This window comes from Myxine glutinosa, chromosome 5, assembly GCF_964187855.1.
Source record: "Myxine glutinosa chromosome 5, kmMyxGlut1.1, whole genome shotgun sequence".
Taxonomy (NCBI): Eukaryota; Metazoa; Chordata; class Myxini; order Myxiniformes; family Myxinidae; genus Myxine; species Myxine glutinosa.
The window spans coordinates 122,624,111-122,912,468 of record NC_136265.1 but is presented as its reverse complement, the minus strand read 5'-3'; the positions used below and the strand labels follow the sequence as shown (position 1 = coordinate 122,912,468).

The window sequence follows — 288,358 nt, the reverse complement described above, 5'->3', positions numbered from 1 at the left end:
CACCGAACCAAACCTTCCCACCACCGAACCAAGCCCTCCCGCCGCCGAACCAAGCCCTCCCACCACCGACCCGAACCTTCCCACCATCGACCCAAGCCTTACCACCACTGATCCCAATCTGTCCACCACCGACCCAAGCCCTCTTACCACCAATCCAAACCCCCCCGCCGTACCCCCCTCCCCTCCCCTTGAAACAGGGGCCCCTCCCTCTACTGAAGGATCTAATTGCAGCCATCTCCTGTTAACTATAGATCTCACCCCCCAGGCGACATCGTCCAATCACAGCTTGTTGCCTGCTATAACTGATCCTACCTCTCCCGCCGTGGTAGCCGATGGGATCCCCCTCCCGATGATCACGTCCTCCCTCCCCCCCCTCCCCCCAAACCCTTGCAATCTCTTCCCACTAACCAGGACGAGTTTCAATTAGTCTGCCCAAAAGGAAAAAGACATCTGCAAACAACAGATGAAAACGGTCACCTCTTTAAAAAACCTACAACTGAAAACCAACAGGCCCTCCTCTCTGGCCTAGATTTGTCCCTCGTCACAGAAAATCGTTTCTCGGTATTGGAAGACATAGATGTGGATGAATCCTCGCCCTTGTCTACTGACCTAGAAACTGATATGGTTGAACCACAAAAATTAGTACCCCCCCCCCCCCTCCCCTGAAGATGGCTCATTTCTCTCCCTCCCCGTCCCCCCCCTCTATGGACTATGCCCCATCCGATAACGTGGAGGGATGTGATGACGGTGAGGAGATAAATGATGAAAACCAGTGTGACACACCATCTGAGCCATCTGATATAGATGACTCTGTTAGTGAATGTGGTAGCCTTAAGGAAGAAGAAATCCCTCCAATCCCTCCCTCCGAGATAAAAAGGTTTCTTAAGGACACATTCCGAAAAAGGAATGTTGTAATAGAAACCTTTTTTCCGGAGCTACCTGATTTTATACATTCCGCTAAACTGATGGTAAAACGGCCCCACGTTTTTAATTTCAATTCCTCCCAACGTCACCGTTTAAAGAAGTGGTTGCAAAAAGCTAAGAATGAACTGCTATCAAAAAATTGAGTGGTGGTCACTCCTCCTTATAGCTGTAATGAGTTTTTCCATTTGTAGCCTGAATATTAACGGAGGATGTAGCTCTGTCCGTAAAGTTCAAGTAAGGGATTTTTTATTGCAGAAGAAAGTTGACATTGCCCTCTTACAAGAGACCCATGCCAACGACTGCTGTGTCGCAGAGTGGTGTAGGCTCTTCCCCGGCCTGTCCTTCTTTAGTAACGGTGACTCCCGCAAAGGCGGTGTCGCAATAATTCTTAGCCCCTCCTTTTCGCCTTCATCGCTTAAATTCGACGAAATACACAAGGGATCCCTAGCATCCCTAGAATTCCACTACTATGGAAAATTCTATACTATTTTTAATATCTATGCCCCAAGTACGCCTGTAGCTCGGCGAGTTTTTTTTAATGACCTTGGGACACACCTAACGTCCCTCGACAGTCAAAACGCCCTAAAAAACCAAGACAATCATGTTTGTATTGGTGGAGATCTTAACTGCACCCTCCAACCCCAACTCGACAGGAACAGTGCAGAGCCCCATCCTGCCTCCACAATCCCTCTCACCAAATTTTTAAAACAAATGAATTTGACAGATATATGGCGGGTACAGCACCCATCAATCAGGCAATACACATGGTGTCGATGTATTCAGGGTAATATTGTACTTGCTCGCTTGGACAAGTTTTATATTAATCCTTCACTTGAACGCCTCGTTCTGTCATCCAAAATTTGCCCATCAGGATTCTCGGACCACAGCGCAACATTTCTCAAAATTTCTGCCCCCTGCCCGAAACACAAGAGTGCTTTTTGGAAATTTAATAACAACTTACTTGATGATAGTACCTTTAAGGACATTTTTCCGGAAATTTGGAATATTCTGGTTGCCTCCCAAGGGAATTTCTCAAACCTCAGACAATGGTGGGATAATGCCAAAACGCACATCAGACTGTTCTGCCAACAATATCGTGCGTATGGTGTTCAAGAGGAAAGAAAAACCACAACCTTACTTGAAGATGAAATCCTGGAATTACAGGAACAGCTTCAGGGAACCGCAAGTGTGAGCTACCAGGGAATGAGGCAACAAATCCATGGAAAAACGGCCTTACTGAATTCCATATCCGAAAGGCGAGCACAAAATGCTTTATTGCGCCTGAAGATGAGGTACATACACGACCTTGATGCTCCAACCAAATTCTTCTTCAGCCTTAAAAGGGGGGCCTCTTCGTCAATGATTACACGCTTGCTCCATGATGGGGAACTCCTTTATGAAGATGGCAGAATCAGGGAATGTGCCCGGAAACATTTTAAACAACGGTTTATGCGGCATGACATTAACCAGGATGCAATATCGGAACTTGTTTCTAACCTTCCAACATTGGCGGAGGATCAGAAGCAGCAGTTGGAGGATCCTCTTAGGTTACCTGAGCTCACCGCTGCCTTGAAGGCCTTGGAACCTGATAAAGCCCCTGGACTGGATGGGCTGACAAGTGAATTTTTCCAGTTTTTTTGGGACACCATTGGACCTCACCTACTGCGGGTATTGAATGAATGTTTAGAGGATGGACAACTGCCGTGGAGTTGCCGGAGAGCAGTCACCACCTTAATTCCTAAGAAAGCGGACACTCAACTTATAGAGAACTGGCGTCCTATTTCTGTTTTATGTACGGATTATAAAATTTTAGCCAAAGCCTTGTCTAATCGAATGAAACCTTTTATGAATGTACTAATAGGAGAACATCAATCCTTTTGTATTCCTGGACGTACTATTTTTAATAATATCTTTCTTATCCGTGATACCATTCGGTTTTGTAACAATTTTAATATGAATGTTGGTCTGTTTTTTATTGACCAAGGAAAAGCCTTTGACTGTATTGACCACATGTACCTTTTTAGAGTTTTAGAGAATTTTGGGTTTGGACCTATTTTTATCTCGTACGTTAAACTTTTGTATTGTAATATATCCAGTGTTCTTAAAATTAATCAAGTATTGTGTAGCCCCATTGCTGTACAACGGGGAGTACGGCAAGGTTGCCCGCTATCTGGACTTTTATACTCTCTTGCCATCGAACCTCTTCTGCTCCAATTACGTACGCACATTTCTGGCTTCACTGGATCAATTCTTACCACACCGCTAAAAGTCTCTGCCTATGCAGATGATGTCTGTATTTATATAAAAAATAGTACTGACGTCACTGCGGTTGGCCAGGCACTAAAAACATATTGTCAGGCTTGTTCAGGCCAGGTAAACTGGAAGAAGAGTGAAGCCCTTTGGATAGGACCTGGAGATTGCCCGCCAATTGTCCTACCAGGAGGAGTGAACTGGCAGAAAAGTGGCATTAAATACCTCGGTATTTTCCTCGGAGACAACACCTTTGAGCAGCAGAACTGGGTGGGATTACCAGACAAGGTAATGGCAAAACTGGCCCGCTGGAAAGGACTTCTTTTCCAACTTTCGTACCGCGGAAGAACTCTCGTCATTAACAATCTTGTCGCCTCTATGCTATGGCATAAGATGATATGCCTACAACCGCCTGGGAGCCTTCTTATTACACTGCAAAAGAGCATTGTCGACTTTTTCTGGAGCGGGAAACACTGGCTCCAACCCCCCGTGGCATACTTGCCACTCGCTGAAGGTGGCCAAGGTCTTATTGATATCCGCAGCCGGATTATGGTCTTCCGGCTTCATATCGTGCGCCAACTTGTATATGGAGATGAAGCCCTACTCTGGAGGCCTCTGGCTAACTGCATATTACAGCTCACATGCAAGCTGGGTTACGACCGAGAACTTTTCTTGATGAACCCTCATCAAATCGATTCATCCTTGCTGCCCACCTTTTACCAAGGGGTGATGAACGCCTGGCAAGCCCTGTCCTTTTCCCGTGAAATGGCAACATACAACATGGAAATGTTGTTGAACGAGCCCCTATGCTACAACCCCTTCCTGGAAAACAGCTTGAATAATAGGGGACTCGTTCAACGTTTTGTTGATGCCAAGCTGCTGCGAGTGAAAGACCTCATGACAGAGTCTGGGAGCTGCCGGCTGAGTGCTGCCGCTGTGGCACAAAAAACCGGAATAAAATCTGTCAGGATCATCTCTCGGTTCCTTCAAGGGATATCCACAACGTATCGTAATACCTGCGAGGAACTTGGCCCTCCCCCCGAGGAAACAGCGGGTGACTTCCCCAAACTCCTAGTCTTCAGCCCGCCACTTAATCTGTCCCCTGGCCTGAACAGCCCTGATGATACTGCATTATCCCTTCCCGCCTTTCCAAAGAAAACTCTGTACAACGCGTACGTTAAAATTTTATACGCAAAAACATTTTCTGAGCACCCGAGGCTTCGATGGCGGGATGTTTTACCCCCAATACCCCCCAATTGCCCCAATTGGCGAAGTTTTTATCTCTTGCCTACTCCAAAGTATGTTGGAGATATTCAATGGAAACTTGTACACTGGATTTTACCTTATAATGTTTTACTGAACCGGTTTTCTACTGCTAACTCTAATCTATGCCCTTTCTGTGCATCCATTGAAACCCTACCGCATATATACCTGGAGTGTGAACGATTGCAACCTCTTTTTACATTCCTTCAGGAACGCTTTGTGAAGCTTGGTTCCCTCTTCAATCACAATGTTTTTATTTATGGTGTTTTAGGACCGTCTTCCCTGAGGAATGTGGTTTTAATGAATTTTTTAATTGGCCAGGCCAAGTTTGCAATTTATAAATCCAGGAAGAAAAAAATGGGAAACGCTTCTGACTCGTCATGTGATGTACTGCTCACCCTTAAGGCTCTTGTAAATGCAAGACTAAAGCTAGAGTACCGGTTTTTTTAAATGAACAAGAATTTAACATGTTTTAAAGAAAAGTGGGTTTTTAATGATGTCATATGCACACTTGATGATGATGATTTGAAAATAACCTTTCCTTGAGACCATTTTATTGTGTTTTGTTTCTTTGTGACTGAACATAACTGATTTTTTGTACTCTTGTAATAAAAGGAAGAAACAGTCAGTCTCTCTCTCTCTCTCTCTCTCTCTGTGCATGTCCCAGTCCGTGCACGCCTTTATCGTCCGTGCACGTCTCTGTCCCTGTCGTGCACGTCTTTTATCGTCCATGCACGCCTTGCAGTTGCACAGTTCCTCAGTTTGATGCATTGCAAAGACGGTCTTTGGGACATATTTAACACAAAATACTCGTTTGTGTGTGTGTGTGTGTGTGTGTGTGTGTGTGTGTGTGTGTGTGTGTATGTGTGTGTGTGTGTGTGTGTGTGTGTGTGTGTGTGTGTGTGTGTGTGTGTGTGTGTGTGTGTGTGTGTGTGTGTGTGTGTGTGTGTGTGTGTGTGTGTGTGTGTGTGTGTGTGTGTGTGTGAGAGAGAGAGAGATTGGGACTGGGTGCGTGTGACTGGGACTGGGTGCGTGCGACTGGGACTGGGTGCGTGCGACTGGGACTGGGTGTGTGCGACTGGGACTGGGTGTGTGCGACTGGGACTGGGTGTCTGGGACTCGGGGTGTGCGACTGGGACTGGGTGTTTGCGACTGGGACTGGGTGTGTGCGACTGGGACTGGGTGCGTGTGACTGGGACTGGGTGCGTGTGACTGGGACTGGGTGCGTGTGACTGGGACTGGGTGCGTGTGACTGGGACTGGGTGCGTGGGACTGGGACTGGGTGCGTGTGACTGGGACTGGGTGTGTGCGACTGGGACTGGGTATCTGGGACTCGGGGTGTGCGACTGGGACTGGGTGTTTGCGACTGGGACTGGGTGTGTGCGACTGGGACTGCGTGTGTGCGACTGGGACTGGGTGCGTGCGACTGGGACTGGGTGCGTGCGACTGGGACTGGGTGTGTGCGACTGGGACATTGACATCCCAAAACATTGGGGTCCATGGTGGTGCTCGGCCACAAACAAGTGGTCCATAAGGTGGTGCCCCAAGTTCGTTTGCTCGAGAAAAGTAAAATTCTTAGTCGAGGCAATGGTAGATCACATATTGTCATGGCAAAATCATTTTATGACTGAGGGTAATATGATTACAAATAGGGTATTTGGAAATAATGTACTATTATATCGAGTATGTCTTATTGAGTTTTATAAGCAAAATGAAGAAAAAAAAAGATATTGTCTTCTTGGTAAATAATTAAATAATACAAATACACACATATACACATACACACATATACACACACACATATATACACATACACACACACACACACACAGACATATATATATACACACACACACATATATGCACGCACACACACACACGCACATATAAGCACATGCACACGCACACACACACACACACACACACACACACACACACACACACACACACACACACACACACACGTACACATATACACACATATACACCCACACACATATACACACATATACACCCACACACATACACACACATATACACACACACACACACCCCTGGAACTGTATGGAGATTCCGCTCTTGTTCTGCGAGGCTGCGTCATCGCGTTTTTTCATGACGTCATACGATTAAGCTCCTCCCTTTTCGTGCGAACCGATACGTACGCCAATATTAATACATGGGACCGATATCACCACTGCTTACCTCGCACAAACACGATGACGAAGTTGGTTTCCATCCCACTCTGCTCACTTTGTTCTCCCATACTTTCCGTCTTTGTGGATTTGCAGGGAACCGATACATCTTGTACCCATTCTCCGATTTATTGCTGCATCCAAAGGCGCAACATCCCGTCATTTTGTCAGATTTTTTGATCACCAAACTTTCAGTACTAATTCGTTTTAAGCTGCGTACGGCGTTGATTGATACGCGATCGCGTGTGAAACAAAATGGCACCTGGAGTCACGTGACCCTAAATTTCTGGTCCCCCTATGTCGCTACTCTCTTTATGTAGGTACTCTAGGGGTGTGTGTAGAGATATATAAAAAAACCCGCTTTCGATTCCTATCGGCCTGTTTTCCGTGTCACTTTCAACTTGCCATATATACATTGTTAATCCGATAGATGTGAACACCATGGGGCCAATATCACAGGTCTTTCTCGAAATACCTCCCATCTCTAGCAAATTCCACCCATCACTACACTGAATATGGAGAAAGAGGGATCTTCCTCCTCTTCTTGTTACGTTTCATGGCGTTTTTAGAGCCGTAAGGCTCACTCTATATATGCATGCACCTAGACATAACACTGGTGAACAGAGGAGCCTTTAGGTAATCTATTGCTGAGTTTATCCATAATGCTTTCCGAGTTTGAAGAAGAAGAATTATCAGAAGCAGACTTTCTCCGTAACGTTTTTAGTGTTTGAATAAAAAGTTTCTCGTTCAGTTTGAAGAAGATCTGGGCAGTGTATTGTTAAATTTGTGGGGGTAGGTGATGAGCTGATGACATACCAAAGTGGAGATAGAACTGTGTAGGGTAGCATGGACCGCATGCGAGTAGGAAGCCAATCTCGATGTATTTAAGTTGGAAAACTGTGAGCTTAAGATCGTTTATGTGTCTTCACATGGGGGGGGGGGGGGTGGTGGAGCTTGTGGTAACCAGGTAGGGTTTATGATTAATCTCCCCAGTATGTGATTGCCCTCTGTGATTTTCCCTATGTTCTTACAATTATAACAAGTTGGCTATAAAAACCCACGTCGTTAACCAACAACAACAACCACAACAACAACTACCGGCATAAATGCCGATAGAAACCCGAACATTCCCGCTCGGGCTAAACCCCGCCCCACCATCGCCGACAGTACCCGGACATTACGATCTACAAGTAAACACCGCCTCCAAGGAATCGTAATAGACAATTAACCCTGCCCCACCAACCGACTAAGGAAAAAGGCCCCACCCAGTAGAGGCAGAGAATCGGTGGGCGGTCAAGAGGGCCTTGAAGCCCCGCCCCCAAAGTGCATGATTGGTCAGGGTGACGTCATCAAGAGACCTTGAGAACGGAGGAGGAAGAATCTCTCTCTTGTGCTGGCTTTGTGGCGGGCGGTCGCTTTTGTTGTGTGCGCTTGTGAAGAGAACTGTTTGGAGCTCAGAGAACCTTGCAGCGTTGGAGCCAGGGGTGATGTTTGACGGTAGTGTTTTCGATAGAGCTGGAGCCGCGTCACGTTTTCAGAGGGAGTGGAGAGCAAAGCAGGGCCGGCTGCACGAATTGCCTCACGTGCGTGGTGCAGTGAAGAGGAACTGCGAGCCATCTTGTGTGTTTCCCACGCAAGTGGTTTCGGGCTGTCTTGTGCTGCCGACACCACATTCAACAATCTCGTTGAGCAAGCTGAGTGCCGGCCGATATAAAAATAACATCATTTTATTTTCCTTATCTTTCCCCTTATCTGTTTTTGTAACTGCTTGGAGGGTCCCTCAAGTAGGAATTTAAACTATTTTACTCCAACTTTTATTTTGTCTTAATGTATTTTCAATAAATTCCTTGTGGTGGCATATTTTATTTGTGGTGTCTTGTCTGCATGGTGTTGGGTCCGAGGTAAACCCGTGTGATTTCGTCTGTGCAGGTAAGCACTTTGGTTTCGTCCTGCACACGCCAAAAAGTGCCGCCAATTTTTGGCTTTATCGCCTCGGAGTAAAAACCGTTACTGCCTTCTGTCATCCGGTGGTATTAATCGCTGGTGACAGGACAGTATGTTGCCAAAACACAGGGAATAATAAAATTTATGTTGTTTTTTTATGTTGATGTTTTCACAATCTCATTAGTAGCTGAGTTTCTCTGTCATGCTTTGAAGAAGAAGAGGATTAAGCGCTAATGCTTTGTTCACACTCTGTTTCTCAGCATTCTGTTTATTTACAATCGCAATAATGAAATGATGACGAATCGAAATAAACTTTAAGCATTTTGCAACTACATAAAAACACCTTATCTTTTGGAGATGTGAATTAAGACAACAGTCTTGCTTACATTAATTCAATTGGTTATAAGAATAGCTAATGTTGGTAAATCTTCCAGATTTCACTCCAGACTTCGATACTTATTTAGTGTATGGGATCCGATCCTCAAATCAAAATCTAGATTTTGATTATGTGCTTTAATTAGTCCGTGAGAGTAGACAGTTTCCAAGTTTGGCACATTTCAAAGGGCCAAAACAAAATGGCGGCTTAAGAAACCAGTGATGTCACAGAGTGCTGACCATGATGGCGGACCGCCATTTTGGTAAGGCTTATTTTGATTTTTTTTGTTGTTGTTATGAGCACCCCATTAATCATCTTGAAAGGGGTCTGTAACACACCCAAACACCCCAGTTTTCATTCAGGCACTCCCTTAGAGGCCGAGAAGTGTGCATGAAATGTTCGGGGCCGTGAGGTTCATGGTTTTGAAGTTATGGAGGAGACACACACAAACACACACTGCGTTTTATTATCATAGATGATGACCGTTGGACTTTTGTTGTTGCCTATGGATCTGTGTCTGGGCTGGTGGGAGTAAAGTCTAATGCATAATATAAACTTTCCGATCTTTGCACAGCAGTGAGTAGCTTGACTGGTATACACACCCTGGTAATTTGTATACCACTTGAATCATCGACATCTTTGATCCTTGGCTTTGCAGCGCCCTCATTAACGTAGCCCCTGGTTGCCCCCCAAGCTTGTTGATAATTTGCCATATGGAGAGACCGTTGAGATTCCGTAAAGCACACCGAGTCCAAATCCCTCTGGGCAAAAGTATTTGTCCAACGGTGCTTCCGAGAACAGGATCTTGCCAACTTGTGCTGGCATCAGAACGTTTCATCAAAATGTCATTACCCGCATTAAGGAAAAGTTGCTTTAGATTTCCATCTTATGCTGCAAGACATTATTACCTGCTGCAAGACATTATTACCACGACTTTTATTATTATTACTACTACTACTTCAGCCAGGGAAAGATTTATCCCAAGTCTTTCAGGAACCGGCTGGCAGGGCCTGCCGTTCGCCTGAAGGTGAGTGTGCGTCTGGAATTTCAGTGAGTGTGCGATAACTCACTGACTCTTTGTGAAAGCACAGTGGGATCTTTAACGTCCACCAATGCTGGCAGGACGGTCCTCCAGGTTAGCGTCCATCCGAGGGACGGGTCACACATTTAGGTTGCATGCGACACACCGGGATGACAGTTTACAGCTGGGTCGGGATTCGAACCCAGGCTAGACAGCTCAAAGGTGAGTGTACACACCACCAAGCTATCCTGCCAGCCCTTGAGACAACATTACTGTCATTATTATACTAATTACCGGATTTATGACGTTTTGTTTATTGAAGGCCAATCTGCAGATCTCTGCTTGTAACACAAGGATAATGATCTGAAGTTGGTGAAGGTCCTTCTCCAGTAGTTTCCTAGTCACATGACAGTCCACTGGTCCATGTGCTCTCGAAGCTTCTTTACGAGTGCTAAGAAACAAAGAAAGAACTACGAAAGAGCATCAGAGATTGCAGACTCTCGCCAGGATGTGTTTTCAGTGTTTTTCAGTGGTAATTATCTGAAGTTGGTGAAGGTCCTTCTCCAGAAGTTTCCTAGTCACGTGAAAGCCCACTGGTCCATGTGCTCTCGAAGCTTCTTTACGAGTGCTAAGAAAGAAAGAAAGAACTACGAAAGAGCAATCAGAGATTGCAGACTCTTGCCAGGATGTGTTTTCAGTGTTTTTCAGTGGTAATTATCTGAAGTTGGTGAAGGTCCTTCTCCAGAAGTTTCCTAGTCACGGGAAAGCCCACTGGTCCAGGTGCTCTCGAAGCTTCTTTATTAGTGCTGTATTAAATGGAATCCAAGTGCTGGAAAGTTCTGCCTGCAATGACTTTTTATCATTTCCGAGAAATTTTATATCTAATACAGGGATTGAGGCTAATGGAAGAGCTCCAAGCTTCTCGCCATGCAAGGAACCTGCAAACACACAGGTTGACCACAATCCAAGGCAACCAACAATCATAGGGCCCGTGGAAACCGCAACCTCATCCGGTATTGCTGTGTGTGCATCTGGTTCCTTCTGAAGAATTTTCCCTTTAGGAAGGTTCATCGACTGGCATGGTGAGCGGAGCGTAAAATTGGCGTTTTGGACACGCTCGGCCCGGGGATGAAGGATGCATAATTTGGGACAAATGGCTGTGAAGCGAGGTAAGGGACGTCTAGCCGTGCACAGTGTCTGCTGATTAATCACAAGAAATCACTGAAGGTCATAACAACAACCGTAAAGGTTTGCTGCGCTAGGAACTAAAGCACACCTGCGTTTATTGCAAGGTATACTTTTAACATGGGAGGCACAAGCTGTCAGACATTTCTAGGTGTGCAATATAGGTATTAGATAGGTATAGTTATCAAACTGCAAAGCCACACAACAGATAACATAATATGTCTGGCTAACTGTGCTCCGCATAGATTTTTTTTCACAAAGTCAAGGCTCATGGAAGAGCTAGAACACTAAATGGATCAGGATGCAACAGAACAAAAGGAACAGTAGATAGTCAAGTGATAGTAGATAGTCAGGTGCTCTTGAACCTTCTTTACTTCATCCTATAATGGAGTAGCCGTAAAAACACCAACAAAAACAGAGGGTGAGGGTCACCAACGCTAGAGGTGGAGGCTGAAAACCTTAAATTACCGTCTGTCGAAGGTTTTTTGATGGTTTCCCCCTATTTACAGGTCGCTGAATCTGAATGCGGATGATTCCCCCTCAGCGTTCTTGAGATATCCAAGATGGCTGCCAAGATGGCCACCAAAGTAGCAAATCTATTCACTAAATAGCCAAACTGGTTTTTGATTGGATGTTTGGACGGCCGGGCAGATGGAGTATGTATGTATGTACGTACGTATGTACATACGTATCAGTAAGTCGGTGAGCAGACCAGGAAGGACTGCCATACTCCCTTGAGGTCGACAGCAGGCCTCAGCCGCCATGTTCCTGCTCGGGTCAGCCCAAGCCATCTGCGGAAGCGTTATTCGGTATTCACAATCGTTATGCCTTCCATTTCAGTTTTCCCTTCAGTGTACCGGTAATCAAGTAATCAGTATTCAGGTAATCAAGGATTATCAAATATAGGCGCCCGCGGAACTACGTAACTTCCGGTTAGTGCACCCTTCGCGACAAGTCACGTGATTGGATACGTTGAAAACAAACCACAAAAGGGTACGTGTTACAGCTTACTTCCGGTAGTCTCGCCCTCACCTATATATCGAAAGATTGCAGCCGATAGCCGTCACGGGCCTTGATAAGGCCATAGCACGTATGGGATTTCGGCTTTTGACCTTCAGGCCTCGAACATCTTTTTCCGAAGCGATCATGTTGTTGTTGTTGTTGTTGTTGCTGTTGCGAAGGTAATATTTATTCTTCTGAGGTGATCGTGTTGTTGTTGTTGTTGTTGCCGGTTTTTTTTCGGGTAATGTTGAGGTAATATTTATTTTCCTGAGGCAATGTTTACTTCAAAAACAAACAGCATTTCTCGACACATCGTATTGTCATAACAGGAGGATTCACAGTTCACACACCTTAACCGATGAGGTACGATTATATTTGTTCCACGGAACCGTGTATTCTCTTGACAACGTGCTCCCCCACCTCGAATCCTCCCCGTCTGTTGTGCGCAAGTTCTGCGGGCTCAACTAGTATATTTAAATGTCTTTTGTTTGTTGATTAAGGTAAATTGATTGTTCCTTTTAATATGTTCAGTGACAAACATATGATATATATTCAAATTTGAAACAAAATGGCCGCCAGGATGGCTGCCAAAATGGCCGTCATTATGTATAATGAGGTTTTCTTTACTATCATTTAAATTAGAACATGTGTCATTATTGTGATGCCAGTTAATCAAATTTGCTGGATCAATTAATCGATTTGTAATATTTTCTCAGTCAATTAAAATAGGGTTCTTGATTAATTTATGAATTACTCAATTCAAGATGGCGACCAGGTGGCAGCAAAAAACAAAAAATCGCCATATCTTGGCAAATATTTCTAATATTAACATAATTAACGTAATTCATAAAATTAATGCTCACCTTCACTCCTTCATTCCTCTTTTCTCCCGCCTCTGGAACAAATTCCCTCACTCTCTTCAATCCCACTCCACCCTCCAGGTCTTTAAAACAGCTGTTCACCACCATCTCTTATCCTCCCCCATCCAAAACCTTGATCTTTTCTACCCCCGCTAATTTCGGTCCCCTTGTGTTTTATACCTCCCCCCCCCCCCCTTCCCACGCCTCCTCCCCCCGAGCCCTCTCCCTCCCACACTTCTCCCTGCTCTCAAATGTTGTGGTTGTGTGCTTCCCCTTCTCTCCCCATCTTGTCTTCCGCTCCCTCTTTTTGTATATTTTGTTTGTCTGGTTGATTTGTTTGTGAAATAAATGTTAGCTCTTTCACGAGCCTCGATTCAGTATACATTAAAAAAAAATAAAAAAAATAAACATAATTAAAAAGTCCTATTATATGTGTATTGTATGTAAAAGGTTTGATGTAGGCCTGTACTGTATTTCCATTCTTACAAACACCGTAAGATGTCTCTTGTAGTTTTATAACATTATGAATGACAATAACCATATGGATTCTGAAACATCATCAGTTTATTGCTGGAAAATGAATGACATATTGTACATTTACTTTTAGCAGTTTGGGCTATTATGATTGGTCGTTACACTCCGCCACCAAAGACAATTTGAAGAGGATGTTGTTGAACTTGATCCTTCCGACGCATCCCTCTTCCACATTTTAAAAATATTTGAAGCCATAAGGGAAATCTTCAACTCCATCTTGGAGCGAACCCCCACCTCGTAAGAGATGTCACAGATGTGACCAAACGATATTTAGCTTCCTGTAAAATTGCTTATTCTGTGATGGAATATGTCTCATGAAACCTGATCTTCACAACCCTTCCAGGTGGCACAAGGTGAAACTCCGTACAACAACATATCCTAGCAGTGGAAATAAATCATTTAAAAGAAGCCATGTCTGAAGTCTGTAAACAAAGATGTGATGGAATGGCAGAAGAAGTTCATTTCCACTGACAATGGGCCGTTCGTGGTCTCTATGCTGCTGATACTGGACATCACCATGAATGGAGGAAAAGGTTCATGGCTCTTCACTCTGTTCAAGCAACAGCAGGAGCAGCATCAAAATGCTCAGAACATGATGATGATGATGATCCAGCCTTGGGAATTCTCATAAAAGAATACCTGGACTATGCTATTAGAGCACATCATCGAGCAAAGATTATTGGAGCATTTTAGGCATGAACAAAAATAATGGCCCTCTCATCTCATCAATAATGGTCCTCAGCATTTTGGGTCCTCTCATCACCAGGAGAAGCCAAAATGATGATGTTTCAGAGCAGAGAGGGACGACTTCTTAGAGTTGTTGATGATGAGGAGGATAACGATTCAATATCACAGATGGAGAAGAAAATTAAAAAGAAGCCCAAAGATTTGATGTCTAACAAAATTCTTACCTGACAACACCACAAAATGATCTAGCATCGGAGGTTATCAGTGCAACCCTATTGTTTCTGCTTTCCAGTATATCCAACAGACCTGACATGACATTACCTGTCATTCTGCTCGGTCATATGACAACAAGTGCACTGGACAATCAGCCAACAGACCTCCAGATACACTACATGGCCAAAAGTATGCGGACATCACTTCTAATTAGTGGATTCGGCTGTTTCAGCCACACCCATTAATGACAGGTATATATCATCAAGCACACAGCCATGCAATCTCCATAGACAAACATTGGCAGTAGAATGGGCCATACTGAAGAGCTCAGTGACTTTCAACGTGGCACCGTCATAGGATGCCACCTTTCCAACAAGTCCGTTCGTCAAATTCAGGCCACACAAGCTCACAGAACGGGACTGCCGAGTGCTGAAGCACGTAGTGCGTAAAAATCGTCTGTCCTCAGTTGCAACACTCAGGACCGAGTTCCAAACTGCCTCTGGAAGTAACATCAGCACAACAACTGTTTGTCGGGAGCTTCATGAAATGGGTTTCCATGGCCGAGCAGCCGCACACAAGCCTAAGATTATCATGCGCATTGCCAAGCGTCGGCTGGCGTGGTGTAAAGCCCGCCGTCATTGGACTCTCGAGCAGTGGAAACGCGTTCTCTGGAGTGATGAATCATGCTTCACCATTTGGCAGTCTGACGGACGAATCTGGGTTTCACGGATGCCAGGAGAACGCAACCTGCCCGAATGCATAGTGCTAACTGTAAAGTTTGGTGGAGGAGGAATAATGGTCTGGGGCTGTTTTTCATGGTTCGTGCTGGGCCCCTTAGTTCCAGTGAAGGGAAATCTTAATGCAACGGCATACAATGACATTCTAGACGATTGTGTGCTTCCAACTTTGTGGCAACAGTTTGGGGAAGGCCCTTTCCTGTTTGAGCATGGCAATGCCCCCATGCACAAAGTGAGGTCCATACAGAAATGGTTTGTCGAGATCGGTGGGGAATAACTTGACTAGCCTGCACAGAGACATGACCTCAACCCCATCGAACACCTTTGGGATGAATTGGAACACCGACTGCGAGCCAGGCCTAATCGCCCAACATCAGTGCCCGACCTCACTAATGCTCTTTTGGATGAATGGAAGCAAATCTCCGCAGCAATGATCCAACATGTAGTGGAAAGCCTTCCCAGAAGAGTGGAGGCTGTTATAGCAGCATAGGGGGGACCAACTCCATATTAAAGCCCATTATTTTGGAATGAGATGTTCGACGAGCACATATGGGTGTGATGTTTGGGTGTCCACATACTTTTGGCCATGTATTGTAGCTCTTGGTGTCATTATCTGCCATTCCGATCAGTAATATGATAAGTACAGTGAACAATCAGCCAACAGACCTTCAGGTGCCTTTTGGTGTTATTACCTGCTATTCTGATCGGCAGTATGATAACAAGTGCATTGAACAATCAGCCAACAGACCTCCAGGTAGCTCTTGGTGTTCTTATAAGGGATAAATCCCTCATAAACCACCTCTACGATTTTGGAATGCCATGCTCTTATGACAAGGTTAAACGTTTCAAAGCCTCTGCTGCTACAGAAGCTGCAAACAACAAGAGCATGAGCGACATATCTGATTCAAGCATCGGACTTGTGCAAACAGTTGTTGACAACTTTGATTGCAACGTTTCGTCTCAAAATGGGCTACAACTCACGCACACACTTGCGCTCTTTTGTTGACGCAGGGCCAACCCGATGTACGCAATACTAGTATTGACAGCAGAATCAGGTGCTTGACATTCTCCATGATGTTTTAATACAATGCTACAAAGGACCCAAGAAGCCGCTAATGCTGGAAATTAATGGAAAAGGTGTGTCCCGCCATTAAATGTTCTAGCGCTCCAAAAGGTACTTCTCAGACGAGCTCGTACTCTGGATGAATAGATCTTCAAGGACATCGTCTCTGATCCCCAAACTCCAGAATTGGGGGCTGACAACACGAACACCTGTCGGTAGCAAGATCATTTTGTGAAAGCAGCAATAAAAGCTACCGACCTACCAACCACTGATCGACAGGGTCCCTGCACAATACGTATGAGGCACAAAAGGACATCAGGCAGACTGGGCAAGCTTTCACTGTCATGACAACAGATCAACAACTGTACCACGTGATCGTCCATGTGAAGTGGGTGTATCCCAATCTATTTGAGACGATCATCCCCAGGCTTGGAGGCATGCTGATGGGTTTTGTTGGATGTGTTGGGCTCTTGATGACAGAGACTGGCCTGAAGGAGGTAATGGAATCAGCCTTTGGTGTATCAGGTGTATCAAGAATTCCGTCTGGACATAAATTCCCTCAAAATGTTAGAGCCTTGAGGTTATTGGCAGAAGAGCTGCTTCGATAGACCAGCGAGCAAGCCGATAGCTATGATGATCTGATGAGAAAAGTTTATATTTGTCAATAAAAAGAATAAACAAAATTAATTAATTTACCTTAAATATCTTTTAAAAGCCATTTAAATCACAATTGTATGTCAAAAATGAGCAAAGATATGGTTATTTTATATCATGGTAGCCATCTTGGATATCTCACAACCCTCAAGGATCCTGAGGGGGCATCATCTACAAAATAAGGGGAAAACCATCAAAAAAAATTGGCCAGATGGTAATTGCATGTCAAAACTGAAATGTGACTTTGGTACTCAGACTGTAGGCCCGGAGCCTCAGCTTCAATGCCGGAGATTCCAATGATCTTGAAAGGCCTTGGTTTCCATGTTTTCAAGCTGAGCAAGGTGTAGGACAGGGGAGCCAGCCCTTCGGGGAGAGAAGTGCTCCATCAAGCTGGAAGCACCTGTTGCAGCGATTACAGCTTCAAGTCTTCTTGGGTATAACTGTATCAGCTTTGCACATCTGGATTTGGGAAGTTTCTCCCATTCTTCCTTGTAGATTTGCTCAACCTCTGTGAAGTTGGATTGGGAATGTCGGTGAACACCAATTTTCAAGTCTTTCCACAGATTCTCAATGGGATTCAAGTCTGGGCTTTGGCTGGTCCACTCAATGACTTTCACGTTCTTTTTCTGAAGCCATTCCAATGTTGCTTTGGCTGTATGCTTGGGGTCATTGTCCTGTGGAAATGTAAATCTTCACCACAGTCTAAGGTCTTTTGTACTCTAAAGCAGGTTCTCCTCAAGGATCTACCTGTATTTTGCTCCATTCATTGTTCCCTCTATCCTTGCAAGTCCTCCAGTCCCTGCTGCTGAAATGCATCCCCATAGCATGATGCTGCCACCACCATGTTTCATGGTAGGAATGGTGTTTGATGTGTGATGAACTGTGCTCGGTTTCCGCCAGATGTAGCACTTTGCACTCAGGTCAAAGTGTTCAATTTTCGTCTCATCAGACCACAGAATCTTTTGCCTCATGCTCTCAGTCTTTCACATGTCATTTTGCAAACTGCAGGTGTGCTGTCATCTGCCTTTTCCTCAGGAGTGGCTTCCGTCTGGCCACTCTCCCATAAAGCCTAGATTTGTGAAGTGCTGCAGGGACTGTTGTCCTTCTGGCTGATTCTCTCATCTCAGCCAAGGAACTCTGTAGTCTTGGTCACCTAGCCGACCAAGGTCCTTGGACTTCATGATAGAGTTTCTGCTCTGACATGCACTGTAAACTGTGGGACCTAGTACAGAAAGGTGTGTTTCTTTCTAAATCACGTCCAATCAATTGAATTTATCACAGGTGGGCTCCAATCAAGTTGTAGAGACATCTCAAGGATGATCAAAAGAAATTGGATGCACCTGAGATCAATCTGGAGTGTCATCGCAAAGGAGTTGAATATTGCTTAGGCAAAAGTATTCAATAACACTTTTGATACATTGCTTGGGCACTGAAGGTCAGAGACTCTTCTATGCATCAACAATAGCTGATAATAGCTATGAGACTGCACTTGCGGCCTTGAGGAATTATTTTGTCCCAAGAGTAAATGTCGTGGCAGAACGATATAAATTTCGGCAACGTGGTCAGGAAAATGGCAGCAAGTCTACGTCACAATACATTGCCTCATTAAGGGAGATGGTCGTCACATGTGAGTTTGGAGAGCTGGCAGATGAAATGATCTGGGACCAGTTGGTCGAGAAAACAAATTCCCCCCATTAGAGAGCGGTTACTGCTAGAAACGGGACTGACATTACAGAAAGCTATAACCATCGCTACACAGACTGAGTCGGCAATGGCAGAGGCCAAGATCATAGGCCAAGGGGCTGCTAGCGCCATACAGGCCATACATACACCCTGTGCAGACACAGGATTTGCAGAGCAGCAAAAGACCCTTTAGACTTGCTGGGAGAGGTATTTCAGATCAGCGATCCCAACCGGCTCAAGGGAAGATGTGTTATAGATGCGGTTCTGTAAACCACACAGCTAATGACTATGGATGCCCAGCGAAGGACACACAATGCAACAGCTGCAAAAAGAGAGGACATTTTGCTAAAGTATGCCGGAGCTCAAAACACGTTCACGAAGTGACTGTGAAAGGCTGGTAAGGGCGTGGTGAAGCGGATTCCCGATTCCACTGATAACCTTCTAGAATGCACTGGCACGTCCTGCCCTCGCTAAGTTCATGTGACATTCAGGTAAACAGTATTAGACGGCAGACACTGAAGCACTTGGTTAACTGGTTGGCATCTGCGGTTGATTAGCAACCTGCTGCCCCCACAAAGGTATTCATGCTCGGTAGCCCCAGGCCCGGTAAGTTTGAGGTGAACTGAGGCTAACACCTCTTCTTAGATCTGAAACCCGAGGCTGCCACAATATAGACAGTTATGAAGATGTCAATTATATAGACTGAGGGATTGACCTGCTCTGAAATGACTGGTAACCATGGTGATTGTTTTAAAACAACAGAATCCAACTATAACATATAACACAATAATTATAATGGGAAATGTATGGAAACAAATGATGAGCGTTCATAATCATCAATGGGATAACGAACATACTCAAAATTAAATACCGTTTTTATGTCGATTATTCGAACTGACAGCCAACAGAACCCTTAATTGTGACGTCACCAATGGGCATGACTGTGAGGGTGTGACATCACAGAGCGACGCATTTGAAACGGGTGTGACGTTATCGCATTTGAAACTTTGCTTCAAGATGGCGAGGATGTGTGTCTTTCTCGTTGCTTTGCTTTGCTGGTTCATACTCGACTTCAACCTCGGTTACCTGCTAGAACTTCAACAGGTGAACATTAAACAAGTGCGAAGATTTACGTGTATGTTTCAACCGGTTTAAAAGTGTGGTTTGAGAACCTTCCTGCGGATGGTGAAATATGCAGCTGCTCATTTCCACCTCGCTGTAGCTGAGTTTTCTGAACCGACTTCGTCGTGTCAGTGCGTGTGTGTATACGTGTGTGTGAGTGCATGCGTGTGAGTGTGTGTGAGTGTGTGTGTATGTGTGTGTGCGTGTGTGTGAGTGCGTGTGTGTGTATGTGTGTGTGAGTGTGTGCGTGTGCGTGTGTGTACGTGTGTGTGTGTACGTGTGAGTGTGTGTACGTGTGTGTGTGTGTACGTGTGTGTGTGTGTGTGTGTGTGTGTGTGTGTGTGTGTGTGTGTGTGTGTGTGTGTGTGTGTGTGTGTGTGTGTGTGTGTGTGTGTGTGTGTGTCCGACCGATTTCACTACCAAACGGTCCAAATATTTTTCCTGAACCAATATGTTTTTGCATCCATCTCTCCCATATAGAAACTTCAAGGATATTCCATCTACATCTCTGAGAGGCTCGTAAACCTTATCCCCTTTCAGGTATGACGTCAAGCAACACTCCAGCAACAAGTGACAAATTTTCTGTATTAACAAAAGTTCACAAGTGTTTTATGAGAGGAGGCAAAACTCAGAGTAGAGATAAAGGGCATAACAGGTACCTTACAAACAGGTAGGGAAGTGGGAAAGGCAGGTGAGTCTGCTATAGTCGGGAGGAAGATGTGGAATAACTTTGTATCTCTTGAGTCGATATTTCTTCCACCACACACATCTATAACATAAGAACATTGTGTAGACAGAACGTTTGATGTGGTGTTCTAACACCTTGTGGTCGCCACACATCATTCGCCAGTAACATAAACAATCTCGTCAAGTACAATCGTCCACCATGTTGTTCTTCTGAGTGACCACATGTGCATCAGAAAAAGCTGATAGACATTTTTTTTATCGATCTCTAAGCTTATATCGTATATATTTCTGGGTGGTACTTTCCCCTCGACAGTGAAACACAATTCAGGAAATCTTATTTGACTGATACAAGATGTTTTGTTTATCTCTGTTTGTCAAACAGAAGCCTCAAAGTCTTTCTGACCATCTCTTGGAAAGATTCTTCAAATAGGTAAGATGTCATCCTGTCACCTTCACCTTCTTCAAGGTAAGATGTCATCGGTGGCATGGGGGTCAGGGGGGCGTGTAGCATTGGGATTCCCATTTATGTATAACTTGTGAATGTCTGAAGCTTTAGTGGACAGCAAAGAGATTACTTACCTTGTGTAACTTTGCTTGGTGACTTTATGCAGCTTTCTTCGCTGGAAGAGCATGGCACTTGATTTATTTGATAATCTTAGCCACCTGGGGTAATTGATTAGGCGAGAGCGGATTGGTTATATCCTCCAGTTGTGGGTGAGAGACGTGATTGGGTCTTGTTATTTATTTGATAATCTTAGCCACCTGGGGTAATTGATTAGGTGAGAGCGGATTGGTTATATCTTCCAGTTGTGGGTGAGAGACGTGATTGGGTCTTGTTATTTATTTGATAATCTTAGCCACATCAATATATTGTGTTTGTCTCTGTCCTCCAGTAGTGTAAAAGTTTTTCCGATCATCAATTTAAAATCTTCTTCAACCTTGTTCCTTTTCCTGAAGGTAAGCTGGCATGGATTACTCCATGTACGTGATATAAAATATTGGATGGGGATGAAAGTTAAAATTTATATCTATATAATAATAGCGTAAGGACTCGACTTTGTTATCCCTTTTACGCCGCACCCAGTGACCCGATGCCCACGGCACTAATGGATTTACGATCTACGAACCGCGCTCTTTGTTTATGACGTACAGCCATACTCGAAAAATCTGAATTAGCCGACGTTGGGGCCCAAAAGCATCCGATTAACTGCCGATACGATGCCATCTTACGACGCCATCGTATTGGCGTCTGCTGGGCGAAGGCGAAGCAAGCCGTTCGCTGATTGGACAGGCGAAGGCGACAGCAAGCCATCCACTGAGTGGACAATCCCAAAGTGGTGCTATGCCGATTCCTTTTACGAATCCATTCATTTTTCAAAAGTATATCGTAGCGTTGTCATTTAAGTAGATTGCAATAAATACGTTGTTCATATACGCACTCTTCATTCTCATCTTTCTTCCTAACTCTTACTCGGACAAGCAAATCCCCTATGCCATCCATAATGGTACACTCTATCCATACACCACATCCTCCCTTCCGTGGATGTTCCACGGGTTTCGGCTAGTCAGCATGGAATGGATTCCCCTTGGGCTGAGGAGATAGGCTGGTAGACCGTTCCGTGGTGTGTGTGTGTGTGTGTGCATCTGTGTGTGCTTGTTGTGAGAGAGTACAACTTTGACTTGAAGACTCAAACTCAAAGAAGATGGTGAGTGAAACCTTCATCCTTTTTGACATTATTGCTCTTTCTATTCCAATGCAGTCCCGAAAAACACACTGGGCATCAAAACTCTGTCAGGGTAAGTCACCGTTATGTTCATTTTCATTTCCTTGCGGGAGTAATGCATTCGATCGTGTCCGTGTGTGTGTGTGCGTGCGTGTGTGTGTTCGTGTGTTTGTGAACAAGATATCTGGAAAAGTTCTGAACGGATTTGGATGAAAGTTGGTGGGATGATTGCCCTTGGGATAAGGAAGAATTGATTAGTTTTTGGTGAAGCTCAGGATATTATTCCGGATCCAGGAATTTTTGGGGGAATTTTTTGTGGATTTTTTTTTCTGTTTTACTGCATTAACGCTTTTATTCTTATTCTTAAATTATGTTTTTCACCTCTAATTCCGAGATATATCAAAATAAATTCTCTGACAGTTAGGGCCTACTTTCTTTTTCATTGATTGTTTTGGGGAGAGGGGATGTTAACCAAAACGTATTGTTGCGGATTTGAGAATTGTTGTAAATATGACCCTCTGTCAATTGTAAGTAGTGTCATGATCGTTGTAAATACCTCCGTTTAAGTGTAAAGATCATAGGTCATCCCCTTAGTTAATCCATCGCAAGCACTTCGGCCACCATATACCCTTCTAAATAGTTATTTCCTTATTATGTGTATTAGTTTAAGGCTGTGTTTCCCATTAGTTGACTCTGCATTGCACCGAATTGAAATAAGATAGATCCCCTTTCATTCCCTCAAAGCCTCTATTGCCAACTGCATTGCCGCCATTACGCACGTGGTCAAGCCTCGGAGGAGAAGGGGGAGGAGCGACATTATGGGCGTGGCCCGCACCTCGTCATCAGGAGGTGGATCCAGGAAGCCCTTGCACCCAACCAGGACTCGGTGGGCATGGCTTGGTAAGGTGTGGTCATGGCTTGGTAGGGCGTGGCATATATAGCCCGCGGCGCGACGCCCACAACGAGAGATGATTGAGGAAGGAGATGACCGAGGAAGCCCCCACCAGCTCCAAGTGACCTCGGACTCGTTTCTCGAGTTCACCCCACCGCAACGGAATCCACCGCAGCTTTTGACCACGGCAGCTTTGAGCGTTGACGGCAGTTGCGGCCGCGAAGAACGCCGCCGTGCAGATACGATTGGGGAGGGTCGGCAGCTGCTCACCTCAAGCCGCGCGATCATACCAACCACCCGCATCCTTCCCGCCTTGTGATCCCACCTCCTCGTCCGTCCAGCCATCCACCTCCTGCCATTCATTCCTATCATCATTCCCCGTGTAAGTCTGATTGTCGTCCGTCCTTTATGTTGTCTGGGATATAAGTTAAGCCTGTTTAGATATAAGTTAATATTTGCACTGTGTCTTACTCCTTCTGTCTTTATTTTCATATCTTTCCATCTTCCTTGGTTTCTTTGATTGCGTACATAATAGTTAGTAATAAATCCAGTTCTTCCTACCTTACCTTCTGGTTTCCTCACATCCATTCGTCCTTGTCTTTTCCCAATTGAATACCTGTGGCACGATTTGGCCAATGTTTAAGAATCGGGTCTAGTTACTTGCTAATGGTTCGTGCCGCGGCTGCTAATCCGCTCGGCAATTAACATCTTGTCCGCGGTCGCGAACGAGGTTGCTCACCTGCCTCCCCAGGAGGGAGCTGGGCAACTTCAGGACTCACGTCGGTCAGTCGCACACAAGGGGACTAATCCCCCCTTGGTAAGGGGAAAAAGGGCCGACGTTGAGATCCGCAACAGTATTATTCCAACTAAACCCACGGCGGGAGTATGCGCTCTAATGAGTGGCGTTCTAGTTCTATTTGCCATACATGATGAGATTGCAGATGAAATCGAACTTACACCACACATGTATGTTTATTCACTTCAGGTAAATTACCTTTTCTCGTTTTGATCATTTGTAACTTTATCTCCTATTATGTGAAGCACAATGGAACCAATAAACCATTTTCTCCTGGTTAATCTGCTGGTGATCTCATCTGAACCCTGATCTCATGTTGCTAAGGAAGATAGGTTCTTTCGCAACATGTGTTCAAGTCCCTCATGAGACTAAATTGTTTGTTTCTTGTCTACCAATGTCTTTGTAATTCACATTCAAGTACACAGATGGTTACAGCAATATCCTCGTCCCCAATTTTATGTATGTATGATTTCTCCATTATCTTTGAAACTATGCAAGTTAGAACAAGTGTTACGCCTAGGTCCCCCGTCGGTGAAGTGATGTGAGTTGACAAAGTGGAAGACGCAAGGCGGCCATCTTGGATTTTGACGTGGCGACCCAATTTTAAACAGCGTTCTTCCTTATGCCTAGATACACCCACACACCAGATTAGAAGTTGGTACTTCGCTTATTTTTCAAGATATTCCGCTCACAAGGTTCAGACATACATGGCGTCAGACATACATGGCGGCGGCCATCTTGGATTTTGACGTGGGTTGCACCCACACACCAAATTAGAATTCGGTCCTTCGCTTAGCAACGCACGCAAGCACGTATGCACGCACGCACGCACGCACGGACGGACACACGGACGGAGGGGAAAACCTTAGTCCCCTTTTCGCTCCGCGGTGCGACGGGAGACAATAACCCTTGTAACACTCTCTTTGCTCTTGTTTACAGGACTAACATCGTCCTGGAACGAGTACTTCAACCGTGCCGCCACTCAACACCGGCAGATAGAAATGATGATGAATTGCCAAATCTTCATCACAATTGTTGTGTGCCTGAGCCTCATCATTCAGGTATGCAAGTGATATAAACTCATGGAATATGGTGAACAATCTCATTGGTTGTTCATTCCAAAGTTTATTTTGCACGAAAAAGTCCAAGTGATAAAATGCAGTTCCAAACGGAATTCCACTTCTTATTACCTCAACCACCAAAGGTGGATGGAGGTTATGTTTTCACCCCTGTCTGTTTATTTGTCTGTCTGTCCGTCCGTTTGTGAACAAGATATCTCAATAAGCTGTGGACAGATTCGGACGAAATTTGGCAGTGATGTAGTGTATGTGACAAGGACGAAATTATTAGATTTCGGTGAAGATCCGGATTCGGATCTGGTTACTATAATTTTTAAAGTGATTTTTCACTATTGGGAGATAGGGCCAAAAACGATACATAGCAGGATATCTCAAAAAGTTATGGATGGATTTGGACGAAACTTGGTGGAACGGTTGGGTGTCTGACAAGGACGATTCGATTCGAATTTGGTGAAGATCTGAATATGGATTCGGATATGAGAATTATTTTCTTTTTTAATTGATTCTTCACCATTGGGAGATAGGGCCAAAAACGATACATAGCAGGATATCTCAAAAAGTTGTGAACAGATTTGGACGAAACTTGGTGGACAGGTGTGGTGTCTGACAAGGACTAATCGATTCGATTTTGGTGAAGATCTGAATATGTATTCGGATATGAGCGTTATTTTAAAAAAAAATCGTGATTCTTCACCATTGGGAGATCGAGCTAAAAACGATACATTGCGGGATATCTCAAAAAGTTATGGATGGATGTGGACGAAACTTGGTGGACCGGTTGGGTGTCTGACGAGGAAGAATCGATTAAAGTTTGCTGAAGATACGGATCCGGATCCAGCTAGTAGAATTTTAAAGTTATTCTTCACCATCGAGTCATATGGCCAAAAACGAGGGATAGATCAGGGTATGAAAGACTGGACCTATGGTGATTCCTGTGATTGATTTTGATTAAATGTGATTCTGTATTGAGATTTTCTGATCTACTCTGAGATACAAAACGTAAACTGTTCACCAGGCGGAGGTATGCTCTCTACTGAGTGCCATTCTAGATGAACAAGTGACGCTCAACATCAGGAGGTCATATACCCAAGGACCCATCGATTATTGGTAGAGGAGTAGACCATGGGCTTTGTGATTATGCTCAGTGAATCTTGAGAAATGTCAGGTTGAAGGAACTGCGGAACTGCGCTCCAACGCGAGTCGAAAGAATTGACGCGACCAAAGACGGAATTCGTCCGAGTTGCTTTATTGAAACAAAACAGCTCAGGTATTCTGACAAGCCCGTTTTTCGGGCAACAATATATATACACATTTATGTCGGGAAGTTTGCCCGGCAAAAGCTATACCGGGCATGCCCGGGTATCAAGGGCGAGCCTTGGAAAGGCGAGTCTGGACCTGCCCGGGCGTGTTTGGCTGCGGCCTGGCAAGTCGAGGCTGGGCGTGCCCGGCGCTCTGGGCGAGCACTGGAAAGGCGATAGCGGGCATGCCCGGACGCTCTGGGCGAGCCCTGGAAAGGCGAGAGCGGGCATGCCCGGACGCTCTGGGCGTGCCCTGGAAAGGCGATAGCGGGCATGCCCGGACGCTCTGGGCGAGCCCTAGAAAGGCGATAGCGGGCATGCCCGGACGCTCTGGGCGAGCCCTGGAAAGGCGAGAGCGGGCATGCCCGGGAAAGACGAGACCGGGCGTGCCCGGGAGGTTCGGGCGTGCCCGGGAACAGTGAGTCCGGGCATGCCCGGGAGAGGCGCGTCTGGCCGTGTTCTGGCCGGTGCAAGGCGATTATGTACATCCAGCGGTTACCGCTACACACGCCCCTCCAGAATCGACCTGCACCGGCAGGGTCAATTTAAGGGGGGTCCGGATGACCCGGCCGAAGCGACCCCTGGAGGGTCGTGGGGAGGGGTCTGACGTGGTGGTGGGTGGTCGAGCGGGGGGAACTGTGGACGGGGGGCGGCCTCGCCGTGGAGGAAGGGCCAACCGTGGTGGTCGGTCGACGTCCATGTGCGCCGGTTTGAGGCGGTCCACAGAAATCCGGTCCGGCCGGCCGCCGAAGTCGACGATGAAAGACTTGTCGCCCCGTCGCAGGACCCGGAAGGGCCCGTCGTACGGCGGCCGGAGTGGCCCCCGGTGCGCGTCATGACGCACAAAGACGTACTCCGCTGTGCGAAGCGCCGGGGGGACGTAGGACTGGGGGCCACCGTGGCGGGACGTCGGCACGGGGGCAAATCGTCGGGCGGCCTCCTGGAGGTCCGAGCGCTGGCGAGCGGCGGACCAGGGACTGGTAGCGTCAGGCACGAATTCGCCCGGGACGCGGAGTGGCTGGCCGTAGACGAGCTCGGCGGCGGACGCCTGGAGGTCTTCCTTGGGGGCCGTGCGAAGGCCCAAAAGGACCCACGGCAGCCGGTCGGCCCAACCGTCGTCCTGAAGGCCGGCCATGAGTGCGGCCTTCATGGAGCGGTGAAACCGCTCGCACAACCCATTGGCTTGGGGGTGGTAGGCCGTGGTGCGGTGCAGCATGACCCCCAACGAACGGGCGACCGCGCCCCAAAGCTCAGACGTGAACTGTGGGCCGTGGTCGGACGAGATGTCCGCTGGTGCGCCGAAGCGCGCGACCCAGGTGGCGATGAACGCCTGCGCCACGTCGGCGGTGGTGGTGGAGGTGAGGGGCACGGCCTCCGGCCACCTGGTGGTCCTGTCCACCATGGTGAGCAGGTGGGTGAACCCCCGCGAGGGGGGCAGGGGACCCACCAGGTCCACGTGGACGTGGTCGAAACGCCGTTCAGGCACGGCGAAAGGTGCCAGCGGGGCCTGGGTGTGGCGGTGGACCTTGGCTCGCTGGCAGGCCGTGCAGGCGTTGGCCCAGTCGCGGATGTTTCGTCGAAGGCCGTGCCAGACGAAACGCGCCGACACCAGCTTCTGAGAAGCTTTCCGGCCTGGGTGAGAAAGGCCGTGGATGGAGGCGAAGATGCGGCGCTGCCAGGAAACGGGCACGATGGGGCGAGGCTGGCCCTGGGAGACGTCGCAGAGCAGGACGGTGCCCGCGACGGGGATGTCGGCCAGGCGGAGGCCCGTGTCCACCACGCGGAGTGCCTGCACCGAGGCGTCGGTGGTCTGGTCGGCCGCCATGAGCGTGAAGTCCATGCCGAGGTGGACCGCGTTCGCGCTGGCCCGCGAAAGGCAGTCGGCCACGGCGTTGTCTTTGCCGGCGACGTGCTGGATGTCCGTGGTGAACTCCGACACGGCGGAGAGGTGGCGCTGCTGGCGGGCTGACCACGGCTCCGTGACCTTAGCCATTGCGTAGACCAACGGCTTGTGGTCAACGAAAGCCGTGAACGGGCGGCCCTCCAGGAGGTGTCGGAAATGGCGAACGGCCAGGAATAGCCCGAGCAGCTCGCGGTCGAACGTGCTGTAGTTTAACTCGTTCGGCCGGAGTTGCCGGCTGAAAAAAGCGAGTGGCTGCCAAACCCCGTCCACCCATTGCTCATGGACGGCGCCCACCGCGTAGTTGGAGGCGTCCGTAGTGAGGGCGATGGGCGCGTTGAGCACCGGGTGAGCCAGCAGCGTTGCGTCGGCGAGGGCCCGTTTGGCACTGGCGAAGGCCGCGTCCATGGCCGCGGACCAAACAATGTCATGCTTGGCCGGCTTGCCCCGGAGGGCCTCGTAAAGGGGCCGCATGAGCTGAGCAGCGCGGGGCACGAATCGGTGATAAAAATTCACCATGCCGAGGAACTCTTGGAGGGCCTTGATGGAACGGGGACGCGGGAACGTGGTGATGGCCTCGACCTTGGTCGGCAGCGGCACGGCCCCGGTCTTGGTGATGCGGTGGCCCAAAAAGTCAACGGTCGTCGCGCCGAAGTGGCATTTGACCGGGTTGACAATTAAGCCGTGCTCGCTGAGGTGACCGAACAGTGTTCGGAGGTGGAGGAGGTGCTCGGCACGGGACGTGCTGGCGACGAGGATGTCGTCCAGATAGACGAAAAGAAACGGCAGGTCGCGCAGCACGCCGTCCATCAAGCGCTGGAACGCCTGGGCCACGTTCTTGAGGCCAAACGGCATCCGCAAAAATTCGAACAGGCCGAACGGCGTGATGACGGCCGTCTTCGGGACGTCAGCCGCCCGGACAGGTACCTGGTGGTAGCCCCGTATCAGGTCAATTTTCGAAAAGATGACCCGTCCCGCCAAACGGGCGGAAAAGTCCTGAATATGCGGGATCGGGTACCTGTCGGGGGTGGTAGCGTCATTGAGACGGCGGTAGTCGCCACACGGGTGCCATCCACCCCCCGGCTTTGGCACGATGTGCAGTGGCGAGGCCCACGCGCTATCGGAGCGCCGCACGATGCCGAGGTGCTCCAACGCGTCGAATTCGGCCTTTGCCACGGCGAGCTTGGCTGGGTCGAGGCGGCGGACCCTGGCGTAGACCGGCGGGCCCGTAGTGGGTATGTGGTGCTCGATCCCGTGCCGCACCGCGACGGCCGAAAACGTCGGCCGCGTGAGGGCCGGGAATTCCACGAGCAGGCGAGCGAACTCATTCGTTGCCGGGAGGGCGCACGCCAGTTCGGTCGGCGCGGAGCTGCTCATTGTGCACGCCAGGGAGCTGAAGGTCTCGGCGTGGACAAGGCGACGTCGTTTGACGTCGACCAGCAGCCCGTGCGCGCAGAGGAAGTCGGCGCCCAGCAAAGCCACGGGGACGCTGGCGGTAACAAAAGTCCATTGAAAGCGCTGGCTGCCGAAGCAGAGGGTGACGACGCGTGGGCCGAAAGTGCGTATGGCCGAGCCATTAGCAGCGACCAAAGAGGGGCCGCAAACTGCGTCCAGCCTGTCCTGCTCGGAGGCAGGTATGACGCTCAGTTGGGCGCCGGTGTCGCACAGGAAACGCCGTCCAGACGCTTTGTCCCGAATAAACAGCAAGTTGCCCGAGTGGCCGGCGCTCATGGCTGGGAATGAACGCCGGCCCGGCCGTTTCCCGACCTGCCGAAAGTGCACGGGGGCCGGCACGTCCGAGCCTTGTGTCCGAACCTGGCGTGGTAATAACACCACGCCCGGTCAGGTGGAGGCCCCGGCCGTCGTGTCGGAAGCGGGCGGTGCGGCGTGGCGGCCGCCAGTTGCACCGGCAGTTCGGCCTCCAACCGCGCAGGGCGCTCGGGCGTCGTGGGCGTCGCCTCGGACGGCGGCGGGCTCCAGGTAACCGCGCCGATGTGCTGGCCCGCCGAGGAGATCTTATCGGCTTCCCTGGCGAGGGCGCGGGAATCCGTGATCAACGTGCCAGCCAGGGCGAGGCGTACCGGGTTCGGCAGCTGACGGAGGAACAGCTCCCGGAACAGGAATGCCGGAGAGTGCTCGCCAAGCAACGAGAGCATATAGTCCATGCGCTCGGACGGGCGCGTGTCGCCGAGCTCGGGCAGGTCAAGCAGGCGCCGTGCGCGTGCTGCCGGTGAGAGGGCGAAAGCGCCGAGGAGGAGCGTCTTCAGCACGTCGTATTTGTCAGCAGCCGGCGGGTGCTGGAGGAGGCTCAAGGCGCGGGCCGCGGTGGCGGAACCGAGCGCCGCCACAACATGGTGGAAGCGGGTGTCGTCCGCGGTGATGCCTCGCAGGGCGAACTGGGAGTCCGCCTGGGCGAACCAAACAGCAGCGTGAGTCTCCCAGAAGGTAGGCAGTTTAAGCGTCACTGCCGTATCCATGTCGGTAGGTCACCAATGAAGGAACTGCGCTCCAACGCGAGTCGAAAGAATTGACGCGACCAAAGACGGAATTCGTCCGAGTTGCTTTCTTGAAACAAAACAGCTCAGGTATTCTGACAAGCCCGTTTTTCGGGCAACAATATATATACACATTTATGTCGGGAAGTTTGCCCGGCAAAAGCTATACCGGGCATGCCCGGGTATCAAGGGCGAGCCTTGGAAAGGCGAGTCTGGACCTGCTCGGGCGTGTTTGGCTGCGGCCTGGCAAGTCGAGGCTGGGCGTGCCCGGGCGCTCTGGGCGAGCACTGGAAAGGCGATAGCGGGCATGCCCGGACGCTCTGGGCGAGCCCTGGAAAGGCGATAGCGGGCATGCCCGGACGCTCTGGGCGTGCCCTGGAAAGGCGATAGCGGGCATGCCCGGACGCTCTGGGCGAGCCCTGGAAAGGCGAGAGCGGGCATGCCCGGGAAAGACGAGACCGGGCGTGCCCGGGAGGTTCGGGCGTGCCCGGGAACAGTGAGTCCGGGAATGCCCGGGAGAGGCGCGTCTGGCCGTGTTCTGGCCGGTGCAAGGCGATTATGTACATCCAGCGGTAACCGCTACACACGCCCCTCCAGAATCGACCTGCACCGGCAGGGTCAATTTAAGGGGGGTCCGGATGACCCGGCCGAAGCGACCCCTGGAGGGTCGTGGGGAGGGGTCTGACGTGGTGGTGGGTGGTCGAGCGGGGGGAACTGTGGACGGGGGGCGGCCTCGCCGCGGAGGAAGGGCCAACCGTGGTGGTCGGTCGACGTCCATGTGCGCCGGTTTGAGGCGGTCCACAGAAATCCGGTCCGGCCGGCCGCCGAAGTCGACGATGAAAGACTTGTCGCCCCGTCGCAGGACCCGGAAGGGCCCGTCGTACGGCGGCCGGAGTGGCCCCCGGTGCGCGTCATGACGCACAAAGACGTACTCCGGAGTGCGAAGCGCCGGGGGGACGTAGGACTGGGGGCCACCGTGGCGGGACATCGGCACGGGGGCAAATCGGCGGGCGGCCTCCTGGAGGTCCGAGCGCTGGCGAGCGGCGGACCAGGGACTGGTAGCGTCAGGCACGAATTCGCCCGGGACGCGGAGTGGCTGGCCGTAGACGAGCTCGGCGGCGGACGCCTGGAGGTCTTCCTTGGGGGCCGTGCGAAGGCCCAAAAGGACCCACGGCAGCCGGTCGGCCCAACCGTCGTCCTGAAGGCCGGCCATGAGTGCGGCCTTCATGGAGCGGTGAAACCGCTCGCACAACCCATTGGCTTGGGGGTGGTAGGCCGTGGTGCGGTGCAGCGTGACCCCCAACGAACGGGCGACCGCGCCCCAAAGCTCAGACGTGAACTGTGGGCCGTGGTCGGACGAGATGTCCGCTGGTGCGCCGAAGCGCGCGACCCAGGTGGCGATGAACGCCTGCGCCACGTCGGCGGTGGTGGTGGAGGTGAGGGGCATGGCCTCCGGCCACCTGGTGGTCCTGTCCACCATGGTGAGCAGGTGGGTGAACCCCCGCGAGGGGGGCAGGGGACCCACCAGGTCCACGTGGACGTGGTCGAAACGCCGTTCAGGCACGGCGAAAGGTGCCAGCGGGGCCTGGGTGTGGCGGTGGACCTTGGCTCGCTGGCAGGCCGTGCAGGCGTTGGCCCAGTCGCGGATGTTTCGTCGAAGGCCGTGCCAGGCGAAACGCGCCGACACCAGCTTCTGAGAAGCTTTCCGGCCTGGGTGAGAAAGGCCGTGGATGGAGGCGAAGATGCGGCGCTGCCAGGAAACGGGCACGATGGGGCGAGGCTGGCCCTGGGAGACGTCGCAGAGCAGGACGGTGCCCACGACGGGGATGTCGGCCAGGCGGAGGCCCGTGTCCGCCACGCGGAGTGCCTGCACCGAGGCGTCGGTGGTCTGGTCGGCCGCCATGAGCGTGAAGTCCATGCCGAGGTGGACCGCGTTCGCGCTGGCCCGCGAAAGGCAGTCGGCCACGGCGTTGTCTTTGCCAGCGACGTGCTGGATGTCCGTGGTGAACTCCAACACGGCGGAGAGGTGGCGCTGCTGGTGGGCCGACCACGGCTCCGTGACCTTAGCCATTGCGTAGACCAACGGCTTGTGGTCGACGAAAGCCGTGAACGGGCGGCCCTCCAGGAGGTGTCGGAAATGGCGAACGGCCAGGAATAGCCCGAGCAGCTCGCGGTCGAACGTGCTGTAGTTTAACTCGTTCGGCCGGAGTTGCCGGCTGAAAAAAGCGAGTGGCTGCCAAACCCCGTCCACCCATTGCTCATGGACGGCGCCCACCGCGTAGTTGGAGGCGTCCGTAGTGAGGGCGATGGGCGCGTTGAGCACCGGGTGAGCCAGCAGCGTTGCGTCGGCGAGGGCCCGTTTGGCACTGGCGAAGGCCGCGTCCATGGCCGCGGACCAAACAATGTCATGCTTGGCCGGCTTGCCCCGGAGGGCCTCGTAAAGGGGCCGCATGAGCTGAGCAGCGCGGGGCACGAATCGGTGATAAAAATTCACCATGCCGAGGAACTCTTGGAGGGCCTTGATGGAACGGGGACGCGGGAACGTGGTGATGGCCTCGACCTTGGTCGGCAGCGGCACGGCCCCAGTCTTGGTGATGCGGTGGCCCAAAAAGTCAACGGTCGTCGCGCCGAAGTGGCATTTGACCGGGTTGACAATTAAGCCGTGCTCGCTGAGGCGACCGAACAGTGTTCGGAGGTGGAGGAGGTGCTCGGCGCGGGACGTGCTGGCGACGAGGATGTCGTCCAGATAGACGAAAAGAAACGGCAGGTCGCGCAGCATGCCGTCCATCAAGCGCTGGAACGCCTGGGCCACGTTCTTGAGGCCAAACGGCATCCGCAAAAATTCGAACAGGCCGAACGGCGTGATGACGGCCGTCTTCGGGACATCAGCCGCCCGGACAGGTACCTGGTGTTAGCCCCGTATCAGGTCAATTTTCGAAAAGATGACCCGTCCCGCCAAACGGGCGGAAAAGTCCTGAATATGCGGGATCGGGTACCTGTCGGGGGTGGTAGCGTCATTGAGACGGCGGTAGTCGCCACACGGGTGCCATCCACCCCCCGGCTTTGGCACGATGTGCAGTGGCGAGGCCCACGCGCTATCGGAGCGCCGCACGATGCCGAGGTGCTCCAACGCGTCGAATTCGGCCTTTGCCACGGCGAGCTTGGCTGGGTCGAGGCGGCGGACCCTGGCGTAGACCGGCGGGCCCGTAGTGGGTATGTGGTGCTCGATCCCGTGCCGCACCGCGACGGCCGAAAACGTCGGCCGCGTGAGGGCCGGGAATTCCACGAGCAGGCGAGCGAACTCATTCGTTGCCGGGAGGGCGCACGCCAGTTCGGTCGGCGCGGAGCTGCTCATTGTGCACGCCAGGGAGCTGAAGGTCTCGGCGTGGACAAGGCGACGTCGTTTGACGTCGACCAGCAGCCCGTGCGCGCAGAGGAAGTCGGCGCCCAGCAAAGCCACGGGGACGCTGGCGGTAACAAAAGTCCATTGAAAGCGCTGGCTGCCGAAGCAGAGGGTGACGACGCGTGGGCCGAAAGTGCGTATGGCCGAGCCATTAGCAGTGACCAAAGAGGGGCCGCAAACTGCGTCCAGCCTGTCCTGCTCGGAGGCAGGTATGACGCTCAGTTGGGCGCCGGTGTCGCACAGGAAACGCCATCCAGATGCTTTGTCGCCGAATAAACAGCAAGTTGCCCGAGTGGCCGGCGCTCATGGCTGGGAATGAACGCCGGCCCGGCCGTTTCCCGACCTGCCGAAAGTGCACGGGGGCCGGCATGTCCGAGCCTTGTGTCCAAACCTGGCGTGGTAATAACACCACGCCCGGTCAGGTGGAGGCCCCGGCCGTCGTGTCGGAAGCGGGCGGTGCGGCGTGGCGGCCGCCAGTTGCACCGGCAGTTCGGCCTCCAACCGCGCAGGGCGCTCGGGCGTCGTGGGCGTCGCCTCGGACGGCGGCGGGCTCCAGGTAACCGCGCCGATGTGCTGGCCCGCCGAGGAGATCTTATCGGCTTCCCTGGCGAGGGCGCGGGAATCCGTGATCAACGTGCCAGCCAGGGCGAGGCGTACCGGGTTAGGCAGCTGACGGAGGAACAGCTCCCGGAACAGGAATGCCGGAGAGTGCTCGCCGAGCAACGAGAGCATATAGTCCATGCGCTCGGACGGGCGCGTGTCGCCGAGCTCGGGCAGGTCAAGCAGGCGCCGTGCGCGTGCTGCCGGTGAGAGGGCGAAAGCGCCGAGGAGGAGCGTCTTCAGCGCGTCGTATTTGTCAGCAGCCGGCGGGTGCTGGAGGAGGCTCAAGGCGCGGGCCGCGGTGGCGGAACCGAGCGCCGCCACAACATGGTGGAAGCGGGTGTCGTCCGCGGTGATGCCTCGCAGGGCGAACTGGGAGTCCGCCTGGGCGAACCAAACAGCCGCGTGAGTCTCCCAGAAGGTAGGCAGTTTAAGCGTCACTGCCGTATCCATGTCGGTAGGTCACCAATGAAGGAACTGCGCTCCAACGCGAGTCGAAAGAATTGACGCGACCAAAAACGGAATTCGTCCGAGTTGCTTTATTGAAACAAAACAGCTCAGGTATTCTGACCAGCCCGTTTTTCGGGCAACAATATATATACACATTTATGTCGGGAAGTTTGCCCGGCAAAAGCTATACCGGGCATGCCCGGGTATCAAGGGCGAGCCTTGGAAAGGCGAGTCTGGACCTGCCCGGGCGTGTTTGGCTGCGGCCTGGCAAGTCGAGGCTGGGCGTGCCCGGGCGCTCTGGGCGAGCACTGGAAAGGCGATAGCGGGCATGCCCGGACGCTCTGGGCGAGCCCTGGAAAGGCGATAGCGGGCATGCCCGGACGCTCTGGGCGTGCCCTGGAAAGGCGATAGCGGGCATGCCCGGACGCTCTGGGCGAGCCCTGGAAAGGCGTTAGCGGGCATGCCCGGACGCTCTGGGCGAGCCCTGGAAAGGCGAGAGCGGGCATGCCCGGGAAAGACGAGACCGGGCGTGCCCGGGAGGTTCGGGCATGCCCGGGAACAGTGAGTCCGGGCATGCCCGGGAGAGGCGCGTCTGGCCGTGTTCTGGCCGGTGCAAGGCGATTATGTACATCCAGCGGTAACCGCTACAAGGTTAAAATATCCCAAAACAACAACAACAACAACAACACAAGTATCCACAGGTCCTCAATGTGTATTGTTTGCTGCTCTTTGTGTTACAGATCATAAATTGCTTACAGAGTCAACGGCATCACAACACGTGCTGTAAGTTAAAGCTTCTGGGATTGAGATCGGGGACATTGCACTAAAGTACACTGATAATAAAATTAATTTAAATTAACTTGAGGAATTCTAACTCCATCCGGTAATGATTTTGTGATCTCACTCACAGACTGCACTAAGGGCAGAAGCACCGGGAGACGGGATGATGGGATCCCGGAAGTGAACGCTCTTCTGCTGATCACGGAATCACAGCAGCATCACACATCACAATCACCAACTCTGCAGAATCAGACGGCCATGCTACCGAGTGTTGATGGTTTATCCATAGTGATGCAGAGTGGATTCAGATCAGAGGCCAGACAGAATGTCTCTCATGCGTCTCATGGAATGGAGAATGGATATTCAGACTTTCGTACAATCCTCAATTTGATGTCTATTTGGTTCACGACAATCAGCAAGTGATCATCAAGGTTCATGCATCCCGACATGTAAGCACCCGAGGGTGCATGATCGAATCAGTATCACTGGGAATCGGATTACGCAACCAACTAGGAATACCTGAACAGTGTAAACTTGGGCAATCAGCCTCTAAAAACGCACTGGGATCACCTGGACCAACTAAACACATCCTGACATCTCAAACTTCTTCCCCAGTCCCGAAGCAACAGGGACATTCTGATATTAATAACCATCATCCAGTATCACTAGTATCAGAAAATGTAATGGAAAAGGAAACATCCCTTCGCCAGTTGAGATCCCGAGAGAGTCTGATCAAAACAATCCGAAATTCTGGAAAGTATCGGCGAAAAGCCTCACAAGGAGATCTCATGTACCCGTAAACATCCCACGGGTCGTGATTATTCATTCCGAAATGACCTGCACGAAAATCCCCTCAAATGGACCATCTTGTGTACCCCCAATAAATATAGCACGTGCAGTCATGACCGATTCTGATACTACGTGCACGAAAAGCCCCTCAAATGGACCATCTTGTGTACTCCCCATAAATATCGCAGAGACAGAAATGACCCCTTCTGATACTATGTGCACGAAAAGCACCTCAAATGGACCATCTTGTGTGCCCATAATTAGAGCAGGGCAGCAATGACCCCTTCTGATATGTACTGCGTGCACAAAAAGCCCCTCAAATGGACCATCTTGTGTACCCCCCATAAATATAGCAGGGGCGGTAATGACCCCTCCTGATTCTATGTGCACAAAAAACGCTGTAGCAGGTTGTTCTTCTGTGCCAAGTAGTCGCAAGCTCCTCCTTCACCAGAAAACTGCACAAAATCAGGATTATATTGTGTTTGAACGGAGTAGATGTGCATCTATATAATAATACCGGAAGGACTCGACTTTGTTATCCCTTTTACGCCGCACCCAGTGACCCGATGCCCACGGCACTCATGGATTTACGATCTACGAACCGTGCTCTTTGTTTATCACGTACAGCCATACTCTAAAAAATATGAATTCGCCGACGTTGGGGCCCAAAAGCATCCGATTAACTGCCGATACGACTCCATCTTACGACGCCATCGTATTGGCATCGGCTGGGCGAAGGCGACGCGAGCCGTCCGCTGATTGGACAGTCGAGTGGTGTAAACATGGGTGGTGTGAACCAAATGGTCTTTTTATTCCCTTGAACATTTTAAATTAGGATATATAAGGAAACGTCTTTTCGTCATTTTAATAAAGTTAAATGGAGTGACGTTGCGATACTCGGGGTGCGTTGCATAAATCCTCGTAACTCAGAGAGGTGTAGCAGGTGGCGAGACGTAAGGAAGCTTAAAGATAACGAGCTGAAAACAGACGAACGATATGTCAATCTCTTTCTACACCGAACGGAAATAAAAGTATGAGAGTGGGCAGGCATGGCCTGAGCACTTCGAGCAGAGAGGACTGATTGGACTTAACTTAAAGAGAAAAAATTGGAGCTTAACGGAAGAAGAAGATCCCATGAGCGCTGCCGTCATTTATCGAGGTGTGTTGAGGTCTGAAGAGATGAGGTGGTTTCTAGGAGTGATTTGCACCTTTTTACGGCTTGAGGTGAGTTAGGTTCTTGTTTTGTGACTCGTAGATTTATTAATCAATACACGGTCACAGTGGCGTCAGGCACTGTGACCGTGTATGTGACTCATATTCGCGATTACCACAGAAGCACATCTACGGGGAGTATCTATATAATAATACCGTAAGGACTCGACTTTGTTATCCCTTTTACGCCGCACCCAGTGACCCGATGCCCACGGCACTCATGGATTTACGATCTACGAACCGCGCTCTTTGTTTATCACGTACAGCCATACTCTAAAAATATGAAGTCGCCGACGTTGGGGCCCAAAAGCATTCGATTAACTGCCGATACGACTCCATCTTACGACGCCATCGTATTGGCGTCTGTTGGGCGAAGGCGACGCGAGCCGTCCGCTGATTGGACAGTCGAGTGGTGTGAACATGGGTGGTGTGAACCAAATGGTCTTTTTATTCCCTTGAACATTTTAAATTAGGATATATAAGGAAAAGCCTTTATCGTCATTTTAATAAAGTTAAATGGAGTGACGTTGCGATACTCGGGGTGCGTTGCATAAATCCTCGTAACTCAGAGAGGTGTAGCAGGTGGCGAGACGTAAGGAAGCTTAAAGATAACGAGCTGAAAACAGACGAACGATATGTCAATCTCTTTCTACACCGAACGGAAATAAAAGTATGAGAGCGGGAAGGCATGGCCTGAGCACTTCGAGCAGAGAGGACTGATTGGACTTAACTTAAAGAGAAAAAATTGGGGCTTAACGCTTAACGGAAGAAGAAGATCCCATGAGCGCTGCCGTCATTTATCGAGGTGTGTTGAGGTCTGAAGAGATGAGGTGGTTTCTAGGAGCGATTTGCACCTTTTTATTGCTTGAGGTGAGTTCGGTTCGTGTTTTGTGACTCGTAGATTTGTTAATCAAAACACGGTCACAGTGGCGTCAGGCACTGTGACCGTGTATGTGACTCATATTCGCGATTACCACAGAAGCACATCGACGGGGAGTATCTATATAATAATAGCGTAAGGACTCGACTTTGTTATCCCTTTTACGCCGCACCCAGTGACCCGATGCCCACGGCACTAATGGATTTACCATCTATCCCCTATGCCATCCATAATGGTACACTGTATCCATACACCACATCCTCCCTTCCGTGGATGTTCCACGGGTTTCGGCTAGTCTTCTAATAATGGTAGAAAGGAAATGTCAGAAGTAGTGCCTCGTGATAAGACTAAGAGAGGATGGAGACCTTCACGAGGAACAAGAAGGGTATGGAGCCACTTGCACAGTCACCTTAAGTAGAGTGGCAATGAGTCAGGGAGGGGCCAAAGCAAATGATCTGAAGCCACTTGACTGCACCATCTCCATCACATCACTCACCAACCATCGTTTCCACCACCTCATCTGAAACCACCCTTCCGGTTGAAACGTAAGTTGCCAAGATTCTTGCCTTACATTACAAATTATTGCAAACTTTGTTTAAACTGCATTGATCAAACACCAATTAAATCTTCCAATTGGTGAAAGTTTGGCTTGAGTAGTCAGTGTCCTGTGTACAAGGTCAGTGTGTACACTTGTATTTTTAAATTTCTTATATTCAAAGTTGAGGCTCGTGTAAGAGCTAACACATTACACATAAAAAACATAAACGGACACATAAAACATATTGTTGCGAATATGGAATTTGGCCTCCATATCCGCTTGTAAATATTCCCCTATTTTCTCCAATACTCCCCAACTTTCCCCGATCCCCCATTCCCTAGTCCCATTGCATGTAAATAACAATCAGTAGAGCCGACCTTCCCCTTATTCCCCCATTAAATGTCGTGCCCAGGTCCACCGCACCACAGGTAGACAACTTTCGGACATCTTCCTAGTTATTCTTATTCTATGTCAGTTAAGGCCTCGTCTCCATTAATTATGACTCTTCGTTGCACCAGAATGTGATTATATGGCATCAGTAGTGAGTTTAGGACCTTTCCCATACCTCCTTCCATCTTCTTCCCCAACAATTACAACAACAACAGAGGAGATGGCGGCGGAGCGGGGGAGGATGCGTCCTCACACCGGCTCGATTAGCGCCATAGACCATGCGCTCCACGGGGTTACCACGAAGGGGCTCCTTGTCAGCTCCTCGTCAAGGGCGGAGCCTGGTAAACCCCCCGCACGCACCCAATGAGAAGCAACGTGCCGATTCCACGAGGCGGAGCTAACGAGCCGAGGGCGTGTCACTCCCCGCCGGATATACGCGGCCCCGCGCCGGATGTGACGAGAGATGCGCACCCAGCTTGGAGAAGGAAAGCCACCTGCGAGCGCTGAGTCAGATGCGCCCCCAGCTTGAGCAGACAAGACGCCATCCGAGCGCTGCGACCTCCCCGCATCTCTGGACCGGACCGAGTCGATTCTGACCTTCGAGCCCAGGAGGACCTGGAGCCATCGATCCTGCCTTTCCTAGCCATCAAACCCCCGTGTGAGTCAGCCGTTGTCCCGTGTGTCTGTCGTCTGTCCGGGGTTAATATAAGAGTGTGTCTAAGTGCCTGTCTTTCTGTGATTATAACTCTAGCCCCTGTAATCTAACCTTCCGCCTTAATATAACCTCCTCCGGAGGTCTTGAGAACTGAACCCCTGGTGTCGTATTGTGTGATTGTAATCCAGCCGGGTGTCTTCTTTTTCTTATTGAGCCAGCGTGGCGTGGCTTCGTCAACGTCGAGTATAATCGGTAACTTGTGCAGACGTGGTCATACCAAAACCGCTCGGTAAATAACATCCAAGCCACGTCTGTAACAATATAATAAAGGGAGCAGGAGACAAGAGAGGGAGAGAGAGGAAAGCACACAAGCACAACAACAGTAGAGAACAAGGACGACGGTAGATCTGTGGAAGGGAGAGGGCAGGGGAGGGGGTGAGGGGTACCCGGTATAAAACAAATGGACACGACTAAGAATTTTAGGAAATAAGTCGGAGATTGAAAGAGGTGGATTTGGGGTGTATTAACGGCGGGAGAGAAGATCAAGGTTTTGGATGGGGGGAGATAAGAGATGGTGGTGAACAGCTGTTTTAAAGACCTGGAGGGAGGAGTGGGATTGAAGGGAGTGAGGGAGTTTGTTCCAGAGGTGGGAGAAAAGCGGAATGAAAGAGTGAAGGTGAGCAGAGAGCCGAGATTTTGGCAGTTTAACCAGAAAAGGGTTGTTGGCAGTCTTCATTATAATATTGTACATAATGCATGACTCATTGTGACTTCATTACTGTACATCATGCATGACTTCATTACTGTACTGACCATTACTGTACATCATGCATGGCTTCATAACTGTACTGACTTCATTAGTGTACATCATGCATGACTTCATTACTGTACATCATGCATGACTTCATTACTGTGCATCATGCATGACTTCATTACTGTACATCATGCATGGCTTCATTACTGTACATCATGCATGACTTCATCACTGTACATCATGCATGGCTTCATAACTGTACATCATGTATGACCATCACTGTACATCATGCATGGCTTCATAACTGTACTGACTTCATTACTGTACATCATGCATGACTTCATTCGTGTACATCATGCATGACTTCATTCGTGTACATCATGCATGACTTCATTACTGCACATCATGCATTACTTCATTACTGTACATCATGCATGACTTCGTCACTGTACATCATGCATGACTTCATTACTGCACATCATGCATGACTTCATTACTGTACATCATGCATGACTTCATTACTGCACATCATGCATGACTTCATCACTGTAAATCATGCATGACCAGTCGTGTACATCATGCATGACCATCACTGTACATCATGCATGACTTCATTCGTGTCCATCATGCATGACCATCACTGTACATCATGCATTACTTCATTCGTGTACATCATGCATTACTTCATTCGTGTACATCATGCATGACTTCATTACTGTAATTATGCATGACTTCATTACTGTGTTGACTTCATCACTGCACAAACACATTTAAACTTCAACCTCATCTCTAACTTTTCTTTCACCTTCCCTTTAGCTGCTGCCACCTTTTGAACGGCCAAGACCCAGCGAATGCGTTTTACCTTTGAGACAAACAAAAAGAGTTCGACCTTGATGACCCAGCATACATGTTCTACTTTGATGACCCAGCATACATGTTCTACTTTGATGACCCAGCATACATGTTCTACTTTGATGACCCACTGACCCAGCATACATGTTCTACTTTAATGACCCAGCGTACAAGTTCTACTTTAATGACCCAGCATACAAGTTCTACTTTGATGACCCAGCGTACAAGTTCTACTTTGATGACCCAGCGTACAAGTTCTACTTTGATGACCCACCAAATGAGTTGTACCTTGGAGAACGACAAAATTCGGGAAAATCAGGAAAATGTTCTCCCGAGGTGGCTCACAATGTGAGACCTACCTACGGAGACTCGGGCAATTGGGGGGGAGGGGGGGGGGGGGGAAGAATTCTGCCCAGATGGCTCACAGTGTGAGACCTACCTTAGGAGACTCGGGCGATTTGGGGACGGGGAGCATGGGGACGGGGGAAGAGTTCTGCCTGGATGGCTCACAGTGTGAGACCTACCTAAGGAGACTCGGGCAGGGGGGAGGTGGGGGAAGAGTTCTGCCCAGATGGCTCACAGTGTGAGACCTACCTAAGGAGACTCAGGCAGGGGGGAGGTGGGGGAAGAGTTCTGCCAAGATGGCTCACAGTGTGAGACCTACCTAAGGAGACTCGGGCGATTGGGGGGGGGCGTGGGGAGGGGGGAAGAGTTCTGCCTAGATGGCTCACAGTGTGAGACCTACCTAAGGAGACTTAGGCAGGGGGGAGGTGGGGGAAGAGTTCTGCCAAGATGGCTCACAGTGTGAGACCTACCTAAGGAGACTCCGGCGATTGGAGGGGGGGGGGGGGCGTGGGGAGTGGGGAAGAGTTCTGCCAAGATGGCTCACAGTGTAAGACCTACCCAAGGAGACTTGGGCAGGGGGGTGGGAAGAGTTCTGCCCAGATGGCTCACAGTGTGAGACCTACCTAAGGAGATGGGGAGGGGGGAAGAGTTCTGCCTAGATGGCTCACAGTGTGAGACCTACCTTAGGAGACTCGGGTGATTTGGGAAATTCAGGAAGAGTTTTGCCTTGGAGACTCAAAAGGTGGGTTCTATTTTGGAGACTTGGAAGGTGAGTTCCATTTTGGATCGTTGAAAAGTGGGTTCTCCCAAGAAGACTCTGGGTTCTAAACATATCAGTCATTCTTCTTTGGATGGTGCTTGATGAGAGTTAAATTCAATTGGTTCAAAAATGATTTATTACTTAATTCGACATTAGTTAAGTCATGCATTTATTTATTATTTTTCAGCAATATCAAGACAGTGCTGGGAAGACCTGGGATTTCTTGAGACATTTACGACACATCTACGTCCCTCTTTCTACTTCTTCAAACTGAAAATTCACTCACGAGTCAGAACTGGAAGAGAAAAAAAAAACTCTATTGGATTATCTATAATTCACCCTGTATTATTTATTATTGAACTGTTGAAATAAAACAATTTGAGCTTTTTAAAACAAAAATTTGTGTGAAAATGATTCATGATCTTGGGATTAGGGTTGAGCTTGGGGTGTGAGGGTTGGGATAGGGGTGGGAGTGTTGAGTTTGGGGTATGAGAGTTGGGTTTGGGGTGTGAGAGTTAGGTTTGGGTTTGGATTTGAATGTGAGGGTTGGATTTGGGACTTCCTCTCCTGTCGTACCCTACATGTGGCTCTAAATGAAATTCTCTCATCTCCTCTTCCTGTCCAGGCTGGAGTTCCTCGAGGTAGTGTTCTGGGCCCTGTGCTTTTTCTGATCTTCATTAATGATCTCTCCAACTCTCTGGAAAATCCTCTCTATCTTTTTGCTGATGACTCCACTCTCTGCCGCTCCATATCTCAACCCTCAGATTCGCAGGCAGCAGCCTCTTCACTCTCTGCAGACCTGGATAAAATCACAAACTGGTCAAACAAGTTGAACATGTCTTTCAATCCTGACAATTCTCAAACTCTCACTTTGGTTCTCCATACATCTGGAAAACCCTCCCAATGACTTTCTCAACAATCCTCTCGAAGAAGTTCTGTCACTCAAGCTTTTCGGTCTCACTATCTGCCATGATCTTTCCTGGGAAACCACATTTTATGTAAACTATAACGGGCATTTTATGACTGGCGGCCATTTTAGTTGTAAACTATAACAACACTCTTCGACGTGACGACGTCGACGGACATGCACTCTGCCCACATTATTACATCATTATAATACTTGTACCAAGTTTGCTTTAAATCCATTCAGCTCTTTTCAAGTTATCACATTTTTACCTGGCATGACCTCTGACCTTTGTCCTCTTGACCCCAAAATTTAATCAGTGAATCGCTATATCATTATACATATGCAACTGCATTATTCAACTACATTATGCAACATTACATATGCAACATATGCAACAACATTATGCTACATATGCAACAATATGCAACTACAGACCAATCAGCCTTCTCCCAATTATCAGCAAAGTCATGGAATCCATCATTGCTTCGGATATCAAATCTTTCCTCTTCTCCAATGGCTTGATCTCTGATCATCAATTTGGTTTCAGACCAGGTCACTCTACTCTGGACATGCTGCTTCTGCTGTCTCAACAATGGATGGAGGTCTTCAATGCCAAACAGGAAATTAGAGCTGTCTCCCTCGACATATCACGTGCCTTCGATACGGTTTGGCACCCCGCTCTGCTCACCAAACTCTCCTCGAATGGTATCCATGGAAATATCCATGCTTGGCTTGCGGACTAACTCTCTAGTAGTAGTCAATGTGTGGCCCTGAATGGGTTTCTCTCATCTCTCCTTCCTGTTCAGGCTGGAGTTCCCCAAGGCAGTGTTCTGGGCCCTGTGCCTTTTCTGGTCTTCATCAATGATCTCTCTGACTCTCTTGAAAATCCTCTCTATCTCTTTGCTGGTGACCACTCTCTGTCACTGCATTCCTCATCCCTCAGATCGGCAGTCTGCAGCCCTCTCACTCTCTGCAGACAAGGACAAAATGTAATCATGTCTTTCAATCCTGACAAATCTCACACTCTTACTACGTCTCTCCGAACAGACCAACTGGACAACCCTCCCATCCACTTTCTGAATAATCTTCTCCAAGAAGTTCTGTCACTCAAGCTTTTGGGTCTCACTATCTGCCATGATCTTTCCTGGGAAAACCACATTGCAAATCTGGCCTCCAAAGCCAGTAGCCGACTGGGCATCCTCCGTCGTGCGAAGTCCTTCCTTGGCACACCTGAGCTCCTCACCACATACAAGGCTTTCATCCGCAGCTCAATGGAATACTGTTCTCCCCTCTGGGTCGGTCCTCCTGCCTCACACCCAGCTCGGCTTCACGCTGTTGAAACCAAAGCTTTCAGAACTAGAACGGGCACTCGGTAGAGCGCATACCTTCGCCGCAGCTACTGTTCTGTACTTGGTAAAAATACGATTTTGACCTTTTCGTGACCTTGACCTTGACCTTTGACCCGATTGCTCCCAAAATCTAATCAAATGTGTCCCGTATAATAACCAATCATCCCACCAAATTTCATGCAATTCGGTTGAATACTTTTTGAGTTATGCGAATAACATACACACACACACAGACATACAAATAAATACACAGCGATCAAAACATAACCTTCCGCTTTTGCGAAGGTAATCATTGGAATCTCCCGCGATGAAGCTAACTCCGAGGGCCTTTCACTCTCTCACCGCAGGCAGGTTGGTGGTCTTTCTGTCTTCTACCTACTCCTCTCTGGCCTTGTTCCCCAAACTCTCTCTGGGCTCTGTCCCCCAAATATTCCGACAGGTCGCACAAGATCTGCCTGCAACCCTCTTATGGTTAAACTGCCAAAATCAAGAATCTGCTCACCTTCACTCCTTCATTCCCCTTTTCTCCCACCTCTGGAACAAACTCCCTCACTCTCTTCAATCCCACTCCTCCCTCCAGGTCTTTAAAACAGCTGTTCACCACCATATCTTATCTTCCCTCATCCAAAACCTTGATCTTTTCCACCCCTGCTAATTTCACACCAGATTCACTTTTTTGAAATGCCAACTTCCTTCCCGGAAGTCCTTGCAGTGTCCTTGTGTTTTATACTTCTCCCACCCCTCCCACGCCTCCTTCCCCCAAGCCCTCCCACAGATCTCCCAATGTCCCTGCTCTCAAATGTTGTGTTTGTGCTTCCCCTTCTCGCCCCACCTTGTCTACCGATACCCTTATTATGTTTTGTTTGTCTGTTTGATTTTTTTTGTGTGATAAATGTTAGCTCTTTCACGAGCCTCGATCCTGTATCCAAAAAAAAAAAAAAAAAAAAAAACCCACCAAGTTTGAATTAGATCAATTCAGCCGTTCTCAAGTTATGGACCTATTAGGACTTTGACCTCTTCGCCCCAAATTATGAGTTAATCTTTACATTACACTTACCTGCACCAAGTTTGAATTAGATCACTTCAGCCGTTCTCAAGTTACAGACCTATCACAGACTTTGACCTTTGACCTCTTGGCCCCAAATTATGAGTTAATCTTTACATCATTACACTTACCTGCACCAAGTTTGAATTAGATCACTTCAGCCGTTCTCAAGTTACAGACCTATCACAGACTTTGACCTTTGACCTCTTGGCCCCAAATTATGACCAGTTAATCTTTACATCATTATACATACCTGTACCAAGTTTGAATTAGATCACTTCAGCCGTTCTCAAGTTATCGATATATTACAGACTTTGACATTTGACCTCTTGACCCCAAAATCGAATCGGTTCATCTTTACATCATTCTACATAAGTGTACCAAATTTGGTTAGAATTCCACCACTGGTTCACAAGTTACCGCGGTAACGAAAATCTACCACGGATGGATGGACGGATGGATGGACAGCGGATAGACAACCTGAAAACATATTGCCTCCAGCAACTTCGTCGGTGGAGGCATAAAAATCCGATGTTGAACACATCCTCAACGATTCCTCGGACAGGCGTTTGTCGATTTTGTTCAAACTTGGCTCACAGATAATGAATGATGGCTTACATATGCACATCATTTTTTTTTGGAACAGATCTAAGATGGCCGACTGGCGGCCATTTTGTTACTTACACGTGTCCCCAACCATTTCTTGAACGTGAATGGTCCGATTTTATTCAAACTTAGCACAATCACAGCACATACTGGCATACATGGGCACCTCACTTCATTTTGCGATCGGATCAAAGATGGCGGACTTGTAGACTCAGAACAAGTAAATTGGCTTCAGAACACGAATGTAAAAGTCCTTGAGTGCCCCAGCCAAAGCCCAGACTTGAATCCCATTGAGAATCTGTGGAAAGACTTGAAGATTGCTGTTCACCGACACTCCCCGTCCAACTTGACAGAGCTTGAGCTAATCTGCAAGGAAGAATGGGAGAAACTCTCCAAATCCAGATGTGCAAAGCTGGTACAGACATACCCAAGTAGACTCGAAGCTGTAATCGCTGCCAAAGGCGCTTTGATTCGGGGGTTGAATACTTATGTAAATTAGATAATTCTGTATTTCATTTTTTAATTAATTTGTAAAAACAATTCTAATTTTTTTTTTCCACTTTGACATTATGGGGTATTTTGTGTTGATCAGTGACAAAAGAAATCTCAATATAATCCATTTTATATTCAGGCTGCAACACAACAAAGGCACTGTGCATCAGATTATACAACAACCACGATACTCTATTCTAGTTGTTGTTCGCCACAAACACGCCTAAACTGGTCGAAACGTGAGCGATGAAATATCAATATTGGAAATTACGATAAGCAATCCAATACGAAAACCTTTTCTGCTGTGGAGAGGAGCCAGACCTGATTAATATATGACTTGTGTGTAAGAGTGTCGAGAGGCATGGAACACCGCTGCCACGACGCCAATAATACCAAGAGGTAAGGTTCTCTCACAGAGATTTTATTGACATAATACAACTCGGTGCAAGGCCCAGCTCCCAAGTAACCATGTGCAGGGCGGGTGGAAGGGACGTAGCAATCGCAAACACAACAGCAATGGCGATGGTCTCTGCTTCACATGCAGATCTATTGTTGCAGCCATTTTGACAACATGAAGCTTTTTCGTAGCTTAACCAAAACGTCGCATCCGGAAGGCCAGCAGAAAGTTTTTGAAGCCATGGTGGACTCGTGTGGTGTTCGACGGAACCCAGACTCTTAGTTGGGGCCTATATTGACTTCCTGTGAACACTCGGAACAAAGGAAAGCTTGATGGTGGACTTTGATTATTTCGAGTATTTAGAAAAACATAAGCCCCCAGGGGCATCGCATAATTGTGGACAAACTCCAGCAGAAGGCCAAATCCAAGATGGCCACTTCCCGCATCAATAACTAGAATGGCACTATTCGACGTCGTGACATTGACTGCTGCCTCTGCCCACATTATTACATCACTAGCCGAAACCCGTGGAACATCCACGGAAGGGAGGATGTGTTGTATGGATAGAGTGTACCATTATGGATGGCATCGGGGATTTGCTTGTCCGAGTAAGAGTTAGGAAGAAAGATGAGAATGAAGAGTGCGTATATGAACAACGTATTTATTGCAATCTACTTAAATGACGACGCTAAATATCACGTACCGTCTCGAAGTCAATGCCATCCTTTTATCTCTTCGTATACAACTCGCTGATTTCTACCTTATCGTGAACAGGATAAAGCCTACTTTGATAATCATGAACGGTGGCAGATGCAGGAGTTGGTGAAACGAAAGGGGGGGGGGAGGGGGGCTGATCATGGCCTACGCCATTTGTTGAGATCATGGCCACAACGGAAACACAACAACTGGATAGGTAGGGCCGAGGCCTACTTTTGGTCACTCGACGAAGTACACTTTGTTTTAAGCTTTCAGAAGCTGAAGCCTTGGTATTTATTGCTTTATATGATACTGATGGGCTGCTGATCGGTTTCACTTCGTTGTAATCACAGTATATGGAAGAAATTATGGTAAACCCACCTGATGAGGTTAGCGTACACCGCGATCGACGACACCGGCACAAATGCATGCTCAGGATTGTCCACTCAGTGGACGGCTTGCTGTCGCCTTCGACTGTCCAATCAGCGGACGGCTTGCTTCGCCTTCACCCAGCAGACGCCAATAAGATGGAGTCGTAAGATGGCGTCGTATCGGCAGTGAATCGGAAGCTTTTGGGCCCCAACGTCAGCTAATTCAGATTTTTCGAGTATGGCTGTACGTGATAAACAAAGAGCGCGGTTCGTAGATCGTAAATCCATTTGTGCCGTGGGCATCGGGTCACTGGGTGCGGCGTAAAAGGGATAACAAAGTCGAGTCCTTACGCTATTATTATATTGTTACAGATCGCGGTTAGATGTTATAGACCGAGCGGTGGTGTAAGACCGCGACCTAACAAAACTCACCCGATTCACCCAGACTTTGGCCGTATCGCACCCCAGCTGCTCAATGAGGGAAAAGACGAAAACGACGCAATGCAAAGAGGAAAACGAAGGCAAAGAAAGGTTTGGAAATACGACTGAATTTATTGGCTATTTACACACAAGCAAAAAGAAAGCAATCAAGGTTTATTTACAACACATAAGACGCAGGTGACACAGGGAAAATACTAGCTTATCTAACAGTCTTAATTAACCCAGGACAGAACAAACAGAACACTGACTCACGCGGGGAATGCCAGAAGGTGGATGGCTGGAGGTGAACGCTTGGTGGAGCCAACACGGAGCTTGGTGGAGCCAACACGGAGCTTGGTGGAGCCAACACGGAGCTTGGTGGAGCCAACACGGAGCTTGGTGGAGCCTTGGTGTGATGGGTTCTCCCTTCTCTGTAAAAGCTCAACCGTCTTGTCTCTGGTAAAAGCTCAACTCTTCCAGTCTCTTGTAAAAGCGAATCTCTCTGACTCCTCTCCACGGCTTGGGCTCCCTTGTGTCTGCCGGTAAAAACTCATCTCCCCTGACACGCCCCTGCCTTGGGTTATATAGGCCCCCGCCCCTCAACCTTTGCGAACCTCCCCGACCGCTCTTCCTCCGCCCTCTGTAGCCAAACCCCTGGCTCATGGTTGGTCGAGCGGGGCTGGTTCACTCCTCCCCCTCTATGACGAGGTGGAGACACGCCTTTCTTCCCTGACTCGAGCCTCGTGGTCAATGGCGGTTATTGGAGGGGAGGTAATATGGGCAATCGAGGCTCGGCAATGACGAGAGGGGATGTAATATTGGATGGAGATTTTGGGGATGGGAAGGAAAGGGGATCTATTCTCTTTCACTGGTGCAATGGAGTACTTTCAATTAATGGGAGACACAGCCTTATCCTAAAACACAGAATAAGAGATAACTATCGACAGGTATATTCTATTACTTGGCTGACGTGTATGCTTGTGGACTATGGGACGCCCTTTTGGTCTTTACACAGCTCCGGAGGCAGGAGGCACAGAATAAACAATAATCACAACAATACAGCACACAATCAAAAAAAATATACAGTCCTCATATCCACAACACTGCACCCTCCTCCTCTTAGGCACGTCCCGGGCCTACAACTTTTATTTAGTGTGACACGTAGGTGTAGTTCCCTCTACTTTTAACCTGACCCTGAGTGCGACAGTTTTAAAACATAAATAAATGTGTCCCGCTGCTCCATTGCACCCTGCCTAACAGACTTACGCCCACAGTTAACCGAATTGCGGAATGGTCTTCAAACTAAACACTGACGGTGGGGAGCATTATTTACACTGACGCTATTTTTATTTACAAAACTAACCCAGGACCTGTAATTGTTCTTTCTGGGGGGGAGACAGTCTGCTCTGCATCAATGCACCATGAAAGCACCTATAACGCACCAACACACCCTCAAGCACCAATCAGTGCAGTCACCACTGTTCATCAATAAAATAAATTCAACAACCCCTAACCCTGCAGGTGATCTCTTGCTTCTTCGGCTCCCTCTGCTGGTTATTATTATTTGTCTTCCAGATGTTGTCATTCTCTTTTGCTTTGCTTACTGGCGGCCTATTTGCAATAAAGTGTGCCCAATGTGTCCTTCTTATTTATTGTATTTATGGCCCACAGGGCCGACTAGTGTGGTTCACCTGTGGGGCATCGGTGCCCTGTGGCCAAGGTCCGCCAGCAAGATTTCGGGCCCTCATGGCCGGTTCCAGCAGAGGGGCCATGCCCCAACCCATGGGGTCCATAAGTGGTGCTCGGCCACAGGCATGTGGTCCATAATGTGGTGCATCGATGCAGACAGCTGGTTCTGGGAATTTCGGGCGCACAATGGCCGACCCACGCACGCTCCCCTCGGCGCCCAACGGCGCACAGGTCATGTGGGAGACAAAAGAAAGACAATTGAGCGAGGGGTAAGGTCACAAGGGTACACGTCAAAAAGGCAATGCAAGGCGAAATGCGTACGGAGGGCGAAGTGAGAAAGCTCGTCCCTACCGTACGTCACCCCCCTGTTACCTAGCCCACCCTTGCCCTTACCCCATATGTACAAAACCTACACATTACCAATTCGTCACTACTGTCACGTCTTCCCCATATTTCCCCTATACCAAATTCGTCTCCACAATCCCTCTACTTCAAAATTTGCCATCACCAAATTCATCATCAATCCTCATAAGGAGGCAGAGATGGAACATCAAAGCACAATGTCACACCCACGTCATGATGCGTCTCACAATCCAAACATTTGCATCATAAAAAATAATCAAAACATGGCATGGTGTGGAGTACCTGTCACCTCAGGTGAGTGGATGCAGATGGTGCGAGGAGATCCTTCATCCTAACTATCCTCTAAATGACTTTAACACACTTTACACTACCCGGGGTCTTTCCCTGCCAATCCATTGGCCAACTTACACTATGGGTTCTAATAACCAATTCCCATTGGCCAAACTGTGGTGCTCCTCAATTTGGGGTCTCACTCCCCCGATTCATCTCCCGGTGCTCTAGCACAATTTCTGGGCTGCGACGTGTACCTCTCCCAACAGGTCTACCCACCTGCACACCTCCACCACTGTAGTTGCCACCCGAGCTTACCTAGCTCCTTACCCTAACCTAACTACCTGGGGAAGGCCCTCTGGCGCTCTCCCCACTCGGTGCCCTCTCTGGCACTGGGCTGCCCGATCCACACCCGGGATCCTCAGGCACCCACACAACTACCGGCTCCCAGAGCCCACCTGCGGCCTCACCTGGCCGACATCCTCACAGTGGTGGAGTGCCCAAACCAACTACACACACTAACAGGCTACACGCCCAGCCATTTCCACAACACCAATGCACCCATTCACATACCATTCTGTCACCCGCACCACAGATGCCAATATCCAACCACAATTTACCTATACCCTCTACTTAACACTTACACTACCCGCCCCGGGTATTCGTGAAAGGGGTCCACTCTTCCCCCATCCACACCTTCGCACCATGCACACCACTCCGTACCACTTACTCCAACTCTCTCCACACACCTGTACTTGCACACCTGTGCTCTCACACCTGTTCAATTCTCATGGTTCAATCCTCACACACACGGCATCATCTCAGCTAACTTCTCCCCTCTGAAACTTGCGCTTCCCAGTCGTCCCTTTAAACTATTGCGCTCCCACGTCATTATAATCCACACTAATCTACCTGCGTCCCCACTACAGGTATCAGTCACTAACTAAACTTAACGTTACCTAATGTCAATCTTCTAGAGCCCTATCAATATAACCTAACCCACCCGGGCTAGTTTTCACTGCCATACACCCCATAATCTATTGCTCCTTTGCCCCCACCTGTGAGGGATGGTGGATTTTACATCCCACCACATCGGGGGTCTCTCACTACCAATTTCGCTCGTCCAAATCCAACAATTCAAAAATTTTCCATTTACTGCCAATTCTATTCACTTTTCTAAATTTCGTTTTAAATCACTATCACTATCACCATCACCCGTCTACTTATTACATCCTCTCGGTGCGCCAATTTCCTTCGAAAGCTCGGCTTCGTACAGCCGAGCCATGAACGCGGGTTCTTTTGTGCCAGCGGCTGGATACGTCCCGCATTCGTGGCAGGGATGGGGGCTTACCCGGGCCGAGATCCCACGCACCACCTCGGCGTGGAGCCATCCAATGTCCCGATCTCGACCTGCCGGCACGTCTCAATAGAAAGTGGTCGCCATGACGACCCTTCCTATCGGGCGGCCCGCTCCGTCTAGTGGAGCCCGGACGCGGCCGTTCCACGCGAGGCCCAGCGTGGATCGCGCACGGCAGTTCTTTCGAAACCGCCGTGGTTCGGATCCCCGCTGGTTCTCGCGGCACGCGAAGCCCGGCACGCACCGAGGGCCCGATTCGGCTATAAGTCGTTCTAAACTCTACCCCGTCTAACGTCGATGCTTCACCTGGACGCTTACACCCCGCAGCCCGTTCCTTGCTCACACATCCAGCCGTGCCCATGCTCCTCGTACCTTTCCTTACACACCCAGGTACACCCATTCCACTCACAGCCTTGGTCACACACCTGACCACCGAACACTTTGGCACACATTCGTTGCTCGCACACCTCACCAATACACCGCTTCGCGCCCCCTCCTCGGTCACCTCCTCTGTGACAATCACAGGTGTGCCCTCATTCGCACACCCAACCACGTGCCTCACCACCAACTCCAGCGTGCATTCCCACTCACGCTCTACCATTCCAGGTGTGCATCCTTCCATCCCAGGTGTACATCCTCGCTCACCTGTCACAACCAACTCACTCTCCTTGTCACTCTCAATACTCTCACCTCCATTCTTGCCAGCGCACTCACCCTTACTCTTGACAGCACACTCTTTCCCCATGCACCTGTCCGTCACACACCTTTCTCGCGCACACTCTCCCGTTACACCCTCTGTAACACTCACCACAGGTGGACACTCTTCCTTACTTCTGACAGCGCACTCTTTCCTCATGCACCTGTCCGTCACACACCTTTCTCGCGCACACTCCTGCGCACACTCTCCCGTCACACCCTCTGTAACACTTACCACACCGCGCTTCCATGTGCTCCCTCGCACACGCGCTACGACCGACTCACTCTCGCCAGCACCCTCACTCCTTGGCACACACTTTTTCCTCACACACCCCAGAGTCGGACTTTCTCGCACACCTCCTCTTTCGCACACCAGACCTGTCGCACACTTCACCAACGGCCTTTCACGAACACCCGGATCCAAACCAATCCCCAAGCCGACTGAAGCTTTCCTCACATCATATACATTGCCACTCACCTCCGTACCTTGTCTCCGCACCTCCTTTGCCACCTGCAAACTTTTTATTTGGTTAGTGAGCATCTCATCATGATTTGAACACAGACTTTGTACATTATCCATTTCTCCCTGCAATTCCCGGGCTACCTCCGTCATCTCTTCAATTTCAATGCCCACTTCCGCTTTTTCTGTACTCACGACGACCGTTGGCTTTAATAAAATTCCCTCTACCTCATCGGTCGCCGGCTTTTCCAAGCCCCGGGTCGCGATTTCTACCCCCGTCATTGTACCCGTGCTTTCCTCCGCTTCGCTCAACCAGCGCTTTTCGACTCGCGTTACCTCCTCGTGCACCCCTGGGACCCTTTCGCCCAACTTGCGGTCTCTGTCCCTCTGCTCCCGTGCCTCTCTATCGGCCCTCATTCCGTTCGTTGTTGCTTCAATTTGGTTTCCCAATTTGTTCGTTATTGCTTCCATTTGGTTTCCCAATTTGTTCGTTATTGCTTCCATTTGGTTTCCCAATTTGTTTAACAATCGCTCACTGTTCCGCTTCAAATGGGCTTCCATTTCAGCCATAATTAATTGCATGTCTTCCACCGTTGGTACAAAGGGCGCGGCAAAATTTGGTGCCGCTACACCCACATGCGTGAGGACGCCATTTTGTGCACCTGATACACCCTCAACCACACCTTCTTTACTCTCCTCCACCATTTTTTTTCCTGAGTCCTGGGTCGATTCTACCCCGTCTATCTCTCCCACCGGCATCCCGTCGCCTTGAACAGCCATGGCGCGATTTCAAAATTCGGGTTTTGCTTTAAAAAAACAAATTTCGGCAGCTCGTAATTTTGACCAAAATTTTTTTTCTAGATGTTTTAAAAATTTGGTTCGGGCCCCGAATTCCACTCCCAGACACCAATTGTTATCGTACTAACACAATTGGTGTCCAAAATTTGGGCTAAATAAATTTAGTCCCAGGTTCGAATCCCACCTCCTGACTACCAATTGTTACAGATCGCGGTTAGATGTTATAGACCGAGCGGTGGTGTAAGACCGCGACCTAACAAAACTCACCCGATTCACCCAGACTTTGGCCGTATCGCACCCCAGCTGCTCAATGAGGGAAAAGACGAAAACGACGCAATGCAAAGAGGAAAACGAAGGCAAAGAAAGGTTTGGAAATACGACTGAATTTATTGGCTATTTACACACAAGCAAAAAGAAAGCAATCAAGGTTTATTTACAACACATAAGACGCAGGTGACACAGGGAAAATACTAGCTTATCTAACAGTCTTAATTAACCCAGGACAGAACAAACAGAACACTGACTCACGCGGGGAATGCCAGAAGGTGGATGGCTGGAGGTGAACGCTTGGTGGAGCCAACACGGAGCTTGGTGGAGCCAACACGGAGCTTGGTGGAGCCAACACGGAGCTTGGTGGAGCCAACACGGAGCTTGGTGGAGCCTTGGTGTGATGGGTTCTCCCTTCTCTGTAAAAGCTCAACCGTCTTGTCTCTGGTAAAAGCTCAACTCTTCCAGTCTCTTGTAAAAGCGAATCTCTCTGACTCCTCTCCACGGCTTGGGCTCCCTTGTGTCTGCCGGTAAAAACTCATCTCCCCTGACACGCCCCTGCCTTGGGTTATATAGGCCCCCGCCCCTCAACCTTTGCGAACCTCCCCGACCGCTCTTCCTCCGCCCTCTGTAGCCAAACCCCTGGCTCATGGTTGGTCGAGCGGGGCTGGTTCACTCCTCCCCCTCTATGACGAGGTGGAGACACGCCTTTCTTCCCTGACTCGAGCCTCGTGGTCAATGGCGGTTATTGGAGGGGAGGTAATATGGGCAATCGAGGCTCGGCAATGACGAGAGGGGATGTAATATTGGATGGAGATTTTGGGGATGGGAAGGAAAGGGGATCTATTCTCTTTCACTGGTGCAATGGAGTACTTTCAATTAATGGGAGACACAGCCTTATCCTAAAACACAGAATAAGAGATAACTATCGACAGGTATATTCTATTACTTGGCTGACGTGTATGCTTGTGGACTATGGGACGCCCTTTTGGTCTTTACACAGCTCCGGAGGCAGGAGGCACAGAATAAACAATAATCACAACAATACAGCACACAATCAAAAAAAATATACAGTCCTCATATCCACAACAATATTGAAGTGCGGTGCTATGCGCACGACTTGTTTGCCAAGAAGATAAGCAACAACGCGGGTAACCAAAAAGAGTCTTCATTCCAAAGCTCAACTATAGCACTGAGGTGCTCGGGGCTGTGTGCCCCGTGTATATCCTGAGGCCACGCCTACCCCTCGGGCGTGGCCGACACCCTCTTGGTGCGCGGAATGATGTCACCGCGCCAGCGAGCCATCGTGTCCGCCACACGCGCCCCCCCCAGAATTCCCGCGCACCTGAAGGGTCAGTTTGCGGGGCAAACGGATGACCCGGCCGAAGCGCCCTCTGGCGGCTGGCGGCGTCTGGGATGCCGGGATGTCATCTGGGATGCCTCCGGCGGCACCTGGGATGGGTGCAGGACCGGGGGGGGGCGTACCGGCAGGGCTGGGCGGTGCCGGAGGTCCGCCCGCCGGTCGGGGGCCGAACCACTGGCGGGGGGGAGGTCCACGTCGAGGTGGGCTGGCTTGAGGCGGTCCACGGAAACGCGGTCAGGAGTACCACCAATGTCGAGGGTGAAGTGTTTCGCCCCGGTCTCCAGCACGCAGAAGGGCCCGTCGTACGGGGGCCGCAGCGGTGTCCGGTGGGCGTCGTGGTGGACGAACACGTACTCCGACGTGCGAAGCTCCGGGGTGACGTGCGTTGGCGGGCATCCGTGGTGCGCCGTCGGCATCGGGGCGAACCTCCGGGCGGTCTCCTGCAGTGCGGAGCGCTGCTGCGCCGCGGGCCATGGTGCCGTGGAGTCGGGGAGGAACTCACCCGGCACCCGCAGCGGTTGTCCGAAGACCAACTCTGCCGTGGATGCGCGCAGGTCGTCCTTGGGCGCCGTCTGGAGGCCCAGCAGGACCCAGGGGAGCCTGTCGACCCAGCCGCCATCGCGGAGGGTGGCCCAGAGCGTGGCCTTCAAGGAGTGGTGGAAGCGCTCGCACAGGCCGTTGGCCTGGGGGTGGTAGGCCGTGGTGTGGTGCAGCTGGACCCACGCGACCGCCACCCAGAGCTGCGAGGTGAACTGGGGGCCGTGGTCGGACGAGATGTCCGAGGGGGTGCCGAACCGGGCAACCCAGGTGGCGATGAACACCTGCGCGACGTCCGCCGCCGTCGTCGCCGCCAAAGGCACGACCTCCGGCCACCGGGTGGTGCGGTCCACCATGGTGAGGACGTGGGTGAAACCCCGCGAGGGGGGCAGAGGTCCCACCAAGTCCACGTGAACGTGGTCGAACCGACGTTCGGGCACCGTCAACGGGGCCAACGGGGCCTGGGTGTGGCTGTGCACCTTCGCGCGCTGGCACGCGAGGCACGTCCTGGTCCAATCGCGGATGGCCTTCCGGAGGCCATGCCAGACGAACTTGTCAGCGACCAGCCTCTGGGAGGCCTTCGTGCCCGGGTGGGACAGGCCGTGGATGGCGTCAAAAACCCGGCGCTGCCAGCCCGCAAGGCCTGGACGTCGGGGTCGGCGGTCTGGTCCGCCGCCATCCGGGCATAGTCGACCCCGAGGTGGACCGCGTGGGCGACGGACCGGGAAAGGCAATCCGCCACCGGGTTGTCGTTTCCCGCGACGTGCCGGATGTCCGTCGTGGACTCGGACACGGCCGAGAGGTGACGCTGCTGCCGGGCCGACCATGGCTCGGCGACCTTGGCCATCGCGAAGACCAGGGGCTTGTGGTCGACGAAGGCCGTGAACGAACGGCCCTTGAGCAGATGGCGGAAGTGCTGGACCGCCAGGTGGAGCCCGAGCAACTCGCGGTCGAAGGTGCTGTACCGGCGTTCGTACGGGCGAAGCTGTCGGCTGAAAAACGCCAGCGGTTGCCAAGCACCACGCACCCATTGCTCGTGCACCACGCCAACCGCGTAGTCCGACGCGTCGGTGGTGAGGGAGATCGGTGCATCGAGCGCCGGGTGCGCGAGCATGGTGGCGTTAGCCAAGGCGAGCTTCGCGCCCGCGAACGCCGCGTCCATCTGCTCGGTCCAAACAACGTCACCTTTGCCCGGCTTCCCCCGGAGGGCCTCGTGCAGGGGGCGCAGGAGCTGGGCGACGCGGGGCAGGAAACGGTGGTAAAAGTTTACCATGCCCAGGAACTTCTGGAGCCCCCTGATCGTGCGGGGGTGCGGAAACCCCTTGATCGCCTCCACCTTTGCCGGTAAGGGGGTGGCCCCGTGCCTGGTGACGCGGTGCCCCAAAAAGTCGATTTTGGCGACGCCGAACCGACACTTGGCGTGGTTGACGATCAGGCCATGCTGGCCCAGGCGTTCGAAGAGCGTGCGGAGGTGGCGGAGGTGCTCTTCACGGGACGCGCTTGCGACGAGGATGTCGTCCAGGTAGACGTAAACACAATCCAAGTCGCGCAAGACGCTGTCCATCAACCGTTGGAACGCCTGAGCCGCATTCTTCAACCCGAAGGGCATCCGAAGAAACTCGAAGAGGCCGAATGGTGTAATGACGGCCGTCTTCGGTATGTCCTCTGGCCTGACGGGGACCTGGTGGTATCCGCGGATGAGGTCCACCTTAGAAAAGAAGGACATTTTCCCCAACCGGGCGGAAAAGTCCTGAATGTGAGGGACCGGGTAGCGGTCGGGAGTGGTGGCATCGTTGAGGCGGCGGTAGTCTCCGCACGGCCGCCATCCTCCGCCGGGCTTCGGCACGATGTGCAGTGGCGACGCCCAAGCGCTCGGAGTGCCATACGATGCCCAGCCGCTCCAGCGTAGCGAACTCCACCTTCGGCACCGCGAGCTTCGTCGGCTCGAGGCGGCGTGCTCGGGCGTAGACCGGTGGCCCGACGGTGGGGATGTGATGTTCCACCCCGTGCTTGACGGCCACCGCCGAGAAGGTGGGCCGCGTGAGGGCTGGGAAGCTGGCGAGGAGGCGGGTGAACTCGTCCGCTGCCGGAAGCGTACAGACCAACCTCGCCGGGACCGAACCGCTCAGCAAGCCGCTTGGCGAGCCGCTCAGTGAGCCGCTCAGGGAGCTGCCCAACGAACTGCTCAGCGCGCAAGCAAGCGAGCTGAACGTTTCGGCCTGGACGAGGCGTCTGTGCTTCACGTCCACCAACAACCCATTTGCACATAGGAAGTCCGCACCGAGCAATGCCATGGGCACGCTGGCGGTTACGAACATTCATTGAAAGCGTTGCCCTCCGAAACGCAGGGAGAGGCAGCGCTTCCCGAATGTGCATATGGGTGTACCGTTGGCTGCAAGCAACGCGGGGCCCCGGCCCGCGGTTCGCTTGTCGGACGTGGAGGCGGGGATAATGCTCACCTGTGCGCCTGTGTCACAGAGGAAGCGACGCCCGGACAAGGTGTCCGTGACAAAAAGGAGGCTGCCGGAAAGGCCGACACTCAAAGCCGCTACCGAGCGTCGGCCCGGGCGTTTCCCGACTTGCCAAACGAGCACGGCGGGCAACAATTCCTAGCCTTGTGGCCAAACCTGGCGTGGAAACGGCACCAGGTTTGCGGCGAAGGCAGAGGCCGCGGCTTTCGCGGTGGTGGTGGGCGGGGCGTGGCAGCGGCCACGAGGTGTGCATCGGCATCAGCCTCGGGATCCACGAGGTGTGCAGCAGCGTCAGCCTCGGGATCCGCGACGGCCGCACCGACTCTCGCCCGCGTGTCACAAGCCGCGAAAAACTTGTCGGCCTGGACGGCCAGAGCGCGGGGTTCCTTTATTTTGGAACCGGCCAACGCGAGGCGTACCTGTGCTGGTAGCTGGCGTAGAAAGAGCGCCCAGAATAAAAAAAATCCGGGGCTTTGTCACCCAGCAACGACAGCATGTCATCCATCCGGACCGATGGTCGTGTGTCGCCGAGTTCGGGGAGGTCCAGGAGGCGTTCGGCCCGTTCGCACTCTGTGAGGCCGAACGTGGCGATGAGACGCTTGAGCGCCTCATACCTGTGGCTGGCCGGTGGGTTCCGCAGGACGGACATGACTCGGGCGGCTGTGCCGGGCCCGAGGGCGGCGATGACGTGGTAATAACGCGTCTCAGCCGCCGTTACGCCTCGAAGTTGGAACTGCGCCTCGGCCTGCACGAACCATACCTCGGCCTGAGCTTCCCAAAACTCAGGGAGCTTCACCACGACCGCGTTGTTTGACATTGGCGCGTTCTGTTGGTCAGCGGTGGCCGAACCAGCATCGCGGTCACCAGTGAAGTGCGGTGCTATGCGCACGACTTGTTTGCCAAGAAGATAAGCAACAACGCAGGTCACCAAAAAGAGTCTTTATTCCAAAGCTCAACTATAGCACTGAGGTTCTCGGGGCTGCGCGCCCCGTGTATATCCCGAGGCCACGCCTACCCCTAGGGCGTGGCCGACACCCTCTTGGTGCGCGGAATGATGTCACCGCGCCAGCGAGCCATCGTGTCCGCCACAATATAGATTATACATACTTCGACAAAATTTGATTTGAAGCTTGGCCTTTTTTTCCTCGATGTTTTTTTTTTTTTTGCTTGAAATAGCTTCATGAAGTTAGAATACACGAGTTATGTGGTATTTGTAAACCTAATTGTCTCTACTCCCAATCCACGGTATCGTACAAATCCCAGAACTTAGCCAAACCTTGTCATTGTTTTGATTTTCTTCCAGACTTTTGCATTTCACCATCGTCATCCCATCAATAGCATCACCACTACCAATGTTTTTGCCACAATGTAGCGCACAGTCATAGACAATGACATTTTCAAGTTTGCTACGTTTTGGCTGCTTTCACCCGACTCAAAGGCATTCTCATGATCACCAACAGAACCTGACATTTTGTGCTGAGACCGAGCAAGCTTGAAACACAGCAAGTGTCCCTGACATCATAAATACATGCAAAAATTGTCTTTTGTATTTCTACGTTATTGAGTAACTGTAATGTTCATGTAACTGCGGCCCATCGACCAGAGGCTCATTTGCAGAACAACGGAGTTCCGTTATTGTGGGTGCCACTTGAAGATGTTGCCAGGATGGCAACCAGAAAGCAGAGAACATTCGTTTCATTGAATACCAGTTTGCCAAAGTGTTTATTACGAGGCATGAACCATCAAGCATGGGCATTTCAAACATACCTGATGGGCTCATTAAGCCACTTCATTTCTGGAGCGGTGATTTTGTTAATAAAGAACATATTGAGAACATATTGAGTATCAATCAGTATCACCTTCGCTGCAAACTTCCAGTTTGGTGAAAGGTTGTAACCACGAAGGTCCGCTGTTCAGTCGTAAGTTGAACCATCTTTCAATGACTCAGACTGTCTCTAAACCCATACACTGTAGGCCCATCTTAAATACCCATCTTACACAAAGGATGACGCAACCGACGATTACCAGACCAGCTTAACAATTTTACATAATCAACTTGGCAGTCGACAAGTAATGCGTCCATTTCAAACTGTCTTGCACCGATTAGCCAAACTTGTAAAAATGCGATTTGAACTTGTCATTTTCAATGAACATGTACTCGGTCATGTGTGGCAGCAATGATGCATGAAAGGCATCAATGGAAAGCTGAGGCTCTCCTCCTAATTAGTAAACCACAGGTAAATTGTCAAACTAAATAACCTTTGCATATTAACCCCTTGAATTCGGATTACCTTTTTTTTGATATGCACTGTATAAGTACAGCACATGTATATGAAACGGTGGTAAAAGTTTGTATATGGACAGCAGCCTTCCCAGGCTCAAACCGCCGTACAGTTTTGTGTGAAAACTGTAAAATGTCTAATTGGGTCATGACCTTAAAAATAGGTCAAGGTGAAATAAAACTATATGAAACCTGCATACTTATATGAAACCTCCCGTTTCGCTGCGTTAAGTCAAACCACGTGGTTTGATCAAAGTGATAATCCTAACAAATCCCCATCCCAATTCGGCTTCGTCTCATGTATTATTCACAATGTATAAACAGCTCCGTTTCTCATTTCCAAATCCATTGGAATCTCAATCCGGAATGCCGGGTTTTTACGCACGGCGCGGTGCTCAGACGCACGGAGGAAATCACGTGATCTCGCCGAACACGCCCCCTCCTCCCATTGTTCTTTACACAATAAATCCTATATTTCTCCCAAGATAAACAAAATAAATATATCACATCATGATTGTTTAATACCGGAGTATGGAAGGAGCTTCGAAGCTGCAATGGAGGCGTCGAACGATCGACCTTTTCGAGTGAAATTCGATATTCTGTGAATCGGCGCCGCTCAATGATAAAGGTGATCCTCGTGGAAAAGGAAATTGATTTTATTTTTTAGTTATCGCTTCTCGGCCTTTTGGCTAAGATCAAGTGTAGTATCTGTTCTTATCGGTTTAATAGCTGATATGTCTCGCAATGCGAGACTAGTCTATTAAATGGATTTTTGGTATTGGGAGTTGGATCAGGGGCTTGCTCCGTCTGCTCCACGCATCGACCCGGTATTGCAGTACCTCCGGGAGTGGTGCACCCCCTTTGGGGGAACTTGTTAAACAAAGAAAAGAATCGTCAAAGGTAGTGTTTGTTAAAGATTTTGTTACGAGAAAAATGTCGAAACATCGAAACCATCGATTGAAATGGGTGATGTGGAGTGGTTTGTTTTTGGGTTTGATATGTCACGCTTAATTGCCACGCACATATATATATGTAAATACCAGCAGAAGTACCCGGCATGGGCGGGGGAGGGGAGGGCAAGGGGTAAAGGGAGGGGAGGAGAGGGGGGTAGGGGGAAAAGGGAGGGTGAGGGGAGAAGGGGAGGGGGGGAGGGGAGGGCCAGTCAACAATGACGTTGCAGTTCTCATGGTTGGAGAGCAGCACAACAATTGCGACATCGTCCTGCATCTCCGCAACAGCACGGAGCGGATTTTGGAGACTCACCGATCCTGTGACGCCCTCCAATACTGGCGTTGCCGGGCGGGGGAAGGGAGACCCGTAAATTACACACATTACAACATTACACACACACAAACTGTGTTTTATGTTCAATGGTCTGGCGGCGGGAATGGAACATCACGTGATCGCTCTGAGCGAATCAGCGCGCTACTCTGCCACCAGGTCAGATTCCGTGTATAATATTCCTTGCTGAAATGCGCTGAGGTAAATATGAATAAAAAATATGGATCTCGTCAAATATTTTTAGGTCGGCCATGTCCTTCCCAGGCTCAATGGCCATGTCTGTGCCAAATATCAAGTACATGAGCCTCTCCGTTTAGGAGTCTATCGGTAACATTACACACACACAAACTGTGTTTTATATATATAGATGGTCTGGCGGCGGGAATGGAACATCACGTGATCGCTCTGAGCGAATCAGCGCGCTGCTCTGCCACCGCTCAGATTCCGTGTATAATATTCCTCGCTGAAATGCGCTGAGGTAAATATGAATAAAAAATATGGATCTCGTCAAATATTTTTAGGTCGGCCATGTCCTTCCCAGGCTCAATGGCCATGTCTGTGCCAAATATCAAGTACGTGAGCCTCTCCATTTAGGAGTCTATTGGTAACATTACACACACACAAACTGTGTTTTATATATCGATACACACACACACACACACACACTCTCTCTCTCTATTACGATATTATTATTACGTGAATAATGCTACTGAAATGATACACTGCTGTACTAAGAATCCTGGGCTTAATTTGTCCGAAGTGGTCCGTAGGTGAGGCATAATGCCTAAGGCCGATACGTACCTTATTGTTGGAAGAGACATAACGCGGATGCTTTCCATATTTGATGGTCATTTTAACAATCGGTTTGTTTGTGTTTCACACTGAATGAAAAACGAAAAGGTAGAGCATGGCGATGTGATATATGACAGGTTCGACGATATGTTCGGCATAAACGGCATATAAATGATAATGGCGGTGTGTGGAGAGTCAGCCGCCGTACCGAGGTAATGACAGCAGACGTAATCACATCACTCTGTCATGTGACCAGATCCTCAGCTCTGATTGGTATACGTTTGAGGGGACATACATACATACATACATACATACATGTGGGATCCGACCACGCTCCTCGTCCTCCGAGGTAGACCGAGCCTCGAGTCAAGTTCTTGTAGAAGCAACAAGTTTATTGAAAAGAGCGCAGCTGCAGAGATACGTTAAGATGGTCGCCAGAAACAGTCGTAGCACCTACAAAACGATCTGAATTATAATCCGAACGAGTCTTCTTTAACTAGTTCGGCCGTTTTCGTTATCATAATTTAATTCAGAGCAAAAGCATTCCGAAAGTCTATGAAATCGCTGTTCATATTTGTATTGTCGCGCGATTGCCCTCGGTTGATACCGAGGGATTGCGGATGGCCAAACAAACTTTAATCGAGGCGTTTATTCAATGACGGATTTGACTGGGCAGCACGGGAGGAAGAAGGAAGAGGAAGAAGCGGCGAGCTCTTACCTCACGACTCCGACAGCAGCCCTCAATCCTGTAGGAAATGAAATCAAACGAACGAAAACCCGAATTCAATGTACAAAAAGAAACGATTTATTATGCGGAACCTGAGAACAATGCACGCGCCGATAAATAACTATGATTCCTAAATCGGGATCCCGCACACCTCACTTCAACAACAGCACAGGGGAATGAATTAAGCAGAAATAACCGTTGTGTGCACGTTTGTGTTGGCTTATCTTTGTGCGTCAGGAATCGTCTGGTCTCAGCACGTCGTCCGAACACAGCTCCGGTTGGCGCGAACTGCTCAGTCGTTGGCGCGAACCAGGCCCCGACGCGCCCTTGCTCGCTCGGCCCCGATGAAGGCCTCGCGCGCGAGGTGAACGAGTGCGCTGCCCGCTCCCCAACATTGCCCTTCCTCACGAAGGCGGCACGGAAACCGCGGCTCTTCATTCTTGGGGCTCTGCTATTTTACGAACACCCCGCATGCAGTCTCTCCTCGGTTCGCAACCACAGGTCACGTCCCGCACACCGTCGCTCGCCAACGTCCGACACGAAGCGGGGAGAGTCGATGGCAGAGGAATACACAAGGGCCAAGTGAGAGAGAGTATCCAACAACGACACAGGAAAGAGAGGGACATCGATGCTGACAGAGGCAAAATGCCACCGCTCGCTATGGATCCAGCATAAGAAGGGTCAAAATGTCGACTCGCCGTTCGTGGAGTCGCTTCTCCTCTGACGTCATCGATCCTCCCTTCCAATCAGTCCTTCGCAAGGTGGGTGCGGCCTCAGCCTGCCTGAGCAATGAGTGTTGCTTTGTGGTGATGTAACTGGCTGCAGCTGCATCGGCAGTGCCCCTAACTGGCTTTCGGTGATTTTTATAATAAGGGGGAATTAATTAATGTGTGTGCTAAGGACCTATCTAATTGTCTATAAGAGTGCGTTGCCATAAGGGATACTGGGATGCTCACTGAGGGAATGACACACAAGGGAATTTTACCCATAATCCCTGTACTAATTAGCATGCCCCACCCCCTCGTAACAGGGACAAAGATACGCACTTATTCCACATAGACATACGGCCTAAACACAGAACTTATGACAGGTGAGGTTTCCTATCACGACAGCTGGACACCTACCGATGCAGATCTACCTGGATATAGATATTCCTCAACCCCAAATTCATAACAGCATATCAACACAAAGTGAGGTAATAGAAACAAGCTGTTGGTATGGAACAATACCTAGGATATCTTTTGCAACGGATGCTGCTATCTCAAAAGATTGGAAGCACGCGAATCAACATTGGCTTGAGTCAGCAGTTGTGCCAAGTTAGCAATTCATGTTCCGATATTAAATTCTCAATTAAATATCATTTTACCATTTGAATAGACCCTTGGTCTCCCACATACATACATACATACATACATACATACATACATACATACATACATAGTACATACATACATACATACATACATACATACATACATACGGATGGACAAACACTGTTCTCGATGGTATGCTGTAAAAAATAAGCCTCCGTGTCCCTCGCAAAAATGTGGGCCAACTCCATAAGAACGCCAAATACAAGATGGCCACCACCCACATGAGTAAAAAGTAGAATATGGTCGAAACTTTGAACCAATGGACAGAGAGACACATTTTATGGGTCATTTTGTAGTGATTTGTGGATGAGAAATGCAATGCAAGACTCATTTTGATCTTTCAAGGTATAATTAAAGGTGAAAATAAATACAGTAATTGCTCCCCAAAAATGCTAAATAAGACTAAAATAAAATTAATTTGCTTTCAGATATGTTTGTCTCTGTCCGTTAATACTGTGACCGCTGAGGAGACCACATCTTGGAGTAGCATAAACCCCAAGGTAAGGAATTGGAATTGGGTAAGATGTAGGAAATTGGGGAAAGAAAATCAGTATCAATATATCAGTCAGTATCAATCACCGCAATATATCAGTCAGGACATCTCCCAATGTCCCTGCTCTCAAATGTTGTGTTTGTGCTTCCCCTTCTCTCCCCACCTTGTCCACCGATAACTTCATTATGTTTTGTTTGTCTGTTTGATTTTTTTTGTGTGATAAATGTTAGCTCTTTCACGAGCCTCGATCCTGTATCCCAAAAAAAAAAAAAAACTCTACCAAGTTTGAATTAGATCAATTCAGCCATTCACAAGTTATGGACCTATTAGGACTTTGACCTCTTCGCCCCAAATTATAACCAGTTAATCTTTACATCATTATACATACCTGTACCAAGTTTGAATTAGATCACTTCAGCCGTTCTCAAGTTATCGATATATTACAGACTTTGACATTTGACCTCTTGACCCCAAAATCGAATCAGTTCATCTTTACATCATTCTACATAAGTGTACCAAATTTGGTTAGAATTCCACCACTGGTTCACAAGTTACCGCGGTAACGAAAATCTACCACGGATGGATGGACGGATGGATGGACAGCGGATAGACAACCTGAAAACATATTGCCTCCAGCAACTTCGTCGGTGGAGGCATAAAAATCCGATGTTGAACACATCCTCAACGATTCCTCGGACAGGCGTTTGTCGATTTTGTTCAAACTTGGCTCACAGATAATGAATGATGGCTCGAGCACGACGGCGACACCAGAGGTTCGAGCAAGAAGAGAGAAACGCGGTGTCGACCTATTACATACGCAGGAGGCCAGTTTCCCCGAGAAATATATCGGCATTGTCCGACCGCGTGCAAACCATATGCGCAGCTGCCGCCGGGTTTTTTCTCAAGCCCGGAGCGTGGAACGGAGCGCGACCTGGAGCGGACCTCGACGCCGGTGCCATCTGCTTGGACCTTCTCCTCCTTTCCTGCCATTCCTGCCTTTCCTGCCATTCCATCCCTTTGAGTGTAAGTGTGTTCGTTCTGTCTGGGGCGTTTGCTAAGTAAGACTGTATAAGGCTGCCCTGTGTCCTGCTTCTTCTTCTTCTTCTGTATATTCTTTGCCTTTCGTTTCCTCTTCATTTAGTGTACATAATTAATAAACCTGTGTTCTTCCTTTACTCTTTTTGATTCATTCTCACCCGATCGCTTTTGTCCTGTCTCCAATTGAGTACCTGTGGCACGATTTGGCCAACCACTTTTAATCGGGTTTAGTTCTTTTGTTAACGGCTCGGATTGCGGATTGCTAAACTACTCGGTAATTACCATCACATCCGTGGTTCGAGCAGGGACTCATCTCCCTGCTTTGCGGAGAGATTGGTGAAGGTATTTGGGTACCTGTTGACCAATCACCCTGGCCAATCTCACCCCGCAAAGGAGCGGGATAGTTCCAGGACCGGAGACGGCCAGCTTAACAAGACAAGGGGATAACCCCCCCCCCCCCCTCCTTGCTAACGGGAGTGCCATACTCCGAGATCCGTAACAATATGTTGGAGTGTGGGGAAAAAGTAAGTTCTCCACGATATCCTGGCCCAGGAAAACAACAACAGGATACAATACATACACACTTACACACATATACACACATATACATGCACATACACACACATACACAAACACATACATACACACGTACGCACATATACAAGCACGCACACACACACACACACACAGAATTGCCTTATTTAATATTGTAGAATAATCCAGACTCGGTAGAACAACTGCTAGAACGGCGGTTTGTTTGGGAGAAAAAGTGGAGAGGAATTATGGTAATAATACATTATGTTTAATTTGTTGGTTTGGGAAAATTGTTGTTGGGAATTAGGTATTCCCGTTTGTGATTGTAATCATATACAATGCTATTCTTAGTTTAGTAATAAAATACATACCTGATTGAATATTATTTGTGTGACGCATATAAATGAATATAACTTTTGTGTTAAGGAAAAACAACAAATTGTTGTGGACTTTTGGCCTATGTTGAATAAAATAGTTGTTGATTGAACTAGTTGAGGGATATATAAATCCCATTCGAATGTCAAGTGAATCAAATGAAAATTAAGGATTTTTCAAATTGTTGTTGACTTTTGGCCTATGTTGAATAAAATAGTTGTTGATTGAACTAGTTGAGGGATATATAAATCCCATTCGAATGTCAAGTGAATCGAATGAAAATTAAGGATTTTTCAAATTGTTGTTGACTTTTGGCCTATGTTGAATAAAATAGTTGTTGATTGAACTAGTTGAGGGATATATAAATCCCATTCGAATGTCAAGTGAATCGAATGAAAATTAAGGATTTTTCAAATTGTTGTGGACTTTTGGCCTATGTTGAATAAAATAGTTGTTGATTGAACTAGTTGAGGGATATATAAATCCCATTCGAATGTCAAGTGAATCGAATGAAAAATAGTTGTTGATTGAACTAGTTGATGGATATATAAATCCCATTCGAATGTCAAGTGAATCGAATGAAAATTAAGGATTTTTCAAATTGTTGTTGACTTTTGGCCTATGTTGAATAAAATAGTTGTTGATTGAACTAGTTGACGGATATATAAATCCCATTCGAATGTAAAGTGAATCGAATGAAAATTAAGGATTTTTCAAATTGTTGTTGACTTTTGGCCTATGTTGAATAAAATAGTTGTTGATTGAACTAGTTGACGGATATATAAATCCCATTCGAATGTCAAGTGAATCGAATGAAAATTAAGGATTTTTCAAATTGTTGTTGACTTTTGGCCTATGTTGAATAAAATAGGTGTTGATTGAACTAGTTGACGGATATATAAATCCCATTCGAATGTCAAGTGAATCGAATGAAAATTAAGGATTTTTCAAATTGTTGTGGACTTTTGGCCTATGTTGAATAAAATAGTTGTTGATTGAACTAGTTGAGGGATATATAAATCCCATTCGAATGTCAAGTGAATCGAATGAAAATTAAGGATTTTTCAAATTGTTGTGGACTTTTGGCCTATGTTGAATAAAATAGTTGTTGATTGAACTAGTTGACGGATATATAAATCCCATTCGAATGTCAAGTGAATCGAATGAAAATTAAGGATTTTTCAAATTGTTGTTGACTTTTGGCCTATGTTGAATAAAATAGTTGTTGATTGAACTAGTTGACGGATATATAAATCCCATTCGAATGTCAAGTGAATCGAATGAAAATTAAGGATTTTTCAAATTGTTGTTGACTTTTGGCCTATGTTGAATAAAATAGGTGTTGATTGAACTAGTTGACGGATATATAAATCCCATTCGAATGTCAAGTGAATCGAATGAAAATTAAGGATTTTTCAAATTGTTGTTGACTTTTGGCCTATGTTGAATAAAATAGGTGTTGATTGAACTAGTTGACGGATATATAAATCCCATTCGAATGTCAAGTGAATCGAATGAAAATTAAGGATTTTTCAAATTGTTGTGGACTTTTGGCCTATGTTGAATAAAATAGTTGTTGATTGAACTAGTTGACGGATATATAAATCCCATTCGAATGTCAAGTGAATCGAATGAAAATTAAGGATTTTTCAAATTGTTGTTGACTTTTGGCCTATGTTGAATAAAATAGGTGTTGATTGAACTAGTTGACGGATATATAAATCCCATTCGAATGTCAAGTGAATCGAATGAAAATTAAGGATTTTTCAAATTGTTGTTGACTTTTGGCCTATGTTGAATAAAATAGGTGTTGATTGAACTAGTTGACGGATATATAAATCCCATTCGAATGTCAAGTGAATCGAATGAAAATTAAGGATTTTTCAAATTGTTGTGGACTTTTGGCCTATGTTGAATAAAATAGTTGTTGATTGAACTAGTTGAGGGATATATAAATCCCATTCGAATGTCAAGTGAATCGAATGAAAATTAAGGATTTTTCAAATTGTTGTTGACTTTTGGCCTATGTTGAATAAAATAGGTGTTGATTGAACTAGTTGACGGATATATAAATCCCATTCGAATATCAAATGAATCGAATGAAAATTAAGGATTTTTCAAATTGTTGTGGACTTTTGGCCTATGTTGAATAAAATAGTTGTTGATTGAACTAGTTGAGGGATATATAAATCCCATTCGAATGTCAAGTGAATCGAATGAAAATTAAGGATTTTTCAAATTGTTGTGGACTTTTGGCCTATGTTGAATAAAATAGTTGTTGATTGAACTAGTTGAGGGATATATAAATCCCATTCGAATGTCAAGTGAATCGAATGAAAATTAAGGATTTTTCAAATTGTTGTGGACTTTTGGCCTATGTTGAATAAAATAGTTGTTGATTGAACTAGTTGAGGGATATATAAATCCCATTCGAATGTCAAGTGAATCGAATGAAAATTAAGGATTTTTCAAATTGTTGTGGACTTTTGGCCTATGTTGAATAAAATAGTTGTTGATTGAACTAGTTGAGGGATATATAAATCCCATTCGAATGTCAAGTGAATCGAATGAAAATTAAGGATTTTTCAAATTGTTGTGGACTTTTGGCCTATGTTGAATAAAATAGTTGTTGATTGAACTAGTTGAGGGATATATAAATCCCATTCGAATGTCAAGTGAATCGAATGAAAATTAAGGATTTTTCAAATTGTTGTGGACTTTTGGCCTATGTTGAATAAAATAGTTGTTGATTGAACTAGTTGATGGATATATAAATCCCATTCGAATGTCAAGTGAATCGAATGAAAATTAAGGATTTTTCAAATTGTTGTTGACTTTTGGCCTATGTTGAATAAAATAGTTGTTGATTGAACTAGTTGACGGATATATAAATCCCATTCGAATGTAAAGTGAATCGAATGAAAATTAAGGATTTTTCAAATTGTTGTTGACTTTTGGCCTATGTTGAATAAAATAGTTGTTGATTGAACTAGTTGACGGATATATAAATCCCATTCGAATGTCAAGTGAATCGAATGAAAATTAAGGATTTTTCAAATTGTTGTTGACTTTTGGCCTATGTTGAATAAAATAGTTGTTGATTGAACTAGTTGACGGATATATAAATCCCATTCGAATGTAAAGTGAATCGAATGAAAATTAAGGATTTTTCAAATTGTTGTTGACTTTTGGCCTATGTTGAATAAAATAGTTGTTGATTGAACTAGTTGACGGATATATAAATCCCATTCGAATGTCAAGTGAATCGAATGAAAATTAAGGATTTTTCAAATTGTTGTGGACTTTTGGCCTATGTTGAATAAAATAGTTGTTGATTGAACTAGTTGAGGGATATATAAATCCCATTCGAATGTCAAGTGAATCGAATGAAAATTAAGGATTTTTCAAATTGTTGTTGACTTTTGGCCTATGTTGAATAAAATAGTTGTTGATTGAACTAGTTGAGGGATATATAAATCCCATTCGAATGTCAAGTGAATCGAATGAAAATTAAGGATTTTTCAAATTGTTGTTGACTTTTGGCCTATGTTGAATAAAATAGTTGTTGATTGAACTAGTTGAGGGATATATAAATCCCATTCGAATGTCAAGTGAATCGAATGAAAATTAAGGATTTTTCAAATTGTTGTGGACTTTTGGCCTATGTTGAATAAAATAGTTGTTGATTGAACTAGTTGATGGATATATAAATCCCATTCGAATGTCAAGTGAATCGAATGAAAATTAAGGATTTTTCAAATTGTTGTTGACTTTTGGCCTATGTTGAATAAAATAGTTGTTGATTGAACTAGTTGACGGATATATAAATCCCATTCAAATGTAAAGTGAATCGAATGAAAATTAAGGATTTTTCAAATTGTTGTTGACTTTTGGCCTATGTTGAATAAAATAGTTGTTGATTGAACTAGTTGACGGATATATAAATCCCATTCGAATGTCAAGTGAATCGAATGAAAATTAAGGATTTTTCAAATTGTTGTTGACTTTTGGCCTATGTTGAATAAAATAGGTGTTGATTGAACTAGTTGACGGATATATAAATCCCATTCGAATGTCAAGTGAATCGAATGAAAATTAAGGATTTTTCAAATTGTTGTGGACTTTTGGCCTATGTTGAATAAAATAGTTGTTGATTGAACTAGTTGACGGATATATAAATCCCATTCGAATGTCAAGTGAATCGAATGAAAATTAAGGATTTTTCAAATTGTTGTTGACTTTTGGCCTATGTTGAATAAAATAGTTGTTGATTGAACTAGTTGACGGATATATAAATCCCATTCGAATGTCAAGTGAATCGAATGAGAATTCAGGAATTATTTCATTATTAACGATTAATGAAGTACTTATTTAATTAATTACATTTCTTATTAAATTACAGTAATTACATTACAGTAATTACCTGAGGTAATTACAGTAATTACAGTTCCGGTAATTACAGTAATTACAGTAATCATTACAGTAATTGCAGTAATCTTATTACAGTAATTACATTACATTAACTCAGGCACCTTTTGAGTAAGGAAGCTGATATTTGGACATGACACTGACCGAGTGATGTGGCTGTCAAGGAAAATTTTGATTTATTGATTAATCATTTAATAAATTAACTCGTTGATTTATAAATGACTTATTTAATTAAAAGTCCTCAGAGATACATCTTCGGATGAAATACTTGCAGATTGGTTATGCTATGAGCCAATTGATTAAGGAAAATATTTTGTGATGGCCATATTGGCAATTTCGTGGCCATATTCGTTGCAACTCAGTTAGTGCCACTGCACCTTTAAAATGCATCCCTGCGTTCATTTTTCGATAGATTGAGTTGAAATTTTGAACAATCGGATCTGGACTGTCGTTGTTAACGACTCTAGCACGCACTCGTCCAATCAGGATGGAGCGGTATGGTCCCCGGATCATCACTGCCCGCAGTGTTAATTAGTTTTACTTTTTCTCTTGGTCATATAATTTTGAAGACATGCATGTCATGATAGAGGAAATGTTTGTTCTGTTGAACGGAATAAATGTTGTTTATTTGTGTGGGTGTGTATTTCTTGTGTATTTTGGATATATTTTCACGACTAATTCCAGTTAACATCCTGCAAAATTTGCTCGTTTGCTGGCCGAGTCGAAATTGCGTTGAGTTTCTATGGCATGCGCCATTAAAAGCGCTGTGTAATGGTTGAGCTCCCTTTATTTCGTTTTGGTCATGCGGATGAGCAAACAAAGTGACAAATGCTGCGGCTGGAGCAGTAGAAGCGATGTTTTTTAATGGAAACGATGTAATGAGTAATTAAAAGTGGGAGGGGGCAACACCACGCATACCTCTTTTAAGGTGTGTATAAACCCTGGAATATTTCAGCAATCAATACAATGCTGAAACTATGTAAGTTAAGTTAATGAGTAATTTAATGAGTAACTTAATGAGTAATTTAATGAGTAATTTAATGAGTAATTTAATGAGTAATTTAATGAGTAATTTAATGAGTAATTTAATAAGTAATTTAATAAGTAATTTAATGAGGAATTTAATGAGGAATTTAATGAGGAATTAAAAGTGGGAGGGGGCAACACCACGCATACCTCTTTTAAGGTGTGTATAAACCCTGGAATAAACGTGGGAGGGGGCAACACCACGCATACCTCTTTTAAGGTGTGTATAAACCCTGGAATATTTCAGCAATCAATACGATGCTGAAATGATGTAATTTACTGTGTAAGAGGGTCGACCTTGGGTTTGTTTGGGTTTGTTGTTTATTTTTGTGGGTGTGTATTTTTTGTGTATTTTGGATATATTTTCACGACTAATTCCAGTTAACATCCTGCAAAATTTGCTCGTTTTCTGGCTGAGTCGAAATTGCGTTGAGGTCCTATGGCATGCGCCATTAAAAGCGCTGTGTAATGGTTGAGCTCCCTTTATTTCGTTTTGGTCATGCGGACGAGCAGACAAAATGACGAATGCTGCGGCTGGAGCAGTGGAAGCGATTTTTGAATTGTTCAATGATTATTCGATATTGTTATGACTTATTGTCAATAGGTATACTAAGTGGCCATGAGGTAGCCTGTTGCTATGTACAGTTTTATTCTATTGTTGATTATACCACATAGCTGTGGTGATAAAGGAAATGTTCGTTTTAAATAGATGATTATGATATGACCATGACTATAAAATCATGATGATTATTATGAAGGATATCATAGGGTTCAAATGCAGAATGATTGCATGAACTTGGGAAAGAACTTTCAAGCCCTATGGGATAAATTGGGTGTTACAAGCGATGGAGTTTCAAAATTTAGCATGATTGAAGGAATTTTAAAGTCTTATTTCAGGAGTTTTACGAAATTTAAATTGCCAAGAGATTTTGGGTACTATTAAAGGAAAAAATGATGAGATATTTTTCCAATGAACTTTAATATCTGCCATCCATTTTGGCTGTCTCACGAATAAAGGATGAGTTGCCTTTAATGGCTGCAAAGAAAATTTGTGGAGACCAGGCAAAATGGGGAAATATGTCAGATATGACCCTAGGACAGGACGGTGATTCATCAATTGACATGAGGTACGAACCAGAGGTGACGACCGATGAGAGTCGATCTCAGTCAATGGATGGACCTGTCCTGACATCATTGGGGAAAGGGCTTATGCAAGGAGTCATTCAAAATGATTAATTTGATTTATTGATGAATATTGATGAATTAATTGAAATTGAATAAATTTAACTGAATAAATTGAACTGAATAAATTGAATTGAATATATTGATTGTTTGATTGATGAAAATGCGGTCTCAAGAAAGAAGCTTTGATATCTTTGTGAGATATTATCAATGTGGAGACAACCTGGGAAAATTGAGCAAGGTGGTGAGTTTATATACAGATATATATGTGCGGTTACCATTGTGTGATTTCCCCGTCAAACAGAGCGGACACCTGAGGATTCACCCATTTCATACTGACCCTCCGGCTCATCTGCAAATACTGATCTGTGAGATTGGATTGTGCAAAAGCCACAGCTGAGGGAGATTCTCTGGAAATCACCGTGTGAACAGGTGGAGAGATCCTTCCTGGAGGTACGAGTGAAGCTTTAGAGGAACCTGGAACAAGCTACAACACATCCAACGCTACTTTGATAAAAGGCAGAATGGGAAATGGAGCCTGCAATAATACACAAGGACAACCAGAAATTCCACAAAAAGGTACTTGTACACATCATATGTACGACCATTATGGTGCCGAAGCTATAAGGCAGGTCGAGAATTGGTATTTGTGGACAAAGGGACATGATGAGGAGTTTCCAAGAGATGGTACATTTGAGCGAAGTCGATTGGAAAGATTGGAACAAAGATTGAAAGCCAGGAAGAGACAGAATCTAACGGTAGACTGGCTTGCATTCCATCTTTGGGATGGTGAATCCAGACAACGGGAACAGCAAGAACGGATAACGGATCTAGAATTTAAAATAAAAAGGATACAGGATACAGTGGAGGAGACAAATGCACAGCTGCCCTCGAAATTAGGAATGAAAGTGACAGTTGTCCCATCAGATTTCCAGTTGTCTCCCCAAAAAGGACGGTACAGAGAATTTTTTCGTGTTTCAGGAGATAACGAGAGACTGCAGTGGCAACTCAGGGATGTAGAGATGCAGCCCAGCAATACAAGTGCACAGGTGCACAGATCAGACAACGACAGAAACCGGTGTTTCAAGTGTGGACGGATGGGACATTGGAAAAGAGGATGTCCGTATACCAAAAGGAAGACAAGTTAATAGGGTAAACCAAGATCAAGGGTACCAGTGCTGACCGATACCTCAGACAATGATTAGGCCTTCATTGCGACAAATCCCAAATGACGATTGGCCTCAACAAATGAGATTACTGGACAAACATGAATAACTGTCGATGATTCTTGGGTCTGAAAAGTTTTCGGAGCAAGAATTATTCATTTTTTCTTTTGCTTGTAAGCAAATTAGTAATTAATTGATCACATGCCGGAATTGGATCTTTTATGTTGGGCACACAATTTTAAATTTACAAAGTTGGAACAATTGCTTTGCAAATTTTTGAAACCAAGTGACAAGGGTCACATCATGATCAGGTGGGAATTTCGGACTAGTGTTCCGCATGATTGATAAGTCAGTGGTCGACTGACATGTAAATGGGTGTGTAGTCAAATTTGGATAAATTATTGTGGGAACTGAAAGGGTAATTTCAATGTGACATCATAGGGGTTTTCTAAGAATAAACTTTTTGGTCCATTTGTGTATTAGCATTTCTAAAATTGAAGGACAAATTTTATGAAATTGAAATAAAATTGACACCCATCTTGATCTGTAAATAATAGTTCCAACGCAAACAAATACGCATAATGCATGTGTGTGTGTATTTTTGTGTGTCAATGTTAGTGTTTGTTATTGTTTTGTGTATCAATCTTACAAGATTGTTGACACCGACAGTGTGCCTGTCTGGAAATGGATAGTTTTATGTGGATGGGATTGAATATGCAGAGAATCCGTAAAATAAAATAAAAATATAATTTGATTATGAACATTATCTCTTTTGTCAAGGGAGATGGAATATAAAGATTTGATGTGCTGGGTTATGAGCAGCCATTAATTAATAGTAAAATTGTGAGTAATTTGGGGATTCCATTTTGATAGAATTTATATGAGAATAACAGCTATTTATGGATATGAGCTTCATAAAAAAGAAATGAGGGAGTACAAAATTAGCCAAATTTGGGAGAGGTCTTACACTGACTTCCCAGAATACTCTGCTCACGGATTTATATATATATATATATATATATATATATATATATATATATATATATATAAACTTGAATTTTATCAGCATATAAATTGTGCTGTATGTATGGATGTGTATTAGGCATAGATGATATGGGAAAATAGTAAAGAAAATCTTGCTGATTTGAACTATTGTGAGTTTTAAAACGGAATGCATTGTGAATCTTAAACCAAGGGGCAGACATGAACGCGCTGTTACGTTATTTATACTCAGAACGCGATGTCACGTGTACCTGCAACATATTTGTTAAACTCGCACACCTATATTGGCATACTGGTGTCAGTAGTACTCACTGGGTGCATAGAAATGGATGAGCAACAGTTAAGGGGGTTTAAAATAAAAACACTTACTTGGATATTTTCTACAAAAGTATGGGTTTCAATAAGTGGTAGCTGTACACATGGGATTCATCAAATTAAGTTTTGGAGTTCAAACAAAGTCACTGGTTAACAGATGGGAATGGATAGTAAATAAATTCTTCGATGCTGGGTAAATGAAGTGAGATATTACAAAGACTTATGAGAGCTATTGTTCTTCCTTGCAGCAGTGGGAGAAAATTTAGATCCAACATAATGAATCTATAAATGAATGTGATAGGGATAATATCCTCAATTTGTACTAATTATTTGATTGTGGGTAAAGGAATTAATTTATCGTAGTGGATTGTTAACAAGCAGCCTGAAATGTCCTGAGAATGTGCATCCATGTAATCAGAAATCCCAGATTTGTTTTTTACAAACAACATTTTGGTAGAGATCTTATGTGGACGAATACTTGCTTGGTAGATAAAAACGGTACTGCATGTTGGCAGCCACTTCGGTGGCCATTTAGGCCGAACAAATAGGAAAAAAACTGTAATTGAATATGTAATTTACAGATGAGTATTTGGGAAGTAAAAAGGGAATTTATTGATTTGGGAGACATTTTTCGAAGGTTTATTAAAGTGTTGCAATATGACATTTGGCAAGGAAAATTATTGGATGGGAAAATTAGATCTGTTTATAAAATGAATTTGTTGACCCATTGAAGTTAATTCTTTGAATTGTTGTTTAATTAGCATTTTGAGTTCAAATTGGAAATAGTTTGGTAGAGCTTTGGTTAAAACCTTTGGTTGCAGTGTTTTGGAACAAATTGATAAACCGTAGGAGGTTGATAAGAATAGAAACAAATATGGACCTAAAATAGAAAGATTGTTATGATGATATGAATAATACCGAGATTAAAAGAATGAATCAAGTGATGTTGCAAATGAATAGTGAATACAGTAGAATTAAGATAATGGCATAACGACAATGTTATGAGTTGTGTCAATTACAATATCAGTGAACTCATATCACCACGAGTGACACACTGTTAGGAAAAAAAGAGGGAAAAGAAAAAGTGGAGAGGAATTATGGTAATAATACATTATGTTTAATTTGTTGGTTTGGGAAAATTGTTGTTGGGAATTAGGTATTCCCGTTTGTGATTGTAATCATATACAATGCTATTCTTAGTTTAGTAATAAAATACATACCTGATTGAATATTATTTGTGTGACGCATATAAATGAATATAACTTTTGTGTTAAGGAAAAACAACAAATTGTTGAATGTGAAACTGTCGGAAGATATACATGATTATGCTGATTTCATGGTAAGATGTACCCTATCTGATTCAGTGTGTGCGGAAAGCAGATTCAGATGTGACTGAGCATAAGGATAAGACGAGATCACATTTTGGAGGGATTGCTAACGGAATTGGGAAGAAGTTCGAGAAAGAAAATTTGTGGCTAAAAAATGAAGTTAATCATGGCATACACCCTCTTTCTCAAAGAATGATGAAGACATTCTCCCGTGTAACTTGGAGATGAATGCTTACCTTCACCAAGGAAATTTATGTGACCATTTGCCTGGATCACACTGCAACATATGAAAGAAAGGCGATCACTTACTCTTGTTCGAAGGCTTCGAACATTCACCACATCAGAAGTTGCAGGATAACGACATTTTACCTGCAACCTCTGTGAAATGCGGGGACATATGTTATTACTTCACCAACGTCCGGGGAACCAGCATGGAGCTGCAAAAAAACGGCTGTGCCCTTGTCACAACAGCTGTGCACGATTCTGCTGGTTGCTCCTGGTAAGGACCATGAATGACCGGAACACCATGGTCCCAACATCATTGTGGATGCATCCGGCATCCCTGTTCCACATCTTGCTGGCCAATCAACGTCACACCAATACTTGCTGCCCACTCACAATGAGGGAGGAGGCAAGTCGACTACAACTGGGTGAAGGCCTTGTTCAGGAATTACTATGGTTTACAGCAAAAAGTGGCAAGAATGCTACAAGGAGAGCAGGGTCAGTCTATGACTCCGCAATGTTACCACAACAGCGAAATCCTACACGAAGTAGTGCAGGAGCTATGAAGACATTAGGAGAAAATGTTTCATACCAGGATTCAAACACAAGTGATCAGCCCTTCCTTTCAAACAAAGTCAACATTTGTGTGGAGGCAAACATTTTTTGCCAGATGGTGCAGATGCTTTACAAAACTTGAAAATGAAGTGAAATTGTTGTATCTTGGTGATGGTGAAGTGTTGTTTTGAAAATATATTTGTGATGCAAATGCAATAGATTGAACGATATGGAAGGAGTCAATGACCAACGAAATGTTTTGTGATTCTTGCAGGATGACGTTGTATGCCCAAGGGAATTTGATTACCAAAGTGATTGATTAATTTACTTATACTTGTAATGATGTTTACTTGTAGTGATTGATTGTTTACTTATATTGATGTTTAGATTAATGGTTAATATAAACAAAAACAAAAAGATGAGGGAATTGTGGAAGTGTAACTCAGTGTAACTTATTAATTGGCACTGGTAACTTATTAATTAACACTGGTAACGAAGCAGATACATTTTACCTGCAAACTCTGTGAAAGACGAGTTCGTAAATGAGTGTCAGGAATGTGCCCGAACATGATAATCTCTTGTCCACCTGGTCACAGCCCCTGGCTGGAGCACCCCCCTATCGTTTGGTAAACGGAACTCACAGCAGGAGGGGAGCGAGCTGATGCCAGGACTTGGTGCATGCATGACCTCGGGGCATTAGCGGAGAAAGGATTAACGTTCAGCGGACAGGGGATTAAGTCCAGTTTGTCCATATAAACGAGCGCAAACGTTGAGTCAAAAGAACTTGTGAGCAGAAGCTCTGACCGACGGGAGTGGCGGAGGACATCGGCCGAACGAGAAGGACCATGCGAAAAGAGTTAACCTGGTCCATTGAATTAAGCGGTATTATTTGGTAATTGGAATGAAGTGAATAACCAGTTAATAAACCAGACCTTTTGTAAAACCTGTGTCCGGTCATTGGAGTCTTGAGTCTCAGCTACAAATTCCCCTACAACGGCCTATGTCGAAGGGTGAGGTCAGCAGTTCGATTCCGATCCTGACCGAGTCGTGCCTAAAACTTTATACAATGGTTGGTGCCGCTTTCTCTCAGCATTTAGAGGACAGAGTATGGATGAACCTTGCAGGTGGCATTTCTTGGATTTGTTCCAAACTGCTCTGCTGACTGTGGAGAGAAAAGTGTCACACCTGTGTAGTGTGATTGCCACACCTGTGTAGTGTGATTGCCACACACCGGTATAGTGTGGTTGCCACACACCTGTTTCATGTGATTGCCACACCTGTATGGTGCGTTATTAGAGACGTGAGCTTGCTGTCAGGTAAGGGTGGACAGAAAGAGTGCAGGATTCGCGGCACGGACACACTGTGAGCTTCACACAATGACACCACACGTGGTAAATAGGTAACCACAGTTGGATAGAGTAAAACATAATTCAACATGTTTTCTCTGTGTCATCAAACAGCAATACAACGTCGCACACAGATGATAGGTAAGAAAGCATCATATATAGGAGTCTGCTTGACTCAGGTGGATGTGGTTAAATTACCGTCCTGTGGTTACGAGTGTACGACCAGCGTCAATTACACAGACTCACACATCATGAGCACTTTTAATGAGAAATGTGAAAGTTCGTGTAAATGTGCGTGAAGTGTTATGTGGGCCTGGATATTTATAGGCACAGAGCAGGTAGGCATGGATGTGTTTATTCCCGAACAATGACGGTTACCCCTCCATTTTCCCATCTTCGGCAAGGCCGCGAAGGTCCGCTGTGTGCTTGGGAACCTTGACCTTCATCCCATCCATCCACGGCTCCAGGACGACCTGGCATCCCAAACGTGACCTGCAGGGAAGGGATTAAGAAAGAGCTAGAGCATAAAATGGACGAGAAGATGGGGGAAAGGGGAGCTAAAAGGGGACACACCAATTTCAGGGTAGAGGGACACAACAGAGGAATACTTGCAGGAAGAATGAGAGCAAAATAGGGGGTGTGGGAGGACACATTGGTTGAACAATGTGATTACAAACTCAAATACAGCAATAAGAGGAAGAGGAGAACTGGGCATGAAACATAAATGGAACATAAAAAGAGGAAAAGGAGAACTGGGGATGAAACAGAAATGGAACATAAAAAGAGGAAAAGGGGAACTGGGGATGAAACGGAAATTGAACATAAAAAGAGGAAAAGGGGAACTGGGGATGAAATGGAAATGGAACCGAAAAGAGGAAAAGGGGAACTGGGGATGAAACGGTAATTGAACCAAAAAGAGGAAAAGGAGAACTGGGGATGAAACGGAAATTGAACCAAAAAGAGGAAAAGGGGAACTGGGGATGAAACAGAAATGGAACATAAAAAGAGGAAAAGGAGAACTGGGGATGAAACAGAAATGGAACATAAAAAGAGGAAAAGGAGAACTGGGGATGAAACAGAAATGGAACATAAAAAGAGGAAAAGGGGAACTGGGGATGAAACAGAAATGGAACATAAAAAGAGGAAAAGGGGAACTGGGGATGAAACAGAAATGGAACATAAAAAGAGGAAAAGGGGAATTGGGGATGAAACAGAAATGGAACATAAAAAGAGGAAAAGGAGAACTGGGGATGAAACAGAAATGGACCCAAAAAGAGGAAAAGGGGAACTGGGGATTAAACAGAAATGGAACATAAAAAGAGGAAAAGGGGAACTGGGGATGAAACAGAAATGGAACATAAAAAGAGGAAAAGGAGAACTGGGGATGAAACAGAAATGGAACATAAAAAGAGGAAAAGGGGAACTGGGGATGAAACAGAAATGGAACATAAAAAGAGGAAAAGGAGAACTGGGGATGAAACAGAAATGGAACATAAAAAGAGGAAAAGGGGAACTGGGGGTGAAACAGAAATGGAACATAAAAAGAGGAAAAGGAGAACTGGGGATGAAACAGAAATGGACCCCAAAAGAGGAAAAGGAGAACTGGGGATGAAACAGAAATGGAACATAAAAAGAGGAAAAGGAGAACTGGGGATGAAACAGAAATGGACCCAAAAAGAGGAAAAGGAGAACTGGGGATGAAACAGAAATGGAACATAAAAAGAGGAAAAGGGGAACTGGGGATGAAACAGAAATGGAACATAAAAAGAGGAAAAGGGGAACTGGGGGTGAAACAGAAATGGAACATAAAAAGAGGAAAAGGAGAACTGGGGATGAAACAGAAATGGACCCAAAAAGAGGAAAAGGAGAACTGGGGATGAAACAGAAATGGAACATAAAAAGAGGAAAAGGAGAACTGGGGATGAAACAGAAATGGACCCAAAAAGAGGAAAAGGAGAACTGGGGATGAAACAGAAATGGAACATAAAAAGAGGAAAAGGGGAACTGGGGGTGAAACAGAAATGGACCCAAAAAGAGGAAAAGGAGAACTGGGGATGAAACAGAAATGGAACATAAAAAGAGGAAAAGGGGAACTGGGGATGAAACAGAAATGGACCCAAAAAGAGGAAAAGGGGAACTGGGGGTGAAACAGAAATGGAACATAAAAAGAGGAAAAGGAGAACTGGGGATGAAACAGAAATGGACCCAAAAAGAGGAAAAGGAGAACTGGGGATGAAACAGAAATGGAACATAAAAAGAGGAAAAGGAGAACTGGGGATGAAACAGAAATGGACCCAAAAAGAGGAAAAGGAGAACTGGGGATGAAACAGAAATGGAACATAAAAAGAGGAAAAGGGGAACTGGGGGTGAAACAGAAATGGAACATAAAAAGAGGAAAAGGGGAACTGGGGATGAAACAGAAATGGAACATAAAAAGAGGAAAAGGGGAACTGGGGGTGAAACAGAAATGGAACATAAAAAGAGGAAAAGGAGAACTGGGGATGAAACAGAAATGGAACATAAAAAGAGGAAAAGGGGAACTGGGGATGAAACAGAAATCTATATATATAAAACACAGTTTGTGTGTGTATGTGTGTGTGTGTGTGTGTGTGTGTGTGTGTGTGTGTGTAATGTTACCGATAGACTCCTAAACGGAGAGGCTCACATACTTGATATTTGGCACAAACATGGCCATTGAGCCTGGGAAGAACATGGCCGACCTAAAAATTTATTTCATAATATTTTTTTACCATATTTTTACCTCAGTGCATTTCAGCGAGGAATATTATGACCGGAATGGCAGAGCAGCGCGCTGATTCGCTCAGAGCGATCACGTGATGTTCCTTGCCGCCATTAACTCAGTTACGCGTTCGCACATATTTCAGAGCAAAAAGCGATTGCGTTTTTTCACATTTCAGCGAGGAACATTGCCATTCACACCACATAGGTTTTTTTTTCTTTCATCTTTAGATCCATATTTTTTGCCATAACGTAGCGCATTATGGCTCTCTCGAGCTCGAGTTACCCTTTCACCTGGGAGCATGAGGCCACGTTGGCCACGCCCACGACACGACGCAGAGTTGCAATCGATCGCTCAGAGCGATCACGTGATGTTCCTTGCCGCGGAAGGTTTTTTTTTCACACGATTGCGTTTTTTCACATTTGAGCGAGGAACATTGCCATTCACACCACATAGGTTTTTTTTTCTTTCATCTTTAGATCCATATTTTTTGCCATAACGGAGCGCATTATGGCTCTCTCGAGCTCGAGTTAGCCAATCACCTGGGAGCATGAGGCCACGTTGGCCACGCCCACGACACGACGCAGAGTTGCAATCGATCGCTCAGAGCGATCACGTGATGTTCCTTGCCGCGCGATTGCGTTTTTTCACATTTGAGCGAGGAACATTGCCATTTACACCACATAGGTTTTTTCCCCTTTCATGTTTAGATCCATATTTTTTTTCAGCGAGGAATATTATACATGGAATCTGAATCGGTGGCAGAGCAGCGCGCTGATTCGACGATTCGCGCGCCCTCCCCCCTCCCCCTCTTCTCCCTCACGTTTATACACGGAATGCCGGGTACTTCCCCCTCCTCTCCCCTCCCCCCCCTCTCCTCCCCTCGAATGCCGGGTACTTCCCCCTCCTCTCCCCTCCCCCCCTCTCCTCCCCTCCCCCCCGTTCCCCTCCCCTCCTCTTCCCCCTCCCCTCCCCCGCCCGGCAATGCCGGGTACTTCCCCCCACTCTTCTCCCCTCCCCCCGTTCCCCTCCCCCTCCCCCCTCCCCTCCCCCTCCCCTTCCTCCCCCCTCCCCCCTCCCACTCCCCCCTCCCTCCCCTCCCCCCTCCCCCATTACCCTCCCCCTCCCCCCTCTCCTCCCCTCCCCCCTTCTCCTCCCCTCCCCCCTCCCCCTCCCCCCTCTTCTCTCCTCCCCCCCCTCTTCTCCCCTCCCCCCTCTTCTCCCCTCCCCCCCTCCTCCCCCCCTCCTCCCCTCCCCCCGTTCCCCTCCCCTCCCCTTCCCCCTCCCCTCCCCCGCCCGGCAATGCCGGGTACTTCTGCTAGTAAAAGGAGAACTGGGGATGAAACAGAAATGGAACATAAAAAGAGGAAGAGGAGCAACACAATAACCTAGAAAGGAAGAGGAAGAGTTAGGGAGCGTTCATGAGGGTAAAAAAGATGATGTCACAGTAGAGTTGTTAAAATTATTAACAATAATTATTAAAGGTGGGTTTTCACGGGACACGCGAACTGTTCGCGAAGGATGCGAATGTCGAAAAAAATGGCAAAGTCCAACATTCGTATTTTAGGCTCCAAAAGTTCGCCAAACATGCGCGGGGGTTCGGAAGCGTCGTCAATTGTTCGCAGGAGTCGTTTTTTGTTCGGCGGGAATTTCAAAAAAGTTTGAAATACCCGCCGAACAAAAAACGACTCCATGGATGTCACATCACCACGCACCCCAAACAGACCCATTAGTTGTGTTTTAAAAGATTGTGCAATTAAAGGGAAATTAATAAACTGTCTTGTTTTTCAGCTTTTATATATTTACGTCAGGATTTTGACCTTAAAATATAATGTTGTGTGTAATATAATGGTAAAGAATGTATACATAGCATAATATAATGTTTAAAACAGACTAAAACTAGAACGGCACTCAGTAGAGAGCACACCTCCGCCTGGTTGGCCATATCACTCAATGGTGAAGAATCACTTAGAAAATTCTAGTAGCCGGACACGGATCTTCAAAAAAATTGAATCGATTCTTCCTTGTTAGACACCCAACCAGTCCAACAAGTTTCGTCCAAATCCATCCATAACTTTTTGAGATATCCTGCTATGTATCGTTTGTGACCGAATCTCCCAATGGTGAAGAATCACTTTAAAAATTAAATAATTCTCTCATCTGAATCGATATATTCAGATCGTCACCAACATCTAATCATTTCGTCCTCGTCATATCTGCTACATCTCTGCCAAATTTCGTCCGAATCCGTGCACAAGTTTTTGAGATATTTTGTTCACAAATGGACAGACAACCAGACAGACGGACGGACCGTGGTGAAAACATAACCTCCATCTACCTTTGGCAGGGGTTATGACGTGGACATGTCTGAGACAGCAGGCTTAACGTTCACTCTGAGACACGACAACTTAACCGCGTGACAGCGCCCTCTGCTGATGGGGCACCACAATGGTAGTTTGTGATTCCGATTCAAAACCACAATGGTAGTTTGTGATTGTGATTTAAAACAACAATGGTCGTTTGTGATTCCGATTCAAAACCACAATGGTAGTTTGTGATTGTGATTTAAAACAACAATGGTCGTTTGTGATTCCGATTCAAAACCACAATGGTAGTTTGTGATTCCGATTCAAAACCACAATGGTAGTTTGTGATTGTGATTTAAAACCACAATGGTAGTTTGTGATTGTGATTTAAAACCACAATGGTAGTTTGTGATTGTGATTTAAACCACATGGTAGTTTGTGATTCCGATTAAAAACCACAATGGTAGTTTGTGATTGTGATTTAAAACCACAATGGTAGTTTGTGATTGTGATTTAAACCACAATGGTAGTTTGTGATTGTGATTTAAAACCACAATGGTAGTTTGTGATTCCGATTAAAAACCACAATGGTAGTTTGTGATTGTGATTTAAAACCACAATGGTAGTTTGTGATTGTGATTTAAACCACAATGGTAGTTTGTGATTGTGATTTAAAACCACAATGGTAGTTTGTGATTCTGATTCAAAACCACAATGGTAGTTTGTGATTATGATTTAAAACCACAATGGTAGTTTGTGATTCCTATTCAAAACCAGAATGGTAGTTTGTGATTGTGATTTAAAACCACAATGGTAGTTTGTGATTCAGATGTAAAACAACAATGGTAGTTTGTGATTCAGATTTAAAACCATAATGGTAGTTTGTGATTGTGATTCAAAACCATAATGGTAGTTTGTGATTGTGATTCAAAACCACAATGGTAGTTTATGATTTTGATTTAAAACCACAATGGTAGTTTGTGATTCAGATTTAAAACCATAATGGTAGTTTGTGATTGTGATTTAAAACCATAATGGTAGTTTGTGATTCAGATGTAAAACAACAATGGTAGTTTGCGATTGTGATTTAAAACCACAATGGTAGTTTGCGATTGTGATTTAAAACCATAATGGTAGTTTATGATTCAGATTTAAAACCATAATGGTAGTTTGTGAATGTGATTTAAAACCATAATGGTAGTTTGTGATTCAGATGTAAAACAACAATGGTAGTTTGTGATTGTGATTCAAAACCATAATGGTAGTTTGTGATTGTGATTCAAAACAACAATGGTAGTTTGCGATTGTGATTTAAAACCATAATGGTAGTTTGCGATTGTGATTTAAAACCATAATGGTAGTTTGCGATTGTGATTTAAAACCATAATGGTAGTTTGCGATTGTGATTTAAAACCATAATGGTAGTTTGTGATTGTGATTTAAAACCATAATGGTAGTTTGCGATTGTGATTTAAAACCATAATGGTAGTTTGCGATTGTGATTTAAAACCATAATGGTAGTTTGTGATTGTGATTTAAAACCACAATGGTAGTTTGTGATTGTGATTTAAAACCATAATGGTAGTTTGCGATTGTGATTTAAAACCATAATGGGAGTTTGCGATTGTGATTTAAAACCATAATGGTAGTTTGTGATTTAGATTCAAAACCATAATGGTAGTTTGTGATTGTGATTTAAAACCACAATGGTAGTTTGCGATTCAGATTTAAAACCATAATGGTAGTTTGTGATTGTGATTCAAAACTATAATGGTAGTTTGTGATTGTGATTCAAAACCATAATGGTAGTTTGTGATTGTGATTCAAAATTATAATGGTAGTTTGTGATTGTGATTCAAAACCATAATGGTAGTTTGTGATTGTGATTCAAAACCATAATGGTAGTTTGTGATTGTGATTCAAAACTATAATGGTAGTTTGTGATTGTGATTCAAAACCATAATGGTAGTTTGTGATTGTGATTCAAAACTATAATGGTAGTTTGTGATTGTGATTCAAAACTATAATGGTAGTTTGTGATTGTGATTCAAAACTATAATGGTAGTTTGTGATTGTGATTCAAAACCATAATGGTAGTTTATTATTGTGATTTAAAACCACAATGGCAGTTTATGATTGTGATTTAAAACCACAATGGTAGTTTGTGATTGTGATTCAAAACCACAATGGTAGTTTATGATTGTGATTTAAAACCACAATGGTAGTTTGTGATTGTGATTTAAAACCACAATGGTAGTTTGTGATTCAGATGTAAAACAACAATGGTAGTTTGTGATTTAGATTTAAAGCCACAATGGTAGTATGTGATTGTGATTTAAAACCACAATGGTAGTTTGTGATTGTGATTTAAAACCACAATGGTAGTTTGTGATTCAGATTTAAAGCCACAATGGTAGTTTGTGATTGTGATTTAAAACAATAATGGTAGTTTGTGATTGTGATTTAAAGCCACAATGGTAGTTTGTGATTCAGATTTAAAACCATAATGGTAGTTTGTGATTGTGATTTAAAACCACAATGGTAGTTTGTGATTCAGATTTAAAGCCACAATGGTAGTTTGTGATTGTGATTTAAAGCCACAATGGTAGTTTGTGATTCAGATTTAAAACCATAATGGTAGTTTGTGATTGTGATTCAAAACCACAATGGTAGTTTATGATTGTGATTTAAAACCACAATGGTAGTTTGTGATTGTGATTTAAAACCACAATGGTAGTTTGTGATTCAGATGTAAAACAACAATGGTAGTTTGTGATTCAGATTTAAAACCACAATGGTAGTTTGTGATTGTGATTCAGTATCAGAATGGTAGCTTGTGATTCAGATTTAAAACAACAATGGTAGCTTGTGATTCAGATTTAAAACCACAATGGTAGTTTGTGATTGTGATTTAAAACCACAATGGTAGTTTGTGATTCAGATGTAAAACAACAATGGTAGCTTGTGATTCAGATTTAAAACCACAATGGTAGTTTCCGATTCAGATTCAAAACCACAATGGTAGTTTGTGATTGTGATTCAGTATCAGAATGGTAGCTTGTGATTCAGATTTAAAACCACAATGGTAGTTTGTGATTCAGATTCAAAACCACAATGGTAGTTTGTGATTGTGATTCAGTATCAGAATGGTAGTTTGTGATTCAGATTTAAAACAACAATGGTAGTTTGTGATTCAGATTTAAAACCACAATGGTAGTTTCCGATTCAGATTCAAAACCACAATGGTAGTTTGTGATTGTGATTCAGTATCAGAATGGTAGCTTGTGATTCAGATTTTAAACCACAATGGTAGTTTGTGATTGTGATTCAGTATCAGAATGGTAGCTTGTGATTCAGATTTAAAACCACAATGGTAGTTTGTGATTCAGATATAAAACCACAATGGTAGTTTGTGATTGTGATTTAAAACAACAATGGTAGTTGTGATTCGGATTTAAAACCACAATGGGTGTTTGTGATTTTGATTCAAACCACAATGGTAGTTTGTGATTGTGATTCAGTATCAGAATGGTAGTTTCCGATTCAGATTCAAAACCACAATGGTAGTTTGTGATTGTGATTCAGTATCAGAATGGTAGCTTGTGATTCAGATTTAAAACCACAATGGTAGTTTGTGATTGTGATTCAGTATCAGAATGGTAGCTTGTGATTCAGATTTAAAACCACAATGGTAGTTTGTGATTGTGATTTAAAACAACAATGGTAGTTTCCGATTCAGATTTAAAACCATAATGGTAGTTTGTGATTGTGATTCAGTATCAGAATGGTAGTTTGTGATTCAGATTTAAAACAACGATGGTAGTTTGTGATTCAGATTTAAAACCACAATGGTAGTTTCCGATTCAGATTCAAAACCACAATGTTAGTTTGTGATTGTGATTCAGTATCAGAATGGTAGTTTGTGATTCAGATATAAAACCACAATGGTAGTTTGTGATTCAGATATAAAACCACAATGGTAGTTTGTGATTGTGATTTAAAACAACAATGGTAGTTGTGATTCAGATTTAAAACCACAATGGGTGTTTGTGATTTTGATTCAAACCACAATGGTAGTTTCCGATTCAGATTCAAAACCACAATGTTAGTTTGTGATTGTGATTCATTATCAGAATGGTAGTTTGTGATTCCGATTCAGTATCACAATGGTAGTTTGTGATTTAGATTCAAAACCACAATGGTAGTTTGTGATTGTGATTTAAAACCGCAATGGTAGTTTGTGATTGTGATTTAAAACCACAATGGTAGTTTGTGATTGTGATTCATGATCAGAATGGTAGTTTCCGATTCAGATTCAAAACAAATAATGGTAGTTTGTGATTCAGATTTAAAACCACAATGGTAGTTTGTGATTGTGATTCAGTATCAGAATGGTATTTTGTGATTCAGATTTAAAACAACAATGGTAGTTTGTGATTCAGATTTTAAACCACAATGGTAGTTTGTGATTCAGATTTAAAACAACAATGGTAGTTTGTGATTCAGATTTAAAACCACAATGGTAGTTTGTGATTCCGATTAAAAACCACAATGGTAGTTTGTGATTGTGATTTAAAACCACAATGGTAGTTTGTGATTGTGATTTAAACCACATGGTAGTTTGTGATTGTGATTTAAAACCACAATGGTAGTTTGTGATTCCGATTAAAAACCACAATGGTAGTTTGTGATTGTGATTTAAAACCACAATGGTAGTTTGTGATTGTGATTTAAATCACAATGGTAGTTTGTGATTGTGATTTAAAACCACAATGGTAGTTTGTGATTCCGATTAAAAACCACAATGGTAGTTTGTGATTGTGATTTAAAACCACAATGGTAGTTTGTGATTGTGATTTAAACCACAATGGTAGTTTGTGATTGTGATTTAAAACCACAATGGTAGTTTGTGATTCTGATTCAAAACCACAATGGTAGTTTGTGATTGTGATTTAAAACCACAATGGTAGTTTGTGATTCCTATTCAAAACCATAATGGTAGTTTGTGATTGTGATTTAAAACCACAATGGTAGTTTGTGATTCAGATGTAAAACAACAATGGTAGTTTGGGATTCAGATTTAAAACCATAATGGTAGTTTGTGATTGTGATTCAAAACCATAATGGTAGTTTGTGATTGTGATTCAAAACCACAATGGTAGTTTATGATTTTGATTTAAAACCACAATGGTAGTTTGTGATTGTGATTTAAAACCATAATGGTAGTTTGTGATTCAGATGTAAAACAACAATGGTAGTTTGCGATTGTGATTTAAAACCACAATGGTAGTTTGCGATTGTGATTTAAAACCATAATGGTAGTTTATGATTCAGATTTAAAACCATAATGGTAGTTTGTGAATGTGATTTAAAACCATAATGGTAGTTTGTGATTCAGATGTAAAACAACAATGGTAGTTTGTGATTGTGATTCAAAACCATAATGGTAGTTTGTGATTGTGATTCAAAACAACAATGGTAGTTTGCGATTGTGATTTAAAACCATAATGGTAGTTTGCGATTGTGATTTAAAACCATAATGGTAGTTTGCGATTGTGATTTAAAACCATAATGGTAGTTTGCGATTGTGATTTAAAACCATAATGGTAGTTTGTGATTGTGATATAAAACCATAATGGTAGTTTGCGACTGTGATTTAAAACCATAATGGTAGTTTGCGATTGTGATTTAAAACCATAATGGTAGTTTGTGATTGTGATTTAAAACCACAATGGTAGTTTGTGATTGTGATTTAAAACCATAATAGTAGTTTGCGATTGTGATTTAAAACCATAATGGGAGTTTGCGATTGTGATTTAAAACCATAATGGTAGTTTGTGATTTAGATTCAAAACCATAATGGTAGTTTGTGATTGTGATTTAAAACCACAATGGTAGTTTGCGATTCAGATTTAAAACCATAATGGTAGTTTGTGATTGTGATTCAAAACTATAATGGTAGTTTGTGATTGTGATTCAAAACCATAATGGTAGTTTGTGATTGTGATTCAAAATTATAATGGTAGTTTGTGATTGTGATTCAAAACCATAATGGTAGTTTGTGATTGTGATTCAAAACCATAATGGTAGTTTGTGATTGCGATTCAAAACTATAATGGTAGTTTGTGATTGTGATTCAAAACCATAATGGTAGTTTGTGATTGTGATTCAAAACTATAATGGTAGTTTGTGATTGTGATTCAAAACTATAATGGTAGTTTGTGATTGTGATTCAAAACCATAATGGTAGTTTATTATTGTGATTTAAAACCACAATGGTAGTTTATGATTGTGATTTAAAACCACAATGGTAGTTTGTGATTGTGATTCAAAACCACAATGGTAGTTTATGATTGTGATTTAAAACCACAATGGTAGTTTGTGATTGTGATTTAAAACCACAATGGTAGTTTGTGATTCAGATGTAAAACAACAATGGTAGTTTGTGATTTAGATTTAAAGCCACAATGGTAGTATGTGATTGTGATTTAAAACCACAATGGTAGTTTGTGATTGTGATTTAAAACCACAATGGTAGTTTGTGATTCAGATTTAAAGCCACAATGGTAGTTTGTGATTGTGATTTAAAACCATAATGGTAGTTTGTGATTGTGATTTAAAGCCACAATGGTAGTTTGTGATTCAGATTTAAAACCATAATGGTAGTTTGTGATTGTGATTTAAAACCACAATGGTAGTTTGTGATTCAGATTTAAAGCCACAATGGTAGTTTGTGATTGTGATTTAAAGCCACAATGGTAGTTTGTGATTCAGATTTAAAACCATAATGGTAGTTTGTGATTGTGATTCAAAACCACAATGGTAGTTTATGATTGTGATTTAAAACCACAATGGTAGTTTGTGATTGTGATTTAAAACCACAATGGTAGTTTGTGATTCAGATGTAAAACAACAATGGTAGTTTGTGATTCAGATTTAAAACCACAATGGTAGTTTGTGATTGTGATTCAGTATCAGAATGGTAGCTTGTGATTCAGATTTAAAACAACAATGGTAGCTTGTGATTCAGATTTAAAACCACAATGGTAGTTTGTGATTGTGATTTAAACCACAATGGTAGTTTGTGATTCAGATGTAAAACAACAATGGTAGCTTGTGATTCAGATTTAAAACCACAATGGTAGTTTCCGATTCAGATTCAAAACCACAATGGTAGTTTGTGATTGTGATTCAGTATCAAAATGGTAGCTTGTGATTCAGATTTAAAACCACAATGGTAGTTTGTGATTCAGATTCAAAACCACAATGGTAGTTTGTGATTGTGATTCAGTATCAGAATGGTAGTTTGTGATTCAGATTTAAAACAACAATGGTAGTTTGTGATTCAGATTTAAAACCACAATGGTAGTTTCCGATTCAGATTCAAAACCACAATGGTAGTTTGTGATTGTGATTTAAAACAACAATGGTAGTTGTGATTCGGATTTAAAACCACAATGGGTGTTTGGATTTTGATTCAAACCACAATGGTAGTTTGTGATTGTGATTCAGTATCAGAATGGTAGTTTCCGATTCAGATTCAAAACCACAATGGTAGTTTGTGATTGTGATTCAGTATCAGAATGGTAGCTTGTGATTCAGATTTAAAACCACAATGGTAGTTTGTGATTGTGATTCAGTATCAGAATGGTAGCTTGTGATTCAGATTTAAAACCACAATGGTAGTTTGTGATTGTGATTTAAAACAACAATGGTAGTTTCCGATTCAGATTTAAAACCATAATGGTAGTTTGTGATTGTGATTCAGTATCAGAATGGTAGTTTGTGATTCAGATTTAAAACAACGATGGTAGTTTGTGATTCAGATTTAAAACCACAATGGTAGTTTCCGATTCAGATTCAAAACCACAATGTTAGTTTGTGATTGTGATTCAGTATCAGAATGGTAGTTTGTGATTCAGATATAAAACCACAATGGTAGTTTGTGATTCAGATATAAAACCACAATGGTAGTTTGTGATTGTGATTTAAAACAACAATGGTAGTTGTGATTCAGATTTAAAACCACAATGGGTGTTTGTGATTTTGATTCAAACCACAATGGTAGTTTCCGATTCAGATTCAAAACCACAATGTTAGTTTGTGATTGTGATTCATTATCAGAATGGTAGTTTGTGATTCCGATTCAGTATCACAATGGTAGTTTGTGATTTAGATTCAAAACCACAATGGTAGTTTGTGATTGTGATTTAAAACCGCAATGGTAGTTTGTGATTGTGATTTAAAACCACAATGGTAGTTTGTGATTGTGATTCATGATCAGAATGGTAGTTTCCGATTCAGATTCAAAACAAATAATGGTAGTTTGTGATTCAGATTTAAAACCACAATGGTAGTTTGTGATTGTGATTCAGTATCAGAATGGTATTTTGTGATTCAGATTTAAAACAACAATGGTAGTTTGTGATTCAGATTTTAAACCACAATGGTAGTTTGTGATTCAGATTTAAAACAACAATGGTAGTTTGTGATTCAGATTTAAAACCACAATGGTAGTTTCCGATTCAGATTCAAAACCACAATGGTAGTTTGTGATTCAGATTTAAAACCACAATGGTAGTTTATGATTGTGATTTAAAACCACAATGGTAGTTTATGATTGTGATTTAAAACCACAATGGTAGTTTGTGATTGTGATTCAGTATCAGAATGGTAGTTTGTGATTCAGATTCAAAACCACAATGGTAGTTTGTGATTTCGATTTAAAACCATAATGGTAGTTTGTGATTCAGATTTAAAACCACAATGGTAGTTTGTGATTGTGATTTAAAACCACAATGGTAGTTTGTGATTGTGATTTAAAACCACAATGGTAGTTTGTGATTGTGATTCAGTATCAGAATGGTAGTTTGTGATTCAGATTTAAAACCATAATGGTAGTTTGTGATTTTGATTTAAAACCATAATGGTAGTTTATGATTTAGATTTAAAACCACAATGGTAGTTTGTGATTTAGATTCAAAACCACAATGGTTGTTTGTGATTCAGATTTAAAACCATAATGGTAGTTTGTGATTGTGATTTAAAACCACAATGGTAGTTTATGATTGTGATTTAAAACCACAATGGTAGTTTGTGATTGTGATTCAGTATCAGAATGGTAGTTTGTGATTCAGATTTAAAACCATAATGGTAGTTTGTGATTTTGATTTAAAACCATAATGGTAGTTTATGATTTAGATTTAAAACCACAATGGTAGTTTGTGATTTAGATTCAAAACCACAATGGTTGTTTGTGATTCAGATTTAAAACCACAATGGTAGTTTGTGATTGTGATTCAAAACCACAATGGTAGTTTGTGATTGTGATTGAAAACCACAATGGTAGTTTGTGATTGTGATTTAAAACCACAATGGTAGTTTGCGATTGTGATTTAAAACCATAATGGTAGTTTGTGATTCAGATGTAAAACAACAATGGTAGTTTGTGATTCAGATTTAAAACCATAATGGTAGTTTGTGATTGTGATTCAAAACCATAATGGTAGTTTGTGATTGTGATTCAAAACCACAATGGTAGTTTATGATTTTGATTTAAAACCACAATGGTAGTTTGTGATTCAGATTTAAAACCATAATGGTAGTTTATGATTCAGATTTAAAACCATAATGGTAGTTTGTGAATGTGATTTAAAACCATAATGGTAGTTTGTGATTCAGATGTAAAACAACAATGGTAGTTTGTGATTGTGATTCAAAACCATAATGGTAGTTTGTGATTGTGATTCAAAACAACAATGGTAGTTTGCGATTGTGATTTAAAACCATAATGGTAGTTTGCGATTGTGATTTAAAACCATAATTGTAGTTTGCGATTGTGATTTAAAACCATAATGGTAGTTTGCGATTGTGATTTAAAACCATAATGGTAGTTTGTGATTGTGATTTAAAACCATAATGGTAGTTTGCGACTGTGATTTAAAACCATAATGGTAGTTTGCGATTGTGATTTAAAACCATAATGGTAGTTTGTGATTGTGATTTAAAACCACAATGGTAGTTTGTGATTGTGATTTAAAACCATAATGGTAGTTTGCGATTGTGATTTAAAACCATAATGGGAGTTTGCGATTGTGATTTAAAACCATAATGGTAGTTTGTGATTTAGATTCAAAACCATAATGGTAGTTTGTGATTGTGATTTAAAACCACAATGGTAGTTTGCGATTCAGATTTAAAACCATAATGGTAGTTTGTGATTGTGATTCAAAACTATAATGGTAGTTTGTGATTGTGATTCAAAACCATAATGGTAGTTTATGATTGTGATTCAAAACCATAATGGTAGTTTGTGATTGTGATTCAAAACTATAATGGTAGTTTGTGATTGTGATTCAAAACCATAATGGTAGTTTGTGATTGTGATTCAAAACTATAATGGTAGTTTGTGATTGTGATTCAAAACTATAATGGTAGTTTGTGATTGTGATTCAAAACTATAATGGTAGTTTGTGATTGTGATTCAAAACCATAATGGTAGTTTATTATTGTGATTTAAAACCACAATGGTAGTTTATGATTGTGATTTAAAACCACAATGGTAGTTTGTGATTGTGATTCAAAACCACAATGGTAGTTTATGATTGTGATTTAAAACCACAATGGTAGTTTGTGATTGTGATTTAAAACCACAATGGTAGTTTGTGATTCAGATGTAAAACAACAATGGTAGTTTGTGATTTAGATTTAAAGCCACAATGGTAGTATGTGATTGTGATTTAAAACCACAATGGTAGTTTGTGATTGTGATTTAAAACCACAATGGTAGGTTGTGATTCAGATTTAAAGCCACAATGGTAGTTTGTGATTGTGATTTAAAACCATAATGGTAGTTTGTGATTGTGATTTAAAGCCACAATGGTAGTTTGTGATTCAGATTTAAAACCATAATGGTAGTTTGTGATTGTGATTTAAAACCACAATGGTAGTTTGTGATTCAGATTTAAAGCCACAATGGTAGTTTGTGATTGTGATTTAAAGCCACAATGGTAGTTTGTGATTCAGATTTAAAACCATAATGGTAGTTTGTGATTGTGATTCAAAACCACAATGGTAGTTTATGATTGTGATTTAAAACCACAATGGTAGTTTGTGATTGTGATTTAAAACCACAATGGTAGTTTGTGATTCAGATGTAAAACAACAATGGTAGTTTGTGATTCAGATTTAAAACCACAATGGTAGTTTGTGATTGTGATTCAATATCAGAATGGTAGCTTGTGATTCAGATTTAAAACAACAATGGTAGCTTGTGATTCAGATTTAAAACCACAATGGTAGTTTGTGATTGTGATTTAAACCACAATGGTAGTTTGTGATTCAGATGTAAAACAACAATGGTAGCTTGTGATTCAGATTTAAAACCACAATGGTAGTTTCCGATTCAGATTCAAAACCACAATGGTAGTTTGTGATTGTGATTCAGTATCAAAATGGTAGCTTGTGATTCAGATTTAAAACCACAATGGTAGTTTGTGATTCAGATTCAAAACCACAATGGTAGTTTGTGATTGTGATTCAGTATCAGAATGGTAGTTTGTGATTCAGATTTAAAACAACAATGGTAGTTTGTGATTCAGATTTAAAACCACAATGGTAGTTTCCGATTCAGATTCAAAACCACAATGGTAGTTTGTGATTGTGATTTAAAACAACAATGGTAGTTGTGATTCGGATTTAAAACCACAATGGGTGTTTGGATTTTGATTCAAACCACAATGGTAGTTTGTGATTGTGATTCAGTATCAGAATGGTAGTTTCCGATTCAGATTCAAAACCACAATGGTAGTTTGTGATTGTGATTCAGTATCAGAATGGTAGCTTGTGATTCAGATTTAAAACCACAATGGTAGTTTGTGATTGTGATTCAGTATCAGAATGGTAGCTTGTGATTCAGATTTAAAACCACAATGGTAGTTTGTGATTGTGATTTAAAACAACAATGGTAGTTTCCGATTCAGATTTAAAACCATAATGGTAGTTTGTGATTGTGATTCAGTATCAGAATGGTAGTTTGTGATTCAGATTTAAAACAACGATGGTAGTTTGTGATTCAGATTTAAAACCACAATGGTAGTTTCCGATTCAGATTCAAAACCACAATGTTAGTTTGTGATTGTGATTCAGTATCAGAATGGTAGTTTGTGATTCAGATATAAAACCACAATGGTAGTTTGTGATTGTGATTTAAAACAACAATGGTAGTTGTGATTCAGATTTAAAACCACAATGGGTGTTTGTGATTTTGATTCAAACCACAATGGTAGTTTCCGATTCAGATTCAAAACCACAATGTTAGTTTGTGATTGTGATTCATTATCAGAATGGTAGTTTGTGATTCCGATTCAGTATCACAATGGTAGTTTGTGATTTAGATTCAAAACCACAATGGTAGTTTGTGATTGTGATTTAAAACCGCAATGGTAGTTTGTGATTGTGATTTAAAACCACAATGGTAGTTTGTGATTGTGATTCATGATCAGAATGGTAGTTTCCGATTCAGATTCAAAACAAATAATGGTAGTTTGTGATTCAGATTTAAAACCACAATGGTAGTTTGTGATTGTGATTCAGTATCAGAATGGTATTTTGTGATTCAGATTTAAAACAACAATGGTAGTTTGTGATTCAGATTTTAAACCACAATGGTAGTTTGTGATTCAGATTTAAAACAACAATGGTAGTTTGTGATTCAGATTTAAAACCACAATGGTAGTTTCCGATTCAGATTCAAAACCACAATGGTAGTTTGTGATTCAGATTTAAAACCACAATGGTAGTTTATGATTGTGATTTAAAACCACAATGGTAGTTTATGATTGTGATTTAAAACCACAATGGTAGTTTGTGATTGTGATTCAGTATCAGAATGGTAGTTTGTGATTCAGATTCAAAACCACAATGGTAGTTTGTGATTTCGATTTAAAACCATAATGGTAGTTTGTGATTCAGATTTAAAACCACAATGGTAGTTTGTGATTGTGATTTAAAACCACAATGGTAGTTTGTGATTGTGATTCAGTATCAGAATGGTAGTTTGTGATTCAGATTTAAAACCATAATGGTAGTTTGTGATTTTGATTTAAAACCATAATGGTAGTTTATGATTTAGATTTAAAACCACAATGGTAGTTTGTGATTTAGATTCAAAACCACAATGGTTGTTTGTGATTCAGATTTAAAACCACAATGGTAGTTTGTGATTGTGATTCAAAACCACAATGGTAGTTTGTGATTGTGATTGAAAACCACAATGGTAGTTTGTGATTGTGATTGAAAACCACAATGGTAGTTTGTGATTGTGATTTAAAACCACAATGGTAGTTTGCGATTGTGATTTAAAACCACAATGGTAGTTTGTGATTGTGATTTAAAACCACAATGGTAGTTTGTGATTGTGATTTAAAACCACAATGGTAGTTTCCGATTCAGATTGAAAACCACAATGGTAGTTTGTGATTCAGATTTAAAACCACAATGGTTGTTTGTGATTGCAAACCACAATGGTAGTTTGTGATTGTGATTTTAAACCACAATGTTTGTTTGTGATTCAGATTTAGAACCACAATGGTAGTTTGTGATTGTGATTTAAAACCACAATGGCAGTTTGTGATTGTGATTTAAAACAATAATGGTAGTTTGTGATTCAGATTTAAAACCACAATGGCAGTTTGTGATTGTGATTTAAAACAACAATGGTAGTTTGTGATTCAGATTTAAAACCACAATGGTAGTTTATGATTCAGATTTAAAACCACAATGGCAGTTTGTGATTGTGATTTAAAACAACAATGGTAGTTTATGATTCAGATTTAAAACCACAATGGCAGTTTGTGATTGTGATTTAAAACAACAATGGTAGTTTGTGAATCAGATTTAAAACCACAATGGTAGTTTATGATTGTGATTTAAAACAACAATGGTAGTTTGTGATTCAGATTTAAAACCACAATGGCAGTTTGTGATTGTGATTTAAAACAACAATGGTAGTTTGTGATTCAGATTTAAAACCATAATGGCAGTTTGTGATTCAGATTTAAAACCACAATGGTAGTTTGTGATTGTGATTTAAAACAACAATGGTAGTTTGTGATTCAGATTTAAAACCACAATGGTAGTTTATGATTCAGATTTAAAACCACAATGGCAGTTTGTGATTGTGATTTAAAACAACAATGGTAGTTTATGATTCAGATTTAAAACCACAATGGCAGTTTGTGATTGTGATTTAAAACAACAATGGTAGTTTGTGATTCAGATTTAAAACCACAATGGTAGTTTGTGATTGTGATTTAAAACAACAGTGGTAGTTTGTGATTCAGATTTAAAACCACAATGGCAGTTTGTGATTGTGATTTAAAACAACAATGGTAGTTTGTGATTCAGATTTAAAACCACAATGGTAGTTTGTGATTGTGATTTCAAACAACAATGGTAGTTTGTGATTCAGATTTAAAACCACAATGGTAGTTTGTGATTGTGATTTAAAACAACAATGGTAGTTTATGATTCAGATTTAAAACCATAATGGTAGTTTGTGATTCAGATTTAAAACAACAATGGTAGTTTGTGATTCAGATTTAAAACCACAATGGCAGTTTGTGATTGTGATTTAAAACAACAATGGTAGTTTGTGATTCAGATTTAAAACCACAATGGTAGTTTGTGATTTAGATTCAAAACCACAATGGTAGTTTGTGATTGTGATTTAAAACCACAATGGTAGTTTGTGATTGTGATTTAAAACCATAATGGTAGTTTGTGATTGTGATTTAAAACCACAATGGTAGTTTGTGGTTGTGATTTAAAACCACAATGGTAGTTTGTGATTCAGATTTAAAGCCACAATGGTAGTTTGTGATTGTGATTTAAAACCATGATGGTAGTTTGTGAATGTGATTTAAAGCCACAATGGTAGTTTGTGATTCAGATTTAAAACCATAATGGTAGTTTGTGATTGTGATTTAAAACGACAATGGTAGTTTGTGATTCAGATTTAAAGCCACAATGGTAGTTTGTGATTGTGATTTAAAGCCACAATGGTAGTTTGTGATTCAGATTTAAAACCATAATGGTAGTTTGTGATTGTGATTCAAAACCACAATGGTAGTTTATGATTGTGATTTAAAACCACAATGGTAGTTTGTGATTGTGATTTAAAACCACAATGGTAGTTTGTGATTCAGATGTAAAACAACAATGGTAGTTTGTGATTCAGATTTAAAACCACAATGGTAGTTTGTGATTGTGATTCAGTATCAGAATGGTAGCTTGTGATTCAGATTTAAAACCACAATGGTAGTTTCCGATTCAGATTCAAAACCACAATGGTAGTTTGTGATTGTGATTCAGTATCAGAATGGTAGCTTGTGATTCAGATTTAAAACCACAATGGTAGTTTGTGATTCAGATTCAAAACCACAATGGTAGTTTGTGATTGTGATTCAGTATCAGAATGGTAGTTTGTGATTCAGATTTAAAACAACAATGGTAGTTTGTGATTCAGATTTAAAACCACAATGGTAGTTTCCGATTCAGATTCAAAACCACAATGGTAGTTTGTGATTGTGATTCAGTATCAGAATGGTAGCTTGTGATTCAGATTTAAAACCACAATGGTAGTTTGTGATTGTGATTCAGTATCAGAATGGTAGCTTGTGATTCAGATTTAAAACCACAATGGTAGTTTGTGATTCAGATATAAAACCACAATGGTAGTTTGTGATTGTGATTTAAAACAACAATGGTAGTTTGTGATTCAGATTTAAAACCACAATGGTAGTTTATGATTGTGATTTAAAACCACAATGGTAGTTTATGATTGTGATTTAAAACCACAATGGTAGTTTGTGATTGTGATTCAGTATCAGAATGGTAGTTTGTGATTCAGATTCAAAACCACAATGGTAGTTTGTGATTTCGATTTAAAACCATAATGGTAGTTTGTGATTCAGATTTAAAACCACAATGGTAGTTTGTGATTGTGATTTAAAACCACAATGGTCGTTTGTGATTCCGATTAAAAACCACAATGGTAGTTTGTGATTGTGATTTAAAACCACAATGGTAGTTTGTGATTGTGATTTAAACCACAATGGTAGTTTGTGATTGTGATTTAAAACCACAATGGTAGTTTGTGATTCCGATTCAAAACCACAATGGTAGTTTGTGATTGTGATTTAAAACCACAATGGTAGTTTGTGATTCCTATTCAAAACCATAATGGTAGTTTGTGATTGTGATTTAAAACCACAATGGTAGTTTGTGATTCAGATGTAAAACAACAATGGTAGTTTGTGATTCAGATTTAAAACCATAATGGTAGTTTGTGATTGTGATTCAAAACCATAATGGTAGTTTGTGATTGTGATTCAAAACCACAATGGTAGTTTATGATTTTGATTTAAAACCACAATGGTAGTTTGTGATTCAGATTTAAAACCATAATGGTAGTTTGTGATTGTGATTTAAAACCATAATGGTAGTTTGTGATTCAGATGTAAAACAACAATGGTAGTTTGCGATTGTGATTTAAAACCACAATGGTAGTTTGCGATTGTGATTTAAAACCATAATGGTAGTTTATGATTCAGATTTAAAGCCATAATGGTAGTTTGTGAATGTGATTTAAAACCATAATGGTAGTTTGTGATTGTGATTCAAAACCATAATGGTAGTTTGTGATTGTGATTCAAAACAACAATGGTAGTTTGCGATTGTGATTTAAAACCATAATGGTAGTTTGCGATTGTGATTTAAAACCATAATGGTAGTTTGCGATTGTGATTTAAAACCATAATGGTAGTTTGCGATTGTGATTTAAAACCATAATGGTACTTTGTGATTGTGATTTAAAACCATAATGGTAGTTTGCGATTGTGATTTAAAACCATAATGGTAGTTTGCGATTGTGATTTAAAACCATAATGGTAGTTTGTGATTGTGATTTAAAACCGCAATGGTAGTTTGTGATTGTGATTTAAAACCATAATGGTAGTTTGCGATTGTGATTTTAAACCATAATGGGAGTTTGCGATTGTGATTTAAAACCATAATGGTAGTTTGTGATTGTGATTCAAAACTATAATGGTAGTTTGTGATTGTGATTCAAAACCATAATGGTAGTTTGTGATTGTGATTCAAAATTATAATGGTAGTTTGTGATTGTGATTCAAAACCATAATGGTAGTTTGTGATTGTGATTCAAAACCATAATGGTAGTTTGTGATTGTGATTCAAAACTATAATGGTAGTTTGTGATTGTGATTCAAAACCATAATGGTAGTTTGTGATTGTGATTCAAAACTATAATGGTAGTTTGTGATTGTGATTCAAAACTATAATGGTAGTTTGTGATTGTGATTCAAAACTATAATGGTAGTTTGTGATTGTGATTCAAAACCATAATGGTAGTTTATGATTGTGATTTAAAACCACAATGGTAGTTTATGATTGTGATTTAAAACCACAATGGTAGTTTGTGATTGTGATTAAAAACCACAATGGTAGTTTATGATTGTGATTTAAAACCACAATGGTAGTTTGTGATTGTGATTTAAAACCACAATGGTAGTTTGTGATTCAGATGTAAAACAACAATGGTAGTTTGTGATTCAGATTTAAAGCCACAATGGTAGTTTGTGATTGTGATTTAAAACCACAATGGTAGTTTGTGATTCAGATTTAAAGCCACAATGGTAGTTTGTGATTGTGATTTAAAACCATAATGGTAGTTTGTGATTGTGATTTAAAGCCACAATGGTAGTTTGTGATTCAGATTTAAAACCATAATGGTAGTTTGTGATTGTGATTTAAAACCACAATGGTAGTTTGTGATTCAGATTTAAAGCCACAATGGTAGTTTGTGATTGTGATTTAAAGCCACAATGGTAGTTTGTGATTCAGATTTAAAACCATAATGGTAGTTTGTGATTGTGATTCAAAACCACAATGGTAGTTTATGATTGTGATTTAAAACCACAATGGTAGTTTGTGATTGTGATTTAAAACCACAATGGTAGTTTGTGATTCAGATGTAAAACAACAATGGTAGTTTGTGATTCAGATTTAAAACCACAATGGTAGTTTGTGATTGTGATTCAGTATCAGAATGGTAGCTTGTGATTCAGATTTAAAACCACAATGGTAGTTTTCGATTCAGATTCAAAACCACAATGGTAGTTTGTGATTGTGATTCAGTATCAGAATGGTAGCTTGTGATTCAGATTTAAAACCACAATGGTAGTTTGTGATTCAGATTCAAAACCACAATGGTAGTTTGTGATTGTGATTCAGTATCAGAATGGTAGTTTGTGATTCAGATTTAAAACAACAATGGTAGTTTGTGATTCAGATTTAAAACCACAATGGTAGTTTCCGATTCAGATTCAAAACCACAATGGTAGTTTGTGATTGTGATTCAGTATCAGAATGGTAGCTTGTGATTCAGATTTAAAACCACAATGGTAGTTTGTGATTCAGATATAAAACCACAATGGTAGTTTGTGATTGTGATTTAAAACAACAATGGTAGTTGTGATTCGGATTTAAAACCACAATGGGTGTTTGTGATTTTGATTCAAACCACAATGGTAGTTTGTGATTGTGATTCAGTATCAGAATGGTAGTTTCCGATTCAGATTCAAAACCACAATGGTAGTTTGTGATTGTGATTCAGTATCAGAATGGTAGCTTGTGATTCAGATTTAAAACCACAATGGTAGTTTGTGATTGTGATTCAGTATCAGAATGGTAGCTTGTGATTCAGATTTAAAACCACAATGGTAGTTTGTGATTGTGATTTAAAACAACAATGGTAGTTTCCGATTCAGATTTAAAACCATAATGGTAGTTTGTGATTGTGATTCAGTATCAGAATGGTAGTTTGTGATTCAGATTTAAAACAACGATGGTAGTTTGTGATTCAGATTTAAAACCACAATGGTAGTTTCCGATTCAGATTCAAAACCACAATGTTAGTTTGTGATTGTGATTCAGTATCAGAATGGTAGTTTGTGATTCAGATATAAAACCACAATGGTAGTTTGTGATTCAGATATAAAACCACAATGGCAGTTTGTGATTGTGATTTAAAACAACAATGGTAGTTGTGATTTAGATTCAAAACCACAATGGGTGTTTGTGATTTTGATTCAAACCACAATGGTAGTTTCCGATTCAGATTCAAAACCACAATGTTAGTTTGTGATTGCGATTCATTATCAGAATGGTAGTTTGTGATTCCGATTCAGTATCACAATGGTAGTTTGTGATTTAGATTCAAAACCACAATGGTAGTTTGTGATTGTGATTTAAAACCGCAATGGTAGTTTGTGATTGTGATTTAAAACCACAATGGTAGTTTGTGAATGTGATTCAGTATCAGAATGGTAGTTTGAGATTCCGATTTAAAACAACAATGGTAGTTTGTGATTCAGATTTAAAACCACAATGGTAGTTTCTGATTCAGATTCAAAACCACAATGGTAGTTTGTGATTCAGATTTAAAACCACAATGGTAGTTTATGATTGTGATTTAAAACCACAATGGTAGTTTATGATTGTGATTTAAAACCACAATGGTAGTTTGTGATTGTGATTCAGTATCAGAATGGTAGTTTGTGATTCAGATTCAAAACCACAATGGTAGTTTGTGATTTCGATTTAAAACCATAATGGTAGTTTGTGATTCAGATTTAAAACCACAATGGTAGTTTGTGATTGTGATTTAAAACCACAATGGTAGTTTGTGATTGTGATTCAGTATCAGAATGGTAGTTTGTGAGTCAGATTTAAAACCATAATGGTAGTTTGTGATTTTGATTTAAAACCATAATGGTAGTTTATGATTTAGATTTAAAACCACAATGGTAGTTTGTGATTTAGATTCAAAACCACAATGGTTGTTTGTGATTCAGATTTAAAACCACAATGGTAGTTTGTGATTGTGATTCAAAACCACAATGGTAGTTTGTGATTGTGATTGAAAACCACAATGGTAGTTTGTGATTGTGATTTAAAACCACAATGGTAGTTTGTGATTGTGATTTAAAACCACAATGGTAGTTTGTGATTGTGATTTAAAACCACAATGGTAGTTTCCGATTCAGATTGAAAACCACAATGGTAGTTTGTGATTCAGCTTTAGAACCACAATGGTTGTTTGTGATTGCAAACCACAATGGTAGTTTGTGATTGTGATTTAAAACCACAATGGTTGTTTGTGATTCAGTTTTAGAACCACAATGGTAGTTTGTGATTGTGATTTAAAACTACAATGGCAGTTTGTGATTGTGATTTAAAACAACAATGGTAGTTTGTGATTCAGATTTAAAACCACAATGGTTGTTTGTGATTCAGTTTTAGAACCACAATGGTAGTTTGTGATTCAGATTTTAAACCACAATGGTAGTTTGTGATTCAGATTTAAAACAACAATGGTAGTTTGTGATTCAGATTTAAAACCACAATGGTAGTTTGTGATTCCGATTAAAAACCACAATGGTAGTTTGTGATTGTGATTTAAAACCACAATGGTAGTTTGTGATTGTGATTTAAACCACATGGTAGTTTGTGATTGTGATTTAAAACCACAATGGTAGTTTGTGATTCCGATTAAAAACCACAATGGTAGTTTGTGATTGTGATTTAAAACCACAATGGTAGTTTGTGATTGTGATTTAAATCACAATGGTAGTTTGTGATTGTGATTTAAAACCACAATGGTAGTTTGTGATTCCGATTAAAAACCACAATGGTAGTTTGTGATTGTGATTTAAAACCACAATGGTAGTTTGTGATTGTGATTTAAACCACAATGGTAGTTTGTGATTGTGATTTAAAACCACAATGGTAGTTTGTGATTCTGATTCAAAACCACAATGGTAGTTTGTGATTGTGATTTAAAACCACAATGGTAGTTTGTGATTCCTATTCAAAACCATAATGGTAGTTTGTGATTGTGATTTAAAACCACAATGGTAGTTTGTGATTCAGATGTAAAACAACAATGGTAGTTTGTGATTCAGATTTAAAACCACAATGGTAGTTTATGATTCAGATTTAAAACCACAATGGCAGTTTGTGATTGTGATTTAAAACAACAATGGTAGTTTATGATTCAGATTTAAAACCACAATGGCAGTTTGTGATTGTGATTTAAAACAACAATGGTAGTTTGTGATTCAGATTTAAAACCACAATGGTAGTTTGTGATTGTGATTTAAAACAACAATGGTAGTTTGTGATTCCGATTTAAAACCACAATGGCAGTTTGTGATTGTGATTTAAAACAACAATGGTAGTTTGTGATTCAGATTTAAAACCACAATGGTAGTTTGTGATTGTGTTTTCAAACAACAATGGTAGTTTGTGATTCAGATTTAAAACCACAATGGTAGTTTGTGATTGTGATTTAAAACAACAATGGTAGTTTATGATTCAGATTTAAAACCATAATGGTAGTTTGTGATTCAGATTTAAAACAACAATGGTAGTTTGTGATTCCGATTTAAAACCACAATGGCAGTTTGTGATTGTGATTTAAAACAGCAATGGTAGTTTGTGATTCAGATTTAAAACCACAATGGTAGTTTGTGATTGTGATTTAAAACAACAATGGTAGTTTGTGATTCAGATTTAAAACCACAATGGTAGTTTGTGATTTAGATTCAAAACCACAATGGTAGTTTGTGATTGTGATTTAAAACCACAATGGTAGTTTGTGATTGTGATTTAAAACCACAATGGTAGTTTGTGATTGTGATTTAAAACCACAATGGTAGGTTGTGATTGTGATTTAAAACCATAATGGTAGTTTGTGGTTGTGATTTAAAACCACAATGGTAGTTTGTGATTGTGATATAAAACCATAATGTTGTTTGTGATTTAGATTTAAAACCACAATGGTGGTTTTTGATTGTGATTTAAAACCACAATGGTAGTTTGTGATTGTGATTTAAAACCACAATGGTAGTTTGTGATTGTGATTTTAAACCATAATGGTTGTTTGTGATTGTGATTTAAAACCACAATGGTAGTTTGTGATTGTGATTTTAAACCATGATGGTAGTTTGTGATTTAAAACAGCAATGGTAGTTTGTGATCGTGATTTTAAACCATAATGGTTGTTTGTGATTGTGATTTAAAACCACAATGGTAGTTTGTGATCGTGATTTTAAACCATAATGGTTGTTTGTGATTGTGATTTAAAACAGCAATGGTAGTTTGTGATTGTGATTTTAAACCATAATGGTTGTTTGCGATTGTGATTTAAAACCACAATGGTAGTTTGTGATTTAAAACAGCAATGGTAGTTTGTGATCGTGATTTTAAACCACAATGGTAGTTTGTGATTCAGATTTAAAACCACAAAGGGTGTTTGTGATTTTGATTCAAACCACAATGGTAGTTTCCGATTCAGATTCAAAACCACAATGTTAGTTTGTGATTGTGATTCAGTATCAGAATGGTAGTTTGTGATTCAGATATAAAACCACAATGGTAGTTTGTGAGTCAGATTTAAAACCATAATGGGAGCGATTTAGATTTAAAACGATAATGGTAGTTTGTGATTTCGATTTAAAACCATAATGGTAGTTTGTGATTTAGTTTCATTATCAGAATGGTAGTTTGTGATTTAGATTCATTATCAGAATGATAGTTTGTGATTTGGATTTAAAACCATAATGGTAGTTTGTGATTGTGATTCATTATCAGAATGGTAGTTTGTGATTTTGATTTAAAACCACAATGGTATTTTTTGATTTTGATTTAAAACCACAATGGTATTTTGTGATTGTGATTTAAAACCACAATGGTAGTTTGTCATTCAGATTCAGTATCACAATGGCATTTTGTGATTGTGATTTAAAACCACAGTGGTATTTTGTGATTGTGATTTAAAACCACAATGGTAGTTTGTGATTGTGATTTAAAACCACAATGGTAGTTTGTGATTCAGATGTAAAACAACAATGGTAGTTTGTGATTCAGATTTAAAACCACAATGGTAGTTTGTGATTGTGATTCAGTATCAGAATGGTAGCTTGTGATTCAGATTTAAAACCACAATGGTAGTTTCCGATTCAGATTCAAAACCACAATGGTAGTTTGTGATTGTGATTCAGTATCAGAATGGTAGCTTGTGATTCAGATTTAAAACCACAATGGTAGTTTGTGATTCAGATTCAAAACCACAATGGTAGTTTGTGATTGTGATTCAGTATCAGAATGGTAGTTTGTGATTCAGATTTAAAACAACAATGGTAGTTTGTGATTCAGATTTAAAACCACAATGGTAGTTTCCGATTCAGATTCAAAACCACAATGGTAGTTTGTGATTGTGATTCAGTATCAGAATGGTAGCTTGTGATTCAGATTTAAAACCACAATGGTAGTTTGTGATTGTGATTCAGTATCAGAATGGTAGCTTGTGATTCAGATTTAAAACCACAATGGTAGTTTGTGATTCAGATATAAAACCACAATGGTAGTTTGTGATTGTGATTTAAAACAACAATGGTAGTTTGTGATTCAGATTTAAAACCACAATGGTAGTTTATGATTGTGATTTAAAACCACAATGGTAGTTTATGATTGTGATTTAAAACCACAATGGTAGTTTGTGATTGTGATTCAGTATCAGAATGGTAGTTTGTGATTCAGATTCAAAACCACAATGGTAGTTTGTGATTTCGATTTAAAACCATAATGGTAGTTTGTGATTCAGATTTAAAACCACAATGGTAGTTTGTGATTGTGATTTAAAACCACAATGGTCGTTTGTGATTCCTATTAAAAACCACAATGGTAGTTTGTGATTGTGATTTAAAACCACAATGGTAGTTTGTGATTGTGATTTAAACCACAATGGTAGTTTGTGATTGTGATTTAAAACCACAATGGTAGTTTGTGATTCCGATTCAAAACCACAATGGTAGTTTGTGATTGTGATTTAAAACCACAATGGTAGTTTGTGATTCCTATTCAAAACCATAATGGTAGTTTGTGATTGTGATTTAAAACCACAATGGTAGTTTGTGATTCAGATGTAAAACAACAATGGTAGTTTGTGATTCAGATTTAAAACCATAATGGTAGTTTGTGATTGTGATTCAAAACCATAATGGTAGTTTGTGATTGTGATTCAAAACCACAATGGTAGTTTATGATTTTGATTTAAAACCACAATGGTAGTTTGTGATTCAGATTTAAAACCATAATGGTAGTTTGTGATTGTGATTTAAAACCATAATGGTAGTTTGTGATTCAGATGTAAAACAACAATGGTAGTTTGCGATTGTGATTTAAAACCACAATGGTAGTTTATGATTGTGATTTAAAACCACAATGGTAGTTTGTGATTGTGATTTAAAACCACAATGGTAGTTTGTGATTCAGATGTAAAACAACAATGGTAGTTTGTGATTCAGATTTAAAACCACAATGGTAGTTTGTGATTGTGATTCAGTATCAGAATGGTAGCTTGTGATTCAGATTTAAAACCACAATGGTAGTTTCCGATTCAGATTCAAAACCACAATGGTAGTTTGTGATTGTGATTCAGTATCAGAATGGTAGCTTGTGATTCAGATTTAAAACCACAATGGTAGTTTGTGATTCAGATTCAAAACCACAATGGTAGTTTGTGATTGTGATTCAGTATCAGAATGGTAGTTTGTGATTCAGATTTAAAACAACAATGGTAGTTTGTGATTCAGATTTAAAACCACAATGGTAGTTTCCGATTCAGATTCAAAACCACAATGGTAGTTTGTGATTGTGATTCAGTATCAGAATGGTAGCTTGTGATTCAGATTTAAAACCACAATGGTAGTTTGTGATTCAGATATAAAACCACAATGGTAGTTTGTGATTGTGATTTAAAACAACAATGGTAGTTGTGATTCGGATTTAAAACCACAATGGGTGTTTGTGATTTTGATTCAAACCACAATGGTAGTTTGTGATTGTGATTCAGTATCAGAATGGTAGTTTCCGATTCAGATTCAAAACCACAATGGTAGTTTGTGATTGTGATTCAGTATCAGAATGGTAGCTTGTGATTCAGATTTAAAACCACAATGGTAGTTTGTGATTGTGATTCAGTATCAGAATGGTAGCTTGTGATTCAGATTTAAAACCACAATGGTAGTTTGTGATTGTGATTTAAAACAACAATGGTAGTTTCCGATTCAGATTTAAAACCATAATGGTAGTTTGTGATTGTGATTCAGTATCAGAATGGTAGTTTGTGATTCAGATTTAAAACAACGATGGTAGTTTGTGATTCAGATTTAAAACCACAATGGTAGTTTCCGATTCAGATTCAAAACCACAATGTTAGTTTGTGATTGTGATTCAGTATCAGAATGGTAGTTTGTGATTCAGATATAAAACCACAATGGTAGTTTGTGATTCAGATATAAAACCACAATGGCAGTTTGTGATTGTGATTTAAAACAACAATGGTAGTTGTGATTTAGATTCAAAACCACAATGGGTGTTTGTGATTTTGATTCAAACCACAATGGTAGTTTCCGATTCAGATTCAAAACCACAATGTTAGTTTGTGATTGCGATTCATTATCAGAATGGTAGTTTGTGATTCCGATTCAGTATCACAATGGTAGTTTGTGATTTAGATTCAAAACCACAATGGTAGTTTGTGATTGTGATTTAAAACCGCAATGGTAGTTTGTGATTGTGATTTAAAACCACAATGGTAGTTTGTGATTGTGATTCAGTATCAGAATGGTAGTTTGAGATTCCGATTTAAAACAACAATGGTAGTTTGTGATTCAGATTTAAAACCACAATGGTAGTTTCTGATTCAGATTCAAAACCACAATGGTAGTTTGTGATTCAGATTTAAAACCACAATGGTAGTTTATGATTGTGATTTAAAACCACAATGGTAGTTTATGATTGTGATTTAAAACCACAATGGTAGTTTGTGATTGTGATTCAGTATCAGAATGGTAGTTTGTGATTCAGATTCAAAACCACAATGGTAGTTTGTGATTTCGATTTAAAACCATAATGGTAGTTTGTGATTCAGATTTAAAACCACAATGGTAGTTTGTGATTGTGATTTAAAACCACAATGGTAGTTTGTGATTGTGATTCAGTATCAGAATGGTAGTTTGTGAGTCAGATTTAAAACCATAATGGTAGTTTGTGATTTTGATTTAAAACCATAATGGTAGTTTATGATTTAGATTTAAAACCACAATGGTAGTTTGTGATTTAGATTCAAAACCACAATGGTTGTTTGTGATTCAGATTTAAAACCACAATGGTAGTTTGTGATTGTGATTCAAAACCACAATGGTAGTTTGTGATTGTGATTGAAAACCACAATGGTAGTTTGTGATTGTGATTTAAAACCACAATGGTAGTTTGTGATTGTGATTTAAAACCACAATGGTAGTTTGTGATTGTGATTTAAAACCACAATGGTAGTTTCCGATTCAGATTGAAAACCACAATGGTAGTTTGTGATTCAGCTTTAGAACCACAATGGTTGTTTGTGATTGCAAACCACAATGGTAGTTTGTGATTGTGATTTAAAACCACAATGGTTGTTTGTGATTCAGTTTTAGAACCACAATGGTAGTTTGTGATTGTGATTTAAAACTACAATGGCAGTTTGTGATTGTGATTTAAAACAACAATGGTAGTTTGTGATTCAGATTTAAAACCACAATGGCAGTTTGTGATTGTGATTTAAAACAACAATGGTAGTTTATGATTCAGATTTAAAACCACAATGGCAGTTTGTGATTGTGATTTAAAACAACAATGGTAGTTTGTGATTCAGATTTAAAACCACAATGGTAGTTTGTGATTGTGATTTAAAACAACAATGGTAGTTTGTGATTGTGATTTAAAACAACAATGGTAGTTTGTGATTCAGATTTAAAACCACAATGGTAGTTTATGATTCAGATTTAAAACCACAATGGCAGTTTGTGATTGTGATTTAAAACAACAATGGTAGTTTGTGATTCAGATTTAAAACCACAATGGTAGTTTGTGATTGTGATTTAAAACAACAATGGTAGTTTGTGATTCAGATTTAAAACCACAATGGCAGTTTGTGATTGTGATTTAAAACAACAATGGTAGTTTGTGATTCAGATTTAAAACCATAATGGTAGTTTGTGATTCAGTTTTAAAACCACAATGGTAGTTTGTGATTGTGATTTAAAACAACAATGGTAGTTTGTGATTCAGATTTAAAACCACAATGGTAGTTTATGATTCAGATTTAAAACCACAATGGCAGTTTGTGATTGTGATTTAAAACAACAATGGTAGTTTATGATTCAGATTTAAAACCACAATGGCAGTTTGTGATTGTGATTTAAAACAACAATGGTAGTTTGTGATTCAGATTTAAAACCACAATGGTAGTTTGTGATTGTGATTTAAAACAACAATGGTAGTTTGTGATTCAGATTTAAAACCACAATGGCAGTTTGTGATTGTGATTTAAAACAACAATGGTAGTTTGTGATTCAGATTTAAAACCACAATGGTAGTTTGTGATTGTGTTTTCAAACAACAATGGTAGTTTGTGATTCAGATTTAAAACCACAATGGTAGTTTGTGATTGTGATTTAAAACAACAATGGTAGTTTATGATTCAGATTTAAAACCATAATGGTAGTTTGTGATTCAGATTTAAAACAACAATGGTAGTTTGTGATTCCGATTTAAAACCACAATGGCAGTTTGTGATTGTGATTTAAAACAACAATGGTAGTTTGTGATTCAGATTTAAAACCACAATGGTAGTTTGTGATTTAGATTCAAAACAACAATGGTAGTTTGTGATTCAGATTTAAAACCACAATGGTAGTTTGTGATTTAGATTCAAAACCACAATGGTAGTTTGTGATTGTGATTTAAAACCACAATGGTAGTTTGTGATTGTGATTTAAAACCACAATGGTAGTTTGTGATTGTGATTTAAAACCACAATGGTAGGTTGTGATTGTGATTTAAAACCACAATGGCAGTTTGTGATTGTGATTTAAAACAACAATGGTAGTTTGTGATTCAGATTTAAAACCACAATGGTAGTTTGTGATTCAGATTTAAAACAACAATGGTAGTTTGTGATTCCGATTTAAAACCACAATGGCAGTTTGTGATTGTGATTTAAAACAACAATGGTAGTTTGTGATTCAGATTTAAAACCACAATGGTAGTTTGTGATTGTGATTTAAAACAACAATGGTAGTTTGTGATTCAGATTTAAAACCACAATGGTAGTTTGTGATTTAGATTCAAAACCACAATGGTAGTTTGTGATTGTGATTTAAAACCACAATGGTAGTTTGTGATTGTGATTTAAAACCACAATGGTAGTTTGTGATTGTGATTTAAAACCACAATGGTAGGTTGTGATTGTGATTTAAAACCATAATGGTAGTTTGTGGTTGTGATTTAAAACCACAATGGTAGTTTGTGATTGTGATATAAAACCATAATGTTGTTTGTGATTTAGATTTAAAACCACAATGGTGGTTTTTGATTGTGATTTAAAACCACAATGGTAGTTTGTGATTGTGATTTAAAACCACAATGGTAGTTTGTGATTGTGATTTTAAACCATAATGGTTGTTTGTGATTGTGATTTAAAACCACAATGGTAGTTTGTGATTGTGATTTTAAACCATGATGGTAGTTTGTGATTTAAAACAGCAATGGTAGTTTGTGATCGTGATTTTAAACCATAATGGTTGTTTGTGATTGTGATTTAAAACCACAATGGTAGTTTGTGATCGTGATTTTAAACCATAATGGTTGTTTGTGATTGTGATTTAAAACAGCAATGGTAGTTTGTGATTGTGATTTTAAACCATAATGGTTGTTTGCGATTGTGATTTAAAACCACAATGGTAGTTTGTGATTTAAAACAGCAATGGTAGTTTGTGATCGTGATTTTAAACCACAATGGTAGTTTGTGATTCAGATTTAAAACCACAAAGGGTGTTTGTGATTTTGATTCAAACCACAATGGTAGTTTCCGATTCAGATTCAAAACCACAATGTTAGTTTGTGATTGTGATTCAGTATCAGAATGGTAGTTTGTGATTCAGATATAAAACCACAATGGTAGTTTGTGAGTCAGATTTAAAACCATAATGGGAGCGATTTAGATTTAAAACGATAATGGTAGTTTGTGATTTCGATTTAAAACCATAATGGTAGTTTGTGATTTAGTTTCATTATCAGAATGGTAGTTTGTGATTTAGATTCATTATCAGAATGATAGTTTGTGATTTGGATTTAAAACCATAATGGTAGTTTGTGATTGTGATTCATTATCAGAATGGTAGTTTGTGATTTTGATTTAAAACCACAATGGTATTTTGTGATTTTGATTTAAAACCACAATGGTATTTTGTGATTGTGATTTAAAACCACAATGGTAGTTTGTCATTCAGATTCAGTATCACAATGGCATTTTGTGATTGTGATTTAAAACCACAGTGGTATTTTGTGATTGTGATTTAAAACCACAATGGTAGTTTGTGATTGTGATTTAAAACCACAATGGTAGTTTGTGATTCAGATGTAAAACAACAATGGTAGTTTGTGATTCAGATTTAAAACCACAATGGTAGTTTGTGATTGTGATTCAGTATCAGAATGGTAGCTTGTGATTCAGATTTAAAACCACAATGGTAGTTTCCGATTCAGATTCAAAACCACAATGGTAGTTTGTGATTGTGATTCAGTATCAGAATGGTAGCTTGTGATTCAGATTTAAAGCCACAATGGTAGTTTGTGATTCAGATTCAAAACCACAATGGTAGTTTGTGATTTCGATTTAAAACCATAATGGTAGTTTGTGATTCAGATTTAAAACCACAATGGTAGTTTGTGATTGTGATTTAAAACCACAATGGTAGTTTGTGATTGTGATTCAGTATCAGAATGGTAGTTTGTGAGTCAGATTTAAAACCATAATGGTAGTTTGTGATTTTGATTTAAAACCATAATGGTAGTTTATGATTTAGATTTAAAACCACAATGGTAGTTTGTGATTTAGATTCAAAACCACAATGGTTGTTTGTGATTCAGATTTAAAACCACAATGGTAGTTTGTGATTGTGATTCAAAACCACAATGGTAGTTTGTGATTGTGATTGAAAACCACAATGGTAGTTTGTGATTGTGATTTAAAACCACAATGGTAGTTTGTGATTGTGATTTAAAACCACAATGGTAGTTTGTGATTGTGATTTAAAACCACAATGGTAGTTTCCGATTCAGATTGAAAACCACAATGGTAGTTTGTGATTCAGCTTTAGAACCACAATGGTTGTTTGTGATTGCAAACCACAATGGTAGTTTGTGATTGTGATTTAAAACCACAATGGTTGTTTGTGATTCAGTTTTAGAACCACAATGGTAGTTTGTGATTGTGATTTAAAACTACAATGGCAGTTTGTGATTGTGATTTAAAACAACAATGGTAGTTTGTGATTCAGATTTAAAACCACAATGGCAGTTTGTGATTGTGATTTAAAACAACAATGGTAGTTTATGATTCAGATTTAAAACCACAATGGCAGTTTGTGATTGTGATTTAAAACAACAATGGTAGTTTGTGATTCAGATTTAAAACCACAATGGTAGTTTGTGATTGTGATTTAAAACAACAATGGTAGTTTGTGATTGTGATTTAAAACAACAATGGTAGTTTGTGATTCAGATTTAAAACCACAATGGTAGTTTATGATTCAGATTTAAAACCACAATGGCAGTTTGTGATTGTGATTTAAAACAACAATGGTAGTTTGTGATTCAGATTTAAAACCACAATGGTAGTTTGTGATTGTGATTTAAAACAACAATGGTAGTTTGTGATTCAGATTTAAAACCACAATGGCAGTTTGTGATTGTGATTTAAAACAACAATGGTAGTTTGTGATTCAGATTTAAAACCATAATGGTAGTTTGTGATTCAGTTTTAAAACCACAATGGTAGTTTGTGATTGTGATTTAAAACAACAATGGTAGTTTGTGATTCAGATTTAAAACCACAATGGTAGTTTATGATTCAGATTTAAAACCACAATGGCAGTTTGTGATTGTGATTTAAAACAACAATGGTAGTTTATGATTCAGATTTAAAACCACAATGGCAGTTTGTGATTGTGATTTAAAACAACAATGGTAGTTTGTGATTCAGATTTAAAACCACAATGGTAGTTTGTGATTGTGATTTAAAACAACAATGGTAGTTTGTGATTCAGATTTAAAACCACAATGGCAGTTTGTGATTGTGATTTAAAACAACAATGGTAGTTTGTGATTCAGATTTAAAACCACAATGGTAGTTTGTGATTGTGTTTTCAAACAACAATGGTAGTTTGTGATTCAGATTTAAAACCACAATGGTAGTTTGTGATTGTGATTTAAAACAACAATGGTAGTTTATGATTCAGATTTAAAACCATAATGGTAGTTTGTGATTCAGATTTAAAACAACAATGGTAGTTTGTGATTCCGATTTAAAACCACAATGGCAGTTTGTGATTGTGATTTAAAACAACAATGGTAGTTTGTGATTCAGATTTAAAACCACAATGGTAGTTTGTGATTTAGATTCAAAACAACAATGGTAGTTTGTGATTCAGATTTAAAACCACAATGGTAGTTTGTGATTTAGATTCAAAACCACAATGGTAGTTTGTGATTGTGATTTAAAACCACAATGGTAGTTTGTGATTGTGATTTAAAACCACAATGGTAGTTTGTGATTGTGATTTAAAACCACAATGGTAGGTTGTGATTGTGATTTAAAACCACAATGGCAGTTTGTGATTGTGATTTAAAACAACAATGGTAGTTTGTGATTCAGATTTAAAACCACAATGGTAGTTTGTGATTCAGATTTAAAACAACAATGGTAGTTTGTGATTCCGATTTAAAACCACAATGGCAGTTTGTGATTGTGATTTAAAACAACAATGGTAGTTTGTGATTCAGATTTAAAACCACAATGGTAGTTTGTGATTGTGATTTAAAACAACAATGGTAGTTTGTGATTCAGATTTAAAACCACAATGGTAGTTTGTGATTTAGATTCAAAACCACAATGGTAGTTTGTGATTGTGATTTAAAACCACAATGGTAGTTTGTGATTGTGATTTAAAACCACAATGGTAGTTTGTGATTGTGATTTAAAACCACAATGGTAGGTTGTGATTGTGATTTAAAACCATAATGGTAGTTTGTGGTTGTGATTTAAAACCACAATGGTAGTTTGTGATTGTGATATAAAACCATAATGTTGTTTGTGATTTAGATTTAAAACCACAATGGTGGTTTTTGATTGTGATTTAAAACCACAATGGTAGTTTGTGATTGTGATTTAAAACCACAATGGTAGTTTGTGATTGTGATTTTAAACCATAATGGTTGTTTGTGATTGTGATTTAAAACCACAATGGTAGTTTGTGATTGTGATTTTAAACCATGATGGTAGTTTGTGATTTAAAACAGCAATGGTAGTTTGTGATCGTGATTTTAAACCATAATGGTTGTTTGTGATTGTGATTTAAAACCACAATGGTAGTTTGTGATCGTGATTTTAAACCATAATGGTTGTTTGTGATTGTGATTTAAAACAGCAATGGTAGTTTGTGATTGTGATTTTAAACCATAATGGTTGTTTGCGATTGTGATTTAAAACCACAATGGTAGTTTGTGATTTAAAACAGCAATGGTAGTTTGTGATCGTGATTTTAAACCACAATGGTAGTTTGTGATTCAGATTTAAAACCACAAAGGGTGTTTGTGATTTTGATTCAAACCACAATGGTAGTTTCCGATTCAGATTCAAAACCACAATGTTAGTTTGTGATTGTGATTCAGTATCAGAATGGTAGTTTGTGATTCAGATATAAAACCACAATGGTAGTTTGTGAGTCAGATTTAAAACCATAATGGGAGCGATTTAGATTTAAAACGATAATGGTAGTTTGTGATTTCGATTTAAAACCATAATGGTAGTTTGTGATTTAGTTTCATTATCAGAATGGTAGTTTGTGATTTAGATTCATTATCAGAATGATAGTTTGTGATTTGGATTTAAAACCATAATGGTAGTTTGTGATTGTGATTCATTATCAGAATGGTAGTTTGTGATTTTGATTTAAAACCACAATGGTATTTTGTGATTTTGATTTAAAACCACAATGGTATTTTGTGATTGTGATTTAAAACCACAATGGTAGTTTGTCATTCAGATTCAGTATCACAATGGCATTTTGTGATTGTGATTTAAAACCACAGTGGTATTTTGTGATTGTGATTTAAAACCACAATGGTAGTTTGTGATTGTGATTTAAAACCACAATGGTAGTTTGTGATTCAGATGTAAAACAACAATGGTAGTTTGTGATTCAGATTTAAAACCACAATGGTAGTTTGTGATTGTGATTCAGTATCAGAATGGTAGCTTGTGATTCAGATTTAAAACCACAATGGTAGTTTCCGATTCAGATTCAAAACCACAATGGTAGTTTGTGATTGTGATTCAGTATCAGAATGGTAGCTTGTGATTCAGATTTAAAGCCACAATGGTAGTTTGTGATTCAGATTCAAAACCACAATGGTAGTTTGTGATTGTGATTCAGTATCAGAATGGTAGTTTGTGATTCAGATTTAAAACAACAATGGTAGTTTGTGATTCAGATTTAAAACCACAATGGTAGTTTCCGATTCAGATTCAAAACCACAATGGTAGTTTGTGATTGTGATTCAGTATCAGAATGGTAGCTTGTGATTCAGATTTAAAACCACAATGGTAGTTTGTGATTGTGATTCAGTATCAGAATGGTAGCTTGTGATTCAGATTTAAAACCACAATGGTAGTTTGTGATTCAGATATAAAACCACAATGGTAGTTTGTGATTGTGATTTAAAACAACAATGGTAGTTTGTGATTCAGATTTAAAACCACAATGGTAGTTTATGATTGTGATTTAAAACCACAATGGTAGTTTATGATTGTGATTTAAAACCACAATGGTAGTTTGTGATTGTGATTCAGTATCAGAATGGTAGTTTGTGATTCAGATTCAAAACCACAATGGTAGTTTGTGATTTCGATTTAAAACCATAATGGTAGTTTGTGATTCAGATTTAAAACCACAATGGTAGTTTGTGATTGTGATTTAAAACCACAATGGTCGTTTGTGATTCCGATTAAAAACCACAATGGTAGTTTGTGATTGTGATTTAAAACCACAATGGTAGTTTGTGATTGTGATTTAAACCACAATGGTAGTTTGTGATTGTGATTTAAAACCACAATGGTAGTTTGTGATTCCGATTCAAAACCACAATGGTAGTTTGTGATTGTGATTTAAAACCACAATGGTAGTTTGTGATTCCTATTCAAAACCATAATGGTAGTTTGTGATTGTGATTTAAAACCACAATGGTAGTTTGTGATTCAGATGTAAAACAACAATGGTAGTTTGTGATTCAGATTTAAAACCATAATGGTAGTTTGTGATTGTGATTCAAAACCATAATGGTAGTTTGTGATTGTGATTCAAAACCACAATGGTAGTTTATGATTTTGATTTAAAACCACAATGGTAGTTTGTGATTCAGATTTAAAACCATAATGGTAGTTTGTGATTGTGATTTAAAACCATAATGGTAGTTTGTGATTCAGATGTAAAACAACAATGGTAGTTTGCGATTGTGATTTAAAACCACAATGGTAGTTTATGATTGTGATTTAAAACCACAATGGTAGTTTGTGATTGTGATTTAAAACCACAATGGTAGTTTGTGATTCAGATGTAAAACAACAATGGTAGTTTGTGATTCAGATTTAAAACCACAATGGTAGTTTGTGATTGTGATTCAGTATCAGAATGGTAGCTTGTGATTCAGATTTAAAACCACAATGGTAGTTTCCGATTCAGATTCAAAACCACAATGGTAGTTTGTGATTGTGATTCAGTATCAGAATGGTAGCTTGTGATTCAGATTTAAAACCACAATGGTAGTTTGTGATTCAGATTCAAAACCACAATGGTAGTTTGTGATTGTGATTCAGTATCAGAATGGTAGTTTGTGATTCAGATTTAAAACAACAATGGTAGTTTGTGATTCAGATTTAAAACCACAATGGTAGTTTCCGATTCAGATTCAAAACCACAATGGTAGTTTGTGATTGTGATTCAGTATCAGAATGGTAGCTTGTGATTCAGATTTAAAACCACAATGGTAGTTTGTGATTCAGATATAAAACCACAATGGTAGTTTGTGATTGTGATTTAAAACAACAATGGTAGTTGTGATTCGGATTTAAAACCACAATGGGTGTTTGTGATTTTGATTCAAACCACAATGGTAGTTTGTGATTGTGATTCAGTATCAGAATGGTAGTTTCCGATTCAGATTCAAAACCACAATGGTAGTTTGTGATTGTGATTCAGTATCAGAATGGTAGCTTGTGATTCAGATTTAAAACCACAATGGTAGTTTGTGATTGTGATTCAGTATCAGAATGGTAGCTTGTGATTCAGATTTAAAACCACAATGGTAGTTTGTGATTGTGATTTAAAACAACAATGGTAGTTTCCGATTCAGATTCAAAACCACAATGGTAGTTTGTGATTTCGATTTAAAACCACAATGGTAGTTTGTGATTCAGATTTAAAACCACAATGGTAGTTTGTGATTGTGATTCAGTATCAGAATGGTAGTTTGTGATTCAGATTTAAAACAACGATGGTAGTTTGTGATTCAGATTTAAAACCACAATGGTAGTTTCCGATTCAGATTCAAAACCACAATGTTAGTTTGTGATTGTGATTCAGTATCAGAATGGTAGTTTGTGATTCAGATATAAAACCACAATGGTAGTTTGTGATTCAGATATAAAACCACAATGGCAGTTTGTGATTGTGATTTAAAACAACAATGGTAGTTGTGATTTAGATTCAAAACCACAATGGGTGTTTGTGATTTTGATTCAAACCACAATGGTAGTTTCCGATTCAGATTCAAAACCACAATGTTAGTTTGTGATTGCGATTCATTATCAGAATGGTAGTTTGTGATTCCGATTCAGTATCACAATGGTAGTTTGTGATTTAGATTCAAAACCACAATGGTAGTTTGTGATTGTGATTTAAAACCGCAATGGTAGTTTGTGATTGTGATTTAAAACCACAATGGTAGTTTGTGATTGTGATTCAGTATCAGAATGGTAGTTTGAGATTCCGATTTAAAACAACAATGGTAGTTTGTGATTCAGATTTAAAACCACAATGGTAGTTTCTGATTCAGATTCAAAACCACAATGGTAGTTTGTGATTCAGATTTAAAACCACAATGGTAGTTTATGATTGTGATTTAAAACCACAATGGTAGTTTATGATTGTGATTTAAAACCACAATGGTAGTTTGTGATTGTGATTCAGTATCAGAATGGTAGTTTGTGATTCAGATTCAAAACCACAATGGTAGTTTGTGATTTCGATTTAAAACCATAATGGTAGTTTGTGATTCAGATTTAAAACCACAATGGTAGTTTGTGATTGTGATTTAAAACCACAATGGTAGTTTGTGATTGTGATTCAGTATCAGAATGGTAGTTTGTGAGTCAGATTTAAAACCATAATGGTAGTTTGTGATTTTGATTTAAAACCATAATGGTAGTTTATGATTTAGATTTAAAACCACAATGGTAGTTTGTGATTTAGATTCAAAACCACAATGGTTGTTTGTGATTCAGATTTAAAACCACAATGGTAGTTTGTGATTGTGATTCAAAACCACAATGGTAGTTTGTGATTGTGATTGAAAACCACAATGGTAGTTTGTGATTGTGATTTAAAACCACAATGGTAGTTTGTGATTGTGATTTAAAACCACAATGGTAGTTTGTGATTGTGATTTAAAACCACAATGGTAGTTTCAGATTCAGATTGAAAACCACAATGGTAGTTTGTGATTCAGCTTTAGAACCACAATGGTTGTTTGTGATTGCAAACCACAATGGTAGTTTGTGATTGTGATTTAAAACCACAATGGTTGTTTGTGATTCAGTTTTAGAACCACAATGGTAGTTTGTGATTGTGATTTAAAACTACAATGGCAGTTTGTGATTGTGATTTAAAACAACAATGGCAGTTTGTGATTCAGATTTAAAACCACAATGGCAGTTTGTGATTGTGATTTAAAACAACAATGGTAGTTTATGATTCAGATTTAAAACCACAATGGCAGTTTGTGATTGTGATTTAAAACAACAATGGTAGTTTGTGATTCAGATTTAAAACCACAATGGTAGTTTGTGATTGTGATTTAAAACAACAATGGTAGTTTGTGATTGTGATTTAAAACAACAATGGTAGTTTGTGATTCAGATTTAAAACCACAATGGTAGTTTATGATTCAGATTTAAAACCACAATGGCAGTTTGTGATTGTGATTTAAAACAACAATGGTAGTTTGTGATTCAGATTTAAAACCACAATGGTAGTTTGTGATTGTGATTTAAAACAACAATGGTAGTTTGTGATTCAGATTAAAAACCACAATGGCAGTTTGTGATTGTGATTTAAAACAACAATGGTAGTTTGTGATTCAGATTTAAAACCATAATGGTAGTTTGTGATTCAGTTTTAAAACCACAATGGTAGTTTGTGATTGTGATTTAAAACAACAATGGTCGTTTGTGATTCAGATTTAAAACCACAATGGTAGTTTATGATTCAGATTTAAAACCACAATGGCAGTTTGTGATTGTGATTTAAAACAACAATGGTAGTTTATGATTCAGATTTAAAACCACAATGGCAGTTTGTGATTGTGATTTAAAACAACAATGGTAGTTTGTGATTCAGATTTAAAACCACAATGGTAGTTTGTGATTGTGATTTAAAACAACAATGGTAGTTTGTGATTCAGATTTAAAACCACAATGGCAGTTTGTGATTGTGATTTAAAACAACAATGGTAGTTTGTGATTCAGATTTAAAACCACAATGGTAGTTTGTGATTGTGTTTTCAAACAACAATGGTAGTTTGTGATTCAGATTTAAAACCACAATGGTAGTTTGTGATTGTGATTTAAAACAACAATGGTAGTTTATGATTCAGATTTAAAACCATAATGGTAGTTTGTGATTCAGATTTAAAACAACAATGGTAGTTTGTGATTCCGATTTAAAACCACAATGGCAGTTTGTGATTGTGATTTAAAACAACAATGGTAGTTTGTGATTCAGATTTAAAACCACAATGGTAGTTTGTGATTGTGATTTAAAACAACAATGGTAGTTTGTGATTCAGATTTAAAACCACAATGGTAGTTTGTGATTTAGATTCAAAACCACAATGGTAGTTTGTGATTGTGATTTAAAACCACAATGGTAGTTTGTGATTGTGATTTAAAACCACAATGGTAGTTTGTGATTGTGATTTAAAACCACAATGGTAGGTTGTGATTGTGATTTAAAACCATAATGGTAGTTTGTGGTTGTGATTTAAAACCACAATGGTAGTTTGTGATTGTGATATAAAACCATAATGTTGTTTGTGATTTAGATTTAAAACCACAATGGTGGTTTTTGATTGTGATTTAAAACCACAATGGTAGTTTGTGATTGTGATTTAAAACCACAATGGTAGTTTGTGATTGTGATTTTAAACCATAATGGTTGTTTGTGATTGTGATTTAAAACCACAATGGTAGTTTGTGATTGTGATTTTAAACCATGATGGTAGTTTGTGATTTAAAACAGCAATGGTAGTTTGTGATCGTGATTTTAAACCATAATGGTTGTTTGTGATTGTGATTTAAAACCACAATGGTAGTTTGTGATCGTGATTTTAAACCATAATGGTTGTTTGTGATTGTGATTTAAAACAGCAATGGTAGTTTGTGATTGTGATTTTAAACCATAATGGTTGTTTGCGATTGTGATTTAAAACCACAATGGTAGTTTGTGATTTAAAACAGCAATGGTAGTTTGTGATCGTGATTTTAAACCACAATGGTAGTTTGTGATTCAGATTTAAAACCACAAAGGGTGTTTGTGATTTTGATTCAAACCACAATGGTAGTTTCCGATTCAGATTCAAAACCACAATGTTAGTTTGTGATTGTGATTCAGTATCAGAATGGTAGTTTGTGATTCAGATATAAAACCACAATGGTAGTTTGTGAGTCAGATTTAAAACCATAATGGGAGCGATTTAGATTTAAAACGATAATGGTAGTTTGTGATTTCGATTTAAAACCATAATGGTAGTTTGTGATTTAGTTTCATTATCAGAATGGTAGTTTGTGATTTAGATTCATTATCAGAATGATAGTTTGTGATTTGGATTTAAAACCATAATGGTAGTTTGTGATTGTGATTCATTATCAGAATGGTAGTTTGTGATTTTGATTTAAAACCACAATGGTATTTTGTGATTTTGATTTAAAACCACAATGGTATTTTGTGATTGTGATTTAAAACCACAATGGTAGTTTGTCATTCAGATTCAGTATCACAATGGCATTTTGTGATTGTGATTTAAAACCACAGTGGTATTTTGTGATTGTGATTTAAAACCACAATGGTAGTTTGTGATTGTGATTTAAAACCACAATGGTAGTTTGTGATTCAGATGTAAAACAACAATGGTAGTTTGTGATTCAGATTTAAAACCACAATGGTAGTTTGTGATTGTGATTCAGTATCAGAATGGTAGCTTGTGATTCAGATTTAAAACCACAATGGTAGTTTCCGATTCAGATTCAAAACCACAATGGTAGTTTGTGATTGTGATTCAGTATCAGAATGGTAGCTTGTGATTCAGATTTAAAACCACAATGGTAGTTTGTGATTCAGATTCAAAACCACAATGGTAGTTTGTGATTGTGATTCAGTATCAGAATGGTAGTTTGTGATTCAGATTTAAAACAACAATGGTAGTTTGTGATTCAGATTGAAAACCACAATGGTAGTTTATGATTCAGATTTAAAACCACAATGGTTGTTTGTGATTGCAAACCACAATGGTAGTTTGTGATTGTGATTTTAAACCACAATGGTTGTTTGTGATTCAGATTTAGAACCACAATGGTAGTTTGTGATTGTGATTTAAAACCACAATGGCAGTTTGTGATTGTGATTTAAAACAATAATGGTAGTTTGTGATTCAGATTTAAAACCACAATGGCAGTTTGTGATTGTGATTTAAAACAACAATGGTAGTTTGTGATTCAGATTTAAAACCACAATGGTAGTTTATGATTCAGATTTAAAACCACAATGGCAGTTTGTGATTGTGATTTAAAACAACAATGGTAGTTTATGATTCAGATTTAAAACCACAATGGCAGTTTGTGATTGTGATTTAAAACAACAATGGTAGTTTGTGAATCAGATTTAAAACCACAATGGTAGTTTATGATTGTGATTTAAAACAACAATGGTAGTTTGTGATTCAGATTTAAAACCACAATGGCAGTTTGTGATTGTGATTTAAAACAACAATGGTAGTTTGTGATTCAGATTTAAAACCATAATGGCAGTTTGTGATTCAGATTTAAAACCACAATGGTAGTTTGTGATTGTGATTTAAAACAACAATGGTAGTTTGTGATTCAGATTTAAAACCACAATGGTAGTTTATGATTCAGATTTAAAACCACAATGGCAGTTTGTGATTGTGATTTAAAACAACAATGGTAGTTTATGATTCAGATTTAAAACCACAATGGCAGTTTGTGATTGTGATTTAAAACAACAATGGTAGTTTGTGATTCAGATTTAAAACCACAATGGTAGTTTGTGATTGTGATTTAAAACAACAGTGGTAGTTTGTGATTCAGATTTAAAACCACAATGGCAGTTTGTGATTGTGATTTAAAACAACAATGGTAGTAGGTGATTCAGATTTAAAACCACAATGGTAGTTTGTGATTGTGATTTCAAACAACAATGGTAGTTTGTGATTCAGATTTAAAACCACAATGGTAGTTTGTGATTGTGATTTAAAACAACAATGGTAGTTTATGATTCAGATTTAAAACCATAATGGTAGTTTGTGATTCAGATTTAAAACAACAATGGTAGTTTGTGATTCAGATTTAAAACCACAATGGTAGTTTGTGATTATGATTTAAAACAACAATGGTAGTTTGTGATTCAGATGTAAAACAACAATGGTAGTTTGTGATTATGATTTAAAACAACAATGGTAGTTTGTGATTCAGATTTAAAACCATAATGGTAGTTTGTGAATGTGATTTAAAACCATAATGGTAGCTTGTGATTCAGATTTAAAACCACAATGGTAGTTTGTGATTGTGATTCAGTATCAGAATGGTAGCTTGTGATTCAGATTTAAAACCACAATGGTAGTTTATGATTGTGATTTAAAACCACAATGGTAGTTTGTGATTGTGATTCAGTATCAGAATGGTAGTTTGTGATTCAGATTCAAAACCACAATGGTAGTTTGTGATTTCGATTTAAAACCATAATGGTAGTTTGTGATTCAGATTTAAAACCACAATGGTAGTTTGTGATTGTGATTTAAAACCACAATGGTAGTTTGTGATTGTGATTCAGTATCAGAATGGTAGTTTGTGATTCAGATTTAAAACCATAATGGTAGTTTGTGATTTTGATTTAAAACCATAATGGTAGTTTATGATTTAGATTTAAAACCACAATGGTAGTTTGTGATTTAGATTCAAAACCACAATGGTTGTTTGTGATTCAGATTTAAAACCACAATGGTAGTTTGTGATTGTGATTCAAAACCACAATGGTAGTTTGTGATTGTGATTGAAAACCACAATGGTAGTTTGTGATTGTGATTTAAAACCACAATGGTAGTTTGCGATTGTGATTTAAAACCATAATGGTAGTTTGTGATTCAGATGTAAAACAACAATGGTAGTTTGTGATTCAGATGTAAAACCACAATGGCAGTTTGTGATTCAGATGTAAAACAACAATGGTAGTTTGTGATTCAGATGTAAAACCACAATGGCAGTTTGTGATTGTGATTTAAAACAACAATGGTAGTTTGTGATTCAGATTTAAAACCACAATGGTAGTTTGTGATTATGATTTAAAACAACAATGGTAGTTTGTGATTCAGATTTAAAACCACAATGGTAGTTTGTGATTTAGATTCAAAACCACAATGGTAGTTTGTGATTGTGATTTAAAACCACAATGGTAGTTTGTGATTGTGATTTAAAACCATAATGGTAGTTTATGATTGTGATTTAAAACCACAATGGTAGTTTGTGGTTGTGATTTAAAACCACAATGGTAGCTTGTGATTCAGATTTAAAGCCACAATGGTAGTTTGTGATTGTGATTTAAAACCATGATGGTAGTTTGTGAATGTGATTTAAAGCCACAATGGTAGTTTGTGATTCAGATTTAAAACCATAATGGTAGTTTGTGATTGTGATTTAAAACGACAATGGTAGTTTGTGATTCAGATTTAAAGCCACAATGGTAGTTTGTGATTGTGATTTAAAGCCACAATGGTAGTTTGTGATTCAGATTTAAAACCATAATGGTAGTTTGTGATTGTGATTCAAAACCACAATGGTAGTTTATGATTGTGATTTAAAACCACAATGGTAGTTTGTGATTGTGATTTAAAACCACAATGGTAGTTTGTGATTCAGATGTAAAACAACAATGGTAGTTTGTGATTCAGATTTAAAACCACAATGGTAGTTTGTGATTGTGATTCAGTATCAGAATGGTAGCTTGTGATTCAGATTTAAAACCACAATGGTAGTTTCCGATTCAGATTCAAAACCACAATGGTAGTTTGTGATTGTGATTCAGTATCAGAATGGTAGCTTGTGATTCAGATTTAAAACCACAATGGTAGTTTGTGATTCAGATTCAAAACCACAATGGTAGTTTGTGATTGTGATTCAGTATCAGAATGGTAGTTTGTGATTCAGATTTAAAACAACAATGGTAGTTTGTGATTCAGATTTAAAACCACAATGGTAGTTTCCGATTCAGATTCAAAACCACAATGGTAGTTTGTGATTGTGATTCAGTATCAGAATGGTAGCTTGTGATTCAGATTTAAAACCACAATGGTAGTTTGTGATTGTGATTCAGTATCAGAATGGTAGCTTGTGATTCAGATTTAAAACCACAATGGTAGTTTGTGATTCAGATATAAAACCACAATGGTAGTTTGTGATTGTGATTTAAAACAACAATGGTAGTTTGTGATTCAGATTTAAAACCACAATGGTAGTTTATGATTGTGATTTAAAACCACAATGGTAGTTTATGATTGTGATTTAAAACCACAATGGTAGTTTGTGATTGTGATTCAGTATCAGAATGGTAGTTTGTGATTCAGATTCAAAACCACAATGGTAGTTTGTGATTTCGATTTAAAACCATAATGGTAGTTTGTGATTCAGATTTAAAACCACAATGGTAGTTTGTGATTGTGATTTAAAACCACAATGGTCGTTTGTGATTCCGATTAAAAACCACAATGGTAGTTTGTGATTGTGATTTAAAACCACAATGGTAGTTTGTGATTGTGATTTAAACCACAATGGTAGTTTGTGATTGTGATTTAAAACCACAATGGTAGTTTGTGATTCCGATTCAAAACCACAATGGTAGTTTGTGATTGTGATTTAAAACCACAATGGTAGTTTGTGATTCCTATTCAAAACCATAATGGTAGTTTGTGATTGTGATTTAAAACCACAATGGTAGTTTGTGATTCAGATGTAAAACAACAATGGTAGTTTGTGATTCAGATTTAAAACCATAATGGTAGTTTGTGATTGTGATTCAAAACCATAATGGTAGTTTGTGATTGTGATTCAAAACCACAATGGTAGTTTATGATTTTGATTTAAAACCACAATGGTAGTTTGTGATTCAGATTTAAAACCATAATGGTAGTTTGTGATTGTGATTTAAAACCATAATGGTAGTTTGTGATTCAGATGTAAAACAACAATGGTAGTTTGCGATTGTGATTTAAAACCACAATGGTAGTTTGCGATTGTGATTTAAAACCATAATGGTAGTTTATGATTCAGATTTAAAGCCATAATGGTAGTTTGTGAATGTGATTTAAAACCATAATGGTAGTTTGTGATTGTGATTCAAAACCATAATGGTAGTTTGTGATTGTGATTCAAAACAACAATGGTAGTTTGCGATTGTGATTTAAAACCATAATGGTAGTTTGCGATTGTGATTTAAAACCATAATGGTAGTTTGCGATTGTGATTTAAAACCATAATGGTACTTTGTGATTGTGATTTAAAACCATAATGGTAGTTTGCGATTGTGATTTAAAACCATAATGGTAGTTTGCGATTGTGATTTAAAACCATAATGGTAGTTTGTGATTGTGATTTTAAACCACAATGGTAGTTTGTGATTGTGATTTAAAACCATAATGGTAGTTTGCCATTGTGATTTTAAACCATAATGGGAGTTTGCGATTGTGATTTAAAACCATAATGGTAGTTTGTGATTGTGATTCAAAACTATAATGGTAGTTTGTGATTGTGATTCAAAACCATAATGGTAGTTTGTGATTGTGATTCAAAATTATAATGGTAGTTTGTGATTGTGATTCAAAACCATAATGGTAGTTTGTGATTGTGATTCAAAACCATAATGGTAGTTTGTGATTGTGATTCAAAACTATAATGGTAGTTTGTGATTGTGATTCAAAACCATAATGGTAGTTTGTGATTGTGATTCAAAACTATAATGGTAGTTTGTGATTGTGATTCAAAACTATAATGGTAGTTTGTGATTGTGATTCAAAACTATAATGGTAGTTTGTGATTGTGATTCAAAACCATAATGGTAGTTTATGATTGTGATTTAAAACCACAATGGTAGTTTATGATTGTGATTTAAAACCACAATGGTAGTTTGTGATTGTGATTAAAAACCACAATGGTAGTTTATGATTGTGATTTAAAACCACAATGGTAGTTTGTGATTGTGATTTAAAACCACAATGGTAGTTTGTGATTCAGATGTAAAACAACAATGGTAGTTTGTGATTCAGATTTAAAGCCACAATGGTAGTTTGTGATTGTGATTTAAAACCACAATGGTAGTTTGTGATTCAGATTTAAAGCCACAATGGTAGTTTGTGATTGTGATTTAAAACCATAATGGTAGTTTGTGATTGTGATTTAAAGCCACAATGGTAGTTTGTGATTCAGATTTAAAACCATAATGGTAGTTTGTGATTGTGATTTAAAACCACAATGGTAGTTTGTGATTCAGATTTAAAGCCACAATGGTAGTTTGTGATTGTGATTTAAAGCCACAATGGTAGTTTTTGATTCAGATTTTAAACCATAATGGTAGTTTGTGATTGTGATTCAAAACCACAATGGTAGTTTATGATTGTGATTTAAAACCACAATGGTAGTTTGTGATTGTGATTTAAAACCACAATGGTAGTTTGTGATTCAGATGTAAAACAACAATGGTAGTTTGTGATTCAGATTTAAAACCACAATGGTAGTTTGTGATTGTGATTCAGTATCAGAATGGTAGCTTGTGATTCAGATTTAAAACCACAATGGTAGTTTCCGATTCAGATTCAAAACCACAATGGTAGTTTGTGATTGTGATTCAGTATCAGAATGGTAGCTTGTGATTCAGATTTAAAACCACAATGGTAGTTTGTGATTCAGATTCAAAACCACAATGGTAGTTTGTGATTGTGATTCAGTATCAGAATGGTAGTTTGTGATTCAGATTTAAAACAACAATGGTAGTTTGTGATTCAGATTTAAAACCACAATGGTAGTTTCCGATTCAGATTCAAAACCACAATGGTAGTTTGTGATTGTGATTCAGTATCAGAATGGTAGCTTGTGATTCAGATTTAAAACCACAATGGTAGTTTGTAATTCAGATATAAAACCACAATGGTAGTTTGTGATTGTGATTTAAAACAACAATGGTAGTTGTGATTCGGATTTAAAACCACAATGGGTGTTTGTGATTTTGATTCAAACCACAATGGTAGTTTGTGATTGTGATTCAGTATCAGAATGGTAGTTTCCGATTCAGATTCAAAACCACAATGGTAGTTTGTGATTGTGATTCAGTATCAGAATGGTAGCTTGTGATTCAGATTTAAAACCACAATGGTAGTTTGTGATTGTGATTCAGTATCAGAATGGTAGCTTGTGATTCAGATTTAAAACCACAATGGTAGTTTGTGATTGTGATTTAAAACAACAATGGTAGTTTCCGATTCAGATTTAAAACCATAATGGTAGTTTGTGATTGTGATTCAGTATCAGAATGGTAGTTTGTGATTCAGATTTAAAACAACGATGGTAGTTTGTGATTCAGATTTAAAACCACAATGGTAGTTTCCGATTCAGATTCAAAACCACAATGTTAGTTTGTGATTGTGATTCAGTATCAGAATGGTAGTTTGTGATTCAGATATAAAACCACAATGGTAGTTTGTGATTCAGATATAAAACCACAATGGCAGTTTGTGATTGTGATTTAAAACAACAATGGTAGTTGTGATTTAGATTCAAAACCACAATGGGTGTTTGTGATTTTGATTCAAACCACAATGGTAGTTTCCGATTCAGATTCAAAACCACAATGTTAGTTTGTGATTGCGATTCATTATCAGAATGGTAGTTTGTGATTCCGATTCAGTATCACAATGGTAGTTTGTGATTTAGATTCAAAACCACAATGGTAGTTTGTGATTGTGATTTAAAACCGCAATGGTAGTTTATGATTCAGATTTAAAACCACAATGGCAGTTTGTGATTGTGATTCAGTATCAGAATGGTAGTTTGAGATTCCGATTTAAAACAACAATGGTAGTTTGTGATTCAGATTTAAAACCACAATGGTAGTTTCTGATTCAGATTCAAAACCACAATGGTAGTTTGTGATTCAGATTTAAAACCACAATGGTAGTTTATGATTGTGATTTAAAACCACAATGGTAGTTTATGATTGTGATTTAAAACCACAATGGTAGTTTGTGATTGTGATTCAGTATCAGAATGGTAGTTTGTGATTCAGATTCAAAACCACAATGGTAGTTTGTGATTTCGATTTAAAACCATAATGGTAGTTTGTGATTCAGATTTAAAACCACAATGGTAGTTTGTGATTGTGATTTAAAACCACAATGGTAGTTTGTGATTGTGATTCAGTATCAGAATGGTAGTTTGTGAGTCAGATTTAAAACCATAATGGTAGTTTGTGATTTTGATTTAAAACCATAATGGTAGTTTATGATTTAGATTTAAAACCACAATGGTAGTTTGTGATTTAGATTCAAAACCACAATGGTTGTTTGTGATTCAGATTTAAAACCACAATGGTAGTTTGTGATTGTGATTCAAAACCACAATGGTAGTTTGTGATTGTGATTGAAAACCACAATGGTAGTTTGTGATTGTGATTTAAAACCACAATGGTAGTTTGTGATTGTGATTTAAAACCACAATGGTAGTTTGTGATTGTGATTTAAAACCACAATGGTAGTTTCCGATTCAGATTGAAAACCACAATGGTAGTTTGTGATTCAGCTTTAGAACCACAATGGTTGTTTGTGATTGCAAACCACAATGGTAGTTTGTGATTGTGATTTAAAACCACAATGGTTGTTTGTGATTCAGTTTTAGAACCACAATGGTAGTTTGTGATTGTGATTTAAAACTACAATGGCAGTTTGTGATTGTGATTTAAAACAACAATGGTAGTTTGTGATTCAGATTTAAAACCACAATGGTTGTTTGTGATTCAGTTTTAGAACCACAATGGTAGTTTGTGATTCAGATTTTAAACCACAATGGTAGTTTGTGATTCAGATTTAAAACAACAATGGTAGTTTGTGATTCAGATTTAAAACCACAATGGTAGTTTGTGATTCCGATTAAAAACCACAATGGTAGTTTGTGATTGTGATTTAAAACCACAATGGTAGTTTGTGATTGTGATTTAAACCACATGGTAGTTTGTGATTGTGATTTAAAACCACAATGGTAGTTTGTGATTCCGATTAAAAACCACAATGGTAGTTTGTGATTGTGATTTAAAACCACAATGGTAGTTTGTGATTGTGATTTAAATCACAATGGTAGTTTGTGATTGTGATTTAAAACCACAATGGTAGTTTGTGATTCCGATTAAAAACCACAATGGTAGTTTGTGATTGTGATTTAAAACCACAATGGTAGTTTGTGATTGTGATTTAAACCACAATGGTAGTTTGTGATTGTGATTTAAAACCACAATGGTAGTTTGTGATTCTGATTCAAAACCACAATGGTAGTTTGTGATTGTGATTTAAAACCACAATGGTAGTTTGTGATTCCTATTCAAAACCATAATGGTAGTTTGTGATTGTGATTTAAAACCACAATGGTAGTTTGTGATTCAGATGTAAAACAACAATGGTAGTTTGTGATTCAGATTTAAAACCATAATGGTAGTTTGTGATTGTGATTCAAAACCATAATGGTAGTTTGTGATTGTGATTCAAAACCACAATGGTAGTTTATGATTTTGATTTAAAACCACAATGGTAGTTTGTGATTCAGATTTAAAACCATAATGGTAGTTTGTGATTGTGATTTAAAACCATAATGGTAGTTTGTGATTCAGATGTAAAACAACAATGGTAGTTTGCGATTGTGATTTAAAACCACAATGGTAGTTTGCGATTGTGATTTAAAACCATAATGGTAGTTTATGATTCAGATTTAAAACCATAATGGTAGTTTGTGAATGTGATTTAAAACCATAATGGTAGTTTGTGATTCAGATGTAAAACAACAATGGTAGTTTGTGATTGTGATTCAAAACCATAATGGTAGTTTGTGATTGTGATTCAAAACAACAATGGTAGTTTGAGATTGTGATTTAAAACCATAATGGTAGTTTGCGATTGTGATTTAAAACCATAATGGTAGTTTGCGATTGTGATTTAAAACCATAATGGTAGTTTGCGATTGTGATTTAAAACCATAATGGTAGTTTGTGATTGTGATATAAAACCATAATGGTAGTTTGCGACTGTGATTTAAAACCATAATGGTAGTTTGCGATTGTGATTTAAAACCATAATGGTAGTTTGTGATTGTGATTTAAAACCACAATGGTAGTTTGTGATTGTGATTTAAAACCATAATAGTAGTTTGCGATTGTGATTTAAAACCATAATGGGAGTTTGCGATTGTGATTTAAAACCATAATGGTAGTTTGTGATTTAGATTCAAAACCATAATGGTAGTTTGTGATTGTGATTTAAAACCACAATGGTAGTTTGCGATTCAGATTTAAAACCATAATGGTAGTTTGTGATTGTGATTCAAAACTATAATGGTAGTTTGTGATTGTGATTCAAAACCATAATGGTAGTTTGTGATTGTGATTCAAAATTATAATGGTAGTTTGTGATTGTGATTCAAAACCATAATGGTAGTTTGTGATTGTGTTTCAAAACCATAATGGTAGTTTGTGATTGCGATTCAAAACTATAATGGTAGTTTGTGATTGTGATTCAAAACCATAATGGTAGTTTGTGATTGTGATTCAAAACTATAATGGTAGTTTGTGATTGTGATTCAAAACTATAATGGTAGTTTGTGATTGTGATTCAAAACTACAATGGTAGTTTGTGATTGTGATTCAAAACCATAATGGTAGTTTATTATTGTGATTTAAAACCACAATGGTAGTTTATGATTGTGATTTAAAACCACAATGGTAGTTTGTGATTGTGATTCAAAACCACAATGGTAGTTTATGATTGTGATTTAAAACCACAATGGTAGTTTGTGATTGTGATTTAAAACCACAATGGTAGTTTGTGATTCAGATGTAAAACAACAATGGTAGTTTGTGATTTAGATTTAAAGCCACAATGGTAGTATGTGATTGTGATTTAAAACCACAATGGTAGTTTGTGATTGTGATTTAAAACCACAATGGTAGTTTGTGATTCAGATTTAAAGCCACAATGGTAGTTTGTGATTGTGATTTAAAACCATAATGGTAGTTTGTGATTGTGATTTAAAGCCACAATGGTAGTTTGTGATTCAGATTTAAAACCATAATGGTAGTTTGTGATTGTGATTTAAAACCACAATGGTAGTTTGTGATTCAGATTTAAAGCCACAATGGTAGTTTGTGATTGTGATTTAAAGCCACAATGGTAGTTTGTGATTCAGATTTAAAACCATAATGGTAGTTTGTGATTGTGATTCAAAACCACAATGGTAGTTTATGATTGTGATTTAAAACCACAATGGTAGTTTGTGATTGTGATTTAAAACCACAATGGTAGTTTGTGATTCAGATGTAAAACAACAATGGTAGTTTGTGATTCAGATTTAAAACCACAATGGTAGTTTGTGATTGTGATTCAGTATCAGAATGGTAGCTTGTGATTCAGATTTAAAACAACAATGGTAGCTTGTGATTCAGATTTAAAACCACAATGGTAGTTTGTGATTGTGATTTAAACCACAATGGTAGTTTGTGATTCAGATGTAAAACAACAATGGTAGCTTGTGATTCAGATTTAAAACCACAATGGTAGTTTCCGATTCAGATTCAAAACCACAATGGTAGTTTGTGATTGTGATTCAGTATCAAAATGGTAGCTTGTGATTCAGATTTAAAACCACAATGGTAGTTTGTGATTCAGATTCAAAACCACAATGGTAGTTTGTGATTGTGATTCAGTATCAGAATGGTAGTTTGTGATTCAGATTTAAAACAACAATGGTAGTTTGTGATTCAGATTTAAAACCACAATGGTAGTTTCCGATTCAGATTCAAAACCACAATGGTAGTTTGTGATTGTGATTTAAAACAACAATGGTAGTTGTGATTCGGATTTAAAACCACAATGGGTGTTTGGATTTTGATTCAAACCACAATGGTAGTTTGTGATTGTGATTCAGTATCAGAATGGTAGTTTCCGATTCAGATTCAAAACCACAATGGTAGTTTGTGATTGTGATTCAGTATCAGAATGGTAGCTTGTGATTCAGATTTAAAACCACAATGGTAGTTTGTGATTGTGATTCAGTATCAGAATGGTAGCTTGTGATTCAGATTTAAAACCACAATGGTAGTTTGTGATTGTGATTTAAAACAACAATGGTAGTTTCCGATTCAGATTTAAAACCATAATGGTAGTTTGTGATTGTGATTCAGTATCAGAATGGTAGTTTGTGATTCAGATTTAAAACAACGATGGTAGTTTGTGATTCAGATTTAAAACCACAATGGTAGTTTCCGATTCAGATTCAAAACCACAATGTTAGTTTGTGATTGTGATTCAGTATCAGAATGGTAGTTTGTGATTCAGATATAAAACCACAATGGTAGTTTGTGATTCAGATATAAAACCACAATGGTAGTTTGTGATTGTGATTTAAAACAACAATGGTAGTTGTGATTCAGATTTAAAACCACAATGGGTGTTTGTGATTTTGATTCAAACCACAATGGTAGTTTCCGATTCAGATTCAAAACCACAATGTTAGTTTGTGATTGTGATTCATTATCAGAATGGTAGTTTGTGATTCCGATTCAGTATCACAATGGTAGTTTGTGATTTAGATTCAAAACCACAATGGTAGTTTGTGATTGTGATTTAAAACCGCAATGGTAGTTTGTGATTGTGATTTAAAACCACAATGGTAGTTTGTGATTGTGATTCATGATCAGAATGGTAGTTTCCGATTCAGATTCAAAACAAATAATGGTAGTTTGTGATTCAGATTTAAAACCACAATGGTAGTTTGTGATTGTGATTCAGTATCAGAATGGTATTTTGTGATTCAGATTTAAAACAACAATGGTAGTTTGTGATTCAGATTTTAAACCACAATGGTAGTTTGTGATTCAGATTTAAAACAACAATGGTAGTTTGTGATTCAGATTTAAAACCACAATGGTAGTTTCCGATTCAGATTCAAAACCACAATGGTAGTTTGTGATTCAGATTTAAAACCACAATGGTAGTTTATGATTGTGATTTAAAACCACAATGGTAGTTTATGATTGTGATTTAAAACCACAATGGTAGTTTGTGATTGTGATTCAGTATCAGAATGGTAGTTTGTGATTCAGATTCAAAACCACAATGGTAGTTTGTGATTTCGATTTAAAACCATAATGGTAGTTTGTGATTCAGATTTAAAACCACAATGGTAGTTTGTGATTGTGATTTAAAACCACAATGGTAGTTTGTGATTGTGATTCAGTATCAGAATGGTAGTTTGTGATTCAGATTTAAAACCATAATGGTAGTTTGTGATTTTGATTTAAAACCATAATGGTAGTTTATGATTTAGATTTAAAACCACAATGGTAGTTTGTGATTTAGATTCAAAACCACAATGGTTGTTTGTGATTCAGATTTAAAACCACAATGGTAGTTTGTGATTGTGATTCAAAACCACAATGGTAGTTTGTGATTGTGATTGAAAACCACAATGGTAGTTTGTGATTGTGATTTAAAACCACAATGGTAGTTTGCGATTGTGATTTAAAACCATAATGGTAGTTTGTGATTCAGATGTAAAACAACAATGGTAGTTTGTGATTCAGATTTAAAACCATAATGGTAGTTTGTGATTGTGATTCAAAACCATAATGGTAGTTTGTGATTGTGATTCAAAACCACAATGGTAGTTTATGATTTTGATTTAAAACCACAATGGTAGTTTGTGATTCAGATTTAAAACCATAATGGTAGTTTGTGATTGTGATTTAAAACCATAATGGTAGTTTGTGATTCAGATGTAAAACAACAATGGTAGTTTGCGATTGTGATTTAAAACCACAATGGTAGTTTGCGATTGTGATTTAAAACCATAATGGTAGTTTATGATTCAGATTTAAAACCATAATGGTAGTTTGTGAATGTGATTTAAAACCATAATGGTAGTTTGTGATTCAGATGTAAAACAACAATGGTAGTTTGTGATTGTGATTCAAAACCATAATGGTAGTTTGTGATTGTGATTCAAAACAACAATGGTAGTTTGCGATTGTGATTTAAAACCATAATGGTAGTTTGCGATTGTGATTTAAAACCATAATTGTAGTTTGCGATTGTGATTTAAAACCATAATGGTAGTTTGCGATTGTGATTTAAAACCATAATGGTAGTTTGTGATTGTGATTTAAAACCATAATGGTAGTTTGCGACTGTGATTTAAAACCATAATGGTAGTTTGCGATTGTGATTTAAAACCATAATGGTAGTTTGTGATTGTGATTTAAAACCACAATGGTAGTTTGTGATTGTGATTTAAAACCATAATGGTAGTTTGCGATTGTGATTTAAAACCATAATGGGAGTTTGCGATTGTGATTTAAAACCATAATGGTAGTTTGTGATTTAGATTCAAAACCATAATGGTAGTTTGTGATTGTGATTTAAAACCACAATGGTAGTTTGCGATTCAGATTTAAAACCATAATGGTAGTTTGTGATTGTGATTCAAAACTATAATGGTAGTTTGTGATTGTGATTCAAAACCATAATGGTAGTTTGTGATTGTGATTCAAAATTATAATGGTAGTTTGTGATTGTGATTCAAAACCATAATGGTAGTTTGTGATTGTGATTCAAAACCATAATGGTAGTTTGTGATTGTGATTCAAAACTATAATGGTAGTTTGTGATTGTGATTCAAAACCATAATGGTAGTTTGTGATTGTGATTCAAAACTATAATGGTAGTTTGTGATTGTGATTCAAAACTATAATGGTAGTTTGTGATTGTGATTCAAAACTATAATGGTAGTTTGTGATTGTGATTCAAAACCATAATGGTAGTTTATTATTGTGATTTAAAACCACAATGGTAGTTTATGATTGTGATTTAAAACCACAATGGTAGTTTGTGATTGTGATTCAAAACCACAATGGTAGTTTATGATTGTGATTTAAAACCACAATGGTAGTTTGTGATTGTGATTTAAAACCACAATGGTAGTTTGTGATTCAGATGTAAAACAACAATGGTAGTTTGTGATTTAGATTTAAAGCCACAATGGTAGTATGTGATTGTGATTTAAAACCACAATGGTAGTTTGTGATTGTGATTTAAAACCACAATGGTAGTTTGTGATTCAGATTTAAAGCCACAATGGTAGTTTGTGATTGTGATTTAAAACCATAATGGTAGTTTGTGATTGTGATTTAAAGCCACAATGGTAGTTTGTGATTCAGATTTAAAACCATAATGGTAGTTTGTGATTGTGATTTAAAACCACAATGGTAGTTTGTGATTCAGATTTAAAGCCACAATGGTAGTTTGTGATTGTGATTTAAAGCCACAATGGTAGTTTGTGATTCAGATTTAAAACCATAATGGTAGTTTGTGATTGTGATTCAAAACCACAATGGTAGTTTATGATTGTGATTTAAAACCACAATGGTAGTTTGTGATTGTGATTTAAAACCACAATGGTAGTTTGTGATTCAGATGTAAAACAACAATGGTAGTTTGTGATTCAGATTTAAAACCACAATGGTAGTTTGTGATTGTGATTCAATATCAGAATGGTAGCTTGTGATTCAGATTTAAAACAACAATGGTAGCTTGTGATTCAGATTTAAAACCACAATGGTAGTTTGTGATTGTGATTTAAACCACAATGGTAGTTTGTGATTCAGATGTAAAACAACAATGGTAGCTTGTGATTCAGATTTAAAACCACAATGGTAGTTTCCGATTCAGATTCAAAACCACAATGGTAGTTTGTGATTGTGATTCAGTATCAAAATGGTAGCTTGTGATTCAGATTTAAAACCACAATGGTAGTTTGTGATTCAGATTCAAAACCACAATGGTAGTTTGTGATTGTGATTCAGTATCAGAATGGTAGTTTGTGATTCAGATTTAAAACAACAATGGTAGTTTGTGATTCAGATTTAAAACCACAATGGTAGTTTCCGATTCAGATTCAAAACCACAATGGTAGTTTGTGATTGTGATTTAAAACAACAATGGTAGTTGTGATTCGGATTTAAAACCACAATGGGTGTTTGGATTTTGATTCAAACCACAATGGTAGTTTGTGATTGTGATTCAGTATCAGAATGGTAGTTTCCGATTCAGATTCAAAACCACAATGGTAGTTTGTGATTGTGATTCAGTATCAGAATGGTAGCTTGTGATTCAGATTTAAAACCACAATGGTAGTTTGTGATTGTGATTCAGTATCAGAATGGTAGCTTGTGATTCAGATTTAAAACCACAATGGTAGTTTGTGATTGTGATTTAAAACAACAATGGTAGTTTCCGATTCAGATTTAAAACCATAATGGTAGTTTGTGATTGTGATTCAGTATCAGAATGGTAGTTTGTGATTCAGATTTAAAACAACGATGGTAGTTTGTGATTCAGATTTAAAACCACAATGGTAGTTTCCGATTCAGATTCAAAACCACAATGTTAGTTTGTGATTGTGATTCAGTATCAGAATGGTAGTTTGTGATTCAGATATAAAACCACAATGGTAGTTTGTGATTCAGATATAAAACCACAATGGTAGTTTGTGATTGTGATTTAAAACAACAATGGTAGTTGTGATTCAGATTTAAAACCACAATGGGTGTTTGTGATTTTGATTCAAACCACAATGGTAGTTTCCGATTCAGATTCAAAACCACAATGTTAGTTTGTGATTGTGATTCATTATCAGAATGGTAGTTTGTGATTCCGATTCAGTATCACAATGGTAGTTTGTGATTTAGATTCAAAACCACAATGGTAGTTTGTGATTGTGATTTAAAACCGCAATGGTAGTTTGTGATTGTGATTTAAAACCACAATGGTAGTTTGTGATTGTGATTCATGATCAGAATGGTAGTTTCCGATTCAGATTCAAAACAAATAATGGTAGTTTGTGATTCAGATTTAAAACCACAATGGTAGTTTGTGATTGTGATTCAGTATCAGAATGGTATTTTGTGATTCAGATTTAAAACAACAATGGTAGTTTGTGATTCAGATTTTAAACCACAATGGTAGTTTGTGATTCAGATTTAAAACAACAATGGTAGTTTGTGATTCAGATTTAAAACCACAATGGTAGTTTCCGATTCAGATTCAAAACCACAATGGTAGTTTGCGATTCAGATTTAAAACCATAATGGTAGTTTGTGATTGTGATTCAAAACTATAATGGTAGTTTGTGATTGTGATTCAAAACCATAATGGTAGTTTGTGATTGTGATTCAAAATTATAATGGTAGTTTGTGATTGTGATTCAAAACCATAATGGTAGTTTGTGATTGTGATTCAAAACCATAATGGTAGTTTGTGATTGCGATTCAAAACTATAATGGTAGTTTGTGATTGTGATTCAAAACCATAATGGTAGTTTGTGATTGTGATTCAAAACTATAATGGTAGTTTGTGATTGTGATTCAAAACTATAATGGTAGTTTGTGATTGTGATTCAAAACTACAATGGTAGTTTGTGATTGTGATTCAAAACCATAATGGTAGTTTATTATTGTGATTTAAAACCACAATGGTAGTTTATGATTGTGATTTAAAACCACAATGGTAGTTTGTGATTGTGATTCAAAACCACAATGGTAGTTTATGATTGTGATTTAAAACCACAATGGTAGTTTGTGATTGTGATTCAGTATCAGAATGGTAGCTTGTGATTCAGATTTAAAACCACAATGGTAGTTTGTGATTCAGATATAAAACCACAATGGTAGTTTGTGATTGTGATTTAAAACAACAATGGTAGTTGTGATTCGGATTTAAAACCACAATGGGTGTTTGTGATTTTGATTCAAACCACAATGGTAGTTTGTGATTGTGATTCAGTATCAGAATGGTAGTTTCCGATTCAGATTCAAAACCACAATGGTAGTTTGTGATTGTGATTCAGTATCAGAATGGTAGCTTGTGATTCAGATTTAAAACCACAATGGTAGTTTGTGATTGTGATTCAGTATCAGAATGGTAGCTTGTGATTCAGATTTAAAACCACAATGGTAGTTTGTGATTGTGATTTAAAACAACAATGGTAGTTTCCGATTCAGATTTAAAACCATAATGGTAGTTTGTGATTGTGATTCAGTATCAGAATGGTAGTTTGTGATTCAGATTTAAAACAACGATGGTAGTTTGTGATTCAGATTTAAAACCACAATGGTAGTTTCCGATTCAGATTCAAAACCACAATGTTAGTTTGTGATTGTGATTCAGTATCAGAATGGTAGTTTGTGATTCAGATATAAAACCACAATGGTAGTTTGTGATTCAGATATAAAACCACAATGGCAGTTTGTGATTGTGATTTAAAACAACAATGGTAGTTGTGATTTAGATTCAAAACCACAATGGGTGTTTGTGATTTTGATTCAAACCACAATGGTAGTTTCCGATTCAGATTCAAAACCACAATGTTAGTTTGTGATTGCGATTCATTATCAGAATGGTAGTTTGTGATTCCGATTCAGTATCACAATGGTAGTTTGTGATTTAGATTCAAAACCACAATGGTAGTTTGTGATTGTGATTTAAAACCGCAATGGTAGTTTATGATTCAGATTTAAAACCACAATGGCAGTTTGTGATTGTGATTCAGTATCAGAATGGTAGTTTGAGATTCCGATTTAAAACAACAATGGTAGTTTGTGATTCAGATTTAAAACCACAATGGTAGTTTCTGATTCAGATTCAAAACCACAATGGTAGTTTGTGATTCAGATTTAAAACCACAATGGTAGTTTATGATTGTGATTTAAAACCACAATGGTAGTTTATGATTGTGATTTAAAACCACAATGGTAGTTTGTGATTGTGATTCAGTATCAGAATGGTAGTTTGTGATTCAGATTCAAAACCACAATGGTAGTTTGTGATTTCGATTTAAAACCATAATGGTAGTTTGTGATTCAGATTTAAAACCACAATGGTAGTTTGTGATTGTGATTTAAAACCACAATGGTAGTTTGTGATTGTGATTCAGTATCAGAATGGTAGTTTGTGAGTCAGATTTAAAACCATAATGGTAGTTTGTGATTTTGATTTAAAACCATAATGGTAGTTTATGATTTAGATTTAAAACCACAATGGTAGTTTGTGATTGTGATTCAAAACCACAATGGTAGTTTATGATTGTGATTTAAAACCACAATGGTAGTTTGTGATTGTGATTTAAAACCACAATGGTAGTTTGTGATTCAGATGTAAAACAACAATGGTAGTTTGTGATTTAGATTTAAAGCCACAATGGTAGTATGTGATTGTGATTTAAAACCACAATGGTAGTTTGTGATTGTGATTTAAAACCACAATGGTAGTTTGTGATTCAGATTTAAAGCCACAATGGTAGTTTGTGATTGTGATTTAAAACCATAATGGTAGTTTGTGATTGTGATTTAAAGCCACAATGGTAGTTTGTGATTCAGATTTAAAACCATAATGGTAGTTTGTGATTGTGATTTAAAACCACAATGGTAGTTTGTGATTCAGATTTAAAGCCACAATGGTAGTTTGTGATTGTGATTTAAAGCCACAATGGTAGTTTGTGATTCAGATTTAAAACCATAATGGTAGTTTGTGATTGTGATTCAAAACCACAATGGTAGTTTATGATTGTGATTTAAAACCACAATGGTAGTTTGTGATTGTGATTTAAAACCACAATGGTAGTTTGTGATTCAGATGTAAAACAACAATGGTAGTTTGTGATTCAGATTTAAAACCACAATGGTAGTTTGTGATTGTGATTCAGTATCAGAATGGTAGCTTGTGATTCAGATTTAAAACAACAATGGTAGCTTGTGATTCAGATTTAAAACCACAATGGTAGTTTGTGATTGTGATTTAAACCACAATGGTAGTTTGTGATTCAGATGTAAAACAACAATGGTAGCTTGTGATTCAGATTTAAAACCACAATGGTAGTTTCCGATTCAGATTCAAAACCACAATGGTAGTTTGTGATTGTGATTCAGTATCAAAATGGTAGCTTGTGATTCAGATTTAAAACCACAATGGTAGTTTGTGATTCAGATTCAAAACCACAATGGTAGTTTGTGATTGTGATTCAGTATCAGAATGGTAGTTTGTGATTCAGATTTAAAACAACAATGGTAGTTTGTGATTCAGATTTAAAACCACAATGGTAGTTTCCGATTCAGATTCAAAACCACAATGGTAGTTTGTGATTGTGATTTAAAACAACAATGGTAGTTGTGATTCGGATTTAAAACCACAATGGGTGTTTGGATTTTGATTCAAACCACAATGGTAGTTTGTGATTGTGATTCAGTATCAGAATGGTAGTTTCCGATTCAGATTCAAAACCACAATGGTAGTTTGTGATTGTGATTCAGTATCAGAATGGTAGCTTGTGATTCAGATTTAAAACCACAATGGTAGTTTGTGATTGTGATTCAGTATCAGAATGGTAGCTTGTGATTCAGATTTAAAACCACAATGGTAGTTTGTGATTGTGATTTAAAACAACAATGGTAGTTTCCGATTCAGATTTAAAACCATAATGGTAGTTTGTGATTGTGATTCAGTATCAGAATGGTAGTTTGTGATTCAGATTTAAAACAACGATGGTAGTTTGTGATTCAGATTTAAAACCACAATGGTAGTTTCCGATTCAGATTCAAAACCACAATGTTAGTTTGTGATTGTGATTCAGTATCAGAATGGTAGTTTGTGATTCAGATATAAAACCACAATGGTAGTTTGTGATTCAGATATAAAACCACAATGGTAGTTTGTGATTGTGATTTAAAACAACAATGGTAGTTGTGATTCAGATTTAAAACCACAATGGGTGTTTGTGATTTTGATTCAAACCACAATGGTAGTTTCCGATTCAGATTCAAAACCACAATGTTAGTTTGTGATTGTGATTCATTATCAGAATGGTAGTTTGTGATTCCGATTCAGTATCACAATGGTAGTTTGTGATTTAGATTCAAAACCACAATGGTAGTTTGTGATTGTGATTTAAAACCGCAATGGTAGTTTGTGATTGTGATTTAAAACCACAATGGTAGTTTGTGATTGTGATTCATGATCAGAATGGTAGTTTCCGATTCAGATTCAAAACAAATAATGGTAGTTTGTGATTCAGATTTAAAACCACAATGGTAGTTTGTGATTGTGATTCAGTATCAGAATGGTATTTTGTGATTCAGATTTAAAACAACAATGGTAGTTTGTGATTCAGATTTTAAACCACAATGGTAGTTTGTGATTCAGATTTAAAACAACAATGGTAGTTTGTGATTCAGATTTAAAACCACAATGGTAGTTTCCGATTCAGATTCAAAACCACAATGGTAGTTTGTGATTCAGATTTAAAACCACAATGGTAGTTTATGATTGTGATTTAAAACCACAATGGTAGTTTATGATTGTGATTTAAAACCACAATGGTAGTTTGTGATTGTGATTCAGTATCAGAATGGTAGTTTGTGATTCAGATTCAAAACCACAATGGTAGTTTGTGATTTCGATTTAAAACCATAATGGTAGTTTGTGATTCAGATTTAAAACCACAATGGTAGTTTGTGATTGTGATTTAAAACCACAATGGTAGTTTGTGATTGTGATTCAGTATCAGAATGGTAGTTTGTGATTCAGATTTAAAACCATAATGGTAGTTTGTGATTTTGATTTAAAACCATAATGGTAGTTTATGATTTAGATTTAAAACCACAATGGTAGTTTGTGATTTAGATTCAAAACCACAATGGTTGTTTGTGATTCAGATTTAAAACCACAATGGTAGTTTGTGATTGTGATTCAAAACCACAATGGTAGTTTGTGATTGTGATTGAAAACCACAATGGTAGTTTGTGATTGTGATTTAAAACCACAATGGTAGTTTGCGATTGTGATTTAAAACCATAATGGTAGTTTGTGATTCAGATGTAAAACAACAATGGTAGTTTGTGATTCAGATTTAAAACCATAATGGTAGTTTGTGATTGTGATTCAAAACCATAATGGTAGTTTGTGATTGTGATTCAAAACCACAATGGTAGTTTATGATTTTGATTTAAAACCACAATGGTAGTTTGTGATTCAGATTTAAAACCATAATGGTAGTTTGTGATTGTGATTTAAAACCATAATGGTAGTTTGTGATTCAGATGTAAAACAACAATGGTAGTTTGCGATTGTGATTTAAAACCACAATGGTAGTTTGCGATTGTGATTTAAAACCATAATGGTAGTTTATGATTCAGATTTAAAACCATAATGGTAGTTTGTGAATGTGATTTAAAACCATAATGGTAGTTTGTGATTCAGATGTAAAACAACAATGGTAGTTTGTGATTGTGATTCAAAACCATAATGGTAGTTTGTGATTGTGATTCAAAACAACAATGGTAGTTTGCGATTGTGATTTAAAACCATAATGGTAGTTTGCGATTGTGATTTAAAACCATAATTGTAGTTTGCGATTGTGATTTAAAACCATAATGGTAGTTTGCGATTGTGATTTAAAACCATAATGGTAGTTTGTGATTGTGATTTAAAACCATAATGGTAGTTTGCGACTGTGATTTAAAACCATAATGGTAGTTTGCGATTGTGATTTAAAACCATAATGGTAGTTTGTGATTGTGATTTAAAACCACAATGGTAGTTTGTGATTGTGATTTAAAACCATAATGGTAGTTTGCGATTGTGATTTAAAACCATAATGGGAGTTTGCGATTGTGATTTAAAACCATAATGGTAGTTTGTGATTTAGATTCAAAACCATAATGGTAGTTTGTGATTGTGATTTAAAACCACAATGGTAGTTTGCGATTCAGATTTAAAACCATAATGGTAGTTTGTGATTGTGATTCAAAACTATAATGGTAGTTTGTGATTGTGATTCAAAACCATAATGGTAGTTTGTGATTGTGATTCAAAATTATAATGGTAGTTTGTGATTGTGATTCAAAACCATAATGGTAGTTTGTGATTGTGATTCAAAACCATAATGGTAGTTTGTGATTGTGATTCAAAACTATAATGGTAGTTTGTGATTGTGATTCAAAACCATAATGGTAGTTTGTGATTGTGATTCAAAACTATAATGGTAGTTTGTGATTGTGATTCAAAACTATAATGGTAGTTTGTGATTGTGATTCAAAACTATAATGGTAGTTTGTGATTGTGATTCAAAACCATAATGGTAGTTTATTATTGTGATTTAAAACCACAATGGTAGTTTATGATTGTGATTTAAAACCACAATGGTAGTTTGTGATTGTGATTCAAAACCACAATGGTAGTTTATGATTGTGATTTAAAACCACAATGGTAGTTTGTGATTGTGATTTAAAACCACAATGGTAGTTTGTGATTCAGATGTAAAACAACAATGGTAGTTTGTGATTTAGATTTAAAGCCACAATGGTAGTATGTGATTGTGATTTAAAACCACAATGGTAGTTTGTGATTGTGATTTAAAACCACAATGGTAGTTTGTGATTCAGATTTAAAGCCACAATGGTAGTTTGTGATTGTGATTTAAAACCATAATGGTAGTTTGTGATTGTGATTTAAAGCCACAATGGTAGTTTGTGATTCAGATTTAAAACCATAATGGTAGTTTGTGATTGTGATTTAAAACCACAATGGTAGTTTGTGATTCAGATTTAAAGCCACAATGGTAGTTTGTGATTGTGATTTAAAGCCACAATGGTAGTTTGTGATTCAGATTTAAAACCATAATGGTAGTTTGTGATTGTGATTCAAAACCACAATGGTAGTTTATGATTGTGATTTAAAACCACAATGGTAGTTTGTGATTGTGATTTAAAACCACAATGGTAGTTTGTGATTCAGATGTAAAACAACAATGGTAGTTTGTGATTCAGATTTAAAACCACAATGGTAGTTTGTGATTGTGATTCAATATCAGAATGGTAGCTTGTGATTCAGATTTAAAACAACAATGGTAGCTTGTGATTCAGATTTAAAACCACAATGGTAGTTTGTGATTGTGATTTAAACCACAATGGTAGTTTGTGATTCAGATGTAAAACAACAATGGTAGCTTGTGATTCAGATTTAAAACCACAATGGTAGTTTCCGATTCAGATTCAAAACCACAATGGTAGTTTGTGATTGTGATTCAGTATCAAAATGGTAGCTTGTGATTCAGATTTAAAACCACAATGGTAGTTTGTGATTCAGATTCAAAACCACAATGGTAGTTTGTGATTGTGATTCAGTATCAGAATGGTAGTTTGTGATTCAGATTTAAAACAACAATGGTAGTTTGTGATTCAGATTTAAAACCACAATGGTAGTTTCCGATTCAGATTCAAAACCACAATGGTAGTTTGTGATTGTGATTTAAAACAACAATGGTAGTTGTGATTCGGATTTAAAACCACAATGGGTGTTTGGATTTTGATTCAAACCACAATGGTAGTTTGTGATTGTGATTCAGTATCAGAATGGTAGTTTCCGATTCAGATTCAAAACCACAATGGTAGTTTGTGATTGTGATTCAGTATCAGAATGGTAGCTTGTGATTCAGATTTAAAACCACAATGGTAGTTTGTGATTGTGATTCAGTATCAGAATGGTAGCTTGTGATTCAGATTTAAAACCACAATGGTAGTTTGTGATTGTGATTTAAAACAACAATGGTAGTTTCCGATTCAGATTTAAAACCATAATGGTAGTTTGTGATTGTGATTCAGTATCAGAATGGTAGTTTGTGATTCAGATTTAAAACAACGATGGTAGTTTGTGATTCAGATTTAAAACCACAATGGTAGTTTCCGATTCAGATTCAAAACCACAATGTTAGTTTGTGATTGTGATTCAGTATCAGAATGGTAGTTTGTGATTCAGATATAAAACCACAATGGTAGTTTGTGATTCAGATATAAAACCACAATGGTAGTTTGTGATTGTGATTTAAAACAACAATGGTAGTTGTGATTCAGATTTAAAACCACAATGGGTGTTTGTGATTTTGATTCAAACCACAATGGTAGTTTCCGATTCAGATTCAAAACCACAATGTTAGTTTGTGATTGTGATTCATTATCAGAATGGTAGTTTGTGATTCCGATTCAGTATCACAATGGTAGTTTGTGATTTAGATTCAAAACCACAATGGTAGTTTGTGATTGTGATTTAAAACCGCAATGGTAGTTTGTGATTGTGATTTAAAACCACAATGGTAGTTTGTGATTGTGATTCATGATCAGAATGGTAGTTTCCGATTCAGATTCAAAACAAATAATGGTAGTTTGTGATTCAGATTTAAAACCACAATGGTAGTTTGTGATTGTGATTCAGTATCAGAATGGTATTTTGTGATTCAGATTTAAAACAACAATGGTAGTTTGTGATTCAGATTTTAAACCACAATGGTAGTTTGTGATTCAGATTTAAAACAACAATGGTAGTTTGTGATTCAGATTTAAAACCACAATGGTAGTTTCCGATTCAGATTCAAAACCACAATGGTAGTTTGCGATTCAGATTTAAAACCATAATGGTAGTTTGTGATTGTGATTCAAAACTATAATGGTAGTTTGTGATTGTGATTCAAAACCATAATGGTAGTTTGTGATTGTGATTCAAAATTATAATGGTAGTTTGTGATTGTGATTCAAAACCATAATGGTAGTTTGTGATTGTGATTCAAAACCATAATGGTAGTTTGTGATTGCGATTCAAAACTATAATGGTAGTTTGTGATTGTGATTCAAAACCATAATGGTAGTTTGTGATTGTGATTCAAAACTATAATGGTAGTTTGTGATTGTGATTCAAAACTATAATGGTAGTTTGTGATTGTGATTCAAAACTACAATGGTAGTTTGTGATTGTGATTCAAAACCATAATGGTAGTTTATTATTGTGATTTAAAACCACAATGGTAGTTTATGATTGTGATTTAAAACCACAATGGTAGTTTGTGATTGTGATTCAAAACCACAATGGTAGTTTATGATTGTGATTTAAAACCACAATGGTAGTTTGTGATTGTGATTCAGTATCAGAATGGTAGCTTGTGATTCAGATTTAAAACCACAATGGTAGTTTGTGATTCAGATATAAAACCACAATGGTAGTTTGTGATTGTGATTTAAAACAACAATGGTAGTTGTGATTCGGATTTAAAACCACAATGGGTGTTTGTGATTTTGATTCAAACCACAATGGTAGTTTGTGATTGTGATTCAGTATCAGAATGGTAGTTTCCGATTCAGATTCAAAACCACAATGGTAGTTTGTGATTGTGATTCAGTATCAGAATGGTAGCTTGTGATTCAGATTTAAAACCACAATGGTAGTTTGTGATTGTGATTCAGTATCAGAATGGTAGCTTGTGATTCAGATTTAAAACCACAATGGTAGTTTGTGATTGTGATTTAAAACAACAATGGTAGTTTCCGATTCAGATTTAAAACCATAATGGTAGTTTGTGATTGTGATTCAGTATCAGAATGGTAGTTTGTGATTCAGATTTAAAACAACGATGGTAGTTTGTGATTCAGATTTAAAACCACAATGGTAGTTTCCGATTCAGATTCAAAACCACAATGTTAGTTTGTGATTGTGATTCAGTATCAGAATGGTAGTTTGTGATTCAGATATAAAACCACAATGGTAGTTTGTGATTCAGATATAAAACCACAATGGCAGTTTGTGATTGTGATTTAAAACAACAATGGTAGTTGTGATTTAGATTCAAAACCACAATGGGTGTTTGTGATTTTGATTCAAACCACAATGGTAGTTTCCGATTCAGATTCAAAACCACAATGTTAGTTTGTGATTGCGATTCATTATCAGAATGGTAGTTTGTGATTCCGATTCAGTATCACAATGGTAGTTTGTGATTTAGATTCAAAACCACAATGGTAGTTTGTGATTGTGATTTAAAACCGCAATGGTAGTTTATGATTCAGATTTAAAACCACAATGGCAGTTTGTGATTGTGATTCAGTATCAGAATGGTAGTTTGAGATTCCGATTTAAAACAACAATGGTAGTTTGTGATTCAGATTTAAAACCACAATGGTAGTTTCTGATTCAGATTCAAAACCACAATGGTAGTTTGTGATTCAGATTTAAAACCACAATGGTAGTTTATGATTGTGATTTAAAACCACAATGGTAGTTTATGATTGTGATTTAAAACCACAATGGTAGTTTGTGATTGTGATTCAGTATCAGAATGGTAGTTTGTGATTCAGATTCAAAACCACAATGGTAGTTTGTGATTTCGATTTAAAACCATAATGGTAGTTTGTGATTCAGATTTAAAACCACAATGGTAGTTTGTGATTGTGATTTAAAACCACAATGGTAGTTTGTGATTGTGATTCAGTATCAGAATGGTAGTTTGTGAGTCAGATTTAAAACCATAATGGTAGTTTGTGATTTTGATTTAAAACCATAATGGTAGTTTATGATTTAGATTTAAAACCACAATGGTAGTTTGTGATTTAGATTCAAAACCACAATGGTTGTTTGTGATTCAGATTTAAAACCACAATGGTAGTTTGTGATTGTGATTCAAAACCACAATGGTAGTTTGTGATTGTGATTGAAAACCACAATGGTAGTTTGTGATTGTGATTTAAAACCACAATGGTAGTTTGTGATTGTGATTTAAAACCACAATGGTAGTTTGTGATTGTGATTTAAAACCACAATGGTAGTTTCCGATTCAGATTGAAAACCACAATGGTAGTTTGTGATTCAGCTTTAGAACCACAATGGTTGTTTGTGATTGCAAACCACAATGGTAGTTTGTGATTGTGATTTAAAACCACAATGGTTGTTTGTGATTCAGTTTTAGAACCACAATGGTAGTTTGTGATTGTGATTTAAAACTACAATGGCAGTTTGTGATTGTGATTTAAAACAACAATGGTAGTTTGTGATTCAGATTTAAAACCACAATGGTTGTTTGTGATTCAGTTTTAGAACCACAATGGTAGTTTGTGATTCAGATTTTAAACCACAATGGTAGTTTGTGATTCAGATTTAAAACAACAATGGTAGTTTGTGATTCAGATTTAAAACCACAATGGTAGTTTGTGATTCCGATTAAAAACCACAATGGTAGTTTGTGATTGTGATTTAAAACCACAATGGTAGTTTGTGATTGTGATTTAAACCACATGGTAGTTTGTGATTGTGATTTAAAACCACAATGGTAGTTTGTGATTCCGATTAAAAACCACAATGGTAGTTTGTGATTGTGATTTAAAACCACAATGGTAGTTTGTGATTGTGATTTAAATCACAATGGTAGTTTGTGATTGTGATTTAAAACCACAATGGTAGTTTGTGATTCCGATTAAAAACCACAATGGTAGTTTGTGATTGTGATTTAAAACCACAATGGTAGTTTGTGATTGTGATTTAAACCACAATGGTAGTTTGTGATTGTGATTTAAAACCACAATGGTAGTTTGTGATTCTGATTCAAAACCACAATGGTAGTTTGTGATTGTGATTTAAAACCACAATGGTAGTTTGTGATTCCTATTCAAAACCATAATGGTAGTTTGTGATTGTGATTTAAAACCACAATGGTAGTTTGTGATTCAGATGTAAAACAACAATGGTAGTTTGTGATTCAGATTTAAAACCATAATGGTAGTTTGTGATTGTGATTCAAAACCATAATGGTAGTTTGTGATTGTGATTCAAAACCACAATGGTAGTTTATGATTTTGATTTAAAACCACAATGGTAGTTTGTGATTCAGATTTAAAACCATAATGGTAGTTTGTGATTGTGATTTAAAACCATAATGGTAGTTTGTGATTCAGATGTAAAACAACAATGGTAGTTTGCGATTGTGATTTAAAACCACAATGGTAGTTTGCGATTGTGATTTAAAACCATAATGGTAGTTTATGATTCAGATTTAAAACCATAATGGTAGTTTGTGAATGTGATTTAAAACCATAATGGTAGTTTGTGATTCAGATGTAAAACAACAATGGTAGTTTGTGATTGTGATTCAAAACCATAATGGTAGTTTGTGATTGTGATTCAAAACAACAATGGTAGTTTGCGATTGTGATTTAAAACCATAATGGTAGTTTGCGATTGTGATTTAAAACCATAATGGTAGTTTGCGATTGTGATTTAAAACCATAATGGTAGTTTGCGATTGTGATTTAAAACCATAATGGTAGTTTGTGATTGTGATATAAAACCATAATGGTAGTTTGCGACTGTGATTTAAAACCATAATGGTAGTTTGCGATTGTGATTTAAAACCATAATGGTAGTTTGTGATTGTGATTTAAAACCACAATGGTAGTTTGTGATTGTGATTTAAAACCATAATAGTAGTTTGCGATTGTGATTTAAAACCATAATGGGAGTTTGCGATTGTGATTTAAAACCATAATGGTAGTTTGTGATTTAGATTCAAAACCATAATGGTAGTTTGTGATTGTGATTTAAAACCACAATGGTAGTTTGCGATTCAGATTTAAAACCATAATGGTAGTTTGTGATTGTGATTCAAAACTATAATGGTAGTTTGTGATTGTGATTCAAAACCATAATGGTAGTTTGTGATTGTGATTCAAAATTATAATGGTAGTTTGTGATTGTGATTCAAAACCATAATGGTAGTTTGTGATTGTGATTCAAAACCATAATGGTAGTTTGTGATTGCGATTCAAAACTATAATGGTAGTTTGTGATTGTGATTCAAAACCATAATGGTAGTTTGTGATTGTGATTCAAAACTATAATGGTAGTTTGTGATTGTGATTCAAAACTATAATGGTAGTTTGTGATTGTGATTCAAAACTACAATGGTAGTTTGTGATTGTGATTCAAAACCATAATGGTAGTTTATTATTGTGATTTAAAACCACAATGGTAGTTTATGATTGTGATTTAAAACCACAATGGTAGTTTGTGATTGTGATTCAAAACCACAATGGTAGTTTATGATTGTGATTTAAAACCACAATGGTAGTTTGTGATTGTGATTTAAAACCACAATGGTAGTTTGTGATTCAGATGTAAAACAACAATGGTAGTTTGTGATTTAGATTTAAAGCCACAATGGTAGTATGTGATTGTGATTTAAAACCACAATGGTAGTTTGTGATTGTGATTTAAAACCACAATGGTAGTTTGTGATTCAGATTTAAAGCCACAATGGTAGTTTGTGATTGTGATTTAAAACCATAATGGTAGTTTGTGATTGTGATTTAAAGCCACAATGGTAGTTTGTGATTCAGATTTAAAACCATAATGGTAGTTTGTGATTGTGATTTAAAACCACAATGGTAGTTTGTGATTCAGATTTAAAGCCACAATGGTAGTTTGTGATTGTGATTTAAAGCCACAATGGTAGTTTGTGATTCAGATTTAAAACCATAATGGTAGTTTGTGATTGTGATTCAAAACCACAATGGTAGTTTATGATTGTGATTTAAAACCACAATGGTAGTTTGTGATTGTGATTTAAAACCACAATGGTAGTTTGTGATTCAGATGTAAAACAACAATGGTAGTTTGTGATTCAGATTTAAAACCACAATGGTAGTTTGTGATTGTGATTCAGTATCAGAATGGTAGCTTGTGATTCAGATTTAAAACAACAATGGTAGCTTGTGATTCAGATTTAAAACCACAATGGTAGTTTGTGATTGTGATTTAAACCACAATGGTAGTTTGTGATTCAGATGTAAAACAACAATGGTAGCTTGTGATTCAGATTTAAAACCACAATGGTAGTTTCCGATTCAGATTCAAAACCACAATGGTAGTTTGTGATTGTGATTCAGTATCAAAATGGTAGCTTGTGATTCAGATTTAAAACCACAATGGTAGTTTGTGATTCAGATTCAAAACCACAATGGTAGTTTGTGATTGTGATTCAGTATCAGAATGGTAGTTTGTGATTCAGATTTAAAACAACAATGGTAGTTTGTGATTCAGATTTAAAACCACAATGGTAGTTTCCGATTCAGATTCAAAACCACAATGGTAGTTTGTGATTGTGATTTAAAACAACAATGGTAGTTGTGATTTGGATTTAAAACCACAATGGGTGTTTGGATTTTGATTCAAACCACAATGGTAGTTTGTGATTGTGATTCAGTATCAGAATGGTAGTTTCCGATTCAGATTCAAAACCACAATGGTAGTTTGTGATTGTGATTCAGTATCAGAATGGTAGCTTGTGATTCAGATTTAAAACCACAATGGTAGTTTGTGATTGTGATTCAGTATCAGAATGGTAGCTTGTGATTCAGATTTAAAACCACAATGGTAGTTTGTGATTGTGATTTAAAACAACAATGGTAGTTTCCGATTCAGATTTAAAACCATAATGGTAGTTTGTGATTGTGATTCAGTATCAGAATGGTAGTTTGTGATTCAGATTTAAAACAACGATGGTAGTTTGTGATTCAGATTTAAAACCACAATGGTAGTTTCCGATTCAGATTCAAAACCACAATGTTAGTTTGTGATTGTGATTCAGTATCAGAATGGTAGTTTGTGATTCAGATATAAAACCACAATGGTAGTTTGTGATTCAGATATAAAACCACAATGGTAGTTTGTGATTGTGATTTAAAACAACAATGGTAGTTGTGATTCAGATTTAAAACCACAATGGGTGTTTGTGATTTTGATTCAAACCACAATGGTAGTTTCCGATTCAGATTCAAAACCACAATGTTAGTTTGTGATTGTGATTCATTATCAGAATGGTAGTTTGTGATTCCGATTCAGTATCACAATGGTAGTTTGTGATTTAGATTCAAAACCACAATGGTAGTTTGTGATTGTGATTTAAAACCGCAATGGTAGTTTGTGATTGTGATTTAAAACCACAATGGTAGTTTGTGATTGTGATTCATGATCAGAATGGTAGTTTCCGATTCAGATTCAAAACAAATAATGGTAGTTTGTGATTCAGATTTAAAACCACAATGGTAGTTTGTGATTGTGATTCAGTATCAGAATGGTATTTTGTGATTCAGATTTAAAACAACAATGGTAGTTTGTGATTCAGATTTTAAACCACAATGGTAGTTTGTGATTCAGATTTAAAACAACAATGGTAGTTTGTGATTCAGATTTAAAACCACAATGGTAGTTTCCGATTCAGATTCAAAACCACAATGGTAGTTTGTGATTCAGATTTAAAACCACAATGGTAGTTTATGATTGTGATTTAAAACCACAATGGTAGTTTATGATTGTGATTTAAAACCACAATGGTAGTTTGTGATTGTGATTCAGTATCAGAATGGTAGTTTGTGATTCAGATTCAAAACCACAATGGTAGTTTGTGATTTCGATTTAAAACCATAATGGTAGTTTGTGATTCAGATTTAAAACCACAATGGTAGTTTGTGATTGTGATTTAAAACCACAATGGTAGTTTGTGATTGTGATTCAGTATCAGAATGGTAGTTTGTGATTCAGATTTAAAACCATAATGGTAGTTTGTGATTTTGATTTAAAACCATAATGGTAGTTTATGATTTAGATTTAAAACCACAATGGTAGTTTGTGATTTAGATTCAAAATCACAATGGTTGTTTGTGATTCAGATTTAAAACCACAATGGTAGTTTGTGATTGTGATTCAAAACCACAATGGTAGTTTGTGATTGTGATTGAAAACCACAATGGTAGTTTGTGATTGTGATTTAAAACCACAATGGTAGTTTGCGATTGTGATTTAAAACCATAATGGTAGTTTGTGATTCAGATGTAAAACAACAATGGTAGTTTGTGATTCAGATTTAAAACCATAATGGTAGTTTGTGATTGTGATTCAAAACCATAATGGTAGTTTGTGATTGTGATTCAAAACCACAATGGTAGTTTATGATTTTGATTTAAAACCACAATGGTAGTTTGTGATTCAGATTTAAAACCATAATGGTAGTTTGTGATTGTGATTTAAAACCATAATGGTAGTTTGTGATTCAGATGTAAAACAACAATGGTAGTTTGCGATTGTGATTTAAAACCACAATGGTAGTTTGCGATTGTGATTTAAAACCATAATGGTAGTTTATGATTCAGATTTAAAACCATAATGGTAGTTTGTGAATGTGATTTAAAACCATAATGGTAGTTTGTGATTCAGATGTAAAACAACAATGGTAGTTTGTGATTGTGATTCAAAACCATAATGGTAGTTTGTGATTGTGATTCAAAACAACAATGGTAGTTTGCGATTGTGATTTAAAACCATAATGGTAGTTTGCGATTGTGATTTAAAACCATAATTGTAGTTTGCGATTGTGATTTAAAACCATAATGGTAGTTTGCGATTGTGATTTAAAACCATAATGGTAGTTTGTGATTGTGATTTAAAACCATAATGGTAGTTTGCGACTGTGATTTAAAACCATAATGGTAGTTTGCGATTGTGATTTAAAACCATAATGGTAGTTTGTGATTGTGATTTAAAACCACAATGGTAGTTTGTGATTGTGATTTAAAACCATAATGGTAGTTTGCGATTGTGATTTAAAACCATAATGGGAGTTTGCGATTGTGATTTAAAACCATAATGGTAGTTTGTGATTTAGATTCAAAACCATAATGGTAGTTTGTGATTGTGATTTAAAACCACAATGGTAGTTTGCGATTCAGATTTAAAACCATAATGGTAGTTTGTGATTGTGATTCAAAACTATAATGGTAGTTTGTGATTGTGATTCAAAACCATAATGGTAGTTTGTGATTGTGATTCAAAATTATAATGGTAGTTTGTGATTGTGATTCAAAACCATAATGGTAGTTTGTGATTGTGATTCAAAACCATAATGGTAGTTTGTGATTGTGATTCAAAACTATAATGGTAGTTTGTGATTGTGATTCAAAACCATAATGGTAGTTTGTGATTGTGATTCAAAACTATAATGGTAGTTTGTGATTGTGATTCAAAACTATAATGGTAGTTTGTGATTGTGATTCAAAACTATAATGGTAGTTTGTGATTGTGATTCAAAACCATAATGGTAGTTTATTATTGTGATTTAAAACCACAATGGTAGTTTATGATTGTGATTTAAAACCACAATGGTAGTTTGTGATTGTGATTCAAAACCACAATGGTAGTTTATGATTGTGATTTAAAACCACAATGGTAGTTTGTGATTGTGATTTAAAACCACAATGGTAGTTTGTGATTCAGATGTAAAACAACAATGGTAGTTTGTGATTTAGATTTAAAGCCACAATGGTAGTATGTGATTGTGATTTAAAACCACAATGGTAGTTTGTGATTGTGATTTAAAACCACAATGGTAGTTTGTGATTCAGATTTAAAGCCACAATGGTAGTTTGTGATTGTGATTTAAAACCATAATGGTAGTTTGTGATTGTGATTTAAAGCCACAATGGTAGTTTGTGATTCAGATTTAAAACCATAATGGTAGTTTGTGATTGTGATTTAAAACCACAATGGTAGTTTGTGATTCAGATTTAAAGCCACAATGGTAGTTTGTGATTGTGATTTAAAGCCACAATGGTAGTTTGTGATTCAGATTTAAAACCATAATGGTAGTTTGTGATTGTGATTCAAAACCACAATGGTAGTTTATGATTGTGATTTAAAACCACAATGGTAGTTTGTGATTGTGATTTAAAACCACAATGGTAGTTTGTGATTCAGATGTAAAACAACAATGGTAGTTTGTGATTCAGATTTAAAACCACAATGGTAGTTTGTGATTGTGATTCAATATCAGAATGGTAGCTTGTGATTCAGATTTAAAACAACAATGGTAGCTTGTGATTCAGATTTAAAACCACAATGGTAGTTTGTGATTGTGATTTAAACCACAATGGTAGTTTGTGATTCAGATGTAAAACAACAATGGTAGCTTGTGATTCAGATTTAAAACCACAATGGTAGTTTCCGATTCAGATTCAAAACCACAATGGTAGTTTGTGATTGTGATTCAGTATCAAAATGGTAGCTTGTGATTCAGATTTAAAACCACAATGGTAGTTTGTGATTCAGATTCAAAACCACAATGGTAGTTTGTGATTGTGATTCAGTATCAGAATGGTAGTTTGTGATTCAGATTTAAAACAACAATGGTAGTTTGTGATTCAGATTTAAAACCACAATGGTAGTTTCCGATTCAGATTCAAAACCACAATGGTAGTTTGTGATTGTGATTTAAAACAACAATGGTAGTTGTGATTCGGATTTAAAACCACAATGGGTGTTTGGATTTTGATTCAAACCACAATGGTAGTTTGTGATTGTGATTCAGTATCAGAATGGTAGTTTCCTATTCAGATTCAAAACCACAATGGTAGTTTGTGATTGTGATTCAGTATCAGAATGGTAGCTTGTGATTCAGATTTAAAACCACAATGGTAGTTTGTGATTGTGATTCAGTATCAGAATGGTAGCTTGTGATTCAGATTTAAAACCACAATGGTAGTTTGTGATTGTGATTTAAAACAACAATGGTAGTTTCCGATTCAGATTTAAAACCATAATGGTAGTTTGTGATTGTGATTCAGTATCAGAATGGTAGTTTGTGATTCAGATTTAAAACAACGATGGTAGTTTGTGATTCAGATTTAAAACCACAATGGTAGTTTCCGATTCAGATTCAAAACCACAATGTTAGTTTGTGATTGTGATTCAGTATCAGAATGGTAGTTTGTGATTCAGATATAAAACCACAATGGTAGTTTGTGATTCAGATATAAAACCACAATGGTAGTTTGTGATTGTGATTTAAAACAACAATGGTAGTTGTGATTCAGATTTAAAACCACAATGGGTGTTTGTGATTTTGATTCAAACCACAATGGTAGTTTCCGATTCAGATTCAAAACCACAATGTTAGTTTGTGATTGTGATTCATTATCAGAATGGTAGTTTGTGATTCCGATTCAGTATCACAATGGTAGTTTGTGATTTAGATTCAAAACCACAATGGTAGTTTGTGATTGTGATTTAAAACCGCAATGGTAGTTTGTGATTGTGATTTAAAACCACAATGGTAGTTTGTGATTGTGATTCATGATCAGAATGGTAGTTTCCGATTCAGATTCAAAACAAATAATGGTAGTTTGTGATTCAGATTTAAAACCACAATGGTAGTTTGTGATTGTGATTCAGTATCAGAATGGTATTTTGTGATTCAGATTTAAAACAACAATGGTAGTTTGTGATTCAGATTTTAAACCACAATGGTAGTTTGTGATTCAGATTTAAAACAACAATGGTAGTTTGTGATTCAGATTTAAAACCACAATGGTAGTTTCCGATTCAGATTCAAAACCACAATGGTAGTTTGTGATTCAGATTTAAAACCACAATGGTAGTTTATGATTGTGATTTAAAACCACAATGGTAGTTTATGATTGTGATTTAAAACCACAATGGTAGTTTGTGATTGTGATTCAGTATCAGAATGGTAGTTTGTGATTCAGATTTAAAACCATAATGGTAGTTTGTGATTTTGATTTAAAACCATAATGGTAGTTTATGATTTAGATTTAAAACCACAATGGTAGTTTGTGATTTAGATTCAAAACCACAATGGTTGTTTGTGATTCAGATTTAAAACCACAATGGTAGTTTGTGATTGTGATTCAAAACCACAATGGTAGTTTGTGATTGTGATTGAAAACCACAATGGTAGTTTGTGATTGTGATTGAAAACCACAATGGTAGTTTGTGATTGTGATTTAAAACCACAATGGTAGTTTGCGATTGTGATTTAAAACCACAATGGTAGTTTGTGATTGTGATTTAAAACCACAATGGTAGTTTGTGATTGTGATTTAAAACCACAATGGTAGTTTCCGATTCAGATTGAAAACCACAATGGTAGTTTGTGATTCAGATTTAAAACCACAATGGTTGTTTGTGATTGCAAACCACAATGGTAGTTTGTGATTGTGATTTTAAACCACAATGGTTGTTTGTGATTCAGATTTAGAACCACAATGGTAGTTTGTGATTGTGATTTAAAACCACAATGGCAGTTTGTGATTGTGATTTAAAACAATAATGGTAGTTTGTGATTCAGATTTAAAACCACAATGGCAGTTTGTGATTGTGATTTAAAACAACAATGGTAGTTTGTGATTCAGATTTAAAACCACAATGGTAGTTTATGATTCAGATTTAAAACCACAATGGCAGTTTGTGATTGTGATTTAAAACAACAATGGTAGTTTATGATTCAGATTTAAAACCACAATGGCAGTTTGTGATTGTGATTTAAAACAACAATGGTAGTTTGTGAATCAGATTTAAAACCACAATGGTAGTTTATGATTGTGATTTAAAACAACAATGGTAGTTTGTGATTCAGATTTAAAACCACAATGGCAGTTTGTGATTGTGATTTAAAACAACAATGGTAGTTTGTGATTCAGATTTAAAACCATAATGGCAGTTTGTGATTCAGATTTAAAACCACAATGGTAGTTTGTGATTGTGATTTAAAACAACAATGGTAGTTTGTGATTCAGATTTAAAACCACAATGGTAGTTTATGATTCAGATTTAAAACCACAATGGCAGTTTGTGATTGTGATTTAAAACAACAATGGTAGTTTATGATTCAGATTTAAAACCACAATGGCAGTTTGTGATTGTGATTTAAAACAACAATGGTAGTTTGTGATTCAGATTTAAAACCACAATGGTAGTTTGTGATTGTGATTTAAAACAACAGTGGTAGTTTGTGATTCAGATTTAAAACCACAATGGCAGTTTGTGATTGTGATTTAAAACAACAATGGTAGTTTGTGATTCAGATTTAAAACCACAATGGTAGTTTGTGATTGTGATTTCAAACAACAATGGTAGTTTGTGATTCAGATTTAAAACCACAATGGTAGTTTGTGATTGTGATTTAAAACAACAATGGTAGTTTATGATTCAGATTTAAAACCATAATGGTAGTTTGTGATTCAGATTTAAAACAACAATGGTAGTTTGTGATTCAGATTTAAAACCACAATGGTAGTTTGTGATTATGATTTAAAACAACAATGGTAGTTTGTGATTCAGATGTAAAACAACAATGGTAGTTTGTGATTATGATTTAAAACAACAATGGTAGTTTGTGATTCAGATTTAAAACCATAATGGTAGTTTGTGAATGTGATTTAAAACCATAATGGTAGCTTGTGATTCAGATTTAAAACCACAATGGTAGTTTGTGATTGTGATTCAGTATCAGAATGGTAGCTTGTGATTCAGATTTAAAACCACAATGGTAGTTTATGATTGTGATTTAAAACCACAATGGTAGTTTGTGATTGTGATTCAGTATCAGAATGGTAGTTTGTGATTCAGATTCAAAACCACAATGGTAGTTTGTGATTTCGATTTAAAACCATAATGGTAGTTTGTGATTCAGATTTAAAACCACAATGGTAGTTTGTGATTGTGATTTAAAACCACAATGGTAGTTTGTGATTGTGATTCAGTATCAGAATGGTAGTTTGTGATTCAGATTTAAAACCATAATGGTAGTTTGTGATTTTGATTTAAAACCATAATGGTAGTTTATGATTTAGATTTAAAACCACAATGGTAGTTTGTGATTTAGATTCAAAACCACAATGGTTGTTTGTGATTCAGATTTAAAACCACAATGGTAGTTTGTGATTGTGATTCAAAACCACAATGGTAGTTTGTGATTGTGATTGAAAACCACAATGGTAGTTTGTGATTGTGATTTAAAACCACAATGGTAGTTTGCGATTGTGATTTAAAACCATAATGGTAGTTTGTGATTCAGATGTAAAACAACAATGGTAGTTTGTGATTCAGATGTAAAACCACAATGGCAGTTTGTGATTCAGATGTAAAACAACAATGGTAGTTTGTGATTCAGATGTAAAACCACAATGGCAGTTTGTGATTGTGATTTAAAACAACAATGGTAGTTTGTGATTCAGATTTAAAACCACAATGGTAGTTTGTGATTATGATTTAAAACAACAATGGTAGTTTGTGATTCAGATTTAAAACCACAATGGTAGTTTGTGATTTAGATTCAAAACCACAATGGTAGTTTGTGATTGTGATTTAAAACCACAATGGTAGTTTGTGATTGTGATTTAAAACCATAATGGTAGTTTGTGATTGTGATTTAAAACCACAATGGTAGTTTGTGGTTGTGATTTAAAACCACAATGGTAGTTTGTGATTCAGATTTAAAGCCACAATGGTAGTTTGTGATTGTGATTTAAAACCATGATGGTAGTTTGTGAATGTGATTTAAAGCCACAATGGTAGTTTGTGATTCAGATTTAAAACCATAATGGTAGTTTGTGATTGTGATTTAAAACGACAATGGTAGTTTGTGATTCAGATTTAAAGCCACAATGGTAGTTTGTGATTGTGATTTAAAGCCACAATGGTAGTTTGTGATTCAGATTTAAAACCATAATGGTAGTTTGTGATTGTGATTCAAAACCACAATGGTAGTTTATGATTGTGATTTAAAACCACAATGGTAGTTTGTGATTGTGATTTAAAACCACAATGGTAGTTTGTGATTCAGATGTAAAACAACAATGGTAGTTTGTGATTCAGATTTAAAACCACAATGGTAGTTTGTGATTGTGATTCAGTATCAGAATGGTAGCTTGTGATTCAGATTTAAAACCACAATGGTAGTTTCCGATTCAGATTCAAAACCACAATGGTAGTTTGTGATTGTGATTCAGTATCAGAATGGTAGCTTGTGATTCAGATTTAAAACCACAATGGTAGTTTGTGATTCAGATTCAAAACCACAATGGTAGTTTGTGATTGTGATTCAGTATCAGAATGGTAGTTTGTGATTCAGATTTAAAACAACAATGGTAGTTTGTGATTCAGATTTAAAACCACAATGGTAGTTTCCGATTCAGATTCAAAACCACAATGGTAGTTTGTGATTGTGATTCAGTATCAGAATGGTAGCTTGTGATTCAGATTTAAAACCACAATGGTAGTTTGTGATTGTGATTCAGTATCAGAATGGTAGCTTGTGATTCAGATTTAAAACCACAATGGTAGTTTGTGATTCAGATATAAAACCACAATGGTAGTTTGTGATTGTGATTTAAAACAACAATGGTAGTTTGTGATTCAGATTTAAAACCACAATGGTAGTTTATGATTGTGATTTAAAACCACAATGGTAGTTTATGATTGTGATTTAAAACCACAATGGTAGTTTGTGATTGTGATTCAGTATCAGAATGGTAGTTTGTGATTCAGATTCAAAACCACAATGGTAGTTTGTGATTTCGATTTAAAACCATAATGGTAGTTTGTGATTCAGATTTAAAACCACAATGGTAGTTTGTGATTGTGATTTAAAACCACAATGGTCGTTTGTGATTCCGATTAAAAACCACAATGGTAGTTTGTGATTGTGATTTAAAACCACAATGGTAGTTTGTGATTGTGATTTAAACCACAATGGTAGTTTGTGATTGTGATTTAAAACCACAATGGTAGTTTGTGATTCCGATTCAAAACCACAATGGTAGTTTGTGATTGTGATTTAAAACCACAATGGTAGTTTGTGATTCCTATTCAAAACCATAATGGTAGTTTGTGATTGTGATTTAAAACCACAATGGTAGTTTGTGATTCAGATGTAAAACAACAATGGTAGTTTGTGATTCAGATTTAAAACCATAATGGTAGTTTGTGATTGTGATTCAAAACCATAATGGTAGTTTGTGATTGTGATTCAAAACCACAATGGTAGTTTATGATTTTGATTTAAAACCACAATGGTAGTTTGTGATTCAGATTTAAAACCATAATGGTAGTTTGTGATTGTGATTTAAAACCATAATGGTAGTTTGTGATTCAGATGTAAAACAACAATGGTAGTTTGCGATTGTGATTTAAAACCACAATGGTAGTTTGCGATTGTGATTTAAAACCATAATGGTAGTTTATGATTCAGATTTAAAACCATAATGGTAGTTTGTGAATGTGATTTAAAACCATAATGGTAGTTTGTGATTCAGATGTAAAACAACAATGGTAGTTTGTGATTGTGATTCAAAACCATAATGGTAGTTTGTGATTGTGATTCAAAACAACAATGGTAGTTTGCGATTGTGATTTAAAACCATAATGGTAGTTTGCGATTGTGATTTAAAACCATAATGGTAGTTTGCGATTGTGATTTAAAACCATAATGGTAGTTTGCGATTGTGATTTAAAACCATAATGGTAGTTTGTGATTGTGATATAAAACCATAATGGTAGTTTGCGACTGTGATTTAAAACCATAATGGTAGTTTGCGATTGTGATTTAAAACCATAATGGTAGTTTGTGATTGTGATTTAAAACCACAATGGTAGTTTGTGATTGTGATTTAAAACCATAATAGTAGTTTGCGATTGTGATTTAAAACCATAATGGGAGTTTGCGATTGTGATTTAAAACCATAATGGTAGTTTGTGATTTAGATTCAAAACCATAATGGTAGTTTGTGATTGTGATTTAAAACCACAATGGTAGTTTGCGATTCAGATTTAAAACCATAATGGTAGTTTGTGATTGTGATTCAAAACTATAATGGTAGTTTGTGATTGTGATTCAAAACCATAATGGTAGTTTGTGATTGTGATTCAAAATTATAATGGTAGTTTGTGATTGTGATTCAAAACCATAATGGTAGTTTGTGATTGTGATTCAAAACCATAATGGTAGTTTGTGATTGCGATTCAAAACTATAATGGTAGTTTGTGATTGTGATTCAAAACCATAATGGTAGTTTGTGATTGTGATTCAAAACTATAATGGTAGTTTGTGATTGTGATTCAAAACTATAATGGTAGTTTGTGATTGTGATTCAAAACTACAATGGTAGTTTGTGATTGTGATTCAAAACCATAATGGTAGTTTATTATTGTGATTTAAAACCACAATGGTAGTTTATGATTGTGATTTAAAACCACAATGGTAGTTTGTGATTGTGATTCAAAACCACAATGGTAGTTTATGATTGTGATTTAAAACCACAATGGTAGTTTGTGATTGTGATTTAAAACCACAATGGTAGTTTGTGATTCAGATGTAAAACAACAATGGTAGTTTGTGATTTAGATTTAAAGCCACAATGGTAGTATGTGATTGTGATTTAAAACCACAATGGTAGTTTGTGATTGTGATTTAAAACCACAATGGTAGTTTGTGATTCAGATTTAAAGCCACAATGGTAGTTTGTGATTGTGATTTAAAACCATAATGGTAGTTTGTGATTGTGATTTAAAGCCACAATGGTAGTTTGTTATTCAGATTTAAAACCATAATGGTAGTTTGTGATTGTGATTTAAAACCACAATGGTAGTTTGTGATTCAGATTTAAAGCCACAATGGTAGTTTGTGATTGTGATTTAAAGCCACAATGGTAGTTTGTGATTCAGATTTAAAACCATAATGGTAGTTTGTGATTGTGATTCAAAACCACAATGGTAGTTTATGATTGTGATTTAAAACCACAATGGTAGTTTGTGATTGTGATTTAAAACCACAATGGTAGTTTGTGATTCAGATGTAAAACAACAATGGTAGTTTGTGATTCAGATTTAAAACCACAATGGTAGTTTGTGATTGTGATTCAGTATCAGAATGGTAGCTTGTGATTCAGATTTAAAACAACAATGGTAGCTTGTGATTCAGATTTAAAACCACAATGGTAGTTTGTGATTGTGATTTAAACCACAATGGTAGTTTGTGATTCAGATGTAAAACAACAATGGTAGCTTGTGATTCAGATTTAAAACCACAATGGTAGTTTCCGATTCAGATTCAAAACCACAATGGTAGTTTGTGATTGTGATTCAGTATCAAAATGGTAGCTTGTGATTCAGATTTAAAACCACAATGGTAGTTTGTGATTCAGATTCAAAACCACAATGGTAGTTTGTGATTGTGATTCAGTATCAGAATGGTAGTTTGTGATTCAGATTTAAAACAACAATGGTAGTTTGTGATTCAGATTTAAAACCACAATGGTAGTTTCCGATTCAGATTCAAAACCACAATGGTAGTTTGTGATTGTGATTTAAAACAACAATGGTAGTTGTGATTCGGATTTAAAACCACAATGGGTGTTTGGATTTTGATTCAAACCACAATGGTAGTTTGTGATTGTGATTCAGTATCAGAATGGTAGTTTCCGATTCAGATTCAAAACCACAATGGTAGTTTGTGATTGTGATTCAGTATCAGAATGGTAGCTTGTGATTCAGATTTAAAACCACAATGGTAGTTTGTGATTGTGATTCAGTATCAGAATGGTAGCTTGTGATTCAGATTTAAAACCACAATGGTAGTTTGTGATTGTGATTTAAAACAACAATGGTAGTTTCCGATTCAGATTTAAAACCATAATGGTAGTTTGTGATTGTGATTCAGTATCAGAATGGTAGTTTGTGATTCCGATTTAAAACAACGATGGTAGTTTGTGATTCAGATTTAAAACCACAATGGTAGTTTCCGATTCAGATTCAAAACCACAATGTTAGTTTGTGATTGTGATTCAGTATCAGAATGGTAGTTTGTGATTCAGATATAAAACCACAATGGTAGTTTGTGATTCAGATATAAAACCACAATGGTAGTTTGTGATTGTGATTTAAAACAACAATGGTAGTTGTGATTCAGATTTAAAACCACAATGGGTGTTTGTGATTTTGATTCAAACCACAATGGTAGTTTCCGATTCAGATTCAAAACCACAATGTTAGTTTGTGATTGTGATTCATTATCAGAATGGTAGTTTGTGATTCCGATTCAGTATCACAATGGTAGTTTGTGATTTAGATTCAAAACCACAATGGTAGTTTGTGATTGTGATTTAAAACCGCAATGGTAGTTTGTGATTGTGATTTAAAACCACAATGGTAGTTTGTGATTGTGATTCATGATCAGAATGGTAGTTTCCGATTCAGATTCAAAACAAATAATGGTAGTTTGTGATTCAGATTTAAAACCACAATGGTAGTTTGTGATTGTGATTCAGTATCAGAATGGTATTTTGTGATTCAGATTTAAAACAACAATGGTAGTTTGTGATTCAGATTTTAAACCACAATGGTAGTTTGTGATTCAGATTTAAAACAACAATGGTAGTTTGTGATTCAGATTTAAAACCACAATGGTAGTTTCCGATTCAGATTCAAAACCACAATGGTAGTTTGCGATTCAGATTTAAAACCATAATGGTAGTTTGTGATTGTGATTCAAAACTATAATGGTAGTTTGTGATTGTGATTCAAAACCATAATGGTAGTTTGTGATTGTGATTCAAAATTATAATGGTAGTTTGTGATTGTGATTCAAAACCATAATGGTAGTTTGTGATTGTGATTCAAAACCATAATGGTAGTTTGTGATTGCGATTCAAAACTATAATGGTAGTTTGTGATTGTGATTCAAAACCATAATGGTAGTTTGTGATTGTGATTCAAAACTATAATGGTAGTTTGTGATTGTGATTCAAAACTATAATGGTAGTTTGTGATTGTGATTCAAAACTACAATGGTAGTTTGTGATTGTGATTCAAAACCATAATGGTAGTTTATTATTGTGATTTAAAACCACAATGGTAGTTTATGATTGTGATTTAAAACCACAATGGTAGTTTGTGATTGTGATTCAAAACCACAATGGTAGTTTATGATTGTGATTTAAAACCACAATGGTAGTTTGTGATTGTGATTCAGTATCAGAATGGTAGCTTGTGATTCAGATTTAAAACCACAATGGTAGTTTGTGATTCAGATATAAAACCACAATGGTAGTTTGTGATTGTGATTTAAAACAACAATGGTAGTTGTGATTCGGATTTAAAACCACAATGGGTGTTTGTGATTTTGATTCAAACCACAATGGTAGTTTGTGATTGTGATTCAGTATCAGAATGGTAGTTTCCGATTCAGATTCAAAACCACAATGGTAGTTTGTGATTGTGATTCAGTATCAGAATGGTAGCTTGTGATTCAGATTTAAAACCACAATGGTAGTTTGTGATTGTGATTCAGTATCAGAATGGTAGCTTGTGATTCAGATTTAAAACCACAATGGTAGTTTGTGATTGTGATTTAAAACAACAATGGTAGTTTCCGATTCAGATTTAAAACCATAATGGTAGTTTGTGATTGTGATTCAGTATCAGAATGGTAGTTTGTGATTCAGATTTAAAACAACGATGGTAGTTTGTGATTCAGATTTAAAACCACAATGGTAGTTTCCGATTCAGATTCAAAACCACAATGTTAGTTTGTGATTGTGATTCAGTATCAGAATGGTAGTTTGTGATTCAGATATAAAACCACAATGGTAGTTTGTGATTCAGATATAAAACCACAATGGCAGTTTGTGATTGTGATTTAAAACAACAATGGTAGTTGTGATTTAGATTCAAAACCACAATGGGTGTTTGTGATTTTGATTCAAACCACAATGGTAGTTTCCGATTCAGATTCAAAACCACAATGTTAGTTTGTGATTGCGATTCATTATCAGAATGGTAGTTTGTGATTCCGATTCAGTATCACAATGGTAGTTTGTGATTTAGATTCAAAACCACAATGGTAGTTTGTGATTGTGATTTAAAACCGCAATGGTAGTTTATGATTGTGATTTAAAACCACAATGGTAGTTTGTGATTGTGATTCAGTATCAGAATGGTAGTTTGTGATTCAGATTCAAAACCACAATGGTAGTTTGTGATTTCGATTTAAAACCATAATGGTAGTTTGTGATTCAGATTTAAAACCACAATGGTAGTTTGTGATTGTGATTTAAAACCACAATGGTAGTTTGTGATTGTGATTCAGTATCAGAATGGTAGTTTGTGAGTCAGATTTAAAACCATAATGGTAGTTTGTGATTTTGATTTAAAACCATAATGGTAGTTTATGATTTAGATTTAAAACCACAATGGTAGTTTGTGATTTAGATTCAAAACCACAATGGTTGTTTGTGATTCAGATTTAAAACCACAATGGTAGTTTGTGATTGTGATTCAAAACCACAATGGTAGTTTGTGATTGTGATTGAAAACCACAATGGTAGTTTGTGATTGTGATTTAAAACCACAATGGTAGTTTGTGATTGTGATTTAAAACCACAATGGTAGTTTGTGATTGTGATTTAAAACCACAATGGTAGTTTCCGATTCAGATTGAAAACCACAATGGTAGTTTGTGATTCAGCTTTAGAACCACAATGGTTGTTTGTGATTGCAAACCACAATGGTAGTTTGTGATTGTGATTTAAAACCACAATGGTTGTTTGTGATTCAGTTTTAGAACCACAATGGTAGTTTGTGATTGTGATTTAAAACTACAATGGCAGTTTGTGATTGTGATTTAAAACAACAATGGTAGTTTGTGATTCAGATTTAAAACCACAATGGTTGTTTGTGATTCAGTTTTAGAACCACAATGGTAGTTTGTGATTCAGATTTTAAACCACAATGGTAGTTTGTGATTCAGATTTAAAACAACAATGGTAGTTTGTGATTCAGATTTAAAACCACAATGGTAGTTTGTGATTCCGATTAAAAACCACAATGGTAGTTTGTGATTGTGATTTAAAACCACAATGGTAGTTTGTGATTGTGATTTAAACCACATGGTAGTTTGTGATTGTGATTTAAAACCACAATGGTAGTTTGTGATTCCGATTAAAAACCACAATGGTAGTTTGTGATTGTGATTTAAAACCACAATGGTAGTTTGTGATTGTGATTTAAATCACAATGGTAGTTTGTGATTGTGATTTAAAACCACAATGGTAGTTTGTGATTCCGATTAAAAACCACAATGGTAGTTTGTGATTGTGATTTAAAACCACAATGGTAGTTTGTGATTGTGATTTAAACCACAATCGTAGTTTGTGATTGTGATTTAAAACCACAATGGTAGTTTGTGATTCTGATTCAAAACCACAATGGTAGTTTGTGATTGTGATTTAAAACCACAATGGTAGTTTGTGATTCCTATTCAAAACCATAATGGTAGTTTGTGATTGTGATTTAAAACCACAATGGTAGTTTGTGATTCAGATGTAAAACAACAATGGTAGTTTGTGATTCAGATTTAAAACCATAATGGTAGTTTGTGATTGTGATTCAAAACCATAATGGTAGTTTGTGATTGTGATTCAAAACCACAATGGTAGTTTATGATTTTGATTTAAAACCACAATGGTAGTTTGTGATTCAGATTTAAAACCATAATGGTAGTTTGTGATTGTGATTTAAAACCATAATGGTAGTTTGTGATTCAGATGTAAAACAACAATGGTAGTTTGCGATTGTGATTTAAAACCACAATGGTAGTTTGCGATTGTGATTTAAAACCATAATGGTAGTTTATGATTCAGATTTAAAACCATAATGGTAGTTTGTGAATGTGATTTAAAACCATAATGGTAGTTTGTGATTCAGATGTAAAACAACAATGGTAGTTTGTGATTGTGATTCAAAACCATAATGGTAGTTTGTGATTGTGATTCAAAACAACAATGGTAGTTTGCGATTGTGATTTAAAACCATAATGGTAGTTTGCGATTGTGATTTAAAACCATAATGGTAGTTTGCGATTGTGATTTAAAACCATAATGGTAGTTTGCGATTGTGATTTAAAACCATAATGGTAGTTTGTGATTGTGATATAAAACCATAATGGTAGTTTGCGACTGTGATTTAAAACCATAATGGTAGTTTGCGATTGTGATTTAAAACCATAATGGTAGTTTGTGATTGTGATTTAAAACCACAATGGTAGTTTGTGATTGTGATTTAAAACCATAACAGTAGTTTGCGATTGTGATTTAAAACCATAATGGGAGTTTGCGATTGTGATTTAAAACCATAATGGTAGTTTGTGATTTAGATTCAAAACCATAATGGTAGTTTGTGATTGTGATTTAAAACCACAATGGTAGTTTGCGATTCAGATTTAAAACCATAATGGTAGTTTGTGATTGTGATTCAAAACTATAATGGTAGTTTGTGATTGTGATTCAAAACCATAATGGTAGTTTGTGATTGTGATTCAAAATTATAATGGTAGTTTGTGATTGTGATTCAAAACCATAATGGTAGTTTGTGATTGTGATTCAAAACCATAATGGTAGTTTGTGATTGCGATTCAAAACTATAATGGTAGTTTGTGATTGTGATTCAAAACCATAATGGTAGTTTGTGATTGTGATTCAAAACTATAATGGTAGTTTGTGATTGTGATTCAAAACTATAATGGTAGTTTGTGATTGTGATTCAAAACTACAATGGTAGTTTGTGATTGTGATTCAAAACCATAATGGTAGTTTATTATTGTGATTTAAAACCACAATGGTAGTTTATGATTGTGATTTAAAACCACAATGGTAGTTTGTGATTGTGATTCAAAACCACAATGGTAGTTTATGATTGTGATTTAAAACCACAATGGTAGTTTGTGATTGTGATTTAAAACCACAATGGTAGTTTGTGATTCAGATGTAAAACAACAATGGTAGTTTGTGATTTAGATTTAAAGCCACAATGGTAGTATGTGATTGTGATTTAAAACCACAATGGTAGTTTGTGATTGTGATTTAAAACCACAATGGTAGTTTGTGATTCAGATTTAAAGCCACAATGGTAGTTTGTGATTGTGATTTAAAACCATAATGGTAGTTTGTGATTGTGATTTAAAGCCACAATGGTAGTTTGTGATTCAGATTTAAAACCATAATGGTAGTTTGTGATTGTGATTTAAAACCACAATGGTAGTTTGTGATTCAGATTTAAAGCCACAATGGTAGTTTGTGATTGTGATTTAAAGCCACAATGGTAGTTTGTGATTCAGATTTAAAACCATAATGGTAGTTTGTGATTGTGATTCAAAACCACAATGGTAGTTTATGATTGTGATTTAAAACCACAATGGTAGTTTGTGATTGTGATTTAAAACCACAATGGTAGTTTGTGATTCAGATGTAAAACAACAATGGTAGTTTGTGATTCAGATTTAAAACCACAATGGTAGTTTGTGATTGTGATTCAGTATCAGAATGGTAGCTTGTGATTCAGATTTAAAACAACAATGGTAGCTTGTGATTCAGATTTAAAACCACAATGGTAGTTTGTGATTGTGATTTAAACCACAATGGTAGTTTGTGATTCAGATGTAAAACAACAATGGTAGCTTGTGATTCAGATTTAAAACCACAATGGTAGTTTCCGATTCAGATTCAAAACCACAATGGTAGTTTGTGATTGTGATTCAGTATCAAAATGGTAGCTTGTGATTCAGATTTAAAACCACAATGGTAGTTTGTGATTCAGATTCAAAACCACAATGGTAGTTTGTGATTGTGATTCAGTATCAGAATGGTAGTTTGTGATTCAGATTTAAAACAACAATGGTAGTTTGTGATTCAGATTTAAAACCACAATGGTAGTTTCCGATTCAGATTCAAAACCACAATGGTAGTTTGTGATTGTGATTTAAAACAACAATGGTAGTTGTGATTCGGATTTAAAACCACAATGGGTGTTTGGATTTTGATTCAAACCACAATGGTAGTTTGTGATTGTGATTCAGTATCAGAATGGTAGTTTCCGATTCAGATTCAAAACCACAATGGTAGTTTGTGATTGTGATTCAGTATCAGAATGGTAGCTTGTGATTCAGATTTAAAACCACAATGGTAGTTTGTGATTGTGATTCAGTATCAGAATGGTAGCTTGTGATTCAGATTTAAAACCACAATGGTAGTTTGTGATTGTGATTTAAAACAACAATGGTAGTTTCCGATTCAGATTTAAAACCATAATGGTAGTTTGTGATTGTGATTCAGTATCAGAATGGTAGTTTGTGATTCAGATTTAAAACAACGATGGTAGTTTGTGATTCAGATTTAAAACCACAATGGTAGTTTCCGATTCAGATTCAAAACCACAATGTTAGTTTGTGATTGTGATTCAGTATCAGAATGGTAGTTTGTGATTCAGATATAAAACCACAATGGTAGTTTGTGATTCAGATATAAAACCACAATGGTAGTTTGTGATTGTGATTTAAAACAACAATGGTAGTTGTGATTCAGATTTAAAACCACAATGGGTGTTTGTGATTTTGATTCAAACCACAATGGTAGTTTCCGATTCAGATTCAAAACCACAATGTTAGTTTGTGATTGTGATTCATTATCAGAATGGTAGTTTGTGATTCCGATTCAGTATCACAATGGTAGTTTGTGATTTAGATTCAAAACCACAATGGTAGTTTGTGATTGTGATTTAAAACCGCAATGGTAGTTTGTGATTGTGATTTAAAACCACAATGGTAGTTTGTGATTGTGATTCATGATCAGAATGGTAGTTTCCGATTCAGATTCAAAACAAATAATGGTAGTTTGTGATTCAGATTTAAAACCACAATGGTAGTTTGTGATTGTGATTCAGTATCAGAATGGTATTTTGTGATTCAGATTTAAAACAACAATGGTAGTTTGTGATTCAGATTTTAAACCACAATGGTAGTTTGTGATTCAGATTTAAAACAACAATGGTAGTTTGTGATTCAGATTTAAAACCACAATGGTAGTTTCCGATTCAGATTCAAAACCACAATGGTAGTTTGTGATTCAGATTTAAAACCACAATGGTAGTTTATGATTGTGATTTAAAACCACAATGGTAGTTTATGATTGTGATTTAAAACCACAATGGTAGTTTGTGATTGTGATTCAGTATCAGAATGGTAGTTTGTGATTCAGATTCAAAACCACAATGGTAGTTTGTGATTTCGATTTAAAACCATAATGGTAGTTTGTGATTCAGATTTAAAACCACAATGGTAGTTTGTGATTGTGATTTAAAACCACAATGGTAGTTTGTGATTGTGATTCAGTATCAGAATGGTAGTTTGTGATTCAGATTTAAAACCATAATGGTAGTTTGTGATTTTGATTTAAAACCATAATGGTAGTTTATGATTTAGATTTAAAACCACAATGGTAGTTTGTGATTTAGATTCAAAATCACAATGGTTGTTTGTGATTCAGATTTAAAACCACAATGGTAGTTTGTGATTGTGATTCAAAACCACAATGGTAGTTTGTGATTGTGATTGAAAACCACAATGATAGTTTGTGATTGTGATTTAAAACCACAATGGTAGTTTGGGATTGTGATTTAAAACCATAATGGTAGTTTGTGATTCAGATGTAAAACAACAATGGTAGTTTGTGATTCAGATTTAAAACCATAATGGTAGTTTGTGATTGTGATTCAAAACCATAATGGTAGTTTGTGATTGTGATTCAAAACCACAATGGTAGTTTATGATTTTGATTTAAAACCACAATGGTAGTTTGTGATTCAGATTTAAAACCATAATGGTAGTTTGTGATTGTGATTTAAAACCATAATGGTAGTTTGTGATTCAGATGTAAAACAACAATGGTAGTTTGCGATTGTGATTTAAAACCACAATGGTAGTTTGCGATTGTGATTTAAAACCATAATGGTAGTTTATGATTCAGATTTAAAACCATAATGGTAGTTTGTGAATGTGATTTAAAACCATAATGGTAGTTTGTGATTCAGATGTAAAACAACAATGGTAGTTTGTGATTGTGATTCAAAACCATAATGGTAGTTTGTGATTGTGATTCAAAACAACAATGGTAGTTTGCGATTGTGATTTAAAACCATAATGGTAGTTTGCGATTGTGATTTAAAACCATAATTGTAGTTTGCGATTGTGATTTAAAACCATAATGGTAGTTTGCGATTGTGATTTAAAACCATAATGGTAGTTTGTGATTGTGATTTAAAACCATAATGGTAGTTTGCGACTGTGATTTAAAACCATAATGGTAGTTTGCGATTGTGATTTAAAACCATAATGGTAGTTTGTGATTGTGATTTAAAACCACAATGGTAGTTTGTGATTGTGATTTAAAACCATAATGGTAGTTTGCGATTGTGATTTAAAACCATAATGGGAGTTTGCGATTGTGATTTAAAACCATAATGGTAGTTTGTGATTTAGATTCAAAACCATAATGGTAGTTTGTGATTGTGATTTAAAACCACAATGGTAGTTTGCGATTCAGATTTAAAACCATAATGGTAGTTTGTGATTGTGATTCAAAACTATAATGGTAGTTTGTGATTGTGATTCAAAACCATAATGGTAGTTTGTGATTGTGATTCAAAATTATAATGGTAGTTTGTGATTGTGATTCAAAACCATAATGGTAGTTTGTGATTGTGATTCAAAACCATAATGGTAGTTTGTGATTGTGATTCAAAACTATAATGGTAGTTTGTGATTGTGATTCAAAACCATAATGGTAGTTTGTGATTGTGATTCAAAACTATAATGGTAGTTTGTGATTGTGATTCAAAACTATAATGGTAGTTTGTGATTGTGATTCAAAACTATAATGGTAGTTTGTGATTGTGATTCAAAACCATAATGGTAGTTTATTATTGTGATTTAAAACCACAATGGTAGTTTATGATTGTGATTTAAAACCACAATGGTAGTTTGTGATTGTGATTCAAAACCACAATGGTAGTTTATGATTGTGATTTAAAACCACAATGGTAGTTTGTGATTGTGATTTAAAACCACAATGGTAGTTTGTGATTCAGATGTAAAACAACAATGGTAGTTTGTGATTTAGATTTAAAGCCACAATGGTAGTATGTGATTGTGATTTAAAACCACAATGGTAGTTTGTGATTGTGATTTAAAACCACAATGGTAGTTTGTGATTCAGATTTAAAGCCACAATGGTAGTTTGTGATTGTGATTTAAAACCATAATGGTAGTTTGTGATTGTGATTTAAAGCCACAATGGTAGTTTGTGATTCAGATTTAAAACCATAATGGTAGTTTGTGATTGTGATTTAAAACCACAATGGTAGTTTGTGATTCAGATTTAAAGCCACAATGGTAGTTTGTGATTGTGATTTAAAGCCACAATGGTAGTTTGTGATTCAGATTTAAAACCATAATGGTAGTTTGTGATTGTGATTCAAAACCACAATGGTAGTTTATGATTGTGATTTAAAACCACAATGGTAGTTTGTGATTGTGATTTAAAACCACAATGGTAGTTTGTGATTCAGATGTAAAACAACAATGGTAGTTTGTGATTCAGATTTAAAACCACAATGGTAGTTTGTGATTGTGATTCAATATCAGAATGGTAGCTTGTGATTCAGATTTAAAACAACAATGGTAGCTTGTGATTCAGATTTAAAACCACAATGGTAGTTTGTGATTGTGATTTAAACCACAATGGTAGTTTGTGATTCAGATGTAAAACAACAATGGTAGCTTGTGATTCAGATTTAAAACCACAATGGTAGTTTCCGATTCAGATTCAAAACCACAATGGTAGTTTGTGATTGTGATTCAGTATCAAAATGGTAGCTTGTGATTCAGATTTAAAACCACAATGGTAGTTTGTGATTCAGATTCAAAACCACAATGGTAGTTTGTGATTGTGATTCAGTATCAGAATGGTAGTTTGTGATTCAGATTTAAAACAACAATGGTAGTTTGTGATTCAGATTTAAAACCACAATGGTAGTTTCCGATTCAGATTCAAAACCACAATGGTAGTTTGTGATTGTGATTTAAAACAACAATGGTAGTTGTGATTCGGATTTAAAACCACAATGGGTGTTTGGATTTTGATTCAAACCACAATGGTAGTTTGTGATTGTGATTCAGTATCAGAATGGTAGTTTCCTATTCAGATTCAAAACCACAATGGTAGTTTGTGATTGTGATTCAGTATCAGAATGGTAGCTTGTGATTCAGATTTAAAACCACAATGGTAGTTTGTGATTGTGATTCAGTATCAGAATGGTAGCTTGTGATTCAGATATAAAACCACAATGGTATTTTGTGATTCAGATTTAAAACAACAATGGTAGTTTGTGATTCAGATTTTAAACCACAATGGTAGTTTGTGATTCAGATTTAAAACAACAATGGTAGTTTGTGATTCAGATTTAAAACCACAATGGTAGTTTCCGATTCAGATTCAAAACCACAATGGTAGTTTGTGATTCAGATTTAAAACCACAATGGTAGTTTATGATTGTGATTTAAAACCACAATGGTAGTTTATGATTGTGATTTAAAACCACAATGGTAGTTTGTGATTGTGATTCAGTATCAGAATGGTAGTTTGTGATTCAGATTCAAAACCACAATGGTAGTTTGTGATTTCGATTTAAAACCATAATGGTAGTTTGTGATTCAGATTTAAAACCACAATGGTAGTTTGTGATTGTGATTTAAAACCACAATGGTAGTTTGTGATTGTGATTCAGTATCAGAATGGTAGTTTGTGATTCAGATTTAAAACCATAATGGTAGTTTGTGATTTTGATTTAAAACCATAATGGTAGTTTATGATTTAGATTTAAAACCACAATGGTAGTTTGTGATTTAGATTCAAAACCACAATGGTTGTTTGTGATTCAGATTTAAAACCACAATGGTAGTTTGTGATTGTGATTCAAAACCACAATGGTAGTTTGTGATTGTGATTGAAAACCACAATGGTAGTTTGTGATTGTGATTGAAAACCACAATGGTAGTTTGTGATTGTGATTTAAAACCACAATGGTAGTTTGCGATTGTGATTTAAAACCACAATGGTAGTTTGTGATTGTGATTTAAAACCACAATGGTAGTTTGTGATTGTGATTTAAAACCACAATGGTAGTTTCCGATTCAGATTGAAAACCACAATGGTAGTTTGTGATTCAGATTTAAAACCACAATGGTTGTTTGTGATTGCAAACCACAATGGTAGTTTGTGATTGTGATTTTAAACCACAATGGTTGTTTGTGATTCAGATTTAGAACCACAATGGTAGTTTGTGATTGTGATTTAAAACCACAATGGCAGTTTGTGATTGTGATTTAAAACAATAATGGTAGTTTGTGATTCAGATTTAAAACCACAATGGCAGTTTGTGATTGTGATTTAAAACAACAATGGTAGTTTGTGATTCAGATTTAAAACCACAATGGTAGTTTATGATTCAGATTTAAAACCACAATGGCAGTTTGTGATTGTGATTTAAAACAACAATGGTAGTTTATGATTCAGATTTAAAACCACAATGGCAGTTTGTGATTGTGATTTAAAACAACAATGGTAGTTTGTGAATCAGATTTAAAACCACAATGGTAGTTTATGATTGTGATTTAAAACAACAATGGTAGTTTGTGATTCAGATTTAAAACCACAATGGCAGTTTGTGATTGTGATTTAAAACAACAATGGTAGTTTGTGATTCAGATTTAAAACCATAATGGCAGTTTGTGATTCAGATTTAAAACCACAATGGTAGTTTGTGATTGTGATTTAAAACAACAATGGTAGTTTGTGATTCAGATTTAAAACCACAATGGTAGTTTATGATTCAGATTTAAAACCACAATGGCAGTTTGTGATTGTGATTTAAAACAACAATGGTAGTTTATGATTCAGATTTAAAACCACAATGGCAGTTTGTGATTGTGATTTAAAACAACAATGGTAGTTTGTGATTCAGATTTAAAACCACAATGGTAGTTTGTGATTGTGATTTAAAACAACAGTGGTAGTTTGTGATTCAGATTTAAAACCACAATGGCAGTTTGTGATTGTGATTTAAAACAACAATGGTAGTTTGTGATTCAGATTTAAAACCACAATGGTAGTTTGTGATTGTGATTTCAAACAACAATGGTAGTTTGTGATTCAGATTTAAAACCACAATGGTAGTTTGTGATTGTGATTTAAAACAACAATGGTAGTTTATGATTCAGATTTAAAACCATAATGGTAGTTTGTGATTCAGATTTAAAACAACAATGGTAGTTTGTGATTCAGATTTAAAACCACAATGGTAGTTTGTGATTATGATTTAAAACAACAATGGTAGTTTGTGATTCAGATGTAAAACAACAATGGTAGTTTGTGATTAGGATTTAAAACAACAATGGTAGTTTGTGATTCAGATTTAAAACCATAATGGTAGTTTGTGAATGTGATTTAAAACCATAATGGTAGCTTGTGATTCAGATTTAAAACCACAATGGTAGTTTGTGATTGTGATTCAGTATCAGAATGGTAGCTTGTGATTCAGATTTAAAACCACAATGGTAGTTTATGATTGTGATTTAAAACCACAATGGTAGTTTGTGATTGTGATTCAGTATCAGAATGGTAGTTTGTGATTCAGATTCAAAACCACAATGGTAGTTTGTGATTTCGATTTAAAACCATAATGGTAGTTTGTGATTCAGATTTAAAACCACAATGGTAGTTTGTGATTGTGATTTAAAACCACAATGGTAGTTTGTGATTGTGATTCAGTATCAGAATGGTAGTTTGTGATTCAGATTTAAAACCATAATGGTAGTTTGTGATTTTGATTTAAAACCATAATGGTAGTTTATGATTTAGATTTAAAACCACAATGGTAGTTTGTGATTTAGATTCAAAACCACAATGGTTGTTTGTGATTCAGATTTAAAACCACAATGGTAGTTTGTGATTGTGATTCAAAACCACAATGGTAGTTTGTGATTGTGATTGAAAACCACAATGGTAGTTTGTGATTGTGATTTAAAACCACAATGGTAGTTTGCGATTGTGATTTAAAACCATAATGGTAGTTTGTGATTCAGATGTAAAACAACAATGGTAGTTTGTGATTCAGATGTAAAACCACAATGGCAGTTTGTGATTCAGATGTAAAACAACAATGGTAGTTTGTGATTCAGATGTAAAACCACAATGGCAGTTTGTGATTGTGATTTAAAACAACAATGGTAGTTTGTGATTCAGATTTAAAACCACAATGGTAGTTTGTGATTATGATTTAAAACAACAATGGTAGTTTGTGATTCAGATTTAAAACCACAATGGTAGTTTGTGATTTAGATTCAAAACCACAATGGTAGTTTGTGATTGTGATTTAAAACCACAATGGTAGTTTGTGATTGTGATTTAAAACCATAATGGTAGTTTGTGATTGTGATTTAAAACCACAATGGTAGTTTGTGGTTGTGATTTAAAACCACAATGGTAGTTTGTGATTCAGATTTAAAGCCACAATGGTAGTTTGTGATTGTGATTTAAAACCATGATGGTAGTTTGTGAATGTGATTTAAAGCCACAATGGTAGTTTGTGATTCAGATTTAAAACCATAATGGTAGTTTGTGATTGTGATTTAAAACGACAATGGTAGTTTGTGATTCAGATTTAAAGCCACAATGGTAGTTTGTGATTGTGATTTAAAGCCACAATGGTAGTTTGTGATTCAGATTTAAAACCATAATGGTAGTTTGTGATTGTGATTCAAAACCACAATGGTAGTTTATGATTGTGATTTAAAACCACAATGGTAGTTTGTGATTGTGATTTAAAACCACAATGGTAGTTTGTGATTCAGATGTAAAACAACAATGGTAGTTTGTGATTCAGATTTAAAACCACAATGGTAGTTTGTGATTGTGATTCAGTATCAGAATGGTAGCTTGTGATTCAGATTTAAAACCACAATGGTAGTTTCCGATTCAGATTCAAAACCACAATGGTAGTTTGTGATTGTGATTCAGTATCAGAATGGTAGCTTGTGATTCAGATTTAAAACCACAATGGTAGTTTGTGATTCAGATTCAAAACCACAATGGTAGTTTGTGATTGTGATTCAGTATCAGAATGGTAGTTTGTGATTCAGATTTAAAACAACAATGGTAGTTTGTGATTCAGATTTAAAACCACAATGGTAGTTTCCGATTCAGATTCAAAACCACAATGGTAGTTTGTGATTGTGATTCAGTATCAGAATGGTAGCTTGTGATTCAGATTTAAAACCACAATGGTAGTTTGTGATTGTGATTCAGTATCAGAATGGTAGCTTGTGATTCAGATTTAAAACCACAATGGTAGTTTGTGATTCAGATATAAAACCACAATGGTAGTTTGTGATTGTGATTTAAAACAACAATGGTAGTTTGTGATTCAGATTTAAAATCGCGAGATCTCGCGAGATCTTGGAGACGGCGGCAGGGATTTTCGAAGCTCCACACGGTCTCCACGTTTTTCGAAGGTAAGTCTGTTCACAATTGTATTTTGTCGAAACTGTATTTATCTTTCGGTGTGTGAAGTTATTGTGTGCAACTTTGGTTGTTTCTCGGTGTTTATCTTTCATAAATTGATCGTCTGTTTGCCGTGTCGCGAGCAAGGCCTTGTACAGTGTGCACTGTACAACCTTGAGGCTTTGTCTTTCTCTCAGTGGTCCGTCGTTTGTGATCCAATAACTTTCGTTCTCTGTATTCCCAGTCTTTTCACCCATAGCCTACTTCCTTGTGTAAATCTCAACTCAAAAAAAAAAAAAAAAAAAAAAAAAAATACATTTCCTTCTCTGTTCTCATTCGTTTATTCATTCTTATTCGTTCGTTCGTTCTTCGACCACGTGTTTCTCCCCCATTTCCCCAGATAGTTTTCACTCATTAACCTTCAATGTTTACACTTTCCCCTCAAGTTATGTATTCCGTCATATTTTATAACACCTTTTTCTTCTTCTTCTTTAAAAGGCTGCTTTCGACTTGCTCACCAAATCAATTCATCCCAAAAAAAATATCCATCTCCTATAGTGCCTTTGTTCTACATTCGCTAAACTCTCCTGCACTCCATCCTCCATCCAGCGTCCTTAAACGTATTTTTAACTCGAAGGTCACAAGAAACTCATTTTGCAATAAATGTTCGTTTCCCATAAATCGTACACTTTCAAAAATCCAATCTCACCCCTCCCCTCCAAATCTTCCCCATAACCCCTCCCCTCCAAATCTTCCCCATCACCCCTCCCCTCCAAATCTTCCCCATCACCCATCCCTTTCAAATCTCCCCCCTTGCCCCCTCCCTCCTAAACTACTCCCTCACCCCTCCCCGCCAAGACGCCCCCTCGCCCCTTCCCTCCCAAACTCCCCCCTCACCCCTCCCCTTCAAATCTCCCCACCCTCATTGCTTCTCAATTTCCCCCCGCTCACTCCCCCTCCTCAAAGCGTCCTCCCCGCTTCTTCCCCCTTCAAACTCTCACCTCCATCTCCCCCAACCTTCTGCCTCGCTCTTCCCCCTCCTCAAATAACACCTCATTGTGGCTCAACCAATCACCATCAAACCTTTTGTCCGCCCCATCCTTCCCTTTCTCCGAGCTATTCTGAAATCTCTGACACACCTTCAACAGCTCTCCCTACCTCTTCCACCTCTTCCACATCTTACCCTACCCCTCCTCCCCCCTGTTCTGTATCTGATGCTCCCCCTTCCTCTTCATTAACGGTATGGACCTCAAACATCCGGGGCCTTCGTTCAAACTTAACTGATCTCTCCATACAGGTTGCTTCTGTCAAACCAGACGTGATCTGCTTAACAGAAACTTTCCTCCTTTATGATGTCTCTGATTCCATAGTATCTCTCCCGGGCTACTCCCTCCTCCGGTATGATAGACCTGAGCCTCGTCCTGGAGGCGGGGTTGCTATCTTTATCAAAAACTCTCTTCCTCACTCGCCCTGCACTGCACTCTCTCCACCTCACCCCCAGGAATACCTCTGGCTACGGCTTCCCCTTCGCTCCCACCTCTTGTTCATATGTGTGTTGTACCGTCCACCAAACAGTGATGACTCCATCTACATCTCGCTGTCTGATGATATGGACCAACTTCTATCTACTCATCCCAACTCTCTCTTCCTCATATGTGGTGATTTCAACTGTCATCATGCCAGTTGGCTGGGTGTGGGTACCTCTCTCACCAGCCATGGCTCCTCAGCAAAGGACTTCTGCGACTCACTGGGACTGACACAATCTGTCAATTTCCCGACCCGGATCTCAGTCAACGGAACATCTTCTCTTCTGGACTTGGTTATGACTAACTTCCCTGAAAATGTCTGCTGCTCTTCTTCTGCTCCGATCGGATCATCTGATCATGTCCTTGTTAAAGTGGACATCTCTCTGACCATCCTCAGGGAGCCTGCTCAGCGTCGACGAGTCTGGCATTTCACTCAGGCCAACTGGCACGGTCTTCAAGCAGCCATCAATCATCTGGACTGGTCTCCCATCTCTACCACCTCTGACATCAACTCATCCTGGGAATTCTTCCAAAGTAAATTGCTCTCTCTCATGCACAGATTTATCCCATCTCGTCTTCAGTTGTCATACCCTTCCTCCCGTCCATGGTACACGGAATCTTGTGGTGAGGCTGTTGCCCAGAAACAACTTGCCTTCGTCTCCTGGAAAGCAAATCCAACGGAAGGAAATCTCATTTCCTTTCACAAAGCCCGAAACAAGTGTGTGTCCACCCTCAGGAGAGCCAGGAAACAATATCTCTCCATTCTCAAGACCGAACTCTCTTATCTGTCTCCCTCTTCCAAATCCTGGTGGCGTCTGGTCAAATCCGTTTCTGGTGTTTGTTCCCCCTCCATCCCCTCCCTTACCTCAAACGGCTACACAGCTGACTCCGCACGTGAAAAAGCTGAATGCCTCAACTCTGTGTTTGCCTCTAAATCTTGTGTCCCAATCCCATCCCTCTCTGTACCCACCATACCCAGTCGTACCCTGCTGCTCCTGGACTCCGTGTCCTTTCCTCCTGACAAGGTGGAAAAGTTTCTGTCAACCCTCGACTCTGATTCTGCAACTGGACCCGACGGCATCAGCCCACGGGTCCTAAAATCCTGCTCTGCTGCTCTATCTCACCCTCTCTCTGTTCTCTTCACCCTCTCTTTTGCTCAAGGTCAAACTGCCATCTGCTTGGAAATCAGCCAACATCACCGCTTTGCACAAAAAAGGTGCAAAAACAGATCCTAGCAACTACAGACCAATCAGCCTTCTCCCAATTATCAGCAAAGTCATGGAATCCATCATTGCTTCTGATATGAAATCTTTCCTCTTCTCCAATGGCTTGATCTCTGATCATCAATTTGGTTTCAGACCAGGTCACTCTACTCTGGACATGCTGCTTCTGCTGTCTCAACAATGGATGGAGGTCCTCAATGCCAAACAGGAAATTAGAGCTGTCTCCCTCGACATATCACGTGCCTTCGACACGGTCTGGCACCCCGCTCTGCTCACCAAACTCTCCTCCTTTGGTATCCATGGAAATCTCCACGCATGGCTGGCGGACTTCCTCTCTAGTCGTCGTCAACGTGTGGCCCTGAATGGGTTTCTCTCATCTCCTCTTCCTGTTCAGGCTGGAGTTCCCCAAGGCAGTGTTCTGGGCCCCGTGCTTTTTCTGGTCTTCATCAATGATCTCTCTGACTCTCTCGAAAATCCTCTCTATCTCTTTGCTGATGACTCCACTCTCTGCCGCTCCATTCCTCTTCCCTCAGATCGGCAGTCTGCTGCCTCCTCACTCTCTGAAGACCTGGACAAAATCACAGACTGGTCAAACAAGTGGAACATGTCTTTCAATCCTGACAAATCTCACACTCTTACTATGTCTCTCCGAAAAGATCGACTGGACAACCCTCCCATCTACTTTCTCAACAATCCTCTCCAAGAAGTTCTGTCGCTCAAGATTTTGGGTCTCACTATCTGCCATGATCTTTCTTGGGAAAACCACATTTCCAAGCTGGCCTCCAAAGCCAGTCGCCGACTGGGCATCCTCCGTCGTGCGAAGTCCTTCCTCGGCACACCTGAGCTCCTCACCACATACAAGGCTTTCATCCGCAGCTCAATGGAATACTGTTCTCCCCTATGGGCCGGTGCTCCTGCCTCACACCTAGCTCGGCTTCACGCTGTTGAAACCAAAGCTTTCAGAATTATTGGAATCTCCCGCGATGAAGCTATCTCTGAGGGCCTTTCACTCACTCACCGCAGGCAGGTAGGTGGTCTTTCTGTCTTCTACCGACTCCTCTCCGGCCTTGCACCCCCAGCTCTCTCTGTGCTCTGTCCCCCAAATATTCCTACAGGTCGCACAAGATCTGCCAGCAACCCTCTGATGGTTAAACTGCCGAAATCTCGGCTCTCCGCTCACCTTCACTCTTTCATTCCTCTTTTCTCCCGCCTCTGGAACAAACTCCCTCACTCCCTTCAATCCCACTCCTCCCTCCAGGTCTTTAAAACAGCTGTTCACCACCATCTCTTATCTTCCCCCATCCAAAACCTTGATCTTTTCTACCCCCGCTAATTCACCCCAGATCCACCTTGTTTGAAATTCCAACTTCTTTCCTGGAAGTCCTGGCAGTGTCCATATGTTTTATACCTCTCCCACTGCCCCCTTCCCACGCCCCCCCCCCCCCAAAGCCCTCGCCCTCTCTCAGATCTCTCGATGTCTCCATGTCTCTCGGTCCCTGCTCTCAAATGTTGTGTTTGTGTCCTTCCCCCTCTCTCCCCATCTTGTCTACCGCTCCCTATGTTATATGTTTTATGTGTCGGTTTGTCTTTCTGTGTGATTAATGTTCGCTCTTTCACGAGCCTCGATATTGTATACAAAAAAAAAAAAAAAAAAAAAAAAAAAAAACCACAATGGTAGTTTATGATTGTGATTTAAAACCACAATGGTAGTTTATGATTGTGATTTAAAACCACAATGGTAGTTTGTGATTGTGATTCAGTATCAGAATGGTAGTTTGTGATTCAGATTCAAAACCACAATGGTAGTTTGTGATTTCGATTTAAAACCATAATGGTAGTTTGTGATTCAGATTTAAAACCACAATGGTAGTTTGTGATTGTGATTTAAAACCACAATGGTCGTTTGTGATTCCGATTAAAAACCACAATGGTAGTTTGTGATTGTGATTTAAAACCACAATGGTAGTTTGTGATTGTGATTTAAACCACAATGGTAGTTTGTGATTGTGATTTAAAACCACAATGGTAGTTTGTGATTCCGATTCAAAACCACAATGGTAGTTTGTGATTGTGATTTAAAACCACAATGGTAGTTTGTGATTCCTATTCAAAACCATAATGGTAGTTTGTGATTGTGATTTAAAACCACAATGGTAGTTTGTGATTCAGATGTAAAACAACAATGGTAGTTTGTGATTCAGATTTAAAACCATAATGGTAGTTTGTGATTGTGATTCAAAACCATAATGGTAGTTTGTGATTGTGATTCAAAACCACAATGGTAGTTTATGATTTTGATTTAAAACCACAATGGTAGTTTGTGATTCAGATTTAAAACCATAATGGTAGTTTGTGATTGTGATTTAAAACCATAATGGTAGTTTGTGATTCAGATGTAAAACAACAATGGTAGTTTGCGATTGTGATTTAAAACCACAATGGTAGTTTGCGATTGTGATTTAAAACCATAATGGTAGTTTATGATTCAGATTTAAAGCCATAATGGTAGTTTGTGAATGTGATTTAAAACCATAATGGTAGTTTGTGATTGTGATTCAAAACCATAATGGTAGTTTGTGATTGTGATTCAAAACAACAATGGTAGTTTGCGATTGTGATTTAAAACCATAATGGTAGTTTGCGATTGTGATTTAAAACCATAATGGTAGTTTGCGATTGTGTTTTAAAACCATAATGGTACTTTGTGATTGTGATTTAAAACCATAATGGTAGTTTGCGATTGTGATTTAAAACCATAATGGTAGTTTGCGATTGTGATTTAAAACCATAATGGTAGTTTGTGATTGTGATTTAAAACCACAATGGTAGTTTGTGATTGTGATTTAAAACCATAATGGTAGTTTGCGATTGTGATTTTAAACCATAATGGGAGTTTGCGATTGTGATTTAAAACCATAATGGTAGTTTGTGATTGTGATTCAAAACTATAATGGTAGTTTGTGATTGTGATTCAAAACCATAATGGTAGTTTGTGATTGTGATTCAAAATTATAATGGTAGTTTGTGATTGTGATTCAAAACCATAATGGTAGTTTGTGATTGTGATTCAAAACCATAATGGTAGTTTGTGATTGTGATTCAAAACTATAATGGTAGTTTGTGATTGTGATTCAAAACCATAATGGTAGTTTGTGATTGTGATTCAAAACTATAATGGTAGTTTGTGATTGTGATTCAAAACTATAATGGTAGTTTGTGATTGTGATTCAAAACTATAATGGTAGTTTGTGATTGTGATTCAAAACCATAATGGTAGTTTATGATTGTGATTTAAAACCACAATGGTAGTTTATGATTGTGATTTAAAACCACAATGGTAGTTTGTGATTGTGATTAAAAACCACAATGGTAGTTTATGATTGTGATTTAAAACCACAATGGTAGTTTGTGATTGTGATTTAAAACCACAATGGTAGTTTGTGATTCAGATGTAAAACAACAATGGTAGTTTGTGATTGTGATTTAAAACCACAATGGTAGTTTGTGATTCAGATTTAAAGCCACAATGGTAGTTTGTGATTGTGATTTAAAACCATAATGGTAGTTTGTGATTGTGATTTAAAGCCACAATGGTAGTTTGTGATTCAGATTTAAAACCATAATGGTAGTTTGTGATTGTGATTTAAAACCACAATGGTAGTTTGTGATTCAGATTTAAAGCCACAATGGTAGTTTGTGATTGTGATTTAAAACCACAATGGTAGTTTGTGATTCAGATTTAAAGCCACAATGGTAGTTTGTGATTGTGATTTAAAACCATAATGGTAGTTTGTGATTGTGATTTAAAGCCACAATGGTAGTTTGTGATTCAGATTTAAAACCATAATGGTAGTTTGTGATTGTGATTTAAAACCACAATGGTAGTTTGTGATTCAGATTTAAAGCCACAATGGTAGTTTGTGATTGTGATTTAAAGCCACAATGGTAGTTTGTGATTCAGATTTAAAACCATAATGGTAGTTTGTGATTGTGATTCAAAACCACAATGGTAGTTTATGATTGTGATTTAAAACCACAATGGTAGTTTGTGATTGTGATTTAAAACCACAATGGTAGTTTGTGATTCAGATGTAAAACAACAATGGTAGTTTGTGATTCAGATTTAAAACCACAATGGTAGTTTGTGATTGTGATTCAGTATCAGAATGGTAGCTTGTGATTCAGATTTAAAACCACAATGGTAGTTTCCGATTCAGATTCAAAACCACAATGGTAGTTTGTGATTGTGATTCAGTATCAGAATGGTAGCTTGTGATTCAGATTTAAAACCACAATGGTAGTTTGTGATTCAGATTCAAAACCACAATGGTAGTTTGTGATTGTGATTCAGTATCAGAATGGTAGTTTGTGATTCAGATTTAAAACAACAATGGTAGTTTGTGATTCAGATTTAAAACCACAATGGTAGTTTCCGATTCAGATTCAAAACCACAATGGTAGTTTGTGATTGTGATTCAGTATCAGAATGGTAGCTTGTGATTCAGATTTTAAACCACAATGGTAGTTTGTGATTGTGATTCAGTATCAGAATGGTAGCTTGTGATTCAGATTTAAAACCACAATGGTAGTTTGTGATTCAGATATAAAACCACAATGGTAGTTTGTGATTGTGATTTAAAACAACAATGGTAGTTTGTGATTCAGATTTAAAACCACAATGGTAGTTTATGATTGTGATTTAAAACCACAATGGTAGTTTATGATTGTGATTTAAAACCACAATGGTAGTTTGTGATTGTGATTCAGTATCAGAATGGTAGTTTGTGATTCAGATTCAAAACCACAATGGTAGTTTGTGATTTCGATTTAAAACCATAATGGTAGTTTGTGATTCAGATTTAAAACCACAATGGTAGTTTGTGATTGTGATTTAAAACCACAATGGTCGTTTGTGATTCCGATTAAAAACCACAATGGTAGTTTGTGATTGTGATTTAAAACCACAATGGTAGTTTGTGATTGTGATTTAAACCACAATGGTAGTTTGTGATTGTGATTTAAAACCACAATGGTAGTTTGTGATTCCGATTCAAAACCACAATGGTAGTTTGTGATTGTGATTTAAAACCACAATGGTAGTTTGTGATTCCTATTCAAAACCATAATGGTAGTTTGTGATTGTGATTTAAAACCACAATGGTAGTTTGTGATTCAGATGTAAAACAACAATGGTAGTTTGTGATTCAGATTTAAAACCATAATGGTAGTTTGTGATTGTGATTCAAAACCATAATGGTAGTTTGTGATTGTGATTCAAAACCACAATGGTAGTTTATGATTTTGATTTAAAACCACAATGGTAGTTTGTGATTCAGATTTAAAACCATAATGGTAGTTTGTGATTGTGATTTAAAACCATAATGGTAGTTTGTGATTCAGATGTAAAACAACAATGGTAGTTTGCGATTGTGATTTAAAACCACAATGGTAGTTTGCGATTGTGATTTAAAACCATAATGGTAGTTTATGATTCAGATTTAAAGCCATAATGGTAGTTTGTGAATGTGATTTAAAACCATAATGGTAGTTTGTGATTGTGATTCAAAACCATAATGGTAGTTTGTGATTGTGATTCAAAACAACAATGGTAGTTTGCGATTGTGATTTAAAACCATAATGGTAGTTTGCGATTGTGATTTAAAACCATAATGGTAGTTTGCGATTGTGATTTAAAACCATAATGGTACTTTGTGATTGTGATTTAAAACCATAATGGTAGTTTGCGATTGTGATTTAAAACCATAATGGTAGTTTGCGATTGTGATTTAAAACCATAATGGTAGTTTGTGATTGTGATTTAAAACCACAATGGTAGTTTGTGATTGTGATTTAAAACCATAATGGTAGTTTGCGATTGTGATTTTAAACCATAATGGGAGTTTGCGATTGTGATTTAAAACCATAATGGTAGTTTGTGATTGTGATTCAAAACTATAATGGTAGTTTGTGATTGTGATTCAAAACCATAATGGTAGTTTGTGATTGTGATTCAAAATTATAATGGTAGTTTGTGATTGTGATTCAAAACCATAATGGTAGTTTGTGATTGTGATTCAAAACCATAATGGTAGTTTGTGATTGTGATTCAAAACTATAATGGTAGTTTGTGATTGTGATTCAAAACCATAATGGTAGTTTGTGATTGTGATTCAAAACTATAATGGTAGTTTGTGATTGTGATTCAAAACTATAATGGTAGTTTGTGATTGTGATTCAAAACTATAATGGTAGTTTGTGATTGTGATTCAAAACCATAATGGTAGTTTATGATTGTGATTTAAAACCACAATGGTAGTTTGTGATTGTGATTAAAAACCACAATGGTAGTTTATGATTGTGATTTAAAACCACAATGGTAGTTTGTGATTGTGATTTAAAACCACAATGGTAGTTTGTGATTCAGATGTAAAACAACAATGGTAGTTTGTGATTGTGATTTAAAACCACAATGGTAGTTTGTGATTCAGATTTAAAGCCACAATGGTAGTTTGTGATTGTGATTTAAAACCATAATGGTAGTTTGTGATTGTGATTTAAAGCCACAATGGTAGTTTGTGATTCAGATTTAAAACCATAATGGTAGTTTGTGATTGTGATTTAAAACCACAATGGTAGTTTGTGATTCAGATTTAAAGCCACAATGGTAGTTTGTGATTGTGATTTAAAACCACAATGGTAGTTTGTGATTCAGATTTAAAGCCACAATGGTAGTTTGTGATTGTGATTTAAAACCATAATGGTAGTTTGTGATTGTGATTTAAAGCCACAATGGTAGTTTGTGATTCAGATTTAAAACCATAATGGTAGTTTGTGATTGTGATTTAAAACCACAATGGTAGTTTGTGATTCAGATTTAAAGCCACAATGGTAGTTTGTGATTGTGATTTAAAGCCACAATGGTAGTTTGTGATTCAGATTTAAAACCATAATGGTAGTTTGTGATTGTGATTCAAAACCACAATGGTAGTTTATGATTGTGATTTAAAACCACAATGGTAGTTTGTGATTGTGATTTAAAACCACAATGGTAGTTTGTGATTCAGATGTAAAACAACAATGGTAGTTTGTGATTCAGATTTAAAACCACAATGGTAGTTTGTGATTGTGATTCAGTATCAGAATGGTAGCTTGTGATTCAGATTTAAAACCACAATGGTAGTTTCCGATTCAGATTCAAAACCACAATGGTAGTTTGTGATTGTGATTCAGTATCAGAATGGTAGCTTGTGATTCAGATTTAAAACCACAATGGTAGTTTGTGATTCAGATTCAAAACCACAATGGTAGTTTGTGATTGTGATTCAGTATCAGAATGGTAGTTTGTGATTCAGATTTAAAACAACAATGGTAGTTTGTGATTCAGATTTAAAACCACAATGGTAGTTTCCGATTCAGATTCAAAACCACAATGGTAGTTTGTGATTGTGATTCAGTATCAGAATGGTAGCTTGTGATTCAGATTTAAAACCACAATGGTAGTTTGTGATTCAGATATAAAACCACAATGGTAGTTTGTGATTGTGATTTAAAACAACAATGGTAGTTGTGATTCGGATTTAAAACCACAATGGGTGTTTGTGATTTTGATTCAAACCACAATGGTAGTTTGTGATTGTGATTCAGTATCAGAATGGTAGTTTCCGATTCAGATTCAAAACCACAATGGTAGTTTGTGATTGTGATTCAGTATCAGAATGGTAGCTTGTGATTCAGATTTAAAACCACAATGGTAGTTTGTGATTGTGATTCAGTATCAGAATGGTAGCTTGTGATTCAGATTTAAAACCACAATGGTAGTTTGTGATTGTGATTTAAAACAACAATGGTAGTTTCCGATTCAGATTTAAAACCATAATGGTAGTTTGTGATTGTGATTCAGTATCAGAATGGTAGTTTGTGATTCAGATTTAAAACAACGATGGTAGTTTGTGATTCAGATTTAAAACCACAATGGTAGTTTCCGATTCAGATTCAAAACCACAATGTTAGTTTGTGATTGTGATTCAGTATCAGAATGGTAGTTTGTGATTCAGATATAAAACCACAATGGTAGTTTGTGATTCAGATATAAAACCACAATGGCAGTTTGTGATTGTGATTTAAAACAACAATGGTAGTTGTGATTTAGATTCAAAACCACAATGGGTGTTTGTGATTTTGATTCAAACCACAATGGTAGTTTCCGATTCAGATTCAAAACCACAATGTTAGTTTGTGATTGCGATTCATTATCAGAATGGTAGTTTGTGATTCCGATTCAGTATCACAATGGTAGTTTGTGATTTAGATTCAAAACCACAATGGTAGTTTGTGATTGTGATTTAAAACCGCAATGGTAGTTTGTGATTGTGATTTAAAACCACAATGGTAGTTTGTGATTGTGATTCAGTATCAGAATGGTATTTTGAGATTCCGATTTAAAACAACAATGGTAGTTTGTGATTCAGATTTAAAACCACAATGGTAGTTTCTGATTCAGATTCAAAACCACAATGGTAGTTTGTGATTCAGATTTAAAACCACAATGGTAGTTTATGATTGTGATTTAAAACCACAATGGTAGTTTATGATTGTGATTTAAAACCACAATGGTAGTTTGTGATTGTGATTCAGTATCAGAATGGTAGTTTGTGATTCAGATTCAAAACCACAATGGTAGTTTGTGATTTCGATTTAAAACCATAATGGTAGTTTGTGATTCAGATTTAAAACCACAATGGTAGTTTGTGATTGTGATTTAAAACCACAATGGTAGTTTGTGATTGTGATTCAGTATCAGAATGGTAGTTTGTGAGTCAGATTTAAAACCATAATGGTAGTTTGTGATTTTGATTTAAAACCATAATGGTAGTTTATGATTTAGATTTAAAACCACAATGGTAGTTTGTGATTTAGATTCAAAACCACAATGGTTGTTTGTGATTCAGATTTAAAACCACAATGGTAGTTTGTGATTGTGATTCAAAACCACAATGGTAGTTTGTGATTGTGATTGAAAACCACAATGGTAGTTTGTGATTGTGATTTAAAACCACAATGGTAGTTTGTGATTGTGATTTAAAACCACAATGGTAGTTTGTGATTGTGATTTAAAACCACAATGGTAGTTTCCGATTCAGATTGAAAACCACAATGGTAGTTTGTGATTCAGCTTTAGAACCACAATGGTTGTTTGTGATTGCAAACCACAATGGTAGTTTGTGATTGTGATTTAAAACCACAATGGTTGTTTGTGATTCAGTTTTAGAACCACAATGGTAGTTTGTGATTGTGATTTAAAACTACAATGGCAGTTTGTGATTGTGATTTAAAACAACAATGGTAGTTTGTGATTCAGATTTAAAACCACAATGGCAGTTTGTGATTGTGATTTAAAACAACAATGGTAGTTTATGATTCAGATTTAAAACCACAATGGCAGTTTGTGATTGTGATTTAAAACAACAATGGTAGTTTGTGATTCAGATTTAAAACCACAATGGTAGTTTATGATTCAGATTTAAAACCACAATGGCAGTTTGTGATTGTGATTTAAAACAACAATGGTAGTTTGTGATTCAGATTTAAAACCACAATGGTAGTTTGTGATTGTGATTTAAAACAACAATGGTAGTTTGTGATTCAGATTTAAAACCACAATGGCAGTTTGTGATTGTGATTTAAAACAACAATGGTAGTTTGTGATTCAGATTTAAAACCATAATGGTAGTTTGTGATTCAGTTTTAAAACCACAATGGTAGTTTGTGATTGTGATTTAAAACAACAATGGTAGTTTGTGATTCAGATTTAAAACCACAATGGTAGTTTATGATTCAGATTTAAAACCACAATGGCAGTTTGTGATTGTGATTTAAAACAACAATGGTAGTTTATGATTCAGATTTAAAACCACAATGGCAGTTTGTGATTGTGATTTAAAACAACAATGGTAGTTTGTGATTCAGATTTAAAACCACAATGGTAGTTTGTGATTGTGATTTAAAACAACAATGGTAGTTTGTGATTCAGATTTAAAACCACAATGGCAGTTTGTGATTGTGATTTAAAACAACAATGGTAGTTTGTGATTCAGATTTAAAACCACAATGGTAGTTTGTGATTGTGTTTTCAAACAACAATGGTAGTTTGTGATTCAGATTTAAAACCACAATGGTAGTTTGTGATTGTGATTTAAAACAACAATGGTAGTTTATGATTCAGATTTAAAACCATAATGGTAGTTTGTGATTCAGATTTAAAACAACAATGGTAGTTTGTGATTCCGATTTAAAACCACAATGGCAGTTTGTGATTGTGATTTAAAACAACAATGGTAGTTTGTGATTCAGATTTAAAACCACAATGGTAGTTTGTGATTGTGATTTAAAACAACAATGGTAGTTTGTGATTCAGATTTAAAACCACAATGGTAGTTTGTGATTTAGATTCAAAACCACAATGGTAGTTTGTGATTGTGATTTAAAACCACAATGGTAGTTTGTGATTGTGATTTAAAACCACAATGGTAGTTTGTGATTGTGATTTAAAACCACAATGGTAGGTTGTGATTGTGATTTAAAACCATAATGGTAGTTTGTGGTTGTGATTTAAAACCACAATGGTAGTTTGTGATTGTGATATAAAACCATAATGTTGTTTGTGATTTAGATTTAAAACCACAATGGTGGTTTTTGATTGTGATTTAAAACCACAATGGTAGTTTGTGATTGTGATTTAAAACCACAATGGTAGTTTGTGATTGTGATTTTAAACCATAATGGTTGTTTGTGATTGTGATTTAAAACCACAATGGTAGTTTGTGATTGTGATTTTAAACCATGATGGTAGTTTGTGATTTAAAACAGCAATGGTAGTTTGTGATCGTGATTTTAAACCATAATGGTTGTTTGTGATTGTGATTTAAAACCACAATGGTAGTTTGTGATCGTGATTTTAAACCATAATGGTTGTTTGTGATTGTGATTTAAAACAGCAATGGTAGTTTGTGATTGTGATTTTAAACCATAATGGTTGTTTGCGATTGTGATTTAAAACCACAATGGTAGTTTGTGATTTAAAACAGCAATGGTAGTTTGTGATCGTGATTTTAAACCACAATGGTAGTTTGTGATTCAGATTTAAAACCACAAAGGGTGTTTGTGATTTTGATTCAAACCACAATGGTAGTTTCCGATTCAGATTCAAAACCACAATGTTAGTTTGTGATTGTGATTCAGTATCAGAATGGTAGTTTGTGATTCAGATATAAAACCACAATGGTAGTTTGTGATTCAGTATCAGAATGGTAGTTTGTGAGTCAGATTTAAAACCATAATGGGAGCGATTTAGATTTAAAACGATAATGGTAGTTTGTGATTTCGATTTAAAACCATAATGGTAGTTTGTGATTTAGTTTCATTATCAGAATGGTAGTTTGTGATTTAGATTCATTATCAGAATGATAGTTTGTGATTTGGATTTAAAACCATAATGGTAGTTTGTGATTGTGATTCATTATCAGAATGGTAGTTTGTGATTTTGATTTAAAACCACAATGGTATTTTGTGATTTTGATTTAAAACCACAATGGTATTTTGTGATTGTGATTTAAAACCACAATGGTAGTTTGTCATTCAGATTCAGTATCACAATGGCATTTTGTGATTGTGATTTAAAACCACAGTGGTATTTTGTGATTGTGATTTAAAACCACAATGGTATTTTGTGATTTTGATTTAAAACCACAATGGTATTTTGTGATTGTGATTGAAAACCACAGTGGTATTTTGTGATTGTGATTTAAAACCACAATGGTATTTTGTGATTTTGATTTAAAACCACAATGGTATTTTGTGATTGTGATTTAAAACCACAATGGTAGTTTGTCATTCAGATTCAGTATCACAATGGCATTTTGTGATTGTGATTTAAAACCACAATGGTAGTTTGTGATTCAGATTCAGTATCACAATGGTAGTTTGTGATTGTGATTGAAAACCACAATAGTATTTTGTGATTGTGATTTAAAACCACAATGGTAGTTTGTCATTCAGATTCAGTATCACAATGGTAGTTTGTGATTGTGATTGAAAACCACAATAGTATTTTGTGATTGTGATTGAAAACCACAATGGTATTTTGTGATTCAGATTCATTTTCAGAATGGTAGTTTGTGATTGTGATTCTTTATCAGAATGGTAGTTTGTGATTGTGATTCATTATCAGAATGGTAGTTTGTGATTGTGATTGAAAACCACAATGGTATTTTCTGATTCAGATTCAGTATCACAAAGGTAGTTTGTGATTTAGATTCATTATCAGAATTGTAGTTTATAATTCACATCATGGTGTTTAAATCTATATAAATAAAACACAGTTTGTGTGTGTGTGTGTGTGTGTGTGTGTGTGTGTGTGTGTGTGTGTGGGTGTGTGTTACCGATAGTCTCCTAAACGGAGAGGCTCACGTGCTTGATATTTGGCATAGACATGGCCATTGAGCCTGGGAAGGACATGGCCTACCTAAAAATATTTGACGAGATCCATATATTTTATTATGATTTACCTCAGCGCATTTCAGCGAGAAACATTATACACAGAATCTCAGCCGGTGCCAGAGCAGCTCGCTGATTCGCTCAGAGCGATCACGTGATGTTCCATCCCCGCTGCCAGACCACTGAACGGAAAATTGAAAGAAATATATAGAATGACCATTGCCATTCACACCACATCGGTGGAGATGCAGCTACCGGGCGCCATCTTGGTTGGCACTCGATGCTGGGCGATGGTGATTTCCGTCATGCGTTTGCACATAATTCAGAGCGAAAAGCGATTGCGTTTTTTCACCTTTTGTGCGATCGTGTTTTGTGTCAATTTTTGTCGATTTTGTGCGATATGAATTAAACGTCTTTGAAAAAGCTGTGAAATGTCTTTCCACAAACCTTCCTTAACCGATTGGAGAAGTTTATTGCCGCACAAAATGGCATTTTAACAGTTGTCTGGCTTTTAAAATCTGACACGTTCAAAACAAACGCGATCCGCGAAGCGAATCGGTCGAGTCGTGCGAACCAAGATGGCGACACGGCGGCTACACTTTTCACGGAGTATGAGCGTTCTATATATTTTCAATTCAGTGCGCCAGACTCGCTCACGTACTTGATTTGTGGCATTGACTTGGCCATTGGGCCTTCACCGTGTATTTTGTGCGAGGCTTTTGTCCGAGTGAGCTTGAGTCGAGAGGGCGAATGTACGGGTTGGGAATGTACGGATCTCCCTTCCTCCGCCCGGCAACGCCGGTACTGGAGGGCGTCACAGGATCGGTGAGTCTCCAAATTCGTGCTGTTGTTGCGAAGATGCAGGATGATGTCGCGATTGTTGTGCTGCTCTCCTCCCATGAGAACTGCAACGTCATTGTTGACTGCCCCCCCCCCCTTCCTCCCCTCCCCTTCCCCCTCCCCCCTCTCCCTCCCCTTCCCTCCCCTTCCCTCCCCCTCCCTCCCCCTCCCCCTCCGTCCTCCCCTTCCCCTCCCCCCTCCCTCCTACCATTCCCCCCCACCCCCCCTTCCCAACTCCCCTCCCCTCCTCCCCCTCCCCTCCCCCTCCCCCTCCCTTTCCACCCTACCCCCTCCCCTCTCCCCTCCCCCTCCCTTTCCCCCCTAGCCCTTCCCCTTCCCCCCTCCCCCTCCCCTTCCCCGTCCCCTCCCCTTCCCTTTCCCCCGTCCCCTCCCCCTCTCCCTCCCCCTGCCCCCTCCCCCTCTCCTCCCCTCCCCCCCGTTCCCCTCCCCTCCCCTTCCCCCCCCCCCCCCCGCCCGGCAATGCCGGGTACTTCTGCTAGTAGGTAATGTAGTTCAAAAATTGCTGTCAATTTGTTAGCGATATTGAGCGATATATTCACATGCAACCAACTACTGTCAATGAAGCAAACATGAGGAAGCGTGTGGAACAGATTGTTACCTCCACCACCAAAGGTGAGGTGGACGTAGGTTATGTTTGCACCACTGTCCTGTCTGTCTGTTCTTCTGTGAACAGCATATCTCAAAAAGTTATGGACAGAGTTCGACAAAAAAATTTGGACAGGTTGTGTGTGTGACAAGGACGAATTGATTCGATTTTGGTTCGGGGGGTGTTGTATTGTCTTTGTCCCAAAAAAATTATTAACCTTTTTCTCGTGTTTTTTTTCCCCCAATCTTATGGAGAGATAGTGTTCAACAGTCGAGAGTGCGAATTGACTGTATTGGTCCAAACGTCCCGCTATCTCCTTTATTTTCGACCATGCGGCTAAATAAATGTGACCATTCGTATTTCTCAGTAAAATATTCAGGTAAATGACACGGATAAATAATAATTTTGTCCTTGTGTGCATTTTATCATATACTGTTTGAGGCTGTTTGTCTGGAGCAATCATGACGGTTTGGACAATTGGACCGCACTGTATGTTCTGTTCTCTGCAACACGTACGAGGTGCACGAATTTCAACTCGTATAATATTCATAGATTTGTTAATACTTTATTTATTTAGTTTTCAACACCTGTACTGTGAGCTAAAATGGCTGCTGCTGTGATTTTGCTGTAGTATTCCATTTTCAACATTACAAAATCCACATCGACCGAGAATACCCTCAAAATCGCAAAAGTAGCGTTTGCAGTATTTACTAACGTTATTGCAACTGAAGGTAATACGGTTGTCGTTCTAATTATTTGAATGATGAGCGCCATGTTGCGTGCAAGTTGATGTGATCTCCCAAAAGAAGTCCCATTTCCAGTCTTACGTCTCAGCGAGTCCAACAGCCAAATCCAGCATGTCGAGCTCATCCTCCGTTGGTTGGCACATGCGTTCAAAGGCCTCACTTGGAAGGTACACGTGACATGTGGTGCAAGAAAGGGTGCCTTCACAAGCACCTGAGGAGGGATAGGTGGTGCAGTTAATGTGGTTCATGGAGGGAACTGCTTAACTTTTTTTCCCCCTTCTTCTTCCCCCCATTTTGGATCATGATGTCAGCTCTGGACATGGAATATTATCCATATCACTCTCTCTAAGTTTGTTGCAAATAATTGGCGTGTATTGTTTGTTTGTTTTTAATCATTTCTATCACTTACTATAAAAGTCTAATGTTAAATTGCCAATGGACAAATTAACTAAGTATAGTACAGTGATTATGGTACAGTATAGTGCAGTGATTTGAACACACGTGTGCACAGAAACAAACATGGATGGCTTCGTCGTTGGGGGGTTGGGTGTTCCTGAGGAATCTTGATGCCAAACCATGATGCAACGAGGGTAATGGTGATGCCTATGGAGCCGGTGGCTGATTGGCTACGTCACTTCCTGGAGGTGTGGCTGTGCCGCTGATGCCACCTGTAGGTTAGGGCAGTAATTTGTAATTTGTTCAAGGGACCAGTGATTGCTCGCCTCCTCTTTGCAAAGGACACCATGGGATCTTTAAAGTCCACCAACTAATGTTGACAGACAGGACACCCGGTTTGACATCCATGTGAGGAACGTCACACACATTGATGCCTCGCCATGTACCTGCGAGACACCAGGATGACAGTTTGTAGTTGGGCCTAGATTCTAATAACTCAGGTTATACGACTCAGAAGTGACTGTGCGTACCTCAAGGCCATCCTGCCAGTCCTTTCTATGGAGCTGATTAGATGGAATAAAGGCCAAGCAAGCTCACCGTAGCCCTCCACAGGTCCGTTAGCATTCATCACGACGTTGAGAAGCGTTTCTCCGACTCGCCCGCTCATCCACAGAGGTTTCCCATCTCGGTTCAGAAGGCAGATGTTAACACTTCCTTGTGAGCTGAAGGTCAGACAAAAAAAACATGCACAGATCTGCATCATCTTGTCTGTCGAGCAGGTTTTTAAAGTTCCATGCTCTTTATTCCATTCGTCAATATCTGCATCGCCATCGGAGTTATCCGACTACCCTCCTGAGTCGTGTACTTATGTACATGCACAAATTGGCTTAACCTGTCTGGTGGTCCTATCTATACATCTCACGATGATGCGATATCAGGTTAAAATCCCAAATGCTGCGTTGATTTGTACATTGTCTCCTAAGGTCCCTGGTGGACGCTGAGTGGTCGCAGGTGCCCCTAGTTACAATATATGGGTTAATAAGCCTTTGGAACTTCCTCATTGCAATAAGCTTGCAAACGTGGGCGGAGCTTACGTTTTCACACCCTGTTTGTCGAAGATTCGCCTCGTTGAAGATGTCGAAACGAAGATTCGTAAGGAAATTGGTTGGTCTGGTCTGGTATTCTGTCTGTCTCTCTATGTATGTCAGTCGCCTACAGGTCGCACGTTCACTCGAATCGCCATGAAAGTTAACCATCTGGTAGACGTCCCAATTCCAAAACTGGTCACAAGCAAGACGCCTGCTTTTGGAGGTCAATAGGTCACATAAATTGTCAATTGTCATCCGATTCACTTGATATATGTATATATATATTGATAGATATAGCGTACTGTACATCAAACCGAATAACATGAGCGGATGGTGATCCAGTGAGCCTCAGTAGACCCATGTGATTGTGTCTATTAATTACATACTGTTTGAATGCGACTTTGCTCTCCGAGTGATTTTTCATTTGTGTGTCTGTTGTACCCCGGTGTGTACGGTGTATGTGTACCCCGGTTTAGAATAGGTACACCGTATCCCTGCGCATCGTAAGAGGCGACCAAAGGTTGGCGTCAGGAAGGGCATCCGGCCATAAAAAACATTGCCTCAAACAGGGAACCATGATTGTCATGGGGCCCGCAAGGCTAACCCCCGCTCTAGCGGGGAAAAATGGCCTTAAAACGATCATTCATTCATTCAAACATTGTCTGTCTGCGAGCATGACGTCACAAAACACGAAGGACGGATTCGTACAAAACTTGGTGGACAGGTTAGATGTGTGACAAAGACAAAATGATTAAATTTTGGTGAAGATCCAGATCTGGATCCTAGAATTTTTAAATGATTCATCACCATTGAGAGATAAGGCCAAAAATGATACATAGCAGGATATCTCAAAGAGTTGCGGACAGATTCAGACGAAACTTGGTGGACGAGTTGGGTTGGTGACAACAATAAGCCGATTAGATTTTGGTTCAGGTCCGGATCCAGATCCGGCCTATCAATGGATACAAAATGTAAACTGTTCAGCCTGGTTCAGGTATGCGTTCTACCAAGTGCAATTTTAGTTAACCTGCTGTTCTCTTTTACCTTTCAAAGTCATGGTCTAATCCTCACTTCACATCTTATCCCTTCTTTGTAACCTCCTTTATTTTTCAGACCTATACATGATCTTCCGTTGTCAACCTCCCATCTTCAGAATTCATCCATAATTTTTGTCATCATCATAATCCAGGGTGGAAATACGCAAGCATTGTGGGTATTTTTTGGGATCAGCGTTGACCGATATAAAGAGGTAACGAGAGAGCGCGCGAGAGGAATATGATCAATAGATTCCGAAACATTTTGATAAATAATTTAACCTTTCAAGAGCCAAACACTTGTACCACCCGAATGATATCTTGAATCCTGAACCAAGTACAGTATGTCGCTATCCTCACCTATTTGGGCAACCTCTAAACTATTCGTCAGCCATTAGTGCCTCATGGCTGGCGGACTTCCTCTCTAGTCGTAGTCAACGTGTGGCCCTGAATGGGTTTCTCTCATCTCCTCTTCCTGTTCAGGCTGGAGTTCCCCAAGGCAGTGTTCTGGGCCCTGTGCTTTTTCTGGTCTTCATCAATGATCTCTCTGACTCTCTTGAAAATCCTCTCTATCTCTTTGCTGATGACTCTACTCTCTGTCGCTCCATTCTTCATCCCTCAGATCGGCAGTCTGCAGCCTCCTCACTCTCTGCAGACCTGGACAAAATCACAGACTGGTCAAACAAGTGGAACATGTCTTTCAATCCTGACAAATCTCACACTCTTACGATGTCTCTCCGAAAAGACCGACTGGACAATCCTCCCATCCACTTTCTGAATAATCCTCTCCAAGAAGTTCTGTCACTCAAGCTTTTGGGTCTCACTATCTGCCATGATCTTTCCTGGGAAAACCACATTTCAAATCTGGCCTCCAAAGCCAGTCGCCGACTGGGCATCCTCCGTCGTGCGAAGTCCTTCCTTGGCACACCTGAGCTCCTCACCACATGCAAGGCTTTCATCCGCAGCTCAATGGAATACTGCTCTCCCCTCTGGGCTGGTGCACCTGCCTCACACCTAGCTCGTCTTCACGCTGTTGAAACCAAAGCATTCAGAATCATTGGAATCTCCCGCAATGAAGCTAACTCCAAGGGCCTCTCACTCACTCACCGCAGGCAGGTTGGTGGTCTTTCCGTCTTCTACCGACTCCTCTCTGGCCTTGGCCCCCCCAGCTCTCTCTGGGCTCTGTCCCGCAAATATTCCTACAGGTCGCACAAGATCTGCCTGCAACCCTCTTATGGTTAAACTGCCAAAATCAAGACTCTCTGCTCACCTTCACTCCTTCATTCCTCTTTTCTCCCGCCTCTGGAACAAACTCCCTCACTCTCTTCAATCCCACTCCACCCTCCAGGTCTTTAAAACAGCTGTTCACCACCATCTCTTATCTTCCCCCATCCAAAACCTTGATCTTTTCTATCCCCGCTAATTTCACCCCAATTCCACTTTTTTGAAATACCAACTTCTGTCCTGGAAGTCCTGGAAGTCCTTGGTGTCCTTGTGTTTGATACTTCTGCCAGCCCCCTCCCCCCAAGCCCTCTCCCTCCCACACATCTCCCTGCTCTTAAATGTTGTGTGCCCTCAAGTGTTTGTGTGCTTCCCATTCTCTTGTCTTCCGCTCCCTCTTTTTATATATTTTGTTTGTCTGGTTGATTTGTTTGTGAAATAAATGTCAGCTCTTTCACGAGCCTCGATTCAGTATACAAAAAAAAAAAAAAAAAAAAAATTACTCCCGCCAGGGAATAATGCATTCACTCGTGTCCGTGTGTGTGTGTTCGTGTGTTTGTGAACAAGATATCTGGAAAAGTTCTGAACGGATTTGGACGAAAGTTGGTGGGATGATTGCCCTTGAGATAAGAATTGATTAGTTTTTGGTGAAGCTCAGGATATTATTCCCGATCCAGGATTTTTTGAAGGATTTTTTTACCATTGGAAGATAGGGCTCATTTTTTTTACAATTATCTTCTATATATTCTATATTTAACATTGTGATATGAAAATAGTTTTCATATTTGTTGTAAATGTAGTTTAAACTCGTGGTTATGCGTTAGAGCGGTGCATTTTTTTTAGCAGCGTCGTCTTCAATGTTCATTTTTTTTTTCTAATAAAGACATATTCTGTCATTTTAAAACCACCAAAGTGTGTATTAGGTTTTCCCGTTTTATAAAATGTATCGATTGATACGTATAATGCTTTAAAACTGTTTGTTTGTTTTGTTGTTGTTTTTTTATATACCTCAAAAGAGATATCAACATTTAGCTCAGCGAATGTCATTCGCGGTATCAGTATTTGATGAACTTATAAAGACTTAGGTCCAGATTTGTCAATGGCTGAGGTATATTAACAAACGAATAAAACAGATTTGGCAAAATTCCAACTTTTAAAAAAAATATCACATATTCACCCAGGGTTGTGAGAGGCTGAAGAAGAAGAAACCTCGGCTTCCCAGACCAAATAAATAATTCTGGCTCTGCGATTTTCAGGTTTATTACTCCCGCCAGGGAGTAATGCATTCGATCGTGTCCGTCCGTGTGTGTGTGTGTGTTCGTATGTTTGTGTGTTCGTGTGTTTGTGAACAAGATATCTGGAAAAGTTCTGAACGGATTTGGATGAAAGTTGGTGGGATGATTGCCCTTGGGATAAGGAAGAATTGATTAGTTTTTGGTGAAGCTCAGGATATTATTCCGGGTCCAGGAATTTTTTTGGGAAATTTTTTGGGATTTTTCCTGTTTTACTGCATTAAAGCTTTTATTCTTATTCTTAAATGATGTTTTTCTCCTCTAATTCCGAGATATTTCAAAATAAATTCTCTGACAGTTCGGGCATCCTTTCTTTTTCATTTATTGTTTTGGGGAGAGGGGATGTTAAACAAAACGTATTTTTCCAACTTGATCCACGGTGGGAGTATGCGCTCTACTGAGTGGCGTTCTAGTTGTGAAAAGTTATCCACAAGCCTTAATCTCTGTGCATTTCCTTTTTCTCTGTACATTTCCTTTTTATCTCAGCATCTTGCCAACAACCTTGACAAGCCAAGGCTGTGTTTTATTGAAGGCCTGCTGCATTCTGGAGTCCATTTCACATTGCAAGGATTTGGGATGATCACCAAAATATGCACATTGGGAAAGGGAATTGTACATTTGTGTAGTCTGTATGCATCTGCTTGAAATGAATTATTCACCTGCCTTTTGTACATTTTATTATGTATAACCTGAGTTGGAGGGGTTCCCTTCTTATGGAAGTGTATATTTTCTTTGGGCACATTCTAGTGGGGTACCATAGTGAAAATGTCGTTACACGGTGGACAAAAGCACAATTTTTTCACCAAAGCATCTCCATGGTATACCTTCTAGAAAAAAAGTAAGCTCCAAAAAAAATGATGATGGGAAGTGTAATATCTGACGTCATTATGACGTCATCAGCTAATTATTATGTAATCATATATATAAAAAATCAATGACTTAGAACTAAGGTGTTAAGTGCATTTTAACATCAAAATATGTTTCCGAGGTCAAGGATTTCAATGCACTTTTCATTTTTTATTTTAGACAATCTTTAAAAGATTTATGATGTCATTATGACGTCATAAGCGAATTATTTCACAATCATAATTTAAAAATGAATTAGTTAGAACTAGGCTATTAAGTGCATTTTGACATCGAAATATATGTTTCCGAGGTCAAGGAATTCACTGCAATTGTCATTTTTCTTCTTAGACAATGTTTAAAAGATTTATGATATCATTCTGACGTCATCCAGCAAAAAAAAAACTATTAGATTCGTCTGCACACAAATTCGTTTGATTAGTTAACATCCACATATCGAGAGTTCATAATAATCTTCCCGTTGTTCGGCAACGGCACAGTTGTCACGAGAGTGCAAGACCACCAAGTCAGAATGATCATCAAGGAAAGGATTACCGTATTCACTGATCGTCTGGATGAGGCTGTTAGTTTGATTTCGAAAGGCTGCTTGCACTGATTGACCTTCTTCATGATGTTGGTACTTTACTTCAGGGTCCTCTTGAGGTAGGTAGTCACTTTCAAATTGTGTCAGCAGCCTGGCTTGCTCTGAACCAGCTATCATCCAGCGTCGGAAGGCATCTGGATTTTCGGTTAGGCCCACAGCTCCACCCTTGCCTTTTACTTTGGCATTCTCTTGTTCGTGGACTTGATCGATGGGAAGCGCGGAAAACCTCTTTTGTGTTTTGTTCACAACCCAGTGCTTCTGGAAGTCCTTTGTTAGAGCGGCTGGCAAGGATTGCATGTCTCGGAGGTGGACGGAAACCCAACGGCAGTAGTTGTAGTGGTCCAGTGCAAAAAATAGAAACATGAGACTTTGAAGAGACTCAACATAGAGAAGAAAGTCTTTCTCTCTGTGCGCACGAATGAATATCATGATCAAGATCTCTGTTCGCAGCACTATGTCCCAGTACTGGAAAGTCGGACTCTTCTTTGCCATAGCCAGTCTCTAGGCCTCAAATGTCTCACTGTCACTGGACACAGCAGCTTACTCATATGCTTCTTGTTGTAACCGTGATAGAGCTAAGGCAGTCACTTGGTGGGCATGTCGTGTCCGTGTCACATGAGTGGCATTGATGAAAGAGTTAGCTGTACCAGATGTTGCTACACCTGAATCAGTTAGAGCTACAGTCCAGCCACTCTGATCTAGGAAATCTCCCAGTGCATTCCACAAGGCCTTCTTCAAATGGAACCCGCCAAACATGATCAGGAATTCATTTTCACCGTGAGTTGCAGGCCAGGTTCATTGAATATACTTGCAGTTCGCAAAAATTGGACAGTCACAAGTGAGTACTGGAATCTGGCCAGGGTTGAGGAACTCTGTGATGGACTTCAATATGTTCATGGCATGCTTGATCATGGCTGGTGAGTCTGCCTTCTCTTGAAATAGTGGTAGAATAGCAATCAAGGCAGGGGGATCGAGCGGAGGTGATTGCTGAGATGCATGATAGGCAGCCCATGAGATAGTGTCTCCTTTCTCACTTGCATTTCCGTCGAGAAGCTTGGAAGCATGCTGAATACATTTATCCTCCTTTTCTTTTGCTTCTTCAAGCCTCCCATTTACAGGTGTCATGATGACCTGTGGTACACTCGTATTTGATGCTTTCAGATGTACTGATTGAATTATGCTAAACGAATCTAGAAGGTGAGGTTTCTCATTTGGATTTGCAGGAAGAAAGCAAGTTGCCACCCGAACACGTCCGAGATTATCTTGTGTAGGAAATTGGATGACACTTATACCACTTCCATGGAACGATCCTTTAGCTGTAGTGGAAGAGGGATTATGGTCGATGTTATCCAGTGCACCAACAGTGAAGAGACCTTTCCTGAGAATAGATGGGCACACAATTTGGTCAGCAGTGAATTGGTCACACATTGCAGATGACAATTTATTCTCCAGTTGCAGAACCCGGCTGTATGAGATGCTCAACCCTAGTTTAGCCAGTTGATCACCGAGTGTTCTGTTCCTTGTCAATGTGTGGATATTCAAGCCAATGTGTACTGGAAGTGGAGGTTCTCTCTCAGGAGACTGTCGTTTGGGAGTAGCCAGTTTCGTGCACCTTTTCTTTGAATTGTGGAGGAACAACTGGGCGATTGTTTGAGAAGCCTGTGTGTCATTAACATTGCTCTTCAAGTTTGGTCCATAAAGGATCATTGATGACAGGAGTGTAAGACTGGGAAGCATTGTCTGGCACTTAGGGGGGAAACTGCCAGAAAACTTGAAATGTGTTTCTCCAAACATTTCCTCTCTGCATATTTTTGCTACTTTTGCAAAAAGTAGCGCTTCTGATTGATAGTCATGTTCATCAAAGGTGGGCGGTCCGCTTCGAAAGTCCGCTTATCCGCTTATCCGCTGCAGCGGACTAACGTTTTCGAAGCGGATAAGCGAATCGGAACAACCCCCGGAAACCGAAGCGGATAAGCGTAAGCGGACTACCGAAAAATTAAAGCGCATCGCGATTCGCCAAATCAGCTGTTAGCCTGAGCCGTTACTCTAGAATTGTGAATATTTATTTAAGTGAATAATAAGTGAAACCCTAACAACTCGGCTCTTGCGACATAATGCATTATATCATAACGTTATGTTCACGTCATGGTTTACGACATGTTCACGACACCATGACGAATAAACGGCAGTCCGTTGGCCCGCCATCTTGTTGACTTGTTTGTGTCTGAATAACCAAACGTTACAGCTCTCGCCCAATCTCTTCCCGCTCGAGTTCCGTGATGCTTGGGTAACTCTATTTCTCAGGCATAACACGCCGCTCCCGAGCTCTGCCTCGGTCGAGCGCGTGTTCAGCTACGGGTCGGACATCCTCAGGCCTAAGAGGTCGGCCCTGGCTGCACCGAACTTCGAGGCCCTCGTCTTCATGAAGGGCAACCTCCAAATCCTCAAGAAGGCCCACGAGGTGGAGGTGGAGGAGGAAGACGAGGACTAGTCAACAGACTGCTAGTCTGTTGACTAGTAGACTCTCTTGTCAAAGAAAGGATGGGCAAATTGATTTTTCTTTAATGTTACTTGCATATATTAAAATTATATTTAAATTAACTGTAGAGTAGAGTAGAGTCGAGTGGAAAACTTTATTTCAATAAATTTTGAATAAATTTTATTTAAATAAAAATGTATATTTTTGATCTTAAAAGCTTTGTTTGTCTTTGTAGTAGTTAGAAATGGCTATTTAGGCTTAAAAAGCATTAAATTCCCTTTAGAAACGTCAAAAATCGCTTTAAAAACGTCGAAGCGCTTTAAAAAAATCGAATCGAAGCGGATAAGCGGATAAGCGGTAAGCGGACTAAGATTTTCGGCCGCTGAAGCGGATAAGCGAATCGGACTACACGGGCTGGCGGAGCGGATAAGCGGTAAGCGGACTTAAAATTTTCCGAATCGCGCCCACCTATGATGTTCATGCAGAGCATCTTTCAGCATTTGTTGCATGCCTTCTGGAAATACAAGAACAATGTTCTTGCCATCTGTCTGTTCTTGCACACCGGTGTCGGCAAAGTGCTCAAGCAGCCTGCTTTTCAACCGGCTCTTGTTAATTGACACATCATGCCCAAGATTTTGAAGACGGCATTCATACATCTCATGAAGATCTCAAAACTTGAACAGGTATGTCCCATCCTCAACAGCAAACTCAACATAAGACACCAACTCCACAAACGCTCTGGCATCTGCTCGTTCTCTTTCCGTGTTGGAAGAAACACCTTCACGGCGATGAGCCCGATGTCTGTTTCTGTATCGTGTTAAACAGTTCAGGTGGTACTTGGCTTCTAGGGCGATTAAATCACCCCCTGTTATTTTGTACAAGAGTTGGTCATCCTGCATATCAGTTGCCATCTTTCTGAGGGACTGATCAGCGCCAAATGTTTGGAAGTTGTGTAATTTTTGGTCGCCTGTTTTTTCACAGAAGATGCACACACACTTGGCATCAAATACCGACTGCCGCTTTGACCGTCGCATCTCAAGAGCTTCGGCTTCATGTTTTCTTTTCCTCATTACTTGTCTGTTGAGTTTGGAATTGTTGAATTTCTGATGGCAAGAACGATGCCATGAGGCATTATTTTTCACAAAAGTTTCTACTGTTCCTTCTGTTACATATTCTACATCAACTGGCAGTGCATTTATTTTTCTGAACTCCTCAACATTTCCCAGGAATGTAGCGTATACTTCTCTGGCATTACGTTGAAATCCTTTCTGTGGACACGATAGTTTTTCCGGTGTAGTTTTCTTGCAGATTATGCAAGAACTCCAATCCATGATGACCTGAAATTGAAAGGAAATAGTCCACATAAGCATAAAAAGTACAATATCCAAACCAATATGATACGTTCCAATGCTGTAATTTGATAGAAAATTCATAAATACTTTTATTGGTTTCTTGCATTTCTAAATTTGAATAGCTAGACTAAGATCGCGTATATTCCAGGGAATGTATTGTTTGAACATGGTCTTAAATCACATTTGAGACCGGGCACCCTTGCATTTATCCCCTAATTCTTATGTTTTATTTTCATTTGTTTTGTTTTATTTGTTTTATTTTTTTACACATTTGAGTAATGACATCACTGCAACATAGTGAGCTTAAAAAGGCTTATATATCAATTACCTGTTTCTTGAAATATTAAATTAATGACTCAAAATCTCGGCACAGTACTTCACAACCTTATGTTATACATTAATTTGCGCTAATATCTTGTTAGTCTATTGTGACGTCATTATGACGTCATTAAATACACTTCCGGTCATCAGATTTTTTGGAGCTTACCCTCTTTTTGATCCTTATACATGGGCAAAGCTTTAGTGAAAAAATTGTGCTTTTGTCCACAGTGTAACGGTCCTTGGCATTTTTGTTAATAAGGTACCTCACTATTCTGTGTGGTACCGTACACGCAGAAACGCTGAGATTGTAATGCACTACGGGGATGTTGATCCAAACGGCCTTCTACCGTTCGTAGTTTCTGTCATTGTAAATGTCACAAAGTAACAACGCTGGATGTTCCAGGACAATGTCCGTCTTCAGACTTGTACAGTTTTCTTATTCTGTTTCTTCTTCTTCTCCTTCTCCTTCTTCTTCCTCTTCTTCCTCTTCTTCTTCAATGGCCACAAATGTTTCATGTTCCTGAGGGGTTGGCAGGAGGAAGTTTGGCCCAAGTCTTTCACAAACGGGCTGGCCAGGCCTGACGTTCGACTAACCACTCTCCAACCAACATAAAACATATGATAAAGGGAGCGGGAGAACAAGATGGAGAGCAGGGACATCGGGAGATCTGTGAGAGGGAGAGGGCTTGGGGGGAGGAGGCGTGGGAAGGGGGAAGGAGGCGTGGGAAGGGGGGAGGAGGCATGGGAAGGGGGGGGGGGAGGAGGCATGGGAAGGGGGGGGGGGTTGGGAGAGTAAAAAAAAAACATGTGGACACTGCTCGGACTTCCAGGAAAGAAGTCGGAATTTCAAAAAAGTGGATCTGGGGTGAATTAACGGGGGTAGAAAAGATGAAGGTTTTGGATGGGGGAAGATAAGAGATGGTGGTGAACAACCGTTTTAAAGACCTGGAGGGTGGAGTGGGATTGAAGAGAGTGAGGGAGTTTGTTCCAGAGGCGGGAGAAAAGAGGAATGAAGGAGTGAAGGTGAGCAGAGAGTCTTGATTTTGGCAGTTTCACCAAGTTGCTGCATACAAAAAAATGGTTCGGGCAGGAATTTGGAATTTGTTCTGGGTGAGGATGATGAATTGCCTCCTCATTACGGAAGGACACCGTGAGGTCTTTAACGTCTACCATGGAATTCCTGGTCGCCCAGTTTAACATCCATCCGAAGGACGGCACACACATTGATGAATCACCTTGCCTGGGAAACACCAGGTAGGTTATAGCATGGTCAGGTTGCGAACGCAGGGCACACAGGTTGGAGGTGAGTGTGTGTACATGTACGGCATTCTGCCAGTCCCACTGGTACAGTTTTATAATCCCCAAATATTATAGGTTGGTTGCTATTATCTACCTGTCGCTCTCTTTTTGTACCTTTGGGATGTTTTTTTTTCCTCGGAATGAATCGTATCGACCTCAAATTTTGAGCAAATAGAAACGCACTTTGATACCAAGGCCTAGAGAACGGTTGATGATGTGAACAAAACAACATTCAAAGTATCTACAGTCCAAGCTGATGGACAAAACAAGCCGACTTACACGTTTCCAGGTGGTCGGCCATCGGTGGAGAGAAGCGCACGAGTTCGTCCATGGAAGAGACGACGAAGAGTTCTGAGAAAGACATGAGCCGCCATGTCTTTGGAACAGTACTCTCGGCTCGCCCTTTCGCCTGCTCACCTTTGCCTCACCTTGCCTCACCTCTCGCCTGAGCCACACGACAGGGGTGAATGTGTAAGCGTTAATGCGGGACGACGATAGCAGTGTCCCGAACTTTGCCCTTAACCCTCAGAACCTTCCCCTATGGCATGTCCCTCTCGTTTGCTCAAAACCCACAACGGTCTGAAAACACTCCCCCCCCCCCCCCACTGCGAGCCCCTCAAAGTCAAGGCCTTGTTGTGCCAGTGACGTCACAGGCAACCTTGTTCAATCTCCACCACGTTATCTGCAAACTTCATAATTTATGGTTTTGCATTGTTTTTCGGGGATGGATGCCATTAGCTTTTGGATGTTGATTTCACCGCATTCGATTGGTAAGGCCGCCATGTTTACCACTCCAGTCTGCGAAATGTTGTGTACCTTTTACAAGTCTGGTCACCTGTGACGTCCGATGAACATGGTCATGGTGTTGTTCGAATGTTCACCTTTTTCTTCAAACTTTAACCGAGACATCTACATTTCCGAAGGTGAACCGGGATTATATCTTCACCCCTGTCTGTTTGTCTGTTACTTGCAAAATCGAAGATTTGTCAACTATATTGTTTGGTCTTGTGCGTTATTCTGTCTGTCTGTCTGTCTGTCTATGTCAATCCCCCACAAGTCACAATTTTAAACCGATCTTTACAAAACGTCACCAAATGGTAGCGTTGACCACAAGGAAGAAACCTATTGATTTTGAGGTCAAAAGGTCAAAAGATAAACATTGGCCAAAAGTCAACAACTTTATGAAATTTCTAAAATCCTCAATTTTCATCCGACTGACGTGAAATTTGAAGAGGATTTACATATCTGGAGACTGACTCCAACCATCAATTATTTTTGAGGTCAACATAGGCCCAAAGGTCAACATAGGCCAAAGGTGAACAACTTAGGTGGGATTTCTAAAATCCTCAATTTTCATCCCATTGACTTAAAATTTGAAGAGGATTTGCATATCTGGACACTGAATTAAACCACCAATTATTTTTGAGATCAACGTCGGCCAAAAGGTCAACATAGGCCAAAGGTGAACAACTTTGGTGGGATTTCTAAAATCCTCAATTTTCATCCGACTGACGTGAAATTTGAAGAGGATTTACATATCTGGAGACTGAATCCAACCATCAATTATTTTTGAGGTCAACATAGGCCCAAAGGTCAACATTGGCCAAAGGTCAACAACCTAGGTGAAATTTCTAAAATCCTCAATTTTCACCGGATTAACTTGAAATTTGAAGAGGATTTGCATATCAGGCCACTGAATTCAACCACCAAGTATTTTTGAGGTCAACATAGGCCCAAAGGTCAACATAGGCCAAAGGTGAACAACTTAGGTGGGATTTCTAAAATCCTCAATTTTCATCCGACTAACGTGAAATTTGAAGAGGATTTGCATATCTGGACACTGAATTAAACCACCAATTATTTTTGAGGTCAACATAGGCCAAAAGGTCAACATAGGCCAAAGGTGAACAACTTAGGTGGGATTTCTAAAATCCTCAATTTTCATCTGACTGACGTGAAATTTGAAGAGGATTTACATATCTGGAGACTGAATCCAACCATCAATTATTTTTGAGGTCAACATAGGCCCAAAGGTCAACATAGGCCAAAGGTCAACAACCTAGGTGAAATTTCTAAAATCCTCAATTTTCACCCAATTAACTTGAAATTTGAAGAGGATTTGCATATCAGGCCACTGAATTCAACCACCAAGTATTTTTGAGGTCAACATAGGCCCAAAGGTCAACATAGGCCAAAGGTGAACAACTTAGGTGGGATTTCTAAAATCCTCAATTTTCATCCCATTGACTTAAAATTTGAAGAGGATTTGCATATCTGGACACTGAATTAAACCACCAATTATTTTTGAGATCAACGTAGGCCAAAAGGTCAACATAGGCCAAAGGTGAACAACTTAGGTGGAATTTCTAAAATCCTCAATTTTCATCCGACTGACGTGAAATTTGAAGAGGATTTCCATATCTGGAGACTGAATCCAACCACCAAGTATTTTTGAGGTCAACATAGGCCCAAAGGTCAATGCAGGCCAAAAGGTCAACATAGGTCAAAAGTTGACAACTTGTTTTAGGGATTTCACATGTATCGTGCTATGCATGACATATTTCTTGTTTTTCTGTGAACAGAATATCTCTAAAAGTTGTGGACGGATTCAGATGAAATTTTGTGAGGAAGTTGTGTTTGACGAGAACGAATCGATTATATTTTGGTGAAGATCCGAATCAGGATCCAGATACGAATTTTTTTTTTTTAAAGTGATTCTTCACCACGCACTGAGTGATTATAGGGCCAAAAACGATATATAACAGGATATTTCGAAACGTTATGGACGACTTATGACAAAACTTGGTGAATGAGTTGGTTTGGTGACGAGAACAAGCCGATTAGATGGTTCTGGTCCGAATCCAGATCCGGCCTATCAGTGGGATACAAAATGTAAACCGAGTGTTGTTCTAGTTTATAATGATATATAAGTGACTTTCTCCTCGTCAACCACGTGACGATCAATAAATAAGTAGAAGCCCATTTTATAGTGATCCAATGCAATCAATTATTGCTCCTCTCATTTAATTATCCATTGTCCTTATACAGTATAGTAGTGTACTGTAATTCTTATAGGATACACGAATGGCTTCTAGTGTCCTTGTCCTACCTGTGATATGTTTACAAACACCTGTACGAGCCTTAAGGCCCTCTAGTTAGACACTGGAGGAATAAAAAAGTGTCATGGAGTGTGGGTCCCCACTCAGGTGCAGCTGCTTCTCATCTTTGCTCCCGAGAGAGACGATCCAATCAAAGCCCCCACAGGTAGACAGGTGAGTGGATTCTCAGTTTTCTATCATCTCAATTCTGACCTCACTTTCCACAATCCCACACCTGTTACCTTCCCCAATTCGACAAGTTGAACACTCATGACTCACCTCCATTCCTTCATCCCTCAATTCTCTCGTCTGCGGAATCGGATTCCTGTATTTTTGTCTCCCGGCTCTTCCTCCAATCCTCCAAGAGTGTCCCTGCCCAATCCATGTCTGCCCATCACCTCATGCTTTCCCCCATACTCACTCCTGATCTTTTACTCTTGCCGACTCACCCACTCACATCCTCCTCCCTCTCTCAACTTTCTCCTCAAAACTTTTCCTCCTCCTCCCTCTCCCCTCCTCCTCCCTCTCCCCTCCTCCTCCCTCTCCCCTCCTCCTCCCTCTCCCCTCCTCCCTCTCCCCTCCTCCTCCCTCTCCTCTCCCGTCTCTCTCAACTTTCTCCTCAAAACTTTTCCTCCTCCTCCCTCTCACCTCCTCCTCCCTCTCCCCTCCTCCACCCTCTCATCTCCTTCTCCCTCTCCTCTCCTCCTCCCTCTCCCCTCTCTTTCCCCTCCTCTTCCCTCTCCCCTCCTCCTCAACTTTCCCCTCTAAACTTTCCTTCTCGTCCTCCGCTTCCTTCCCCTCCTCCTCACCTCAAATTCCTTCCCCTTTCCCTCCCAAACCCCAACTCCTCCCCCGGATTTGTGAACCTGCTGCTCTTTGACATTTAACTCCTCCATGAACCTCGATTTCTGTGCATACAAAAAGGAATGAACGAATAATAAAACATACTCGCATGGAAGCACATAGACGTGAATAACAATATTAACTATTCTACACCTCGTCGTTTTTCGTGCGAACGTGATATAAAAGCAGCAGGTGTAAAGAGGTGCGATCTGCTGTTTCCATGCCAACGGATACACAAAAAGGGAGCGGCGGGCGGATCGAGCGCGCATTGATACGGCAGAGTCTCTCGAAACTGAAACCTAAAGACGCAGAGCTCTCGGGAAACGCCGTCCTCAGGTTGAATTATTTATACGAGACGTTTTTAACAGGCAAAGTGAGGATGGTTAAGGTTTGTGTGAGGGTTAAAATTTAAAACCAGGCCACCATTAATGAACTAGTTGGCGTGGCGGACGACGCCCTTTTCGGGCGGGTGAGTGCTTCGGCTCTGACGCGATCCTGAAGTATTTTATCATTTTATCTCGCAATTCTAATATAATTGTATTTGACTGTGTTTTATACCCGTTATAGCACAATTACTCCGGAGTATAAATTATAACAGGCCGTATACCGATGTAGGCCCGAGAATCGGCGTTTTATGGTCATTTACCCATCTGTAACTGTTTTACTTTTAACAGGTTCTCGATACATCGGCTGATATAATGTGAGTATCTGATCTAAGATCGAGTTCGAGGATCACCAAGGGAGACCGTAATGGGACAGCTTTGGCGGTAATAGATCAGGAGGGATCCTGTGGAAACCCCATTGATCAATCCATCAGGAATTTTGTCAGAAAACCGGGAAAATTGGCCTTCACTAAGGATATCTATCCTAGCTGTGGTTTTAATTAGCATGATTAATAAATAAATAAATAACACCTACCCACACATTCACCTCCTCGTAGGCAGGTAGATATAGTAAATACAAAAATATCGTAAATACTTTATTTCATTTATTCGCAAATCGATTTGTTCGCTCATTCACCGATAAATGGATTTGTGTATTCATTCACTTTGAAATGGATTTGTTCACTCATTCATTAACTTTGAAATGGATTTGTTCACTCATTCACTTTGAAATGGATTTGTTCACTCATTCACTTACTTTGAAATGGATTTGTTCACTCATTCACTTTGAAATGGATTTGTTCACTCATTCATTCACTTTGAAATGGATTTGTTCACTCATTCACTTACTTTGAAATGGATTTGTTCACTCATTCACTTACTTTGAAATGGATTTGTTCACTCATTCACTTTGAAATGGATTTGTTCACTCATTCATTCACTTTGAAATAGATTTGTTCACTCATTCACTTACTTTGAAATGGCTGGTTCACTCATTCACTTTGAAATGGATTTGTTCACTCATTCACTTTGAAATGGATTTGTTCACTCATTCACTTTGAAATTGATTTGTTCACTCATTCACTTACTTTGAAATGGATTTGTTCACTCATTCACTCACTTTGAAATGGATTTGTTCACTCATTCACTTACTTTGAAATGGATTTGTTCACTCATTCACTTTGAAATGGATTTGTTCATTCATTCACTTTGAAATGGATTTGTTCACTCATTCACTTACTTTGAAATGGCTGGTTCACTCATTCACTTACTTTGAAATTGATTTGTTCACTCATTCACTTACTTTGAAATGGATTGTTCACTCATTCACTCACTTTGAAATGGATTTGCTCCCTCATTCACTTTGAAATGGATTTGTTCACTCATTCACCTCTAATGGATTTGTGCAGTCATTCGTTGAAATTGATTTTTTATCACGAATATATATGCTCGCAAATCGATTTTTTTTTTTTACTCATTCTCCTATCAATTTAGTTGTGTAGACATTCACTTACTTGGAAATGGATTTGTTCACTCATTCTTTTATCAATGGAATTGTCCACTCATTCACCTACATATATTCTCATAAATCTATTTTACACTCATTCACTTACTTTGAAATGGATTTGTTCATTCATTCACCTGCTACGAAATCGGCATGGAATCATTCACTTCGTACAAAATTCATTTCCCTTTACTCATTCATCACCCTTTAGTAAAATACCAGTGAGAGCCGAGGGGTGATAATGTTAGAAAGTCATGGATTGTGAATGAGTGAACAAATCGATTTGCTCATAAGTGAATGAGTGGACGAATCAGTTTGTCACACATTCACTCATGGAAAAATGAACTTTTCCACTCATTCACCTATTTACATTCCATCTTTGACTTGCAAATGACGTCGCACCTCAATGACATCATTTTAATACCACGAGTGATGCAATCATGAGCACGATGTAAAAATCATGTTTTTGGTGTTTTGAAGTTTGTTTGAGTGAACTTTTCTGTAACTTTTATGCTCAACTTCTGCGTAATACATCATTACATGTCTTCGTGTACGTTTTGCACAAGCTTCCAGTCGGTGCAATGGCAACAGCTCTTCAATCCGTCGACCCCGCACAACCCTACAGCTTCACCAGTGCACCCCGGGTTTTACCAAATCGACCACACTGCCGTGACCGACAGCTTAGCTCGTGAGTACCTCACAGGGCACAGCTCCACTAACACCCAGGACAGGACCCAGGTATACACTACAGGTAGTTATAGCACCATGCCTGGGTTTTACCAAATCGACCACACTGCCGTGACCGACAGCTTAGCTCGTGAGTACCTCGCCGGGCACAGCTTCACTAACACCCAGGACAGGACCCAGGTATACACTACAGGTTACAGGTAGTTATAGCACCATGCCTGGGTTTTACCAAATCGACCACACTGCCGTGACCGACAGCTTAGCTCATGAGTACCTCGCCGGGCACAGCTTCACTAACACCCAGGACAGGACCCAGGTATACACTACAGGTTACAGGTAGTTATAGCACCATGCCTGGGTTTTACCAAATCGACCACACTGCCGTGACCGACAGCTTAGCTCGTGAGTACCTCGCCGGGCACAGCTTCACTAACACCCAGGACAGGACCCAGGTATACACTACAGGTAGTTATAGCACCATGCCTGGGTTTTACCAAATCGACCACACTGCCATGACCGACAGCTTACCTCGTGAGTACCTCACCGGGCACAGCTTCACTAACACCCAGGACAGGACCCAGGTATACACGACAGGTAGTTATAGCACCATGCCTGGGTTTTACCAAATCGACCACACTGCCATGACCGACAGCTTAGCTTGTGAGTACCTCACCGGGCACAGCTTCACTAACACCCAGGACAGGACCCAGGTATACACGACAGGTAGTTATAGCACCATGCCTGGGTTTTACCAAATCGACCACACTGCCGTGACCGACAGCTTAGCTCGTGAGTACCTCACAGGGCACAGCTCCACTAACACCCAGGACAGGACCCAGGTATACACTACAGGTTACAGGTAGTTATAGCACCATGCCTGGGTTTTACCAAATCGACCACACTGCCGTGACCGACAGCTTAGCTCGTGAGTACCTCGCCGGGCACAGCTTCACTAACACCCAGGACAGGACCCAGGTATACACTACAGGTTACAGGTAGTTATAGCACCATGCCTGGGTTTTACCAAATCGACCACACTGCCATGACCGACAGCTTACCTCGTGAGTACCTCACCGGGCACAGCTTCACTAACACCCAGGACAGGACCCAGGTATACACGACAGGTAGTTATAGCACCATGCCTGGGTTTTACCAAATCGACCACACAGCCATGACCGACAGCTTAGCTCGTGAGTACCTCGCAGGGCACAGCTCCACTAACACCCAGGACAGGACCCAGGTATACACTACAGGTTACAGGTAGTTATAGCACCATGCGTGGGTTTTACCAAATCGACCACACTGCCGTGACCGACAGCTTAGCTCGTGAGTACCTCGCCGGGCACAGCTTCACTAACACCCAGGACAGGACCCAGGTATACACTACAGGTTACAGGTAGTTATAGCACCATGCCTGGGTTTTACCAAATCGACCACACTGCCATGACCGACAGCTTAGCTCGTGAGTACCTCACCGGGCACAGCTTCACTAACATCCAGGACAGAACCCAGGTATACACGACAGGTAGTTATAGCACCATGCCTGGGTTTTACCAAATCGACCACACTGCCATGACCGACAGCTTAGCTTGTGAGTACCTCACCGGGCACAGCTTCACTAACATCCAGGACAGGACCCAGGTATACACTACAGGTAGTTATAGCACCATGCCTGGGTTTTACCAAATCGACCACACTGCCCTGACCGACAGCTTAGCTCGTGAGTACCTCGCAGGGCACAGCTCCACTAACACCCAGGACAGGACCCAGGTATACACTACAGGTTACAGGTAGTTATAGCACCATGCCTGGGTTTTACCAAATCGACCACACTGCCATGACCGACAGCTTAGCTCGGAAGTACCTCACCGGGCACAGCTTCACTAACATCCAGGACAGGACCCAGGTATACACTACAGGTAGTTATAGCACCATGCGTGGGTTTTACCAAATCGACCACACTGCCATGACCGACAGCTTAGCTCGTGAGTACCTCACCGGGCACAGCTTCACTAACATCCAGGACAGGACCCAGGTATACACTACAGGTAGTTATAGCACCATGCCTGGGTTTTACCAAATCGAACACACTGCCGTGACCGACAGCTTAGCTCGTGAGTACCTCACCGGGCACAGCTCCACTAACATCCAGGACAGGACCCAGGTATACACTACAGGTAGTCATAGCACCATGCCTGGGGTTTGCTCGTCTACATGCTTTCTGAGATTATGAATGAAGGAAACAAAAATGCATGAATAATCCTATCTGCCCATACTCATACCACCAAATATTTAATCCTTCACATTTCCACATCTTGGACAAACTGGGATGACTGAGCTGACTCGACATGCTGAACACTTTCCTCCAATAAGGAGTCACTATGTATCCTTGCATCATCGGTTCTGTTTTTTGATTGGATGCGCTCCGTAAGCTCAATCGACAAAGTCGGCATTTGCGGTGTAAATGAATGATTCCGGACTTTAGCAGGTGGGCTATGGCTTCTGATAATCCGATGTAATTAATCTCATTTCTTTCACATTTTTGTTTCAGAGACAAGCATGCTGTTCACTATGGAAACATCATGTACGATCGACGTGTTATACGTGGAAACACCTATGCTCAGAATGCTGTCCACGCAGTAAGGGATCGCCTTGTACATTTCCATCACTTTCTCAGGCATCTTGGTCAGGATGCCGAATATCGAAAGCATGTCGAGCAATCAATGCTGCTTAGTGTTTTCACACTTTAAACACATTGTTAAAATAATCTTCTTTTGGTGAAAATAAAGCACGTGGTGAGGTGGAAAGAACTGGGAAGTGGCCATGTGCTGTGTGCAGGAAGGGTGTCGGGGTGAACTCCATTCAATGTACAATGTGCGCTGAGTGGGTTCATCAAAAATGTAGTGGTCTGAGAGGGTCATTAACCAGTGTGGCAGCTACATTCAAATGTAAGGTGTGCACAGAGGGAGCTGCAGATGGAGGAAATGTTGAGTTGGATCTTGGAGACGGCGTGAAGCTGGAAGGTGTGAAAACATTTTGCTACCTCGGAGACATGCTGAATGGAGAAGGTGGATCAGACTCGGCAACGGTTGCTCGAGTGAGATGTGCATGGAAGAAGTTTCGGGAACTGAGTGGCGTGCTGATGAGGAGGGGAGTGTCGTTGAAGCTGAAGGGAAAGGTGTATGCTGCATGTGTGAGAAGTGTTATGATTTATGGGAGCGAGACATGGGTAATGAACGTAGAGCAGCAACGAAGGCTGGAAGGGTGGAAATGCGAATGGTTCGATGGATGTGTGGAGTATCGTTGAGAGAGAGGAAGACAAATGATGAATTGCGAAAAATGATGGGAATAGAGCCTGTGATGGATGCTGTGAAGAGGAACAGTTTGAGATGGTTTGGTCATGTGTTGAGGAAGGATTAAAGTGACTGGTTGAGAAGAGCGATGGAAATGAATGTAGTGTGGTGCTGTGCACACACGACTCGATTGCCAGAGAGGTAGGCCACAACGCGTTGATACAACAAGAGTCTTTATTCAGAGCTCGTACTTCAGCACTGGGCGGGCTCGAGCTTAGAACCCGCATATATGTCCCGAGGCCACGCCTTGCCCCCGGGCATGGCCGATCGGTCGAAAGGCGGGGCATGCATTTTAGTTCCCCGTCTGGATGCTCGCGCCACCCACTGGTGCGCGGAATTATTGCCCCTTGTGCCCACCACACGCGCCCCCCCCCCCCCCCCCCAGAATTCCCGCGCACCTGAAGGGTGAGCTTGCGGGGAAGCTGATGCATCCGGAAGCCGGATGACCCGGCCGAAACGCCCCCTGGCGATGCGTGCAGGGCTGGGGGGTAGCGGGATGGTGGGGCTGGGGGGTGCTGGGGGTCTGACCGCCGGGGGGCGGCCTCGACGTGGAGGCAGAGCTGCTTGCGAGGGGTGGTCCAGATCGAGGTGGGCCGGCTTGAGGCGGTCCACTGAGATACGATCCGGGGCACCGCCGATGTCGACGGTGAAATATTTTCCCCTGGTCTCCAGCACATGGAAGGGCCCGTCGTATGGGAGCCGTAGCGGTGCCCGGTGGGCATCGTGCCGGACGAAGACGTACTCCGCCGTGCAAAGTTCCAGGGCGACGTGGGAGGACGGGCAACTGTGCTGTGCCGTCGGCACCGGGGTGAACCTCCGGGCGGTCTCCTGCAGGGTGGAGCGCTGTTGCGCCGCGGACCAAGGAGCCGTGGAGTCGGGGATAAATTCGCCCGGAACCCGCAGTGGTTGCCCGAAGACCAGCTCTGCTGAGGACGCGTGCAGGTCGTCCTTGGGCGCCGTCCTGAGGCCCAGCAGGACCCACTGGGGCCTGTCGGCCCAGCTGCCATCGCGTAGGCTGGCCCGGAGCGCGTCCTTCATCGAGCGATGAAAGCGCTCGCACAGGCCATTGGCCTGGGGGTGGTAGGCCATGGTGCAGTGCAGTTGGACGCCGAGCCCTTGTGCCACCGCGCCCCAGAGCTCCGAGGTGAACTGGGGGCCGCGGTCGGACGAGATGTCCGAGGGGGCACCGAACCGGGCAACCCAAGTGGCGATGAAGGCTTGCGCCACATCAGCCGCAGACGTCACCGCCAATGGCACGGCCTCCGGCCACCGTGCGGTGCGGTCCACCATGGTGAGGAGGTGGGTGAACCCCCGAGAGGGGGGTAGAGGTCCCACCAAGTCGACGTGGACATGGTCGAACCGACGCTCGGGCATCGTAAACGGGGCCAACGGGGCCTGTGTGTGGCGGTGGACCTCTGCGCGCTGGCACGCGAGGCACGTCCTGGCCCAGTCGCGGACGTCCTTCCTGAGGCCATGCCAGACGAACTTCGCCGCGATGAGCTTCTGGGAGGCCTTCGTGCCCGGGTGGGACAGGCTGTGGATGGCGTTGAAAACCGTGCGCTGCCAGCCAGCGGGCACGATGGGGCGAGGCCGGCCGAGGGAGACGTCGCACAGGAGGGCCGCGCCCGTGACGTCGAACGGCACCTCGGTGACGCGGAGGCCTGTGACGGCGGTCCGCAAGGCCTGGACGCCGGGGTCGGCGGTCTGGTCCTCCGCCATCCGGGCATAGTCGATCCCGAGGTGGACCGCGTGCGCGACGGACCGGGAAAGGCAATCCGCCACCGGGTTGTCTTTACCCGCGATGTGACGGATGTCCGTCGTGTACTCGGACACGGCAGAGAGGTGACGCTGCTGCCGTGCCGACCATGGCTCAGCGACCTTGGCCATCGCTAACACAAGGGGCTTGTGGTCGACGAAAGCCGTGAACGGGCGGCCCTCGAGCAGATGGCGGAAGTGTCGGACCGCCAGGTTGAGCCCGAGCAGCTCGCGGTCGAAGGTGCTATCGCAGCGTTCTTGCGGGCGAAGCTGCCGGCTAAAAAATGCCAGTGGCTGCCAAGCACCACTCACCCACTGCTCGTGCACCGTGCCCACCGCGTAGTCCGACGCGTCGGTGGTGAGGGCGATCGGTGCATCCGGCGCCGGGTGCGCCAGCATGGTGGCGTTGGCCAGGGCCAGCTTGGCGCCCGCAAACCCCACGGCCATCGGCTCCGACCAGGCGATGTCACCTTTGCCCGGCTTGCCCCGGAGGGCCTTGTGCAGGGGGCGGAGGAGCTGGGCGACGTGGGGCACGAAGCGGTGGTAAAAATTTACAATGCCCAGGAACTCCTGGAGCCCCTTGATCGTGCGGGGGCGTGGGAAATCCCTGACCGCCTCCACCTTGGCCGGTAAAGGGATGGCCCCGTGCCTGGTGATGCGGTGCCCCAAGAAGTCGATGGCGGCGACGCCGAAATGGCACTTTGCGGGGTTGATGATCAGGCCATGCTGGCCCAGGCGTTCGAAAAGCATGCAGAGGTGGAGCAGGTGCTCCTCCTGGGATGCGCTCGCGACTAGGATGTCGTCCAGGTAGACATAGATGAAAGGTAAGTCGCGCAAGACGCTGTCCATGAGCCGTTGGAACGCCTGGGCCGCATTCTTCAACCCAAAAGCCATTCGCAGGAACTCAAAGAGGCCAAAAGGGGTGATGACGGCCGTCTTTGGGACATCGTCCGGTTGGACGGGGACCTGGTGGTAGCCCCGAATGAAGTCCACCTTGGAGGACACGGTCATGTTCGCCAACCGGGCGGAAAAGTCCTGGATATGCGGGACCGGGTAGCGGTCGGGGGTGGTGGCATCATTGAGCCGGCGGTAGTCACCACACGGCCGCCATCCTCCGCCGGGCTTCGGCACAATGTGCAGAAGAGAAGCCCAAGCGCTGTTGGAGCGCCGTACGATCCCCAGCCGTTCCAGCGTGGCGAACTCCGCTTTCGCCACGGCGAGCTTCGTGGGGTCGAGTCGGCGTGCCTGGGCGTAGACCGGCGGCCCGACCGTGGGGATATGGTGCTCCACCCCGTGTTTGACGGCCACCGCTGAGAAGGTGGGCCGTGTGAGGGCCGGGAAACTGGCGAGGAGGCGGGTAAACTCGTCCGCTGCCGGAAGCGTGCAGACTACCCTCACCGGGAGGGAACCTTTCAGCAAGCCGCTTGGCAAGCCGCTCGGTGAGCCGCTCAGCGAGCTGCTCAACGAGCCACTCAGCGAACAAGCGAGCGAGCTGAAGGTTTCAGCCTGGACGAGACGTCTGCGCTTAATGTCGACCAACAGCCCATGCGCACATAGGAAGTCCGCGCCGAGCAGGGCCATTGGCACGCTGGTGGTGACGAACGACCATTGAAAGCGCTGCCCCTCCGAACCGCAGTGAGAGGCAACGCTTCCCGAATGTGCGGATGGGTGTACCGTTGGCGGCAAGCAAAGCGGGGCCCCGGCCCTGGGCTTGCTTGTCGGACGTGGAGGCAGGGAGGACGCTTACCTGCGCTCCCGTGTCGCAAAGAAAACGGCGCCCGGACAAGATGTCCATGATGAACAGGAGGCTGCCAGAATGGCCTACGCTCATGGCCGCAAGTGAGCGCTGGCCCGACCCGTCAAAAGCACACGGCGGGCGGCACGTTTTAGCCTTGTGGCCGAATCTGGCATGGTAGTAGCACCAGGTTTGCGGCGGTGGCCCCCACGGCGGCCGTGCCGGCGGCGGTGGTGGTGGCGGCGGCGGTAGTGGGTGGGGCGAAGCAACGGCCACGAGGGAAGCAGGGGGCGCTGGAGCCTCCGCACCGGGAGCCACTACGGCAGCACCGTACACCGACCGCGTGTCGCAGGCCGCAAAATACTTGTCGGCCTCTCCAGCCAGGGCACGGGGTTCCATTATTTTGGAACCAGCCAGCGCGAGACGCACCTGTATAGGTAGCTGGCGTAGGAAGAGTGCTCGGAATAAGAAATCCGAGCGCTGGTCTCCCAGCAGCGACAGCATGAAATCCATCCGGACGGATGGTCGTGTGTCGCCGAGTGCGGGAAGGTCCAGGAGGCGGTTGGCACGTTCGACCTCTGTGAGCCCGAACGTGGCGATGAGGAGACGTTTGAGCGCCTCGTACCTGTGGTCGCCCGGCGGGCGCCGAAGGATTGACACGACTTGGGCGGCAGTGCCGGGCCCGAGGGCGGCGACCACGTGGTAGTACCGGGTCTCGTCCGCTGTGATGCCCCGGAGCTGAAATTGAGCTTCGGCCTGCACAAACCAAACGTCGGCTTGCGCTTCCCAAAACTCCGGGAGGTTGATTGCGACGGCGTTGGTAGCCATGGTGCGTTCGGGGGTCAGCAACGGCTGAACCAATCAGGGTCACCAGTGTGGTGCTTTGCACACACGACTCGATTGCCAGAGAGGTAGGCCACAACGCGTTGATTCAACAAGAGTCTTTATTCAGAGCTCGCACTTCAGCACTGGGCGGGCTCGAGCTTAGAGCCCGCATATATGTCCCGAGGCCACGCCTTGCCCCCGGGCGTGGCCGATCGGTCGAAAGGTGGGGCATGCATTTTAGTTCCCCGCCTGGACGCTCGCGCCACCCACTGGTGCGCGGAATTATTGCCCCTTGTGCCTGCCACAGTAGAAGGAAGTAGAGGACGGGGAAGACCGAGAAAGACTTGGCTAAAGATGGTGGAAGAAGAAATGCGGGCAAGGGGGTTAACAAGGAGAGATGCAGAAAAAAGGGCAAAATGGAGAAGATTGTCATGGGGACCGCAAGGCTAACCCCCGCTCTAGCAGGGAAAATGGCCTTAAAATGCCTGTTGTTGTTGTTGTTGTTTGTTGTTAAAATAATCTTCTATTCTCATCTCGCTGATCAATATGACTCAAAGACTTTCACTCCCACAATTCGCCGAGTGTTGCACAATGCCAGGTAGCTGCAAATAAAGCTACAGTGTTTTAGGTTGGTGATTTTAGGCTTCAGATAGGACTATACATTGGAAAGGAGGTGATTATGAGGGGATTTTATTGAGATGTTTAGGATAACGAAGCATATAGACAAAATAAGTGAAGAGTTTTTCAACAGAACAGACAGAGATAGGACCAGAGACCATAGTCTGAAAATATAGAAGAGGTGAGTTCGGCCATTATTGAGGCATGAATGTGTGCGCCGTCCCTCCAATGGATGATCAACTGGTTGTCCCGTCTGCCGGTGTCCTTCGTGAAGAGTGGACGTCTTGGTGCCGGCTCCATGGTCAAATAATTGCAACTTCTTACCTAACCTGTAGCACCTTGTGATGGAGTGTTGACTTGTCCAAGGTTGGTTCCTCATCTGTGAGGTTCATGACTTGTTTTGGCACCATTGTACTGTTATGTACTGTTATTTGGGTAGTTTAGCCAAATTTGATGTATTAAGTAGGGAAATGTTAGCTTGAGGATTGTCCTGTTTAAATGTGCATCATATGAAGGGTGATGTGTTGTTCAATAAATAGCCAGGATTTAAGGTGAAGGAATTCTACGTGAAACCTTCTGTGAACTACGGGTGAAGCACCATGTGAGGCCTCAAATGGGAAAGAGAGGAGAGCAGTTTGAAAGGGGGAATCGCAAAAGGAAAGAGGGAGAGGAGTTTCGATTTCCTCCCGAGGGGAGCAGTTTTCTGTGGCCTCTAGAGTGGAGAGTTTGCCCACTTGAGGAGAAGTGCTTTGTGTTCCTGCTTCTTGTTCCTGCTTCATGTTTCTGCTTCATGTTTCTGCTTCATGTTTCTGCTTCATGTTTCTGCTTCATGTTTCTGCTTCGTGTTCCTGCTTTGTGTTTCTGCTTTGTGTTCCTCCTTTGTGTTTCTGCTTCGTCCCCTGCTTCATCCCCTGCTTCGTGTTCCTGCATCATGTTGCTGCTCCGTCGTGCTGATTCGTGTTCCTGCTTCGTGTTCCTGCTTCGTGTTTCTGCTTCGTCCCCTGCTTCGTCCCCTGCCCCGTCGTCCTGCCTCGTCGTTCTGCCTCGTCGTCTGCTCACTTGTTTTGTCGTCTGCTCGCCTGTTTCGTCTCTCCTGCCCATGTGCCCGCTTCATCTTTTGATTTGTGGCTGCTTCGACGCCATATGTGTGGACACCTCAACAGGAGATGAGGCCTCACCAGTTTTTCATTTCCTCCTACTCTGTGCTTGAGTCTGGTGTGTGTGGTGCCCCAGATTTCTTTATTTCTCTTGCAAATAGTTATTTATTGTGAATTATGTGTTTTCCTCCCCCACCCAACCCCCAACCCGCTGTCGTTCCCTGCCACCGTGATCATTCTTCCTCTGTTATTGTGGTGGGGAGTAAATCCCGTTAAATCAGAGCTAAGGGTCTCATGTGTCTCTTGTGACTTCCACGTGCGAATCTGCCATTAATTGATGCAGTCCAAGGGACTAACAGCCATTTTGTACCATTCGTCCAGTGGTCAGTGTTAACAGACTGCTGGACACACCAGTACATTGTGGGGAGTATGAACAAACCTCCACCTTGACCGCTGACACCGCTGTTTATCAGCTTCTTCTATTTCAAATCTTTTCTTTATTGTTGAACAAGCCCACTTTTGGTGTTCATACTTTCTGCCCTCTCACCCCCCACACCCCCCAACATCCTCCACATCCGGCTCCCTTCCTAGGACCAGAACGCGCAGTCCAAACATCCGGAAAGGCAAAGGCAGCGTCACCATTTGGAGTCGTTCCGCCACACCAGGGAGCCGCACCACCCATCCACTCCATTGCCGATAGAAGGAAGAAAGCACATTGATGTTCAGACAGGTATGGAACTGGCACTCTTTCACTCCCCTTCAGTGCCATTTATTTATTACATGTGCTTGTGGGTATTGGGGAGGGGACGAGCGAACATTGGCCATATTTACCTATGTAGTAAGTAAGTGGCCCCTTGAAGTATGTTTCACCATCTATCTATAATTCCAGTAATCTCTGTCTGTACGTTTGTCTGTGACCGCTGTTTCTCGACAACCACGGGTCCGATATACTTTTAACTTGCCAGGTATATTGCTGGGGACCCGAGGATGTGCCTTTTCAAGGTTTCATATTAATCGGACAATTACTTACCGAGCTATGTCCAAAAAACGATTCAACCAATCAGAGAGCAGCGAACGATCGCGTGTGCCGGCGTTGCGAATGGACCAAACCATTCCATGTAAATAGAGGGGGGGGGGTTCTGTGGTCGTTGCGAATGGACGAAACCATTTCATGTAAATAGAGGGGGGGGATTGTCACTGTACTCGCAAGCCGTTCGCCGTTCGCTTTGGCGTTGCGAATGGACCAAACCATTTCATGTAAATAGAGGGGGGGGGATATAATTTTAGATAGATATATAGTACGGGCATATATATAGTACGGGCATGCCCTAGTCTTACTAAATCCTGCTTCAGGGCTGGCAGGATAGCTTACAGGTATGTGCACTTCTCTTTGAGGTGACAGGCCTTTGTTCCAATCTCGACCCAGTTACAAACTGTCACCCTGGTGTTTCAGATGCAGCGTGATGCATCAATGTGTGCAACGTCCAAAGGAAAGGCCATAACCTGGAGGGCCAGTCTGCCAGCAATGGTACAGGTTATCGAGGTATCGTCAGCACTCTGAACCAATTACAATTTCCTGGCCAAATCATCTAAATTGAATGTCAGGCCTGGTGAGCCTGTTGGGAAAAGGATTGGGTCAAAAACGTTTCACAGCCAACCCCACCAGAAGGTGGGCATCATTTGGGACCATTAATATATGTATATAAACTCGATCCTGTTGCAATCTTTTCCTTCGGAATGACCTAATCTTCCACGACTTATAAAGAGATTTAATCCTTCCAAATTGATCAAACCACTTTGTATTAAACCATATTATAGCAAATTCTCCAACCTGGAATCTTCTCTTTCTTTTACTGAACCATGATCTAAGACTCGTCGAGGATCTTGTACATGTATCACACTAGCAGGGGCTGCCTGGCGCTGCCCAGGGTTGGAGAGGGGGAGGTAAGGGAATACCCTCGGTGAGTTGCCTTTAAGGCATTTAGTTAACTTTCTAAATGTCATATGTAAAGACAAGATATAGACAAGATATAGACATGTCCTGCATGCTCCCAGTGCAATCCATTTGCATCCATTGCCAATCATCGTAAAGCAATGCTTTTTTACTATAATGTTCTCGTGCAGTGTTGGAACCGACTAAACACCAAGCTAAACCGTATCTAATGCAGACAGAGTCGTATAGTAGTAAGTTTCACCATTTACTTTCACAACATCTTGATGGAGAAGAGTGAAAGTAAATGGTGAAACTTACTACGACTGTCTTCATTAGATACGGTTTAGCTTGGTGTTTAGTCGGTTCCAACACTGCACGAGAATATTATACTCGGGTTCCTGAATATACAGATTAGCGGCAGCTTACTGTTAGTAGCCATTTTGTTTCCATCGAGCACGGCACACCGAACCCGTTTCCATTTGTCCGTTTTCAAATCGAACCCAAAAGAAAGATTTTTCAAATCAAACCTTTCTCTGCACCCAAAAGGGCGTTATATTATGTTGTGGCGGACACGAAAGCCCACTGGCGTGGTGACATCATTCCGCGCACCAAGTGGGCGGCGGCCACGCCCAAGGGGTAGGCGTGGCCTCAGGATATACACCGGGCACGCAGCCCGGAGCGCGTCAGTGCTACAGTGACCTCTTTGAATAAAGAACATTAAACTTACCGCGTTGTCCGCTTCCTCCTTGGTAGCAAGTCGCGCGCGTAGCACCGCGTGCTTCATTGGTGACCTCCGACATTCGAGTCAGCCGTCGCTGACCACCCGAAACCGCTGCAACAATGGCTACCAACGCGGTCTCCATCAAGCTCCCCGAATTCTGGGAGTCACAAGCCGAAGTTTGGTTCCTGCAGGCAGAAGCCCAGTTCCGACTTCGAGGCATCACGGTGGATGAGACCATGTACTGCCACGTGGTTGCCTCCTTCGGGCCCGGCACGGCCACCCACATCGTATCGGTCCTAAGGGATCCACCTGCCGACGGCAAGTACAAGGCGGTCAAGCGTCTCCTCCTCGCCACGTTCGGCCTTACGGTGGACGCACGGGCCGATCGCCTCTTGGACTTCCCCGAGATCGGGGACACATGGCCGTCTGTCTGTATGGACCATATGCTGGCGCTCATGGGCGACGAAACCCCGAACGCTGTATTCCGGGCGTTATTTCGACGCCAGCTGCCAGCACGAGTCCGCCCCGCTTTGGCTGGTTCCGCGTTAACGGAACCCCGTGCGCTCGCTGCCGAGGCCGACAAATACTACGCGGCTTTGGACACGCAGGCGAGTCTTGGCGCGGTTGCCGCTCCCGAGGCTCCCGAGGCTTTCCCCGATGCACCGCACCTCGTGTCCGCCGCCACGCCCTGCCCACCACCACCGCCGCCGCCGCGAAGAAAACCGCGGCCTCCGACGCCGCAGCTGCCCGCCTGGTGTTTCTTCCACGCCAAATTCGGCCACGAGGATCGGCAGTGTCGCCCGCCGTGCTCATTCAGCAGGTCGGGAAACGGGCGAGCCGGCGCTCGGTGGCAACGGTGAGCATCGGCAATTCAAACAGCCTTCTGTACATAACGGACACCTTGTCCGGGCGCCGTTACCTATGCGACACGGGGGCGCAGGTGAGTGTCATTCCTGCCGGTACGTCCGACAAGCACACCGCGGGCTGAGGTCCCACGCTGCTTGCGGCCAATGGTACGTCTATACGCACGTACGGAAAACGCTGTCTCTCTCTGTGGTTCGGAGGGCAGGTTTTCCGTTGGTCGTTCGTTACGGCCGACGTGCCCATGGCACTGCTTGGCGCGGACTTCTTATGTGCTAATGGATTACTGGTCGATGTAAAGCGCAGAAGGCTTGTCCAGGCTGAGACGTTCAGCTCGCTCGCGTGCGCGCTGCCCGCCTCGTTGAGCAGCTCACAGAGCGGCTCGCCAAGCGGCTCGCCGAGCGGCTTGCTGAGCGGTTCCATTCCGGCCAGGTTCATCTGTACGCTTCCGGCAGTGGACGAATTCGCCCGCCTCCTCGCGGGTTTCCCGGCCCTCACGCGGCCCACCTTCTCGGCGGGGACCGTCAAGCACGGGGTGGAACATCACATCCCCACCGCCGGGCCACCGGTCTACGCCCGGGCACGCCGCCTCGAGCCGACGAAGCTCGCCGTAGCTAAAGCGGAGTTCGCTATGCTGGAGCGGCTCGGCATCATGCGGCACTCCGAGAGCGTGTGGGCGTCCCCGCTCCACATCGTGCCCAAGCCTGGTGGAGGATGGCGACCATGCGGGGACTACCGGCGCCTCAACGACGCCACCACCCCTGACCGCTACCCTGTCCCCCACATCCAGGACTTCTCCGCCCGATTGGCAGGGATGTCCTTCTTTTCAAAGGTGGACCTTGTACGCGGCTACCATCAGGTCCCTGTCAGGCCGGAGGACATCCCGAAGACGGCTGTCATCACGCCATTCGGGCTTTTCGAATTTCTTTGGATGCCCTTCGGTTTGAAAAATGCGGCTCAGGCGTTCCAGCGCCTCATGGACAGCGTCTTACGCAGCTTGGATTTTTTGTACGTCTACCTGGACGACATCCTCATCGCCAGCGCGTCCCGGGAAGAGCACCTTTGTCACCTCCGCACGCTCTTCGAACGTCTGGGCCAGCACGGCCTGATTGTGAACCCCGCCAAGTGCCGGTTCAGTGTCGCTGAAATCGACTTTTTGGGGCACCGCGTCACCAAGCACGGGGCCGTCCCCCTACTGGCCAAGGTGGAGGCGGTGAAGGGGTTTCCGCGCCCCGCACGATCAAGGGGCTCCAGGAGTTCCTGGGCATGTTAAACTTTTACCATCGGTTCCTGCCCCGCATCGCCCAGCTCCTGCGCCCCTTACACGAGGCCCTTCGAGGGAAGCTGGGCAAAGGTGACGTTACCTGGACCGAGCAGATGGACGCGGCGTTCTCGGGCGCGAAGCTCGCCTTGGCCAACGCCACCATGCTCGCGCACCCGGCGCCCGATTCACCGATCGCCCTCACCACCGATGCCTCGGACTACGCGGTGGGCGCGGTGCACGAGCAATGGGTGCGTGGTGCTTGGCAACCGCTGGCGTTCTTCAGCCGGCAGCTTCGCCCGCCCGAACGCCGTTACAGTACCTTCGACCGCGAGTTGCTTGGGCTTCAACTGGCGGTCAGGCACTTCCGCCATCTGCTCGAGGGCCGTGCGTTCACGGCCTTCGTCGACCACAAGCCACTGGTTTTCGCGATGGGCAAGGTCGCCGAGCCGTGGTCGGCCCGGCAACAGCGTCACCTCGCGGCCGTGTCCGAGTACACGACGGACATCCTACACGTCGCGGGAAAGGACAACCCGGTGGCCGACTGCCTTTCCCGGGCCGTCGCCCACGCAGTCCACCTTGGCATCGACTATGCCCGGATGGTGGCGGACCAGGCCGCCGACCCCGGGGTCCAGGCCTTGCGGACCGCCGTCATGGGCCTCCGCGTCACCGAGGTGCCCTTCGATGGCGCGGGCACGGCCCTCGTTTGCGACGTCTCCCTCGGGCGGCCTCGCCCCATCGTGTCCGCAGGCTGGCAGCGCCAGGTTTTTGACGCCATCCACGGCCTGTCCCACCCGGGCATGAAGGCCTCTCAGAGGTTGGTCGCCGACAAGTTTGTCTGGCATGGCCTCCGGAAGGCCGTCCATGGCTGGACCAGGATGTGCCTCGCGTGCCAGCGCGCGAAGGTGCACCGGCATACCCAGGCCGCATTGGCCCCGTTTACGGTGCCGGCACGTAGATTCGACCATGTGCACGTGGACCTAGTGGGACCTCTGCCCCCCTCGCGGGGTTTCACCCATGTCCTTACCATGGTGGACCGCACCACCTGGTGGCGGGAGGCCGTGCCTTTGGCGGCAACGACGGCAGCAGACGTCGCGCAGGCGTTCATCGCCACCTGGGTCGCCCGGTTCGGCGCCCCCTCGGAAATCTCGTCCGACCGTGGCCCCCAGTTCACCTCGGAGCTCTGGGCCGCGGTCGCGCGGGGGCTCGGGGTCCAGCTGCACCGAACCACAGCCTACCACCCCCAGGCCAACGGCCTGTGCGAGCCGTTCCACCACTCGTTGAAGGCCGCGCTCCGGGCCACCCTCCGCGATGGCGGCTGGGTTGACAGGCTCCCCTGGGTCCTGCTGGGCCTCCGGACGGCGCCCAAGGAGGACCTGCGCGCATCCGCGGCGGAGTTAGTCTTTGGACAACCGCTGCGGGTGCCGGGCGAGTTCCTCCCCGACCCCACGGCACCTTGGTCCGCGGCGCAGGAGCGTTCTGCGCTGCAGGAGACCGCCCGGAGGTTCGCCCCGGTGCCGACGGCGCACCACGGGCACCCTCCTCCACACGTCGCCCCGGAGCTTCGCACCGCGGAGTACGTCTTCGTCCGGCACGACGCCCACCGGACACCACTGCGGCCCCGTACGACGGGCCTTTCCGCGTGCTGGAGACCGGGGTGAAACATTTCACCCTGGACATCGGCGGCACTCCTGACCGGGTCTTCATAGACCGCCTCAAGCCCGCCCACCTCGACGTGGACCACCCACCGCCGGTGGCTCGGCCCCCGCGTCGGGGCCGCCCCCCTGCAGGCGTACCCCCGGCACCACCCAGCACCGCAGGCACGCCGCCCCCCGGTCCGGCACCCATCCCAGGTACAGCCTGGGGCATCCCACCTGGCATCCCTGCACCCCGGACGCCGCCGGTCGCCAGAGGGCGCTTCGGCCGGGTCATCCGTTTGCCCCGCAAACTGGCCCTCCAGGTGCGTGGGAATTCTGGGGGGGGGGGGGCGCGTGTGGCGGACACGAAAGCCCACTGGCTTGGTGACATCATTCCGCGCACCAAGTGGGCGGCGGCCACGCCCGAGGGGTAGGCGTGGCCTCAGGATATACACCGGGCGCGCAGCCCGGAGCGCGCCAGTGCTACAGTGACCTCTTTGAATAAAGAACATTAAACTTACCGCATTGTCCGCTTCCTCCTTGGTAGCAAGTCGCGCGCGTAGCACCGCGTGCTTCAACGTAATGATTTATTTTCGTTCTTCCAATGGCCAACGCATCTGAGTAAGCATATAATCAAACAAGATTAATTGAAACTTAAAACACATCACAGAAACCGTGGGAAAAATGAAGGTGTAATGTGCGAGTAAAGGTTCACACTCATGCGTGCCTGGATTAGAGGTGTACAGAGTGAGTGAATAGAAGAACCACATATAGTCATTCCGTGTCAATTCACACAATAGCTCGCTAGTACCTCCCATACGACACTTCTCAGATTTGCCTGGAAAATGTTCTAAGAATACCTCTTTATGCCAAACAAAGGAATCCCAAGTTTTAGCTCAATATCTCCAATGTTTTTTGAGTTATAGCCTTTCAGAATATGGTGCCATGCCCCTTTTTGCTCTCATGAATTGCACATTTGTTTAATTACCGTTTTTGAAGACCCATATCTTCTGTTCTAATAGAAATAGAAAGCTGAAAATTGGTTTCTAAGCTAATTCTGGCTCAGACTTTCAGATTCGGGACACAGAAATTGCTTATCTCTTCTACTTTGGAGGTTGTGGACCCTCAAAATCCTTATTTTTGGTTTGGTGTTAAATTTATTTGAGATTTAAAAAAAATATTGACCCTTTTTTTAAGTTTCTTTTTTATTACAAATGTTTTTTCCTAAATATTTGGGAACTGGACTGTGCCCCAAAAGAGTGGTGGGGTCCTAAACATCATGACGGGACAAAACCACTCTTACAATTCAGAACCCATCCATTAATATTCAGGCCACCGGTTGATCCTGTGGGCACATGTTTGAGGTACTGAACGTTTAACCATCTAAAGTCTAAACTATCATATCTAATCATTCTTTTAAAGCAATTTAAAACTTTGATGATCCACCTCCTTGTGTGTGAACTGAAATGTCCAAAAAGGGTATTTTTTTTTGTCCCTATTCCACCAAAATTTTCAAAGTGCAGAAACTAGGTGAAGTATGATAAAATGACTATTGATTAACTCGGATGTACAAAACCATTCATCGTAGCTTCAGATTGATGCACATGATGAAAATAAAGTGATAAAGGAGCAATATCTTCCATAATTGTAGGGAAAAGCCATTTTAACCATTTGTAAGCTATTGTAGGTAAGTATATATGACGTCATACAGTAATCATTATTCAACCAAGACATTTGACCAATCCTGGTTTAACTCTAGACTCGAGTGTCTACCAGGCAGGCCCAGTACATTGCTTGTGATTATGACGATGAATGATGTGCCGCACACGTTCTCTATCGCTCTGACAAGCATGGGGATGTGTTTGTGAAATTAATCACACATGTGCACACCACCCTGTCCTGACCTGCAGAAAGTCGACAGATTCCATGTTGGGTGCCATTTCAACATATAATTTGTTGCATTAGTGCCCCAGAGATTAATGGACGTAGTGCCCGTCAGCACAGACTAGCTTGAACTGATGAGGACAGAATTAAGGCGCTCCTGCCGACATTTCTTTGTTCAAGAGTCATGAGTATTCAAAGTTTGAGGATTCTATATTGACGTTTCAGATTTTTGACAATTTCTGGCGACTTGTGATGTTCTGTGCATAGCAGACTTGCGTTGTTTGACAGGGATGATGCATGTACATGGACTGTAGCCAATATTGGGTCTCTGTATCAGCTGTGTTTTTCTGATATAGTGGGAAAATGTGCATGTGTTTTATAAATGTTTGAAACATTGCTTCAAATTTTGATATTTTCCACGTAGCTCTTTTTTGGTGCAATACTTAATTTCATATCTATTGTGCTGTGTGATAATCCAAAAGAGCACAAATTCCATGTGGACTCCCCACCACCATTTTATTTGTACTAGTAGTTTGATTGCAGCGTTCACAAACAGAACAAGGGTTTAATGGCCTGTTTTTCTGTAGTTGTGGATAGCATTCATACTTTTATCAAATAAAATGCATCGTGCACATCAACCTGAGTTCACGATGTGTGTGTTCAGGTGTCTAGGTTACCCTGCGCTTGCGAAGCAAAAAGCAGGGTTAGACATTCGGGTGCGTACATACGTGTCTGCATTTTAAAAACAAATATTTTCTCGGCAACCGTTGGTCCGATTGACACGAACATTTTACCATAGGAGCGCCTCTGCCTGTAGGATTTTTTTATTCACAATTAAGACGTCATAGGTCATGTGGAATGGGCGCCATCTCGGAAGACTTTGCACCTCTATATCTCCGAAACTGCTCAATGGGAAAAAAAATTTAAACAAGGCTCATTGTCAAGGGCTCCACATGGGGAATAAGTGTTGTTAACGGCGTCATTGGTGTATTAATGAATTATGACGTCATAATTCGACAGGGGAAATGCCTAGTCTGATTAGTTTTAAATTTATTGAGCATGATCTACACAACAATTATATGAGAGAATACAAATATTTGATGCCATCGCTCACGTGGTCTGGCAGCCATATTGGATTTAAAAAACGTTCAAAAACAGAAGAGTTGGCTCGCGCCAAGTTGACTGCGCAGGGTAAGTATTCTATGAATACCATCTCGTTTGAATAATGATTACTGTACCACGTCATATATACATACGTATGTACACACACTTACCTATAATATTTTATAAAGGGTTAAAATGGCTTTTTTCCTGGAATTATGGAAGACATTGCTCCTATTTCTATTAGAACAAAAGATATCGATCTTCAAAAACGCTAATAAAACAAATGCGCAATTCACGAGTGCAAAAAAGGGGTGTGGTACCATATTTTGAGGGGCTGTAACTTGAAAATGGTTGGAGATATTGAGCTGACACTTGGGATACCTATGCCAAAGCATGAAGAGATCTTTTGGATTTTTTCCAGGGAAATTTGAAAATGGTGTGTGAAATTTCCAGTTGTCTTATGGAGGGTGTGTGAAATTGAAATGGGATGACCCTATAAGTAGTGACAGAATGGAGAAGTTTGAAAGAAGTGGAAGATGGAAAGTGAAAGACGGAAATAGAACCGCACCATCCACACAGATGTGCACATCAAGAGAGTCGAAAACATGAGAAAAACGAACAATTGTGAATGAAAAAATAGAAAGAGATTGAGAAGATTTATTGATTGATCGAGTCTTTGCTTGAAGGCAGGTCTTTGGCAGAAAAGGTGATACTAAGTAGTTTGCCATTGCCTTCCCAGCAGTTAGTCAGGGCAGGAATTTGTAATTTGTTCAGGATGCCGGTGATAACTCGTCTACTCTTGGCGAAGGACACCGCTAGATCTTTAATATCCACCAACTAATGATAGTAGACGAGACACCCGGCTTAACGTGCATCCGACGTTAACGTGCCTCCGTGCTTAACGTGCATGAAACTGCCAAAATCTCGGCTCTCTGCTCACCTTCACTCTTTCATTCCCCTTTTCTCCCGCCTCTGGAACAAACTCCCTCACTCCCTTCAATCCCACTCCTCCCTCCAGGTCTTTAAAACAGCTGTTCACCACCATCTCTTATCTTCCCCCATCCAAAACCTTGATCTTTTCTACCCCCGCTAATTCAACCCAGATACATTTTTTCGAAATTCCAACTTCTTTCCTGGAAGTCCTTGCAGTGTCCATATGTTTTATACCTCTCCCACCTCCCCCCAAGCCCTCTCCCTCCTACAGTTCTCTCGATGTCCCTGCTCTCAAATGTTGTGTTTGCGTCCTTCGCCCTCTCTCCCCATCTTGTCAAGCGCTCCCCTTATTTTGTGTTTTATGTGTCGGTTTGTGTCGGTTTGACTTTTTGTGTGATTAATGTTAGCTCTTTCACGAGCCTCGATCTTGTATAGAAAACAAAAAAAAAATCCGAGGGACGGCACACACACTGATTAATCACTCTGCCTATGAAGCACCGACATGACAGTATCTATGTCTACCTATCCCTTGCTGGTGCGGTGCGGCGTGTGCACAGAGACGTCGGCTCAGTGTGCATATGATTAGCACTGTGGCTCTTGCACATCATCAAACTTTCCCTGAATCCAAGATCATGATGAGATGATTATGCCTCCGCCAATGAAGTGCCGGAGGCATTAGGTTTTCAAGTTGTCCGTCCGTCCATGATAGATTTTCGTTACCACGATAACTTGAGAACAGCTGAAGGGATCTAAGTCAAACTTGGTGCAGGTAAAGATGAACCTAGATGTTGGGGTCACGAGGTCAAAGGTCAGAGGTCATTTTTGGTTAAAAATAAATAAATAATCCTGTTACCGCAATAACTTGTGAACCAGTGATGGGATTTTGACCAAAGTTTGTACATTATGATGAAAAATATGCAACTTGAGAACAGCTGAAGTGATTTGAATTGGATCGGAGTTCATATTGGTCGACGTCGCGACACCGAAGAGTGCTGTTCTAGTTTGTTGTTTAGTTCAGTATTCTGTTAATGCAACATAATCTATGTCCGCAAAGTCAACTTAGAGGTAGAGAGAGAAAAGGATATAAAGATGGGCAGAGAAGTGCAACAAGGAGATAAAAAGGTGAAGAGATGAAAGTCAAAAGAGATGGAAATTAAGGTAGAAAACGATAGACAGTGAACATGAGGAACGAGTGAAGATTAAATAAATAATTATAAGGAGAAAAAGAATAGCAATGAAACAGAGCTACTGCATTAAAATTTTATTTGACCATCAAGAAAATGTCTTTTTGCCAAAAAAACACCATGCAATCATCATGTCATATTCATTCTTTTCTCACAGAATGGAACCGCCTGATTCACAGTGAATGGAAACAAAATGACGTACACGGCCTACGTGACCAGAATTTTCCGGTCATATCGTAACTTTGTTTATATGCAGGGACTCTAGGATAGCCGGCACTGCCCGGCTGGGTGAGCTTTTACCGGCTGTAGTTTTGGGACGTGTTGGACGTTGAAAAGCCATGGAGTTATTGGCCTCAAGGTGGTTACCTTTTGCCTGTGAGGCGGCGACAGCACTGCCTGACCCCACATCCCAATATACACTTTATGGCGGCCTTTGGTGGTCTCAAAACGGATTTCAAGGCCAATGTGTGCTAGCTTAAACCCTTGCCCAGATTCTGAAGTACCTCCACCCAAAATTTGGGGCCTCCAGGTGCTACAGTTCAGCCATGAAAGAATAACATACAGACACTTGAAGTCCTTCAACATAAAGTATAAGGACATTAATAGACTTGGAGAAGCGACCATCTGTTTATGGGATTTGAACCTGGGCTCCCCAGCATCGTGAGCTAAGTACCAAGATGGAAACAACAAATGGACAAACCTTGTGCTATTCTAGGATCTATATCTGTTCCTGTTTTCTTTCCTCCTATGGTCCCCCTCGTTTATTTTCCCCTTTTTAAACTTTATTTTCATGCAGTTACGATGGAGTAATAATGCCAATTATAAAATCTGCACGTATGGCTTTCTACAGCCCAGGTTGTGCCAATGTTCAAACCTCTCCCTGATATAATAACTGCTTTGTTTATTTCATATAACACTGCATTTGCATTTCAAAGCACATAAATAAAACATTTTGGTTTGCATCTCAGGTAACTCGTGGCGGATGGGGTGGAGCAGGGGTGTTATTTAATAACAGTGCTTGTGTCTCATCATCGCTCACACAATGTAGAAAGACTCAGATCCCTTTATTAAAATATGAAAAGATATATGTATATACTGGTGTATATAAATATAACTAGACGCCACTCAGTAGAGCGCATACTCCCGCCGTGGGTTTAATTGGAATAATACGTTTTGTTTAACATCCCCTCTCCCCAAAACAAGAAATGAAAAAGAAAGTAGGCCCTAACTGTCAGACAATTTATTTTGATATATCTCGGAATTAGAGGAGAAAAACATCATTTAAGAATAAGAATAAAAGCTTTAATGCAGTAAAACAGAAAAAATCTTTCCCAAAAATTTTTCCTAAATTATTATTTTTTATCAGGAATAATATCCTGAGCTTCACCCAAAACGAATCAATTCTTCCTTATCCCAAGGGCAATCACCCCACCAACTTTCATCCAAATCCGTTCAGAACTTTTCCAGATATCTTGTTCACGAACAGTCGAACATACGAACACACACACACACACACACACACACACACACGAACACACACACACATGGACGGATACGATCGAATGCGTTACTCCCTGGTGGGAGTAATAAACCTGAAAATCGCAGAGCCAGAACCAGAATTATTTATTTGGTATGGGAAGCCCATGTGAGGTTTCTTCTTCTTCAGCCTCTCACAACCCTGGGTGAATATGCGATCTTTTTAAAAAAAGTTGGAATTTTGCCAAATCTGTTTTATTCGTTTGTTAATATACCTCAGCCATTGACAAATCTGGAACTAAGTCTTTATAAGTTCATCAAATACTGACACCGCGAATGACATTCGCTGAGCTAAATGTTGATATCTCTTCTGAGGTAAAAACAAAACAAAACAAAAAAACAGTTTTAAAGCATTATACGTATCAAACGATACATTTTATGAAACGGGGAAACCTAATACACACTTTGGTGATTTAAAAATGACAGAACTTGTCTTTATTAGAAAAAAAAATGAACATTGAAGACGACGCTGCTAAAAAAAATACACCGCTCTAACGCATAACCACGAGTTTAAACTACATTTACAAGAAATATGAAAACTATTTTCATATCACAATGTTAAATATAGAATATATAGAAGATAATGTTAAAAACAAGTACAAAAAGTTTTAATTAAAACAAAAGCCGCGTCGATGTTATACAATGCCTAGATGCAGCTGTGCCTATAACGTCGATGTTACAGGCACAGGACATTCCTATTGATTCGATTACTTGATGTTATTTTTGTGCAAAGTGAAAATATATCTCGGCAATTTCCCGTGTGTGGCGACGAATTTTTAATATATCTTGGCATTTTCCAGTCTGTTATTTCAGGCGGTGTATGACTGACCATGCTGCGATGTAAAAAAAAATATATCTCGGCAATTTCCCGTATGTGGCGACACGTGAACGAAGCTATGCTCCTCTCTCCACATTATTGTGATGACGTATAAATTAAATATTTCATCGTGACGATTGTCATCAAATGGACGAATTTTTAATATATCTCGGCATTTTCCCGTCTGTTATTTTGGGCGGTGTATCACTGAGCATGCCGCGATTTAAACAAAATATATATATCTCGGCATTTTCCCGTCTCTTATTTCGGGCGGTGTATGACTGAGCATGCCGCGATTAAAAAAAAATAATATCTCAATGGACTTGAAGTTACAGGCCTTTGAGAATTCATTTCGTTCTATAAAGGGCAACTTTCATCGGATTTTCTTCCCGTTTTTTTTCAACCGAGTCTAAAACTATGTTAGCGACTGTGAAAAATGAAATGATATGTCGAATTTGATTTGAAATAAAACTGTGTGAGAGAGGAAGACACCACAGGCCTACAAAACAGGCCTCAAAGCTATGCGAGTTAATAAAATGGTGGATATTTGTTTATATGAAGGCTCTCCCAGAATGGGTGGAGCTATGGTTCCCAGAATGGGTGGAGCTTTGAGGTTTTGTCTTCTCTGCAAGAACAAGAAGAAGAAGAAGAAGAAGAACAACAACAGCAGAGGGCACTCTATGAGCAGCGTCTGCGACGCGGCTAAAAATGAGCCCTATCTTCCAATGGTAAAAAAATCCTTCAAAAAATTCCTGGATCGGGAATAATATCCTGAACTTCCCCAAAAACTAATCAATTCTTCCTTATCCCAAGGGCAATCACCCCACCAACTTTCATCCAAATCCGTTCAGAACCTTTCCAGATATCTTGTTCACAAACACACGAACACACAAACACACACACACACACACACACACACACACGGACACGAGTGAATGCATTACTCCTTGGCGGGAGTAATAGTTAATTAATCGAACCCCATAACTTGATGAGGCAGCAGGGCACAGATCGAGTCCCATCAAGCGCTTGCTGCATGCTGCATGCACTGCACGACCTGCCAGCAACAAATGTCGCCTGCCACGCTGACACATTGTCTCTGCCCTGCTCACAGCAATTAGGAGGTTTGCAGTCAGGAACATTAAATTTAACCAAAGGAGCACACTCACCTTATGGCATGATGCTGACGTCATGTGCATAAATGATACCAACACATCACCTCCAAACTAGGAGGCATCCATGTGGTACTCAAGTCTTTACAGACTGAGATGAAAGCCTTTGTCTATTTGTGACCATAGAGCTCGTATAACAAAACAAACAGATGTAGACATAAATATGAAGTAGACTTTGATTTTGATCTCCTAATCGATCTGCATATGTAGTTTTGTTTGCGAAGCACAGATTCTTGAATGATTTCTAAGTACTTTTTCTGCGCAGGTACAAATGGTACTGTGTTTTGGCAATTTATTTTCTGTATGTTTAATATCCTGTAAGGACATGCAGTGCTTGCACCTGAGACGTGATTCACCTGTTTTTGTGATTTTCGTAAGACAGGAATTGATGCTGATATGATATGTACAATGTGCAGATTCCTTTCAAAACAAGGCCCTTAACCTATCCCGAGGGTAAACATAACCATTGCTTGTGATTACCTGTGATTGGCAGATGTGTACCTCGAGGCTTTAGGAGAGGTGGTTCATGAGAAAGACGTGCAGTGTCAGACAGACCTGTTCTTGGACCGCCCCGCTACGCCACTCTTTATTCCGGCCAAGTCGGGCATTGATGCCGGCACAGAGATCCTTCCCGGGGAGGTATTGTGTTCATTTCAGCAAATAAATCCCCTTTGTGTTTGGTTATTCGCTATAATGATCATCTTATTATGGTTACTATTATTATTGTTGTTGTACACTGCTCCTTTCCTATTCTATCTCCAGGTGATGCATGACGTCATCGCCAGGCACCGAAGGGGCCCGGCGATGACGCGCACCAAAAGGGAATATTCAGTTTTCACTCCGGTTGTTTTCTTGTTACATGCTAAAATCGAAGATTTTTCCAAGTATATTGGTTGGTCTTGTTTTCTTCTTGGCAAAAAAAGATTTTTTTTTTGACAAGTATGTTGATCACTCCGGTTTGTGTGTTTGTGTCTGTGTCTGTCCGCTCACTTATACTTGCCTACAGGTCACAATTTTAAACCAATCTTCACGAAACTTCACCAAATGGTAGAGTTCGTGGTCCGACAAAATCCTATATATTTTTGAGGTCAAAAGGCCAACAAAAAGGACTTGGTTATGACTAACTTCCCTGAAAATGTCTGCTGCTCTTCTTCTGCTCCAATCGGTTCTTCTGATCATGTCCTTGTTAAAGTGGACATCTCTCTGGCTATTCTCAGAGAGCCTCCTCAGCGTCGACGAGTCTGGCATTTCACTCACGCCAACTGGCACGGTCTTCAAGCAGCCATCAATCATCTGGACTGGTCTCCCATCTCTACCGCCTCTGACATCAACTCATCCTGGGAATTCTTCCAAAGTAAATTGCTCTCTCTCATGCACAGATTTATCCCATCTCGTCTTCAGTTGTCATACCCTTCCTCCCGTCCATGGTACACGGAATCTTGTGGTGAGGCTGTTGCCCAGAAACAACTTGCTTTCGTCTCCTGGAAAACAAATCCAACGGAAGAAAATCTCATTTCCTTTCACAAAGCCCGAAACAAGTGTGTGTCCACACTCAGGAGAGCCAGGAACCAATATCTCTCCGTTCTCAAGACCGAACTCACTTATCTGTCTCCCTCTTACAAATCCTGGTGGCGTCTGGTCAAATCTGTTTCTGGTGTTTGTTCCCCCTCCATCCCCTCCCTCACCTCAAACGGCTACACGGCTGACTCCGCACGTGAAAAAGCTGAATGCCTCAACTCTGTGTTTGCCTCTAAATCTTGTGTCCAACTCCATCCCTCTCTGTACCCACCGTACCCAGTCGTACCCAGCTGCTCCTGGACTCTGTGTCCTTTCCTCCTGACAAGGTGGAAAAGTTTCTGTCAACCCTCGACTCTGATTCTGCAACTGGACCTGACGGCATCAGCCCATGGGTCCTAAAATCCTGTTCTTCCGCTCTTTCACTCCCTCTCTCTGTTCTCTTCACCCTCTCTTTTGCTCAAGGTCATCTGCAATCTGCTTGGAAATCAGCCAACATCACCGCTTTGCACAAAAAAGGTGCAAAAACAGATCCTAGCAACTACAGACCATTCAGCCTTCTCCCAATTATCAGCAAAGTCATGGAATTCCATCATTGCTTCAGATATGAAATCTTTCCTCTTCTCCAATGGCTTGATCTCTGATCATCAATTTGGTTTCAGACCTGGTCACTCTACTCTGGACATGCTGCTTCTGCTTTCTCAGCAATGGATGGAGGTCCTCAATGCCAAACAGGAAATTAGAGCTGTCTCCCTTGACATATCACGTGCCTTCGATACTGTCTGGTACCCCGCTCTGCTCACCAAACTCTCCTTTGGTATCCATGGAAATCTCCACGCATGGCTGGCGGACTTCCTCTCTAGTCGTAGTCAACGTGTGGGCCTGAATGGGTTTCTCTCATCTCCTCTTCCTGTTCAGGCTGGAGTTCCCCAAGGCAGTGTTCTGGGCCCTGTGCTTTTTCTGGTCTTCATCAATGATCTCTCCGACTCTCTTGAAAATCCTCTCTATCTCTTTGCTGATGACTCTACTCTCTGTCGCTCCATTCCTCATCCCTCAGATCGGCAGTCTGCAGCCTCCTCACCCTCTGCAGACCTGGACAAAATCACAGACTGGGCAAACAAGTGGGACATGTCTTTCAATCCTGACAAATGTCACACTCTATCGATGTCTCTCCGAAAAGACAGTCTGGACAACCCTCCCATTCACTTTCTGAATAATCCTCTCCAAGAAGTTCTGTCACTCAAGCTTTTGGGTCTCACTATCTGCCATGATCTTTCCTGGGAAAACCACATTTCAAATCTGGCCTCCAAAGCCAGTCGCCGACTGGGCATCCTCCGTCGTGCGAAGTCCTTCCTTGACACACCTGAGCTCCTCAACACATACAAGCCTTTCATCCGCAGCTCAATGGAATACTGCTCTCCCCTCTGGGCTGGTGCTCCTGCCTCACACCTAGCTCGTCTTCACGCTGTTGAAACCAAAGCGTTCAGAATCATTGGAATCTCCCCTGATGAAGCTAACTCCAAGGGCCTTTCACTCACTCACCACAGGCAGGTTGGTGGTCTTTCCGTCTTCTACCGACTCCTCTATGGCCTTGCCCCCCCCCCCCTAGCTCTCTCTGGGCTCTGTCCCCCAAATATTCCTACAGGTCGCACAAAATCTGCCTGCAACCGTCTTATGGTTAAACTGCCAAAATCAAGACTCTCTGCTCACCTTCACTCCTTCATTCCTCTTTTCTCCCGCCTCTGGAACAAACTCCCTCACTCTCTTCAATCCCACTCCACCCTCCAGGTCTTTAAAACAGCTGTTCACCACCATCTCTTATCTTCCCCCATCCAAAACCTTGATCTTTTCTACCCCCGCTAATTTCACCCCAAATCCACTTTTTTGAAATACCAACTTCTATCCTGGAAGTCCTTGGTGTCCTTGTGTTTTATACTTCTCCCACCCCACCCCCCTCTTCCCACGCCTCCTCCCCCCAAGCCCTCTCCCTCCCACACATCTCCCTTCTCTCAAAAGTTGTGTTTGTGTGCTGCCCCTTCTCTCCCCATCTTGTCTTCCGCTCCCTCTTTTTATATATTTTGTTTGTCTGGTTGATTTGTTTGTGAAATAAATGTTAGCTCTTTCACGAGCCTCGATTCAGTATACAAAAAAAATAAAAAATAAAAAAAACAGGCCAAAGGTCAACCACTTTTCTTAATTTTCTAAAATCCTCAATTTTCATCCGATTGACTTGAAATTTGAATAGGATTAGCATATCACTTAACTGAATTCAACCACCAATAGTCTAGTAGGAAGACTAGGTCCCCCTGCACCCCCTGGAGATATACTTCTAATCAGTGTTTCTAGATTGGAAAAAATGTGTAGAAAATGACTAGCTATGGCCCCAAGCTGAAAAAATGTCCCACATACCATTTTTATGCAAATTACTGCTGCCATTATCAAAAAAACGATTTTTGACATATCTCAGCCAATATTGCAGATAATTGAAAAATGAAGGTGTCTAGACCCATGTTTTGAAGGGCATAGATCATGATAGAACTATTCATAACATGATTACATGTGTCTATGGTATACTAGTATGCATATTAATGCTGTAATTACAAAATAATCAGTTTTACAAATGATAAGGATACGTTAATACTGCAGATAACTTAACATGGTACATAAGGGGTCTAAACCCAGGTATTTTCAAGGTTAAATGTCAACAAGATGCTCCTGAGTCTTGCATAGGGGCGGGACATTGGCAGTAACATTGGTACCACTCAACTTTTCTTCCCACCATTGACTTTGTATTGCGAGAGATTTTCACTTGCTTATTTAAAGGTTTCTCACCCAGCCCACGTAAAATCTACCAACTCCTGCTGTTAACTCCCAAACATATTTTTTTATGTTATCCAATCACAGTGCAGAAATGACAGACTAGAGATCCAAATTAGTGCTGCTATAGCTGCCATTTTACATTTCCATCCATGTAACATGCGCGCTCGCGCGCTCGTATCAATTGGTAATGTCGCGCGCTCGTATCAATTGGTAACGTTGATGTTATTGAATACCTCAGTTGAAAGTTCAGTCTTCCATTCCATCTGTGTGTTGTTCTTGGTATTCATCCTCCAATCTAGCCAGGTAAGATGCTAACTATAATGTTACTCACACTCTTGACTTCAGTTTCTGCATGAAATCATAAACAGGCAGAATAACAGCTGAGCCAGCTAGCACCATGTTAGCTAACGTTAAAGCTAGCCTCATCTATGTACAGTATGTTCCTAATGTCGGTGTAACTTAAACTTTTGTTAATGCCAAACATGAGACATATCTGTTGACTTCTGTATATGAATTGAACCAGAAAGAGGCACGACAGCTGAGCTAGCTACAGTAACTTAGCACAATGTTTCATTGGCCTAGATAGCTAACGTTAGTGTGGAAGAATTTAGATGTTTTAGCTATTAGCACTTTTGATGCCACTAAACATGGTTTAGTCAGCTAAAAAGTACCCTAGTGTAGAACATGACTCAGAACCTCTGTTACCTCACTGAAAACTCAGAGCCTCCTTTCACAGGCACTTTTAACATCATTCGTGATTTCTTATTTGTCATTTAACAGTGATGGTAGACATCGACAGCAAGCATGCCCAAAAGAAAACGGAGTGTAGAACCTGCAGCCCAAAGCTCTCCTCCTACATGCATCCTTCATGTACCATCCATGTCTGATCATGGGGATTTCACGCCCCTCCGTAAAATTAAAGGATCTGCTTCAGAAAAACTGCAACTGCTTCAAAAGATCCGGGATAGACGTCTCAACCAACCGCATGACTCCCCATGTCGTATGCAATCAGTATGTGATCAGATCCCGGCAACTCTTCCTGATGACCTAGAAAGAGTAGGATATCACAGCAAGTGTTATAAGCACTTTGTCCGCCACTTTCATCGTCTGGGAGATGATACAGAACCAGGGCCATCAACCTCATCATGGCATCACTCTCCTCGTAAACCAGGAGGTTCTGCTGAACCCATCTTCCCGCCAGAGTGTATATTTTGTGAGAAAGTTGAGACCAAAGATGCTCATCGCAATACTGAGAGGCCTACAACCTTCCCATCCTTTAAAAACAAAGAAAATGCATGGGAGCAAATCGAAACACGGGCTGAGAAAATGGGTCTCTATCGACTCCATCGAAAGGTGAAAAACAAAGACCTCTTTGCATGTGAGGCCAAACACCATCCGTCATGTTTTAAAGCTTTCCGCACAGCATTCTACAACTATGAGCGTGCGATTCACAGAGCCGAAGCACCAAAGGAGCAGGCTTGCATGTCAGCCGCCCATGAAAAGGCATTCAACTCAGTACTGGAACACATTCAAACCCAGGTCATCCAGCAGAATAAAGTTCTACAGCTTTCTTCCTTGCGCTTGCTCTATGTCGAGGAACTGAAACTGAATGGATATGAGAACTCAAATTATCGGTCAGAGAAACTACTGAAACGCCTACAGAATGACCCAATCAAGGAGCATATCCACTTCACGAAGGTTGATCATGACAAATGTGATGTCATTTCTTTCTGGCTTGTGCACAGCTCAAACATAACAGTTTCCAATGCTCTCGCATGAGCATTCACACTCGGAAGCACAAACAAGAACCAAAATGTTGCCCTCCAACTTCGCCAGGGTATTCTACAGGCTTTCAGAGAGTGTAAAGACCAACCATGGCCACCAACAGCTGAAGACATGGAGCTCAATCCTGAAGACATCCTACCTCCAGACCTTGTCCGCTTTCTCAGCGTGCTAATGACTGGCAAGGAGGGCATCGAGACAGAAAAGGTGAAGCGTCTGGTCTTCTCCATTGGACAAGATCTGTGCCGTGCAGTGTCAGATGGAAAATGGAAGTTACCAAAGCACATTCTCCTCTGTGTGACTGTAAGGCACCTGTTCCGAAGCAAACAGCTCACCACAATACTACACAGGCTTGGACACTCTGAGAGCTACGATTTCGCCTTGGAGTTGGAAACTGCTCTCGCCAAGGTCCTGGATGAAGTCTCAACTTATCGTACACCACAAATTGTGATAGGAGAGGGCAACCTTGTATTCCACTGTGAGTGGGACAACTTGAATAAAACCACTACCAGTGTGCACGGCAGCAACATTGTAAACAGTGCTGGAGGAATCATGGTGCAGGAGGTCAAGCCCGGGTTCGAGAGCAGCAAGGACCGAATGCTACCTACCATCAATAGGTCACAACAGCGTAGCCTGAAGGTCGACACACCAAAAACTCTCCCACCCTTGCACTTTACTCGCGTTGGCCCGAAGTTCCCTGAAGGCTCATCATTCACACCGCCAGCAGAGAATGACACAGTCTATGCCATTACGATGCAAGAGTACTACATCTGGCTCTTCATCAGATACATCGGAAGCTGTGGCCTGCAGCCTGTGCCTGGGCTAGGGGGTTTCACCTCTGCAACTGGTTCTCCCCCACCCAGCAAATCAACAGTCGACTACTGCACGCCTATCCACCAACCGATCACAGACAACGCAGTTGTTCGTGAGCTACTGAAGCGTTCCGAGGCAGCAACTGCTGAGGTGGGTCAGAGATGGGTCCTGAATACATTTGATCTGGGTGTCTGCATGAAAGCCCTTCCCATCATCTGGCGCTGGCCAAATGAATTTGCTAGTCATGTAGTAACGATTGGACCCTTCCACACATCCATGAACTACATCGGGATGCTCACTGGACACAAGATGCGTGGTTCTGGATATGCAGAGATTCTCTTTGAGGCTGTGCTGATCGTGGAGGGGAAGGCCCACCAACTTGCCTCAACGAATGGCAAGGTAAAATTGAAAGCCCTTCGTGAATGGCGATTCAATTTGTAATTTTTCCTGAAAAAAAGGTGATTACCTGTGATGTTTGTCTAGATCTGAAACTGGCAGTGACTGGTGATTGAAATGCGGTGCCTTTTTGTGTTTCAGGTCGAGGTACGTGAACTCCCCACGATCTACAGCAACCAGGAAGAGACTGATACCAGGGTGGTTCTGTACCTCCATCATGCTGCTACCATCGGATACAAGAACGCTGTAGTCAGAACACCGGACACAGACATCCTCCTGATCCTGCTCCACCATGCCCACAACATCAAGCTGACGGTGTACCTGGATACAGGGTCAGGGAAGCATCGCCAACTTGTCAACGTCTCTGAGCTGGCAGAATCCCTGGGAGAGGACTACTGTGCCACTCTCCTGGGGTACTATGTGTTCAGCGGAGAAGACTGCACCAGTGCCTTCAAAGGGAAGGGAAAAGTCGGGCCCTTGAAAAAGCTGGAGAAGAATCCCAGGTTTCACAGGGCATTCGGTGAACTGGGTGACAACTGGGATGCCAACCCTGAGGTGGAGAGGCAGTTAGAAAAATTCACCTGTGTGATGTACGGCCAGAGTCGCGAGTCATCAGTGGACATTGTCCGTGCCAAGCTGCTACGAAAAATGGTGGGAGAGGACAAGACCCTCACATCCAAGTCCAAGGTTGATCTGGCTCGCCTTCCTCCATGCCAGTCTGCCCTGAAGCCGCACATCCAGCGTGTGAACCACCGCGTAGCATTGTACAAAAGAGCCGATCAACCTATCATCGAAAAGCCAAAACCTTATGAGGAGCAAGGATGGATAAGGACTGATGAAGGACTGTTGAAACCAATGTGGTCCAGTGGTCCCATCCTACCAACCTCACTGGTGGATCTTCTGAACACAGGAGAGCACGAAGAGGAGGAGGAAGAGGAAGGAGAAGAAGAGTTTGACTCTGACGATTTCGATGAAAATGATGATGACTGACTCAGTGTAGAATCACTAATGCTAATGATGTTTATCTAAAACAAGCAAGAGAAGAGTGGTCACATTGAGTGCTAGGACTATTTTGACAGTTGTAATATTTAGAAAAATAAAACTTTGTGTTAACGTCTGTGTAGACGGACCTTAATATGAGTCTATTATTTCGTAAAACTGTGATTATTTTGTAAATAAAGCACTAATTAGCATACTAGTATACCATAGACACATGTAATCATGTTATGAATAGTTCTATCATGATCTATGCCCTTCAAAACATGGGTCTAGACACCTTCATTTTTCAATTATCTGCAATATTGGCTGAGATATGTCAAAAATCGTTTTTTTGATAATGGCAGCAGTAATTTGCATAAAAATGGTATGTGGGACATTTTTTCAGCTTGGGGCCATAGCTAGTCATTTTCTACACATTTTGTCCAATCTAGAAACACTGATTAGAAGTATATCTCCGGGGGGTGCAGGGGGACCTAGTCTTCCTACTAGACTACAACTATTTTTGAGATCAACATAGGTCACAATGTCAACATAGGCCAAAGGTCATACACTTTTTTCAAATTTCTAATATCCTCAATTTTCATCTGATTGAATTGAAATTTGAATATGATTTTCATATCAGCTAAATGAATTCAACCACCAACTATTTTTGAGATCAGCATAGGCAAAAAGGTCAACATAGGCCAAAGGTCAACAACCATTTCAAATTTCTAAAATCTTCAATTTTCAGCCGATTGACTTTAAATTTGAATAGGATTTTCATATCAGATAACTGAAACCAACCACCAACTATTTTTGAGGTCAACATAGGCCTAATTTCTAAAATTGACAATTTTCATCCGATTAACTTAATTTGAAGAAGATTTGCATATCAGGTCACATAATTCAACCCCCAATTATTTGTGAGGTCAAAAGGATGCTCTACCGAGTGCCATTCTACTTTGTTCTCTTTTGCCAAGAGTCGCTCTTTGAGTGATTTTTCATTTGTTTGTTTTCTTGTTTGTTTGTCCGGACGATATCTCAGCCATCCTTTGAGCTCGGAAGCTGAAATTTGGGCACAATAGTGAGCACTTGCTTTGGCAAAACGGTATTTTTTGTTTTTTGACTAATCAATTCATCGATTAGTTACTGAATTATTATCGATTAATTAAGTACTTATTTATTTCCTTTCTCATCTGGGCAATATCTCTGGCACCTTTTGAGCTAGGAAACTGATATTTGGACATGATAATGACCGTGATTTTTCTGTAAAGGGTATTTTTGATTTATTGATTAATCCATGAATCGAGTATTTATTTAATTATTCGATTAATGGCCTAATTAAAAAATAAATGAAGTTACAGATTCGGATGAAACGATGGTGGTTTAGGTATTCTATTAGCCAATTGATTAATAATTTAATTATTTTACCATTATTATTTATTTACTTTCATTGTTAATCGTTTATTTTTATTTTTTCTCATCTGGGCAATATCCCAGGCATCTTTTGAGCTAGGAAGCTGATATTTGGACATGACAGTGACCAAGTGATTTGGCTGTAAAGGGTATTTTTGATTTATTGATGTATCAATTAATCGATTTATTATTTATTGATTAATCAATTAATTAATTATTTTTCCCATTGCTGACTTAATTAATTTTCAAAACGTTACAGCTTTGGATGAAACACTGGTGGTTGAGGTATGCTTTTAGTCAATTGATTAGGAAATTATTTTATGATTATTATTTATTTATTTATTGTAATTATGCAATTAATCAATTATTGTACGCCTCTCCCTCCCAATACCATCTCGATTTGCTGCACGTCGGTATCGCCGGGCGCCCGAGACGCCCCGGCAGTGCCGTGCTGGATGATGTTATTAATTTATTTGGCATTGGGGCGGTGTACTTTGAATGTATCTGTACTTGTTGTAGTTGTTTTGTAAGACACAAACTCCTTGAAGTATTCGCACAGCATCCATGGGTCGTGAGCGTGAACCTACCCTGACAAATTGAGCCAATAAATAATGGTCTTCGCTGATGAATGATGTGTCCAATTATCTGGTTGAAGGATAGATTGGCGCAAAGGTTTGTTGACTGAAAAAAACTGCAACATATCGATTCAAAATATTGCTTTGTATGATTCAAGCAGTTATTGAGGGTTTCTTTTCTGTAATTTTGCTGTAAATGAATAAGGCCTTCCAAGTTAAATGTCAGTGTTGTCTGATGTAATTGATTTTTGAGCCACCACGTACATGCTGTTTAACGTTGTGCAGGCCAGTACTAGGGAATCATTGTTACATGAGATATGTACCAGAGAAGCCTAAGCCCCGAAACCACAACTGGCAGTTTATATCTTGGGAGGTAGAATCTATGGGATTTCGTGCTGAGCCAATTAGATATCTCTTCTGTAGGCCAAGATGCTGAAGGAAACTCGTTGTGTAATTGTTCCCAGCTGTTTGATTTTGACCTGGAGGTGCGCCCAATAGTTGAGATACTTATTGGGACGACTCTTGAGCAGTCCCTGTTGGAGGTCATGGAAGAAGAGGAGTTGGCTTCCTTACGGGTCAGGCAGCGGGTCTTTCAAGAACTGCGCAACGCTGAAACCGCCGAGACAAAGCGTCTTGAAGAGATGGAAAAGCGCAGGCAGCTGGAAAAGGTACAAGTGGTCAAACATTCTTTCTTATATTCTTCTTCTGAAATCGCTCTTCCTTTCTTTTCTTATTACCGTGATCTAAGGCTCTTCGTGGAAGTTTGTAAGTAAATAATATGCAGGACAAACACTTTAGTAGCCATCAGTGGACATTAACATGAATTACAAGGATAATGGTAGACAATTGACAAATGCATCGAGCATTCCGGACATGACCTGAGTTGAGCATCATGAGCCACTGGGTCAGATTAGAACACTATAAGCAAGCAAGTCCCACACACCATTTCTAACTTAAACCCGTTCTGTACCGTTCACAACTCTAATTCGTTTTCATTGTCAGTACTCGATATCCCAGATCCCACAACCAGCACCTCAAACTCTCTCTACACAATGTTGGGAAAAGGACATGCTTGAATGTTCTTGTCTGTGCTCTATCTTTGTCTGTAAGAACAAACACAAAAATATATAATCATACCTGTTCAATCGTTATCAGGTACCATTGGTACCGTGATGTTCCACCTATCAACAGTCTGGTTGAAGACCAGACTGTAAAGGGTATTTGCAATATGAATATATTGACCCTTCATTGACCCTTCATTTTGACATTATTTAACAATGGCACCCACACCAGCTTCAGCTTTTCTAAATATGCTCTTTCTTTTTTGTTGCCTTGAGCATTTTAATAAAATCTTCACATGAAGTTATTGTCTGTGGTATAACCACTTTTGACTTGCTTTCAAGTACCTGGGCGTGTTGATCAACCACACTCTAGATTACAGCAAGGAGGTGTGGATGGGTATAGGTAATTCGCTCCTTCGACAATATAAATACCTGTGTTCTACCTGTGTCGGTTTAGAAACAAAGGCACAGCTTGCACAGGCACTAATCATGTCAAGAGTACTGTACGGTGCCACCACCTTGTTAATAAAGGCAACCGACAACAGGCGGTTAGACGGCTTTGGCCGAACCATCTGGCAATACCTCCTTGACATCAAGTGGTACGACTGTGTTACAAACGAGAGTCTAATTGAGATGATCGGCAACCAATGGTGTCTCAGCAGTAGCAATGTGATGGAGCGCAAGGCAGCATGGCTTGGCCATGTGATTCGGCATGGCGGATTGGTTGTTGTTGAATTTTGGTGAATAAATAACCTCGATTTATTTGTTTCATACCTTTCTTTCATCTATCCTTCCCTACCTTTTAAGGAGTCTATCTTCAGTCCATCCTTATTTTCTCTCAATCAATCTTTATGTACTTCCGTTGTCATCTCAGGATATGCGCAAGGAGCAGCAGGAGAGGAGGGTAGAGCAAGAGAAAGACACTGCTTCCAAGATGGCGTCACGCGCCTTTGCTCAGAACTACCTTTCAAACCTCATCCCGGCGGTGTTTTCCTCGCTACACGCACAGGGATACTTTTACGATCCCATTGAAAGGGGTGGGATGTGCCTTTCACCTGATGTCCTCATTCTGATCTACATCACTTTCCCTTGTTTTTGTCTCACATTACTTTCCTCATAAATTATTTTTCTTGAATGTTGTGTCAATTATCACGTCAAAAACTAGAAAGAGCAATCAGATTGCAGACCCTCGCCAGGATGTTTTTTCAGTGGTTTTAAAGGCTTTTGTGTTAAAACAAATATGGCGGCCGAACCACGTGACCGATGACATCATCATTATTTTTTTCTCCACCAATTTATCCCTAGATTATGCTCAAGAAATTTCATCTTGATCGGATGAAGTTTTGTACTTGTTGAATTATGACGTCATAATGGAGGCACCTATGACATCATCATTAACAGATGTTATTCCACATGGAGAGTTCTTTACAATGAGCCATGTCTCAATTTATTCTATTCGGCGCTTTCGGAGATATAAAGGTGCAAATTTTTGGGTTTTTCCAAGATTGCGGCCGAACTACGTGACCTATGATGTCATAATTATCATGAAAAAAATTATACAGGTAGAGTGGCACCTATGGTGAAAATATCCTGTCAATAGGACCAACGGTTGCAGAGAAAATTATATTTATTCTGTGCAGACAAACAAACAGACAGATGAAAAATCACTCATAGAGCGACACTTGGCAAAACAGAACAAAGTAGAATGGCACTCAGTAGAGCATCCTTTTGACCTCAAACATAATTAGTGGTTGAATTCAGTGACCTGATATGCAAATCGTATTCAAAGTTTAAGTTAATCAGTTTAAAATTGACAATTTTAGAAATCTGGCCTATGTTGACCTTTTGGCCTATGCTGACCTCAAAAATAGTTGGTGGTTGTTTTCAGTAAGCTGATATGAAAATCCTTTTCAAATTTCAAGTCAATCGGATAAAAAAATGAGGATTTTAGAAGTTGGAAAAAGTGGTTGACCTTTGGCCTTTGTTGACCTTATGACCAATGTTGATCTCAAAAATAGTTGGTGGTTGAATTCAGTTTGCTGATATGTAAATCACATTCAAATTTCAAGTGAATCGGATGAAAATTGAGGATTTTCGAAATTTGAAATTGTTGTTGACCTTTGGCCTATGTTGACTCTTTGGCCTATGCTGATCTCAAAAATAGTTGGTGGTTGAATTCAGTTTGCTGATGTGTAAATCCCATTCAAATTTCAAGTGAATCAGATGAAAATTAAGGATTTTAGAAATTTGAAATTGTTGTTGAGCTTTAACCTATGTTGACCTTTTGGCCTATGCTGATCTCAAAAATAGTTGGTGGTTGAATTCAGTTTGCTGAAATGAAAATTATATTCAAATTTCAAATCAATCGGATTAAAATTGAGGATTTTAGAAATTTGAAATAGTTGTTGACCTTTGGCCTATGTTGACCTTTTGGCCTGTGCTGATCTCAAAAATAGTTGGCGGTTGAATTCAGTTAGCCGATATGTAAATCCTTTTCAAATTTCAAGTCAATCGGATGGAAATTGAGGGTTTTAGAAATTTGAAAAAAGTGGTTGACCTTTGGCCTATGTTGACCTTTGGCCTATGTTGACCTTATGACCTATGTTGATCTCAAAAATAGTTGGTGGTTGAATTCAGTTTGCTGATGGGTAAATCCCATTCAAATTTCAAGTGAATCAGATGAAAATTGAGGATTTTAGAAATTTGAAATTGTTGTTGACCTTTGGCCTATGTTGACCTCTTGGCCTATGCTGATCTCAAAATATTTGGTGGTTGAATTCAGTTCGCTGATGTGTAAATCCTCTTCAAATTTCAAGTCAATCGGATGAAAATTAAGGATTTTGGAAATTTGAAAAAAAGTGGGTGACCTTTGGCCTAATTGCCGCGTTGGCCTTTGGCCTAAAGGCCGCAAAACCTTTTGACCTCAAAAATATATAGGATTTTGTCGTACCACGAACTCAACCATTTGGTGAAGTTTCGTGAAGATCTGTTTAAAATTGTGACCTGTAGGCAAGCATAAGTGAGCGGACAGACAAACACACACACAAACAAACACACAAACCAGAGTGATCAACATATTTGCAAAATAAAATAAAAAAATTTGCCAAGTCACAAACAAACAAACAGACTTGAATGCAATGCCCTCTCCTCTGGCAAGGGTAACAATGATGTGCTTGTATGTATTTGACTTTTATAGTTGGTTGTCTGGATCAAATGCTTGCAGGGTTTGGGCCAAAAAACTGATTCATTCATTTGCTCATTCATGGATTTGTTCCTGCTCTACCTTTTGAGCTAACAGCACCGATTAGGTTACTTGATAAATAAATAAATAAATGTCCCTGTGGGTAGTAATGCCCATCTAAGACAAAATCCTTTCCAAGTTGAAAAGTATTTCTCTGACAAAAGTGAAACTATGCACAGTGAACTATTAGAGGACGTATCAGCTACCATTTTCCCCCAAATACCGAGCAATTAGACCCTCCACCAATCCATATTTGGTGATTAAACATAACTGATATTACATTTCTCGCTCCCTCTCTCCCTCTCGCTCCCTCTCTCCCTCTCTCTCCCTCTCTCTCCCTCTCTCTCCCTCTCTCTCTCTCTCTCTCTCCCTCTCTCTCCCTCTCTCCCTCTCCCTCTCCCTCTCTCTCTCTCTCTCTCTCTCTCTCCCTCTCTCCCTCTCCCTCTCCCTCTCTCTCTCCCTCTCCCTCTCCCTCTCTCTCTCCCTCTGGGCCCTAATACCTACTGATTGTGTACTATGACCTACATCTATAATATTTGCAGTTTTCAGACATACTGGACATGCAGAGGCGGATTAACATTCTTTGGGGCCCGTGGCACAAACCCAGGGCACAAACCACCGATCTTTACGAAACCTCACCAAATCATAAGAGTTGGCCATAAGGGGAAAAATACCTATTGATTTTCAGGTCAAAAGGTCAGGATAGGCCCAAAGGTCAAATTTTTTGGCAGATTCCTAAAAATTCTCAATTTTCATCCGATTCACTTGAAATTTAAAAAGGATTTGCATATCAGGTCACTGAATTCAGCCACCAATGATTTTTGTTTGATGTCAACATAGGCTAAAAGGTCAACATCGGCCAAAGGACAACAACTTCTTTTAGGGATTTTGCAAGTTTCGTTCTATGCACGATGGATTTCTTGTTTGTCTGTGGGGATGTTTGTGACAGATTTATTTGGGGGGATGGGGGAGGTGGTTTGGGGGAAGATTTTTCAAGTATTGTGCTCTGCACGACGTCTTTCTTATTTTTTTTATCTGTTTTTGTATACATAGTGCTCGCCAAGTGGCTTAAGCACACAAGCAAGCACTGAACACACTAGCTAGACAGACCGAAGACCCTTTTCTGATTCTGCCGCTATGTAATGAAAAAGTTAATTTCGGGTGATGTTCAACACTTTTCGCCTTTTCTTACCTCCGCAACCGAAGGTGGATTGAGGTTATGTTTTCATCCCTGTTTGTCTGTTTGTTTGTGAACATAATATCTCAAAAAATTGTGGACAAATTCAGATGAAAATTGGTGGAGAGGTTGGGTATGTGACGAGGACAAAAATATGAGATTTTGGTGAAGATCCAGATCCAGTGGATCTGAAATTTTAAAAAGTGATTTTTCACCATTGAAAGACAGGGCAAAAAACGATAATGTAGCACGATATCTCAAAAAGTTGTGGATTGATTCGGGCTAAACTTGGTGGACAAGTTGTGTGTGTGTGTGTGTGACAAGGAAGAATTTATTCTATTTTGGTGAAGATCCGAATCGGAATCCGGGTCCGAGAATTTTTTAATTTTTTAAGTGATTCTTCACAAATTTTGAATAGTCCTGCCTAGGTAAACATCAGGAAAACGTTTTTTTATCAATTTATCACGTGACTGCTTTCTTTCCTCGAGATGGAGCACTCATTCCATTTACGCTGTGTTTATCACCACTCACAAGGTGATTGTTTTGTCAGCAAAGTGACACTCAGTCTCATCTCGAAAGATTATAAACCACCATCGGTGATCTCTCGTTATCTCAAATCTCTCGTGATCTCGGGTTGCATTGGTTGCATGACCTCATGGAATTTGGGGGCCCTGGGCACGTGCCCAGTGTGCCCATGCGTTAATCCGCCACTGTGGACATGAACACCCGGAAATCAAATACCTGTACATTCGAAAACACATAAACATGACATAAAATACATTGACGCATATCCCACTGTTAGAGTCTTAGTCCTTCAGTGAATACTACGAGGCCCACCTTCCAATATCCCTCCACTATGGACAAACAAAGGGGACTTCATCATCGGATGCTCACTTGACGCGGTCTTCGGCACTTTGGCACGAGTCCATCTGTGCATCTTCTCTCCACACATGTTGTGAATGTTGATTGGACCTTATTACCCACACTGTACCTATTCATGTGATCGGTGGTCTCTCATGGAGCAATGATGAATTTCACATTGGAATTGCATTGATTAAGAACTTCATAAAAGTTACTTCCAAGCTTGAATGTTCCCTTTTTCTCGATGAATGTGAGAATGAAACTTCCACGTGGAAAACGACAGAAGTCATTTGAGACGGTGAAAGGTCTGTGCTGCCATTTCCCACACACCAGGAAATGGCATTCTACATACAGATACCGACTGGCTTATTATGTTCAATGCCTCAATCTACTTGTCATATCTATATTCCGAGTTGTGAATTAGAACGACTATTCTCTGCTGGCCCTTATTCCCCTCTGGGCCTTATTTCTCAAAGTCACATTCAGTGCAAAACTTACAGTGCTACTTACTATATTAGCTGCTTATATTTTTGCAGATGTGGAAAGCACTTTCCTACCTTGGGTGATGAATGCCATGCAACAGCAGATACGCCACAGTGTGGTATCAAGCTGCATCTTAGATGGTAAGGACCATCTTTACTTCATTTCCATTTCTGCACTCACTCTCTCATTTAACCGCCCCTCTGCCCCCTTTCCGCCCCCCCCCCCACTCACCACCCCCAAACTATCCCCTATACCCCACAGATGCCTTTTTGCGCATGCTGCTTTCACTGCTGTTGTGCGTTGTTTTCATTCGCTTGTTCATTCTTTTTTCTGTAAATATATTTTAAAAATGAATTTTGGAAAGACCTGTCATTTTTTGGGGCTTTTTAGCTGGCTCTATGTCACTCCCTCTATTATTATTATTTTTATTTTTTTTAGCTGACTATATTTACTCTCTCTATTGTTATTTATTTATTTTCTCTCTCCTGCTCTTTCCTTCTCTCATCTCTTTGCCTCTCATTCAGATATCCTACGGGATGTGGTGCAGAAGCGTATAGAGAGGTGCATGCAAAATGATATGGAGAGGGGCATGCAACAGGATATGGAGAGGGGAACACAAAATGGTATGGAGAGGGGCACCCAAAATGGTATGGAGAGGGGCACCCAAAATGGTATGGAGAGGGGCACCCAAAATCGTATTGAGAGGGGCACCCAAAATGGTATGGAGAGGAGCATCGAAAATGGTATGGAGAGGCGCACCGAAAATGGTATGGAGAAGGGCATCGAAAATGGTATGGAGGGGGGCCCCGAAAATGGTATGGAGGGGCACCGAAAATGGTAACGAGAGTGGCACCCAAAATGGTATGGAGAGGGGCACCCAAAATGGTATGGAGAGGGGCACACAAAATGGTATGGAGAGGGGCACACAAAATGGTATGGAGAGGGGCACACAAAATTGTATGGAGAGGGGCACCCAAAATGGTATGGAGAGGGGCACACAAAATGGTATGGAGAGGGGCACCCAAAATGGTATGGAGAAGGGCATCGAAAATGGTATGGAGAGGGGCACTGAAAATGGTATGGAGGGGCACCGAAAATGGTAACGAGAGGGGCACCCAAAATTGTATGGAGAGGGGCACCCAAAATGGTATGGAGAGGGGCACCCAAAATGGTATGGAGAGGGGCACCGAAAATGGTATGGAGAGGGGCACCGAAAATGGTATGGAGAGGGGCACCGAAAATGGTATGGAGAGGGGCACCCAAAATGGTATGGAGAGGCGCACACAAAATGGTATGGAGAGGGGCACCCAAAATGGTATGGAGAGGGGCACCCAAAATGGTATGGAGAGGGGCACCCAAAATGGTATGGAGAGGGGCACCCAAAATGGTATGGAGAGGGGCACCCAAAATGGTATGGAGAGGGGCACCCAAAATGGTATGGAGAGGGGCACCGAAAATGGTATGGAGAGGGGCACCCAAAATGGTATGGAGAGGGGCACCCAAAATGGTATGGAATGGGGCACACAAAATGGTATGGAGAGGGGCACCGAAAATGGTATGGAGAAAGGCGTCGAAAATGGTATGGAGGGGCAGCGAAAATGGTAACGAGAGGGGCACCCAAAATGGTATGGAGAGGGGCACCGAAAATGGTATGGAGAGGAGCACCGAAAATGGTATGGAGAGGGGCACCCAAAATGGTATGGAGAGGAGCACCGAAAATGGTATGGAGAGGGGCACCGAAAATGGTATGGAGAGGGGTACCCAAAATGGTAACGAGAGGGGCACCGAAAATGGTATGGAGAGGGGCACCCAAAATGACCATGACGAGGAGAGCTGCAACAAAGATGAGAAGGAGAGCTGCACACAAGATGGCTCCCACGAGTACGATGATAACAAGAAGATTTCCATCGAATGATATGCAATGTATTCAGAAGTCGGTTTTGAATTCTACATTTTAGGAGGGATAGATTTGATGTTGGAAAGCTTCACAGAAACAAAATAATAATTGGTAGAATGAGACTTGCACCACGACATAGTGAATTTAGATGGAATATGCAGTACTGTACCATACTGTGTACGGAGATTGACTGAAGATGACTGCTTTGAGTTATGGTTTCGTTCAAGTAGATTGAGGTTAAATAATTTTTAAAAAATTGAATTCTGTAATATTTGAATGGATCCTTTTTGGATGTTATAGAGTGGTGTATGGTTATTGAAGGGATATTGCAAAATTTACCCCCACAATAGTACATACACTGTTTGTTTGCATCAGCCTTTAACCCTTCAAAAAACCAATTGTTTAATAAAACTCAAGTTCAATACTTGGTTCTTGTTTACCACAGTTGTCCCCCCTCGAAACCCTCCTGACCACACCTCCACCTGCTGCCCTGGTAATCAGCTAAAAGTTATGGAGGTAGTTAAAGGTAGAGATACACTAGCCAACATGCTGTATCCGGCTTGCCTCATGGAGTTGTGTGAAACTTTTGTTTCTTACCAACAGCTGTTCACCACCATCTCTTATCTTCCCCCGTCTTTGTCTTTCCCTCGCGGTCCCCATGTGCTGTCTTTGTCTTTCCCTCGCGGTCCCCATGTACTGTCTTTCCCTCGCGGTCCCCATGTACTGTCTTTCCCTCGCGGTCCCCATGTGCTGTCTTTGTCTTTCCCTCGCGGTCCCCATGTACTGTCTTTCCCTCGCGGTCCCCATGTGCTGTCCTTCCCTCGCGGTCCCCATGTGCTGTCTTTCCCTCGCGGTCCCCATGTGCGGTCCCCATGTACTGTCTTTGTCTTTCCCTCGCGGTCCCCATGTACTGTCTTTGTCTTTCCCTCGCGGTCCCCATGTGCTGTCTTTGTCTTTCCCTCGCGGTCCCCATGTACTGTCTTTGTCTTTCCCTCGCGGTCCCCATGTACTGTCTTTGTCTTTCCCTCGCGGTCCCCATGTGCTGTTTTTGTCTTTCCCTCGCGGTCCCCATGTACTGTCTTTGTCTTTCCCTCGCGGTCCCCATGTACTGTCTTTGTCTTTCCCTCGCGGTCCCCATGTGCTGTTTTTGTCTTTCCCTCGCGGTCCCCATGTGCTGTTTTTGTCTTTCCCTCGCGGTCCCCATGTACTGTCTTTCCCTCGCGGTCCCCATGTACTGTCTTTGTCTTTCCCTCGCGGTTGTCAGCTCTTTCACGAGCCTCGATTCAGCATAGAAAAAAAAAAAAAAAAAAAAAATCCAAAACCTTGATCTTTTCTACCCCCGTTAATTCACCCCAGATCCACTTTTCTCAAATTCCTACTTCTTTCCTGGAAGTTCTAGCAGTGTCCATGTGTTTTTTTTTTTTTACCTCTCTCCCCCCACCCCCTTCCCACGCCTCCTCCCCACAAGCCCTCTCCCTCCCACAGATCTCCCGATGTCCCTGCTCTCAAATGTTGTACTTGTGTGCTTCCCCGTCTCTCCCCATCTTGTCTCCCGTTCCCTTTATTTCGTCTTATGCGTCCGTTTTTTGTTTTTTTTTGTAATCAATATTAGCTCTTACATGAGCCTCGATCGTGTATACAAAAAAAATAAAAATAAAAAACCCAGCATGTACACATTGGTACACCTTGCACAAAGACTTCTCTCCGTCACTGAAGCCTCATGCAGTTGAGCTCCGCTCCCGTACCTTTATATAGTAGCGAATGGTGTTTACGGACTTTTTCCCATTGGTCAGAAGCACAGATTTGTCAAGGTGAAATGGAACCTGTCAATTTTTCCCATGATACCACATCGTGGTACGTGACATGTGGGATTATTTACACAGCTAACTTAGTCCCATCGCCATCTGGCACAAACTCGTGTTTCACGCAACAAATTGGGTAAAGGCAGAGAATGTCTCAACTCGTTTGCCTCTAAATGTCATGCTCCGAATCGCATCGCTCTCTGTGCCCATCCTACCCCCTCGTACCCAGCGTCTACTGCACTTTTACAAGCAGGGTCGAGGCTGCACAGAACTTTCTCCACGAGAAGCCAGAGAAAGTTCCGTGCAGCCTCGACCCTGCTTCGGCGACGGGCCCATATGGCATCGGTGCTCGTGTTCTCAAATCTTACCCTTCTGCTCTGTCTGTGCTCTCCAACCTGCCCTCATTTCACCTCTTCCCATCTACCTGAAAGTCGAAAAACATCACTCCCATCGAAAAGAAGGGTGAAACAAACGATCCTCTGAACTACAGACCACAAAGATTACTTCAAATTACGAACAAATAGGTGGAATCCATCATTGCTGCTCATGTCAAGTCTTTACTCTTTTCAAACCTGATCTCTGACCATTAGTTTGGTTCCTGTCCTGGTCACTCAAATCTGGACATGCTTCTCACTTAGCAATAGTCCAAGGCCATAAACCTCAAAAAAGGGGTCAGTACCATCTACATTAGATGTCTTGGACATTCGACACAGTCTGGCATCCTGCTCTGCTTCCCAGGCTTGTCCTGTAACATGGCCACCTTTACATCTGGCAACCTGCTCTGCTTCCCAGGCTTGTCCTGTAACATGGCCACCTTAACATCTGGCTTTCCTGCTCTGCTTCCCAGGCTTGTCCTATAACATGGCCACCTCAACATCTGCCTTTCCTGCTCTGCTTCCCAGGCTTGTCCTGTAACATGGCCACCTTAACATCTGGCAACCTGCTCTGCTTCCCAGGCTTGTCCTGTAACATGGCCACCATAACATCTGCCTTTCCTGCTCTGCTTCCCAAGCTTGTCCTGTAACATGGCCACATTAACATCTGCCTTTCCTGCTCTGCTTCCCAGGCTTGTCCTGTAACATGGCCACCTTAACATCTGCCTTTCCTGCTCTGCTTCCCAAGCTTGTCCTGTAACATGGCCACCTTAACATCTGCCTTTCCTGCTCTGCTTCCCAAGCTTGTAACATGGCCACCTTAACATCTGGCATCCTGCTCTGCTTCCCAAGCTTGTCCTGTAACATGGCCACCTTAACATCTGGCATCCTGCTCTGCTTCCCAAGCTTGTCCTGTAACATGGCCACCTTAACATCTGGCATCCTGCTCTGCTTCCCAAGCTTGTCCTGTAACATGGCCACCTTAACATCTGGCATCCTGCTCTGCTTCCCAAGCTTGTCCTGTAACATGGCCACCTTAACATCTGGCATCCTGCTCTGCTTCCCTAGCTTGTCCTGTAACATGGCCACCTTAACATCTGGCATCCTGCTCTGCTTCCCTAGCTTGTCCTGTAACATGGCCACCTTAACATCTGGCATCCTGCTCTGCTTCCCTAGCTTGTCCTGTAACATGGCCACCTTAACATCTGGCATCCTGCTCTACTTCCCCAGCTTGTCCTGTAACATGGCCACCTTAACATCTGGCATCCTGCTCTGCTTCCCTAGCTTGTCCTGTAACATGGCCACCTTAACATCTGGCATCCTGCTCTACTTCCCTAGCTTGTCCTGTAACATGGCCACCTTAACATCTGGCATCCTGCTCTGCTTCCCTAGCTTGTCCTGTAACATGGCCACCTTAACATCTGGCTTTCCTGCTCTGCTTCCCCAGCTTGTTCTGTAACATGGCCACCTTAACATCTGGCATCCTGCTCTACTTCCCTGGCTTGTCCTGTAACATGGCCACCTTAACATCTGGCATCCTGCTCTACTTCCCTAGCTTGTCCTGTAACATGGCCACCTTAACATCTGGCTTTCCTGCTCTGCTTCCCTAGCTTGTCCTGTAACATGGCCACCTTAACATCTGGCTTTCCTGCTCTGCTTCCCTAGCTTGTCCTGTAATATGGCCACCTTAACATCTGGCATCCTGCTCTGCTTCCCTAGCTTGTCCTGTAACATGGCCACCTTAACATCTGGCATCCTGCTCTGCTTCCCTAGCTTGTCCTGTAACATGGCCACCTTAACATCTGGAATCCTGCTCTACTTCCCTAGCTTGTCCTGTAACATGGCCACCTTAACATCTGGCTTTCCTGCTCTGCTTCCCTAGCTTGTCCTGTAACATGGCCACCTTAACATCTGGCATCCTGCTCTGCTTCCCAAGCTTGTCCTGTAACATGGCCACCTTAACATCTGGCATCCTGCTCTGCTTCCCTAGCTTGTCCTGTAACATGGCCACCTTAACATCTGGCTTTCCTGCTCTGCTTCCCTAGCTTGTCCTGTAACATGGCCACCTTAACATCTGGCATCCTGCTCTGCTTCCCTAGCTTGTCCTGTAACATGGCCACCTTAACATCTGGCATCCTGCTCTGCTTCCCTAGCTTGTCCTGTAACATGGCCACCTTAACATCTGGCATCCTGCTCTGCTTCCCTAGCTTGTCCTGTAACATGGCCACCTTAACATCTGGCATCCTGCTCTGCTTCACTAGCTTGTCCTGTAACATGGCCACCTTAACATCTGGCTTTCCTGCTCTGCTTCCCTAGCTTGTCCTGTAACATGGCCACCTTAACATCTGGCATCCTGCTCTGCTTCCCTAGCTTGTCCTGTAACATGGCCACCTTAACATCTGGCATCCTGCTCTGCTTCCCTAGCTTGTCCTGTAACATGGCCACCTTAACATCTGGCATCCTGCTCTGCTTCCCTAGCTTGTCCTGTAACATGGCCACCTTAACATCTGGCTTTCCTGCTCTGCTTCCCTAGCTTGTCCTGTAACATGGCCACCTTAACATCTGGCATCCTGCTCTGCTTCCCAAGCTTGTCCTGTAACATGGCCACCTTAACATCTGGCTTTCCTGCTCTGCTTCCCCAGCTTGTCCTGTAACATGGCCACCTTAACATCTGGCATCCTGCTCTGCTTCCCTAGCTTGTCCTGTAACATGGCCACCTTAACATCTGGCATCCTGCTCTGCTTCCCTAGCTTGTCCTGTAACATGGCCACCTTAACATCTGGCATCCTGCTCTGCTTCCCTAGCTTGTCCTGTAACATGGCCACCTTAACATCTGGCATCCTGCTCTGCTTCCCTAGCTTGTCCTGTAACATGGCCACCTTAACATCTGGCATCCTGCTCTGCTTCCCTAGCTTGTCCTGTAACATGGCCACCTTAACATCTGGCATCCTGCTCTGCTTCCCTAGCTTGTCCTGTAACATGGCCACCTTAACATCTGGCATCCTGCTCTGCTTCCCTAGCTTGTCCTGTAACATGGCCACCTTAACATCTGGCATCCTGCTCTGCTTCCCTAGCTTGTCCTGTAACATGGCCACCTTAACATCTGGCATCCTGCTCTGCTTCCCTAGCTTGTCCTGTAACATGGCCACCTTAACATCTGGCATCCTGCTCTGCTTCCCTAGCTTGTCCTGTAACATGGCCACCTTAACATCTGGCATCCTGCTCTGCTTCCCTAGCTTGTCCTGTAACATGGCCACCTTAACATCTGGCATCCTGCTCTGCTTCCCTAGCTTGTCCTGTGACATGGCCACCTTAACATCTGGCATCCTGCTCTGCTTCCCTAGCTTGTCCTGTAACATGGCCACCTTAACATCTGGCATCCTGCTCTGCTTCCCAAGCTTGTCCTGTAACATGGCCACCTTAACATCTGGCATCCTGCTCTGCTTCCCTAGCTTGTCCTGTAACATGGCCACCTTAACATCTGGCATCCTGCTCTGCTTCCCTAGCTTGTCCTGTAACATGGCCACCTTAACATCTGGCTTTCCTGCTCTGCTTCCCTAGCTTGTCCTGTAACATGGCCACCTTAACATCTGGCATCCTGCTCTGCTTCCCTAGCTTGTCCTGTAACATGGCCACCTTAACATCTGGCATCCTGCTCTGCTTCCCTAGCTTGTCCTGTAACATGGCCACCTTAACATCTGGCATCCTGCTCTGCTTCCCTAGCTTGTCCTGTAACATGGCCACCTTAACATCTGGCTTTCCTGCTCTGCTTCCCTAGCTTGTCCTGTAACATGGCCACCTTAACATCTGGCTTTCCTGCTCTGCTTCCCTAGCTTGTCCTGTAACATGGCCACCTTAACATCTGGCTTTCTAACTTCTTCAACTCATACAGCCAATGCAATGCTATTAATGGAACTCTCTTCTCTTCTCTCCCCGTGGAGGCTTCAGTGCCACAAGGCAGTGTCTTGGGCCCAGTATTGTGCCTCATCTACATAAATGACCTCTATATGTTATGGAAACCCCTCTCTTGCTTTTCCATCTTTTAGCCAATGACCACATTATGTAATACCGGTACAGAACCCCCATTCTACAGACAGACAGACAGACAGACAGACAGACAGGCAGACAGCAGCAGCATCAATCCCTATTGATCTGGAATTGATTACATATTGGTGTGACGAAGGTAACGTTTCTTTCAATCTCACCAAATATCACGGTCTCATTCTGGTGCTCCAGAAAGATCACCAAACCAACCCAACTGCACATTTATACTGTTAGCTGCTGAGAGGTTGAGTCTCTTGAAATTCTCTGCCTCAATAGTCAAATTGAGTCAAATCAAAATGAGTCAAACTCCTCCTCCTCCTCCTATTAGCCACGCCCCCTGTAGCGTACCTTCATACACAACACCACACTCACCAGCTCCATCGTCCCAGTGTTCCCGCCAAGCTCCTCGAGCGATGGATGTCCTTTAACAAGCGCATCCCTTTGTGACGTCACATGTGTGCCGTTCTGTACCGAGGGCTTCTTCGTTTCCATGCGTGAGATTGTGTTCTCCCAATAATGCAAAATGAAAACTCTGGGATTTCCACATATTTGTTTCTACTGCCGCCTGTGAACAATGTCCTCATTGAAAACGCTTTGGCCATCGTTGCCGGTTCGGGTCCCCAAAGCATTTCTGTAAATAGCTAGCGCCAGGCCCAGACAGGTGTGTCCACCTTGCTTTGTCCACCACAGGACTGAGCTCGCTTGGGATACAAGATGAAAGAAAGTTTGACCCTTGTCTGCTAAAGGGTTCCATTCTGACAAAGAAACGGGAATTAAAGCCTGCACGTTGATTCCAGGGACAAGACCATTAGGGGTCATTTATTTATTACATATGCACCAAGTGTTTGGACAGTGCGGACATAGATTGTGCGTGAGAGTTTGGGGGTGGGAGAGGCTGGGGTAGAGAAGGGGTCACAAATATTGCATTATTCGCTTATGTAATAAAGAAATCGTCCAAATTTTTTATATATTTATATATCTTACAATAATTCACCAAATGTCCATCCGTCTGTCTGTCTGTTCGAAGGTACCGTAAAAACTGCTGAACCGATCGCAAATATTTTGGGTGGGTAATCCTGGGATATGGGAGTAAAATAGGCTATTTAGTTTTCCCAATTTCAGCTTTGGTCTCCAGCATTCTCAGGTTTGGACTCCCGCATAACATTCGCGTTAGCATAACGTTCATTGTGACGATGTTTTCATTGTGACGATGTTATGTTCCCGGGTGCCGCACCAACGGCTGCACCGATCGCTGCACGGCTGCACCGATCGAACTCGGTGACCTCGGACAAAGACCTTTTATAAGGACACGGGTTGAATCCCTGCTTGAGAGAATTCTAACCCATTTCAACTGAAGGAAGCACGTATCGGGAGTACATACGACATAGCGATTGTGAACACGATTATCGATCATGATTCACGATCACGATCACGATCATAGTGTATCGATCACTGTGGGACATTTGGTGAATTATAGTGAGATACTGTTTAGATTTTGATGATTTGCCTGTGATATGATTTAACAGATGTTTATATTCGTTTAAAATAAAAAAGCCTTCAATTTCTGATATTTTACCTTTTCATTTGGGCCTCCCGATTGAAGCCCCGCCCATAGGGCGGGTACGGTTGCCAGTATATATAATTATATATCTTGCTATAATTCACCAAATGCCCGTCCGTCTGTCTGTCTGTCTGTCTGTTCGAAGGTACCGTAAAAACTGCTGAACCAACCGCAAAGATATTTTGGGTGGGTAATCCTGGGAACTACAGGAGTAAAATAGGCGATTTAGATTTCCCAATTTCAGCTTTGGTCTCCAGCATTCTCAGGTTTGGACTCCGGCATAACATTCGCGCTCGCATAACGTTCATTGTTCTCATTGTGACGATGTTGCTTTCCCGGGTGCTGCGCAATCGGTGCAGCCGTTTGTGCGGCACCCGGGAAAGCAACATGTCTCCATCGATCGCTAACAGATCGCTGTCTCCATCGATCTTTCCAAGCTATCGGCTCAAAATCCTTTTAACTGTTGATTTGGTACAGTTACACGTATCGGGAATTTGGTACGCGTACCGGGAGTACATACGACATAGCGATTGTGAACACTATTATCGATCACGATTCACTATCACCATCATCACGATCATAGTGTATCGATCACGATTTGAAACACGATGGAATAATATTTACCGATATGAACAGTGATGTGGCTTTTATTGAAATTCTAAAGATACTGTTTAGATTTTGATGATTTGCGTGTGATATGATTCAACCGATGTTAAAATGAATCGTTTAAAATAAAAAAAGACCTTCAATTTCTGATATTTTGCCTTTTCATTTGGGCCTCCCAATTGAAGCCCCGCCCATAGGGCGGGTACCGTTGCTAGTGATGATAATTTCAAAACACACTTGGTCACAAGTGTGCCTCACTGATAGGATCCTCAGTCGAGGTCCTCAGCATCATCCTGTTTCGGCCCTTCAACCTCGATACGGTCAGTGAAGGTGGGCCAGCAGGGGCACATATGCCTCCACATGCAGCAACTACACCTGGATACATACATACCCCCACCCCCAGCCAGTGAGAACACAGACTACAACAGCAAAAGCGCCTCCACTCCTAGAATCCACAGCCCCTCATCCACTCACTCACACACCAAAAATAACAACCAACCGACCACCACCCTTACAACATGCACCACTCAAACAAAAACACATTCATGCAAAACCACACCCACTCCTGCAACATACACACACACACACACACACACACACACACACACACACACACACACACACACACACACACACACACACACACACACACACCATTCACACATCTTCATTTCTCTTCCGTGCTCAGTCACTACCCCTATAGGCTGAAATGAACCACCACCCACAACCTCAACCCACACCGTTCAACGTGCCTCAATAAACTTCCTCCATATCCAAAGTGAGCCTTTAAAGGCATCCTGGGCAACTTTGACACACATCCTCCTTCTTTCTGTCCCACACACTCCAATCCGAGCAAGAAATGCAGAAAAGGAATTGCCAATATACCTTCTACACCCCACCTCAAATGGCTGACAAGAAACTCGCCAACCCTCCTCCCGACACTCTGCCTCCAGCTCACTGTACTTTCCTCTCTTCCTCTCATGCACCTCCTCCATGTTTCTTCCCAAGGTACAGACAATTCCCCGAAGATGACCTGCCTTGTTGCACCTGGCCAGGTGACAGTTAGGCCGCAACCTTGTATAACCTTATATATATATATATATTGTTGTGGATATGAGAATGTTTTTTTTTTGTTGTTGTTGTAGTGTAAATTGTTGTAAAATATCGCTCTCCTTACTCCAGTGTTGTATAAAGGTCAAAGGGCATTCCCGTAGTTAGTTCCATAAAGCATACATGAAGGACACCATAATATCCCTGTTCAGTAGCTTATTTCCTTATTATGTGTATTAGGGTAAGGCCTTGTCTTCCATTAAGATGACACTCCATTGCACCAAGTGAAATAAGATAGATTCCCTTTCATGCCCCATTCCCACTCCCAAAACTTCTATTGCCAACTACAATAGCCGCCATTAAGCATGTGCTCAGCTCGGGGAAGAAGGGCGTGCCCGCCCATCGTCATCAAGGGTGGAGTCAGAGGGCCTGTGCCCACCAATCAGGGCCGAAGCGAGCTCACCGAGGGGCGTGCCCAAAAGGCCGGCGGCTTGATCGCCTGAGGCGCTATAAAAAGCGCGCGAGCAAGAGAGAAGTGTGTGGTTGGACCAAAAGGGAGACGTAAAAAGAGACGTGGTTGGACTGAGTCCGAGAAGAGTTGAGTAAGGGATCCCTAAAAGAGCAGCTCCAGCCACCGCAAGTTCAGTCACAGCAGCTTCAGCCACAGCAGCAGCAGCCACAGCAGCTTCAGCCACAGCAGCTTGGGGGCCTTGACGGAAGTTTTTGAGCAGGGCCGCGAAGGAACGGCGGCTGCTAAACGCGCCTATCGGAAGAGGAATGGCGGCTGTTAAACGCACCGATCGAGAAAGGGCGGCGGCTGCTAATCCCCGACCCGACCGTGCTGCGGGTCCAGCTGAACCTTCCTCCCCCTCCAGCCATCCACCTCCTGCCATTCCTATCATCATTCCCCACGTGAGTCTGTCTTTTGTTTGTTCTGTCCTGGGTTTAATTAAGACTGTAGGTAAGCTAATAATTGCACTGTCTCTGATTCTTCTGTATATTATTTTATTATCCTTCCTTCTCCTTGGTTACTTTGAGCGTGTAAATAGTAGGAATAAATTTAGTAGTATTTCCGACCTTTTTTGTCTTCTTCTTCTTCTTCTTCACATCCGTGTCACCTTTGTCTTTTCCCTATTGAATACCTGTGGCGCGATCCGGCCAACGTTCGGGAATCGGGTTAGTCGGGGTAACTGTTAGGGCCGCGGGGCCATCCGCTCAGCAAACCAACATCTTATCCGCGGTCCGTAACAATATATATATATACAGTCACGTGAAAAAGTAAGTACACCCCATGTAAAGTTTTGACTTTTTCAACATATTTCAACATACAGCTATTTGATATTCATTTCAACAATATTGATCGATAAAGGTGATATAATATAACAAATATCATGAAACATTCACATTTTGTAGTCCATTGTATTGTTACAGACACGACTTTGATGTTATGGTGGGCCGAGCGGAATGGCCGCCGTGTCCGCACAAGTTACCCGATTATACTCGAACGTTGCCGAGTCGCGCTACGCTAAATCAATGAAGGAAAAGGACACAACGGCTGGGATTAAAATGACACGACACCAGGGATACGGTTCTCAAGACCTCCGGAGGAGGTTATATTAGGGCGGAAGGTCAGATTACAACGACAAGAGGGACAGCATAGAAAGGCAGGCACTTAGACACACTCTTATATTAGCCCCGACAGACGACAGATAAACGGGACAAAACTGACTCACACGGGGATTGATGGCAAGGAGGGGCAGGTCTTCGATGGCTCAAGGTGTACCTTGGCTCAGGGGCAAAATCGACCCGGTCCAGTCCAAAGATGCGGGAGGTCTCACTCAGCGCTCGGAGGTGGTGACTTGTCTTCTCAAGCTGGGGGCGCATCTGACGTCACGTCCGGTAAGTCGCTGCGTATATCCGGCGGGGAGTGACACGCCCTCGGCTCGTTAGCTCCGCCCCAGATGGAATCGGCCCGTTGCTTCTCATTGGGTGCGTGCGGGGGGGGGTTACCGGCTCCGCCCTTGACGAGGGGCTGACAGGGAGCCCCTTCGTGGTAACCCCGTCGGAGCGCATGGTCAATGGCGGCTAACCGAGCCGGTGTGAGGACGCACACTCCCCCGCGCCGCGCCGCCCCCATTCTCCTCTGTTGTTGTAGTTGTAGTTGTAGTTGTTGTTGTTGTTTCATGGGGAAGATGGGAGGAGGTAAGGGGAGTTCCTAAACTCACTACTGGTGCCATACGATCACATTCTGGTGCAACGAAGAGTCAGAATTAATGGAAACGAGTCCTTAACTGACATAGACTAAGAATAACTAGCAAGATGTCCGAAAGTTGTCTACGTGAGATGCGGTGGACCTGGGCACGACATTTAATGGGGGAAATAGGGGGAGGTCGGGTCTACAGAGTGTTGTTTACAGAAAATGGGACTAGGGAATGGGGGATTGGGGAGAGTTGGGAAGTATTGGGGAAATAGGGGAGTATTTACAAGCGGATATTGAGGCCAAGTCCCATATCCGCAACATTGCACCCTTCTCTACCCTCGGGGCGTCCCGACCCGATAAATTTTTACCTATTTTAGTGTGGCACTCAGATGTAGTTCCCTCTACTATTAACTCTACCCTGAGTGCGACAGTTTTACAGATATTCACAAATGAGTAAATATGTCCCCCTGCGACGTTGCACCCTTCTCCTCACAGAAACACACCCACAGGATAACCGAATCCGGAAAGAATTCGCAAACTAAACATACAGCCGGTAGGGAGCATTATTTACAAGACTACGCTGATATTTACACTACGATCCAGGACCTGTTTTTGGAGGGACACATGCAGATGTTATGCATAGAGAGAGAGCACGCATGCCAGCATCGATACACCAACCCACGAGTGCTCTGTGGCCTTACGGCCTTTAATAATGTGCAGAGCACCCCATCCAAGCACCAAAAGCACCACCCCAGCACCAATCGGTGCAGTCACCATTGTTCAATGAATAAAAATAAATTCAACAACCCCTAACCCTGCAGGTGTCTCTTGCTCTTCGTGTGGTGCACTTGGCCTTCTTACTTCCTTAGAAAATAAAGAAAGGCACCAACCGCGTCCATTTCCTTATTGTGGTCGTCAGGGTGCCAACTATTAGTGGTTCACCTGTTTGGCATAGGTGCCACGTTGACCCATAGGTCCATCCACGGGTGGTGCTTGGCCGCATAAGAACGGCGGTCCATGGTGGGTGGCCACAAACATTGCGGTCCATATGGTGTATCGATCCAGGCAGCAAGCAGCGAAAGTGCAGGCCCACAACTGCGAAGCCAGCACCTCTCTCTCCTCTCTCTCTCTGCCCCAAAGCCAGATCCTCGGAGGTGGGAGACAAAAGAAGCACACAAGTGAGTAAGGTGGTAAGGGCGCAAAAGTGCACGCAACACAAGGTAATGCACACTAGGGGCACATGGGAACCAGGTGAGACAGGTACGTTCCTACCGTACGCTCCCCCCCCACCCCCCCCCCACCAGGTAACCTACATGGCCCCTCCCTTACCCCTTACTGTATCCACACAACACAACACTACCCATAAACATCTACTTTACCAATCAACAAACGTCCCTACTGTCTTCCCCGTTCCTCCCATAAACCAAATTCGTCTTCTCTCCCTCCTAACCAATCAAATTTGCCATTTTCAACTCTCATCAAAATTTGCCATCTCCAACTGAACATCAAAATTTGCCATTACCAATTCATCATCAGTCCCTCCTAGGGAGGGAGAGATGGAATCACCCCAATGTCTCATCCACGTCGTGATGCGTCTCACAAATCCAACAGCAATTCTCATTTCCTGCAACAGAACAAAGAAAACACAGGTGTGGAGTCATCATCATCACCTCAGGTAAGTGGCTGCGTATGGTGCGACAGGTTCATCAATCCTAACTATTTCCTAAATGACTTTAACAACTTTACACTACCCGGGGTCTTTCTCCGGCCAAACCATTGGCCCTCTTACACTATGGGTTCTAAAAACCAATTCCCATTGGCCAAACTGTGGTGCTTTTCAATTTGGGGTCTCACTCCCCCGATTCATCTCCCGGTGCCCTCGCACAATTTCTGGGCTGTGGCGTGTACCTCTCCCAGTGGGTCTACCCACCTGCACACCTCCACCACTGCAGTTGCCTCCGAGCTTACCTGCTCCTTACCCTAACCTAACTACCTGGGGAAGGCCCTCTGGCGCTCTCCCCACTCGGTGCCCTCTCTGGCACTGGGCTACCCGATCCACACCCGGGATCCTCAGGCACCCACTCACAACTACCGGCTCCCAGAGCCCACCTGCGGCCTCACTTGGCCGACATCCTCACAGTGGTGGAGTGCCCAACCAACTACACACACTAACAGGCTACACGCCCAGCCATTTCCACAACACTAATGCACCCATTCACAACACCATTCTGCAACCGCATCACAGATGCCAATATCCAACCACAATTTACCTGTACCCTCTACCTAACACTTACACTACCCGCCCCGGGTATCCGTGATGGGGGTCCACTCTTCCCCCATTCACACCTTCGCACCATGCACACCACTCCGTACCACTTACTCCAACTCTCTCCACACACCTGTACCTGCACACCTGTGCTCTCACACCTGGTGCCACTTGCACCCTTCTCTCCCCAAGCGCATTCGCGCTGATCCACAACACTCATTACTCACACACTGCTCCACACACCTGTCCAGTTGCACACCTGTGCAATCACACCTGTTCAATTCTCACACACACGGCATCATCTCAGCTAACTACTCCCTTCTGAAACTTGCGCTTCCCAGTCGTCCCTTTAAACTATTGCGCTCCCTCGTCATTATCATCCACACTAAACTACCTGCGTCCCCACTACAGGTATCAGTCACTAACTAAACTTAACGTTACCTAATGTCATCTTCGCTAGATCCCTACAATATAACCTAACCCACCCGGGCTAGTTTTCACTGCCATACACCCCATAAGCTATTGCTCCTTTGCCCCCACTATGGGAAGGGTGGCAGGGATGCCCCCCTTACCCACCGGGCCCATCGCTCACTACCAATTTTGCACATCAAATTTCAACAAATCAAAAATTTGCCAATCACTACCCATCATCTGCCAATCACTACTGCCAATCCCTTGCCAATCATCAAATTTTGTTTTTCTCTAATTTTGGGTCCAAAACACTAACCTCATCACCCAGTCTACTCACTAATGCCTCTCGGTGCGCCAATTCCTGTCCAAAGCCCGGCTTCGTAAAGCCAAGCAATGGATGCTGGTTGTTTTGTGCCGGCGGCTGGATGCGTCCGGCATTCGGGGCAGGGACGGGGGCTTACCCGGGCCGAGATCCCACGCACCACCTCGGCGTGGAGCCATCCAATGTCCCGATCTCGACCTGCCGGCACGTCTCAACAAAACGTGGTCGCCATGACGACCCTTCCCATCCAGCTGCCCGCTCCACCTAGTGGAGCCTGGACGCGGCCGTTCCACGCGAGGCCCGGCACGCACCGAGGGCCCGATTCGGCTATAAGTCGTTCTAAACTCTACCCCGTCTAACGTCGATGCTTCACCTGCATGCTTACACCCCGCAGCCCGTTCCTTGCTCACACATCCAGCCGTTCCCATGCTCCTCGTACCTTTCCTTACACACCCAGGTACCCTCATTCCACTCACAGCCTTGGTCACACACCTGACCACCGAACACTTTGGCACACATTCGTTGGTCGCACACCTCACCAACACACCTCTTCGCGCCCCCTCCTCTGTCACCTCCTCTGTGACAATCACAGGTGTGCTCTCATTCGCACACCCAACCACGTGCCTCACCACCAACTCCAGCGTGCATTCCCACTCACGCTCTACCATTCCAGGTGTGCTTCCTTTCTCACCTGTCACCACCAACTCACGCTCCGTGTCACTCTCACTACTCTCACCTCCATTCTTGACAGCGCACTCACCCTTACTCTTGACAGCGCACTCTTTCCTCATGCACCTGTCCGTCACACACCTTTCTCGCGCACACTCTCCCATTACACCCTCTGTAACACTCACCACAGGTGTGCATTCTTCCTTGCCTTTGACAGCGCACTCTTTCCCCATGCACCTGTCCGTCACACACCTTTCTCGCGCACACTCTCCCGTCACACCCTCTGTAACACTTACCACACCGCGCTTCCATGTGCCCCCTCGCACACGCGCTACGACCGACTCACTCTCGCCAGCATCCTCACTCCTTGGCACGCACTTTTTCCTCACACACCCCAGAGTCGGACTTTCTCGCACACCTCCTTTTTCGCACACCAGACCTGTCGCACACTTCACCAACGGCCTCTCACGAACACCCGGGTCCATCTCGACCCCCAAGCTTCTTAAATCACCTGGCGCATCATACGCACGACCATATTGGTCACCACTTACACCGGGTCCTCTTCCTCTTCGCTTCTCCTCCATCACCTGCGAATCCCTCATCCGGTTAATGAGCACATCATCACGATCCAAACACAGACTTTGGACCAATTCTTTTATCTCCTCTTTTATCTCTTTCTTATCCCCTCTCCGTCGCTTCTTAATTTCACTCACCCCTTCTTCCACTTCTTCTAATTTCTGCTTCACCTCTTTTATTCCCCGGTACGTCTCCTCAAGCTCGTCCTCCAAGGCTACCTTGACCGTTTCCATGTGCGTCCTCACCTGCCGGTCCTTCGTCTCCATTACCTCTATCACCTCGTCCAGCCTCGTTGTCAGTCCCTCACGTACCATCTGACATTCCCTCTTCGTCGCTACCAAGTCATCTTTTAGTTCTTTCTGTGTCGCTTTTAAACCTCCTAATACCGCAGTGTTCCTTTGAACCTGCTCCACTAACTCCGTCTGTCCCACCGTCAGCTGCTCCACCTCCTGCGTCAGGTCCTCTATGCCCCCTTGTAACTTTACAGTCCCCTTTCTCACCTCCTTCTCCATGTGCTCCTTACAGTGCCTCACCTCCTCGCGCACTCCTCCGACCTCCTCACTCACCCCTCTTCTGATCCCCTCTCCCATCACTTGCATCTCCTGCCCAGATGCCACCCTCATCTGCTCCATTTCCTCCCTGTGAGCATCCAGTTTGGTTTCTACCCCCATTCTGACCCCCTCTATCTGCTGCCCCATTTGTTTAACTTCCCTTTCCGCTTGGTCCTTCATGTCCCTCAATTTGCCTTCCATACTGTTTTCTAACCCCTCTAACCCATTTTTCACTCCCTCTATCTGATTCTCCTGGGCAGCCATTCTATTTTCTACCCCCGTTAACCCCTCCTGTATTTCCCCTAATCTATTGTCTAATTTCCCAAATTTCTTGTCTAATCCCTTAAAATTATTGTCTAATTCCTTAAAATTATTGTCTAATCCCTCACCGGTACCCCTCGCTTCATCCCTCATTACCCCCAATTGGTTTCCCATTACCCCCATTTGGCCCTCCAATCGCTCACTCTGAGCATCCATCCGGTTTTTCAAACCTCTAATTTGGTCTCCCAATTGCTCACCCATTTGTTCCATAAGGGCCCTCCTTTGCAGGAGGAAAAGGTTCGAATCCACCAGGGGCGCTGCCACGGTCGCGGGCGCCGCGACCAGCGAGGCGCCATTTTGCGCACCCGCAATGTCGGGCGCAACGACGCTATTTTGTGCGTCTGCTACCCTCGCTGCTTCGCTCTCCTCGCGTCCCTCAATTTGGTCCTGGACCGACCCTGCCTCACTCTCCTCTACCGGAACCCAGCTGTCTTGATCCGCCATAGCGCGACTTTCAAAATTCGGTTTTTTATTTCCGTAAAACAAATCAAATTTCGCTGTTTTAATTTCGAGCGCGTAAAACGCGCTCCGGATCGAATTCTACCTCCCCCAACACCAATTGTTACCCTAGTGGTACAATTGGTGTTCCAAAATTTGGGCTAAATGAATTTAGTCCCAGGTCCGAATCCCACTCCTGACACCAATTGTTCCAGACACGACTTTGATGTTATGGTGGGCCGAGCGGAATGGCCGCCGTGTCCGCACAAGTTACCCGATTATACTCGAACGTTGCCGAGTCACGCTACGCTAAATCAATGAAGGAAAAGGACACAACGGCTGGGATTAAAATGACACGACACCAGGGATACGGTTCTCAAGACCTCCGGAGGAGGTTATATTAGGGCGGAAGGTCAGATTACAACGACAAGAGGGACAGCATAGAAAGGCAGGCACTTAGACACACTCTTATATTAGCCCCGACAGACGACAGATAAACGGGACAAAACTGACTCACACGGGGATTGATGGCAAGGAGGGGCAGGTCTTCGATGGCTCAAGGTGTACCTTGGCTCAGGGGCAAAATCGACCCGGTCCAGTCCAAAGATGCGGGAGGTCTCACTCAGCGCTCGGAGGTGGTGACTTGTCTTCTCAAGCTGGGGGCGCATCTGACGTCACGTCCGGTAAGTCGCTGCGTATATCCGGCGGGGAGTGACACGCCCTCGGCTCGTTAGCTCCGCCCCAGATGGAATCGGCCCGTTGCTTCTCATTGGGTGCGTGCGGGGGGGGGGGGGGGGGGGTTACCGGCTCCGCCCTTGACGAGGGGCTGACAGGGAGCCCCTTCGTGGTAACCCCGTCGGAGCGCATGGTCAATGGCGGCTAACCGAGCCGGTGTGAGGACGCACACTCCCCCGCGCCGCGCCGCCCCCATTCTCCTCTGTTGCTGTAGTTGTAGTTGTAGTTGTAGTTGTTGTTGTTTCATGGGGAAGATGGGAGGAGGTAAGGGGAGGTCCTAAACTCACTACTGGTGCCATACGATCACATTCTGGTGCAACGAAGAGTCAGAATTAATGGAAACGAGTCCTTAACTGACATAGACTAAGAATAACTAGCAAGATGTCCGAAAGTTGTCTACGTGAGATGCGGTGGACCTGGGCACGACATTTAATGGGGGAAAAAGGGGAAGGTCGGTTCTACAGAGTGTTATTTACAGGCAATGGGACTAGGGAATGGGGGATTGGGGATAGTTGGGGAGTATTGGGGAAATAGGGGAGTATTTACAAGCGGATATTGAGGCCAAGTCCCATATCCGCAACAGTATAATTTAAATAAACATAAATGCAAATTTCGCATGTGGAAAAAGTAAGTACACCCCTACATTTATCACGACTTCAAATACCTAAAATTAGAATCAGGTGCACCAGCTCAGGTGCAAATGATTAGAACATCTTTAGAGAAGATCTTGGAGGAACCTGTCTTATTTAAACCTCAGACATTTAGTTTGGTTTGCTCTTTGTTGTTGAAGTGTGTGGCGTCACCATGCCTAGATCAAAAGAGCTCCCTGAGGCCTTCAGAAAGAAGGTTATAGATGCCTACAAGTCTGGGAAGGGATTTAAAAAGATATCCAAACAATTTGAAATCAATCATTCGACTGTCCGGAAGATCATCTACAAGTGGAGAAGATTCCAAACAACTGCCAACTTGTTCAGGCCAGGCCGCCCCAGTAAGTTCAGCCCGAGAGCAGACCGCAAGATGCTGAAAGAAGTCTCTAAGAACCCCAGAATATCATCACGGGACCTACAGGTAGCTCTTGCCACTGTTGATGTCAAAGCGCACGAGTCTACCATTAGAAAGAGGCTGCACAAAATTGATCTACATGGGAGGTGTGCCAGGAGGAAACCTTTGCTGTCTAGAAAGAACATCAGGGCAAGACTAAAGTTTGCCAATGAACACCTTGTCAAAGACCAGCACTTCTGGAACAATGTGCTCTGGACAGATGAGTCAAAGGTAGAGCCAAGAGCTATTTGGCCACAGTACCAGAAGACATGTTTGGCGTAAACCAAAGACAGCATTTGACCACAAGAACCTGATACCAACTGTAAAGCACGGTGGTGGAAATATTATGGTTTGGGGCAGCTTTGCTGCATCAGGGCCTGGGCAGCTCACCATCATAGAATCCACTATGAATTCTTCATTGTACCAGAGGGTGCTTGAGGACAATGTGAGGCCATCTGTCGGCAAGTTAAAGCTCAACCGAGGGTGGACCTTGCAACATGCCAATGACCCTAAACATACCAGTAAATCCACCAAGGAATGCCTGAAAAGAAAGAAATGGAGGGTTCTGGAATGGCCAAGTCAAAGCCCGGATCTAAATCCCATCGAGATGTTGTGGGGGAATTTGAAACGAGCTGTGCATGCAAGAAACCCCTCAAACATCGCACAGCTGAAAGAATTCTGCATGGAGGAGTGGGCAAAAATTTCTCCCAGTCAATGTCAGACACTGGTCGACAGTTATAGGAAACGCCTACTTGAGGTTGTTTCTGCCAAAAGGGGCAATACCACCTATTAGAGCCAAGGATGTACTTACTTTTTCCACATGCGAAATTTGCATTTATGTTTATTTAAATTATACAATGGACGACAAAATGTAAATGTTTCATGATATTTGTTATATTATATCACCTTTATCTATCAATATTGTTGAAATGAAGATCAAATAGCTGTATGTTGAAATATGTTGAAAAGGTCAAAACTTTACATGGGGTGTCGTTACTTTTTCACGTGACTATATATACATATATATATATATATATATGACTATATATACATAATATATATATATATATATTCATTTTTTATAAACAGGAATCAAATTCCTCCGTGGGGCTAAATTTGAAAAATTCGGACTCAATACGGGACTCGAACCACGGATCTCCATTGATTACGCGTCAACAGCCCACTGCGCTATTGAGCCAGCCATAATCTCCTCAGAATTTTACACACTTAACACTGCGAGCTTTTATAATGGCCGATGTCATACGTGCCTGCTAGGCAGACCCCAAATGTTAGCGTAAGTATAATATATATATATATATATATATATATATATTGTTACAGATACGACTTTGATGGTATGGTGGGCCGAGCGGGATGGCCGCCGTATCCGTACAAGTTACCCGATTGTACTCGAACGTCGACGAAGCCGCGCTATGCTGGCTCAATTGGAAAGAGAAGACACCCGGCTGGGTTATAATGACACAATACGACACCAGGGGTTCAGTTCTCAAGTATATTCGTACGGAAAAAGGTTAGATTACAGGGACAAGAGGGAAACATAGGAAGGTGGGCACTTAGACACAACCTTATATTAACCCTAGACAGACCACAGATAAACGGGACAACGCTGACTCACACGGGATTTGATGGCCAGGAAAGCGGGTAGCGATCGCTCCAGGTGCACCTGTGCTCAGGGCAGGATCACGTACGGTGGTGTCCAGAGATGCGTGAAGGTATCACAGCGCTTGTGGGTCGCGACTTTGGTGGAGATGCCGGGGAGGTCGCTCAGCGCTCGGGAGGGTGGCGTCTTGTCCTTCCAAGCTCGGGGCGCATCTGACGTCACGTCCGGCGCGGGGCCGCGTATATCCGGCGGGGAGTCACGCCCTCGCTCGTTAGCTCCGCCCCATATGGCATCGGCCCATGGCTTCTCATTGGGTGCGGGGGTTACCGGCTCCGCCCTTGACGAGGGGCCGACAGGGAGCCCCCTTCTGGGTAACCCCGTCGAGCACATGTTCAATGGCGGCCAACCGAGCCGGAGTGAGGACGCAAAGCCGCTGTTGTTGTGGTTGTTGTTGGAGCTTGAGATGATGGGAAGAGATGCGGGGAGGTATGGGAAGGTCCTAAACTCCTACTGGTGCCATATCATCACATTCTGGTGCAACGAAGAGTCATAATTAATGGAAACAAGTCCTTAACTGACATAGATTAAGAATAACTAGCAAGATGTCCTATAATTGTCTACGTGTGGTGCGGGGGACCTGGGCACGACATTTAATGGGGGGATGAAGGGGAAGATCGGCTCTAATGGGTGTTGTTTACAGACAATGGGACTAGGGAATGGGGTAAGGGAGAGTTGGGGAGTATCGGAGAAAATAGGGGAATATTTACAAGCGGATATGGAGGCCAAATTCCATATTCGCAACATTGCACCCTTCTCTACCCTCGGGGCGTCCCGACCCGATAAATTTTTACCTACTTTAGTGTGGCACGCAATGTAGTTCCCTCTACTATTAACTCTACCCTGAGTGCGACAGTTTTACAGATATTCACAAATGAGTAAATATGTCCCCCTGCGACGTTGCACCCTTCTCCTCACAGAAACACACCCACAGGATAACCGAATCCGGAAAGAATTCGCAAACTAAACATACAGCCGGTAGGGAGCATTATTTACAAGACTACGCTGATATTTACACTACGATCCAGGACCTGTCTTTGGAGGAACACATGCAGATGTTATGCATAGAGAGAGCGCGCTTGCCAACATCGATACACCAACCCACGAGTGCTCTGTGGCCGACGGCCTTTAATAACGTGCAGAGCACCCTTTCCCAGCATCAAAAGCACCACCCCACCACCAATCGGTGCAGTCACCATTGTTCATTGGAATAAAAATAAATTCGACAACCCCTAACCCTGCAGGTGTCTCTTGCTCTTCTTGTGGTGCACTTGGTGTTAATTATTAGTGGTTCACCTGTATGGCATAGGTGCCCCGTTGACCCATAGGTCCATCCCCGGGTGGTGCTTGGCCGCAAACGAACTGCGGTCCATTGTGGGTGGCCACAAACATTGCGGTCCATATGGTGTACCGATCCAGGCAGCGAACAGCGAAAGTGCAGGCCCACAACTGCGTCGCCAGCACCTCTCTCTCCTCTCTCTCTACCCCAAAGCCAGATCCTCGGAGGTGGGAGACAACAGAAGAAACAAGTGAGTAAGGTGGTAAGGGCGCAAAAGTGCACGCAATACAAGATGATGCACACTGGGGGCACATGGGAACCAGGTGAGACAGGTACGTTCCTATCGTACGCCCCCCCCCACCAGGTAACCTACATGGCCCCTCCCTTACCCCTTACTGCATCCACACAACACAACACTACTCATAAACATCTACTTTACAAATCAACAAACATCCCTACTGTCTTCCCCGTTCCTCCCACATACCAAATTCGTCTTCTCTCCCTCCTAACCAATCAAATTTGCCATTTTCAACTCCCATCAAAATTTGCCATTTTCAACTCAACATCAAAATTTGCCATCACCAATTCATCATCAGTCCCTCCTAGGGAGGGAGAGATGGAATCACCCCAATGTCTCATCCACGTCGTGATGCGTCTCACAAATCCACACAGCAATCTCATTTCCTGCAACAAAACAAAGAAAACACAGGTGTGGAGTCATCATCATCACCACAGGTAAGTGGCTGCGTATGGTGCGACAGGTTCATCAATCCTAACTATCTCCTAAATGACTTTAACAACTTTACACTACCCGGGGTCTCTCTCCGGCCAAACCATTGGCCCTCTTACACTATGGGTTCTAAAAACCAATTCCCATTGGCCAAACTGTGGTGCTCTTCAATTTGGGGTCTCACTCCCCCGATTCATCTCCCGGTGCCCTCGTACAATTTCTGGGCTGCGACGTGTACCTCTCCCAGTGGGTCTACCCACCTGCACACCTCCACCACTGCAGTTGCCTCCGAGCTTACCTGCTCCTTACCCTAACCTAACTACCAGGGGAAGGCCCTCTGGCTCTCTCCCCACTCCGTGCCCTCTCTGGCACTGGGCTGCCCGATCCACACCCGGGATCCTCAGGCACCCACTCACAACTACCGGCTCCCAGAGCCCACCTGCGGCCTCACCTGGCCGACATCCTCACAGTGGTGGAGTGCCCAACCAACTACACACACTAACAGGCTACACGCCCAGCCATTTCCACAACACTAATGCACCCATCCACAATACCATTCTGCAACCGCACCACAAATGCCAATATCCAACCACAATTTACCTGTACCCTCTACCTAACACTTACACTACCCGCCCCGGGTACTCGTGAAAGGGGTCCACTCTTCCCCCATCCACACCTTCGCACCATGCACACCACTCCGTACCACTTACTCCAACTCTCTCCACACACCTGTACTTGCACACCTGTGCTCTCACACCTGGTGCCACCTGCACCCTTCTCTCCCCAAGCGCATTCGCGCTGATCCACACACTCACTACTCATACACTGCTCCACACACCTGTCCAGTTGCACACCTGTGCAATCACACCTGTTCAATTCTCAACCAGCATCATCTCATCTAACTACCCCTCTCTGAAACTTGCGCTTCCCAGTCGTCCCTTAAACTATTGCGCTCCCTCGTCATTATAATCCACACTAATCTACCTGCGTCCCCACTACAGGTATCAGTCACTAACTAAACTTAACGTCACCTAATGTCATCTTCTCTAGATCCCTACACACCATATCCTAACCCACCCGGGCTAGTTTTCACTGCCATGCACCCCATAAGCTATTGCTCCTTTGCCCCCACATGGGAAGGATGGTGGATTTGCCATCCCACCACATCGGGGGTCTTTCACTATCAATTTTGCACGTCAAATTTCAACAAATTAAAAATTTGCCAATCACTGCCCATCATCTGTACCATTACCAATCATCAAATTTTGTTTTTCTCTAATTTTGGGTCCAAAACACTAACCTCATCTCCCAGTCTACTCACTAATACCTCTCGGTGCGCCAATCCCTGTCCAAAGCCCGGCTTCGTAAAGCCAAGCAATGGATGCTGGTTGTTTTGTGCCTGCGGCTGGATGCGTCCGGCACTCGGTGCAGGGACGGGGGCTTACCCGGGCCGAGATCCCATGCATCACCTCGGCGTGGAGCCATCCAATGCCCCGATCTCGACCTGCCGGCACGTCTCAACAAAACGTGGTCGCCATGACGACCCTTTCTATCGGGCTGCCAGCTCCGCCTAGTGGAGCACGGACGCGGCCGTTCAAAGCGAGGCCCAGCACGCACCGAGGGCCCGATTCGGCTATAAGTCGTTCTAAACTCTACCCCGTCTAACGTCGATGCTTCACCTGCATGCTTACATCCCGCAGCCCGTTCCTTGCTCACACATCCAGCTGTGCCCATGCTCCTCGTACCCTTCCTTACACACCCAGGTACACCCATTCCACACACAGCCTTGGTCACACACCTGACCACCGAACACTTTGGCACACATTCGTTGCTCGCACACCTCACCAAAACACCTCTTCGCGCCCCCTCCTCGGTCACCTCCTCTGTGACAATCACAGGTGTGCCCTCATTCGCACACCCAATCACGTGCCTCACCACCAACTCCAGCGTGCATTCCCACTCACGCTCTACCATTCCAGGTGTGCATCCTTCCATCCCAGGTGTACATCCTCGCTCACCTGTCACAACCAGCTCACTCTCCTTGTCACTCTCTGTAACACTCACCACAGGTGGACACTCTTCCTTACTTCTGACAGCGCACTCTTTCCTCATGCACCTGTCCGTCACACACCTTTCTCGCGCACCCTCCTGCGCACACTCTCCCGTCACACCCTCTGTAACACTCACCACACCGCGCTCCCATGTGCTCCCTCGCACACGCGCTACGACCGACTCACTCTCGCCAGCACCCTCACTACTCCTTGGCACGCACTTTTTCCTCACACACCCCAGAGTCGGACTTTCTCGCACACCTCCTCTTTCGCACACCAGACCTGTCGCACACTTCACCAACGGCCTCTCACGAACACCCGGGTCCATCTCGACCCCCAAGCTTCTTAAATCCCCCGGCGCATCATACGCACGACCATATTGGTCACCACTTACACCGGGTCCTCTTCCTCTTCGCTTCTCCTCCATCACCTGCGAATCCCTCATCCGGTTAATGAGCACATCACGATCCAAACACAGACTTTGGACCAATTCTTTTATCTCCTCTTTTATCTCTTTGTTATCCCCTCTCCGTCGCTTCTTAATTTCGCTCACCCCTTCTTCCACTTCCTCTAATTTTTGCTTCATCTCCTTCATCTCTTCGTGCGCCCCTTTAAGTTCTTCCTCTAACTCCACTTTATTTTTTTCTATGTGCTCCCGCACCTCCCGCTCTTTAACCTCCATTACCTCTACCACCTTGTCCATTTTCCTCGTCAGGTCCTCATGTACCGTCTGGCACTCTTTTTTAATTACCCCTACGTCCTTTTTCATCTCCTTCTGTGTCGATTTTAAACCCTCTATTACCGCTGTGTTCTTCTTTACCTGGTCCCCCAGCTCCTTTTGTCCCACTGTCAGTTGTTCTACTCCCAGCGTCAACTCCTCTATACCACCTTGCAATTTTACAGTCCCCTTTCTCACCTCTTTCTCCATGCGCTCCTTACAGTGCCTCACCTCCTCGCGCACTCCTCCGACCTCCTCACTCACTCCTCTTCTGATCTCCTCCCCCATCACTTGCATCTCCTGC

The 288,358-nt window shown here is 41.5% G+C and overlaps 3 protein-coding genes and 1 non-coding gene across 5 annotated transcripts; 3 read left to right on the top strand and 1 right to left on the bottom strand.

The window, feature by feature from the left end:
- Nucleotides 1-62,493: 62,493 nt before the first annotated feature.
- Nucleotides 62,494-62,685, top strand: LOC137428812 (U2 spliceosomal RNA). The gene has a single exon (XR_010984766.2). It is a non-coding gene; the product is annotated as a U2 spliceosomal RNA (small nuclear RNA).
- Nucleotides 62,686-81,249: 18,564 nt separating this feature from the next.
- LOC137427151 (adrenodoxin) lies at nt 81,250-213,282 on the bottom strand. 2 transcript variants are annotated; one of them, XM_068116361.2, is made up of 5 exons: nt 212,958-213,259; nt 210,962-211,043; nt 201,743-201,867; nt 200,831-200,960; nt 81,250-81,499 (listed from the first exon to the last, which is right to left on the bottom strand). In XM_068116361.2, the coding sequence occupies exons 1-5, from the start codon at nt 213,040-213,042 to the stop codon at nt 81,382-81,384; spliced, it is 540 nt and encodes a 179-aa protein (XP_067972462.2). In that variant the 5' UTR covers nt 213,043-213,259; the 3' UTR covers nt 81,250-81,381. The 2 variants fall into 2 exon arrangements, with proteins under 2 accessions (XP_067972462.2, XP_067972463.2); XM_068116362.2 differs by lacking the exon at nt 210,962-211,043 and having other exon boundaries at nt 81,347-81,499; nt 212,958-213,282.
- Nucleotides 213,283-213,396: 114 nt separating this feature from the next.
- On the top strand, nt 213,397-263,053 carry RSPH3 (radial spoke head 3). The gene is made up of 10 exons (XM_068118191.2): nt 213,397-213,448; nt 215,885-215,950; nt 219,073-219,194; nt 221,745-221,832; nt 229,168-229,306; nt 244,110-244,255; nt 254,376-254,579; nt 255,847-256,009; nt 260,788-260,874; nt 261,259-263,053. The coding sequence occupies exons 3-10, from the start codon at nt 219,088-219,090 to the stop codon at nt 261,573-261,575; spliced, it is 1,251 nt and encodes a 416-aa protein (XP_067974292.2). The 5' UTR covers nt 213,397-213,448; nt 215,885-215,950; nt 219,073-219,087; the 3' UTR covers nt 261,576-263,053.
- Nucleotides 250,823-252,341, top strand: LOC144891976 (uncharacterized). Its single transcript, XM_078777098.1, has 2 exons — nt 250,823-250,945; nt 251,084-252,341. Exons 1-2 carry the CDS (start codon nt 250,823-250,825, stop codon nt 251,930-251,932), a joined length of 972 nt encoding a protein of 323 aa, XP_078633224.1. The 3' UTR covers nt 251,933-252,341.
- Nucleotides 263,054-288,358: the final 25,305 nt, after the last annotated feature.

Bases quoted from the DNA above. Each gene is read 5' to 3' on its own strand.
- LOC137427151 (XM_068116361.2), bottom strand. From the start codon at position 213,042: ATGTCTTTCTCAGAACTCTTCGTCGTCTCTTCCATGGACGAACTCGTG. The intron at 211,044-212,957 runs GTAAGTCGGCTT...TTTCAATTTCAG, and splicing joins GGCCGACCACCTGGAAACGT to GTCATCATGGATTGGAGTTC. The intron at 201,868-210,961 runs GTAATGCCAGAG...TCTGACCTTCAG, and splicing joins TCCACAGAAAGGATTTCAAC to CTCACAAGGAAGTGTTAACA.
- RSPH3 (XM_068118191.2), top strand. From the start codon at position 219,088: ATGGCAACAGCTCTTCAATCCGTCGACCCCGCACAACCCTACAGCTTC. The intron at 219,195-221,744 runs GTGAGTACCTCA...TTTTTGTTTCAG, and splicing joins CGTGACCGACAGCTTAGCTC to AGACAAGCATGCTGTTCACT. The intron at 260,875-261,258 runs GTAAGGACCATC...CCTCTCATTCAG, and splicing joins ATCAAGCTGCATCTTAGATG to ATATCCTACGGGATGTGGTG.
- LOC144891976 (XM_078777098.1), top strand. From the start codon at position 250,823: ATGAACTACATCGGGATGCTCACTGGACACAAGATGCGTGGTTCTGGA. The intron at 250,946-251,083 runs GTAAAATTGAAA...TTTGTGTTTCAG, and splicing joins TTGCCTCAACGAATGGCAAG to GTCGAGGTACGTGAACTCCC.